Source organism: Mytilus californianus, unplaced genomic scaffold, assembly GCF_021869535.1.
Source record: "Mytilus californianus isolate M0D057914Y unplaced genomic scaffold, xbMytCali1.0.p SCAF_2, whole genome shotgun sequence".
NCBI lineage: Eukaryota > Metazoa > Mollusca > Bivalvia > Mytilida > Mytilidae > Mytilus > Mytilus californianus.
The window spans coordinates 104,754,488-105,018,824 of NW_026262668.1; the positions used below are offsets into that span (position 1 = coordinate 104,754,488).

A 264,337-nucleotide genomic window follows, 5' to 3' on the forward strand; every position below is an offset into this window, starting at 1 on the left:
AAAGATGTTGATCATAAAAAAATTCAAAGACCATAAAACAAAAAAAACTTAAGAGTTTCTCCATTTCATCAGTCTTTTTGTGAGAAATAGAACTTTATAACAAGATTTACAATTTTGGCATATATATATATATATATATATTACTTATATATAAGTTTTAAGACTTTTTACCGTACATAACAACAGGTTTTTTTAATGATAAGTTTTAATACTAATTAGATATCTGGGTAAAGAAATTTCTCATTACTTATTTATCATAACGACTCAGTAATTTCTAATCCATAAGTTGACATGCTTAAGACTGTTACATTTTTTAAAATTATAATAATGAAGCCATTAATGAAGTCATTACCTAAAATCAGTACTTTTAATATAGAAAATATCGATAACATGTGTATCAGCACGGGAAAATACATCATACTATTAGTATGTCATGAAATAGAAGTTCCTTTACAACATTAGTTTCAAATGGAAGAATATTCTATAATATTACAGTATTCTTTCCTTACGGAATAAAGGGTATAGAATGTTTGTTCCAGCAGGAACAGATAATATGGCATTGTTTAAAACAAACTTTCCCAGGGAACTTCTGTTAGCTGAAACAAATATATGTTGACAAGTATTCCATACCACTGCATATATAATATTTCAACTTAACAAAAGTGATGCTCTAATGAATACACTGACAAATGATAATAAAGACTACAATGTATTTTATTGTTATAACATTTAGGGTACCGTCTTTACCACAACAGATTCACATTTCAACAAATCAATGTCTCTTCAGTAATGTGTGGTGGTCAGTTTTAATTGGTGGAGGAAGCCGGAGTGCCCTGAGAGAACCACGGACCTTCGGTAGGAAAACTAAAAATCCTAGTCAATTAAGATTGGAGTCAAGAGCACTTCCCATGTGCAAAATTTGAACTCACAACATAAGTGTTGACAGGTTATTGATATAGTAGTCCCACTACTTAGACCGCTCGGCCAACAAGGCCCCTTTACAAGTGTTGAAGAGCTCATATAATAAAAAGAACCAAAGAGACAACAACATGTATCCACCAGACACAAAATGATATGGATAATATAATTTTGCCATGAGCAGAAACCAAAAGCTCCAGGTATCCAGCTGAACTAGATCCAACTACAAACCAATGGACAAGGGTTCAGCAAAATAAAGTTGGTATGAAAATACATCTAAAATAGTCACATGACTAATTTTATACACTATCTAAGATCAGACCCAAATGAGCAAACAAAACCTTTTGAAACTTGATTCAGAAAAAGTTGTCAAAGGTTCATTGATCAAAGTCTTAACCTCTTAAACTTCTACTGTATATGTGATTTGATCTGTAACTTTGAACTCATGACTTAATATTTTGTGAGGGATAACACAGAGCAGAAATCTATCATTTAAAATAAGGTCTACTGGAACAGCCTTAGTCATCAGTAACTACATATTAAAATGCATGAAAAGAGTTACCAGGTAAAGGCAGGTTTATTACGATATAAACCTGCCATTTTGACTATTTTACCCAAAAATCAACAGTGGCCATGTTAGTTGGTTTGGTTTTAGCTAACCCCATAAAGGTGATTTAGAGAAACTTTGAAGCCTAACAAAAATCTTATTTTCAGTGAAAAAGTAATTAATTAGGTACTTTTTAATTGTGATTTCTCAAAAAAAATTTAAATAATACAATCATACACAAAAACAATTTCTAAGTGCTGCATAATCATTATAAAAGGATACAATTTGTAAATTTAGTTTGACTGCTTTTTTCAGGAAAGAGCCTTCAGTGAGGTATAATAAAATCTTAATAAATAAGATACAAGTGATCTTTAGAGATGTTTTTAAGATATTAACATTTATAAGTTGCCCTCCCAAAATGTTATTTTTTCCGTCTTTTGATAGAAGGTGTTTGTCATGATTTTCTGGGTAAATATCCAATTTTCTTTTGGTGAATGTGGAAGCACATCAAATAGTACTTAGTTCTAAAACTGATGAATATTAATGCAGAATTGATTAAATTAGCAGGTCTGAGTATATATTTGCTTTACAGAAATAAAAAAATAAACTGCAAACTGTGAAAAAAGGGGGAGGGTTTATGTTACAAGTTATGAAAACAAAATGAGAATTAGAAACAGCAGGCTAATCACTCCATCTTACACACTTATATCAAGTGTAATGTACATGACTTACCAAACATAAATTGGCCTACAATTGACATGAAGTTAAAGATTATCTACAAACAGAAAGTTTTGTACAGCATCGATGTATTTTACAAATACTTGTAAACAACATCAATCTAATTAAAATATAGATCTCTGATTTCGTTATCCTCATTTGAGCTTATATATAAGAGCATGCCAGTTAATAAAGATCCGAATTTTAATAAGAGCGAAACAACATAGAAAAATTACCGAAGCTAGTAGTAGCTATTACGTTTCATTGTCTACTGTTAAGTTGAAAGCCCATCGACTAGGTTTAGGTAAGAGAGCTAATTTCAGTTGTTCTTTTTTAAATCGCATTCAACGCAAGTAGCAGAATGCGAGGCATACAGAATACAATCTGATTGTGGTAGCGGCAACACCGTAAACTATTTGTATAGCTTTATATTTCAGAGGGCAGAGGAACTGGATGATTCATACTTTGTATATAGATCCATTGTGTTACGAAGTTTCTGTCATATAATCATTATCCTTGACCTCATATTCATGGTTAAGTGATTGCTAAAAAGCTGTATAGCTTTTTTCGCCATATGAATGTCTCAATTATCACGAGTTCTAGGATAACTATATTTGGTTACTAATATAGAGTATCCTTGCAAGGTCTACATGACCATCAGACATGATTCACCTGACCTCGACCTAATTTCACGGATTAGTGAATAAGGTTAAGTTACAGTGGTCAAGTCCGTACAGTCTCAGATAGTAGTGTGTTAAATATATTTGGTGTATGGAATGGTAACAAGGTGTACATGATTTTGTGGCAGAGTTCATCTGACCTTACCTCATTTACATGGAACATAGATAGTGTTAATTTTATGTAATACTTGTTGTTCAATATAAAAATTAGGAGATGTGGAAGCAAGCAATTATAGGCAACCGTACAGCCTTCAACAATGTGAAAAAACTCATACCGTATGGTCGGCTATAAAAAGGCCAGTTGTGAAAAAAATGAAAGAATTCATTTGAAAAAAAACTAACGGCCTGATTCATAACAAAAGCTAGTTTTTACGGTAATGATGTTTATGATCATACTTTTCTCAGACTATTGATGACGTCCTTTCATTAGTTTTTAGTAAGGGAACACCCATTTGATTTCGAAAACAGGGAGGGAATGAGGATTTTGAAAATGAGTTACTTGGCCTGGTATGAACTTAAATAATTGACTTTGCACAAGACAGGATGAGAATGAACACTCTTCAACATAAAATGCAGGATAGTTGAGGATATGAATGTGTACAAAAGTGAAAATAAATTTTCGCACCGCCAGCCGCATTCTTTTCTTCAGAATATAAAATGTTCTACCCTAATGGCGAGTACTATTATATTGGTACTTTGTGTTTTTTGTCTTCATGTTAGTTGTTTTTGTGTTTCATGCCGATTTGATAAGTCAAGCCATTTCAAACTGTTTTTCAGTAGATTTTTCTTATGCTGTGTTGTTATACCATTGTCCAGGTCAGGGGAGGGTTGAAGGATCACAAACATGTTTAACCCCTCTAAATTCTGTATATGTCTGTCCAAAATCAGGAGCCTGAAATTAAGTGGTTGTCGTTGGTTGCTGTCTGTTGTATCTGTTTTTTTTGTTGCACGAACGGTGGTATATTTTTGTTGTCGTTCCCACCGAGAGGGATTTAGGTCGAAAACATCATACAAGACTTTTGGTGTGCCATATTCCAGGTGTGAAACTAAACTGACCGATTTGATTCTAATACTACAATTATAACAAAATATTTATTTAATAAAAAGTTTAAAGTTTTGAAAAACAGACACAAAACAGATTTCTCTGAACAAAGTGACAATCTATAAAGTTAGCTGGCTATTCACAACAAATAAATCAACCACACAACAAGCAAAAAAGACAAATGATTTGAGTGACCTCTGTCCTTGTTAATGACCTAATTGTGTAAGCAACAAAATGATTAATGGCACGAGATAGTCCGTGTTTAATCAATACCAAAATGTTGACTTAATTTGTGTTTTTAATTGCTAATTTCTTCAAAACGATTTTTATTTCACGCATGCAATTTGGCACATACATGCACTGTGTCTTATTGCTTAAATCAGAGTAAAAAATATTGTGATGATACACGTAATAATTTTGCTTTCGATGAAAATAGGGTAAATTTCGGGTAAAATTTTACTCTTACTAAAATGCTGAAATACTTATATCAAAATCACTTAAATACTTTCCGATTTTGTTATATGATATATTTAATATATAAACTATATTATAGGTACTGTTTTAACTACCAACAAAGAACGCAATAATTTTATTTTTCATGTTAAAGATTCCCCGTACAATGCGGTATCTGGTGGTACCCTGTAAAAACACGAAATTTAGAAAATCGTGACCACGGGAACTTACGACTACAATCATGATTGTAAAATATAATGATTTTCCTATAATGTGCAAAAAAATCAGCCGTGTGTTATCCGTTCACTTAAACTCGTTAAAAAGAGGACTTTTTGGACATTGGGCACCCTACTATAACTCTTTTTAAAAAAGTCGATCGACCACCATTATAGAACTTGTTCGAGATATTGCTGATATTAACCTATAGTACAAGTTTTATAAAAATCTGGCAAGACTTGTACCAGAGAGAGCGCTAATGAGGCCATTTTCCATAAATTTTATATTTCCAAGGGGCATAACTCTTTTAAAAAGAGTCGATCGGCCACCATTACAGAACTTGTCTAAGATATTTCTGATATTAACCTATAGCATAAGTTTTATAAAAATCTGGCAAGACTTGTACCCGAGAGAGCGCTAACGAGGCCATTTTCCATAAATTTAATATTTCCAAGGGGCATAACTCTTTTTTAAAAAGTCGATAGGCCACCATTATAGAACTTGTTCGAGATATTGCTGATATTAACCTATAGTATAAGATTTATAAAAATCTGGCAAGAATTGTACCCATGAGAGCGCTAACGAGGCCATTTTCCATAAATTTAATATTTCCAAGGAGCATAACTCTTTTAAAAGAAGTCGATCGGCCACCATTATAAAACTTGTCTGAGATATTGCTGATACTAACCTATAGTATAAGTTTTATAAAAATCTGGCAAGAATTGTACCTGTGAGAGCACTAACAAGACAGGACGGAAGGACAGACACACAAACGGACGGACACCAGGTATTTCCATGTCCCCGGAACGTGTTACGCTGGGGACAACAAACATAAACATACATCCTATACCTGTACTGGGAGAAACATATAATACAACATAGAGTTAAATAAGCAACTTCTAGAATAAACATCACATTCAATCAAACAACTCTCTTAGTAAAAACATTTATAGTACCAATTTAACTGCACCAGATGCACATTTTAACAATTAATATCTCTTCAGTGATACTACAGGCCAAGATATTTGAAAGTCCAAAACCTAATACAAATGATAAAGGGCTGATAAAACCATACAGAACCAAAAGTATTTTTTTGTAAATTAATGCACACAATTGCAGTTTGATATGATTCACAATTTATCATTCATCAGATATTTTCATTGATGAAATCTTATAATAAAGGATAATTTTAGTAATTTCCAACTGAAAATGATTATGACATATGGAGATTGATATTTTTGGTCAGGAAAGTGAAGATAAACATCATCAGAAAAAACCTTCAGATTGGAAGTTCACATGACTTATCTTTCATGTCTTAAATAACACATAAATCTATCATTTGTGTTTATGTAAAAATAGTATAATTCAACTTTTTAGAAATCAGTGTTTATGAAAACAACCCTGTACTTTTTAGTCAAGGTATTTTATTGTGAATAGATGTTTCAGTTCATCTAACTCTGATATAGGCAATAAGATTATGTTTTTTTGTCTGAACAAAAGGAACATATTTTATTCAGCATTCAGTACAGCCATCATTGTCATACTGTAGTTTTCCTTACCTTATAAACGTGAAGATTTGAATCAAACTGATCCTTATACAGTGCTTAGTAACCAAAATATCTCCCAATACAAATGGCTTGTATTCTTTGTCTTCGCATCAAATATAAATGAATCAAATAAATCAACAGATATGTACCGTATATACTAATAATATCACAAATCCAATATGTAAAATAGATATTTTGGAAACAATTCACTCAAAACATTATATATACATTAACAGACATTCAACATCAACACACAATTTTAATTATCCAATTTTCAATTTATCTGCTTTTATGAACTTAATCAATTAAACAAACCGAGAACTGCAATAAATACCTAATCAAATGATCATCAAATAATCCTATGCATACACCTCTGTTAGGACAGGTAAAAATAAAACACCTGTCTTGTCAAATTGATATAAATATTTCTAAAATCAATTTCTATCCAAATTAAAAGGTCAATTGGTCAATTTGTAAATATGATGAAGACAGGTAATATTTACCTGCACACCTGCTCTATTACTGTCTGTTAGAATCAATATCTACAACCACAAATGATCAAACTAATTACAACATAACATATCAGAATTGTCAAAGTCTCCTAGGGAATATTTATATTAAGACAACAAAGAGCAAACATGTCAAATCAAACACAGTTGATTATTAAAAAATTGTGTGGAATATGTTCATGATTGTAGATATTCAGAGAATAGGAAAAATCTAGTTCTTTGCATTAACTATGAATGAAAAATAGTCTTCTTTGATAATTCTGAAGGTCCAATTCAAGGGAAAAATAATCTACTCAATTGTTGATTCTTTTAATACTACAAATTGAGCAATTAAAATTTGGAATTGTTTTTTCCAGCCATGCATGCATGTCTTTCATATTTTGGAATTGAAATGAATACTTTTTACAATATATCCCACATACATGTTTTGTCTACTATTCCAGCCAAGGTTAGTTTAGATAATTCAAGCACAGGAATGCTTTTTACAACTGACCTTTTATGTATAAATCCAGCCACGTTTAAGTACAGATTAGTAAAGTTCTTATTTAATATTTTCTTATGTTGTTGCTATGTTTTATTGCACTTAATTTTAATGAGTGTTGCACAACATCATGAATATCCTATACTAGGCAATTATAAACATAGTTAAGCCTGAACCAAAGACAATGAAGTGTGAAATATAGGTCACATGTGAAATTAACAGTATTTTTTAGCAGTTGGTGTAAAAGCTGTACATGGGTGTCATGCATTAACATTTATTCAAAATATATGTAGAATATTTATTGACATATCATCTGTACTGTAGTAATGCCTGCTGATGATACTTTAAAATTGCTCTTTATTCCATTTATATTAGACCATTAAATTAACATAGATTTCAACTTTACAAACATAAAAAGTTCAAGTCTGATCTCCCACTTCAGAATACTTTTGGTGATTTACCACAAAACTTATTCATGTTATTTTGTGTTGTGTAATTTCTGAGAGAAAGTGGTAGATTTTTTTTATGAAGGAAAGAGGCTTGACCTCACTGTCAGGAGAATAGCCTTCATACAGAGATTTTCAAATAATCTAAACAAAAATTTTGGGAGGCTCAAAACAATATTTGAAAAGCTTAATATATAATATTCATGTGTGAAAATATCTGCCTACATTATAGAAGCTATATATCAAAGATAGTCATTGACTTTGTTACACACAACAAAATCAATCTAATTAATAAGAAGACTTTGTAAAGATTATTTAGACAGTAATGTTTGGAATTACCATGCATATTTTTCAGAGATTATGCTAACAACTTCCTGGTATGACATGTTTATCAGATTAAGTCAACTTAATCTGTTGTGAATGGACTAAATTCTGAACACAGATGGTTTGCTGTACAGAATATCAATACATGTGACAACCATTGAGAAATTTCACCACTTGTTACTCTAGTTTTATATAACAAATCTTGGATAAGAGTAGACATGCAGAAATGTCTTACCAGCATGATTAATTAATGCATACATTCAAAATAAGAATATGCGTCCATAAGACCCTATGGCCCGCTTAAACTATCACATTTCCATGTTCAATGAACTGTGAAATCTTGGTCAAAACCCTAATTAAGCACTTCACTCAATAAGTTCTAATTACCACTTTTCAAATTAATGTGGCAATAAACTACATTACACCAAAACTTTAACCTATTACATTTCTGTAAATACCGTAAAGTAAATACCCTTATTTTACATACCAATATAAATTAAATAGTTCATTTTATATAAACGAGCATGTGTACTAGGTTTCAAGCTGATGTGAGTACAACCTTTCTTAAACCAAGCGTTTAACCTGATATTGGAAAAACAGATGGACATACTGACTTATGGCTTAGAACATATCGAAACAAATCCAAATATCAAATGGAATACATATTTGAGGAACCAATCAAATGCCGAAAACTTAACCTCAAGATTAGCCATGTCACAACCCGTAAAAATGAGATCAAGGTCAAGTGACAATGACTGACAGGCAAGTGTTCTACAGCTTGCACATATTATAAGGTGATATAAGATATGTAAAAAGAAAAATAAGGCTCTCCTTCTGTGTCCTTTGTCAACACTGAAAAAGTCAGAATTCTCACTGAAATCATGTAAATCTGTCTGGATTATTCATTTTCAAAACTGGGGTGTCCAAAGATGCATCAAGATTGTAAACTGTTGTATTGACTGAGCCCAGATAAAAGTTACAATTTGCATGACAAATATCTAGAAATTACTACATGTATATCAATTACTAGAAGGATAGAAACCTACATGTATGTTTCTAAAGGCAACAAAACATATAGGATTTTTTGTTTCTAAATTTGGAAATGAAACAAAGATATCTTAGAAATTACCATTATCTGTTTATTTAATAATGATAATATACAAAGCAAATAATGCCTTTAATTACATTGTAGTTGACTAAATAAGCTCCAAGAAGCAGAAGTTTGTCCAGAGGCCATTCACTCAATATTTTAGATAAATTGAAAAGGTATAGTTCAACATGGTTAACCTATGCTTTTAACCAAATAACAGTAATGATTTGATATTCCGTCCAATTTAAAAAAAGAAGTTTTCAGAGGACATTTTTTGGCATGGTCTCACATTACACATCATGACATAATAAAATGACATGTTTCATGCTTGGTTTTTAGGAGTCTGAATAAAAGGAGATGTGTGTAAGTCGTTAAGACAGCAACCCATATAAACAAAAGACAGATAATTATAAATGAAATAATCAACAACCTTATATATTCATGATATTCATCTAAGTTTCTCATCCTCATCCTATACATGTATATTATCAAGCATAAAATAACTACCTAGTCAAGACGCTGATCCCTACCACTCATTACATCATCATTACATAGTAAGTCCCCAAGGCAAATCAAATACTTTGCAGACACAATTGAATTACTGCAGTAGTACATTGCAATGTACCCCTTGGATCCCAGATAAAACTGAATATAATTTTGCATTGAGAAAAAATTTCAAAAACTTCAAATCATGATAAAAGTTAAAATTTTGTACACAGAAATATTCAGTAATGTTTCTTGTAGTGTGTTAAAATCAGAAATTTGAAAAGTGTCAAAGGGAGATAATTTTTCAAAGCTACAGGTATATCGAGCTACACTGTGGATTTGCTAACCCAGTGTGATCTTATGCATCACCATGTGTTTTTTGAAAATGTAACCTTTTAAGGTATGCAAAATTTGAGAAAGTGAGGTTTTCGTATAAGCAGTACTGTACTTTGATCTACTTTGACTTTTGCCATGCATTTTTTGTGAAATGGTTCTTTAACTCCCCCTTTTTTCGTCCATCGGCTACTGTACAAGTGTTTTAAAAAGTAAAACGGTAGCGTTATCTTTAAATATTTCCTAGTCAAAAGACGTTAGATAACTACGACATAAACATTTAAGTCATTGATATGGACTGTCAAATCTCTTTTGTTGATAATTTACCTTGGCACTTCCTGCAAAACTTCACGTCTACAGATATATGTAATCTGAACTCCAATTGGTCGGCGTTGTTTTATTCAACAGGTGCGTGATGTTGATATATTATTTATTGATTTGTTGTCATGACAACCTATTTTATTGTGTCAACTAAAGACAACATTCTGTGATATTTTATAATTGGTATTAAAATTTGATGTGATTACGTATGCAGGTCGTGTGTACTATTTTCTTAAAGACAGAGAGACCATCTTTAACTCTATGACTACTCTGAGACTACTATAACACAACTTTAACACAGCTAGAGTAGTCAGATTGACTCCAAACGAAATACAGCGCAATAGTATTTCAAGGGAGTTTTATAGGAAAATAGTGTGTGTAATATCACAACTCAAGTCTTAGAGTTGTCAAGTTTCAACAACAAGTAAAAAGGCTTTTAAAAATGAAAATAATGATTTTGCAAGAGATCAATTAGTCATGGTAAAATGTGTCCGACACAAGTTGCTAGTATGGTTACATAATTGACTTGTATTTTAAGTCCGATGCTGGAAATATATATGTCCGAAGATAAATTTTCCTACGGTATTTATGTCCGTGTCCTTAATATTCTAAGTTAAAAATGCTCATGTCCTCAATATTAGACTAGTAGGACATTACTTTGTACTGACAGAAATCTGATGTAACAATGGAAATTTTAATTGTTATGTTTTAATATTTTGTAACAGTTAAACATTAATCTTTCATTGTTTTATTAAAGGATGGGTGTTTTTAAGATACATGTTACAATGAAAATTGATATCACGGACTTTTATTATGTTTATAACTACACATTTGTGTTTCATTATTTTACTATAATTGAAATACTAATATAATACATATTTGAATTAATATTTAGAAATGTCATAATAATTGAAATTTATAAGCGACTTTTTTACTAGAAAAAAAATCAATAAGACGGACTTTGATAACTAGAAAATTAGAGATTTCTTTGTCACAAAATTGAGAAAAGGTAATTCTTAGCATAAATAATTGTAAGAGATCTAGCGGAGAAGTCCTGTCATCGTCGGAAGCTTTATACACATTTAAAAATTAAAAAAAATAATTAAAAAAAAACTAATTACTGATCATCAACCTTATATCCCCAATTTTTTAGCAACATTTATGTTATTACCCTTGAATATATATATATTCAAAACATATATATATATATATCTTTATTCTGTGAAACCTTTGCAACAACAATGGTATACAGACACAGGCGTTTGGGGCACGGAGCCCATTTTTTTTTACTTTTTCCGTTTTTTACTTTTTTTTTTTTTTGTGTTTAATTTTTAAGTAAATATAGTTTAATATTTTTATTTATTTTCACCTATCTAATCTCTTTTTCTTTTCTTATCCATGCGATACTACAATAATAGTTGCTTATGTATACTGTCCCTGTATATTTATTTTCATGTGAAATGAGATTTAAAAAAAATATTTTTAAAAGTTTTTATGCTTTTAGTTATAATGTATTTGGTAAAACATATGGACTAAAATGCAGTAAATTCGTGAATGAAAATAATACTTTATAAACTTGGTTTGTCGGAAGCACTTTTGTGTATTTACCTTTATTAGAAACACTCAGCCTGACTCAACCATTTTAAAGCCACGGGTGTATCAATACTTGAAGATGCGGCACGTTGAAGTGTGCGAGATGTTGTTGTTCACTTATAATCCAAACAAAATTAGAATATCACCAACATGGAACAGGATACATGTATATGTATTACTCAATGTTACTGAAAAGAGTCAGTTTTTGTCTTTTTCACACCTGAGTCACGAGATGACATTATTTCAATATATTTTTCATTTCCATATATTTAATTACCCTAATTATAGTATTGCTTGACCAAACTGTTATAGAAACAATAAACATCTGAATTTTATTGAAAGAATTGACTCAAATTGACTACCAACCAAACTTTACACACTTCACAACAGCTTGACACCAGTCCTGTCTGTTGTTGGAGACAACATTTTGGTCCCTAGATGCGTGGATTTTGTGTCGTTTGTTTGCTGTCCTGTAGACGTACATGCCACATCTTGTTTTATTCATGTTTCAGATACTTAAAACACGTATAACAATCAAACGGATTAAGGACAGAAAATGGCATTACATTTCTTATTTTCCTAGACCTGAATATATCAGAGACAAACAACACACAGAGGCGGATTAAGGGGGGACAGGGGGCCCGGCCTCCCCTTATGGAGCTTCATATAGGTTAAATACTTAGACTTTTTACCAGTATCACTCCAATCGTTGGCTTGCTAGGTGGTCCTTCTTTTTTTCAAAATTCTGGATCCGCACCTGACCAACATATATATAATTATAAGTTGCATGATATAAGAACACTATGATAGGCTAACTTTATTTAACAATCAGTTATTGTCCTCACTTTTATTTCTATTGTTTTAAACAATTTTTAAAGCACAACTGAAAATATACAAAACAATTAAATATAAAGATAAGATGTGGTATGCTTTCCAATGAAACAACTCTCCACCAGAGACCAAATGACATAGAATTAAACAACTATATGTCACAATACGGCCTTCAACAATGACCAGGAATATTTGAAAAATCCACAGGGGCCAAAATGCGAAACTACACACCTAACTGTGGAGTGCTACCTTAATATGATTTTTTTTCCTGCCTCAATTTTTAGTATATTTTCTGTGTTCTTCTAGCTGTAACGATTAAAATGGTATCTTAGTTTTTAAAATTGGTTCAGTAATAAAGATTTTATGAAGGTTAGCAGTTGATGTTGAAACGCGACAAAAAAGTGATTTAAAAAACAAATGCTTGATCATAGTGAAAAACCCCAAGTCTGTCTCATTTTTGGGGTAAATTTCTAAAACTTTTCCCTTTTTTCTGTTTAAAATCATAAAATTACCTTAGAAGAGGGAAAATTGTACATTTTTTAGGTATTTGAAAGCACTTATACGTCAATTACCACATAGTAAGCTATAAAGGCACAGATAGCCAAATGAAAAACAGTTCAAACGAGAAAACTAACGGCCTGATTTATGTACAAACAAATAGAAAAAACCAAATATAATATACAGCAACAAACGGCAACCACTGAATTGCAGGCTCCTGACTTGGGACAGGCACATAAAGAATGTGGCGGGTTAAACTTGTTAGCTGGCGCCAAACCCTCCCCCTAACCTGGGACAGTGATGTAACAGCACGACACAACAAAACTATAAAAATCTGTTGAAAAGGGCTTTACTCATCAGATCGATACAAAGCACATAAAACATTAACAAAAACACAAAAGATACAAAGTACAGATCTGAGAGTACTCGCAGTTACTGGAACTAGTTCAAAGCCATTAACAACTAATAAAAAATCATGAGTCTAAGACTAGAATATCAATCAGTACACATCCAATATCTAATGGATTTAGTGTAATGACGGACGTCATTAACAGTCAGAGGAAAACATGACCTTGTATAAAGCCAAAATATAAATATCGACAGATTGTAGAACCGTGAACGTAAATATGTTTATAACAATAATATTTAGGTTGGTTTTAATTTACTGATAATTAAAACCAATATTTATACCGATAAAAATAATATTCAAAGATCTACAGTTGCGAAATGATAACCTATTAGAATGAGTTTATTTAAAGGATCTATAAGTTTACCCGAGTTTTATTTAAAATTACGGGCTCGGTAAACAACATCACCGTAAAAATTAGGATGTTCTATTCCGTTTGTAATAAGTCTTCTACAGATACAGCCAAACCAAATCTTTGTATCTATGGAATTATTTGGGAAAGGTTTAAGTAATTTATGGTAAAGCAACGGAATGAAAACAATTTCACGAGTCTCAACTTGGAAATAGTAAAGTGACAGATTTTGTTTGGTTGTTTGTTTCACTTTAACAACATATTCGAACAGGCACATGTATCTTATTATATTTATTCATAGACACACAGCTGCCTTTAGACGATTCACCTTTTGTGATGGAAGGGGGCATGTTTTTTTCTAGGGACGATTTTTTGTTTTGCTTTACAAGCTTTATGCAAAATGTGAAGATCACTAGGTTTTATTTCGTAAGACTTTTTTGAAAAGCATTCAATTCTGTTGTGCATGCAAGCTCTCAAACAACTACAACAGCATGGATAAGATAAAGCTGGACTGCACCGGGTGGCTATATTATGATTTGAATTTATAATTGCAAATTTATAAATTTTACTTATGATTCCAAGGAGATTCAGCCGACAGGTCTTATCGGTACTGGAGGCAATCACTGTATAAATGCGCACAATTCAAAACTGCTTCATATCAGAGCTTTCTGTGATGTTAATGGGTGATGGCGAATGATACTAGGCAGTCTAGAAATCGAAGAAGGAAAATTGGGGAGGCAAAGACAAAATTAGGTTTCAATTTAGTTTTACAGCTTGTGTAGATGGGTAAGACAGAAATTTGGATGCCTTGAAAGCTAATTTAACCTCACTAGATTTTGTGCCCCTGCGAAGTCAGGCTATGTGCTGTTCTTTGCTATGTCAAATGGTTCCAGTGCTGAAATCCATATTAAACCGAAAGTATGTTGTCCTTTCAAAGTATTTTTTACAGAAGTATAACAGAGAGACGAAAGATACTAAAGGGATATTCCAACTCATAAGTCGAAAACAAACCGACATGCCATGTCAAAAAGTGAAAAACGACCAAAAGACAAACAGCAGTAAACAAAACACAACATAGAAAACTAAAAATTGAGCAACACGAAAACTAACAAAAACCGAGGGTGAGCTCCACATGTGGCTCACGTCGTGTTGCTCATATAAGCACACACCCGGTGATAAGTTTAATTTGGTAGGTCACATTCGAAAAAATCTTGATAGGAAATGCAAGCTCTGGTATATTATATCAACTGAGATACATATACCTCGTATGCAGGCGCTGCTGGAATGTTGCTACATAGAAATTAAAAATTCAACACAATTGGGTAGCTGAAATCATCTCTTTTGTCGTAAAGTTATGCTCTCAACCCACCCTCGTTGTCGATTTCTAGATGTTAGTCAAGATGTGAGGCAGACTTAATTGTATCTGTTGTATCCTTTATTTAAAGTTCGATGGGATAGATGCGTTCAACATAGTCACCAAACTTTGAATTAATAGTATTTAGTGAGAGGACATCATCTATACAGCGGAACTTGAAGTTAAAGGATAATTGAAGCTCCTGTATGAAGTCAGCCTCATATGAATAACGGAACAAGTCGACAAGAAAATGAAAACAGTTGGTTCCCATAGGAATGCTGATTGTTTGTTGAAAAACACGTCCTCCAAACGTAACAAATATGTTGTCAATCAAGAAATCAAGCATCTTGATAATGTCAGTTTCAGTTAATTTTGGTTTTAAATCAGAGTGATTTTTTTTACAATGTACGATATCCCTCCATAAGACAAGATACTAGTATCTACGTTGGTAATTCTTCTTTATGAAACAAGGCAGGACCAATTCTTTCAATTTGTCTTTTTGTTTTGAAGGGGGAATACTTGTTTAAAGGGTTGTATTATCAGAAATAACAGCTGCATTTTGCAGTGCGTCATCTACGCATTTCCGATCAAAGTGAAATCAATTGTGTGAACATTTTTGATTGCATTCTTTTCACAGTTCGCGTTAATATCAAATGTGTTGTCTTATTTGTTTTCAATAGACAAGATTGGCAATTTGCCCTTGACGTAAACCATGATTTTTTCTCTTTAAGGGTGACTGGATAATCATAAAGGGTCAGTCCTGACATCGTACGTCAATTGGGTCTATCATGACCTCACGAACAGATGCCGACAGTGAAGTAATTTTAGTTCAATGTGATAGTTGCGCATTCGACATGATCACTACACTTGAATTCGTATTGCTGCTGACACTTTTTTTCCACAGGCACTTGCCTTTTTAAAATAAATACCTATATACTTTTACGTGTGAAGTTTAGGTATATAGATTATATATATTTTGAAGAAACAACTGTGTTTGTGGGCAGGTGTTTCCTCATGAGTTTCCGAAGGTTATAACATGAAGATTTGATAACGAGTCACGTAATTTTATTGTCTTTATGCATGCCATCTAACATATTTTTCAGCAACCAGATATACGAAGAAATTCGTATGCTCTTCTTTGGTATTATCAGATACAAACTTGCTGATAATCGTATGCTCCTTAGATACAAAATTGCAGGAAATAAAATGCTCTTCATCATGTTTTGTTTTTAAATCACAAAAAGAAGGAAAACCGGAAAAAGGATATGTTGCCTCCTTGTTGTTGACGTTTTTTTTTTCTATGCCCAAATCCACTCTTCTACCATTTATTCTTCCTTTGTGGGATACCAAACGTCTAGACTGGGACTATAATACCATATATTATGTCCCAGGTCTAGATGATGTCATTTTCAGAATTATTTTTTTTAATCAAGAGCTTTTTTCGAATTATATGATTTGTCCGTTCGTAAAGATATGTGTCCAATAAAAATAATAAGGAGATGTGGAATGATTGCCAATGAGACAACTATCCCACAGGCACTTGTCTCAGAAAAAACATTTCCTATATACCTTGATATAATTGTTATATTTAGGTATATAGAATTTTTTTTTCTGAGACAAGTGCTTGTGAACTATCCACTAAAGTTCAAATGAAGTGGATAAGCAATAATGGGCAAACGTACGGCCTTCAACATTTGTTACAATGAGAAAAACCCATACCGTATAGTCGGCTATAAAAGGCCCCGACATGAAAAATATGAAACAATTCAATTGACAAAACTATTGGCCTAATTCATAAACAATTACGAAAAAGAAATATGACAGACATAAACCAACGACAACCACTGAACTACAGGCTCCTGACTTGGGACAAGCACATAAAGAATGTGGCGGGGTTAAACATGTTTGTGAGCGCTCAACCCTCCCCCTAACCTGGGACAGTGGTGTAACAGTACAACATAAGAACAAACTATAAAAATCAGTTGAAAACAGCTTAACTCATTAGATGGATACAAATAGAAATATATCTAACAAAAACACAGAGTGGACGTGGACAGGACTTATACATCCACACAACAAAAAGACACTAAATACAGATCTGAGAGTACTCGCAGTTACTGACAGCTAGTTCAAAACCAATAACAACTAATAAAAAAAATATGTATCTAAGACTAAAATATCAATCAGTACACATCCAACATTCAATGGATTTAGTGTAAAGACGTCATTAACAGCCAGAGAAAAACATGACCTTGTGCAATGCCAACTATAGATATCGACAGATTGTAGTACCGTGAAAGTAAATATGTAATATTTAGTATGGTTTTAGCTTACAGATAACAAAATAACAAAATCAATATTTATGCCAATAAAAAACAATATTCAAAGATTTAATTACAGTGTTGAATAGGTAACCTTTTAGAATGATTTTATTTAAAGGATTGGTATAAGTTTACCCGGATCGTATTTAAATTTCCGGGCTCGGTTTACAACATCACTGTAAAATTTAGGATGTGCTATTCCGTTTGAAATAAGTGTTCTACAGGTACAGCCAAACTTGCAAACTTAATTTTTGTATCTATGGAAGAATTTAGTAAAGGTTTTAAGAAATTTGTGGTAACGAAATCCCTGACTTAATAATTTACTAGTGATTTATTTAAAGTAAGTTCTTTTGGGTAAATTTCAGCAGTATATGTAGAGAATTCTTGATTATTTAAAAAAAATATCATCAGGATAACGGTAAGTGTTGTTGAATTTATTAATTAAATGGAAATCGTTGTGAAATCAACCAATTGTAAAAGTTCGATGATTTACATTCACTATTGCTGCATCTTATTTACACATTTCGACTAGTTATCAATTTTTAAATCTTACTGCATTGTTAGTGTACAATTCACATTTGAAGATTTTAAAAATGTGAGGAGTTGTTTATAACGTACAATTCGCATCTAACATATCTTCAGATCAGTTCCCGGACAAATGCATGAAACCATATAAAAAGTACCAATCCAAGACGGGTCGTATGTAAACTAACTCACAATCATGCTTTCGAGGGGAAATAGCATATACACGGCCAAGAAAAGAAGGAGTTGGTTCATGACCCATTCCAATAACAGTATGACTCGTCTGTGATTTCACTGTGCTTATAAATAACTATTAAGCAAGTCACTAGTATGACCTTGTATATAATGTCGCACCTGACTTCTTTACATTTATTGTTGAAACCATTGTCTTAATATCTTTATTTTTTACATTAATGTCAATAACACACGCCACAACCATTAGTTAGATGGATATTTTGTTGGTAAGCTGACGGAGTTCAGTACTAGACGTTTCTCAATAATATTTCAATAAGACAAAGATATAAGGACACAAAGGAAATGAAAAAATTACAGAAGTGACATTGAATATTCTCTTCTAACAAGTTTTATTCATTCTTGATCACCTGCTGAAATCATGAGGAATTCGCTAGTGTTTAAACCATAACATTAGTTTGAACCCATGAGTACAATTCGAGAGAATGCTTGAATAAGATAGTTTTAAATATCTGATGTTAAAAGATCAATCTAAGTGGTACAAACTTGTGAATAATACTAATCTTTTAGTATAAAGATAAGGAGAGGTGGTATGATTGCCAATTAGACAACTATTCTCAGAGTCAACTGACGTGGATGTAAACAATATAACTCGCCGTTCGGCCCTAAACAATGAGCAAAACAAATATCATACATTCAGCTATAAGAGACCCGACATGCCAAATGTGAAACAGTTCAAACAATTCAAACGATAAAACCAACGGCCTGATTTATGACAAACAAATAAATGAAAAACAAACATGACAGACAGCAACAAACGACAACCATTGAATTACAGGCTCCTGACTTGGGACAAAGAATAAATATGTTGGGATTAAACATGCTTGTGACAGCTGACCCTAATTTTAGACAGTGGTGTAACAGCTGAACATAAGGGAGCTAGGATGAAAAATTTTGTCCTGCCTATTTATTTTTCCTTCTCTTCGGTCCTGTCTTTTTATTTTTCACTCTATTCGGTCCTGCCTTTTTTTTTAGTTTATCCTGACTTTTTTTTTTACATAAATTGTCATCCTGCCTTTTTTTTTTTTGCAAATAATCTCATCCTGCCTTTTTTTACTCAAAACTCCTGTCCTGCCTATTTTTTTCATATTTCATCCTAGCCCCCCCCCCCCCCCCCCCCCCCCCTAAAAATCAAATGGTAGCTCCCTAAGAATACACTGTAAAAATAATATTTAAAATAGCGTAACTCATCAGATTACCACGAAGCACAACATAAAGACAAAAGACACTTAGTACCGATCTAAGAATACTCTCAGTCACTGAAAGCTAGTTTAAAGCCAATTGCAACTAATAAATAAATTGCGTTCTCAAAGACACAAGTATCAATCAGTACACATCCAACGGATTCAGTTAAAATTCGCCATAAACAGTTTGGGAAAAACATGATTTTATGCAAAACTAGTACCAAAAATATACTAGTTAAAATGGTCAGTGACGGAAAACTGAGAAGGGAAAAAGAATAGATAAAACAAACAAAAATCATATTGAATGTAAAAGCCATAAAAGGATCAGATGGTCTGTAAATGAGGTTATTTCTCCAATTAACAACAATCTACTAATGTTTGCATTGTTGCTGAATCCTTCACAATCTCACAAACAACTTTCTACAAGGAGTTTTTCTGAGAGTCGTCTTTGCGAGTGGTTCAAGTTGTCTTTAACATGTCATCAAAAAGTCGTCCGAGTTGTCTTAAAAACCGGTAAGAATCGTCTTTAAATGTGTTTGACCAGTATTAATATATTATGTCCCAGCATGGCTGTATCAAAAAACCGATGTTGTGTTCCATGGTGTAATAAATGAGAAACAGGACTGGATTGCGGCTATGACAGTCATCTGTGACATAGGTATAACATAAAAGTCAACCAAATCATGATGGCATCAGTAAAACTTTAAAAAAACTAGATATGGACAATGCCCCCCCCCCCCCCCCCTACATTAAACCTGTAGCTCCAAAACTGTAGGAGGAGATAGCCGGACAAACCATGATCTCTTTATGCAGCTAGTACCAAAAAAATGACTAAGTCCAACTACCTGTCATTTTCAGAATATTTAAAAGAAATCAAAATCCTGTGGCCATGCACACCTCCATTATGTGTTTGAACATCCTACAAAATATTAAAGCTGTACCTCCAAAACTGTAGGAGGAGATAGCCGGACAAACCATGATCTCTTTATGCAGCTAGTACCAAAAAAATGACCAAGTCCAACTACCTGTCATTTTCAGAATATTTAAAAGAAATCAAAATACTGTGGCCATGCACACCTCCATTATGTGTTTGAACATCCTACAAAATATTAAAGCTGTACCTTCAAAACTGTAGGAGGAGATAGCCGGACAAACCATGATCTCTTTATGCAGCTAGTACCAAAAAAAATGACTAAGTCCAACTACCTGTCATTTTCTGAATATTTGAAAAAAATCAAAATCCTGTGGCCATGCACACCTTCATTATGTGTATGAACATCCTACAAAATATTAAAGTTGTACCTCCAAAACTGTAGGAGAAAGCCGGACAAACAATGTATCCTAATCAGGACGGACGGAAAGGGGTAAATTAATATGCCCCTCGACATTTTGTCGCGAGGGGCATAAAAACCACTTAAACTTTACCATAAGGAGCCTTGTCATAGCTTCCTTGTAAGCAGAAATCTTTAATCAAGGAAATCATGGGAAAGACTCGCCCTTCAATATTGTATCAACTGGGGAATACATACTCCATTTGCAGATATTGCTTGAATGTTTCTGCATAAAAAATCAGTTTACAATAGAAACAACTAGACATCATTGAGATGGGAGCCATCTCTGTGGGCCCAGCTGTAAATAAAGTGTGGTAGGACATGGGGTTGTCAACTGAAACCAGTTTTTGACCTTTGACCTAGGAAGTTGTACATACAATATGACACACCCTCTGGTGTTGGTTAATATACATGTCAAGTATAAACTTTGAAATTATAACGGTGCTCAAGATATATAGCGGACACGATCTTAACCATAGGACATGGGGTTGTCAACTGAAACCAAGTTTTTGACCTTGAACTTTGACATAGGAAGTTGTACATACATTATGACACACCCTCTTGTGTTGGTTAATATACATGTCAAGTATAAAGTATGAAATTATAACGGTTGTCTAGATATAGAGCGGACACAATTTGTTACAGACGGACAGACAGATCACTATAGGGTGACCCTCCACTAGGCGGGGCCCTAATGAAATCATCTCCTATGTTGTTAAGTAAATTGAAACCCATCCTTAATTTCAAATTTCAGATGCAAGTCAAGATATGAAACAAAGTTATCTGTATATCTGCAGTATCCTTTATTTAAAGTTCAAGTTCAATGAGATAAAAGGGAACCAAGTAGTCGCCAAACTTTTCATTGTTCAGTGGGGAAGACTTCATATACAATTATGTATGAAGTCTTCCTCATATCAATACAGGAACAAGTCAACTACAATTGGAGCAGTTGGTTCCCATAGGAATTATGACTGTTTGTTGAAAATTATGTCCACCAAATATGTTTTAAATGAAAAATTCGTTAGGGTTCCTCAGAACCCAGTGTCTCACCTACTTTTGCTGTTAATCACAGGCTCAACAAAAATGAGGAAAAAAATTAATAAAAATATTCCTCTCTATACTATCTTTTGATTGTAAGTAGCTTCTGTCCAAGTTTGGTAAAAATCCAGGATAGTTTATGAATCTAATAAATGTTTTAAAAACTTAAACTGCAGACTGTATGTAATGTTAACTGGAAGAAAAACTAAGTCCATTTATAAGTAAAATACGGAAAAAATGGAACAAAATTTTAACAAAATTTCCTTCTAGATACTAGCTTTCAATCACAAACAAGCTTCTGTCCAAGTTTGGTACAAATCCAAGATAGTTTAAGACAGTTGTTAAAATTTTAAAAACTTTAACCACAGAGTGAATGTAATGTTTCCTGGTAGAAAAACTAAGTCCATTTATAAGTAAAATACGGAAAAAATGGATTTTTTTTTTTACAAAATTTACTTTTGGATATTACCTTATGATCATAAACAAGCTTCTGTCCAAGTTTGGTAGAAATCCAGGATAGTTTAAGAAAGTTATTAAAATTTCAAAAACTTTAACCACAGAGTGAATACTTGTGGACGCTGCCGCCGACGGAATGTAGGATCGCTATGTCTCGCTTTTTCGACAAAAGTCAAAGGCTCGACAAAAATGAAGAATCTTGATAATAATGTGTTATACTATAACATGGTGACAAGGAGATTGTATGTACATGCCAGTGGTGGATCCATAAATTTAAAAGGGGGGTCCACTCCAGTCATGCTTCAGTGGTCCCTAAATAATCAACCAATTTTTTCCCACAAAATGGGGGCCCGGCATCCTGGCCCCCCCTAAATCCGCCTCTGCATGCAAACTCTATTGTATACATATCTGATTCAAACCAATCTCAGACCTCTTATTTTCACAGCAATGCTGAGGCCTGGTTTTGATGGCAGATAGAAACTTGTTAAAAAATTTAAAAGATGTTTTGTGAAGCATTTTGCACACCCAGGTAGCACTATAAACTTGTTTGTTTTAATGTGCTTATCAAAGAGTCCTTTCTCAATACCAATAGGACAAATTGCTTTTTCAAGTTGCAGTTTGAATTAATTTTTGGTTCTAATGAACTGGTGACAATTTAAGTCCATTGCTAGAGAAATATTGTCATTAGTATAGATCAGATGAATTGTATTGAAAATATTCTTACCATCCCATTCCAATGATTTCAGACACCCTATAAAAAGATTGGCCATAATTCAAAACTTCTGACATAGTGACACAATAAGACACATGTATATACGGTTCTAATGTCATATTTAATAAAATGCTCCGCAGGGCGCAGCTTGATACGACCGCAGAGGTCGAACCCTGAACAGTTGGGGCAAGTATGGACACAACATTCAAGCTTGATACAGCTTTGCATTTGGATTGTGATTAAATATTTGACACAGCATAGGTTTCTGACACAGAATGAATGTGGTCTAAGAACTTAAAAATTTTAAATTGGACATTCACCTATTATGGTCCAATATCCAAAATCTAAATACATGGTTAGATTCAGCATATCAAAGAACCCCAAGAATTCAATTTTTGATGAAATCAAACAAAGTTTAATTTTGGACCCTTTTGACCTCAATGTGGACAAAGTTGATAACTGGGCCCAAAAATCAAAAATCTAAATACATGGTTAGATTCAGCATATCAAAGAACCCCATATATTCAATTTTTGTTGAAATCAAACAAAGTTTAATTTTGGACCCCGATTTTGACCAACTTGAAAACTGGGCCCAGAATCAAAAATCTAAATACATGTTTAGATTCAGCATATCAAAGAACCCTAAGAATTCAATTTTTGTTAAAATCAAACTAAGTTTAATTTTGGACCCTTTGGACCTTAATGTAGACCAATTTGAAAACGGAACCAAAAATTAAGAATCTAAATACACGGTTAGATTCGGCATATCAAAGAACCCCAATAATTCAATTTTTGAAAAAATCAAACAAAGTTTAATTTTGGACCCTTTGGACCTCAATGTGGACCAATTTAAAAACGGGGCCCAAAATCCAAAAACTAAATACACGGTTAGATTCAGCATATTAAAGAACCCCAAGAATTCAAGAATAAAACCCCATTGAAATTGGTCAAGAAATAAGCAATTTATACGAAGTATCTTCTTTTGCGCAATACTGTGCAATTAAATATTTCTTGCTATTGCGCAATACTGTACAATTGACAATTTCTTGCTATTGCGCAATATTGTGCTATTGGATATTTCTTGCTATTGCGCAATACTGTGCAATTGAAGATTTCTTGCTATTGCGCAATACTGTGCAATTGAAGATTTCTTGCTATTGTGCAATACTGTGCAATTGAAAATTTCTTGCTATTGCACAATACTTATTATATAATAATTTAAACATCCTGTTTGGTGTGTATCTCCTACCATATCATTATTATTTGCTTTTAAATATAAATCAGAAATAACCAACTTAAAATGGAAAATTTTAAAAGAAAAAAAAAAGAAAAAAAAGAAAAAAAAAATCCCCCCCGCCCAAATTTTTTGAACCCCCTTATGATTCATCACCCCCAAACTCAATCCCAGCCTTCCCTTTGTGGTATGGTACCTTGCAGTACAATTTCAGAGAGATCCATACACTTGAACACAAGTTATTGTCTGGAAACTAGAAAAATGTGTTTTTTGGCCCCTTTTTGGCCCCAAATTCCTAAACATTTAGGGCAATTACCCCCAAACTCAAACCCAGCTTTCCCTTTGCGATATGGAACCTTGTAGTACAATTTCAGAAAGATCCATACACTTACACACAAGTTATTGTCCTGAAACTAGAAAAATGCTTGTTTTTTGCCCCTAATTCCTAAAATATTGAGGCAATTACCCCCATCATCAATCCCAGCCTTCCCTGTGTGGTATGGTACCTTGCAGTACAATTTCAGAGAGATCAGTATACTTGAACACAAGTTATTGTCTGGAAACTAGAAAAATGCTTATTTTTGGCCCCTTTTCTATATATTCCTAAACATTTCAGCAATTACCCCCAAACTCAATTCCAGCTTTCCCTTTGTGATATAGAACCTTGTAGTACAATTTCAGAAAGATCCATACACTTACACACAAGTTATTGTCATGAAACTAGAAAAATGCTTGTTTTTTGCCCCTTTTTTTGCCCCTAATTCCTAAAATTTTGAGGCAATTACCCCCAAAATCAATCCCAGCATTCCTTTTGTGATATGGAACCTTGTGGTACAATGTCAGAGAGATCCATACACTAACACACAAGTTATGTCTGGAAGTTACAAAAATGCTTATTTTTGGCCCCTTTTTGGCCCCTAATTCCTTTACTGTTGGTACCATAACCCCCAAAATCAATCCCAACCTTCCTTTTGTGGTATTGAACCCTGTGGTAAAATTTCATAGAGATCCATTCACTTAAACTAAAGTTAGAGTGCGAAAACCAATGTGTCTTTTCGGACGACGCCAGACGACGACGACAACGCCAACGTCATACCAATATACGACCACAAAAATTTTTTTGCGGTCGTATAAAAATGACAATAGTCTCTTACACAACTTTAAATCAAAATGTAAATAAAATGCTCCCCTGGGCGCAGCTTGATACGACCGCAGAGGTCGAACCCTGAACAGTTGGGGCAAATATGGACACAACATTCAAGCTTGAGACAGCTCTGAATTTGGATTGTGATTAAATATTTGACACAGCATAGGTTTCTGACACAGAATGAATGTGGTCCAAGAACATAAATTTTTTTTAATTTAGCTATTCAAACCATATCATTATTATTTGCTTCTATATATAAATCAGAAATAACCAATTTAAAATGGAAAATTTTAAAGAAAAAAACGAAACCCCCCCCCCCCCCCCCCCCAATTTTTTGAACCCCCTTATGATTCATCACACCCAAACTCAATCCCAGCCTTCCCTTTGTGGTATGGTACCTTGCAGTACAATTTCAGAGAGATCCATACACTTGAACACAAGTTATTGTCTGGAAACTAGAAAAATGCTTGTTTTTTTGCCCCAAATTCCTAAACATTTAGGGCAATTACCCCCAAACTCAAACCCAGCTTTCCCTTTGTGATATATATGGAACCTTGTAGTACAATTTCATAAAGATCCATAGTTATTGTCCTGAAACTAGAAAAATGCTTGTTTTTTTGCCCCTTTTTGGCCCCTAATTCCTAAAATTTTGAGGCAATTACCCCCAAAATCAACCCTAGCCTTCCCTTTGTGGTATGGTACCTTGCAGTACAATTTCAGAGAGATCCATACACTTGAACACAAGTTTATTGTCTTGAAACTAGAAAAATGCTTATTTTTGGCCCCTTATTCCTAAACATTTTAGGCAATAACCCCCAAACTCAATTCCAGCTTTCCCTTTGTGATATGGAACCTTGTAGTACAATTTCATAAAGATCCATACACTTAAACACAAGTTATTGTCATGAAACTAGAAAAATGCTTGTTTTTTGCCCCTTTTTTGGCCCCTAATTCCTAAAATTTTGAGGCAATTACCCCCAAAATCAATCCCAGCATTCCTTTTGTGATATGGAACCTTGTGGTACAATGTCAGAGAGATCCATACACTAACACACAAGTTATGTCTGGAAGTTACAAAAATGCTTATTTTTGGCCCCTTATTCCTTAACTGTTGGTACCATAACCCCCAAAATCAATCCCAAACTTCCGTTTGTGGTATTGAACCTTATGGTAAAGTTTCATAGAGATCCATTCACTTAAACTAAAGTTAGAGTGCGAAAACTAATGTGTCTTCGGACGACGACGACGCCGTCATACCAATATACGACCACAAATTTTTTTGGCGGTCGTATAAAAAGTTAGTGAAGCCTATCTAAGGCAGGAGACTTAATTTCTTCAAGTTGAAACTGAAACAAATGGATACATGTATTTCATTACATACATGCCTAATAGGAATAAACTGCTTCGCTGAGCGCAGCAAGATACACCCGCAGAGGTCCAACCCTGAACAGTTGGGGCAAAAATGGACACAATATTCAAGCTTGGTACAGGTCTGATTTTGGATTGTAATTAAATATTTGACATATTATAGGTTTCTGAATAAATGTAGTCAAATAACTTGAAATTGGTTATATGAATAGAATTTATATTCAATTAAAGATTTCTTGCTGTTGTGCAATACACTGTGCTGTTGCGCAATACTTAGTAAATCTGTTGTCAGACTATAAACAAATAAAGTTCAATTTCTTCTCAATGTCATATTTGAAATTTATGAAAATCAATAGGGAGATTACATCAATAGCTATAAATAATTCACCAAAGTTTTATGAGAACTGCTGAAAGCATTTTTGAGTTATTGTCCCAAAAAATGGACATCCCCCCTTTTTTAATGAATAAAACCCCATAACTCAGAAATGTATAATCTAAAATTTATAAAATTCTAAAGAAAGCTTACATTAACAGATATAAACAATTCACCAAAGTTTCATGAGAACTGCTGAAAGCATTTTTTAGTTATTGTCCGAAAACTGGAAAATCCCCCTTTTTTTTATGAATTAAACCCTGTAACTCGGAAAAGTAAAATCTAAAATTTATAAAAATCAAAAGGGAGCTCATGTCAATAGATATAAACAATTCACCAAAATTTCTTGCAAGTTGGTGAAAGCATTCTTGAGTTAATGTCGGAAAACTGGAAAATACTCCCTTTTTTAATGAATAAAACCCAAAAACTCAGAAACGGTAAATCTGAAATTTATAAAAAACGAAAGGGAGCTCACGTCAATAGATATAAACAATTCACCAAAATTTCTTGCAAGTTGGTGAAAGCATTCTTGAGTTAATGTTGGAAAACTGGAAAATCCCCCTTTTTTTATGTATTAAACCCTGTAACTCGGAAACTTAATATCTAAAATTCATAAAAATCAAAAGGGAGCTCATGTCAATAGATATAAACAATTCACCAAAATTTCTTGTAAGTTGGTGAAAGCATTCTTGAGTTATTGTCGGAAAACTGGAAAATCCCCCCTTTTTTAATGAATAAAACCCCAATATTCGGAAACGGTAAATCTGAAATTTATAAAAAACGAAAGGGAGCTCACATCAATAGATATAAACAATTCACTAAAATTTCTTGCAAGTTGTAAAAGCATTCTTGAGTTAATGTCGGAAAACTGGAAAATCCCCCATTTTTTATGAATTAAACCCTGTAACTCGGAAATGTAAAATCTAAATTATATAAAAATTAAAAGGGAGCTCATGTCAATAGATATAAACAATTCACCAAAATTTCTTGCAAGTTGGTGAAAGCATTCTTGAGTTATTGTCCGAAAACTGGAAAATCCCCCCTTTTTTAATGAATAAAACCCAAAACTCGGAAACAGTAAATCTGAAATTTATTAAAAACAAAAGGGAACTCACATCAATAGATATAAACAATTCACCAAAGTTTCATGCATATTGGTTAAAGGGTTTTTGAGTTAATGTCCGACATGTTGACGACGGACGGACAGATGGTCAACGGTATACCATAATACGTCCCGTAAAAGGGCGTATAAAAACTAACATTGTGCCAAGTGTAAAATTTTCATAGTGACTGAAGCATGACTAAAGGTTGACAGTATAATACTATTCTCAAAATTGAAATACTAGGATGTTAATGCAACAGCATGCCAAATAACTGGTATAAGTTATTCTGTACAAATACACTTGATCAGACAAAGCATTTTAAATAAAGTAAATATTCTGAAGTCAATGAAGCATGATAACTAAGGGGATCTCTGAGAAACTCATGTGCATAAATTATTATTTCTAAACAACACATTTGTCTTCAGTACAATTAATTTTATTCATGAATGACTAAAACAAAAAGGAAAAAAAAGTGTACAGTTTTCCTTTTGATGTACCTTACTACAAAATTATTAGTAAAATATCATAAAAATATCATACATATATAATGTTAAGCATTAATCTGGAAATTATTTTCTAGAATAATACAATTAATCAATCATGAAGACCTAAGCACCATTTCATTGAAAACAATTCCATCAAAACTTCTTGAAATCAATCTCATTACAGAGTTGACATGGATAATTTTATAGAGGAATTTTACAATGGAGATATAATAAATCAATGATAAAGAAAGCCTTGTGCTGAAGTCTGATAAAAAGGATTTTCTTCAAAAGGGCAATTTATTTTGCAATTTATTTTGGATTTGTTTGCTTGATTTTTCTAATGAATTTTCTGTTCATTTTGTTTTAATGAGAAAGCAATGACTTTTATGTCAAATGTATTCACAATGTTTCAAATGACTGCTTTCTTGTTATAAAAAGAGGCTAAAAGCCATTATCCGGCCTCTAAAATTGCAACAAAAGTAAAATTCTACAAGTCCTTCAAAATTATGCTTATCGATAGTATGATATAATCTGCACACTTTAGTACATAAATGTCACTTGATGTCATAAAATGGTAATTTTATTAAAAGTTTTGGGCAAAATTAGAGATGTTCAAAGGCCTTACCCAAAAACAGATACTGTACCCACATTAACATCTTTGAATAAGACATCTTGTAGCTAAATAGATGTTTGGGTAGGCCTCAATTCATATCGAAATATTAATGACAAGGTCTCAAAATAAGTCTATTTTGGCCGATTTTGTAGTTTTGCATTAAATACAACAAATTTGAAGCCATAAATAAAGTCTGCAAGGCAAAATTAAAAAATATTGATACTAATCTCTGACAGACCAGTGACTTATGAACATGTAATTTTCAAACTCAAGGTACAAAAAATTTGCCTTATTAAATTTTCTTCTCTAAAATGTTTACAGCAACAAAGTATAAATATAAGAATATGTAAATGGTGCAAATATTATAAATTATCCTACAATCAGATAACTATTGTACAAAAAAGTGAAACTGCGAGCTACTGCTCACTGATGATACCCCCGCCGCAAGTGGATAATTTTATAAGTGTAAAAATATGTAAGTGTTCGGTAAACAAGAAGTTGTTGAGTGATGAATCTGAAAACGCATCACACGGTATAGCTGACTTATATATAAACCCTGAAACCAAATTTCAGAAATCCTTGTATTGTAGTTCCTGAGAAAAATGTGACGAAAATTTTCAACTTGGCTATCATGTGTAAAATGATACAAGTGTTCGGTAAACAGGAAGTTGTTGAGTGATGAATCTGAAAACGCATCACACGGTATAACTGACTCATATAAACCCTGAAACCAAATTTCAGAAATCCTTGTAATGTAGTTCCTGAGAAAGATGCGACGAAAAATATTTATGGGACAGACAGACGGACTGACGGATAGACAGAGGTAAAACAGTATAACCCCCTTTTCTAAAGCGGGGGTATAATTTAAAACAGGGACATAATAACAGGTACACAAATAATTATTTTCTATATTTGTAATAATAAGGTCTCCTGTTACCCAGCTTCCATGTTGAGCAAGCGGTAATGTGAATATTTCTTATTCTGTAACATTTCATTTTAGGGTCCTCTTTTCTGTCCATGTTTAAACTATGTCGATTCTATGAAAAATCAGAGACAACAATTTGGATTTAAACAACTAAAGCTTCAAGCACCTGTTATAAATTGCAGGATAAAAACAATATCTTTACATTATCGGAAATATAAAATGTATTTGTACTCGCTATGAAACAGGAGAAAAGCTCTGCGAGCCTTGCTTTTCGTCCTGTTTCTAAAGCTTGTACAAATTAAATTTATATTTTCCGACAATGTACATATATTGTATATGTAAAATGCTACCTTGTCATTGGTTGTCTTATGTCATATCTAAATGTCATTTATTATTTGAAGGATTCAGTTTTGATGGCTGATTTTCTATTGTTTCTGTTAAAATTATTGTTTTTAAGACTCACCCCAATTTAGAGCTTGACATATTGTAACCACACCTATCTATCTTTAAAGACAGTATGAGATCGTTAAATGTCTTTTTGGATATTTGTGTTGGTCGTTGCTGTCTCATTGATCTATACCCAACAAAAACATTTTGTGATAACAGATATATACCCTACTCACCAACTTTTAAGAGTAAAAAAATCCTTCACAGATTTTTCCTATACATGTATATGTTTTTTAGCACAAGATACCATATATCATGTTTATTTTCCATGTTTTTTTCTATGAATTTTATGACATAATGGGCAAGTTAAATTTTTACTGACTGGAAAAATACACCTGATAAAAACTTATTCAGAAATAAAGAGATCTTAAACTACATAAAGATTATTGACTGACAGAGGATGGATAACAAATAAACTGCTAATTAATTAACATTTTTGAACATGTCACAGATTGCTGGTGTCAACAGGTATGATTATGTTTTTATTTTAATGAAAATGGTTTAATTAAATATGTACATTATTGTGATTTGTTATCAACACAAAAAGACTGATTATATTTTATTTCACCTTTAGGATGAAAATTGTTCACATACTTATGCATGTATATTCATCACTTACCATATAGTGTATGAAATACTTAATAAACTGCTTCGCTGAGCGCAGCTAGATATGCCCCCGGAGGTCCAACCCTGAACAGTTGGGGCAAAAATGGACACAATATTCAAGCTTGATTCAGGTCTGAATTTGGATTGTAATTAAATATTTGACAAATTATAGGTTTCTGAATAAATGTATTCAAAGAACTTAAAATTGGTTATATGAATTGAATATATATTCACTTAAAGATTTCTTGCTGTTGTGCAATACTTACCGGTAGTATATCTGTTGTCAGACCATAAACAAATAAAGTTCAATTAATTCTCAATGTCATATTAGAAATTTATGAAAATAAAAAGGGAGCTTACATCAATAGATATTAACAATTTACCAAAGTTTCCTGAGAATTGGTGACAGCATTTTTGAGTTATTGCCCGAAAACTTGAAAATCACCCCTTTTTTTAATGAATAAAACCCCATAACTCAGAAATGTATAATCTAAAATTTATAAAATTCTAAAAGGAGCTTACATCAATACAATCAAACAATTCACCAAGGTTTCATAAGAATTGCTGAAAGCATTTTTGAGTTTTTGTCCGAAAACTGGAAAATCCCCCCTTTTTTTATGAATAAAACCCTGTAACTCGGAAACGTAAAATCTAAAATTTATAAAAATCGAAAGGGAGCTCATGTCAATAGATATAAACAATTCACCACAATTTCTTGCAAGTTGGTGAAAGCATTCTTGACTTATTGTCCGAAAACTGGAAAATCCCCTTTTTTTAATGAATAAAACCCAATAACTCGGAAACGTGAAATCTAAATTTTATAAAAAACAAAAGGGAGCTCACGTCAATAGATATAAACAATTCACCAAAGTTTTATGCAAGTTGGTGAAAGCATTTTTGAGTTAATGTCCAACATGTTGACGATGAACAGACGGACAGACAGACAGACAGACGGACAACGGTATACCATAATACGTCCCGTAAACGGGCTTATAAAAAGTGATAAATCTGGAATATACAGGGGAAATTTTGTTGAATGTTTCCTCTAATAAAGCCAAAATAAAACACATGTCACAAAACCCTGTAGTTAGATTATTATATCTAAACTTTCCCTACTACTGTCTCATTAAGAGAGCAAGAATGAGGTTATAAAAGTACTTTTATCTTACCATAGGGACCCTAAACACCTCAGATGAAAGTCACTGGACTTGAAAATTAATGGATCAAGCCTTCAACCTCTTCACTTACTACTGCAACAGACAGAAAGCACCCCTCAAGATATAAGTTATCTTAGGCTTTAAAGGGTTATTGTGTAATTTTATTTTGATTCTTTTGGTTGCTTACAGCACTGAACCATAAGACATAAATATAATGGAATTAATTTTCAATGCAATATTTTGCATATACTTTTAAACTCTGGAAAAGTTCACCTTTAGGAAGCTTTCCAAGGTCCAGGGCTTAACTTTCCCAAAGGCGGCCATGGACAACAAAACTGAAACTTGTTCTGGAGTCATTATACATTAATGTACCAAAGATGAGCCCCATTATTGCAGAAATTGTAAAAAAAGTCTTAAAGTTTAGTTGTTTCATTTCAGAAGAACAGAATGATGGAAGGCTGGACAAGGGTAACACAGTTAATCTGGTCACTTAGTGGCGGGCCATAACAAAATAAATCAATGCATTTTATAATCTTGTATTCAGAAAGGCACAATTACTGTGATGGGAAATAGTCTGCTTCAGAGATCTTAGCCTTTTATCAATGCACATGAATTAATTTCCCCTGTTGAATGATTCATTTGTACAAATTTATAAAATAAAAAAACATTATTGTAGTGTAGAAACCATTTTTCAGACATTTCAGTCAGTGGCCTTCTTCAGTAATTCTGTTTTCTTTCTATCATACCACATCTCCTTATTTTTATATGGTAGATCATTCACCTTTCATAAATTATTTAGGTGTTAACTACATAGTGGAAAGAGAAAACAGAGAAACAGACAGAGACCAGTGACTCAAAGGTCTGGTTTTGATACTATGACAAATCAAAACAATTCAGAATCCTTAATGCAGAAACAATCTACACTACAATGAATACAAGTGATAGTAGTTTGTCTGATTTACATTCAATCCAAGCAAACTACTTATAATCCAGAAAGTGAAAATCATTCATAACCTGTTTTTTTATGTTAGATAATAATGTTCCATAGTTTTAAAATTCAAAGCAAACTTAAGCCATTTTTTAGTTTTTAATATCATGATGTCATTAACATGTGAATTTCAACTTTAAGGTTATAAATACAAAATGAGTTTCTCTACAATACAAATGCCCTCGCCTGCAGCAAATAAGATATGAACAGATGCCAATTCTCCCTCAATACACTAAATAAAAAAATCCCAATCTTGTTCTCTTATTTGAATTAAACATTGGTATACTTCTCATAAGAACAATAAGTTCAACATCTGGAGACTCTGATAAAAAAGAAAACCATGTTGGCATGTGTAATTTTCAAGAGATTTTCTAAATAGATGGGTTTTAATTTTGTCAAAGCATGTAAACCAAAATGAAATGAATACTGAATATAAATCATCATTATGCAAATAAACTACAAAAATCAGTTATTATTTGTGGGCAGCAGAAAATATAATAGACATCAGTTATATTTCAACAAGACAGAACAGACAATGAGTAAATTATATGTGCTAAATCCAAGGTGTAATAAAAAAGTAGTATTTGATTAAACAATATACTCAGATTGTTTGAAAACAAATAACTCAGATGAACAATGTTTCAATTCATGACTAATCTATGTACAAATATGAAATATTTTGTGTGGGATCTTTGTATTATAAAATGATCTAAATGGCAGTGTCAATGTTGAAATGTTTCTTGGCCTCTATGTTAGTCCAAATCTTTCTGCTCTTTTAGATTTCTTTGCCTGTAAAATACAAGAAATATATACTGCTAAGTCTCTTACAAAAACTTATATAAAACAAATAAATGGAGAATGTGTCTATGGGCCACAGATGCCCCCGCTTGTAAATATGCATGAGTCAACTTCCACATACAGATGCAGGATTCATGTAGTTAAGACTGTTTTGTGATAATAAGCATTGTGTATATGTTTCATAACATTTGGTTGAGGCAAACTAAAGTTAGAGAATGGAATCGACAGATTTTGCAATTTTTCCATTTATAAAGGGGCATAACTCAAGAACGGTAAAATTGACTCCACCCAATTTCGAACTTGATCTGTGTTTTGTGGTAATAAGCATTGTGTATAAGCAGATTTAGCAATTTTTATGTTTATAAAGGGGCATAACTCATGAACAGTAAAAGTGACACCACCCAATTTCAAACTTGATCTGTGTTTTGTGGTAATAAGCATTGTGTATAAGTTTCATAACATTTGGTTGAGGCAAACTAAAGTTAGAGAACGGAAACAACAGATTTAGCAATTTTTATATTTATAAAGGGGCATAACTCATGAACGGTAAAAGTGACGCCACCCAATTTCAAACTTGATCTGTGTTTTGTGCTAATATGCATTGTGTATAAGTTTTATAATATTTGGTTGACGCAAACTAAAGTTAGAGAATGGAAACCAATTTTTGGGGTCGTTCGGGACAGACGGACCTGTGAGCGCGCTAACGAGGCCATTTTCCATAAATTTAATATTTCCAAGGGGCATAACTCTTTAGAAAAAAGTCGATCGGCCACCATTATACAAATTGTCTGAGATATTGCTGATATTAACCTATAGTATAAGTTTCATAAAAATCTGGCAAAAATTGTAACTGTGAGAGCGCTAACAAGACCAGACGGACAGACACACGGACACACAGACAGAAATAAAATGATGACATCAAAATCCATTTTGTGCAAAAATACAAGTTAACTACAGCATCTAATGCAACGCAACTTCTGGTAACTTTATTATCACATTTTCTTACCAGAACAAGAATAAATAATGGCATCTTATTGTTTATATGGATTTTACCATGGAACACCTTATAATTTCCAAAATTTTACCTCATGGTTAAATCTATAAACCATATGCTGACATTAACGTTCCTTAATTAAGCAATACCAAATCCAATTATGCAATAAACTGATTCTTTCATAAATGTTTGAATGCATAAAACTATAAACTGGGTCAATATTCCTAATGGGATCAAAGTGAGGAACACAATTATATTTCTAAACAAAAAACAGTCAGGTATGATTTTAGATATGTTCCTATTAATTAATTGATTTTAAACTTGAGCATTAGTGCTGTTTTAAAGTACAGTGTACCATACAATTTTGATGTAAAAAAGTGAGTTATTGAATGTATGCTACAACAGTTGAAGCAACAGGTAACTACTATGGTTAATCATTAGATTTTATACCTCCACTTCAGAACTGACAGCTACAGTACTAATAGCACCAAATCTTTCTTTTCTCTTTAATATCTTCTCTTGATCTTCACTCTGGAAAATATCAGGGTATACAAATTTTGGAAGATAAAAAATTTCAAATACATAGTTGCACAAGAAAGTTTTATAGTTTTTAAAATCTTACAAAGTACAATTCTACCATGTTTTTCCATATTAATTACTGATCTGGTTGTCTCTCTTGCTACATGAAACAAACAATCTTATAAGGACAAGTATTTTTTGTTCTTTTTTTAACCCTTAAAGGCAACATTTTCTAAAACCTACAAACCTTTATAAATCATACTACTCTTGACCAATCTGACTTGGACTTAATCGTTTGATGATCGTTTGTTTTCTAATCTTGAACATTTTGACTTGATTTAGTCCTTGAGCGATTGTTTCCTACTTCTAGGCTATTCTGACTTAACTTAATCCCTGAGTGATTGTTTTCAGCAATACTTTCTTCATTTAACTTTCCTACTTGAATTGAGCATTGGGCATTTATTTCATTCATCTTTCCATTTTTTCCTTAAATTGTTTTAACATGAGCATGGTGTTACAATAAGGACAATTTATTTTCTAAATCAAATCTTTAAGTCTTTAATTTATGGGTGTAAGTTAAGGTTGGATATATTTCAGCTTTTGAGTAAAGATAGATGCATATCAAACAGACTTTATCCGTAATTTGGACGACAGTTTCACCACATTTCTAATTTGTTTTACTTCATAAAAATGAGTGTTTCATTATGTATAGAGATACATGTAATTTGTTTAAATCAGTCTTGAAGCACCAATTTCTGTGGAGATCATCAGTATAGATGAAGCACAAATCTTATAGTTCAACAGAAAATATTTTTCCTACAGGCTTGTATGAAGAATTGATCGAACCACAAAATCAAGTTTCACGCAATATATAAAATTTTCCTCAATCTAAAAGAATAAGAAATCAAACAATTCTACAGTAATATGTGATGTGAAAATAACTTGCAACAAATACATAAAAACATATTGTCATAAAAAATCCTTTATTTACTTTACTTAAGGCTGGTGCTACAGATCCACCAAATCTTTCAGCTCTCTGTTTTAATTTCTCTACATCAGCTACCTGCAAATGATATATGTTATTCAATGGGTACTAGCTGTCAAATTCATGTTCACCGATTTGACTCAAATTCTCATATTTGATTTATATTCATGTAAAACATTTATTCAAATTATAAAAAGTCTCAAATAAACAATTTACAGGACATGGGCTTGATAATATGTAGCTTCGTTTCGTGTGTATTTTAGTCTTAACACCATCTAATTAACTATCGAGTTGACCTCCGAAGACCTCTGATGGTCATATAAGCGATATAAACATAAATATATATATAAATAGAAAGTGAAATCGTGCAATTGGATTTTTCTAGGTCTGTTTAATTTCATATTATAGATTAATAAAATGCTCCCCTGGGTGCAGCTTGATACGACCGCAGAGGTCAAACCCTGAACAGTTGGGGCAAGTATGGACACAACATTCAAGCTTGATACAGCACCGAATTTGGATTGTGATTAAATATTTGACACAGCACAGGTTTCTGACACAGAATGAAAGTGGTCTAAGAACTTAAAATTTTTTAATTTACCTCTTCAACCCATATCATTATTATTTGCTTTTATATATAAATCAGAAATAAACAATTTAAAATGGAAAATTTTAAAGAAAAAAAAATCCCCCCACCAAATTTTTTGAACCCCCTTATGAGTCATCACCCCCAAACTCAATCCCAGCCTTCCCTTTGTGGTATGGTACCTGCAGTACAATTTCAGAGAGATCCATACACTTGAACACAAGTTATTGTCTGGAAACTAGAAAAATGCTTGTTTTTTGGCCCCTTTTTGGCCCCAAATTCCTAAACATTTAGGGCATTTACCCCCAAACTCAAACCCAGCTATCCCTTTGTGATATGGAACCTTGTAATACAATTTCATAAAGATCCATTCACTTACACACAAATTATTGTCCTGAAACTAGAAAAATGCTTGTTTTTTGCCCCTTTTTTGGCCGCTAATTCCTAAAATTTTGAAACAATTACCCCCAAAATCAATCCCAGCCTTCCCTTTGTGGTATGGTACATTGCAGTACAATTTCAGAGAGATCCATACACTTGAACACAAATTATTGTCTGGAAACTAGAAAAATGCTTATTTTTGGCCCCTTATTCCTAAACGTTTTGAGCAATTACCCCCAAACTCAATTCCAGCTTTTCCTCTGTGATAAGGAACCTTGTAGTACAATTTCAGAAAGATCCATACACTTACACACAAGTTATTGTCATGAAACTAGAAAAATGCTTGTTTTTTGCCCCTTTTTTTGCCCCTAATTCCTAATATTTTGAGGCAATTACCCCCAAAATCAATCCCAGCATTCCCTGTGTGATTTAAAACCTTGTGGTACAATGTCAGAGAGATCCATACACTAACACACAAGTTATGTCTGGAAGGTACAAAAATGCTTATTTTTGGCCCCTTTTTGGCCCCTCATTCCTTAACTGTTGGTACCATAACCCCCAAAATCGATCCCAACCTTCCTTTTGTGGTATTGAACCTTATGGTAAAATTTCATAGAGATCCATTCACTTAAACTAAAGTTAGAGAGCGAAAACCAATGTGTCTTCGGACGACGACGACGTCATACCAATATACAACCGCAATTTTTTTTTGCCGTCGTATAAAAATATATGTTATTCATCGTTTTTACCTCAGTTAAGGGGTTAAATTGAAGTTCACATGAATACGGATTCAATGAGGTTGAATTATTTACTTGCAAGTGAATAATTCACCTTCAATGTTTCTTAGCTTAATTTGACAAAATTGGACCATACTGGCTGCTAAAAGCAAATTACTATTTCACTTTTTCCCTTTAATTAATGATTGAACAAAAAAAATCATACTTTAGATTTTTATATATCTCGTAGCTAGTGCCCCTTTAAGGAATTATCTTATAAATTTGTCAAGGTTCATTTGATTCCAAATTTCATGAATATCACAAAGTATCTCTCTAAATATTTCAAACACTCAAATACAATGTATTTTGATAAAAATTTATTTGGCAACTTCATATTTTACATCTAATGACCATCAAGATTTCACTTTTTTGTTTTTACCTGTGAAGATTAAATGGACTCAACCTTGATGAACACTACTTTACCAGTCATTGCTTTGTCATGATGTGATCAAGAAGCTTTTATTCTTTTTTCAACAACCCATGACAATGCCCTTCTAGATCAAATTCTGGGTCACCATTTCCTGTGTCTAAGCATTTACTGTTTGGCATTTTTAAGTTAAGGTATTTTTACCAGTTTTTTATTGTTGTCTTTTATTCTTCTAACCACTTCATAGCATTAATTTTGTTCTGTCAAAAGATGAACAATATTTTGCTGAAACAACATAAATTCTAGAAATAGACTTTGAGACACGCTCCACCATTCTATTAATAACCATCAAACTAGGCCTGCTGTGACCCCAACCTTAAACTTTATATCTCGAAATTGACAGAATTTTCCTCTTCAGAAGGGACATAATCTATTTGACCATTAAAACAGAAAACTTAGCTTTAAGAATTGACAATCATAGCACATTGTTTCCATACAGCATGGTTTTTGAAGGCGAGACAACAGCTGCATCAGGAAATGACTCTTCTTCATGATTATAACTTTGGCTTACATGCCTGATATCCTTTTTATCACATAAAAGGCTTTTAAATCCTATTTAAAAAAACTTGTAACTGGCCATACTATATTTTCACCGGGCTGGGCCAGTGGTCATGTACATGAAAGTTTATAGTGAACATTGATATGCAGTGTGTACACAGTATACATTGTAGATCTTGTTCTATGGAACGAAAACAAATTTACTTTACCTTAGATAAAACAGGAGAAACTACACCAAATCTTTCTGCTCTTTGTTTTAATTTATCTGCATCTGCCTGAAGAGTATATATTTACATAAAAAACATGATAGAAACTTATTCTTTTTTGCTGTTTTCTGTATAAAATTATCTGAAATAGGAAACAACTTGAAATGATAGGAAACTTGAAAAGTCTACCTATTCCTGCAGCAAAAACATTTTTTTCAATAATTATGAATATTTTTGTCAAATAATTTTAATTAGAACGATGTACTAGTTTTTCTTATATTAGATGTGTTTTTAGATTGACAAAAAACAAAAATGGAACTCCACTAAAAAGCTTTTTTTAATTAATTTGTTTTTAACAAGAGTGCACATGCTGAAATGTCTCGTCTGCTTTACTGACCATTGATATTGTGTTGAAAGTCTTAAAGATATAGGTTTAAGTAAAAATATTACACAAAGAACTATGACAATGAGGTCAAGGTCAGATAAATCCTGATAGACAGACATGTACACCTTACAATTATTCCATACACCAAATATAGTTGACCTATTGCTTAAGATAACTGAAACACAGACCAAAACACAAAAACTTAATATTTACAAATGAACCATGAAAATGAGGTGAACGTAAGATGAGACCTGCCAGACTGCCATGTACCCCTTAAACTCATCCCATACACCACATATAGTTGACCTACTGCTTATAGTATTTGAGAAACACACCTAATCACATAACTTTAACCTTCATCGCTGATCCATGAATTGAGGTAGAGGTCAGGTGACCCTGTCTGACAAACACGTAAGACGTTGCAAGGAACCCATGTACCAAATATAGTTATCCTATTACTAATGATAAGTGAGAAATTCACATGACAAAAAAACTGTAATTTTTTTCAAGCAGTCCCTGAACCATGAAAATGAGGTCAAGGACAACGGACATATGATAGACGGAAACTTCGCAACACAAGGTATCTCCATACAAGGTATGAAGCATCCAGGTCTTCTACCTTCTGAAATATAAAGCTTTTTACAAATAGTTTACATTGCTGCCGCCACCTGATAGTAATCCCTATGTTTTGCACACTGAGACTTTCTTAGCTGGCAAGACAAAAACTGAAATTCAACATTCAAAAACTCATAAACCATCTTTATTTCAATAGAAATTGTCATAGATATATGAATGTAAGTTCACCATAACTAACTGCCAAGATCTAGTTTTCTTTCAAACTTCCTTTAGCAAAGCTGTTCTTGTCCTAAACATGCATGAAATATTTTCCACTGGAAGTTAAGCAAATAACAATCAATCAATCCTTCAGGATTGTATGTAAAATGTGAAATCTTCTTGTTTCTTCTTGTTTTATTTATTGTAAAACATTTTCAACTTCTAAAGTTCATGACACTATATTTACAGTAGCATATATTGAAGTAAGTGAATTCAGTAATTGTTGGAAATGTCTAAACATGAGACATATTCCTGCAACAGGGAAAAAGACTACAACTTCCATCTAGAATCTAACCTAAGCACTAATGATATTTTCAGCTAAATTTCAGGGTCCCAGCTGAAAATTTAGAAGCCTGGGCTACTGGACCCTGCTAATCTGTTTCCCTATTACAGATTAATGTCAACCATTACCACACACTTCTACAAGGTTAAATTAACTTACTGATACATCTCCTGAGATTTTTGCTGATGATATGTTTGAAGATTTTTCTGACAAACCAAATCTATAAAAAATTTTAAAATATTATAATAACTAGATATCAATGAGATGGGAGCCATCTCTGTGGGCCCCGCTGTGAATAATGTGTGGTAAAAAATTTGTATCTTTATTATTGGACATGGGGTTGTCAACTGAAACCAAAGTTTTTGACCTTGACCTAGAAAGTTGTACTTAAATTATGACACACCCTCTGGTGTTGGTTTATATACATGTCAAGTATAAACTTTGAAATCATAACAATTCTCAAGATATAGAGCGGACACGATCTTCACCATTGGACATGAGGTTGTCAACTGAAACCAAAGTTTTTGACCTTGACCTTTGACCTAGGAAGTTGTACATAATTTATGACACACCCTCTGGTGTTGGTTTATATACATGGCCAGTATAAACTTTGAAATCATAACGGTTCTCAAGATATAGAACAGACACAATCTTTACCATAGGACATGGGGTTGTCAACTAAAACCAAAGTTTTTGACCTTGACCTTTGACCTAGGAAGTTGTACATACATTATGACACACCCTCTGGTGTTGGTTAATATACATGTCAAGCATAAACTTTGAAATCATAACGATTCTCTAGATAGAGCGGACACAATTTGTTACAGACGGACGGACGGACATACGGACGGACAGACAGACTGATCACTTTAGGGCGGCCGCCATTCAGCGGGGCCCTAATAAATGTGGATAGTGTCCATATGTGGACACAGATGATGCCCCCGCTTGCATAGCATATAGTTATAAAGGGACATAACTCGAGAACGGTAAATGTGACGCTACCCAAATTTGAACTTGATCTGAGTTTTGTGGTAATAAGCATTGTGTGTAAGTCTCATAACATTTTGTTAAGGCTAACTTAAGTAGAGAACAGAAACTAAAAATTCAGCAATTTTTCTATTTGTAAACACGCATAACTCTAGAACGGTTGTGTATAAGTTTTATAACATTTGGTTGAGACAAACTAAAGTTAGAGAACGGAAACGAAAAATTCAGCAATTTTTGTGTTTATAAAGGGACATAACTCAAGAATGGTAAAAAAGTCGCCACCAAATTTCGTACTCAATCTGTATTATGTAGTAATAAGCATTGTGTATAAGTTTCATAACATTTGGTTGAGGCAAACTAAAGTTAGAAAACAGAAACAAAAAATTTGTACTTGATCTTAGTTTTATGGTTATGAATATTGTGTATAGGTTTCATAATGTTTGGTTGGGGCAAACTTAAGTAACAGAATGGAAACTAAAAATTTTGCAATCTTTCGATTTATAAAGGGGCATAACTCGATAATGGTTAAAGTGACACTACCAAAATTCAACTTGATCTGTGTTTTATCAGTGGAAGTCAAAATTAAACATTGCATTGTATAAAGCATTGATTGTAGTTGATTCAACTATAATCATGGACAAAGGAAGATAACTCCAATTTAAAAATAACTTAATATTTAGAATAAAATAAATTTTTTTCAATTTTTCCATTTATAAAGGGGCATAACTCTAGAACAGTTAAAGTGACGCCACCAAAATTCAAATTTGATATGTGTTTTGTGGTAATAAGCACTGTGTATAAGTTTCATAACATTTGGTTAAGGCAAACTAAAATTAGAGCACAGAAACGAAAAATTCAGCAATTTTTCCATTTGTAAGGGGGCATAACTCTAGAACGGTAAATGTGACGCCACCAAAATTCAACCTTGATCTGTGTTTTGTGGTAATAAGCATTGTGTATAAGTTTCATAACATTTGGTTGTGGCAAACTAAAGTTAGAGAACGGAAACGAAAAATTCAGCAATTTTTCCATTTGTAAAGGGGCATAACTCTAGAACGGTAAAAGTGACGCCATCGAAATTCAAACTTAATCTGTGTTTTGTGGTAATTAGCATTGTGTATAAGTTTCATAACATTTGGTTGTGGCAAACTAAAGTTAGAGAACGGAAACGAAAAATTCAGCAATTTTTCCATTTGTAAAGGGACATAACTCTAGAACGGTATAAGTGACGCCACCAAAATTAAAACTTGATCTGTGTTTTGTGGTAATAAGCATTGTGTATAAGTTTCATAACATTTGATTGAGGTAAACTAAAGTTAGAGAATGGAAACCAATTTTGGGACGTACGTACGTACGTACAGACGGATAAGGGTAAAACTTAATGCCCCCTCCAATACGGCGGGGGCATAAAAATGTTTCCATCCACTAAGAAGTAAATTGGTATATCTTAAACCTTGTCATGCATTTTATGTTTGTCGTACAGTTTATAGTTAGGGCTGTTCCATTAAAACATACATGGTACCCAGGGAAGGCACTTTAAAAATGGGGTAACCACCTATAGAGGCAAATTAAAATTTCACTTACATTTCCACTATGCAAAAAAATAGATGACATCCACCTATAGTTGAGATTTGGAAGTTCCTTCCCTGGGTCCCATGTATGTTTTTATGGAACAGCCCTTATTGTAGTTGACACTGTCTCACTATAAATCAGAAAATTACGTATAATTGCCTATGAGACAACTCTACACCAGAGACCAAAGTTAGCAATAATGAGCAAAACCCATACTGCCTAGCAAGCTATAAAAGGCCTTGAAATTTCAAACAAGAAAACTAATTGCCTGATATGTGTACAAAAGAATAAATGAAAAACAAATATGATACAGTAACAAAGGATAACCACAAAATTACACGCTTCTGACTTGGGACAGGCATATACAGAATCAGGTAGGGGTAAAACATGTTTGTGGGTGTCCAAAACCCTCCCCTTAACCTCGGACATGAGTCCATTTTTTTCATATATGGCATCTTTTTATTTTCTTTATACAAAAAGACAGTAAGACAGTTGTCAAACACTTTGTTTTATCAATTCTTCTAAAACTGTTTCATATACCGTTGGAACTCGAGTAATAGTCGATCCGACTATTAGTAGGTTGCCCTTTTCAGCTCCAAATTCTAAGGATTTAGTCTTCACCCTCGTATAAGTCGGACAAAATTTGGACATTTTTTTTGCAGCTGACAGTTACTGAACGCCGGTAAAACCAATGCAAATCCAGGACTTATATTCATTTTCTGCATGAATGTTTGTTTGGTTTGAATTTAGTTGATGTTGATCATGATCATTTATATTGCTGTTAATAAAAAAGATGTATTCATTCCTGTTGTTTTGTTCACTGTTTGATTAGCCATGGGCGTGTTTTATTGGTCTCTTCTGCACATCTCCAGAATGTCTTCTGGTGAAGAGTCCAAAAAAATGAATCTGGACCTCTTCTGGAGATATTATATGGAGGATCAACAAAACAAAAATTCAATTTGCCGTCGAATATAGCAGATTTTTGTTATGTTGGATGACATAAATGAAGTTTACGATGATTTTATAGAAAATTAAGATACGTCCGGTAGACATGACTGTAAAAGTGTGCTCTGTTCGTGACATTTTTCTTTGTTCTTTTCCTAACTCAATTTTGCTAGACAAATCTGGCTTAAACCCCCACTATTTGATTTTTAAGAATAATCTTAAACTGCACAAAAATTCGTCAATGTTTGTCTAGAATATGATCAAAAAGGACATCTTGTCTATCCAATTTTTTTAAAGTAACCAAACTGGATTATTTTTGTATAAAGCAAAGATATCGGAAAGTTCTCAAAATCATTTTTCTCTGGTGGTCCTTGAAGAAAATCTTCTGGTCCTAACTATTATTTCTATTGCAAAATTTTGATGGTCAAAACCTTCGGACCACCACTTTTCAAAAATGTTCATTGTATATGTATCAATATGCAAGTATACAATGTATACCAGACATTTCTCAGACTGTTTTTTTTTTCTTTTTTTTTTTAATAAATCCGTTGGTTGTGTACTGATTGATACTTCAGTCTGGGAGAACAAGATTTATTTCAGTACTAGTTGTTATTAGCTTTGAACAAACTTCCAGTTATTGCAAATACTCTTATTTCGTTGCTTTGTGCATCTATTGTCTTAATGTAAATTTTTTTGTGTGTCTCGTACCGATCTTTTGAGTTAATCTAATTGCAATTGATTTGTGCAGGAAGTTCTTATATTGTACTGTTACACCACTGTCCAAGCTTCGGGAAGGTTTGAGCGCTCACAAACATGTTCTTGTACTGTTACACCACTGTCCCAGGTTAGGGGGCGGTTGGGCCGGATTCCGCTAACATGTTTAACGCCGCCACATTCTGTATGTATGTGCCTGTCCCAAGTCAGGAGCCTGTAATTTAGTGGTTTTCGTTTGTTGCTGTGTTACATATTTGTTTTTCGTTCATTTTTTTGTACATTAATTAGACCGTTAGTTTTCTCGTTTGAATGGTTTTACATTTGTGATTTCAGGGCCTTTTATTGCTGACTATGTGGTATGGGCTTTGCTTATTGTTGAAGGCCGTATGGTGACCTATAGCTGTTAATTGCTGTGTCATTTGGTCTCTTGTGGAGGGTTGTCTCATTGGCAATCTTCGTTTTTATATCAACCCTGCCATATTCTTTGTGTGCCTGTCCCAAGTCAGGAGTCTATAGTTTAGTGGTTGTCGTTGGTTCATGCCTCGACTCATATTTGATATTTTGTTATGTATAATTAGGCCCGGTTAGTTTTTTCGTTTGAACTGTTTCTCACACTTTTCACGTCAGGCCTTTTATAGGCGACTTTTAATACAGTATCGGGTTTTGTCAATGTTGAAGGCCTTAATTACGGTTGCCTATAATTGCTTACATCCACTTCATATTTGAACTCCGATGGATAGTTGCCTCATTAGCAATCATACATCTCTTCATTTTTATATTATATACCTGAATTTTAAACGCGTGTTTTCCTGAACCGAGTCCTGAACATGCATGACATATTTGTCACTGGGCGTTAAAAATAAGCAACAAACAATCAATCAATTTAAACTTGTGTTAAATAAGAAGACAAGAGTGCACACACTTAAATGTCTCGCCTTCTTTACTAATCATTGATATTATGTTGATAGTCCTAAATATAAAGCTTTCTTACAACTGTCACATAAACTTAACATTAACCAAGAAAAATAAACATTGACCAATGAACCATGGAAATGAGGTCAAGGTCAGATGAACCATGCCAGGCAGGCATGTACAGCTAACAATTCTTCCATACAACACATATAGTTGACCTATTGCTTATAGTTTTAGAAAAACAGACCAACACACAAAAACTTAACACTGAGCAATGAACTGTGAAAATGAGGTCAAGGTCAAATAAAAACTGCGCGACTGACATAAAGATCATAAAATATTTCCATACACCAAATATAGTTGACCTATTGCATATAGTATTAGAAAAAAAAACCAAAACTCAAAATCTTAACTTTGACCACTGAACCATGAAAATGAGGTCAAGGTCAAATGACACCTGCCAGCTAGACATGTACGCCTTACAATCATTCCATACACCAAATATAGTTGACCTATTGCTTAAAGTGTAAGAAAAACAGACCAAAACACAAAAACATAACATAAGCAATGAACCATGAAAATGAGGTCAAGGTCAAATAAAACCTGCCAGACTGACATGTACATCATTAAATATTTCCATACACCAAATATAGTTGACCTACTGCATACAGTATTAGGAAAACAGACCAAAACACAAAAACATAACATTTAGCAATGAACCTTGAAAATGAGGTCAAGGTCAAATAAAACATGCCAGACTGACATGTACATCGTAAAATATTTCCATACACCAAATATAGTTGACCTACTGCATACAGTATTAGAAAAACAAACCAAAACACAAAAACTTAACATTGAGCAATGAACCGTGAAAATGAGGTCAAGGTCAAATAAAACTTGCCAGACTGACATGAACATCGTACAATATTTCCATACACCAAATAGAGTTGACCTATTGCATACAGTATAAGAAAAACAGACCAAAACACAAAAACTAAACTATGACCACTGAACCATGAAAATGAGGCCAAGGTCAGATGACACCTGCCAGTTGGACATGTACCCCTTACTATCATTACATACACCAAATATAGTAGACCTATTGCTTATAGTATCTCAGATATAGACTTGACCACGAAAACTTAACCTTGTTCACTGATCCATGAAATGAGGTTGAGGTCAAGTGAAAACTATCTGACGGGCATGAGGACCTTGCAAGGTATGCACATACCAAATATAGTTATCCTATTACTTATAATAAGAGAGAATTTAACATTACAAAAAATCTTAACTTTTTTTTCAAGTAGTCTCTGAACCATGAAAATGAGGTCAAGGACATTGGACATGTGACTGACGGAAACTTCGTAACATGAGGCATCCATATACAAAGTATGAAGCATACAGGTCTTCCACCTTCAGCGACAGATTAAAAAAGTTAATAATGCCCTCTTCCCTTCCCCATCCTTCATCTATAAATTTAAACTGACCACCACGGAATAGCCCAACTTAGTGTTGAAAGAAGCGTTATACACCAATCAATCAAAATCCTTCCCCTACAATATCAAATAGTTGTCCCTTAACTGTTATTGTCCGTGTAGTTCTTATATTTATCCAGCTTATCGTCCTACAGGGATGTCCTACTAAGACTGTCATACCATAAAAACTTTTATAACACAGCTCACATTCTAATATATCTGCATTCATAAATTTATTAATGTCATTTAGACTAAACGACGCCATGTTTGTTATGTGCCTCTGCTGTCTAAACTACCTATCAAAAAAGAAGAGGTGGAAGAGAGCCAGAAGATCTTCCCTATTCAAAAAAACAGAAATGGACCTCTTCTGGCTCACTACGGAAGAACAAAAAAACACGCCACATGTGTTGTTTTCGTAATGCATCAATGATTTTGTAGGGTATGACTAACAGCCTATTGTTTGAGAAAAGCGAACATAAACCAATATGAACCTGAAAAAATTAAAAGTCAAACAATTTTTTTCACAGCACACATAACTCAGTGTTTAATGAGCATGTACACTTCATAATTCTTATTATATTGTGATGATTAAAGGATTAAAAAAATTAAGTGAAGCTAATCAACTTTATATTTAAATAATTGCAACTCATTAGTGTCATCTGTTTACCTATCACTGATATTTTTCACACCTTTAGTGAATACAACTCTTTGTCTCTTTTAAAATTAGGGGTTATGTCTAGGTTAGTCTATGGAAAGGTATATACTATGAAATTTAGAGTGAGGGGCTTGCCCCGAGCTCTTAATTTCATAGTATATACCTTTTCATAGACTATCCAATTTAGCACATATTTACAACTCGAGTAATCTTTTAATTGGTCTATTGATAGTTTATTTTGGCTGACTACTTGTATCACAGGTGTTTGTAAAACGGAGCTCATTAACGAAGTTTTGTAAATCTACTCACTAGTATCATTGTAAAATATGTGATTTCAAAAGGCCCTTAACTCCAGAATGAAAAGATGGTAGCTGCTGGTGTAAGTATGTATATTGATATAAAGCGGTGTTTTACTATATATGTTCTTCTTACATGGTAAGATGACCAAATAAATTGACCAACAGCAGGCAATGATTAAATTGCAGTGGAAGCTTTACATATTTTGAAAACATTTTTTAATTTCACAGTAAAACTAAAGCTATAATAAATTTGAAACATATTTATAGTTTTTCCTCATAGATATAGTCTAGCAGATAGGCATTAAAAAGATCAGAGATTATAGGTTTTGTGTGTTTTTTTTTTATTATTTCAAAGTAAAAACTAAAAGATTTATCAGAATATGTTTATATGTATATATAGGTGGCACATTATCTTCAGACATAATCACAGTTTTTCAATTCATGACATCGTCCTGAACATGCATGAAATATTTACCACTGAACATTAAGCAACTAATAATCAATAAATCAATCAATTCATGACGAAATAGATCACCTCCCTTAAGAAAGTTTGAAAAATTATCACCAAGTTGCTTTAATTTCCCTTCACAAGGTTTCATAGTACACACTTTTTTTGTGTACAAAGTAATTGCATGGATGATACATTATCATAATTTTAAGATATCGTTGTACTCTAATCGAGGTATAAAGAACCATATGAATAACCCTTTATTTAAATGAAAGAAATTTGCAATTGTCAAAAACATTTTTTATATCCAAAGATTTTAATAGCAGGGTATTTAAAAATCAACGTGAAAACTAATTACAAACTATTTAATTTAATTTGGAACACAGCATTTTATTTCAAAATAGCCAGTGGCAATTTTTGTTGTTTTAAATATCATGATTACGATACAATGAAATCTTACCCTTGCGGTCATTCATGCTGATTACTTAGTACACGGGAAAAGTATGTACTATGAAAATTAGAAGGCAAATATAAGCAATTTGATTGGACGAGAAGTTGTAAGTATGTGCTAACAATGGATTATATTGGCTTGTCAATCAATTTTGTAATTTTTGTTTTCCTGAGACATTTTAATGAATAATATTTTGATCTTGGGAATGAATCTTATTGAATGAAGATTATTTTTGATTATTTGACTATTGTATGATTTATAAGTATTGAATTGATATCATGATATCACAATTATGACACAATAACTCCGCTTACACCCCAGTTCTATTGTTATACTTCATAGTTTCTATTTCTGAAACAAGTGTAAATTGAATAGATCTATTGTTACGAATAACAATGGATTTTGATCACAGGGTGTACCCCTGCTTCTACATCCCGGAAACACAGTCCATTGTTATTCATAACAAAAGAAACTGTTTTTTTTTAATAGCATGAACTTAAGAGATTACTTAAGTGTTCACTACAAGTTGTTTCACGACATATTGAAAAACATATTCCAGGAAATTCCAATAGCGAAACAAATATTTAGCTTCTATTTTGAATTACAAACAACATTTAAATACTCCTTTGCTTGAAGCTAAAATTTTAATCCCATATGGCAATGTCTTAAAGAACATACATGTAAAGAATTTTTATTTGAATTATACATTAAAAACATATAGTTTTCATTTGGACTTAGTCTTAAGACTAATGATGGCACCCAGGGGCGGATCCAGCCAATTTTTAAAAGGGGGTGCCAACCCAGGATAAAAGGGGGTGGGGGTGGTGGTGGTGGTGGGGGGTAGGGTGGTTTCCAGCCATATGTCCACATTCTAAAACACTGATCGTAAAAATATGGAGATTCCAACCCCAGAACCCCCCCCTTGGATGACCCCAAAAAGGGGAGTTCCTACATATGCAATCTTTTTTTTTGTATGTAAAGCGTGTCCGGTCGACGGGTTTCTAATCCAGACACCTATCCCACAGTATGTTCGAATATGAATGTTTGTTTAATGTTGAGAAGAAGGGGGGGGGGGCTTTTTTGATAAAATCGTAACATGTAAAATTACCTTAATTAAACTGATACAATAAGAACTTTGGGTTATAAACATTGCGTTATCTTCAGTCTCTTCTGCCAAATGCAACGCCTGACTCAAAATGTCGTCCATCTTATCCCCGTCCATATTGACAACTGCATAAAAGGAGTATGATTTTTTTTTTGTAATAAGAATGCACGATACGGCCAACCTTGTCCTGCTGATCCATATTAGCACATGGATTTAGGGGGAATATGCAAAACGGCAACTTTGACATTTGTAAAATCTACTCACTTGTCAAAGTTTGAATGAAGATTGTCAAAGGAAGGTTTCTTGTGGGGTTTCATAAAAAAAAAAAAAATATTTTTCTTATTAATCGTGGTTTGAAATTGTCAATAAAAATGCTATCCGTTCTTTTTCATTTAATATTCAATGTAAACTAATATAGGGTTTAGTATCGGGTGTAAGTTAGTTATACACTTTGGGATATGGCGTGTCTAGATAAGAAAACCCTCCGGCCTCCCGCCGTCGGGGTTTCTTATCCAGACACACCTATCCCTCAGTGTATAACTATTACTGAATACATCCTTTCACATAGTTGGTACATTGTTATCTCCTTTTCATTTTTGGTTCTTGGCTCTTCTATTGGGTTTATGCACAAACCATTTGACCATGAAAATCAATACCCAAACCGGCAACAGAGGGAATTTCAACACGAATTTGCAGAAAATTGATAACAAAGAACAAATAAAACACAAGGACAGTATTGTAGTCATTTATTTTCAATAAAAACTTTTTATTTATTGATTTATGTAGGTTTGGCAATCACAAAGGTAGTTTTGACCAGGAAATTCACTCCTGACCACTTTTCTCAAGCTTGGATTTTTCCTCTGGTCGCTGGATCTCGTCTATTAGTCGGTACCTCTCTCTGGATTATGAATTTTACCCCCAATTTTCCGACTAATAAGCGAGTAGGTACGGTATTATAATTTTTTCAAATGAAAATCTGATTCATTCCATTTGAAAATTTAACGTTTAAATTTTATATTGCCACCAGTGAGCAGGGCACACTTTGTTTTTATATTTTAAGCTATCTTTCATGTTGAAACTTTCATTTCAGACCAAGTCTCAATTTTACAACAAGTTTATAATTCATAATGTAATTATATCATTGGCTTGTTCTAGAATTTTCTGAGTTATTATTGATTGATTGATTGATTGATTGATTGATTGGTGATTGCTTTACTTTGCAATGAGCTATGGTCGCTCAATATTTTTATTTTGGTTCTCCAGTGAACACCTCGAGCTATAATTAATATCTCCTACACATTGACAGCAATCACAGTAATGCCTGGGAAAATGTGTAATTGTGCAAGTAAAAAATAACTAATGAAAGACAATTGAAACACATGTTATTAAGACATAGAAGTTATAAAATAAACTTTTAAACAATTATAGACAGTTTAATACAAGCCTACAAGAATATATTACCTTTCTGCTCTTAGTTGTTTCTTTGCTTCAGAACTAACAGCACCAAATTTTTCTGCTCTACTTTTTAACCTCTAAAAGATAAAGTATTTGTATGAGTATCAATAACCCTAGTCTAATGGATGAAAGTATTACAATGTACTACATTTAATTCTTAACTTTTAAAGAAGTTATTCACCTTCCTTTGGAATATTACTTGATATTTTTAAATTAGCAGAAATGGACTTTGGACTTACTTTTTTCTTGAACTATAGTTAGCAGATATAACCAAGTCCCTGTCCATGTCATGCCAAAGTATACCCCTTTAATCATTCAGATGAAGACATGCAATATGAGGCGTAAAAGTACATCATGTGAGGAAGATTCTGTGAAAGTTTCACAAATTACTGTCCCACAGTTCAGGAGAAGTTGAATGCCGATATTGTACTAAAGTGGACAGAAGAACGAACGAACTAATGGAAGGCTCGCCATCACTATATACTGCCTGCTTTAGAAGTGGGGGGTAAAAAGAAAGAAGGTGTGAAACAGCCTTGATTAATAAAATCTTAAAACATTTTTTTAAGAACTATCTATTACAGGCCTTCAAATAAATACAAGATACCATTCAGGCAACATGTTGAATGTGGATCTATCTTTCAAGAAAGTATGTATCTTTGGAATCAGTGTAAGATAAGCTACACCTGAATTGTTTATTTCACAGAGAATTAATATTTTTTCATCCTTTTTGTATATCAAAAGTGAAATTGAGATGGTTGAAAAAACTTTCAATTGTTCTAAAAGCGGTTTTAAATCATTACTGTTTTTGCACTAAAATACCCAGATAATAATCAAAAGTCACTAGTAAACATATAAACATCATTTCTACATGATTTAGGGTTTTTTCTTAAATAAGTTCCTATAACTCCTCATTCATATATTTAGATACGTTTTTTTTCACCAAACAATTTACATAAAACATGATGAGTCATTTTCAAATTGATTACCAATATAATTAACTATCATACTTTAATTCTAAGTAATCATATTATTCATATTCACCTCTGCATCTGAAAATCCTGATAAAGAGATCTTCTTTGGTTTACCATTTTCTATGGATTCCTTACTTGAACTATGAATTATAAAGCAAAAACATATCATTAACAATTAAAGTCAACAATGTTATGCTCATTTCTAGTTTTAAAATTTTAATTATATTTTATCATTAGAAGACATTCATGACATCAGGCACATAAAATGAATTATTCCACTGTTTATACCTATTGATAGTTTAATCAATATTTGATTGGTTGAGACTATCCCACGTGTCATTGAACAAATCTTCATATTCCATTCTGAGGATCATATTCCCCTCTGAAATGTCAGGATTACTTAACTTACGTTACGCGCGGTTAATGTACATAACGTTTTGAACTTCTTATTCTTCTTAAAATAGCGATAGCAAAAATCATTATCATGTTCAAATTTATTTCAGATGATACAAATCTTCATATCTCCCTCCAGCACGGGAAATAAATGTATATTATTTCTCAATATTTTCAATATTCACATTGTGATAAAGAAAGTATTTACTAATGTTAAGGAATTAACTGAACAGTTTTCATAAAACATCATTCTATGTCTTCTTACTGACATTAACCATGATTAGAGTGTGGAACCTTTATTTACCCTCCAAGAGAAATTGTTTTAATAGGTTTGTAGTTTCTCATTCTGGTAAAGATCATCATGTTCTTGCACTGATTTATGACGTTGTCCACATATTTTGTTGTTTTCAGTCATGTTTTTATTTTTGATAGGATATGTTGTAGTGTGTTGTTGTTTTGATCTTTTTTGTTTATTTAATATGCATAAATAAATGGTCAGTTAACTAAGCTACACAAGCTGAAGTACATATACATATTCAAAAAAGAAGATGTGGTATGATTGCCAATGAGACTCTCCAATAATGTAGAAGTAAGCAACTATAGGTCACTGTAGTGAACAGCCTTCAACAAAGAGTAAAACACATACCGCATAGAAAGCTATAAAAGACCCTAAAAAGACATGCATTTTTACACATTTGAAAAAGGGATCATACTCTCACAGATATTGGCTGTTTCAAATATCACAATAATACGCAAATGTTCCCACTTCAACAAAAGAACATACCAAATATGAACTTAATATAGTAAGCAATAAAAGGCTAGCTGCCTACATGAGCATAATTACATCTTATAAAAAAAAAAAAGGGCCCATAACTCTTGAAAAAAATTACAACTTATACAAAGATTAAAAAGGATCAATAACTCTTTAAAATAAACTGCTTCGCCGAGCGCAGCTGATTACGACTGCAGAGGTCAAACCCTGCACATTTGGGGCAAAAAATGGACACAATATTCAAGCTTGATACAGGTCTGAATTTGGATTGTAATTAAATATTTGACACATTATAGGTTTCTGACACAGAATAAATGTAGTCAAAGAACTTAAAATTGGTTGTATGATTTGAATTTATATTCAATTGAAGATTTCTTGCTGTTGTGCATTACTTAGTAAATCTGTTTTCAGACTATATACAAAGAATTAGCAAAATAAATTGTGACCCCCAATTTTTTCTTTGGAAAATTGACAATTTCTTAAATCTTGACGGAAAAAAATTGACCCCCCCGCCAAAAAAAACTTTTTGTACCCCTCCCCCCCAAATTTTTTTTTTACACCCCCCCCCCCCCTTCCAAAAAAAATAATATAAAAACTGTCTTTTTGGAAAATCGTAATTACCTGATCATGGTTAACCCACATCTAATATTAAAAGCAGTGGTTACCTAAACACTATTATGGTCAGGACAAAATGCCTCATACATGTAACTTTTACAGTGTTTCAAAGGGTCTGCAACACCTTCAAAAATAGCTTTAAAGAAATGCAAAGCTAAGTACATTATAACATCAAGACATCATAATAAAAATTAACTAGTGTTAACAAAAGGTTAAAGACTAGTTGTTTAAAAAGGATTTATTAAACACATCCTTACCAAAGTAGAAGACATTGTCAGACTTGAAAATTTTCCAATTCAAAATTTACAAATCATAAATTGGATATCATACCAAACATGAACTGGATACATAGAAAAATATTCATGTAGACAAGATCTGGACCACTAGACAACAATTGTAATCGAGTAAACTAAACACTCTGAGTTTGATGAATAATAATCTCCATTTCAATAAGATGTGAAGTCAAAATATATACCTCTACTGCTTAAAATTGTGGTCTTATGATAGCTAGCATGCCTAAATTACAATAGGCTGATGATTCAATCCCTGATTAAGTCAAACAAAAGATTTTAAACATAGTTTTAGCTGCTATTCAGCTTAACATTTAGCATATTAATACTAAATGACTACAAAATGTCTGCTTTGTATCTGCTCAGTAGGATGAATTTAAACAGAAAACTGTTATTTCCTTGAAATTATAGAAGTCTTCACTGTCCATTTGCATCAAAAGTAAAATAAATGCAGACACAGATGATGCCCCGCGGGCATATAACATTATAAAGGGACATAACTAGAGAACTGTAAAAGTGACGCCACCCAAATTGGAACTTGATCTGTGTTTTGTGCTAATAAGCATTGTGTATAGGTTTCATAACATTTGGTTGAGGCAAACTAAAGTTAGAGAACTGAAACTAATTTTGGGACGTACGTAGGTACGGACATACAGATGGACAAGGGTAACACTTAATGCTCCCTTGTTTGCGGCAGGGCATAAAAAAGAAGGTCAAATAGGACAAAATCTTGAAGTTATATGTAACTACTCATTACACAATGGCAATTACAAAATACCAGCACAATATCCTGACAAATGTCTTTTCATAGATGCATATGCCAACCCCCTTTTGGTGTAATCAGTAAAAACGTATTCAGATTTCAATAATTTATGATTTTTTTTCAGTAACAAAAAAAAATCATAAAATTTTAACATAATCATACTAACAGGAACACTGACAATTGTTCTAAATGGAAGTGTTGTTTATAATGTTTGGAAAAGCATAATCTTCCAGTTTCTGATTTCATTGTCAAATATTTAATTGTTCCATCAGACATAATAATTGTTCATAATCTTACAAGAAATGAACAAATCATTTTCTATTATAAATAGTCCTGAGAACACTGAAGGAATATAACAATCCAGAGCACTCAATCGCTTATTATTAAAAAATTATAACCAATAAAATGCTTCGCTGGGCGCAGCTTGATACAACCGCAGAGGTCGAACCCTGAACAGTTGGGGCAAGTATGGACACAACATTCAAGCTTGATACAGCTCTGAATTTGGTTTGTGATTAAATATTTGACACAACATAGGTTTCTGACACAGAAAGAATGTGGTCTAAGAACTTCAATTTTTTTAATTTACCTATTATGGTCCAATGTCCAAAATCAAAATACATGGTTAAATTCAGCATATCAAAGAACCCCATATATTCAATTTTTGTTGAAATCAAACAAAGTTTAATTTTGGACCCCAACTTGGACAAACTTGAAACCTGGTCCCATAATCAAAAATCTAAACACATGTTTAGATTCAGCATATCAAAGTACCCCAAGAATTCAATTTTTGTTAAAATCAAACTAAGTTTAATTTTGGACCCTTTGGACCTTAATGTAGACCAATTTAAAAAACGGGACCCAAAATTAAAAATCTAAAATCATGGTTAGATTTGGCATATCAAAGAATCCCAATAATTCAATTTTTGATGAAATCAAACAAAGTTTAATTTTGGACCCTTTTGACCTCAATATGAACCAATTTGATAGCGGGCCCACAATTAAAAAATCTAAATACATGGTAAGATTCAGCATATCAAAGAACCCCATATATTCAATTTTTGTTGAACTCAAACAAAGTTTAATTTTGGACCCCAATTTGGACCAACTTGAAAACTGGGCCAAAAATCTAAAATCTAAATACATGTTTAGATTCAGCATATCAAAGAACCCCATATATTCAATTTTTGTTAAAAAATCAAACAAAGTTTAATTTTGGACCCCAACTTGGACCAACTTAAAACTGGGCCCATAATCAAAAATCTAAACACATGTTTAGATTCAGCATATCAAAGAACCCCAAGAATTCAATTTTTGTTAAAATCAAACTAAGTTTAATTTTGGACCCTTTGGACCTTAATGTAGACCAATTTAAAAAACGGGACCCAAAATAAAAAATCTAAATACACGGTTAGATTTGGCATATCAAAGAACCCCAATAATTCAATTTTTGATGAAATCAAACAAAGTTTAATTTTGGACCCTTTTGACTTCAATATGAACCAATTTGATAGCGGGGTCCACAAATAAAAAATCTAAATACATGGTAAGATTCAGCATATCAAAGAACCCCATATATTCATTTTTTGTTGAAATCAAACAAAGTTTAATTTTGGACCCCAATTTGGACCAACTTGAAAACTGGGCCAAAAATCAAAAATCTAAATACATGTTTAGATTCAGCATATCAAAGAACCCCATATATTCAATTTTTGTTAAAATCAAACAAAGTTTAATTTTGGACCCTTTGGACCTTAATGTAGACCAATTTGAAAACTGGACCCAAAATTAAAAATCTAAATACACGGTTAGATTCGGCATAACAAATAAATGAATGTGGTCATAGATTTTACAAATCTAATGCGCCATACTGTGCAATTAAAGATTACTTCTTGAAATTTTTCAATATTTGAAATTTGAAAAAAAAATAATATTTGAAGAATAATTCTTTTTAATTTCTGAAATCTGAAATGAGAAAAAATTGACCCCCCACAATTTCTTTCCCCCCCTTTTTTCCCCCAAAAAATTCTTTCCCTCAAGATATGGTTATAATCTCAATTCAAATTTCCAATGGAGTTTGCAACCATAGTTACCCATTTAAATTTACCATAGTGCTAACCAGGGCTTCCAAAAAAATTTTGAGCCAGCCGGACATTTCATATCTTATCCCGATTTTAAATCCCTTTAGACTTAGTAAATAAGGCAATTATGATAATCAGTTGGCGATCATATAACCAATGATTGACATTAAAACGATATTAAACTTGACTTTGATATTAATTCGATGTTCTGACGTAAAGTGTTAAATTGAAAGTGCAGCATTCGAAGTGTGCAACATCGGCGTACTAATTCTGCCTAATTCCGCTTTAGACTCTTTATTTGTGCAAAATAACGTTGTCAAAACTTTACTTTCGTTTTTAAAATCACATTTTCCAAATGCCGGATGTTGACTTGACAATGGTAAATCACGGATCAGAGACGGATACGTAATATCCGTGTACGTTTACGATTGAGTTAAGTAGCCTTTTCAAGATATTTCTTCAAGAAAATACTCGAAATGAACGTAAGTTAAAGGTATTAATGATAATTTTAGCATTATTGAAGAATTAGGATGCATAATTAAATTTCCCACCAGCGCACAATAGACACATGCGCACACGTGTACTAGTTCAAACAACGTGGTTCTGACGATTATTCGTTTAAAACCTTTTCAAATTTTTCATCAAATCATATTTATTAACGTATATCTTATAATTTCAATCTTTTAGGCTAAATTAATTAGATGCAACCCGCTGAAATGTAAGAAAATAACTTTGAATACCCTTTAGCGTACCCCAATATTTAACAGATGTACAGTGTTTTTAAATATAATAATGAATATCATACAAATATGAATTCATTTATAAATATTCTTATTTGAAGAATTATTCTAAAATCTAAGGATACTTTTTTAAAACTGAATGTTCATTTACAATAATATCTACAAAGCGTAATTAAATAGGATGTTGTTCCATACACCCTTACATGTTTGACCTCGTTTACCTGATCACCTTTATGTCCATTGTTATGCATCATCAATTCTATTGATTAAGACAAGCTAAGGTCCCTCATCAAAGGTAATACCTGTAATCAGTGAATGATTTATGGCTTCAATATTACTTATTGAAGGGATAATTGTTTGACAGCTTGTTGTTTTTTAAATAAAAGAACAAATGTTTTTTCTACTTTTTATTGATGTACCAAGCCGTGCATTTGTGTACCCAGAGGATTAGACTAACTGAGACACTTCAAAGTATGAAATATGCTGCATCTGTTTAATTAAACCCAAATATGACCAAAATATCTTTGTGAAATAGATTGCCACAATTATAAACTATAATGCCCAAACGGACATTTTTACCGATCGATAGTTGGTAAAAAAAGTGAAATGACCGTTTTATGAAAATGCCTTGAATAACAAAAAGTGGCAAACCTATGATATTTGACCGTCTGAGGCTGAGAGCAGCCGGACTTTTTATATAAATTTCGGTCAAGTCCGGAATATATGACCGTTTTGGAAGCCATGGTGCTAACTTAATCTATTTTATAATAGAATTTAAAATATAGTGTCAAATCTTTCATATGGATATTTTTGTAAAAAAAAAAGATGCAACATTTGCAGATATTTTTACTGGTCTTCCTTTATAAATATGCATTTCTTTAAACATAATTTAAAAGCAGTGTAAGGGAAGTAACCAAAACGTTGTATTTGGATTACCTCCCTTACACTGTTTTAAATTATCTTAATTGTTCATTAACCATTACTTTATACATAATTTAAAAGCAGTGTAAGGGAGATAATTTCAATGATGTATTTGATTTATCTCCCTTACAATGCTTTAAATTATGTTTTGTACTAAAGTATTTGTCCATTAACCAGGACAACCTTGTTTTCCCCCCTTTTTTGCCCCTAATTCTTAAACGGTTTGAGCCATAACCCCCCAAAGCAAATCCTAACCATCCCTTTGTGGTATGGAAACTTGTAGTATAATTTCAGAGAGATCCATACACCGTTCCACAGTTATTGTCTGGAAACTAGAAAATGCTGATTTTTGGCCACTTTTTGGCCCCTAATTCCTTAACTGTTGGTACCATAACCCCCAAAATCAATCCCCACCTTCCTTTTCTGGTATTGAACCTTATGGTAAAATTTCATAGAGATCATTCACTTAAACTAAAGTTAGAGTGCGAAAACTAATGCGTCTTCAGACGACGACGACAACGACAACGCCAACGTCATACCAATATACGACCACAAAAATTTTTTTGCGGTCGTATAAAAATGAAGTATTAAAATAATCAAAATGATATCTACAAAGGAATCTGGTCCAGACTGGTAATAAATGTAAATCCATAACTAGTAGACTGTTTACCGTAACACAGTAATTACCATCCAAAATTCGTAACAACTAGGGGAAAATCGTAACTCTTGGCATATATGTCTTTTCCATCAATTGAAAGTTACATCTTGTAGGAAAAGTTGTCAGGACCTCTTATTTTGTCTTTTTGCATTTTGCCATGTAACTTACCTCACAGGAACTGTTTTAGATTCAGTTATCTCTAATTTGTCCTCTGTCAAGGTCATATCATCATCTACCTCCTCTTCCTCCTCCTCTTCTTGGAGAACCACCTGTTCTACCTGAAATTAATTATTATTCACATAACCAGATTATTTTGTTTTCTAGGCAAACAATACTGTTTCGAAATCCTTATTTCATTAGTATTCTTGTTAATGATTGATACAAGTAGCTTATAGTTTTTTTACAAAAGGAGAGAAAAGATGCACTTAAATTTGACATATTTTATAGTAAATGGTGCTTTAGAAAGTTGTGAATGGCAGAGAGTTCTGAAGATGAATTCTTAACTTTTTCAGTTATTTAGATAGAACAAACAAGTTGGCAGTACCATGAAATATTTCCTCTAATGTAAATTCCTTTCATTCAAGTGTTTAAAAGTCAATATATTTTGTATAAAATTATCTAAACAGTTAGGTATACACATACATGTAGACAGTTTTCGTTAAATAACTGGTTTTAGTTAGCTTCAGTTATAAACTTATAGCCTAAGTTTTCTAGTTTGGGTTATATATTTGACAAATTTTCTGAAATGGTCTATATTTAACTTAAATTTTCTCTGTTTCAAAGATTTTTCCTCAATAAACCAAGAAATTCCCATGTGGACCATAGGTGTACAAACCAAATGGGTGTATATATCTATGTGTGGACTGACACTACAGTGAGATTGCTCCACGTTCTTTAATAGATAGCTAGTTATTTTCAAGATTTCCCGGACCCTTGAAAGACCATTTAATAATTACTTTAAGAATGTTCAGTTACTTATTACCAAAAATAACCAAACAAATTGCAATTATTATAAAAAATAACTGTTTTCAATGATGCCCATGACTGTTAAACAAGTATGTGACTGCTCTGTGTACATCAAAGAAAACTACAAAATTTAAATAAAAAACTTATCGAGTTGCAGAATTTTTTTTTGTATGTTTGGTTTGGGAAACAAATAAATCCTTTTTGGCAATTGTACGATCTTCTTAAATCCAAACATTGACACAATTCAGTTCACAGAAGTGCCTAGAAAACCACCACTTTTTGCAAGCTTTAAAATTTCATTAATTAAACCTAACACAACATTTGTGAAACACAAAATTTGTGAAAGACAAATTAAAAAAATTTAACCCATACTACTAAAATGAAATGATGAAGTAGATACATAGAAACAATTGGCAAAAGTGTTAACCAATTATCTATCATTTCCTCAAAGTCACCAAAGTCCTTCCATTGATATTGCACTGATCAGACAATATTGGCAAGGTCACCAGAGTATATCATGTAGTCCTACATTTCAATGGAAAGGAACAACAAAGCAAGGTAATCAAACTCTTAATCTGACAGCATGTTCTAAAATAATGAGGGGTGGAAAGACCTTTTATCGGGACGTCAGGATTGGTCCTTTATCTTTGCGGGAACTCTGGATTTACCAACTGTCGGGACTCAGGAAATAATGATTATAGTTGGAGATCTGGGAAAGAATACTTTATTTTTTTTGTTTTTAAAATGACATCCCCTCCATTATGTTGTAGCCTTAATTCTTTCATACACATGTAATATATTTTAGCCTTAATTCTTACATAAACATGTAACATATTATAGCCTTATTTCTATCCTATACATGTATTATATTGCAGAATTTACTCTATCCTATACATGTATTATAGTGTAGCCTTAAATCTTACCACTTCTTCAGTTTCTTCTAGCTCTGCTGTTTCTGTAAATCATATCAAAATAATATTTAATTAAAGAACTAAAAAATTAAACAGATCACTGTAGATACTATCTAGTAAAATAACTGTTAAAACTCTGAGTTTTATTGTATATAATTCACAGATTCATTGTTTTATAGGAAGCTTACATGTATACATGTACATGCTTTATATTTTTTGTGGTTTAAGTTGTTTTGTAAGTGTTATTTTACTTATATTGAGGTATCTAAACTGTGTGTCAAAATGCAGTTCTTGATACAAAGCAACATTCTAACTTTTACAGCATGAATTACAAGACGTATGTATACAATATGGCTATACCTTTTGTGGATTTGTCAAAATACATTATTTGTCATGGGAAATCCCTAAAATTATTTCGATCAAAATATTAAACAGTCTTTCAAATCCACTTGCTGTTTAGAAGGCATTACAGAAATATAAGATCACTATTCTGGTTTGTATAGGTATGGCCAAGTGGATGTGTTGCTAGATGTACATGTATTGGAAATCCCAAAACTGATTGGATCAACAACAAAAAACAGGTCACAATGCTATCAGATTCTGAAGATTCTTACTAATGGAGGAGGAGCTGTGCAATGTGGATACAAAGTGTTAAAGGACTAAATGAGAAAACATGTTTAACACTGGTTTCACAAGGTTGGGATATAGCAAAAATATTAAAGTCTTGGAAGCATACAAATTATCAATTGCATACTAGCATGCTACAGTCTCATACATAACACTGATACAAATTTTTATAATACATAATATAATGTGATATTTTGGGGACTTACATATAGAATCTGGTTTAAGAGAAAAATACAAATAGGATCTAACCCAATCTAGAGTCCCCATTTGCAGCCTAATGACCAGGAGGATGGTGCTTAATGTAAAGTTGAGGTATTGAAATTTGTGAGTAAAATATCAATCTGGTTCCTTATTGAAGACATACATGTATAGCCTGGTGAAAGAAGTTGGGTGTCAAAATAATGACAACTTTTTCAAAAAGTGTGTCCAGATTATAATTTGTACATAATTACAATTCATACACATTTATGAATGCTAACCTGAGAACCATTCATCTAACCAGGGGCGGATTCAGGCAGGGGTGTGGCGGACGTGCGCCCCCTTAAAATTTGGAAAGCATGGGTTGTCCTCAGCTTAATAAAGAAAATTTCGATAATTTTACCTCAAAAAAATTTTATTTTGCGCCCCCGAAACCTAAAATCCTGGATCCGCTCCTGCTAACTGTAAAAAGTTTTTAACAATGAACTTTAGTGTTTGAAAAAATTGGAATGAAAAATAAGATCTTGTCTCTTGGTGTTATCTACATATAGAATTGAAACTCAAATGAATATTAATTTCAAAGGGACCGCTCAATCTTTGATAAAACATAAAAAAAATGAAAACAACACTTTTAAATGCATGCATTGTAAGCACTTTTCTGGATTTACCTTCACAAAGACTCTAAAAGCAGCAACTGGTGTTAATTGTATCAAATGTCTGTATTATTAGGGAAAAAAATTAACAGGAGTCCCAGTGTCCAAGGCAAGGCTTCCAAAACGGTCATATATTCCGGACATTTGTATAATGTCCGGTAAAAGTCCGGCTGGGCAAAGCATGAAACGGTCATCTACTTTTTAGTTTTCAAGGCTTTCTTAAGAGACGGTCATTTCAACATAATTCGCGATCTTTTTGACCCAACCTTTTGCCTTTAACAGCCACACATTTCCGGTCATAAAAGTGACATGATCATTAAGTACTATCAAAACAACCCCTACTTTAATACCTTCTCACTTTAATCAAGGCTAACTAGTTGTCGAACAGCTGAAATTTACCTGTTCAGGTGAAGGTAAACTATTTTGAACCGGACATTGATCGGTCTATTCAAAGTTATTTTCTTACATTTCAGCGGTTTGCATCTAATTAATTTAGTCAAAAAAGTTTAAACAAGAAATGATTGTAACAGGATGCTGTTACTAAGTCTCCCAAACGAAGCTCCCATAATTCGTAATTCCCAGGGTCGCCTGACAATGGGCAAAGTCCAGTGAAAATTAAAGTTATATGCATTAGTGATGCCTGGGGACTAACCCTGTATATCATTCAAATCATCTTGGCATGACAAACCAGAATATATATGGTTTAGGGGTGGGTATCTCGACCATTTACAAGATATTAGAACTTTCTCAAATGGCAGGGAGTCAGGATCACCCCTGGGGACTAACCCTGTATATCATTCAAACCATCTTAGCATGACAAACCAGAATATATATGGTTGAAGGGTGGGGATCTTGACCACTTACAAGATATTAGAACTTTCTTAAATGGCATGGGGTGGGGGTGACCCCTGGGGACTAACCCTGTATTTCATTTCATGTGCTTTATCATGACAAACCAGAATATATATATATGGTTTAGGGGTGGGGATCTCGACCATTTACAAGATATTAGAACTTTCTCAAATGGCAGGGGGTCGGGATGACCCCTGGGGACTAACCCTATATATTATTCAAACCATCTTCGCATGATAAACCAGAATATAAATGGTTTAGGGGTGGGGATCTTGACCACTTACAAGATATTAGAACTTTCTTAAATGGCAAAGGGTGGGGGTGACCCCTGGGGGCTAACCCTGTATTTCATTCAAATCATCTTAGCATGACAAACCAGAATATATATGGTTTAGGGGTGGGGATCTTGACCACTTACAAGGTATTAGAAGTTTCTTAAATGGCAGGGGGTGGGGGTGACCCCTGGGGACTAACCCTGTATTTCATTTCATGTGCTTTATCATGACAAACCAGAATATATATATATGGTTTAGGGGTGGGGATCTCGACCATTTACAAGATATTAGAACTTTCTCAAATGGCAGGGGGTCGGGATGACCCCTGGGGACTAACCCTATATATTATTCAAACCATCTTCGCATGATAAACCAGAATATAAATGGTTTAGGGGTGGGGATCTTGACCACTTACAAGATATTAGAACTTTCTTAAATGGCAAAGGGTGGGGGTGACCCCTGGGGACTAACCCTGTATTTCATTCAAACCATCTTACCATGACAAACCAGAATATATATGGTTTAGGGGTGGGGATCTTGACCACTTACAAGATATTAGAAGTTTCTTAAATGGCAGGGGGTGGGGGTGACCCCTGGGGACTAACCCTGTATTTCATTTCATGTGCTTTATCATGACAAACCAGAATATATATGGTTTAGGGGTGGGGATCTCGACCATTTACAAGATATTAGAACTTTCTCAAATGGCAGGGGGTCGGGATGACCCCTGGGGACTAACCCTGTATATCATTCAAACCATCTTCGCATGACAAACCAGAATATATATGGTTTAGGGGTGGGGATCTCGACCATTTACAAGATATTAGAACTTTCTGAAATGGCAGGGGGTCGGGATGACCCCTGGGGACTAACCCTGTATATCATTCAAACCATCTTAGCATGACAAACCAGAATATATATGGTTTAGGGGTGGGGATCTTGACCACTTACAAGATATTAGAACTTTCTTAAATGGCAGGGGGTGGGGATGACCCCTGGGGACTAACCCTGTATTTCATTTAATGGGTTTTATCATTTAGAACATTTTCAATTAAAAAGATTGTGTCTATCACAAACGGTTTTCAATTTATAATCATTTGAAAATTTAAAAACATAAAATCCCATAGGGTTCTATAGTAAAACCCTCTTTTCTTTTTGCCCCTCAAAGTACCCCTTTATAAACCCCATTGCACAAACAAAACCCTGATTGCACCACTAGACATGTTAGTCTAACATATTGTGAAACCCTAAGTTAATCTGACAAGTGGTTTTGGAGAACGGGTGCGGACAAGTTCAAATTTAAAAGCGGCGGAAGAGGAAGAGGAAGAAGAAGAAGAATAATAATAATAATAACTGAGCAAAAACAATAAGTCTTCCCAATCCCAAACGAATTTATCAGAAATACGTTTACAAATATGATTTGATGAAAAAATTAAAAAGGTGAAAATGAAAAATCGTCATAACCACGTTGTTTGAACCAGAGACATGTCTGTTTGAACTAGTACCCGTGTGCGCCAAGGGTCCGGAAACGGTCATATATGCCAGTCATGTCCTAAGATGAAACTATTTGTCCTAAACCAGTAATTGGGATTTAGGACAAATTTTATTTTTTTAAAGAAGTAATTTCGGTCATTTCATTGACTCAATGTTTGAAATCGGATTTCTTAATCGCCATTTTGCACTGTCTTGTGTAAGTTGTGATCACTTGTTTTGTTTATAATCCCTTTCCTGTAATAAAACTGCCACTCCAGTAGTTTGATAATCCTGAGGGCCCTCCTAATATCTATATCAATGCCTCCGGGAAACATTGGCTAATGATCGCTAATCACTTTTTACCTGTGGTTTAAATTCACACCTGACAGTGATCACAAGCTCAGAATAATATCTTAACAAAAATTGAAATTCCCTGACAAGTGTATTCATTATTTAATTACTTTTCAGCAAAGACAATCATCAAATCTGATTTAAAAATTAAACCTAAATTCACGGAGAAAAAAGTATTTTTTCATGTGCTTTATCTACTGTATAATACGCATGCGTGAAATTGTCTTCAGCAAATTTAATATTTAATCGTAAAATGCAAATTGATTTCATGCTAAATTAAACGAGTGCAACTATTGTCTGTTACATTCAAACACTTTTGAAGGTAATAAAATAAAAAAAAAACATAAAAAGCCGGTGATTTCCTGTCAATTTGATAAACAAAACAAATCCCTGAAATGAATCCGGAATTATTCATTCTTTAACTTTATCGCAAACTTCCGGTTTTAACTTTTGTCAAATCGAAAGAAACGTAAGCAATGTCTGAGAGATTTACCATTTTGAGTCATTAAAATCATTTCAATTTTAAACTATTGCCTTCCCTAAACTGTTCTTCATGGTAATGGTAAGACATTTACTAAGTAAATGCGATGAAACAGCAATACAAGTTCGTTGATGCTATGAATCTAGTCAAGACTCAAGTTGACATGGAAAGGGGCACCAACTTTTCAATCATCTCAAAATGACCGAAATTGTGTGGAAAAATTTCCGGATCCTTGGTGTGCGCATGTGTGCAGGTGTGAAATTTAATTATGCATCCTAATTTCTTCAAAAAATGTTTAAATTGTCATTGATACCTTTATCTCACGTTTATTTTGAATATTTTCTTGAAGAAATAACGTAGAAAGAGCTACTACGTACACTCATTCATGCTTTGCAAATGTACACGGAATTTACTTATCCGTCTCTGGTCCATGTTTTACCATTGTCAAGATAACATCCGGTATAAGATTTTAACGAATGTAAAGTTTTTGACCACGTTATTTTGCACAAATAAAGAGTCTAAGGCAGATATAAGTACGCTGATGTTGCACACTTCGAATGATGCACTGCCAATTTAACAGTTTACGTCAGAACTTCGAATTTGAATCAAAGAAAGTTTAATATCGTTTTTTTTAATGTCAATCATTGGGATGGCCATCTCAGCAACTGAATACCATAATTGCCTTTTGTTTATTTAGTCTTAAGGGATTAAAATCGGGATAATATATAAAATGTCCGGCTGGCTAAAAATAATTTTGGAAGCCCTGGTCCAAGGCCACTAAATTTTTGCTGGGCCCTAAATTTTAGCTGAAAATGTCCATAGTTCTTCTGTTAATCTTTCATTCACATACCTTCTAATTCCATGGCATCTTTTAATCTCTTCAATAACTCTGGTTTAGACCCAGATACAGTCAAACCTTTTTCTTTCAATTTTTCTTTCAATTCAACTACCTATAACATAAAAGTATATGTAGTTATCAAATAACTTTAAAAGATATAATCATATAATACAATTAGAAAAATAGTTAGTTTAACATGTTTAAAAATTCATTACCTCTTTCCAAATAAGTATAGACAGTCAGTGTTCTACCAAGGGCCTTAAAGCATCACGGTCCCAAAGTGCTAATTTTTGAAAGCTGTGCTATTGTAATGGTTTTTTCTTCCTCTGTGATATTTTTCCTGGTGGAAGATTTGTCACCGTAAATAGTTTCAAGACATGGTATTTCATTTTATGCATACTATATTCCGGAATAAATTTCAAAATGAAATTATTTCCTTTTTACTTAATTTCTTAAATATAAAATAATGACTTTAATTAATAATTATAAAGACGGAAAATATTTCACAGGTAAATACTATCCAGCTGTGAAATATTTTGCTGGGCAGCATTACGCAGTAAAATATTGTATGGAAAGTATTTTCTTTTTTGACTCTCACTTGAGACAATGCGATATTCTTGGGAATTTATATAGTTGAATATATCATCATACTCTGATTCCTCCATTACTGTAGTGATGTAACTATATTCTACCTTTATTTTTTTAATTGTACTCACATTTGAAAACAACTCACTTGTACCTGTATTTCACTTACCTTATTTTCTTATTGGCAGGATATTATTTCACAATTAAGATCTATGAAATTATTTCTGGTTTTGTTACATATTTTTCATGATAATTGTTTTCCTTTTTACATGTATATTGTGATTATGAAATAGAAAATTTTTGTTTCAAACGCCGGGATGATATTTTACTGTAAAATTATTTCTGGATATTATTTTATAACTAACATCTGTGATATTATTTCCGATTACAATACAATTGTTTGGGTTTTTAATTACTACTTTAGCTTTTTATTTAATTACTCCATTATTAGTCCATAGTAATTGCAAATATTTAGTTTTTTATTAACTTTTCGATATTTTAATTGTTAAATAGGACTACTTTGGCTGAAAACAACAATTTCACACCTTCTATCTGTAAAACTTTCCGGTTAAATAAAATTTCATGTCAATGGAAAATATCTCACAGTGATATAATTTCCTCTGGAAAGAATCTTACAATATCATATGTCATATTTTTTTCTGCCGGATGTTATTTCATCCGGAGAGAATTATGCTTTACACTCTCTGTCTAGCAGAATTGCCATCATTTCAATCAATATTGTAAAATTTTATCCCAGCAGTTAAAAATCCCAGATGAAACTTCAACTGCACCTTGATCGTTTACAGTATATGATTGATTTACCTGATGATGAGGATCAGAAGAAATTTCATGATTGATCATTGCTTATACACAATGAACTAATGATCAATTAATAATCTGAACAATGTGAAAACTCTTTTCAATTTTTTTTTAAAGATAAATGGCATGTTGTCATTGTTTTGTCAATACTTTGGTGTGTAATTTAAACATGGATTAATAAAGAATACGCTCTGTACATCTGTTGTGTGTTTGATGTTGGCATTTTTGTATTAAAGGTAACTTTTTTCAGATAATTTCCATTTTGAGTAGCTTTTATGTATATGCAAAACATAAAATATTAACTGGATTTGATCAAACATCAAACATGTCAAAGTCAATAAACTATAAAAAAAAAAACCAAAAAAAATGTATTCCTTATTCCTCGAATTCAAAATTATTACAAATAATAGATGCACATTTAGACTTTCTGTCTCAGTTACTTCTTCTATAATTTTTATAAACTCTTAAATAAGGTCAAATTATTTTAAAACCTGCGCTTATGTACATTCATTGAGACACAAAATAAAACGCTCAACTTGATGACATCAGCAGTAACAGGAATCAAAAGTGAAAGTAAAGCTAGAAAATTTCCGAAAAATGGGACATTAACATTTTGTAATTGAGTGCTTGGAAAAACAGTCCAATCGACTGATTTTCAATTACATGTATAATCGATCATCTGGGCACCACTAGGTAACCTATTGTTGATTGGTTGCATTGACATTCTGAGCTTTTTTTGGGCTGTCTGATTTCTTATACCTTTGAGAAAATTCTTTTCATTGTACCCTTATGTTTTCTTTTTAGCCACTGGAGGAACAAAAGGCATAAGTATTTTAGTCTGGATACCCTAATTATAAGAACCATTCAGGTTATTTTGTTGAAAAGTGTTTAATTTTCTAAAACACAAAATGCAGATAACTTTTATATATCTACATTGTAGGTCCAGTCAGGCCTTAAATTTTTTTCAGGTGCACATTTAAGTACAATTTTCCCCAAACGGTGATGGCATCGGTAGTAATGTATGTAAATTTCGTATTCATGTTATTATATTGATATTATGAAAGCGCTTTTGAGATCAAGGTTTCTGATTAGAATCATCGCGGTGTTGGTAACAATGAATTAAGTACCATCATTTTTTCCGTTTCTTTCTCCTCCCCAAAAAGTTCCTTTCTGGTTGAAAATGTCTCACAATTCAAGCTTTAGTACAATTAATTCTTATTCAAAACTTCCCAATTTCCAAAAAAAAATGATGCATTTTTCCCCCATATACCTTGCAGTACAATTTCAGACCGATCCACACACTTGAACACAAGTTATTGTCTGGAAACTAGAAAAAGGCTTGTTTTTAGGCCCCTTTTTGGCCCCAAATTCCTAAATGTTTAGGGAAATTACCCCAAAACTCAAACCTAGCTCTCCCTTTGTGATATGGAACCTTGTAGTACAATTTCAGAAAGATCCATACACTTAAACACAAGTTATTGTCCTGAAACTAGAAAAATGCTTGCTTTTTGCCCCTTTTTCCTAAAATTTTAAGGCAATTACCCCCAAAATCAATCCCAGCCTTCCCTTTTGGGTATGGTACCTTGCAGTACAATTTCAGAGAGATCCATACACTTGAACACAAGTTATTGTCTGGAAACTAGAAATATGCTTATTTTTGGCCCCTTATTCCTAAACGTTTTGGGCAATTACCCCCTAACTCAATTCCAGCTTTCCCTTTGAGATATGAAACCTTGTAGTACAATTTCAGAAAGATCCATACACTTACACACAAGTCATTGTCCTGAAATTAGAAAAATGCTTAGTTTTTGCCCCTTTTCGGCCCCTAATTCCTAAAATTTTGAGGCAATTACCCCCAAAATCAATCCCAGCCTTCCCTTTGTGGTATGGTACCTTGCAGTACAATTTCAGAGAGATCCATACACTTGAACACAAGTTATTGTCTGGAAACTGGAAAAATGCTTATTTTTGGCCCTTTATTCCTAAACGTTTTGGGCAATTTCCCCCAAACTCACTTCCAGCTTTCCCTTTGTGATATGGAACCTTGTAGTACAATTTCATAAAGATCCATACACTTACACACAAGTTATTGCCATGAAACTAGAAAAATGCTTGTTTTTTGGCCCTTTTTTGGCCCCTAATTCCGAAAATTTTGAGGCAATTACCCCCAAAATCAATCCCAGCATTCCCTTTGTGATATGGAACCTTGTGGTACAATGTCAGAGAGATCCATACACTAACACACAAGTTATGTCTGGAAGTTACAAAAATGTTTATTTTTGGCCCCTAATTCCTTAACTGTTGGTACCATAATCCCCAAAATCAATCCCAACCTTCCTTTTGTGGTATTGAACCTTATGGTAAAATTTTATAGAGATCCATTCACTTAAACTAAAGTTAGAGTGCGAAAACCAATGTGTCTTCGGATGACGACGACGATAACGCCGGAAGACGACGACAACGTCATACCGATATACGACCGCAAAAAAATGTGGTCGTATAAAAATTACATTTTTCCAATCAAAGATGGATATAACCCCCTACCACCTATTAATCAAAATCATTTAACTATAGTTTATATCTTCCAAAATATTAATTTATGCTATATTTAATAGCTTTTTATACGGAATTCACCTTCTTTCACAGGGTATTGGGTCCGTTCGCCCTGATTACATGTTCGCCCTGGGTCCGTTCGCCCTGAGTTCGTTCGCTCATAGATATATATTAATATTAAGGGTATTAAAGTTTAATAAACTTATTCAGATATTTATATGGTATAAATTCTTGAAATTCATGAAAACACATGGAAATATTTAAAACTGATGGCGCGTTTTGGAGCATTAATTGTTCATAATAATACTTCTCACTGATTGTTGTAATAATTGTCTTTGATGGATTAATTTTAAAAACAACATTTTGTTTTGATATACTAGTCAGCTTGGAATGAGTAAAAACAATGATGTACCAATTGTAAAACAGGGAAAGGATTTATGAATTCATTTATTATCATACTGCATAAATTGACTGACTAGAATGATTAAAATCGTTAACAAATATCAATAAAGATAAATACATTGTATTCCAGTATTCTACTATGCAAATCAAAGGAAAATAATTATCTGGTTGCAGCAATACAAATATTCTGCGAATTTTTCAACAAACTTTAACATACTCTGTTCAAATAATAAACATTATGCAACTAGACAACAATTAAAAAAAAAAAAAAAAAAAAATCAGGGCGAGTGGACCCTGGGCGAACAGATATTAGGGCAAACAGGTACTAGGGCAAACGTGAATCTTGGCGAACGTGAATCAGGGCGAACGGACCCGGATTCCTTTCACAGGTGCTGCCTGATATTAGGGTCTCATTTATAACTTTGGGCCTACCAAACATAAAAATGTGTATATTGCTGGCAATATATGATGGGCTAGCCTAGTAGAAACATTAACATGTCCTCCTGTTTTCGGTTGACACCTGCCATGATATGGTCAAGGATTTGTATAGTAAGTCTTACTAATATACTATACAAATCCTTGATAATGATATGGTTGAATCAAATGAATGTCCATTGATTCAACCATATTCCCAAAATGACATCTCCTCTGTTTCTCGCCCTTGGGGTTACCATGATTACTTTTGACATGTTTTTAAAATGCATTATGTTTATGATTGCGGAGAAACTTATTCTAAAAACCTTCAAAGTGCTCAGGTCTTCCATCGTGTTTTTTTTTAAAGAAACCGGAAGTCATAATTTTAAACTTCTGCCCATTATTGGGAAAAAACTAGAAAAAGATCCGGACTTGCTTACTAGAGTGTCCTATAGTATTTTGTTTAGAAGAATCAGAGACATATAATACAATTGTATTATATGTCTCTGGAAGAATTCAGTAAGATTATTAAGAAAGAATTATTCAATTGATATAGAAATCCAACAAACGTGATGATACATTTATTAATTCAACGTCCTTTGTCCTCATTTCAGATCTTTATCTACAATTAAAATTTTATCATGTAACAAAACCCTATCTCATTTATCAATATAATCACATGACGATATTAGGCGTAAGTTGACTTTATTTAAAATGTTACAACTTACCTTTGGATGTTTAGGTGTTTGTATCATTTTAATGCTATGTAGTTCAAACGTTCTAGCAAAAAGCTGCACAAAAAAGTCAGCATGTTCTTGTCTTACCGATTCTGGACATTTGATTGATTTAAAACAGTTGGCGAAAAAGGATGGAACCCCTGCGTAAGTCTGTTTTTTTTTTATTCATTGCAACATGGTTTATAGTCTTAAAATGATTTTGGTTAGTCGGTAAGATGTGGTTTTTAAGCCAGAGAACCGTTACTGTGTACGACACAAATCATATCCTATACAAGGTTCATTCCATGCAAGTGATGTCTTTTTTTCCTTCAACCAATCACTACATTCTTAAACTCATGTCATTTTGAATACATTCTTCCATCTTCAACCATTTCGCTTCCCGATTTCTCCAAAACTACTTTTATCTTTTTTTTCTCCTGGATATAAGGTAAGGTTTCTGTAATTCTTTTTCGACAATAAAATGAAACAAGCTGAATGTACTGCAGGTTGGATTTTATTGTCAATATGTTGTGTATAATTTTTAGTTAGCAGTGCAAAAATTCACCATGTTTTACAAATTCTGGACTTTCGATTGTTCTAAACCATGACAATCTAATAAAAGTTTGGGTTTTTTTGCTTATTGTTTGACAGATATGCAGATATAATTGACCCTAATGGACCAGGAGATGCTTATGCTTGGAATCCATGTAATGCTTTTACTCTCAACGACTGTAATAATGTGGCAGTGAGTATCCAATATACTATTTTACGTTAGAACAAACATCAATAAAAATGTTTTTTTTCTTCCATATACGAATATTCTAGCATGATGTGCATGATTAAAAACGGATTAAAACGATATGATTATTTAGTTGTGTTGGTCATTTGAACATCTCAAGTGACTTGGCTGTGGCTATATCCGGAGGCAGTTTGCTCCAGTCTGACGTTGTTTACGAAGAAGGTTCACTTCCTTCTGTCGTCTGTAGCTGACTGTAATAGGTATATGTATGATTTCATGTACGACTGGAGCTTCTCGTTGGTTTTTGTAAGTATTTATTCTCGTCTATGGCTACCAGGTCGTTTGTTATATTGTAAGAGATGATAAGTCGCAGGGGCGGATCCAGGATTTTGGAAAGGGGGGGCGAAGTATGTAAAGATCGCCGAGCGGAGCGAGGCGAGAATTTTTTTGGACCTTTCTTTGGCTAAAAAACATAAAATAAGTGTAAAATGCACTTTTTTAACGGTTCCTGACGTGGGGCATGTATATTTTATAGTAAAAGTGTAAGGGTTGGACATTTTTGATGCCGTATTCTCCCCATTAATTGTCTATTATAAAATGATTGGATGGATCCAAAGCTATGTACTAATATATTTGATGTGGGACTTGTCAGTAAAAAAATGACATGGAAAATTCTCGTTTGTTGTATGTTTAGTTAGCATAACCTCACGGATTTCTTGTTGTAAACAAGATATACGCCGGGCTATTCAACGAAATTTACAATTCGACCGACACGAGTTAAGAAAGACAAACAAGCAATTTTTATCCAAATGTTTGGTTGAAATGTTTCACCCAACAAGGGAAGTGAGGGGTTCCAAATCAACCAAAGGCTACGAATGAGTCTGAAATGACAACGAATTTATGAATTACGGTCGACAAATGGAGACATAAAGGCCACACCCCGCAGGCAGGTTGCAGTCGGGCCTTGAAAAAAGTATTCATTTTATCAGTTCGACGAAACAGACATTCCGGTCAGATATGGGATTTACATGCAAACCCCCGGCCCCAAATAAATTACGCCCGTTTTTTTATTCATCATGTTCATTTAATGCTAAATAATTCTGTTGGGAATTTTTGTTTCTAATAACAAAATAGTGGACAAGATCATTGTTTTCAATCCAGATACGGCCAGAATTTTTGTTTAAGGCAAAAATCAGGGTCAGAATTTTTTCTCTCAAATATCTCAGACTGCCCCCTCAAATCAAATGGTCCGTACCTTAGACTTTAAATCTATCTGGAGCTTATTGACTGGGGATCATTATTCAGCTATGTTATTAATAGGCTGGGGCGTGTGGGGTTAAACATGTTTTCGTAGGTAAATAATATCGCTGTGGAACTTTTTTTTCATGAGAGTGTAATAGAGTATTACTTTCTGTTTGGTGGAGTTGTGAAATAGAAGTCAATAAATACGTTCTTGCTCAATCCTTTGCCGCTTTGAAGATGTCATGCTTGTCATCCTCAGCCTAAGCAATGTGTTACTGTAATTTGAATTTCAAAATGACTGAGTGACGTTTTTTCGACGCACTGGTCAACTCCACCGTATCGAATCACATGATTTTGACATAATCAATAATATATTACAGTAAATACGAGCGAAACATATCTTTATAAGTAAAGAATTGTCGCATAAAAATTAAATACGCGGGAAATGGCAAAGTTCACGAAGTCTAGTCTGATTAATCATTTTACAAAAAAAAAAAAAGTGCAAGCAAAGGGGGGGGCGTACGCCCTCTACGCCCCCCTCTGGATCCGCCACTGAGTCGTACTTCTTTACGACTCGTTTGTAAACTTTTCTGCCCTAGTTAATTTATCATGTTGCTGACACTGGATGTATTTCTATGTCTGCTGACTGTGCAGCTCGTCTTTGTATTTTTTCGATTTTATCTATGTAGTTTTACTGAAACGGATCAAATACTGTCGTAGCATGTTCCATTTGTGGTATAGCTTACGTATTAAAACACGCTCTTAGATGGATTTGGACCTGATGTTGAGGTTTCGATGAAGGTAACAAAGGTTTCGGCTGGCTTCACCTGTGAATCTGTGACAAATTATGTGTTCTCCCAAACTAGATCATTTGCGATGGTGCAGCCCAGGTACTTAGTTGATGTTTCATGCTCCATAGTGTGGCCATGAATCTTGTTATTTCACTTGATTTGGGTTTTCTTTTCTTTTTTAGTATGTGAGGACGCTGCATTTTTCAGAATGAAACTCCATTTTCAAAGTTCCTCCCATTTTGCCTTTTTGTGAAGGTTTTCTTGGAGTTTATGGCAGTCGTTGTCTGAGGAAATGGTCAAATAGACTACGGTATCGTCCGCAGATAGTCTCACTGTTGAGTGGACACCTTGTGGTAGATCGTTATTTAAAACAGAAATATACTGGGTTTTATAATCCAATGCTTATGGTACTCAAGATCATACCTTCACTTTGTGAGATTTTCGCCTTCGGCCATTACATCTTGTGTTTAAATGTTTTTGAGAAACTGTCTGTTTATCTTATCTTTTATGCCATAATGGTGTAGTTTATGTTGGAGTAGACTGTGGAACACAGATGTTTCGCATTCGGCCACTACATCTTGTGTTTTGATTTTGAGAAACAATCGGTTTATCTTATCTTTTACGCCATAATGGCGTAGTTTATGTTGTAGTAGACTGTGGTACACTTTGTCAAACTTAAGAAAAATTAGTAGATCTGTTTGTTTTCCGTTTTCGTGATATTTTGTAATAACGTCAATACGCTCAACGAGCTGTGTTTTATATGATTACTCGTGCAGCCATGTTGAAGAGGGTATATGATGTTATTTGCTATTATATCTTCCATTATTTTACAACAGATGTATGTTAGGGATATTGGCCTATAGTTTTCTAGTATATATATCTTACCTTCTTTTGTATGCCACTGTGACCCTTGCTGTTCGCCAGTCTTCTTTCCTTTCTCCATAGAAAGATTGCAAATGCTGGTGATAATCGGGGCCGTTTCACTAGCTAGTTATTCCAGAATCATCGGTTTGATCAGCAACCTTGTGTGGATTAAGATTTTTAAGTGTTTTTCCACTCCATTATTTGTGATGATAATTTTTTGGCTGTTTGGGTAATTTTTCCGGTGGATCTGTTATTAGAATTTTTTGTTCGAATCTTTCTTACAGAGACGACACGCAGCGGAGAAGATAGACCGGAATTTATCATGTCTTTATTTATGGGATTGGTTTCAAATTTGCAATTTACTTCTGGAGTTATTATGTCCTCTACATATTTCCAAAATTTCTTTTCTTTAGACGATTTGCTTAATTGAGCTGCTAAAACCGTTTGATATCAGAAGCAGGTTTGATTATTTTTTCTTCTTTTTGTAGGCTCGGTCTCTTCGCCTCATACGTTTTTTCCTGTGTTATATCTATAGTATTATGTTTTTTTGCCTTGCATATTTTAGATGGTAACTGTTGATTAAAATGCTTTCCAGGCCTTAATTGAACATATTTCAGAGTGTATTGATTTTTGTCTTTTTGTTCATGGTTTCTTCTTTACTTCTAGTATACAAAAAATCATATCTTTTTTTATGCTGTCCCAGTTTGCTCTTCTTTACAGTTGTATTTTTCTTGGTTTTTACAAAGTAAAGAGATGTGGTATGGTTGTCAAAGAGACAACTATCCACCAAAGTCCAAATTTAAGCAACTATAGGTCAGCATGTATGATTCCTAATCAATGACTTAATGACGATTCTCGATAGAAGGAATCCCTCACTACCAACAAGTATGATTCCTAATCAGTGACTTAATGACGATTCTGGTCAGAAGTACCCCTGTGAAATTTGAAATGATTTGAACTTGTTGATAGAAAAAAAAGGGAGAACTGTCTTTTCATGCGCTATAGTTTTGCCATTTTTAATTCAGATTAGTATTTACCAATAAAGTTTCAGAAAGGTTGATGCGATGTGTTTCTCGTATAGGTGTCAGACAACCGATTCACCCACTACAATTTAGAATATATGTAAAAGTAGCCCTACTCTGACAAAAAAGTGTGTCTTTGTTTACTTAAACTAACTAACAAATATGCAGAAATGAAACTTTTGGTGAAAGAAAAATATATTTAGACCATTTTGAACCGAAATTTACTTGTCTATGATTTTGCATTAATGATTGAGGATGAATGCGCTCCATAGTATACTTATTTAAGATTTCCAGAAACCAGGGGTTATTTTTCACCAGTATTTGACTTCCGAAAGGTCGTGTTTCACTATAAGACTTTAAACATTGGTTGAAAATTGGCATATAGAAAAGCGTTGCATGTACAATTCAGGATATACATGGTTTCTATAGAGTTAAACTTAAGGTAAAATATTTTGAAAGGTGTGAACATTAAAAAATTTGGTTGATTATATAGGGGTTTTGAATTTGTTGTCTGACACCTATAGTTCAATGGTAACTTATGTGGCGTCGTTGCTGGAATGTATACCATTCAATCAACTCCCCAAAAATGGTCAAAGGTCTCTTAATGATCTTTCCTTTAAGGTGTAAGATTATTTGGTTTTTGTTTTGACATCATTTATGCCATACAATTACTACAAAAATATTACTCTTTGAAAAAGTCTGGGTCATAATCATCTCCCTATGTAGTGTTTAAAGATTTAGTGTTCTTGTTTCAGAAGAGAAGAGAATTCAAAGTTAATAGATCATAATTTAAAATCTCACATACGACCATGTTTTTCATCCGATTGAAAGAAAGTTTGATTGTTTTTTCAGACTTTATTTGTTCCTTCAAACGATGGGTGTTCGTTGTAAAGACTGTCTAAATTCAATCCTCTAATAAAATGTGAAATAGAAAAAAAATGAAAATTTATCAATCAGACACGGGCCAAGAAGGTTGGTTAATGTGAAATAATAGTTCGAGGTAAGTAACATTCTAGACTTCATTGTCAAAACGCTAGCTCGGCGAAAAGATAGAAAGCAGTTGATCCACATACATAAATATGTAAGACAAAGAATAATGAGGGGGGCCAACATTTGTCTCTCCCTTACGTTTTGGCAATCAAAATGTACAAATTGATGGTTTGAATATTGAGATGAACTTGCCAATTTGGATCATAAACTTGTTATGGTCAGTTAAATAAAGCCCAGCAAAGAGAGCTTAAAACAATGATTAGCAAAGTTTATTTCCCTTTTTCCCCAAAGTTTTCATTTTGTAAATGGCAATGAGGCAACTTCGATGACACAACATCAGGATCGTATTAATTCTATGAAAGCTGACTTTTGGAAAAAGGAAATTGACTACATGTTAGAAAATTATGTTATTGAACCTATAGCTATAGTGGATGCATTTGGTCTTACTTTTTGGAACCTAAACCAAAACAACACTTTTATACTGTGAACAGATTTGAGGAAAATTGATACAGCTACCGATGCTTTCCTGGTACCGAAGAAAGAAGGTTGCTGCTTACAAGGAATCTATTGAACCAAGAGTTCCCAGATTGGGAAAGTTGATAGTCACCGATGCTTTTATAGAAGGTTGCTGTTTACAAGGAATCTATTGAACCAAGATTTCCCAGATTGCGAAAGTTGATACAGTCATCGATGCTTTCCTGGTACCAAAGATTGAAGGTTGTTCCTTACAAGAAATCTCTTGGACCAATAGTTCACAGTGGTAAAGTTGAAGTCATCCATTTGAAAGATTTACGGGCGACATCATGAGTTGGTTGACCGTTATGGATTGTCTGTGTTACTTACCAAATGAATGAAACGGAGGATTGTGTCTTTAGAGAACAGAATATAGCTGATGGCCATCATGCTTTATATCAGAGTTTGTTCAAAACAACAGTCGTAAATGCATAGGATACTTTCAAAACTATTTATATCTCCATGAAATAGCGATATATCATGATAGCTATAGGAGTAATTTTTGTCAATAAATATATATGATAGGGCATGGTCTTTTGTTATACAAAATATATGGAAAAGGTGGGTTACCGGATGTCTCACCTGCTCTTCTTAAACAAAAATTATTTTATAAATGACAAAATAAATGGTAGTTGATATATTTTCTGGTTGATATATTGATATATACGATGTCACAAAAGCATTGGTTTAAATCTAGCCGAGGGAAGGACAAAACTTTGTTACAGCAATAACCAGATCTAACATTCTGGGCAAGACTTCAGAAGAATTTTTGTATGTGTTTTACATTTATATATCTTGTTTGCTTATTCATTTTGATATGTAGCAAATATAGATCACCTTACATTTAATATTCATATCAAATATATTTTAAATATTTCTTTATTACTAGTTACTTAAAAAACATATAATATGTAATGTGTGTTGGTTTATGCATGGCTGCATAACTTCCAGCGACAAATAGTGAATGAAAAAAAAATGGTGTTATATCATTCAAATGAACGAACATGCAAATGGCAAAATTGACAAAATAGAACTTGTTTAAACTTACTTGAACAGCCGCCAATTACCCCTCCCCTTGTCATATAGTTAACTGCGGTTATCCCCTAACATGATATATATAATACGTCTTTTTCAGGTCTGTCACGAAGTAATATCTGGGCCAATATTCCAATACATACCATTAGGCACACAAGACAGCGCAGAATTCTCATACGATGGAGATCAATTGAAAATATCTTACAGTGATACACAAAACGCCGAACAGTAAGTTACCGTAATAAAGGCATCATATCGTATAGATTGTATAACATCTTGTTCATTTACAACTAATAAACCTTTGCTACTTTAAAATAAGAAGAATACAATTTCGGAATTGAACGACTTTAAATTTTCAAATTATTTAGTTTTGTACTAAAGTAACGAGGTAATGTGTTTCCCTCGCACTATTAAAAAAATGTACAATTAAATAATAAATAAATAGTGGTACCCGTCACTAAACGGTCGAACATAAATCACAAATAGCATCATGCTCTATCCGTTCTTATAACAGGGAAACTGCGTCTGTTCTACCTAGAATTTGTTTCCACTAGTGCAAAAAAAAAAAAAAAAAAATTGGAAAATAAGTTCGTAATTTAAAAATGGTCTATTCTTATCTGCTAGGCCAAAGTTAAAAATACTCACTACATCATTGTTGCTGAAACACTGACGGTTTTATTTTGCTACGATATTTTAGTACTGCAATTTTTTTGTTGGATCTAGTTTGTTCATGTCACGGTACATCCAATCCAATGAACGGTCATGAATCTGGTTTTAACATATATATTTTAGCTACACAACCAACCCCTTCTCGTTCTTTTTCATACAGTATGCATTATTATTGGAAATTGAAAAATAAAAAAGCGTGTATGTACATATGAATAAAAGGAAGATGTGGGTATACGACTCAATGACACAGCAACCCAACGAAACAAACCAAAAGATCACTGACAGATCCTTTCCACAAATATCTGCACGCACCAATTATATCGGTATCATATTTTGCAGAAAGGCCGTAATCAATCTGATATGTGATAAATCAGTACACGGAGACTTTACTTCACTTGGACAGGACATTCCTCCGACAGGAACTTTTGTAAGTGCATTTATCTTTTCTCGTTAATTTTGTAGAACAAGATATGCCTAGCAGATATTTTTGTTTATGTATCACGGTGTCCTCAATTAATACGACAAATTATTTGCGGTTGTAAAACACCCGAGGTTACATTTGTTAATCAATTGTAGGTAACCAATCGACTGACTGGGTAGCTTTACTGCGCAACGTAACTGCACTGAAAAAGAGAAAAAAATGACAGGTTAAAATATGCAAATAAATGTATCTTAATGTGTATAAACATCATAAAAATACAAGGTGCATTTTAAAAATTTAAGATTAAGCAACACAAATCCTACCAAAAAAGGGAGAGACTGGCTCATGTGTTCCAGAAGGGTAAACATTTCTTGTTCCACTAGGGCTCCAATCATGCAAGTTAAAGTTTTATGATAAGATAATTGGCAAGACTCAAATGTGTTCAGAGTGAAATGCATACGAGGCTACTTACTACTTGTAGGGCACAACTTGACACACAAGCACACGCGCTGATTTGTATACAGCCAAGTCCAGTGGTTTCGTACATTTGATAAGTCCATGTTGCACTTCGTTGACATAATATAAACATAAGGAGATGTGGTATGATTGCCAATGAGACAACAGTCCACCAAAGTTCAAATGAAATGGATGTTAGCAATTATAGGCAACCGTACAGCCTTCAACATTGAGAGAAAAAACATACTGTATAGTCGGCTATAAAATGTCCCGACTAAACTAGTTTGCTGGCGCCAAACCCTCCCCCTAACCTTGGGCAGTGGTATAACAGTACAACATAAGAACAAACTATAAACATCAGATAAAAAAGGGATTAACTGATTAGATCTTTATAAGGCAGAAAACATCTAACGAAAACATAGACCGGACGTGGCAGCGTATCTATACATCCCACAACAAAAAAGACACAAAGTAAATTATGACAGCTAGTTCAAAGCCAAATACAACTAATAAAAAAATCATGTATCGAAGACTAAAATATCAATCAGTACACATTCAACATCCAATGCATTTCGTGTAAAGACGTCATTAACAGTCAGAGAAAGACATGACCTTGTGCAATGCCAAAATATAGGTATCGACAGATTAAATCCCTATAATACATAGATTACGCTCATTGACGCTAGATTACGACAAACAAAACTTGCAATACTACCAACCAGCATCATATACCTATTATAAAATGTATTATAGTATATACTATATATTAATGTAATTTTATACTTCAAATAAGGATATTTGCTACCGAAAAGAGCAATATTTTCTACAGAGATGTCTTTTTCATTGTATAATGCATTAAGCATCAAAATTGTATATGATAATTTAAACATTCATAATATAAAGATAGGTCAGAATATGTTGGCTCTTGAAATATATAGACATTTGAAGAAAAATAAATGGCTGGAAAATATGCCTCTCGGGTTTTTAAGTATAAATATATGTAAATGTCTTGTTTTTTATATGATATAGTTTATAAATACTTAACAGTTTATGAGGCTTGGTGTGCCTTTATGCAGTTTATAAGGTCTGGTGTGCCTTACAGTTTTTGTGGCCTTTAGTGTCTTATAGTTTATGAGACCTTTAGTGTCTTACAGTTTATGAGGCCTCTAGTGTCTCACAGTTTATGGGACCTTTAGTGTGTTAAGGTTTATGAGGCCTTATTGTCTTACAGTTTATGAGGCCTTTAGTGTCTTACAGTTTATGGGACCTATAGTGTCTTACAGTTTATGAGACCTTGTGTACTTTACAGTGTATTAGGCTTTGTTTATAACAGTTTATGGAACATGGTGTGCCTTAGAGTTAATGAGGCATCCATGGCTTTAGTTTATTAAGTCTGGTGGGTCTTACAGTCTGTGGGGCCTTGTGTGCCATTCAGTTTATGAGATCTGGTGTGCTTACAGTTTATGAAGCCTTCGGTGCATTACAGTTAAGGAGGCTTGGTGTGCCTAACAGTTTATGAGGCCTGGAGTGTCTTACAGTTAATAAGGCTTGTTGTACCTTCATGAAAGTTTGTAAGGTCTGGTGTTCTTTACATTGTATAAGGCCTGGTGTGTCTTACAGTCTATGAAGCTTGCTATGCTTTCAAGTCAATCAGTCAGTGTGCTGACAGTTTATGAAGCCTTTATTGTCTTACAGTTTATGAAGCCTTTAGTGTCTCACAGTTTATGAGGCCTTTAGATTTTTACAGATTATGAGACCTGGTGTTCGTTACAGATTATGTGACCTTGTGTGCCTTACAGTTAATGATGCTTGTTGTGCCTTACAGTTCATACGGCCTGGTGTGTCTTACTGTTCATAAGGCCTGGTGTTCCTTACAGTTCATTAGTCTAAGTATGCCTTACAGATTATGCGACCTTGTGTGCCTTACAGTTTATAAGGCCTGGTGTGTCTTACAGTTTATGAGGCTAGGTGTGTCTTACAGTTTATAAGGATTCGGGTGTGTCTGGCGATGCGTCTTACAGTTTATGAGGCTTGATCTATTTATTTTGAGGATAAAGTTCGGCAAGAGATTGTAGTGGCTTAGAATTTATATAGTATTGTATTTTCAGATGTTTGCGGCAACTTCTATAATTTACGCCCTAAAGGGACCATGATATAGAGTTTATGGCAGAATTATGCAAAATTTCCCTTTTCAGTTGTTCCAGTTGAAGTCCAAATACGTCTGTGAACCATCCGGATTATCTATAGGCTCTATACTATGTATAGGGTAAGTCCTTAGTAAACATACAGTTGGGATACAAATAGGGAAACATGTGTTTTAGAATATTTATGTACAACTCTACATTATTGTCAGGCGCAGAAAAAACAGAGGGTAATAAACATTTTTGAAACGAACGTTTTTAATGTGTCTTTATCAATGTCGTCTTCGGCTTAATGACTGAAATAATTGGAAAAAAATGGGTGTTCTATAATGATTCGATGGGGAAGCGGGTTAAATCAAGTTTAAGCACGCTAAAATTAACCCTGATTTTGAATTGTCGGGTCACTTTACGAATACATATGCAGGTCCAAAGTATACTAAGAATATGAAAATCGTAATTTGTATGTGCTGCATAAAGACATTATTGCTTTTGTGTCCTTTTCAGTCGTAATAGAACTTAAACTCATGCGTTCTACTCTATTGTTTGTGTGTTTGTTTATTTGTAGGTTTGCATCTTTATTGTTTCTGTACATAATTATCGGAATACTCGTTCAAATATTTATGCGTAAAGAATCAGGTAAACGAGTTATACCAAATCATGACTTTTGGGTTGCTGTACCAGTATATATAAAGGTAAATATAATATGTATGTATATATTTGTAACTGTTTATACAGACATACAATAAAAACTCATTGTGTATTTTACGAAGTTCCTACATCTAAATGTCATTTTTTTTTACAATTATTGCCGTTCTTTGCAATATCTTTGGAACTAAAATTTGAAGAAATATAAAGGTGTACACAGACGTACCGCTGATATGGGTCGCTTTCTTGGAATGTCAAATAAATTAATGGGGTGCTATTTCACGGAGGTAATATACCAATGGGTAGACATTTATATGTCAGTGGGTCATACATGTTCATCTTCTCTTAAGATGTCTTTTAAAACTGTGTTCTGATCTATTCATCTAATAAATGGAATGATCCCATGTGGTTAACGTCTAAATAAGATGTCATGATAGCTGGTAAATATATAATAGGGTTGTGATTTTCCTATGAAATATATGAATGGGTAAGGATTTTCGCATAAATTAACATATGAATGGGGTGGTTTTCAAACCCCAGCTGGATGCCTATACCCAAATTTGTTTGATGTGACCCCCGTGGGCAAAGTTTAAATATTTTCAGCCTTTCCTATTGGTCATATATGAATTGTGAAAGGTGGGTATTTGATGTTTCCTTCATATAAGGTTGCCTCATTTAGCACCAGGGAATATACTAGTGACAAAACCTTAGACAATCGTTTCACTCATGTCACTACACATAAGACAGATGATAGCATGTGGTTGCTAATTGCTCCAATAGTGCAAGTAATGATGAAATAGGCAGGAATAGGAAATATTTGAACTTGTGCAAAAATAAAGATATTTCATTTAGATAAAACGCGCATTCTATTGTATTTAGTTCATGAGTTTATTTGATTTCTCCTTTTTTGCAGGATGGTACTCTTTTTGTGATTGGGAGAGGTAAAAAAAGAACATATGATGCAATTTGATTTTATCTTGCAGTTTAATTCTTTACAGTCGTTATTGGAAACTCATTTTTGTTTCCGTGTATCAGCTTTTTGTACATGTGTCTATCAATCCTATACAATAATAATATAGTTGAAAAAAATTATTCGGAGTTGTCCTTCGTTGCTTGAAAAAAAAGTGGTTTTCAATATAAATATTTCGAAGCATATCTATTGTAAATACTTAACCTACGTCATTTTTATACAAGCGTTGTTCGGTTTTAAATTGTATAACTGTAAAGATTGTTAAAGTCAAATCAGAATAGATTGATATGATTCATTTTACAACATCATAATCATACCGATGAAGGATATCTGTTATCTGAATTTTTTATATAGATACTTATATTTATATTTTTTAATATTGGTGTTGTTTTGTACACTTTTTAGGCGTATACGCCTAAACATGTCACAACTTTATAACATACATTCTCCATCGGATGACCCTTGGTTATACGGGGCTAACACCATAATATAATATAGATAATTCGTCTCAAATTCAGCATAACAATGTTAGATCTGTAAATTTGCGTTCGCAAATTTTTGTTCCTCTCTCAGCGGGATTCGAATGCTTGCTTCTGTGGCATCGTGGAACTTCGGCCTGCACTGTGTCCAGCGCCCTAGACCACTCGACCCATGCCTGCACTGTGTCCAGCCACTCGACCTAGGGTGCTTGATATATATATATATAGCCTTGTTGGTCGAGTGGTCTAGGACGCTGGACAGAGGTGGAGTTGCGAACGCAAATTTACAGATCTAACATTGTTGGGCTGAATTTGAGACGAATTATATAAATAAGAGCCTACACATGTATCTACGAATTACCTTAGTGGTGATGTTCAGTACACACTTGAATAATTTAATGCCCTCTTATAGTACGTTTGTATTGTAATTTGTTTGTTTATGGAGATAACTTTTAGGCGTTGTGAAAATAAAGGCGATATTTCTATTATACATGTTATTTCCGTTATGACTTTCATTGAGAAAAGAAAATACAGAAGAATGAATTTATGGGGAAATGATTCATGTAAAATATACCTCCATTAAGAACCATCGATTAAATGAATCTATATTTGTGGGCTTTAAAGACTTTATTTATTCATTTTATGTAGATTAAGAGTGCATACATGTATTTTATAAAATTGACAGAAAATGAACAAAAAGGTAGAACTTCATAGGCCAAGTCAATGACACAGCATCCAAACGAATGAAATAACCAAAAGACATGTCTAAACACAACATACAAACATAAATAACAGAGAGAGTGACGTCTACACAATAGATCGTATCATGGGAGTATTATATTGTCAGTATGATACTTCCATGATCATATCCAGTCTATAAATTAGTATTGTTTAGATGATTAAAAAGAAATCCTTAAATATGGTCATTCAAATCAGTAACAACTAATTACCGGCTGGCATCGAAATTGAAACGAGCTTGTATGTTTCAACTCAGTACTATTTCAAAGACTACTGTAAAAGGATTATATAGGGTTACTAAGTCTCTCATCAATTTGTTCACTTATGTTGTATAAATATAAAAATAAGGAGAAGTGGTATGATTGCCAATGAGACAACTATCCAATAGCGACCAAAGGACGAGGATGTAAATAAATATAGGTTGATCAACTTACGACCTTCAACAATGAACAATACCCATACCGTAAACTGTATGCTATAAAAGGCCCCGGCATGACAAAATGTGAAACAATTCAAACTCGAAAACCGACAGCCTAGTTTATGGTATCTCCATCGCTATTTTGGAATAGAAGGTCGTTTGAAAGCCCTCCAATTAATTATTAAATTCATACTTTTGACTAATCTAATTCCAATTTACAAATTCCGAAATTCCGTAGTTTGTCAAATTACAAAATTTACCATGGCTAATTATTTGTACCAGAACATACGTGATATAATGTCAAAATTTCAATAAAACGGATTTTTGTTTTAAAAACATGGCATTTGATAGTAAAAACTCTCAGTGTTCAAAACAAAAAAATCTTAAAATATATATGGATATTTATCTGGCGGACACTTGTTATTTATGTAAACTAAGGCATTTGGTGTTCATAATATTTTTCCATCGACTGCATCTTCCAAGTGATTGATATTAGTGGATCTGTCAAAATAAAAGGAGTTAATTGTTATGAAATACGTAATCATCTAACGAGGTTTTCAGCAATCCTTTATATCTTCCCGTCGGCGTTAAATTTACACGAATAACTATTTTACGAACTTCCTTTTAACTACATAAAAAACACTTACTGTTTACCTCTATATTCAGTGTACTTTAAAGGGGAATCAAATATAACAAATATTCAAATTTTCTGCTTATGTACGTTTGGAGTATTATTCATATTATTTATTTTTAAGGCATCGTTTGGTACCGTTCACAGGGATAATTATAAAGAAACTCGTCCTTGTCAGTAACTAAAGAAAAATGACAGCTCTGTAAATCTGACCAAAAAGAAACAAAACAAAACAAAAAACCCATTAAATCAATTAAATATGTTGTGTCAATCCTCGTTGTGCCTTTCCAAAATGTCCATAATATATGTCTTATGTCTGTTATTAGGTTGGGCTGGGAACAGTAAATCTAACAATATATATGTTCCTGGGTTGGGTAACATTCAATTAATTATAATGGTCGACCGTCTCCATAAATCTTTAATCTAGGTCACACGTGTAATTTCCTGCTGGTCATTTACAAGGAGACTGAATTCCACATCAAGTATAAAATTTCCTCTTACAAACTAATTCAAACAACAGCGGGAGCTTTTTTTAAATGATTTTATGAATGAGTCAGGCCAATTTCTATATAAGGATCTTTACACACACGGGGCAATAAACTCGTCCGACGTGCATCACTTTAACCTGATCGCCCCCTGAAGGCAGTAATGGATCACTCTTACAAATGCCAATATCTTACATACACATACGATACCGTAGGAAGTTGTTGTTTAGTGTGTAGAAAACGATGAAATTATTATATGTGTGAAATTAAATACTTCTTCTCACAAAACAACTTTGGATAAAGTGATCACTTGGTTTTACAAATATGAAATTAACTAGTTATTTATTTCGTCTTAAAATGGATAAGGTATTTTTATCAAAGTGTAGTTGCGGCAAAAATAGTTTTTTCGATGTTTCTGTGATAGTTTTGTTTGTGTATATTTTTGGATATGCAATTCCTATAACTAGTGCCTTTAATTTGGATTTAAAGAACGCTATTATTCAGAGAGGTGAAACTGGGAGTATGTTCGGATTCTCAGTAGCTCAACATCTCGACCAAAATACAGGATGGTAAGTTTTCAGAAATTCTTTAAGTTCTCGAAAAAAAGGTTTGCCACAGTTACGAGAATCAATTACCTACTGAAGAGATAATATTTAGAGACGGTATCTCTAATGAAACAGTAACATTGTTAATATTATAATTACAATAAAACTTATAAGATAAACAAATAAGGAATTTAAGAGGTTGCTGCAAGTACACGTATAGTAAAATAAACAAGATAAAAATATAGTATGAACATTTTTATTAAATCAGTACATGACGATGATCTGAGGGGAAGACTGTCGAGGTTAAACGCTACACATGTTTTCTGTATATTATTTTACAATTATCTCTCATCAAACATGTGTTATCTGTGTGATGTAAACTTGGCTTAAAAAGCGTATGGTGAATCCCAATGCGATCAGCAGGTGATCGGATTAATAGATCATTAAGTGACTCTAGATATATATTCACGGATCACATTGTTGGTGTACTAAGGACCCATTCTTCAAGTTCTTCTAACCATTAAATTTATTGAAATGACACAGCATCTCCATTCACTTCGTTGTTATGTGCCGTCTAATCGCTTTTGCTAAATCTTACATATACTATACAAACAAAAGTACACGATTATATATCAATGCAAAATAATAGTCAAAAACGTGTTCGCTAGATATTTACATTATTTAGGAACGGCTATTTAAACAAAATAAACATCAAACTATTTTTGTAAGGTCGATATGTCTGTTTTGATTTTGTTATGTTTAACAGTTTCTTTCCTACAACGTGATACACGATAGCCTCCAGATATTGTCCATGCATAGATAAGTAATGATTGTAACCTATCATTTATTGATGGATGAATAATTAAAGTAATAATTCAATGCAAGCTTTAACCGAATGACCGTCTGGATATACATCAAAAGAATGTAAAAATGCATTCCCAAAACTTTGCAATCGTGCATTTGAAACTCTACATTATGCTGCTGTAGTTGGAAATAAAACTAAGTCTACCCCACCATTCGGCACAATATCAATGTTGTTATTTTATAATAACACATTAAGGGTAAATAGGAGGTTGTATTTCCTTTTTCTTTTTTTTTTGCACGATAACGTGATAGCCATGGTTTTGCATCAATTTGTTTGGAAACTGATCATAATAAGTTGTTCACCAAAATACATTAGGCTTTTATGATATGAACTTGACAGGCTCAAGGAAGTTTATGTGATCCCTCCTATGTTTACATATATGATATAATCCAAACAAATATATGACGACGGTGACTGCAGGCCCTTGACAGGACATAATGACCTCCATAGGATAATTTGACCGGAAAAAGTAATTTATTTGTGAACGCCCAAGCGTTGTCTAAGGGATTTGACATACAACTGGGGAATAAGCATGCACAAATATAATCATATTTTAGAACTTGAATTTAACAACAAAAAAGGCTAAAATTTTCTCCAGACCCTTATTTCAAGTTTAAATGATCCATGCAAATGATCCGACAATATTTACGTATGATGATGTCGTTTTTTAATACACAAGGTCATGACAATAAATTGCGTATAAGATGTTGCATATAGCTTGAATCATCAGAAAGCAGGTAATTTGAAACCATGTAAACATCTTTTCTAGGAAATAGTTAAAAATTTTAAATATAGTTCAGCCTGAGAACACAGTAATAAGATAAACATTACGTGTATTGATGAACTGTTAAACGCAATTACGTCAAATTTGATGGATGGATCTCCGGGTCGTGTTTACATGTCATACTGGAATATGGTTGATGCCAGTCTTAATTACCAGCTATAATTCGATAATATCGGTATAATCACAATACAACCTTTGTTGTATGGTTTTGTGGTTTTTCGTCACTAAAAGAGCATATATGGTCAATAAGTTACCAATACAGGTCTCAAACACATTGTTAAAACACACTAGTCTTGGTTCAACCGGAAATAAACCGAAAGTACATTGGTCTCACATTGTATCATGTATAGTGTACTGTGAGTCACCAAAACTGTCAAATTTTAAACGTTTTATTGAAAAATTCATCAAAAGCCACCATCCATGTAAGGTTACTTCAAAATTTTATGTTACACGGTTTTTGAAACATCTTGGATTAAGTTTTCTTGACGATAAATCAAAGGGGAAAAGGAAGTGGTATCATTACATAATCTTAGTTCTTTATTAATTATAGTTATAAACGGGGATTATGTTTTGTTTGATAAGTGACCCTTGTAATTATATGACATTTATAGATGTGGAACACCTGGGCAAATGTTACCTACATACACATATACATATCAAAGTAAAAATATGATCTACATGAATGACCTTAGGTGACTTCTATAATGTAGCTACTGTAAAAATACAGGGTTACAGTTATCGGCATGTTATTGAAATATCTTAACTATGTTATAAACTAGAAAAAAAAGCAAACGAACATGATGTGTCGATTTGCAAAAATAAAACAGCGACAAAAGAGATGTGTAGTAAGGACAGTAAAAAACAGCACACCTACTGGCCTACTGCACAAGTTCATTGAAACAAACACCTAGAATTTACCATTATAACTATACACAAGGCCCGTGAGGTTTGACAAGTCCTACATTGTTCAGAGTGTAGACAATCTGTTAATACAGACATGAAATAGGGAATCAAATCTATGATACCAAAAGTAAATAATACAACACAAAAATACCACTACAACCATTGACGAGATTGTGGAGTTTAGACAGACTATATAAGAACTTGGAAGAAGGGGATCATTCTATCATTTTCTGCCAGATTTCTTGCCGTTCTCCTGCATGTAAATAGGCAATATTATTTTAGTCAAATCATCACTGCAAAATGTTGCTCTATTTGAGTAAACATAGTTGGTAAGGGGAAATGTTGGGTATATTTACACTACAGTACGTCAAATAAAGGTAACCCAATGACACAATGTCTTCTTACGTCCAACGGGATATATAAATGAAGGTACATGTAGATTATAGTAATATGAGACACCGTACTTTGTACTAGACTAACACGCATAGCTGTATATTCAATGTGCAACATTGCATAGTAACAGTTCGCAGCAAAAATGTCCCCCTATATAAAAATAAGAAGATGTGGTATGGTTGCCAATGGGATAGCTCTCCACCAGAGACCAAATCATTGAAATGACACAGAAGTTAGCAACTATAGGTAACCGTACGGCCTTCAACAATGAGCAAAATCTATTCCACATAGCAAGCTATAAAAGGCTCTGAAATGACAAATGTAAAACAATTCAAACGAGAAAATCAAATACCTGAATAAACGAAAGAACTAATCTGCATGATCTGATACATCAACAAACGACAAGCACTAAATTACAGGCTCCTGACTTGGTACAGAATGTGGCAGGGTTAAACATGTCTGCGGGCCCCCCCCCCCCCTAATCTGGGACAGTGATCTAACAGCACAAGATAAGAACAAACTGTAAAAACCAGTTAAAAAGGCTTACTAGTATGCGGTATGGGTTTTGTTTATTGTTGGATGTGACCTATAGTTGTTTATTTCTGTGTCATTTGGTCTCTTGTGGAGAGTCGTCTCGTTGGTAATTATACCACATCTTCTTATTTTTATATTTACTAGTAATTCATTAGATTGATACAAACAAACAAAAAAAGAGAAAAAAAAACAAAACAATTAACAAAACTACTAAAGACACAATGTACAGCTAGTTCAAAGCCAATAACAACCAATAAAAAATCTTGTATCTAAGACTAAATATTAATCAGTACTCTTCCAACATCCAATCGATTTAGTGTAAAGACGTCATTACAGTCGGAGAAAAACTTGAGTTTGTGCAATGCCAAAATATAAGTATCGATAGAGAGTAGGACCGTGAATGTGTATAGGTGTCTAGCAATAATATTTAGTTTGTGTTTTAATTTATGTTGTGACAAAATCAATACTTATACCGATAAAATGATATTCAAAGATTTACGGCGAAATAGAAAATACATATGCAATATAATTTGGTATATTGTTTGCGTTTGTACTTTTGTATATATACATGAGTTTGGTAAAAGAGAGGCGAAAGATACCAAAGGGACTTTCAAACTCATCTATATAAGTCGAAACTAAAATGACAACGCCATGGCTAAAAAAGAAAAAGACGAACAGACAAACAACAGTACACAAAACACAACATAGAAAACTAAAGACTGAGCAACACGAACCCCACCAAAAACTGGGGTGACATCTTCTTGATTTCATTCCCAGATTACTAGTATTTTGAGTTATTGGCTTTCTGGCGGCAAACCTCGCATAGTGAATGACACTTTGTAATACATGTATAACTACCACCAGTATAAGAGATGTACTTTACATGTCTCTGTCATATTCAAGAAATACGAAAAGTCCGATAGAAATGAATTAATATGATATATTATGCTATAGTATTTTTTTATATCGGTGAAACTGTTTTTTCACGGCACGGTTTTATAAGACAATTACATGACATGTATAACACGTAATGCTGTAAAAATAGTTCAAGACCAAGACAATTGTCGTAAGAAACAGTGACTTACTCTATTCCTCACTGTTATAAAATCATAGCCTTTTAACCAACCAAACCAAAGCAAATAAAAAGATAAACACATCACCAACAGTACTTCATGTGCATCATGTTTATATGTATATGAAAGAAAGAAAAGTCTGAAAATTGTAAAACATGACAAAAAGGAATTACATTCAATAAAGGTCAAATTCAACGTAAGTCGGCTCTATCGGGCAGATTGACACTTATCGAATATACTGAAACTGTAAGGTCAACTGGCAATTCTTCGTGCTTTCGTTTTCTTTGTGTATCTAAATAAAGGGGAATGACACGCATTAGGACGAGGGGATGAAAAGAGTGAGGGTGTGGAATATAGGGGGTAAACAAGTGGATCTGGAAAAAAGAAAAAAAAAGTGGAAAGTGGGAAAAATTACAAAAAAGCGGGTTTCGGGAAATGAGCACCCGCGTGTCTCCCCCTCTATAAGGACATACCTATCGCTTTAGTTGCCTCTTTTCCTTTGCATTCTTTTTAAACTACACTTGTAATTATGATTATAAATGTACATAAAATATTTATTTTATCCTTTTGTTTACATGTAAATTTGCGAAAATAGATAGATTTGCTCTTGCAAGAAAGAATCATGCATGATTCATCATAAATGCCAAGTCTTGAAAGCCAAGGTCGTGTAAATCCCCATTGAAAAGTAAAATTCCCAAATGGTCACTGTTTACATTTTTTAACTATTGGTTTGTTAAAGATCATCATTATGTCAGTATCCGGCTTCTGAGATTAATATCTCAGCCTAATTCTATATTGAGTACGGTAGTCAGTTGTTAGTATTCATAATAAAATGGGGATTGTATCAGAGATGATGAATTCACCCAAAACAAGGTGAGACAAGCATAAAATGTTGAGTATGTGGTAAAATAAAATAAATAAAATTTAGTGCAAACGTTACAAAAAAAACAAACAATATCCGACTCCTGTACACAAGCACATATGTGTTTGGGTTGTGCTATTTTTCTGAAAATCTACCCCTGTTTGCAGAAAAAGAATAAGCATTTGAATGTAACCCTCGATCAAATAACAACTTTAGCTTCAGTACAAATAGACTGCAAGGACAGAAAAACACAACTAGTAGACGATTAGTCATAGCAACAGCCACCTGTTGGGGCAAACGTTTTATTTACATGGCATTTATTTTTCAGGATGTTAGTTGGAGCTCCAGAGGCACAAACAAATCTACAACCTGGAATTATAAGAGGCGGGGCTGTATATAGATGTAATGTAGAAACTCAAATATGTCGAGTCATTCCATTTGATAGGCAAGGTAAGCTCTGTCGCAAACAACTTTCTGCAACCGTGTTCGTATCTTACTTACTATAGAGACTTCCGGTAATGCAAATTGCCGATCGTAGTGACCGAAATCCCTAAACACTACAGTAACTTTTGTTTATACTTAATTCGAATTTGTTTTATGTAAACATATTTGCTGCAAAAAAGTTAAAAGATATATACTAAAGTGTCAGTCATAAACCATGCTGGCAAAATTCCAAGACAGATTCATTACAAAAAGGCGAAAAGCATAACACAGAGACATATATACACACATATATATTATACAGGCGCGTAGCTCCCTATACGACAACACGCAGTTGCGTGCACATCGGCATGCTGAAAAAAGGGCCCAAAAAAAAATGAATAAAATGTTAAAAGGAAACACATATATGTTGCTTTTTTAATTGATGAAATGTCATTAAATAAAGATGAACGAGTCAAGCCGCCGCGCTTTACACATTTAAAACATCGTTTCCGGTTGTGGTTCATGTGTTGGAACGATTGATTGCGAGATCATGGAGATGACAAAGCCGGACAGTACCTTGCATCTATAACAAGAATTGAAGATTTGAATTTATTATAGCTCTTGTAGTTTCTGGGCACATTTTACAGAGTACGGTGTATCTGTGGAAATACCTGCAAGGTATTGAATGTGATATGTTGGAGGCTGCAAAAGAATGTAGAACTGTTATATAAATTGAGTTGTTACGAGCTGAACGAAGCAATGAATCTGTTTTGAGTATTATGTTGACAATTCCGGTAACAAGTGCTACCGCGGAGAGATCGTTCAGTGTACTACGTCGGTTGAAAACATATGTACCATCAACCATGAATAACGATAGGTTATCATTGCTACCATTAATGCATTTTCAAGGGGATTTCAGTGTGAATATTGACAAAGTAATGGAGAAGTTCGTTTCTGCTAAGATCCGAAGAGCAGATTTTGGACAATTTTGAGTAAATTCTGTCTCACAAAAATGTGTTGCTTATGTAATCAATTTACCATGATTTACCCTATTGAAAAGAATTTGAACAGTTTTGCATTCATGAATTGTCTATAAGTCCTCAGTATGTAGCACCTCTTTAAACCCTCCTACATGTATGACTGAAAACTGAAAAAAATATCCTTTTCTGCATAAAATGGTCCAAAATTTTTTTTCAGGTAGATCGGCATGCACATCATTTCAGTCTAGCTATGCCCCTGATATATATGTGTATTTATGTCTCTGCCTAACACAGGGACTTTCTATATTAACTAATTTCTAGTATATACTTTCCCTGCCTAACAGCAGTCCACAAAACTACACAAAAAACTCAAATATTGAGCAACACAAATTCAACCTAAAATAAGTATTGAAGTGAAAGAAGTTGCCACTGCACTAGGGGCAGTGGTACCTGTCATGTTGCTTACATTTTGTATGTCGTTTAGAAACCGGTTTATATGAGTTACATTTAGTGATGGTCATAAACAAGGACAGAATACACCTTATCGCTATTTATTCCAATCTGGAAAAGTTCTAAAATTAAACAACTCTTTCAAACCAGTTAAAGCTATCTGGAGCCCTGTTTAAACAATGTACTGTGCATAAAGATTTTCAAAGAGTAATGTTTAAAAAGGGTCTGATCCCGGATCCTGCTTATTAGTCCCCTACCGACGAAGTCGAAGGGGACTTTAGGTTTGCACTCCGTCAGTCTGTCCGTCTGTCCATCCGTCAGTCTGGCAAATCGGCTTTCCACACTTTTTTTCTTCGTTCTTGAAGATATTGATTTGATATTTGGTATATATAGTTTTATCATGACAAGTTATAGATCAAGTTCGAATTTTGTTCCGGTCTGATGATTTAGTCCAGAGTTATGGACCATAACTCTGGACCATATCTAATGTTAGAGTACTATGTTAAACCATATTTCTGTACAAAGGGAGATAACTCATTTTTTAAAAGACATTCTTTGTTAAATCATTTGAGGAATTTTTTGACAGGTTTGTTTCACGTTTCACGTTTTCACGCAAAATAACGTGACTTTCATGTGTCATGCTTACAAAAAATTGACCAATCCCGCATCACGCTTAGACCCCAATGAGGCCCATTTAAACCATTGTAAACACTTCAAACAAAGCATTTTTCTAACTTTAATTTGTGTTTAAAAAATTGGATCATAAACTACAAATTTCAAAATGTTTCTTCAACATGTACCTCATAGCAAGGAGATTATATTACCCTCCTTGCTCAAACTATATTTCTATATCTTCACTAAAGAATATATGGAGAAATGAAGTATTTTGAAATACATTTGTACATGAAATATAGGTCCACAAATTGGGTAACTTCTATTTTAAGGTAAAAGAAGATTTACAATGTACATTGTAATATCACATTGTAACTTTGTAAAACAAGAAATTAAGCAAGAAACTTAAAGTTGTGACCTCACTTTTCATTGTTAAATTTTGAATTAAGTTTAAGCTTCAATCTGATGTGCAGCAGATGTATGCAATATCACTCTGAGTGAACTTTACTACATAATACTTGATAAGACCTATTCAAAATACAGGTCCAACAGATGGTAAAATTAAGGGAATATATTTAATAAGATGTCAGTAGTTTCAGATTGTCTAAATGCTAGCATGCACATCTCATGAGTGGGAGGTCATGTGTTTAATCCCTAGATAGGTAAAACCAAAGACTTAAAAAATGGGTATTTGTTACTTCTCTGTCAAGCAAGCAGTATTTAGGAGTTAGTGCAAAGACTCGTTGACTGGATGTCATAATAATGTGTCAAGGTAGGGTGACATGTCTTCAAGCAGACTGTTACCTAATCAAATAGCATGTTCAAAATCCTAATGTTCTTGTCCTGATATGCATGTAATATTTTCCACTGCACATTAAAGTTAAAACACCAATCAATCAATTATCATCATCATCTTACATATGACTATGTCAGAATCAAAGATACATTATAGATAAAACCACCTCTAAGATGTCATCTTTAAAGTGTTACAAAACTATTTTTACAAAATAGAAATAACTATATTGCTGGACACCACTTCTGTAAGAGACAGAATATTCTTGTTTCTCTTTAAGATTTCTTATGAATTTTGTTTGTATTTTTAAGTATGTTATATACCCTAATTCACATGGTTTCTGAGATAAAAGATGTTATTTGGTACAACCAAAATAGATACAGTGTAAAATCAAATTTAGATTCATGTCTCCTCACTAAATTGACTAAACATATATATATATCCTCAGCTAAACATATCCTCAGAAAATAATTGTTCATGTCTTTTGACATTTGAATTGCAACATTTTTTTTCACATTTAAAATAATTTTTCAATTCAAATGATTGATGGTTTATTCTTGTATGTTTCAATATTTTTTATTGAGTCAGTTTTATGCATTGAAAAAAAAAGATACCAGGTCAGTTCTTCAAGATTATTTTAGCATCTAATTGTTAATATCTCTCCTTTTACTAGGAAATGATCAACAGTATAATGGAACAAATTATTTAGACAAAGAAGACAAATCATACCAATGGTTTGGTGCCACAGTAGTTAGTTCTGGTGTAAATGGTCTGGCATTGGTGAGTATAGTTCTGGTGTATATGGTCTATCATTGGTGAGTATTCTAAAAAACAGTAGTTTGTTCTGGTGTAAATGGTCTGACATTTGTGACTATTCTATATGTTTTGGTTTGGTGCAGCAGTATTTTTTTATGGTGTAAATGGTCTTACATTGGTGAGTATTGTATAAACCAAGGGTTTGGTTCAACAGTAGTTAGATCTGGTGATAAATGGTCTGACATTGGTGAGTATTCTATAAAGCAGTGGTTATGTGCAATAGTAGTTAGTTCTGGTGTAAATGATCTGACATTGGTCAGTATTGTTTAAACCAAGGGTTTTGTGCAAAGGTAGTTAGTTCTGGTGTAAATGGTCTGACATTGGCGAGTATTATATAAAGCAATGGTTTGGTGCAACAGTAGTTAGTTCTGGTGTAAATGGTCTGACATTGGTGAGTATTTTGTAAAGCTGTGGTTTGGTGCAACAGTAGTTAGTTCTGGTTAAAATGGTTTGAAATTGGTGAGCATTGTATAAATCAAGGGTTTGGTGCAACAGTAGTTAGTTCTGGGGTAAATGGTCTGACATTGGTGAGTAATTTATAAACCCATGGTTTGATGCAACAGTAGTTAGTCCTAGAGTAAATGGTCTAACATTGGTGAGTATTAAATAAACCCATGGTTTGGTGCAATAGAAGTTAGTTCTGGTGTAAATGGTCTGACATTGATATGAATTTTATAAAGCAATGGTTTGGTGCAATAGAAGTTAGTTCTGGTGTAAATGGTCTGCCATTGGTAAGTATTCTATAAATCAATGGTTTGGTGCAACAGTTGTTAGTTCTGTTGTCAATGATCTGACTTTGCTGAATATTTTATCAAGCTATGGTTTGGTGCAACAGTAGTTAGTTCTTGTGTAATTTGTTTGACATTGGTGAGTATTTTATAAAATAGTGGTTTCCTAGCAACAGTTGTTAGATCTGGTGTCAATGGTCTGATATTTGTGAGTTTAGTTTGAGTGTCAATGGTCTGACATTGGTGAGTATTTTATAAAGCAATGGTTTGGTATCAACAGTAGTTAGTTCTGGTGTGAATTAGTCTGACATTGGTGAGTATAGTTTTGGTGTAAATGGTCTGACATTGGTGAGTATTATATAAAGCAATGGTTTGGTATCTACAGTAGTTAGTTCTAGTGTCAATGGTCTGGCATTGGTGAGTATTTTATAAAGCAATGATTTGGTACCACAAAAATAAGTTTTAAACATGTCTGATGTGAATGGTTTAAACATAAGATTATATTGTTGGTTTAAAGTCTTATCTGGTATAAATGGCCTGACTTTGACATTGAATGTAGTGGACTGACAATAACAATATACTTTAATTTTCATGCATCCACATAATATGCAGCTATATCATATACCACTAGATAGTGTTTCATCTGTACTATATTTTTGTCCTGGGAATTGTCAAATATTTGAGCTGTGCAATTCCACCACATCAAGGTCAATGGTCAAGGAAGGGAAATTTCTATTTTTCAGGACCACTGCAATGATATATATCCTATTCAGTCTTCAGAATAATAAAAGAATACATTAAACATAAAACCTGCTGATTTGAAATACTTAATGTATATGGATGGCTGTACTTCATTGAATATTTTATGCAGCAATGCCATAAATAGTACAGGAAGGCACAATCTTGTCTTGCTTCAATAGTTTGCTAATTTATGACCTTAAAGCAGGACTAAAATGTTTCTTTGATTATTTCTGCACTGAAATGCTGTACAAATGTAACTTGTACTGTTAATGATGTTGATGTATGAAATATATTCTCAAGTACACCCACCAATACTAGAGTAAACTTTTTGATACTGCAGTCTTATGATCTGCTTTGAATAAATGTCACGAGTCTGTGTATAACATGAGATATCATCTGTCATTCATATATTTAGTAAAGTTAGATGTCAAATGACAATGATTTTAATATTGGCTGATCAAGGTGATCTAATATAAAAATGAAATATTTACCAGGCCATATATTTATATTTCTGCAGGTGTTTGATAAAGGTACATGCATACTTATGAACATTGTTTCTTCTGAATGAATCATTTCCTTGTGTTTATAAATAACTCAACATTACATGAATCAGGTATTTTATGGCAGCTTCAATTACAGCTTAATTGCCAAATTTCTCTCCACATAAATGACATGTGTAGTTATAGTATTTATATATAAGACAGGTCTTTGCCTTATAGGTTTTTTGTTAGTAAAAGTTTCAAGTTAAAATTAGAAAATGTGCTCAGCAGACATATTCCATGTCTGTATGTCTGGTAATGAGTGCATTAAATTCTTACCTTTTAGAAGTTATTGACATACACATATAACTATTGGTACTTACTTAGAAATATATCATTTGCCATGTTCATTAGCTTCTGTCTTGATATCAACCTTTGGTATTTAAAAAAAAAATCCTTGGTTTAGAAACATAAATGATCTTTAGTCTGGTCGACCATGATTTATTATTCATTAGTTCATGAGTTGTTATTGGCTTTAAACTAGCTTTCAGTAACTGTGAGTACTCTAAGTTCTGCACCTTTTTTATGCCCCCACCATAGCGGAGGGGGCATTAAGTTTTACCCTTGTCCGTCTGTACGTCCATCCATACGTACATCCCATAGTTGGTTTTCGTTCTCTAACTTGAATTTGCCTCAACCAAATGTAATGAAACTTATACATATTGCTTATTACCACATAACACAGATCAATTATGAGTTTTGGTGGTTTCACTTCTACGGTTCTAGAGTTATGCCCCTTTACAAATGGAAAAATTGCCTAATTTTTCATTTCCGTTCTCTAACTTTAGTTTGCCTCAACCAAATGCTCTGAAACTTATACATAATGCTTATTATACCCCACGCAACGAGTTGCGGAGGGTATAATGTTTTTGACCCGTCCGTCCGTCTGTCTGTCTGTCCGTCCGTCCGTCCGTCTGTCTGTCTGTCCGTCCGTCTGTCTGTTTGTCCGTCCGTCTGTCTGTCTATCCGTCCGTCTGTCAGTCCGTCAGTCCTGTTTCTTGTCATCGCAACTCCTCTCAAACCACACAACAGAATTTCACGAAACCTTTTTAGATAATAAGGACATACTATGTAGTTGTGCATATCGACAGGAAATTACGATTCAATTCTTTTTCTAGGAGTTATGCCCCTTTGAACTTATTTGCCCAATATACTACTGCAACCTTTTGTCATCGCAACTCCTCTCAAACCACACAACAGAATTTCATGAAACCTTTTCAGAGAATAAGGACATACTACGTAGATGTGCATATCGACAGGAAATTACGATTCAATTTTTTTTCCAGGAGTTACGCCCCTTTGAACTTATTTGCCCAATATACTACTGCAACCTTTTGTCATCGCAACTCCTCTCAAACCACACAACAGAATTTCATGAAACCTTTTCAGATAATAAGGACATACTACGTAGATGTGCATATCGACAGGAAATTACGATTCAATTTTTTTTCCAGGAGTTACGCCCCTTTGAACTTATTTGCCCAATATACTACTGCAACCTTTTGTCATCGCAACTCCTCTCAAACCACACAACAGAATTTCATGAAACCTTTTCAGATAATAAGGACATACTACGTAGATGTGCATATCGACAGGAAATTACGATTCAATTTTTTTTCCAGGAGTTACGCCCCCTTTGAACTTATTTGCCCAATATACTACTGCAACCTTTTGTCATTGCAACTCCTCTCAAACCACACAACAGAATTTCATGAAACCTTTTCAAATAATAAGGACATACTACGTAGATGTGCATATCGACAGGAAATTACGATTAAATTTTTTTTCCAGGAGTTACGCCCTTTTGAACTTATTTGCCCAATATACTACTGCAACCTTTTGTCATCGCAACTCCTCTCAAACCACACAACAGAATTTCATGAAACTTTGTAGATAATAAGGACATACTATGTAGATGTGCATATTGACTGGAAATTATGATTCAATTTTTTTTTCTGATACAATTTTTTTTTCTTACACTTATTTTATTTCTCCAATGACAATGTGGGGACGTGGGGTATGTGAGCGCGCTCACTAAGGTTCTTTCATTACCACAAAATACAGATCAAGTTTGAATTTTGGTGGCGTCACTTTAATGGTTCTAGAGTTATTCTCCTTTACAAATGGAAAAATTGCTGAATTTTTCGTTTCTGTTCTAGCACTTTAGTTTGCCTCAAATAAATGCTATGAAACTTATACACAATGTTTATTACCACAAAATACAGATCAAGATTGAATTTTGGTGGTGTCACTTTAACAGTTCTAGAGTTATGCCCCTTTACAAATGGAAAAATTGCTGAATTTTTCGTTTCCGGTCTCTTAAGTTTGCCTCAACCAAATTTTAAGAAACTTGTACACAAAACTTATTACCACAAAACTCAGATCAAGTACAAATTTGGGTAGCATCACTTTTACCGTTCTTAAGTTATAACTTTATATGATATGCAAGCGGGTGCATCATCTGTGTCCCATGGACACATTCCCCATTTATTTTGTCTTGGTATTAGTTGTTTTTTTGTGTTTCATGCTGATCTGATGAGTCAAACCATTTCCAACTGATTTTTACAGTGTGCTATTAAACCACTGTCCCAGATAGGGGGAGGGTTGAGTGCTCACAAACATGTTTTACCTACCACATTCTATATGTACATTGTACCAGCCTGTAATTTAGTTGGTTGTTTGTCATATTGGTTTTCAGTTTATTGTTTTCTCATTTATCAGGCTGTTGTTTCACTTTATGTTATGTCATGCAACTTTATGTTATACAAAAATTTAGCTGAATGACCACATATACATTATGGGTTTTGCTCATTGTTAAAGCCTGTAGAATGGCCTATAGTTGCTTAAATCTGCATCATTTGGATTCTGTTGGATAGTTGTCTCATTGGCAAGCATACCACATCTCCTTATTTTATATTAGGATGTATTGTTACAGTGTAAAATTGTGAAAAAAGGAAAATACTGTAGATTCATTATAATTCATTGTATACCAATTTTCTTAGATATTGTGGGTATAGGTGAAATAAGAATTTAAATGTACAACAAAATAAATTTTCTATAGGTTTATATGCAAATTTAGGCGAAACCCTGAGATCAACTATCCACGAAAATACAATTTTACCTCAATGCACAAAAATTGCTGCCAATGAAAAGAAATGAATGCACAGTAACAATCAAATTATCTTTTCATTTTTTGTGATCTATTGCCCACATATAGATGTATAGTCATAAGTGTCCACTATATGTGATTATTTGAAGACATTCATGTACATTGAGACACTAAATCATTACTTATATAATTGGTTGTACAAGTAGATAAGGAAATCTTAAATTGAGACTAATCACTTTAACCGAAGTACTTTGTACAAAAAGTATTTCTTTTTTTTTCTATTTTAATGAAAGAATTTGAGGAAGGAAGGCAGTTTTTCTTTGTGTGTCATATACTTCTATAAGTAAGAAGGTGGCTACTGATGGACTATGGTTAGATTTTGTTTTCTGTTCCAAAAATTTCATACAATATGAAGATTGTAACTACACAACTATTTGTTATGAGAACATTTCCTAATAAAAGAACCCTGGTCATTAAAACAAATTACATCCACTTTATTTGAACTTTGGTGGATAGTTGTCTCATTGGCAATCATACCACATCTCCTTATTTTTATACAAAAATCACTAGAAAAATAACCATCAATGCACTCTCTGTCAAAAACACTTAAAGAAAACCACATAAACGGCACAGTTTGGAAGAAATATCTGGACATACCACAAATCTAATGGTAACACAAACTTTTAGACTATTCAGTAAAACATCAAAATTTTTTTTCCAAAACTTTACTGAGTATATAATATGAATATCTGATAGGTGAAGAAACTGGTAAAGAATTAGATGTGGTTGATTTGGTTAATGAAATATGCTGTATTTTTGCGCCTGTCCCAAGTCAGGAGCCTCTAGCCTTTGTTAGTCTTGTATTATTTTTAATTTTAGTTTCTTGTGTACAATTTGGAGTTTAGTATGGCGTTCATTATCACTGAACTAGTATATATATTTGTTTAGGGGCCAGCTGAAGGACGCCTCTGGGTGCGGGAATTTCTCGCTACATTGAAGACCTGTTGGTGACCTGCTGTTGTCTGTTCTATGGTCGGGTTGTTGTCTCTTTGACACATTCCCCATTTCCATTCTCAATTTTATGTATAGATAGATACTATTTTTTTTTAAATTATTTTCATTACTGAATGAATAGATGCACTGCAGATAAATGCATTGATAATACCTGCATCATTGTGTACTCTGCTGGCACCAATAATTGATGTGGGATGTTAAGTATAATGACCTGAACAAGAGAGTACCTGTTGTGTATCTGATCATTACTCATTATCTTACTAATCTCATGTCTGTTGTACACAAACATGTTTTGGAAGGTGAATAATTTTGGGATTGGAGAGTATATGAGACATCTTCATCTTCTCTCTTTCTTCATACTTCATGGTTTTAGGTTTATTAACACTAGACTTTATGAACTATTGCAGAAATGTTACACTAGGGTAGTGAAGAACAAGATTTTGACCTTCAGTCCCCAGTGTACACCCATGACAATCTTTTGAAGATTATATACTATATAAGACAGGAAAAGTTTTTTTAACTAATTATAAGTTGCTTATTATCTTATTTGAACATCAAAACAAATTTTTATATGATTATAACTATTGCTGCAGTTATCTTAAGATAAAATGTGTGTACATTAAAGAGAATGAGAATACATAAATAGTGTAACAGTCTCATGTTTTAACTAGTCTTGGCTAACTGTGATCTGGAGAAATGCATTGGGAAATAAACGCTTAAGTTTATTACAATTGAATTTCAATCATTATTTCCTATTCTTCGAGTTGAAGAGCAATGCTACTGTTGTCATATCACAAAATAGAAGTTCCTTCATAATATAAGTTCCAAGTGGAAGAAATATTCTGTAATATTAGTTCCACTGGAACAATTATTACAGTATTTGTTCCACTGGAACATTTATTACAGTATTTGTTCCACTGGAACATTTATTACAGTATTTGTTCCACTGGAACATTTATTACAGTATTTGTTCCACTGGAACATTTATTACAGTATTTGTTCCACTGGAACATTTATTACAGTAGTTGTTCCTAACAGAATTAAAGGTATAGAATATTTGTTCCAACAGGAACAGATATTATGGCATTGTTTATAACAAAGTTTCCAGGGGAACTTCTGATAGGTGGAACAAATATATGTTGACCGTCTGTCTTTATGATTCTTTTTATTTTTGGTTCAGAGTGAATGTACCCATGGATATTACGTCCTTCTGTTGTATGTGGTTTAGCTCATTTGTATTTGATATTTTATATCAAGGAATGTATAGGGAAATTGTGATGACCCTGAAATTAATACCTTTCATTGTGTCTGTTAATGTTACATGTTAATTATGTGGTGTATTGAGGATTTCCTTTCACTGACCTTGAGGTCAAGGTATTTGTACCAAGTTATTTACATGTAATAATAGGAGGTTACAATGCGGCATGTAAAATGATCTAGTGGGCATCAATGTTAGAAAGATGTGAATTGCTGAAGTTAATAATACTTGTCAAGTGGAAGCATATGGGTTGTTATATTGAAGTTCAGAAAAAATAGAGGCTGGGTGGAATATGTTTTATGGTATTGATATAATTCCAATCATTTAAGTTTTTTTAATTGCTATTTTTTTTAAATATGAGTATCCATTTCACTATCTAAAACCAAGTATTATTGCTTGCTTTAGAAAAGTAGAAAAAGGTTTAAACTTCTTTCTATAAGTATATAAAGGTGCTCTGGTAATCTGGATGTTACTATTCCCTACCAAAGACCTTTGAAGTTGTAATATTGGACCACAACTTTCTGTCTTTAATTGTTTTGTGTTTTCTTCAGTTTTAGTGTTTTTTATCCTTTAGATTTTATGGCTTTGTTTAGTTCTTAATTTGTGTATACTATAAACAAATAGTGTATGTTCATATTTACTTTAACAACAAACAATAGGGTTCCATTTAGCAAGATACACAAAAGTGATATGACTAGAGAGGGGATTTTTGTGATGATTTTGATCTTCTGAACAGATGTTTACAAATAGAATTATCTATTTACATAAGAGTTCCAGATATTTATAGCCCTGGCTAATTATCTTCTGCTGTGCAGGAAGTCCATTAAAATAAGCATCTGTTTTACTTTATTGCCTACTGTAAGATGTAAGTCTGATAACCAGGTTTATTGCTGGTAACAACTAATACACTTTTGTTATTTTTTTTACTGACTTGGCTCATTTTTTCTCCAATTTTTCTAAATAAAAAAAAGAAAAAATTGTTACCTCTAGCACTTATCCTTGTTAAAATTGTAAAGAAATCCATTATACAATAAACAGTTTAAATTCAAAGAAGTTGTACAAATAGTTTGGCATCTCTAGTGATAAGGTAAAATGTCATCATCTTCAACATTCATTGTTAGGTTGACTAATAAGTGTAGGTTAACTTAACAGTGTCTGTTTATGTTTTAACCATGGGAATATTCAGAACTTTTAAAAGTTCACTGTAAATACCCAATATTTTGTTTAAATGATATAAATAATGGCAAGGTTTCTGACTTTGGGGCCTTTTATAGCTTACTATGCGGTATGGGTTTTATTCATTGTTGAATATAAAAATAAGAAGATGTGGTATAATTGCCAATGAGACAACTCTCCACCAGAAACCAAATGACATAGAAGTTAACAGCTATAGGTCACTGTATGGTCTTCAACAATGAGCAAAACCCATACCGCATAGTCAGATATAAAAGGCCCTGAAATGACAAATGTAAAACAATTTAAAGTAGAAAACTATCAGCCTGATTTATGGACAAAATAATGAAAGAAAAACAAATATGATATACAGCAACAAACGACAACCACTGAATTACAAGCTCCTGACTTGGGACAGGAACATACAGAATTTGGCGGGGTTAAACTAGTTTGGAGGCACCAACCCTCTCCCTAACCTGAGGCAGTGGTGTAAAGGCACAACACAATGATAAATTTTACAAAACAATAAAAAAAAAACAAGTATGAAAAACAGCAAAAAACGACAACAACTCAATTAAAGGCTCCTGACTTGGGACAGGCACATATAGAATCTGGCGGTGTTAAACCAGTTCGAAGACGCCAACCCTCCCCTAACCTGGGACAGTGGTGTAACAGTACAACATAAGAACAAACTATAAGAATCAGTTAAAAAGGGTTTAACTCATCAAATCAATACAAAGCAGAAATACATCTAACAAAAACCCAGACCGGACGTGGCAGGGTACTTATACATACCCACAACGAAAAAGACACGTTACTTTTATTATTCTTCCCTTAGTTTATTTATTTTGTATTTACATTGTGTCATAGGTCAAATTTATTTGTTCAGTGTATGTTCAATGGTGTTAATATGTCCTTTGATTGAGTTAAGCTATTTCAGTTGATATTTTATAATGTGTCTTTCTATGTTGTGATGTTACACTATTGTTTCAGAAAAAGGGTGAAGGTTTGGTACCATTAAAACGTTTAAACCCGCTGCATTTGTTTGCACCTGTCCTAAGTCAGGAATCTGATGTTCAGTAGTTGTCGTTTGTTGATGTGGTTCATAAGTGTTTCTTGTTTCTCGTTTTTTATATAGATTAGACCGTTGGTTTTCCCGTTTGAATGGTTTTACACTAGTAATTTTTTGGGGCCCTTTATAGCTTACTGTTCGGTGTGAGCCAAGGCTCCGTGTTGAAGACCTATTGTGACCTATAATGGTTTACTTTTATAAATTTTGACTTGGATGGAGAGTTGTCTCATTCAGTCCTAAATCCATGCACAAGAAAGTGAAAATTTCATATCTTCTCTCAATTATAAAATGGTAAAAAAGGGCTATAAATCTGTCATTTCATACTGATAAGGCGACTGATAATATTACTTAACAAACAGATGTTTAAAACACAAAATTGTTAAACTTTAAAAGTTTTAGGAAAATGCACAGGCACATGTGGGGTTGACCCCCCCTCATTTTTTTTTTGCGTTTAATTCTTATTTTGGAAACATTCTTTGATGTTGTTTATCCTGACTTTCAAGATTTATTTGAAAACCTAATTATTTTTAAATATGGTTTTTAAAAATATTCTAATCTTGCAATTTATTGAAAAATCAAATTAATTAAAAAAAAATCAAAATCACATATAATGAAAAAAAAAGATATATTTCTTGATTGGTATTTTGTATTTCATTGTATCCCTTCTTGCAACAATTGTCACCTATAAATTGAGAAAGAAACCATGTGATATCTGTGAACTAACATAATATAATTGATGTGACAGTTTAATTTGAAAATATGGTGTTTTCTAAGTGGTGCAGGAGATAAGTTCACTTTTTATTCAACATCATTTTGATGCAAATTCTTGGGCTTAGTTGTAAAACTGTCATTGGCACTCATACCACATCTTCTTATATCTACGTAAGTACAGATCTGAGAGTAAGTACTAGCAGTTACTGACAGCTAATTAAAAGCCAATAACAACTTATAAAAAAATCATGCATCTTAGACTAAAATATCAATCAGTACACATCCAACATCCAATTTATTTAGTGTAAAGAAGTCATTAACAGTCAGAGAAAGAAATTAAAGAAAACTCTGTGCTGGTTAAGTTGGGGTTTCTGGACAGTGTGTTGTTCATTTTGTCTGTACCTAGGTCTTTTTAAGAAGAGTTGTGGTAAAGGATGAATTCTAACCCATTTGCAATTTGTTTCATCAAAAGCAGATAAGCAGATGATTAAAATTTCTGACCAGTTGAACAGTTTGATTTGATGAAACAAATTGCAATTGGGTCAGAAATTTGAGTTAACTTCAACAGGTGGAGAGAAACAACAAGTTGTTAACAAAAAATCAGCCCACTTGAGTTTTTGAAATCAGTGTTTTATTTGGCAAATTATTTCATGCAGTAATAGGATTTCTTGATCCATTGCATTATTTTAATCCAGGAGCAAATATTAAATAATTCAGATTTAGGTTTTTATTGCAGATAGATAATATGTCATCTATCACTTAAAAATTTATTTGCATTAAAAGAAGTAGATTTTTTCTAGTTACTTAATTATGACTGTTTCTTTTCCAGGCCTGTGCACCAAGATATAAATATCATTCAACAGCATTAGACAAAGTAGAACCAGTAGGAACATGTTACTTAGGTCGGCCAGGGTCAACATCATTTACAGAATATGCACCCTGTAGAAACTGTAAGTACACCCATCTGTCAAATAGATTGCGAATGGCCATATTACATTGGAGATACAATTTGACAGACACATCTCTGTGTTAGGGATAAACTGAACATGTTCGTTTCAGTATGGTTTTCAAAATGTTGTATTGTGCCTCATTAGAAAAACAATTTCTCACCCAGATTGGAGACTTACTCCTCTTCTATGTTACATGGGACGTCTGCAGTGTTATATGTTTTAATGTACATGTATGACATCTAATGTATAGTCTTAAATTGACTTGTAAGCTGTAAACATGCGCAAGTAGTCTGCTGAAGACGAAAAGTTCTTAAATTTGATAAAATAGATAAACGTTCTATTATATGCAATTGTCCCTAAGTGGCCATGTCATATAGTATCAACAGTATCTATTATTCAGTCCTGAAGAAAATGCAATAGCTGTTCAGATTTTTTCCAGTATGCCGGTAGATTTGAGCTGATTTGGTACATTAGTCACATACTGAGTTCATGTTTACTACTTTCTCATGGAGTTATAGCCCTTGGAATTTGTCAGTGTCAGTTACATTTGTGTTGTTCTGACTCATTTAGGTTTTTAGTTTATGAGTGAACAAAGATGAGATTAATATGCTGAAAATCTGAGATGAATTGGATTGATATAGCAATCATACCTTTTAAAGTGTCTGTACATAAGAAACCATTTCAACATTCTTTTACTTTGAGTGGTGTAGATAAACTTTTCATATTCAAACATCAATCTGGAGAAATTTTCCAGCAATGTCAGGTGTATTATTTAGAGAAAACTTGAGAATTGATTCCTATGAATGAACAACTATCATAACAAAATTGACCAATGGCCAAAAACATCAAAGGAGAAAAAAAACATTATTTCAAAAAAACAATTATTTTAGGCAATTATATGTTACTTAAACCAAAGACATTAATTGTTTGCATCGTCGATAAGCAAGAAAATAAAATAAAAATAGTGGTACAAGAATTCTGCAGTTGTGAGACTGTGCATAAAGTGATTCAGATTTGTTTGGTGCTTTTTGGTTTGCTTTTTGCAATAAATATAATTTAACATGAATTTCAACTTTTATGTACCTACAAAGATATTGAGCTAATTTCTGATCAGGTACAAACAGAGATTTATTTGTATAAAAAACAGAATTTTATGAACTCTAAAATGAGTGAGAGGAGGCATGATATCAGGATAAACATCCTCTGATATGTTAGCAGTCATGTGATCAATCCAAAGTCAAACTCAGCAGCAAGTGTCTTAGTAATTAACAGGACAAAACTGGTAATAATTTCTAATGGACAATGGCGGACATTTTGGATCTATCAAGTAGTTGTTGTCATCATTTAACACACTGGATGTTTTCCATAAAACTAACAACAATTTTCAGATAGCTGTCTTGTGTATTATTTTTGTCTCACCTTGATGAGTCGAAAAGTGAGGCTTAGGTGTGCTGTTTCAGATGGTGTTGGTGTCAGCAATGTATTAGTTTGTGATTTAAAGTCAGTTTATGGGGAACCACTATTTGAGGGTCAGTGATAATTGGTATGCAGTTGTATTTGCATTGGCACATCTCATCTCCTTGGAGATTATTTAGCCTGTCCTCCAGCCATGGTTTATTGACTTTGAATGTTTTGCATAGTTTGCATGTTTGAGTTTGTGATAAGATCAGCTTAAGATGAACCACTTATTTTAAGTCAATGATATTTTGTATGCAGTTGTATTAGCTTTTGCAAGTCTCATTTCCATGGAGATTATATGACCCTGCCCCCTCAACATTGTTCATTGACTCTGAATGTTCTGCATAGTTTACATGTTTAAATATTGCAATTTAGTCAGCATTTGCATTATATTATCAAAATTGCAAAAAAGGCGAGACAATTCTCTGTGTCAACAGTTTATGAGTTAGATATAGCTGATTGGTACTTTCAACATTGGTAAAGGAATGATGTGTGCAATTCATTGCAGGTAGGCTATAGAGCATTGTTCCTGCTATTTTAGGATATTTATTTGCTAATAACAGATTCATCTGTCATGGAAAATTATGTATACAAGAAAAATTAAGGAGGATTGGTTAAAAAATGCATGCCATTTATATTCTTTGCAGCACTTTTAACAAATGAAAAGAACATGAAAATGAATAACGTTGTAAAAATATAAGTATTTTACAGTTTACAAATTTAACAAACATATTTGAATAGTATTACAGTGCATTTTAGTGTGACTAAAACTTATTTTATTTTGATTAGTATGACTTTGATTCTATTAATCATAAAATTCAAGTTACTAACAATACAATAGGATTATCTGACTTGACTTGACAGAATACATAAGTCTTAAACTGTGTAAGCAGTACACTTTAGTGTGTTCATCTGTTTCACTGTTTAATTTGTTAAAAAAATATTAAAAAAACAGTAAATAACTGCATCTAATTTATGGTCTGTAAATTTTGTTGAGTGGTGCAAAAGGAGCAATTAAATAAATGGTAATATCAAAAAAAGACTATTAAGTACTCCATGATGCAAGATTTTTGAAGCTGTAATCATAATCTTCAAGCAGAAGTTTTTAAGTACATGTATTATGATTATATTTAGCATATGATGTCAAGTACTCGTAATATTATATAATTATGATGAATCAAAATTATCCTTACATGTACTCTTGATAACTGCAAGTAAAATGTATGAAGATTAGGATTGGATACATTTAACTTTTATTGCTCTATATAATTTTTCTAAAATGTTTGAAAGACCTAAAGGTTATATTAGTAGATGGAGAGAGCATGATAGACATAAATTACGCATAGAACGTTATGGCCTTTTCGATAAGTGGGTTTCATTTGCATTTTTTCTGCACACTTTTAAAATGATTTATGTGGTAAATTTTTATTCTATATTCATCTTTATCTTACCTCCTATACATTTCTAGGACTATGATTGGTTAAAAGTAACCGTGTGGAGACCGTGTATATTTCATATGGGGTTAGTAGGCGTGGTTTATTTCAATACACGGTTAGTAGTGGTGTTATGTCCCTTTGTTAAAACAACACGGTGTTGAGGAAAAATTTGAAAGGTTTTAACAGAGGAAGAAATTGATGATGAACCATTGAAATAAATTCATAAAACACATTTAAAGCTTTACAAGTTGTTATTGTTGGCATTTGTTTTTGAATAGACCAATGGAAGTAGGTTCTTAATACTAAGTATTGAAGACTTGATCACTTTGATAGGCCACTAGTCTAAATACCACATGTTAAGATAGTCGGTAAGATAAATTCGTTACACAGTGTGCTAGTGACCGAATACGATATATATGGGGTCCGTAAATTCCATATGGGGAATCGAGCTTCACTCTCACCCCATATGGAATATACTGAGATTACTGACCCCATATATATCTTATTAGGTCACTAGCACACTATGTAACTAATAATATTCTACCTGGATAAAAGAGTGTTATCCAAAATAATATTATGCTGTCTAATCTAGGACAAAAATTGAGATTGAATTTCTGCTGGTCCAAGAAGTTTTATTCAGGGAAATTTCTACTTTATATAGCTCAGGGAAATTTCTACTTTATATAGCTTTGATGATAATGTATAATCACAAAATGCCTCATAAATCCTGCTTTATGTTAACTTCTAGAAAGTGTACTAGCTACTACTTCTGACAAGAACACAATTAAAAATTGCAATACAGTCTATCAAAACATGGGCATCAGTCATTTTTTTGGTATGCAAGTAAAGTCTTATGTAGTTAACTCTGTTGATTTTTCTTCTGTATTCTCTACTCTTCTAAATAATTTGGACCAAAAGTTTGTATGGGCTTTATCTTACATTTCAGGGCCTTTTAAGAGTTGTCTCATTGGCAATTATACCACATCTTCTTATTTTTATATTTCAATAAATCAGCATTTGAATTCCTCTGTTGTACTTTAACTTGTATAATTTGTATTTCGTTAAAAATAAAAAAAAAAATTCTTACTGGACATACAGTGACAGGAATAAGCCTTTTCTTGTTTGACAATCTTTTTGTTCTTTATGGCAAGAATATATCATCAAATTATGAAACCTGTTAGAAGTGTTGTGTTTGATTTTTGTTGTTTTCAACCAACAGCTGTGTCTACCTTATAGTAATTATTCCTGCAATAAAGAGCACATTTAGGCTACCTTATAGTAATTATCCCTGCAGTGAAGAACACATTTTGACCATAGAGGCTACCTTATAGTAATGAGTCCCCTACAGACGAAGTCGAAGGGGACTTTAGGTTTGCACTCTGTCCGTCTGTCCATCCGTCAGGCCAGCAAATCAGTTTTCCGCACTTTTTTTCATCATGCTTGAAGATTTTGATTTGATAATTGGCTTATAGTTTTATCATGACAAGTTACAGACCAAGTTCAAATTTTGTTCCGGTCTGATGATTTTGTGCAGAGTTATGGTGTTTGGACTTAGAAAATTCACTCAAATAATCAGTTTTCCTCTATTTTTTTCGTCATGCTTGAAGATATGCATTTGATAATTGGTATATAGTTTTATCATGACAAGTTACAGATCAAGTTTGATTTTCCGTTCTGATGATTTTGTGCAGAGTTATGGTCCTTGGACTTAGAAAATTCACTCAAGTAATCAGTTTTCCACACTATTTTTTGTTATACTTGAACATGAGGAAGATATTGATTTGATATTTGTTATAAAGTTTACACCATGACAAGTTATAGATCAAGTTAGCATTGTGTTCAAGTTCAATAGATTTTTAACCTGTAGGGGACTATGTATTGCCATGCAATACTCTTAGAATGCTTGTTATTCCTGCAGTAAAGAACACATTTTGACCATAGAAGGCTACCTTCTAGCAATTATTCCTGCAGTAAAGAGCACATTTTGACCATAGAGGCTACCTTATAGTAATTATTCCTGCAGTAAAGAACACATTTTGACCATAGAAGCTACCTTATAGTAATTATTCCTACAGTAAAGAACACATTTTGACCATAGAGGCTACCTTATAGTAATTATTCCTGCAGTAAAGAGCACATTTTGACCATAGAGGCTACCTTATAGTAATTATTCCTGCAGTAAAGAGCACATTTTGACCATAGAGGCTACCTTATAGTAATTATTTCTGCAGTAAAGAACACATTTTGACCATAGAGGCTACCTTATAGTAATTATTTCTGCAGTAAAGAACACATTTTGACCATAGAGGCTACCTTATAGTAATTATTCCTGCAGTAAAGAGCACATTTTGACCATAGAGTCTACCCTATAGTAATTATTCCTGCAGTAAAGAGCACATTTTGACCATAGATTCCAAATTATGTGTCATCTTCTATTTTCTTGCTCAAGTTAGTTAAATCATCTTGTTGGTAGCTAGACTGTGCAGCTTTTTATGGCCCCGCCGTAGAGGAGGGTGCATTACATTTTACACTTGTCCGTCTGTACGACCGTCTGTCCGTACGTCCCAAAGTTGGTTTCCGTTCTCTAACTTTAGTTTGCCTCAACCAAATGTTATGAAACTTATCCTCAATGCTTTAATTATAATTAACACAAAACACAGATCGAGTTTGAATTTTGGTGGCATCAATTTTACCTTTCGAGAGTTATGCCCCTTTACAAACGGAAAAATTGCTGAATTTTTTGCTTCCGTTCTCTAACTTTAGTTTGCCTCAACCAAATGTTATGAAACTTATGCACAATGCTCATTAACACAATACACAGATCAAATTTGAATTTTGTTGGCGTCACTTTTACCGTTCTAGAGTTATGCCCCTTTACAAATCTCAAAATTGCTGAAATATTTGTTTCTGTTCTCTAACTTTAGTTTGCCTCAACCAAATATTATGAAACTTATGCACAATGCTACCAACAAAACACAGATAAAGATTGAATTTTGGTGGCGTCACTTCTACTATTTTAGAGTTATGCCCCACTAAAAATGGAAAAATTGCTGAATTTTTCGTTTCTGTTCTCTAATTTAAGTTTACGGCAACAAAACTCAGATCAAGTTCAAATTTGGGTAGTGTCACTTATACAGTTCTTGAGTTATGGCCCTTTATAACGTTATATGCAAGCGGGGGCATCATCTGTGTCCCATGGACACATTCCCCATTTATTTACTTTGTGTTTTATTTTTAAAACAAACTAGAATACACCCGTGACATCGGGGGTCCATGACTGAATTAAAGTACATATGCCTTATTTTTAGCCTGGATTTTACGTACTGTCATCTGATAAAGTCATGCTGATTTTAAGATGCACAGTTTTCTCTGATTACAAATCTTTGTTTGAAGCATCCTGGTTTTCTTACTACAATAAACTTACTGTAAACTAATTAAGCAAAATTAATAGTGGTATTGAGGTGAAAGAAAACAGACTTGCTAAATAGTGTACTATAGTGTAACATAGATATAACACAACTACTGGAAGAATTCCAGGTTCTCCTGATGGAGGAGTGATTTACAGAAGGTAGCAGATAACTACAACCGGAATCTACATAAGACTTATACTGTTGGTATCGGGTTCGACTCGGAACTTGTTAATTATTGGTAATATTAATTATGTGGAAAACAAAAGGGCCTGGAATGGTGTAATTTTTAAACAACATCATAGTCCTATATTAGTTATATATAAAGTTGAATTCTTTGATTCGACGTTTCATGTCATGCCGACTAACAAGTTGGACCTCTTTATTAAAGTAGTATAGATGGTCTAGATTGGCAAAGGGGAATTCTTAAGTTTGTCGCCCTGATATGTTCAGCTGATATGATAAGTGTTTTCCTGTTTATTTGGTAATTTTGATTTTCTTCTTATCAAGTGCATCAGTAAATATAATAAATGATAAAAAAAAAGAATTCAGTAGAATGCAAAATCATACTAACTATTGTTTTTAGGAATATCCTGGATCCTTCTAGAAATTAAGTACAATCCAGAATCCTCCTGGTACAAATCTGGATATCCCAATATCTACTGGTAGATATTGAAATTCTAATTTATACTGTAACATATATATGGTTTCAACAGATATTAGTTCAGCTGCAAATATTACAATCAAATAGAATAACTAGCCATTTTTCTGAAATTGACAACTAAATAATATGGAGTTAAAAGTTCAAGTAAAACAAAATAACTAGTTAAAAAGTTCTAAAGTAGCATGGTTATTAAAAGAACAGATAAATTGTTACACTGTGGCATATGATACAAAATGTACACCCTTTACATGTCTGGAACACACAAAATAGAGAAAAGTGTGAAAATAGCAATGTAAATGTGAATTATTTGGATTTCCCACAGCGACCTGCAAACGGTTTTAGTTTGAACTAGGAAAGTAGCATTCTTAGTATGTTGATTGTTCAGTTTTGTGATGCTGTTTACCTTGTTTGTGATTTTAGCTTTGCTGTTTCAGTTGTTTTGCTTATAGCATAATATAGGATTGCACAAACTTTGTGATGCAATTGCTTAGTTTTTGACAAATGCAGGTCAGAAAGTAAAAGAATGTTTACTATGATATCTTTTTAATTTGCCTTTGATTTAAGAGATTTAGTATCTTACATTTACAAGGCCAATTTAGGGGATTAAAATTCAAAAAGTCTCAGAAGTTTGCATATATAGAATATATCAAAAATGTATTGGTATAGCAATTTTATATGTTCCCCTTGTACAGATATAGTGAGTAGCCACCCATATTTTTAAACAGCCACATAAAACAGGGTATTATTTTAGAGAGGATATGTTGTTGTGGATCATTTGTAGAACTTTTTTTTTATAAGTTACAGTCAATCTGTCCTCCTGACATTTTAATTAACATGATGATTTTTAGCATAAACTGAAGGTTTTAATTGATTAAGGCCAGTCTGGTCTTGCCTTTTTGTTTAAAATGAGGTCTAAAGCTGAAACATGAATTTTCCTATTACTGTTAGGTGAATGTATGTTTCTATTGATATAAATCTTTAGTTGTTCTGTATCTTTAGAAAAAAAGTTATCTTGTCTTCTATATAAAAGTTGAGGTTAACTTGTGTATATACTTTCAAAGAGAAGGCCGTACGGTTGCCTATAATTGCTTACATCCACTTCATTTGAACTTTGTTGGATAGTTGTCTCATTGGCAATCATATCTATGGCACGCCTGAACCACTTTTATAGATAATCCTAGATTATCTCAGATAAACTAGGATTATCTCAGATAAACTAGCATTATCTCACTATTTTACATTAAGTTCAGATAAACCGGGATTATCTCGATTTTTTTCAGATAATCCCGGTTTATCTCAGAATTTTAAGATAAACCGGGATTTTCTCAGCTTAATGCATATTTGAGATAATTCATTATATTCCTCACAAAATTAGATAAATAATTAACTGGAGAAAATCCGGGATTATCTGAAAATTCTGAGATAATCCGGGATTATCTGAGAATTTTGAGAAAATCGATTAACTGAAAAAAAGTAGCCAATAGAAAGCCACGACAAATTGGAGGAAAATTTCATGGTCATAAGGGATAAGATATAGATACAATGGTGCATCTATACAGATAGAGAAAAATGAAAGATTACGCTCTTACGGGAAACGTTTTAGAAGTTTTAAATTTCCAAATTTGATAAAAATAACAATTGATTTATTCAGGATGTACATGTATGACAAGTGTATCGATAATAATGAAGATCAGAGGGATCTAGAATTTAGAAGTTTGTCTTGAGAGGTTTTTTTTAAGAGAATTTGAATGTTATATCCGTATTTGTCTTTATGAAGATAGTGAAATATGTTACATAAATCTGGTATCCGCATAATTAACTAGGACAAATAACTAAAATGTTGAAATAAGTTAAGCAAAGTTGAAATACACCATTTCGAAGTTCTAATGAGTTTTCTTTTAGAAAGTTATAATCTTCAAAAAAAAAATATCACCCGCCGTTTTTCTTTCCTTAATTTTCCCTATTAAAAGAGTAAAATATGGTGCAGGAATTTATCATCCATTTATTGCAAAGTGTTACATTTTAGTACTTACTTGGTAAGTTGTATGAAGTGTTTGTTGTCAATTAGATAATCTAATCATGATAATGACAAATGCCCAATACCTGAAATATTTATTACCTTACAACTCTATTATATTGTTAATCAGTTTGTTTTTTAACGACACGTGGCCAATGCATAATTAACCTTTAAACAAACGCTGTTAAAACGGGGTTTTGATCCCTGAAGGACGCCACACTTTGCAATGAATAAGATCTATATTTGTTAACGTTTTCAAATTAAATAAACTGAATGGATTTCTTAAAATTCTCAAATGGCTTTAATATTATTACAAACAAAACGAAACGTTTATTTAACATTTTTTGCAACTTTTATCTTTATTTTTGTTCTGAAAAAAAACCTTTCTTGCTTGGTTAACTAGTATGTGTTGATTACCTTCACTAATTACTAAAGATCAGACGACCTAATTAAGTATTTGTATAGACCTAATCAACATGATAATTGGTATCGAATATGATCATCGGTCATGCATGACATATTCCAAATAACGGCGTGTGTTAATAAACACTTCAATAACTTCTGAAATATTCAATTAATTTTATTCAAACAAAAATATTAAGATAAAAAAATAAATAATTTATCGGATGCATACCCTCAACGCCCACTAAAATATCTATTACATGTCCTGAGTGCACTCAGGAGGCCCTGAGCGGTTTTAAAACGTACCGCAAAATTATTACTTAAAATAATTTTTGTTGACTGTTAAATGAAATACATTTCAATTCATGGAGTGTCAGTGAGTTATAATATATTTTACAAATGAGGGCCCCACTTTGGTAGTCCAACTTGAACACATTGAGCGATCGTATATATGCAATCAGGAACAGATGTATCCACGAAATTATATTAACATTTTATGAACTTGCCTGCTTAAATAAATCATGTTTTAGTTATAACATACACTTTTAATGTACTATTATTTATAAATCAATGTTTAAAATTCACATATATATGTGCTTAGATTAAAACTTCATGTAATATTTTAATACTTTATTCTTGTAAAATTTTTCATTAATAAATACTGTTTAAACTAAGATTAAAATTTCATGTGTCATACGGTCATTCCAAGTGTCATTCGGTCATTCGTGTTACGTATCTCCAGTACTTCTCTATGGATAAGAGCTAAAACTACCAAAAACAAGTCACCAGAATTAATCGAAAACTTCCAGAAAAAGCTACTAATAAGCTTATACTCTCATTACCAACTTATGTAGCAGATGTTACTATCAACATCCTAAACGGAATACTACCAGTAGAAGCCCAACTACATATCCGAGTACTTGGACTATTGAACAACATCTGTAATCAGCCCGAAAAAAGAATAGATAAATTGCTAGCTGACGACAACTTAAACTGAAAAATAGCCAAAGTTCTAGTTGCGTGTCGCTATAAAACATATGCCCAAGAAGTACGATCTACAAAATGGTACATGGACAACACCGTCAAAAAAATATTATGGACCTCCAACATCAAGAAAACAGTACAGAGCTACTAGTCTAAGAGTAACTTCAGTAAACAGCAACACTGTATTCTAGCTTCGAAGGCCGTACGGTGACGTATAGTTGTTAGTTTAAACATATTTTATTGTTCCAAAATGACAAATGGATTAGACACAAGTTTTTCAACTTAGTAACGTCTTCTATTGTTGTCAATTTCTGTGTCATATGGTCTCTTGTGGAGAGTTGTCTCATTGGCAATCATACTACATCTTCTTTTTAATTTCTAAAACGACGAGTGTAAAAAAAAAAGCAAATATGCAAACATACAGCCTGATTTAAATTTACAACAAAAACAAAATGAAATACAGGAACAAAGACTCAATGACACAATATGTCATGACGGAGGAAGGCACATGCATATTTGGAAGGGGCTAAAAAAAGGTCTAGTGCCAAACCATACCTTAAACTGAAACTGTACACATGGGATAAGACCGAAGTCAGAACTTAAAGTAAAAATTTGATGAAAAAGGTCCAGGGTACCGTTTCACAAAGCCTTCGTAAGTCTACGTGTCAACGTACGTTCATCGTAAATAAATCGTAGGTTTTACAGCCATTTCACAAAGCCGTCGTAAGTTAAGATGAGCGTAAATAATACGTAAATCCTGGCGTAACTTACTACAGCTATACCCAGTCGTATCTCGATCATAGTTTGTCCGCGAATATGAATTAAACCATATCTAAGATGGCTTTATTCTCGATCAAGATGCCGCAAATGTTAGAAGACGAAGAAAAATCTTCAATATTAGAACCACACTTTCTTCGTTTGATCATTTTGAAAATGAAATGGATATTATATCCAGATACAGACTGGATAGACACAGTATCAATTAAATAACATTGGCAATAGAACCAGATATAAAACATGATACAAATAGGTCCCATGCACTTACTCCTGAAACGCAGGTTTTGTTAGCTTTGCGCTACTCACTGGTTCTCCGGTAAAGCGCCCATTTTATTTTGTCCCACCGTAACAAAGCAAAACTAACTACTTCGAGTTATATACCCGTAGCTTGTTATACTTATATCTGAGATTTTTATATTTCTTTATTATCTACATATTGCACAACGATAGTGATCGTACCGGCCGTCATAATGTTTTCTTCGTAAACCTGTAATTCCCGTTAACGGATAGAAGACCAAGCAAGAATAAATATTTAGCACAACATAGAGTGTCATATGAGTTATATTTGATTATAAGGTTACCATAAATAATTTTGTTTATAAAGTTACCATAAATAATTTTGTTAAATCGTCATTTATTCCAAATCATATCAATCTTGAAAACTAAACAAAATTGAAAACTGCAGAAATTTGTCAAGCATGTAATCTCCGTGGAATGGTATATCCTAAACAAACACCTTTTTTGAAAATAAATTCTACATCCAACAGATCGACACCGGTGTCAACATTCAATTTTAATACAGATATTCAGATTCGCGTATTATATTTTATAAATGGGGGGAGGGGGGGGGGGGCTATGAATGACGAAATCATCGAAATATAATCTCCGTTCACGTTTTTGTGAAGAGTGCTTTCTTTCACGTCCGCACTTCTATCGAGTATGGCATGCCAAATAAACATTTTAGATAATAATTACGGATGGCGAATATATAAATTACAGATCACGATATAAGAAGACACCATGTGACAATTTTAATTAGTCAATTGTTTTAGTGTAACAGAGTTGCTTTTTTCTTAGATCTACAAAAAACACAAAAAAAACGCACTGGATGTTTTTATATCAATATTAATGCAAGTAAATAATTTTAACCCGTTTTCAATATTAAAGATCTGAAACTTTTATTATTAATATAAATTTGATACAGAATTTAATACGATTAAACAATTATGCAAGTAGTCATAAAAAATGCTCTGCCTAATGAGTTTAATAAATCATATTGCACAGGGAGAGAAGCTTTTAAATACTTTCTTTCATTAAAAATGAAATAACGACGTCGGCTGAGAGGGCATGGTATATATTGTCCGTTACATTTATTAACAACACCTCGTACAAATATTCTTTTCGAAAATAAAAACAGTTAAATAGAACAAACAAAACTATCCGTCACAATGATATATGAGGGTCTGGATTAGGGGGGGGGGGGGGGAGGGGGGTGGGTGGGCTTTACATTTCTGTACTCTGTAATTCTTTTGGCCATTTTTCTCTATTCAGTAAGAAATATGCTTATTCTGTAAATTCTTGTGTTCAGACCGTGCATATGAAAATTTCCTGTTGTATCATGATTTTGACATGATAAGATCTTTTTGTCTGTATCAACGACATATAAATATTTGAATCTACATTTTAAATTGATACAAAAAATCAAAATTCTCTGATCTATAGATTTTCATAAATGGAGTCTAAAATATATCCATAATAAATGCACTGTATCAAATGCATATATGAGAACAACTACTTATAAACTGCTACGCGTCGCATACTATGTATAGAGACATGCATCATAAATCTAAGTTAAAAGACAAATTGAAAAAAAAGGAATTTTAAAAGCTTTCTTTGACAAATTTTATACTAACTTCATTTTAACAAGTTTAAATTACATTTTCTAAAATAGAGCCAAGAACTGTTTGTAATGTTGTAAATTTAATTCGTTTGAAATTTTTATTCAAATACGCTGTTGAAGATTACTAAGCGCCAATAGAATACAATAATTTTGTATTTTATAAATTAGTGTCTTCGATAATGAAAAATTCTCCATCGAACAGTCTCATTATCATGTCGGTATTCGAAATGACTCGTTTCATTGTTATTACAAAAAATAGTTCATAATAACATGACAGAGTTTTTTTTGCTTCAGAATGTTCTAGATAAATATACAAAAAGCAAAGTTTAGACAATGTACCCTCATAAGCCTGGAAGTGGCTAGTCACAAATAGTTAACAGCGTTTTTCTCACAATGATGTTCTACCTCCATAAGCCTGGAAATGTCGTGGCGGGTCACATATAATCAATCCTTCTGACTTCATAAATTTTGTTAGAGAGTCGGCTGAATTAAGACGTTATATGATGAAAATTAATTAATTTCCTTCCGTGAAAATGCATCGCATGTACAATAGAAATGAATCGCCCCTACAGTGAAAATTAAAGTCTAGTATCATTATTCGACAGTAAACATGAATCGCATAATGAAAACAGCATAGTGGAATTTAATTCAATATCAACAAGCTGAATAACAAAACCTGTTTTAAGTTATACAACATTAATAATTATGTTAAAAGGTACATTTTTCTGCAAATGAAACTTAACTGCTGCTTTTAAATCTCTTGCGCGCTCTGTTCGTGAACTATTCTTAATATTTATCTATTTGTGTATCAATTTTACACCTGGATGGCTGTAGGCGCGATGAAAACCCGTCCGCATCTCATACCTATATCATGAATTTATAAAAACAGTACACATTATATCTTATTTCTTATTCTATTCAAAAATCATGAATTTGTCGTCTGTTTATTTATCATTCTACATTAGAAATTCATAACGGATACAGTGAAAATGGTATTTCAGGATTCGCACATTATATACACTGGTTTTGTTTATTTTTATTGGACTTTCATTTAATTCTTTTCAACGACAACGCATGCAACTTCTTATTTCTTGTTTGAAAATTCTTCTCTTGCTCATAAATCTGCATGAAATATTTCCCACTGTACGTTCAGAAAACAGCAATCAATCAATCATATCTCCTCTAAAATTGCAGTACTATAATAACTTTAGACATTATCAAATAATTGTAAAAAAATTCGTTTAATTCTTTGATCAGATATAAACACGTCTTCACTCTCCTATTTATTATTTCAAATTTCCGATACAAAGAAAAAAAGTATTATTGAATATCAAAGGAAGTAACCCATCAAAGATACAAGGCTTGTGTTTCGTCTACAAATGAAAAACATACGAACACACCCACTCACCTGATTCGCTCGTCCTCACAAATATAAAAAAATCAAAATAAAGAAACAATTATATACAAAATAAAGGATTAGGTCACCCCGGATGCCGCACAAATGTCAAGGCAACGAACGAGAAACCGGAAAGGACATACTTGGATTCCAAACCGATACCGCTAAATGCCCAGCTGTATTCCTGGTAGAGGAAAGCCGAAAATCCTACAATAAAGCATCTCGGAAAGAAACTACCGATCCATTAGGGGAACAACAGCTAAAACCCTCAGACATCAAATAGATTGGTCTGATAGTTTCCCACATGGAAACTTCTTATGGATTCCATCTGACCACATGTCTCAAACAAACCTGAAAATATCTGCAGAAACTTTCCTCAACAAAAAAATATAATCCAAAACATAAAATATAAGATGTAAGGATAACAATATGTATCCATGAAACCAATTTGGCAAAACAATTTCAATGATGTTGAAGGATTCTCTCTGCAAACATTTTCACGTCCGCTCTCATCGGCATGCTCGACTCATCGATCTGTGAAAGAAGAGTGTGCCATATTCCGATGTAAATAAACTACGATTCACACCTCCTGTTTACAGCTAGAGTTCCGTTTTACGATACACTTACGATGATACACAGTGCGTAACTTGCGATCAACTTTACGATGCCTTTGTGAAACACACGTAACGGGAACGTAGAACCACACGTAAACGGATCGTAAAATGATACGGTGATCGTAGGTTAAGAAGGCTTTGTGAAACGGTGGCCAGATCAACACAATACAGACAAAAAAAAGTATACCAATAAATAGGACACAAAAAAAACGATCTGATAGTACTAGCATTTTATAACCTAGTTCAACATGTTCAAAGTCAGTAAACTTTGATAGATCATACAGAGTGGTGAAAGATATGCAGAGTGGTGGTAGATGTACAGAATGGTGATATATAAACGAAGTGGTGATAGATATACAGAACGGTGATAGATATACAGAGTGGTAGTAGATATACAGAGTGTTGATAGATATAAAGAGTGGTGGTATATATACAGAGTGGTGATAGATATACAGAGTGTTGATAGATATACATATTGGAGATAGATATCCAGAAAGGTGGTATATATACAGAGTGGTGATATCTATACAAAGTGGTGATAGATATACAGAATGGTGATATATAAACGAAGTGGTGATTGATATACAGAAAGGTGATAGATATACAGAGTGGTGATATATATATACAGGGTGGTGGTAGATATACAGGATGGGGATAGATACACAGAGTTGTGATATATATACACAGTGGTGATAGATATACAGAGTGGAGATAGATATGCAGAGTGGTGATAGATATACAGAGTGGTGACAAATATACAGAGTGGTGATAGATATACAGAGTGGGGTTAGATATACAGAGTGTTGGTAGATATACAGAGTGGTGATAGATATACAAAATGGTGATAGATATATAAATTGGTGATAGATATGCAGAGTGGTGGTAGATATACAGAGTGTTGAAAGATATACAGAGTGGTGATATATATACAGAGTAGTGATAGATATACAGAGTGGTGATAGATATGCAGAGTAGTGGTAGATATATAGAGTGGTGATAGATATACAGAGTGGTGATAGATATACAGAGTGGTGGTAGATATACAGAGTGGTGATAGATAAACAAAGTGGTGATAGATATATAAAGTTGTGATAGATATGCAGAGTGGTGGTAGATATACAGAGTGGTGGAAGATATACAGAGGGGTGATAGATATACAGAGTAGTGATAGGTATACAGAGTGGTGATAGATATACAGAGTGGTTGTAGATATACAGAGTGGTGGTAGATATAAAGAGGGATGGTAGATATACAGAGTGGTGATAGATATACAAAGTGGTGATAGATATACAGAGTGGTGATAGATATACAGAGTAGTGGTAGATTAACAGAGTGGCGATATATATACAGAGTATTGATAGATATACAAACGAGAGATAGATATTGTGGAAATAGATATACAGAGTGGTGGTAGATATACAGAGTGATGGAAGATATATACAGATTGGTGATAGATATACAGAGTGGGGGTAGATATACAGAGTGGTGGTAGATATACAGAGTGGTGATAGATATACAAAATGGTGATAGATATATAAACTGGTGATAGATATGCAGAGTGGTGGTAGATATAAAGAGTGGTGGTAGATATACAGAGTGGTGATAGATATACAGAGTGGTGATAGATATACATAGTGGAGATAGATATGCAGAAAGGTGGTAGATATACAGAGTGGTGATAGATATACAGAGTGGTGATATCTATACAAAGTGGTGATGGATATACAGAATGGTGATATATAAACGAAGTGGTGACAGATATACAGAAAGGTGATAGATATACAGAGTGGTGATATATATACAGGGTGGTGGTAGATATACAGGATGGGGATAGATATACAGAGTTTTGATATATATATACACAGTGGTGATAGATATACAGAGTGGTGGTAGATATACAGAGAGGTGATAGATATACAAAGTGGTGATACATATACAGAGTGAAGATAGATGTGCAGAGTGGTGATAGATATACAGAGTGGTGATAGATATACAGATTGGTGATAGATATACAAAGTGGTGATAGATATACAGAGTGGTGATAGATATACAATATGTTGGTAGATATACAGGTTTGGGACAGATATACAGAGTGGTAGTATATATATACAAAGTGAGGATAGATATACAAAGTGGTGATAGGTATACAGAGTGGTGATAGATATACAGAGTGGTGGTAGATTAACAGAGTTGCGATATATATACAGAGTATTGATAGATGTACAAACGAGAGATAGATATAGTGGAAATAGATATACAGAGTGGTGATAGATATACAGAGTAGTGATAGATATACAGAGTGGTGATAGATATACAGAGTAGTAATAGTTATAGTAGGAACTTGTTGAATGTCTTATAGTGATGGCAAATACATGTTGAATGTCCTATATCTAAAGCAGGTACTTGTTGAATATCCTATTGGTATAGTAGGTACTTGTTGAATGTTCTATATAGTAGTATATAACAGGTACGTGTTGAATTCCTATTGTTATACTAGGAACTTGTTGAATGTCCTATACTTATAGCAGTTCCTTGGTGAATGTCCCAAAGCTATAGCAGGTACTTGTTGAATGTCCTATAGTCATAGATGGTACTCGATGAATGTCCTATTGATTTCCCGTGTGGGTTATGGTTACCAGAAGTAGAGGTATGCATGGTATCTAAAATTACCCTTAGCACTAGACCAGTAAACGTTTTGAAGCATTAAGGTAGAAGGTGTCTGGTTTGTCACAACGACCACTATTACTATTACCGGCTGTCGGCCATGATAATAGAGGTAGAGATAGAGTTAGGCATTGACCTCTAAAATGGACCAAATCATTTATACATTTTAAATTATAAACCAAATTCATGAAAGAATCCCACACAGTGATTTTTTTCTGAGACTTATTTTTCGACATTCCAATACACTATGACAGCATGTTTTTTTTGGTCTCGTAAACACCACAAAGGACCTACTTTGAGCACAATGTAGCAGAAAGGACCTACTTTGAACACAATGTAGCAGAAAGGATCACAAAGGAGTTTATAAGAGCACAAAGGACCTTATAATCACTTTTTTGTAAGGAAATAGTATTTTTTTTAAATCTGTATTTCAGAAATGTCAATATATGCTTTGCTTTATCAAATTTCATTTTGGACAAAAACAAAGAATCTACAGAAATGTTCTTACTTTGTGAATCTTAATTTGCTTTGAGGAACAAAAAGTGCACATGGTGCAATAAAAAAAAAGGTGCAATAAAAAAAGGACTGCACAGCTGTCTTTTGGGTATATGTTTCGTTGGGCTGTTTGATGAAACAGATAATATACCTGTCTAGATAACCTAGATAAGTTATTGTAATAAAAGTTTATCATCATTCCGTGAAATATATGGCCGTGAAGAATATATTTATGAAAAACTCTCTGAACTTTATACCTTCTAATAAAAAATTTGACAAAATGGTTTCCATTTCTCCCTTTTTTACATCAACAAACGATGAACGATGTCTTTGGTCGTCGCTTGTGTAAATGTTTATTAAATAAATATTATTGTATTTGATAAAGTTTATATGTTTTTAAAGACTATATTTTTTGACACCGAAATTTTGAAAATGTCATGTTTTAAATACTATCATTCAATACACTAAATATAGTTGACCTATTGCTGATAAATTCTAAAAAAACAGACTTATTGCATATAGTATTAGTAAAATTAAAAAAGAAAACATTATTTTGTGCATTCGTCGACTTTGAAAAAGCGTTTGACACGATTTGGCGAGACGCAATGCTTTTGAATAATATGAATGGATGTATGTATAATGTTATTGTAAATATGTATCAAGGTACTAAGTCATGTATGTATTTCATATAACAATTCCGTGTCTGATTTTTTCCCATGTAATAACGGGGTTAGACAAGGCGAAAATTTATCGCCTTTTCTTTTTTCTTTATTTTTGAATGATCTTGATTCATTTTTCCAAACCTGTAATATAGAGGGCCTAAAATCAGTCTCAACAGAGCTTGAAGAAAAACTTGACATATTTTTAAAACTTTTTATTATTCTGTATGCTGATGATACTGTGTTGATGGTCGAATCCGCAACTGAACTCCAAAAACTATTAGATTGTTTTCTAGATTACTAATACACAGATGTATGGAGGCTAAAAGTAAATGTTGATAAAACAAAAGTCGTGGTTTTTTCAAGGAGACGACCATCATGTAATTTTCAATGTTTCTTTAATGAAAAAAAAACTGGATATCGTTGATGAATTTAACTATTTGGGCATAATTCTAACAAGAACAGGTAATTTTAATAAAACGAGGCAATCAATGTAGAAAAGGCTACTAAGGCTTTTTACGAAGTGTTAAGACTAGGTCGTCTACATAATCTTTCTATATGTAGTCAGTTGGACTTATTTGATAAAATGGTGAAATCAATATTACTGTACGGTTGTGATTTATGGGGTATTGGAAATAATGAGATAATTGAAAAGGTACAACTAAAATTTTGTAAATTATTATTAGGTCTGAAAACATCAACACCCTCTTACATGATTTATGGGGAGCTTGGAAGATATCCTATAGACTTGGACATAAAAACTAGATTGATCTCATTTTGGGGGGAATTAAATTCTGGCAAAGAGACAAAACTATCATATACCCTAATATATGAATTGTGTTATCACATGTCTATTAATGACAATGTGCATTTTTCATGGTTAAACAGAGTAAAGACTATTTTAAATGAATGGGGTATCCCCAATGTGTGGGAAACGCAATCTTTTATGAATTGTAAATGGTTAGTTTCATTCATCAAGGTCAGACTTAAAGATCAGTTTGTACAAGTCTGGCATTCTTTGCTTGAAAACTCACCAAAAGCACTTAATTATAAACTTTTTAAAGATTTTTTTGGAAAAGAAGATTATTTTGAAATTCTTGGGAACAAACTGTCTATTGATTTTTGTAGATTTAGGACCACAAATCACAAGCTCCCTATTGAACAGGGTAGATGGAATAATATAGTTAGAAGTAATAGATTGTGTCTTCTATGTAATAAAAATAACATTGGTGATGAATTTCATTACATATTAGAATGCAAATACTTTGAAGAAAACAGGAAACATTGTATGTCACATTATTATTTTAAAAATGCAAATACTGTTAAATACAAGCAGATTATGTCTTCAAAACACAAATCAGAACTGATTTTAACTTTGTAAATTTATAAAGATTATCAACACAGGTATATGTGCTCCTGGCTAAAATGTACTTCATATATTGTCTGAGCAATAGTTCTGTTTGTTCTGTCTTATTGTAAATATTGTACGTAAATGTCTTCTCTATACCTATGTACATGTATATAGTTTATTGAGAATAAAGAAAAAGTATGAGAAAAAAAGACCAAAACTCAGAAACTTAATTTTGACAACTGACCCATGAAAATGAGGCCAAGGTTAGATGACACCTGCAAGCTAGACATGTACACCTTACAATCATTCCACACACCAAATATAGTAGACATCTTGCATACAGTATAAGAAAAACAGACCAAAACACAAAAACTTATCTATAACCACTGAACCATGAAAATGAGGTCAAGGTCACATGACACATACCAGTTGGACATGTACACCTTACAGTCCTTCCATATACCGAATATACTTGACCTATTGCTTATAGTATCTGAGATATAGACTTGACCACCAAAACTTAACCTTGTTCACTGATCCATGAAATGAGGTCGAGGTCAAGTGAAAACTGTCTGACGGACATGAGGACCTTGCAAGGTACGCAAATACAAAACATAGTTATCATGTTACTCATAATAAGAGAGAAATTACCATTACAAAAAATCTTAACTTTTTTTTCAAGTAGTCACTGAACCATGAAAATGAGGTAAAGGACAATGGACATGTGACAGACGGAAACTTCGTAACATGAGGCATCTATATACAAAGTTTGAAGCATCCAAGTCTTCCACCTTCTAAAATATAAAGCTTTTAAGAAGTTAGCTAACGGCCCCCTATGTCGAGCTTTCTGCGACAAAAGTCGCAGGCTCGACAAAAATCCAACTGGTTGTCTAAAAAGATAAGTCCTTCCTTAAATATATGCTAGTTTTCGAGTCAAAAGATATTATTAGAATAAAATATTTGAGAAAAAGATTGAACAGAAACCATAAGAATATAAATCTTTCAAAATTTCTTTTTCGTGCCTGAATTAAAATATTGTTTTGAACAGTCTTAAACAAACTTTTATTACTTTTTTCCTGTTATGTGAACATTTATTGGGGGCAGTTGTTATATATTAGCACTATAACAGGTAAAGCTTTGACAATCTTGTCACCTGTAATTACATTTACCTGTAAGAATAAAACGTTTTGGTTCAAGATTTAGAAACAGAACGAAGAGGTTTTCTCCTGTTTCTTAGCCACGGGTGTCATTCGGTTTATCGAGAGAAATGATAGTGAAAGAATATTTTACGGTGGTCAAGTATTGCGAGACGATCGTGGAATCTCTGGTACCGGATCGTGAATGTAATTAAATGTAAATTCTACTTCAGAATGTGTGAAAAAATCGCTGAATTTTCAAAATGCGGAACAAATCCGAACAAAAAAATATGTCTGTCAAAATGATTCAACTTCCTCAACATTACTGTGCAATAAGATAAAGAAAATATGCAGTACTTAATGAAAAAACACAAAAGGCACAATGCATGTCTATGGGATTAATTAAAAAAAACACGTTTTTTGTACCTATAATGGTCATATTTCAATATATCATGATATATTTGAAATTTAATCTTTGTTGTGTCCGAAAGTACAGTAAAATAAAAGTAAGCTCTTCCCTTAAAATCGTTCATTTGTTTATGAAAACCTTGAATTTTGTTGATTTTTCATCAAACTTGATCGTGATAGATCAGGCAACGCATTATTTTGATCGTGAAAGATAATGCGTGACCAGACTTAATAATCAGAAATCAATATTTCTTTTACCATTTGATATACCTGCAACTGGTTGAAGCCAGTAACTTGTTTGATAAGAACGAACATGAAAGCTATCATTTGTTTTTTAAATTCAACACTTTACCTCTAAAGTTTAAAAAATTTAACTTAAAACGTGTCTAAATCAGTGTGAAAAATTCAGCTCTGAGAATCGGACTAGTACAAATCAGGCAGACCGCCATTATTTAGCCAATAATATGGGTATGCAACGTTCAAACCAAAAAGTTAACCATCAACCAAAAACTTATAGCAAAAACAGCATCTTTCATGAAAAATTTGAGATTGAACGATAACCAACATTTTGTTATATGTATCTTTGTATACAACGTAGCAGATGTGGATTGATTTCCAATGAGACAACTATATATTACAGAATAAAGAATACCAGAGCGCAAATGCTGAAATGTCTCGTCTGCTTTACTTATGATAGTATATTTGTTGAACTTCTGTAATATTAAGGGTTTTACTAGAAGTGTCACATACTCTTAAAATTGTCAATGATTCATAAAAAGAGGTCAAGGTTAGATGAACCATGACATACAGATATCTACAAAAATCCCGTACACCAAATATAGGTGTTCCGATGCTTACAGTACCTTAGAAACTGACAAATGTAAAAGTTATGTTTGGCCAATTAATTCGGAACATGAGGTCGAAAGTATATGAACCCTGACCGACAGTCAGACACAGACATCTTACTATCATTCAATATATCAAATACAATTGACGTCATATATGAAACATGCAGACAGACATGTACACCATACACCAAATACCGTGGCCCTATAGCATACAGGTATGCAAGCTTTATAAATATAATGGGCATAAAGATGAGAATTCAAAGTTATAAATACAAAATAAAACATCTTAATGTATAAAAAAAACAATACTTATGAAGGACGGACAAATGGACTGGTATTGATACAATTTACCAAGTCTGTGTGGTATTATAAGATATTAGATCCAATGGCATTGCACGATTATAGCCCTATTCACCAGCAAAAGAGACCCGGGTCAGTCATGCCAATCTAGTTTTTTTTAATACCAATAACAAATATTAATTATCATATAATTGAAGAATAATATGAACGTCTTCACTGAAATGTCGAGGAGCAATATGCCTTTTGTTGTTTTGTAAAAACTATGTACTTTTAGAACTGGATTTTCTCACATACTGATCATAATGTTCGACCATTTTGACAGACAGTTTTATTTTGTTGTAAATTTGTCCGTGTAATTAATTAAATTAGATTATTTAATAACTTTTCATATGTCTTCTCGATTAAATTTCTTTCACGATCCGGTACCAGAGCTTTCACGATCGTCTCGCAATACTTGACCTCCGTTAGATATTCTTTCACGATCATTTCTCTCGATAAACCGAATGACACCCGTGTTCGCGAGTACACACACATTTTGTATTCAGACAATGTACATTTATTGTTTATATCCTACAATTAATAACTCGCGCTTTAAGGTTCGTGGCATATAAACTCTTATGTATTTAATTATTTTGAAAACAAAATGAAAATTATGTCTAATGAATAACCATGATGAAATAATTGTTTTTTCCATAATTGAATCGTGCATTTGTGTATTGGATTACTTAGTTGCCTTCTTTCTAGTGCTATTTATTTTGTTTACTGACAAATGACGAAATAACGCAATAGTTAAAATTAAATATTTTACAAAACTTTGTCACGATTAAAAAATTAAAACCGACTGAATGAATTAAAATATGAGAATTCAATGATTATCGATGTCGAAATTAGCCGTCGGTAATAAACAGTCAGTTTGTGTAAAAGAAATAGCTACCAAATTTGTTTATTACGTATGTACAAAGTATATGTATATTGTATATAATCAGCCCTTCTGTATATTACTTGTTTTTATAATTGATTCAACAAATTTCGCTTGTCCAGGTGTCAATAACGGTGATGTTCACACCACGAGTAGTGATAAATGACACAATAACAGCGATCGATCAGTTAAAATTGCGTGCCGTATGCTGAATGTCACCCCTCTTCTGAAAAGGACGCTAATTTTTATATAAAATCTCGCAAAATTATGACCCATATTTTGGCACATCCCCGTTCACCCAATAATAGGAAGTGAATTCGTCCCCATCATGGTTTCAAAGAGAAAGTAAAACGTTAAACGCCGGATTCAGTGTCGTCCAATTAAAACACTCGTTACATTGTTCTTTTGTATATTTAGAATCCGAGATAAACCTAGATTTTCTCGAGAAATGAGATAATTCATTATCTGAAATTGAGAAAATTAATTATCTGGAGATAAATTAGGATTATCTGAAAATCGATCAGAAAAATCTAGATTTTCTTAATATTTTGAGATAAATCGGGATTTTCTCCAGATAATGAATTTTCTGTATTTTCTGAGATAAACTAGGATTTTCTCGAATTTGAATTAAGCTGAGATAATCTTAGTTTATCTGAGATAAACCGGGATTATCTGAGATAATCCTAGTTTATCTGAGATAATCTAAGATTAATTGATAAAAGTGGTTCAGGCGTGCCATACATATCACATCTCCTTATTTTTATATTAAAAAGAAAAAAAATAGTTGAATAAAATAATCATCCCTAGTTCTACTTTTACTAGAGAAAATTTCATGAAAATCAAACAAGTTTGATAATTATACAAAGAGATATATACACAATGCTCAAAAGTTTGAGGTGGCTACTCACAACCTACTAATGATTTGTTATAGGGTTAAGGATATACTATTGTTACATGACATAATCGCTTTAGCTAAAAGTATTAATATTTATGGTGGAGGAAGTTATTTTTAATGAGTACATGAGACCCTGAAATTAATGTAAATGACATACATAATGTGACTGACATGAAAAAATGTTTATTTTATTAATTTATTTCAATAGTTATATTTTATGTGTGTACAATAAGAATATTGATATAATTGTTTTATTTTTGAGTCATCTTTGTTATTAAAAGAGGACAAACTTTTAAAATAAACAGCTGAACAAATTCTGATCTGTACAAAATAATTAGAATGCTAACTTCTCTTAATTTTGGTTATGAGATGCATTTACTAACTTTTTTACAAACTTAAATAAATGGCAAAGCACTTTTTTGCACCTTAACAAAGAAATATTAACTGAACTTGAAATATTCTAATGTGAATATTTAGCCAGAAACACTGAACTATGCCTATGCCTTCTTTAATGGGTAACTTTAGATTTAAGTAGCATTGCAAATAATTCCTCTGAAATAAGGAGAAATCTCGAGAATATCTGTAGTAAATGGGCAGGTGATATTACTCTGCTCATTTTAAAATTAAATCGATTAAAATTTTTCCTTTTCTTCTAACTTTGTTGACTATAAAATATTAATTATCACAACTTTGCATCACAGGAAAAACTTCCATTAATAATTTAACATAACCTATGTTAATCACATAAATATTTAACAAAATTAACATAACTATATAGTAATGCTTCAATTTTGAACTGAATTCTTGGACTTACATAAAATACTTACACCCTTGGCAGTTTAATTACTTACAAAAAAAAACATTGTGAGATTTGTACCCATTGGAATGCTCTTTGTGAAACAGGGAACCAGCATTGTATTGCTTTATTTTGTTTGTAGCGGTGGACAAACGACCAAAGGATATAAACCAACATCATAAACATGGTAAATGTACAGCGGGTTTCTCTGCTACCATTACGTCAGTAAGTTTATTGTTGTTATGCCCATTATTCATAGAAACTTAAATTTAGTATGATAATTCTATGGAAATACATAATTTAAATTCAAGCATAAATCATCATGGAGATTTTTGGGGAAAGGAAGGAATTTTGTTGGAGAAATTCAGTTTTTTCTTATGTCTAAATATGTATATACTTTGTAAGATTTTTCAAAGACTATAACATGACACTTTTTCATGCTGGCCTTTGTGTCCATCTAAAACCCCCACTTCAAGCATTCTTTGAAATTTAGGTTAATCTGCACTTTTCCAGAAATGTTTGAAAAATTGGGGAAAGTTATAAAGGAATAAGACTGGATTAATTTATTTTTAAAATTCTTTAAGTCTTATTAATTTCCTGGAAATTCTTGAACACTGATATTTAGTCTAAGAGTTAAGCTTAATGTTTAGTCAAGGGCTTTGAATGCATTAAGATTTAATACTTTGATCTATTTATCACATATTTAATATGTCTTTTTAAAAACTTTTTTTCCCTTAATATCATACATTTATAACTAACTACTTTAACACCAAATAAAATGACAAATAAATAAAAGTCATAACAAATAACTACATATCAAAATATCTAAGTCTAATGAAAACTCCATTTAGTGCATGTGCATGTTGCTTGATTGTGCATTGTGAGTTTGATCATAAAATTCAGCATGATATTCTTTAACAAAGATTTGTTGAGTTGACAGGAAAAGAACTTGATTGAAATTTACTGAGTAAAAAGAAAAGACATAAATGCTGATAGTGTAGAAAATGGTTCAATCATTGAGAATATTTATTGCTTTTTGAAGCTTGTGTAAGGTTGAAGGGATAATGCACTCAGGCTTTGGGAAAAATGAGCATTCTTTGATAAGTGTCTGAAATACATTCACTTTTTGTCATAGATATTCCTTAAAATTTTCTTGTATTAAAACATTGCATCTTGCATTTAATGTTTAGCTGAAGAATAAAGTTTTGTTGATATCAGCAATTATAAATGAAATCAGATATTAACAGACATCACAGTTCTTCTGAATAGTGCTAATGTTATAATCGATTACAATAACCAGAAACAAACATAAAGATATCCTAAATGTAATGGTGGGAACTTCGTAAGGATGGATTAGTGGATCTTGAAATATTGGTTTATCCCTTCCTAAGTTATTATAAAGGGTGATTAAAAGCCTGGGAAAGGGGAATAATTGTCTGGTTTCTTCCTATTCTTCTTATTAATACCAAAGAAAATATATTTATAATCAGGTTTCTTCTTACTTCTTAAGACTTCCAAAGAAATATATTTATGATCAGGTTTGATGAAAAATGAGTCAGATTTCTGCACATCAACTAAACATGTACAGTTATTGGCTTACTTCAATCTGAAATCTACTCCCATAAAATGCAAGTATGATAAACTCATTGAGTTAAAGGAAAATTAATTAAGTTCACCTGTTGTTTGAGGTAGAGTTATGAGGCTGTTGTAATTGTGTCTTGCTGAATTATCTCATTACTGAAGGTGATAATGAAATGATCATATGAATGAAAGGATATGTGTTTATATATATCAAAGATTCAACATTGTAACAATAAGATACACATACCAGTAGTTCTTCAGTGATAAAATGGCCACACAATATGTCAAGCTACCCATTTGATGTTATTAATTGTTGTTGGGGCATGTTCATCTATGTTTTTTGTTCATTGGAATGAGTAGAAATGAAAGTGTAATGTAGTTAAATATGAATACAATGTTAAAGGAAATGCAGGGGCTGATCATAGCCATAGGATTGGATGGAGTGTTGGCACTGATCCCTTTTTCCCCCCACTTTTATGGTAAAACATTTGTGTTTTAGTTTATTTTTCAGATTTTTAATTGCTCACTAATAGAGCGCCCTTATAATCATTTTTTTGTGGTTGTCCCCAATGGATCTTTCTTTTTTTTTAAATCCTCTACCACCACTAAGATGTGGAGGTGCACATCGATGTGTCAGCAGCACAAATTACCACATGATAATGTATGTTTTCTCAGTTTTAGGTATTTTGCTGTAGTATTTACTTGGAATAATACTAACAGTGTGCATTTAAGAGAATTCTTAATCATCAATATTGTAATGTTTTTTTGTTAGGATGAATCATTGTGGTTAATATTTTTTTTAAAGGGTAATTTAGAAAAAAAATTAAAGAAAGGATATAAAGATTCATTCTGCTGCAAGGAGATCTGCAGGGTCATTGAAAGTCTTAAATGCAGATTTTCTGTTAATTTTAGAAGATTTGTAGGTCCCATGCATAAACCAGTGACTTTAATTTTTTTAGAAGAAAATAAAAATCCTATTCCATAAAAGAACTCTTCATGTTATAAGTTTGTGATGTAAAGAGTCATAAACCAAATGTATGTATGCATTTGTCAGTTAATCAGTAACCTTATCTATCAAGTTGTCATAGTTCTCTATGCCTCAGTGATTGGTATTTACTGGTTTGCATGTTATATGAAGTTGAGGTCATAACTCATTTACCAAAGTTTATAGGTTACTTTATAGAGATTTTCATTAGATTAAGTTACTTGATTGATTTGCCAGTATTCCATGTTATTGATTTTATTTTCTTCCAAACATTGATCTTTTCCTTGGCTGGACATAGAACATGTTGGGAAAGTGATTCTTTATAAAGTATTTGGCTTCTTTTTTTATCTGTTTTTTTATATTAATTTTCTGTTCATTCATTGTAAATTTACAATACATCTTTAATATGGGCAAGGCAGTTAGGTATATAGATACAAGAGACTGTATGTTTGTAATGTTTCTTCTGATAGACCTCACTGCACCAAATTATAATGCGAAAATAAATTTACTAATATTTTTATCACTGTTCCACAGAAGAGGGTTATACTGGTCTGTCCCATGAAATTGTTGTTATATTTGTCTCAGGAACTACAAGAAGAAGAAGAAGATGTTTTATTTTCATTAAATGGGCTCACAAAGAGCATAATACAATATAAGACAAAAAAAAAAAAAAACAATAGTCAAGTATACATACAAAGAAAAGAAAAAGCAGTTTGAACATGAATGAACTACACACACATATAAATATATATATATATACTTTTAACAGTGTCTTCCTCCTTCTCAGGCACACCCCAACATGAAAAAGTTCTTTAAATAAATTGGCAATGTATTGGATATGTAACTTAACTGCAAAAGCCACCAAAGGACGGTGCTGTATGTCAAGGTGGGAGATAGACAGACACACATGGTATACATGTATGTAAATAGACAATTTGGTTATGACATTATTAGCAGATGCACAAACCTGGGATGTCATCCTCATGCATGATGCAGAGGGGTTGATACATATTGTAAGGTGACCCGACTGCAAGAGGCATCAAGTGATGATGCTAAATGACATAGTACTAGATAGAAAAATACAAATCAGAGCTTCCTGAAATTTGGTATCAAGCTTTATCTGAGCATGCTATTATGAGTGATGCATTTTTACATCCAATGCTCATCAAATTCCTATTGACTGAAATCTTGTATATTCTTACAAGTAATAGCCATGCGTGAAATTTTCATCCCATTTTTTATCAGGAACTCTCAAATAGAGCTTTTTGAAATTTGGTATCAAGCTTTATATGAGCATGCCATACTATGTGATGCCTTTTGACAGCCGTCTATTATCAACTCCATAGTTATGGAATGCTTATAGCAGTGGTACCATTAGTGAGCAGTAGCCTGCAGTTCAACTGATGCAAAATATATTGTTTGACATAACAGTCTTTGATTTGACAATTTTGACTTTTCAATGGAGACGTTTGATATTTGCCAATTTATCTGAATAGGATGCAGTTATTATGTATATTTTTTTCAAGATTTTCCACCACTTGCTTAAATGACAGCACAAAAATGATAATGTTGTTTCACATATGTTTATGTCTGTCAGTTCTTATTATTAGTAAGAATAAAATTTTCTGGTTGTTTGCTCATGTAAAAGAAAAGATTGATCTTCTGGTGGTACTACTTTCTTTTTATAATCACCCTGTCTTCCTGTGCTATTACATTGCTTTGACACCTATGTTATTCTGAAAACAACATTTAACTGACATTTTTGATAGAACTTAGCATTCAGACATCTGCTTTATTTACATGCAATATCCTAATAAATGAATCGGGAAATCAAATATATTAGTATATGCAGTTGACATGCTCCATAATTATAACCCTTAGAATAGGAAATATCATGAAAATTCCACATTTACTTGCACTAACTTTTTATTGTTGTTGGTTTCTACATATAATTTCCAGATGTATTTGCCTGATGTTGAGATACAAAATAGGTTTCATAGATTTCCAGTGAGGCTGGATTTTGGAAAATTGATTTAAAAAAAAATGATATCAATTATATTATGTTAAGTTGCAGATCAAGTCTGCAGATTGGAGAATCATGTTGTCATCCTTTTTATTTTATTTGGAGTTGTACTTTGTGACTTAGTTTGATAAAACATCAAACAATTGTCTCTGTGGAAGAAATTAGCAAATTATATTTGATTCCTGTTTGACTAGTTAATAATACTGTATATATTATATACATGTATTTATAAATGCAAACAATATAGTGTATTTGGGTAACAGCCAGATTCATAACTTTGAGGAGACTTATTGTTATCACAAAGAAGTAAGTAATTTTAGAAAATAATGTGTATTAGAATTGACATTTATTGATGATGAATGTCATATTTATAAACTTTAATATTGCTGTGTTGAATGACAATAGTTTTCATAAGAATAATTAGGAATTAATCAAATTTTAGAAATGTTGTCTGTGTATTGTTTATATGTTGTGTCCTTTGTATATCAGTATTTTCTTGTCTTATAAATCAATTTTGTGAATATAATATATATAAGTTGTGTTATGTGTGTTTTTATATCAGCGTTTTGGACATGTTTTTTTAAAATAAACTAAGTTAACAGATGGGAAAAAGTGAGTAACCTCTCATTACATAGTTTAAGGAATGGGAAATAATTGTGACAAAGGTAATGATTTATTTTAATGATTTATTGTCTCCCTTTGGCAAATCAATATTTCTTCTTCTTCAGCTTTGTAAGGGGAGGTAGCTCAATTATATTTCCACATACATGTACAAATAAATCATAATAATAGAACAGTGACATATAGCATGAATATAGTTGACGAATAGTTATGATATATGATGAGTCAATTTGATATTGTGCATGGCACTCAAAGTAGATTCAGAAACTATCAAATAAATAGCTACATGCAGCTGCAGATTAAGTTTATTGCATATATAGGCAAACTGCATTTAGTGACAAAAACTTGAAAGTATAAAGGACCAAGATTAGAAGCTTTTATCAGTACATAATCAGGCTCTCTGATTGCTACTGGCTGCCATTCTATGCACTTTATACAGAGCTCTGAGAGAGGCACATTTTGTCTATTACACAACTATATTAAGGGACTGTTCAGATGAGATTCTCAATTCAAAAGATGTTTTTCTATAATTTTCAGGTCAATATTACTAGCATCACAATAACTATATAAGTTATAATTAAAAAAAAAAACACAAAAAGTACCCTTACATACTTTAATGTTTGAATATTTATGGCTGTTTGAATATTTATGGCAGCCATTTAAAATTCACAAAAAAGCTAAATGTTCCTGCCACAAGTAACTTCTCTTGATTTTTTTCAATATACATACAAACATTTTGCATTATATGGACAAGATTAAGCATTGTTGTGATGTTGGTTTAACAAACAAAAAATTTGAAACTCGATGACAAAATGTGCTTTATTTTCTTTTACAGTGACTTTACATTCAATCAACTTTGATATATAATGGCAGCATATATATATATATTCTTTTTCTAAGTCTTCTATCAAATTTTCTGTATTTACTTATTTCTTTATTCTATATTTGTAAAGTCACTGAACAGTAATACTTGTGTTGTTCATGTGTAAACCAGAAAGTACATTTAGTACATAACTGAATACTATAGTCTGAAGTGAGTTCACAATTTAAATTTCTCCATACAAATTGGCTCTGAAATTCAGAGATGATTTATGGCCCCTCAATAAAGAACAGTTAGCTAGGTCCTTCCCCTTTTTTGTCCATATATATATATCTATTTTACTGCATTATTTAGAAATATTGCCCTAACCATTTGTTGTTTGCCATATTTCTTGTTTCTTAGAAAATCATTTTAACCTTCTGTCTTGTTGGATAATTTATTTTTTACCCAAAAGTATTATTTTTTCCTCAGTTTTCTTGAACGCATTTGTCCTTCACAATTTTCCTAACTTTTCATTGAAAATATTACACACAGTTTTGTCTTGAATATTTTTTCCCAGTTTTTACACATCCCAAGATATTTTACAGATTTTTTTTAGTTTGATCTTATGTCCTGAAAATGCACTTTCTGGTTTGTGTTGTCTATACATTATATCCATAGATAGAACGTTAGTATAGACAGAATGCTCCTTCTTGTTTCAGCTAATTGGGGTTTTCATAGACAAGGATTTTGTCAAGCAGGATTCAGTGCATCCTTAGCAAATGTGAGTTAAAGACTTTCTCCAATATATGTTTTAAAGGGTAAATCTTAATAACAAAATGGTAGAGTCTTCTCTGTCACAGCTCTGCTGTTACTGAGTTATTTATTGGATTCACAAGGAAAATAAGATACTTTACAGTTTAAACTTCAAATTTGAATAAGGCACTTCTATTTATAATTCAGCAGGGGAAAGAAGAGCTATTCAAAAAGTCCTTAAAGGCAAAATTTAAACTACAAAAATCCATGTCAGCTTGTAATCCAAGTATTGATACTGCAATCCATTTATATGATCACACAATAAAACCAATTTTATTATATTGTAGTGAAATCTGGGGTACCTTTAAGATTAACTCTGCTGCTTGCAAGAAAAAAAGTGATTATCTATTTGAATTAATTTACATAAATGATTATTTGGAAAAATCACATTTCAGGTATCTAAAATATATTCTTGGTGTAAATAAAAAAGCCTCAAATTTGGCAGTGTTATCAGAGGTTGCAAGATTTCCTCTTTATTTTTCTGTCATTATATCTATGGTAAAATATGTACACAGGCTTAACAAATTGGACGATGGGTTACTTTATGATGCTTATGTTTGTAATAAAATTTTAGATGCAGGAAACATTAATTGTTGGTATTCATCTATGAGATATGTCCTTCAATCACTTGATATACAAAATTTGAATACAAAGCTCAATAGATTAATTAAATTTGTAAAATGTAAACTTTGTAACAGTTTTAAAACATTTTGGGGGGTCAAAAGATCTGATACCTTATCACAAGGTAATAGTAAATTAGAAAATTATTTCAACCTCAAGACTGACTTCGTAAAGGAGGCTTATTTATCAATTAAAGATTTTAATATAAGAAGAGCTATATGTAAATTGAGAATAAGTGCACATGATCTTAAAATTGAGAAAGATAGGTATAGTAAAAAATACATAGAGAGAAGTCAGCGTCTATGTCATCACTGCCTATCACATGGATCAAATTCTATTGAAGATGAGACCCATTTCACAGTAAGTTGTCCTTTATATAACGAACAGAGAAAATTATTATGGGATAAAGTAAACAGTTTTTGTAATAATTTTAAAGAATTACCCAAGGATAAAAAATATTTCTGGCTGTTCACAAATGAGCATTTACCAACTCTTATGTGCCTAGGCAATTATATAATTAAGTGTTTAGAAATAAGATCCAGGTGGATACAAAATATATAAAATTATTATGCAATTATTGTTAATGTTATGTAAGACACATGATGTGTTAGGCTCTGATCCTGTCCAATATATGATAGTATTATATTAGGATATAGTTTTTCTTTTTTCCAATCATATTGTGCTTAATATTGTTGTAAATGATGCCCTTTATGGGTTCTTGATTAGATTAATAAAATTCTTAATAAAAATTCTCTAATTTCACCTTGTTATCTAAAACAGAAGTAAATATTTTGACTTGTTTTTGGTTGAAAGAAAAAATTAGGCAAAGGACTTGTTTTATGTAAGATCTTAGATAGTGAAGTTCAAAAGTTATCCTTATCTACTCACGACTTACCTCTGAACAGAAAACACATGGTTTAAATGCCATTTGAGGGAGCAGCAATTTATTTATTTCAAATGAACAAATTTCCTAGTTTGCCATTTAAATGAGATTTTCCAAACTTGTGTAAAAAATAACTTTTTTGTGATTAGAAAGGACATGAAAACCAAATACTAATTTCTGTCATATCTTAAAATTGAAAGAAGTGATGTTTTGAACACTTCTTTTTCACTGTAACTAAATTAGAAATTAATCAATAAAAATTAACTCCCCTGGTGGGTACAAAGTATATTTATTTGCTGAAATATTAAGTTTTTTCTCATGATTTTTGGTTTGAGATAAATATATTCCAAATTAATATATAATAATTTATATTTCTGTATATACTTGCATAGTTATTTTCTTCCTGTAAATAATATGTCATATTTTATTCATTATGTTACTTTGAATAATGAAATGTGATTGGATACTTGTAGAATGGAAACAGATTGTTGATTGGTGCACCAGGGGCTTTCTACTGGCAAGGTCAGTATAGATCATCCATTTAATATTTCCAGTCATATTTGCATGACAATGTGTATAAAACAAATTTAAACAGAAAATGAAATATTTTTGTATACTTGTAGAAAATTAATCTTTAATCTATCATGTATATATTTGCTTTGTATTCCAGGGCAAGTGTACAATATCTACTTAGATAAAGGAAATCAAGCTGTATCTACTAAAGAAGGTGGAATGTTATATGATGATTCCTATAGGGGTATGGTTAATCTACACAAGTGACATAGCTTAGCTTTATACAGTAACTATCTACAATGCTTGACGCAATTCATAGGATTTCAACATCCAGACTCCAAATTCCACCAATCACAATACTGGATTTTGTGTTCCGAGCACAAATTGTGTGCTCCAAGTACTGAGTAGGGTTTTATGACGGAGAGCCCTGATATGTTAACCTAAATTAAGTCAGATCTTTTTGCTCTCTGATGACTAATATCTTTACTTAAATTATGACTGATATCTTTGCTGATACCAAGATTTTATATCTTTACTTAAATTATGCCTGATATATTTACTTATACATGTTTTTGAATAACCAGATATTGTCTTGAAATATAAAATGTATTTGAATTAAGACTTAGTTGCCGTATGAATTATGATTGACGTTTTTACTTAAATTATGACTGATGTCTTTACTTAATTTATGTCTGATATTTTAATTTAATCTTTGCCTAAATTATGACTGATGTTTGCTTATATTATGACTAATATCTTCATTTAGAATATGACTTAAACCCCGTTTACACTTTTAAAAAAGATCGATCTTTCTTGAGATCGATCTTAAAAAGACCGATCTTTAGTCTAATGTAAACGGGGAATTAATCTTCAATCGGACTTAAAAAGTCCACCTCCAGAGATGGTTTTAAAAAGATAGATCTTATTTGAATCGATCTTTCTTCAAGTGTAAAGGCTTAGATAGATTGCGATCGATCTTTCTTCAAGTGAATGTTATATTAAGATATGAAAATAAATCAGCTCATGTTTCGGCGGCAAAAACACACATGTTTAAAAACGATGGATGGGATAAGAACAGTATATATAGATTCCGCCGTTTTTGGATCATTCTTCTGAATCAATAAATACTATTTCTTTGCTGCAAATCCTCACCTTCAAATGCATTGACCATTCATTTTTAAGTGATAGTCTTCTCACATTTCTTTGTTTAATGAATGGTGACGTGCGAACCAATAGTAATTAATAACTGCATACATAATTCCAATGATCCTATGATCCAACTATTTTCTCCATGATTTTGCAGTGTGTGATTGTCCCTGTGAGATGCACACATTATCATACTATTCTTTTATTAAGATTATTTGTAATCAGGTCAGACCCGTTCTTTTTATGTTGCAGTGTAAATGCACTAGATTAAATAAGATCAATCTCAATCGATCTTGCTTGTGCAAATGTAAACGCAAACTGGTCTTTTTTAAGATCGATTCAAATAAAGATCAGTTCGATTTTGTACAAGTGTAAACAGGGTCCTATACTTGTACTAAAATTAAGACTGATATCTTTTCTTTAATTAGGGCCCCGCCGAATGGCGGACGCCCTATAGTGATCAGTCTGTCTGTCCATCCGTCTGTCCGTCTGTCCGTCCTTCCGTCCGTCTGTCTGTCCGTCCGTCTGTACGTCCGTCTGTCCGTCCGTCTGTCCGTCCTTAAAAAATTGTATCCGCTCTATATCTAGAGAACCGTTATGATTTCAAAGTTTATACTTTACATGTAAATTAACCAACACCAGAGGGTGTGTCATAATGTATGTACAACTTCCTAGGTCAAAGGTCAAGGTCAAAAACTTTGGTTTTAATGACAACCCCATGTCCTATGGTAAAGATCGTGTCAGCTCTATATCTTGAGAACCATTATGATTTCATAGTTTATACTTGACATGTATATAAACCAACACCAGAGGGTGTGTCATAATGTATGTACAACTTCCTAGGTCAAAGGTCAAGGTCAAAAACTTTGGTTTTAGTTGACAACCCCATGTCCTATGGTAAAGATCGTGTTCGCTCTATATCTTGAGAACCGTTATGATTTCAATGTTTATACTTAACATGTATATAAACCAACACCAGAGGGTGTGTCATAATTTATGTACAACTTCCTAGGTCAAAGGTCAAGGTCATAAACATTGGTTTTAGTTGACAACCCCATGTCCAATGATAAAGATACAAATTTTTTACCACACATTATTCACAGCGGGGCCCACAGAGATGGCTCCCATCTCAATGATATCTAGTTATGACTAACATCTTTACTTATCTTATCACTGATATCTCTTACTGATATTATGACTGTGATATATTTACATGTATTATGACTGATTATTTACATATATTATGACTGATATCTTTACTTGTATAATGACTGATATCTTTACTTGTATAATGACTGATATCTTTACTGATATATTGACTGATTTCTTTATTGATATTATGACTGATATCTTTACTTGTATAATGACTGATATAGTGACTGATTTCTTTACTAATATTATGACTGATATCTTTACTTGTATAATGACTGATATCTTTACTGATATATTGACTGATCTCTTTACTGATATTATGACTGATATCTTTACTTGTATAATGACTGATATCTTTACTGATATAATGACTGATTCCTTTACTGATATCTTTACTGATTCCTTTACTTATTTTATGACATATCTTTACTTATATTATGACTGATTTCTTTAATGATATAATGACTTGACATCTTTACTTATGTTCTGACTGATTTCTTTACTTATATTATGACTGATATATTTACTGATGTTATGACTGATTTCTTTAAGAATATAATGAATGATATCTTTACTAATAATAAGACTGATTTCTTTACTTATATGACTGATATCACTGCTAATTCAGTTAAGTCCATATAAGTTCTATATTATACAGTAAATGTATCTGCATTTGTTAGGAAATATAGCCTTGTCCAAATCATTTTCAAATTATATAAGACTATGGTTTAATGTTCAATTTAAAGTTAGATTTACACCTAGAGAAATTTGCTTGATAATACATTTGTTATACTTTTAGGATATTCTTCTGCTGTGGGAAACTTTAATGAAGATTCTATACAGGGTAAGTGAAACTTGATACTTTAACTTTTCATAGTTATAATTGGTTTCATGGATCTTGGGAGAACCCTGAAACACAAAACAAAATTAATAATTTAAGAAGAAATAACTAGATATTTTTTTGGGAGGGGGGGGATTCAAATTTGACACCATGCATGACTTTTCTTAAAATTCATGAGCCTTTTAGCACTTTATGGTCTTATTTCTGCTCAGATCAATATAAAGCTATTTTGTTGTCTCCGTTGAATTTATTCAATGTTCACACTGTGGGCAATAGAATTTGTCTCATGGTATGGTTTCCTGCAAGGAAGACCATATCATTTGTTTTTATACGACCGCAAAAATTGAAATTTTTTGGTCGTATATTGGTTTTGTCGTCGTCGTCGTCGTTGTCGTCCGGCGTCGTCCACTGCGTCCGAAGACACATTGGTTTTCGCACTCTAACTTTAGTTTAAGTGAATGGATCTCCATGAAATTTTACCATAAGGTTCAATACCACGAAAGGAAGGTTGGGATTGATTTTGGGGGTTATGGTACCAACAGTTAAGGAATTAGGGGCCAAAAATAAGCATTTTTGTAACTTCCAGACAATAACTTGTGTGTAAGTGTATGGATCTCTCTGACATTGTACCACAAGGTTCCATATCACAAAGGGAAGGGTGTTATTGATTTTGGGGGTAATTGCCTCAAAATTTTAGGAATTAGGGGCCAAAAAAGGGGCAAAAAACAAGCATTTTTCTAGTTTCATGACAATAACTTGTGTGTAAGTGTTTGGATCTTTATGAAATTGTACTACAAGGTTCCATATCACAAAGGGAAAGCTGGAATTGAGTTTGGGGGTAATTGCCCTAAATGTTTAGGAATTGGGGGCCAAAAGGGGCCAAAAATAAGCATTTTTTTAGTCTCCAGACAATAACTTGTGTTCAAGTGTATGGATCTCTCTGAAATTGTACTGCAAGGTACCATACCACAAAGGGAAGGCTGGGATTGAGTTTGGGGGTGATGAATCATAAGGGGGTTCAAAAAATTTGGGGGGGGGATTTTTTTTTTCTTCTTTTTTTCCTTTTTTTTTTCTTTTAAAATTTTCCGTTTTAAGTTGGTTATTTCTGATTTATATTTAAAAGCAAATAATAATGATATGGTAGGAGATACACACCAAACAGGATGTGTGAATTATTATATAATAAGTATTGTGCAATAGCAAGAAATTTTCAATTCCACAGTATTGCACAATAGCAAGAAATCTTCAATTGCACAGTATTGCACAATAGCAAGAAATATCCAATAGCACAATATTGCGCAATAGCAAGAAATTGTCAATTGTACAGTATTGCGCAATAGCAAGAAATATTCAATTGCACAGTATTGTGCAAAAGAAGATACTTCGTATAAATTGCTTATTTCTTGATCAATTTCAATGGGGTTTTATTCTTGAATTCTTGGGGTTCTTTAATATGCTGAATCTAACCGTGTATTAAGTTTTTGGATTTTGGACCCCGTTTTTAAATTGGTCCACATTGAGGTCCAAAGGGTCCAAAATTTAACTTTGTTTGATTTCATCAAAAATTGAATTATTGGGGTTCTTTGATATGCCGAATCTAACCGTGTATTTAGATTCTTAATTTTTGGTTCCGTTGTCAAATTGGTCTACATTAAGGTCCAAAGGGTCCAAAATTAAACTTAGTTTGATTTTAACAAAAATTGAATTTTTAGGGTTCTTTGATATGCTGAATCTAAACATGTATTTAGATTTTTGATTATGGGCCCAGTTTTCAAGTTGGTCCAAATCGGGGTCCAAAATTAAACTTTGTTTGATTTCAACAAAAATTGAATATATGGGGTTCTTTGATATGCTGAATCTAACCATGTATTTAGATTTTTGATTTTTGGGCCCCGTTATCAACTTTGTCCACATTGAGGTCAAAAGGGTCTAAAATAAAACTTTGTTTGATTTCATCAAAAATTGATTTCTTGGGGTTCTTTGATATGCTGAATCTAACCATGTATTTAGATTTTGGATATTGGACCATAATAGGTGAATGTCCAATTTAAAATTTTTAAGTTCTTAGACCACATTCATTCTGTGTCAGAAACCTATGCTGTGTCAAATATTTAATCACAATCCAAATTCAGAGCTGTATCAAGCTTGAATGTTGTGTCCATACTTGCCCCAACTGTTCAGGGTTCGACCTCTGCGGTCGTATCAAGCTGCGCCCTGTGGAGCATTTTATTAAGGTTTGCTTTCTATAAGACATTTACCCCATGACCTATGTTTCTTTTTACATTGTAAAAGATGACATAGAGCCATAAATATTAGCACCAGACAGATTCCATGAGTACATTGAGACCATTTCTGTACCACTGATAAATGTCTTCAAACAGTGCATTTCCTATAGGCCCAATGCTTTGGATCATTTACCAGCAAATATTGACACAGAAATGATACACATTCCAGCCTCTGAATGTAATGGAAAATTAGTTTCATCAAATCTGTAGACAGGTCCTATGAAAAATGAAAATGTTATATTAATCAGATTGTGTTAATAATGTGTAACCAACAATAACAAATTAATCAATTATTAAGAGAGTCATAAATCATCTAGTGGAAGAATGAATCAACCATTACTACAAAAGCTTAAACATGCTATGGCTAAATAAGCAATAGTGACCAAGTAAGTATTCATACATTCATAAGCTCACTCAAATGTGCTATGTATTATCAATAGCAAATTGCTTTTTGTTTCAGAATATGTAGTTGGAGTGCCTAGAGCAGAACTTCTTCGAGGACAGGTAACTATGAAATAAATGTCATCTTCAGCTTTATTTTACCACAATCATAAAAAGTAGATTATCAAAAATCTTAATGAACTGAATAACTATATTTGATTATAAGGTTGCTGTAGAGAATGGCATAGACATGATTTATAGATTAATGTGTTAGCCTATGCTTTGTAAAGGCCAGTTTAAAATAACGAATACTGTATTTTTTATTTGGTAAAATAAGTAAACTTTATGTATTTACTTTAGCTATGTTGAGCACTTAGTGAACATTTTCTTTAAAGTAAATAAAACCACATGTTTACCTCATCAAAAGACAGTAATTGTGTAGTATATTTCTTATACAGATCAACTTTGTTAATGTTTTTCAGATAACAATCTACACACAGGAACTAGCCATCATTAGAAATATAACAGGAGAACAGGTGAGTTAAACTATCTCAGTGGTACACAGGTTTAATGAACCAGGCTTACCAAAGACAGTTGCTTATTAGTTCAAAGTCTACCAGAACTTTATTGACACTACAAATGACTGAAAAATTTTGATCCACTGGTTTTTTTTTGGCGCGAAAGTTTTCCTGTTTCTTTCAAAATTAGCCCTTTTACTGTTATAACAAATTTTTTATACGACATCAACAATTTTGGGGTTATTGTCCTTACTGTGTAGGAATTAGGGGCCAAAAACATGCATTTTTCTTGTTTCAGGACAATAAGTTGTGTATAGTGTATGGATCTCTAAGAAATTGTACCACAGGGTTCCATACTTCAAAAGAAAGGTGATTGATTTTGGGGTTATGGCCCAAACGGTTTTGGAGCCAAAATGGGGCCCAAAAACAAGGATTTTCTGGTTTCCAGAAAATACTTGAGTATAAGTCTATGGATTGCTATGAAATTGTACCACAAGGTTCCATACCAAAAAACAACGGTTGGGATTGATTTTTGGGGTCATTGCCCTAACCGTTTAGGAATTAGGGGTGAAAAAGGGGCCAAAAAACAATGCTAATCTAATACTTCATATAAATTGCTTATTTTTTTACCAATTTCAATGGGGTTTGACTCAAAGTCGGGTATTCTTTGATTTTTTAATATGCTGAATCTAACCGTGTATTTAGATTTTTGATTTTTGGGCATGGTTTTCAAATTAGTCATAATTAAGGTCCAAAGGCTCCAAAATTTAACTTGGGCCTCTGCATTTGTATCAAGCTGCGCGCTTCGGAGCATTTTGTTAACAGCTCTTTACTGGATGATTAAATGATGTTAAAGTTTCTGACAGCTTGTTAAAAGGGTGTTTGGCTATAATTTTGCTTAACCTGTTTGGATCAAGTCAGGTAGTGTCTGGATCATATTTTTCTTCTGTAAGATTTGATCATAGTCACACATCCTAAAATCGTTGCTAATGACATTCACAAAAGGCTAATATATTTGTCTTTTTACTTACTGATTAGAAATTAAGTAATACATCAATGAATTGAATGGCTGTCAGGTAGATGAAGGTCACTGTTTAAAACAATTAAGATTATGTCAGAGCAACCACATCATCATGGATTCAATAAATTAGAATAGGTTAATGGAGTTTTAGTTCTACTAGTTTTAACAATGAGTTGTTTAATGACTGCATCTGAATAGAAAAAGAATAACTAGTATATTTTAATTGTAATATTAGTTTTCCATCAATCATGATATATAATTTGAAAATCACAAGGATAGACTAAGCACAAGTTTCTTCCTTTCTTAGAATTGGTCCTGAAATTGGATTTTTTTCATGTGAAGATGAACCTTTAGTGAATTGATGATTTTTCACTTGGTATTTCTGTATAAAGCCAATTAATTCAGTAATGGAGTTTGCGCTTACTTTGATAATAAAAGATATATAACATTCATTTTTCTGAAGGAAGCACTTAGCTTGCCTTTTTCACAGTGTAAAATTAATTTCGATATGCTGTGGCCTTGTCATCTTAAAATTGAAAAAGGTTGAAGTTCAAATAGTTCCTCTTTTATGTTAGGAGTGTTCTCATTAGAAAATTAATGTAATTTAAAACCAGTTTTTAATCTAAATAAGATTAATTACATACAATCTTAAAGTGTAAGACAGATATACATATTCAGCATGTAACTTTGGAAATTGTCCAGAACTTGTTACTTAATTTTCTGTTTATGATAGACTTGTGTTAGGTAATCAGTTACAGGCTGCTGATGCAAAATAATATAACAAAGTCAGTTGATTTCTAGAAGAAAGGAATCTATGTTTCATTATACAGCCAATTTTATGAGGAAGAAGTTTTCTATAGGAATTTTAATAGCCCTCTTCTAATACAAAGAAATTATCAGCTAGATTTTTTACCTAGATTTATTTAATGGGCATATTCTTTGGAAATATTATTAAAAAAATGTATTAAAAGAGAATTTAATTTGATGAAAGAGCAAATTAACACTTAAACCAATTTGATAAGTAAATGTTTTTCAGTATATTCACAATAAGCACTACTACTTTTTTTTCATTTTTGCATAGAAATAATATGGTTATTAATTATCATCAAAATGTTTTACAGACAATTGTAACCCATCCCCTCAATCACCTCCCAGTCTCCAGTAAAATTTATGAACCACTTTACTACAGTCACTCCTGATAAGGAATGCTTAGTGAAGTGGGTCATTTGAGATCAGATTATTGTGTCAATGACTTTGAAAGGCATCAGCAATTTGTAGTATAAATCCCAGATATTTGGTTTAGAACTTCTCTGATTCATTTACTATTGTGTACTGTTTGAGTTAAATCTCAGATTTCCCTTATTTTTAAATATGTTGAAGTGTTGGTGGTGGCATGTTTGATGTGTAATGGACAGTTGATGGTAAAATAGAAAGATGCTTTAAGAGAATGGGTTCAAACCTCACACACAAACTATATAAGTATTTCTATACTTTTTGAAAAGATCATGTTTGAATTAGTAATCCCACAGATTTGATTTGACTATTATTACATTTAATCCAAATATTTTTCTACATATATAAATCTAGTTATCTGCATTAGTGATTTTTTTATTGCTATTTCTCTGGATACCTGTTACTGAACAAGACATATCTATTGACAGACATCTTTAACGCCTTGGCACCAAGAATCTTTATTTATGGATCATTGTAGATGCTTAGGATATTTATAGAATAAGTCTGTCATTCTTCATGATGTAATGCTACAACTATCTATTGTACTATTATAGTTTGTTCATATTGGAGACATGTATGTGAAACAACAATCTGCTCAGAAATAAACAACGATCATTGAAAAAACGCTGTTCATCATCTCGACATCATAGTTGTCTCGTTGGCAATCATACCACATTTCCTTATATTTATAATGATTGTTGTTTTGTAATGATTTGAAATTTGTCTGTATATATATCTGAAAACAGTTTATAGTTATATTAACTTAAATAAGGCTCTACCAAAGTATTTGGAAATATTGTTAGGCGCCACAAACACAAATACAGGTCGAAATTGACCAACTTCTGTTTTGTTTTTCAACCTAACATAATATATATGGTGTACCGTGTATATCATATTATTTTTATTGCTTTGTACATAAATCATTGGGTATCTGTGTCCCATTGACACATTCTGTTTGTATTTGTAAAATAATTTTGGCTCTGCTACAATAGAATATTTTGGTTTTACAAATCCTACTGTACTTTCGTCTATGATGAAATGTGTGGAATTTATAGTTTCTGTATAAAAGTTAAGTAAATACCAGTATCTTTGTGGGTCAACTTTAAATAGCAGATTATTATAAAGTCAGAATCAGGAATTCAGCATTGAAATTAATTTATATAACAGCTCTCTGTAATAAATGCTTATCTTAAGTGATGCAATTTAACATTCACGGTTTTTCTCAATACAAAAATTAAATGCTTTTAACATCAATCTTTCACAATTTAATGGGTTTTCAGTGTTTTTCAAAGAAAATGGTTTGAAAAGTGTCATTCTCATTTTTTGAGAAGATCCTAATTGTTTGATTTCTCAAAATGTGTTAAACTTAGATGATAAGGGTACTTAGTTATTGAGTAGTCTCTTCACTAGACTGTCCTCTGTCTGTTATCTTTTATAAGCATGTTTCCTCCACAGCAAGGATTAATTGCCACATTTGAAAAAAAAAACCCACAAAAAAAACCTAAGCACATTGTTATCAGCTGCAAAGCTTGTCATTCAGTTTCAGTAATGTTTATCCCAAATACTCCAGTTCCCTTCAACAGTTAAAGTGAATGCTTGAAATGATATGCAGAAAATTTCATCAAACCCCAGCCACCACCCATTATAATTTTATAAATGTATCAACTGGCCAAAATTTAGAATATAATCTTTGCTTACTTTGATCGTATTTCTGAAAACTGAAGATCATTTAATAGTACATTATAAAAATAAAAAGATGAGGAATGATTGCCTATGGGACAACTATCCACCTGAGCCCAAATGACGTAGAAGTTAACGACTAAAGTTGCCATACAGCCTTCAACAATGAGCAAAACCCATACCACACAGCAAGCTATAAAAGGCCATGACCTGAAAAATGTAAAACAATTCAAACGAAAAAAACTACAGAACTGATTTATGTACAAAGCAAGAATAAAAACACAAATATATACACCAACAAACGAAAAACCACTTAATTACAGGCTCCTGACTTGCGACAGGTACATACAGAATGTGGCGGGGTGAAAAATGTTTTCCAGCACTCAACCCTCACCCTGATCTGGGACAGTGGTTTAACAGCATAGCATAGGAACAAACTATGCAAATCAGTTGAAATGGACTTGATTTGTCAGATCTATACAAAAGACAAAACAACTAACAAAAATACTAAAACACAAAGTACTGATTTGAGAGTACTTACAGTTTTTGAAAGCTACTTCAATGCCAATAACAACTAATGAAAAAATAATTTATCCAAGACATTGTTTACAGAACATTAAAACAGATTTTAATTGAAACCAGTTGTCCATTTGATATACATTGTTTATCATCACAAGTTTTTATTGTTTACATATGATATAAGTTTTGTCTTGTTTAGGTTGGAGCATATTTTGGTTATGCCTTAGCTGTACAGGACTTGGATGGTAACAAGTAAGTATGCATTTTACAACAGACTGAACTTGTTAGTGGATTGAAGGTTAAAGTTCTGGTTGCAAACACATTTTTCTATGACCACAAAAGCATCAGTTTCACACAGAGACTAAAATTCTTAAGATAAGATTGATACCCTTTTCTGAAATGGTACAGGTTTTTTTGTAGCAGATTTGTGGTATAACAGGAATCATCTGAGGAGGATGAATACCCTATTGTTAAGGTTTGAATGCTGATTTGTCCATGTTTAACCTTTCTTTATGTTGAATGTTTCTTTCCATCCAGCTTTACATTGGATATGATATGTTAAATTGGGATCGTCATAGACGGCTCAGGGGATATAAAAGACAGACAGGGTATATGAGCCAATATCCCTTTGAAATCGGATTAACATATATATTTATACTGGAGTGTCCTAATTTCAACATTAAATACCATTCTTATCTTTGTTTTCGTTCACAGGGGTATATGGGCTGATATCCCCTGTCAAAGTAACCAATCAAATCACAGGATTAGCTTGGATATTTCACTCCCATATAATTCAACTTGTAGTGTGGTTCTCTCCCTTTGCTAACAATTATACCAAAATTCCGTTTAATTAGAGATGATACTTTGACTCCTTGGAAATTCTCAGTGAAAACAATAAACGAAAAAAATCAAATATGACAGACAGCAAGCAATTGAAGTTTTGCCCAAGAATATGGCAGGGTTAAACATGTTTGTAAGTGCTCAACCCTCCACTATCTTTGCACAGTGTTGTAACAACACAACATGAGAACAGCTTTAAAAATAAATCAAATTGGCTAGACTCATCAAAATTGGGAAGAAGCACAAAAAATACAAAATACGCAAAGTACTAATCTAAGAGTACTCGTAGTTACTGAAAGCCAATTGCAACTGATAAATGAATCATACTCTCCCAGACTAAGACTGTTTTGAAAATGATACAGGATTTCTAGAAGAATTAGATTGAAGCAAATCTTTTTTAGTGTTAACTGATTTAGTGGTCACAAGTCAATACATAATCTCATTACAACAATGTAAACAGAGATAGGTGTTCAAAGACTTATGGATCTATTTAAATACGGGTCTTTGTTCTGTTATTGCATTGCCTATTACATTGATATTATGTTATTACACTGTAAGACATTCTAGTTAATGTTATATCAGGTAGAAATAACTGTTATGAAGCAATAAATTCCATGGAATGTTGATGGTCCTGCCAGATTGTGTCAGATGTGGGAATCTTCTTAATATTATGTAATATTCTTAAACATATGGTGTAATCAGCTGATGTGTAGTTCACAGGTTACAAAATATTTTCGGTTTGATATTTGATCTTACATTATAATATCTTTTTGTAAGAAGTGTTCCATTATGTCGAATTATATATGAAGCATAATTTAAATGGTATTTCTACTTCAATTTATTTGATGATGAATTAGCAAATTTAGCTTATTAAGTAGTAAACTGTTAAGAATACAAACAATTTTCTGTAAAGAGGAACATCTTTTGGCCGAGCCCTTGCAAATTGTTTTAAAAATTGAATTGTACATTAAATCTTTGTGGCATAATTGACTTGGGTTGGGTCACTTACTCCAACAACATGATCCAACCAATTTATTTGAGTAAAATTTCTTACAGTTGGGCAAAGTTTACAAAATCTATGTAAGTGGTATAAACTTGTCTGATTAATGGATTATCTTTAAATACATATAAGCATAAATAAATGTACTTTGCAGATATAGAGGCGGTACAACCCTTTTCCTTATATCTTCTCATGGTGTCTTCTGTTCTTTAGCAACACCTTGTCTGCTATTTAAAACTAAATATAACTTTAAGCTATGTTGTATGACCCCTGTGAACCCTTTATTGGAAAATAATAAAAATATATTCTGATTCTATATACCACACATTTTTGAAGAGAGTGAATATTAGTAATAATTGCAATAATTAACTTAAGGTTTATATTTTCAAAATGTGTAAATTCTAGTTTTTCACATTTTTTTGCAGCCTTGATGACATTATTGTTGGAGCACCACTGTATTCAAATTACACCTCTGTAAATAGCTATGATACTGGCAGAGTCTATGTGTACTACCAAAATAGACAGGTTTGTGTATTTTCTGATATCTTATTTGTTACCATAGTACCTTGCAAATTTTCACTGGGTATTGGCTTTGTAAGGCAAATGAATAAATGCCATCTATATTTCTCTGTTATTATTGTACCTGTTAACAATTGGTGAGGTAAATACTGTATTGTTATACAACTGTACAATATAGATTTGTAATTATTCACATTAACATTGAAATCTAACTTTATGTTTTAGTATATTTTTCACATGAAATCTTGTCATGGCTCTTTGTGTAATGATGATTGGGAATTTGTGGTTTATTTTCAGAGACAGTTTAATCCAAAGAAACGATATGATATATTAGAAGGACATGATGCTAAATCTCGTTTTGGAGCTGCGTTGACAGGACTTGGTGACATCAACTATGATGGATATAAAGGTATGATTTTATGATTTTAGAAAAACATACAAAAAACCATTATCTTTGAAAAGAATACTCAATGAACTAAGAGTTATTTTTCATAAACTTTTGTGTTAACATTCCTATTTTATCAGGATTATTATAGAAGAGTAGTTTTTGGTACAATTTTTTACTATTTTATTTGTATTTCCATCTAGAATGATATCAACTTCATATTTCCTTATTATTTACATATGAAATTCTTTTTGAACTAAATCATGTTTTTGAAGAAAGAAAGTATACACCTAAGACGTATCAATAGATTTATTTATTCAAAGGCAATTACTTTTTCAGATTTAGCAGTAGGGGCACCATACGGGGGAAAAGAAGGGAAAGGAGCAATTTACATTTACCATGGTTCTATGAAAGGAATTTTAACACAGGTTTCACAAGTGAGTTTATTTCCAGATAGTTAATGGTAAAAGAGAAACCTACAGCTGAGTTAACTCATATTTATTTCATCTGGTTAAAAGGGCAATGTGAACAATTACCTTCACTTGATGTCTGTCTTTATCTCTGAATGTTTTCTAAACTCATCTCTTCAATTTCAACCAAACTTGAATGATCCTTAAGGTATCTAGTATAGAGTTTGTGTTTTTTCTCAAGGCTATTCAACCAACTTGCTAATGTCTAAGATAGAACATATTGGTAAAAGGAAGTAATTGTATGATATCTTAAAATTCATAACAGGCAAATGCTACAGTGTCGAAAACTACCTACATATAAAAAAGAAGATGTGGTATGAGTGCCAATGAGACAACTATCCATCCAAGTCACAATGTGTAAAAAATAAACAATTATAGGCCTTCAACAAGGAGCCTTGGCTCACACTGAACAGCAAGCTATAAAGGTCCCCAAAATGACTAGTGTAAAACAATTCAAACAGGAAAACCAACGGTCTAATCTATATAAAAAACGAGAAACACTTATGAACCACACCAACAAACAACAACCACTAAACAACAGGCTCCTGACTTAGGACAGGTGCATAAAAATGCAGCGGGTTTAAACGTTTTAACAGATGCCAACCTTCACCCTAACCTGAAACAGTGGTGTAACATTACAACATAAAAAGACACACAATAAAATATCAATTGAAACATAGTAAAATAAAACAAGTAAATATACACTGAACGAATAAGTTTGATCTTTGACACAATATAAATGAAAAAGATGTATCTGTGTCAAAAAGACAACTTTAACCTAGGACAAAATGGGGATAAATAAAGTAATGTACACATGTAAATTTAAATATAATATTTTTGTTGTTTGGAGTACCGAAACATTTTTATGCCCCACTTAGGGGCATTATGTTTTTCGGTCTGTGCGTCAGTTCGTTCATGTGTCCGTCCTTCCGTCTGTCCGTTCGTCCGTCTTTCCTGCTTCAGGTTAAAGTTTTTGGTTAAAGTTTTTGGTCAAGGTAGTTTTTGATGAAGTTGAAGTCCAATCAACTTGAAACTTAGTACACATTTTCCCTATGATATGATCTTTCTAATTTTAATGCCAAATTAGTTTTGACCCCAATTTCACTGTCCACTGAACATAGAAAATGATAGTGCAAGTGGGGCATGTGTGTACTATGGACACATTCTTGTTTACAAAATAAATTTGTTGTTCATAGTACGAGTACAGAAGTGAAAATTTGTCATCATACTTAATACTTATCAAAGGTGGTACATATTAAAAATAGTAAGATGAGATATAACACAAAATAAGTAAACATTGAATAACAGAAATGCATTACAAATTGTGTCAACAGGTCAAATTAACACGAAAGTACCATTTGAGAGTACTCACAGTTACTGAAAGCTAGTTAAAAGCCAAAAACAATTCATAATAAAAAATCATGCATCAGAGGCTAAAATCAATTAAAACACATCCCAGGCAGGGATTTAGTGTTTTAAAGCCATGGACAGTCAAAGAAGACATGACTTGTGCAATGCCAAAATAAAAGTATTGACAGGCAGTAGGATAGTTAGGATTTAACCTTATTATAAATATGTATGATGTTATATATAGATAAGACAATTGCTAAATAGAAAATAAACGTGGATGTGTATATATACATCCCAAAAAACCATTCGAAAAGAATTTAAAATTAGTTATGTTTTAATTTGTTGATGACAAAATCGATGTTAGTGCCAATGAAAACAATATTCAAAGATCTTATTACAACATTAATAAGATAACCTATAGTAATAAGTTTGTTTAAAGGTTCGTTAAGTTTTCATGGATTACATAGTGATTTCCGCGCTTTTAGTACAATATTCTGCAAAATTTAGGATGTGAAATAACGTTTTTAATAAGTTTTCTACAGGTACAGCTAAATTTACTAATCAAATCTTTGTATCTATGAAAGAATTTAGTAAATGTTTTAAGCAATATATGGTAACGAAATCCCTGACTTAATAATATACCAGTGATGCATTGATTACGTTCGTTAAAATCTATGACATCACTACACACACGGGCATAACGAACGAGTTGGGATATATAAACACTGTATGATGGAGCCAAAGGAACAGCGCCGTCTAAAAAAGGAAAATTAACAATAGGGAATGAAAAATCGTCTCTTTTGTCATAAATTTTTGTATGGAGTTTCCCTTTAGAAATTGAAATGTCTAAATCTAGAAAAGGACAACTACTGCTGTTTATATAAGATTTATTTAAAGTAAGTTCCTTTGGGTTAATTTCGGTAGTATATTTGAAGAACTCTGGATTATTTAATGAAAAAACATCATCAAGATAACGGTAGGTATTGTTGAATGTGTCAACCAAATGTAACAATGATGTGTCTGTACTGATTTTGGCCATAAACTGTGATTCATAGCAATATAGGAATAAATCTGCTATTAAAGGGGCGCAATTAGTGCCCATAGGAATACCTAATACCTGTCGATACACTTTATCGCCGAAACGTACATATATGTTGTCCAGGAGAAAATTTAAAGCTTCAATCATATCTTCACATTTCTAGTAAGTGTATCTAGCATACTTTCCTTTTTCGTTACAGAAAAAGGCTTTAAACGAGTAACAGCAAATAAATTTGCAATGAGATTTTTAAAAATACCATTTAATTAAATATGAAAACTTTTTCTTGATAAGATTGTGTGGAAGTGTAGTGTAGAGAGTATAAAAATAATAACTGTCAACAGAATACATTACAGTTTGTTTCTATCAAATTTTAAGATGATGCGTTGTAGAAGTTTTTACAATTTTAGCTTTTATTGTTGCTGAGTTGTAGACCTTAACAGAGCGAAAAGTTATACATAGTTTATACAACAGAAAATGAGATTTCCAGTTTATATGATTTATTTTTATTTTGAGTTATTTCCCTTGGAACAGAAATGGTGTAATTGATAAGTATATGGATAGATAGTCTATCAATGATTGTATCAGTTCAATTGATTTTAGTCAGGAGTTGTCAAAAAATTTCTTTATAACTATTTTTTTTAAGTCATGTTTGTTTTGAAGGTAGATGTCACAGTTGTTATGTGGTATTTTATTTTTGTTGTGTGTGTTAATGTTTAATTTTTACTTATCCTTTTTGGGGGTCCAGATTTGCAAATATCATTTTCATGCAGGAAAATCCGGTTTGCTGTCACTCTGACAGCCTCTTGTTTCCAAATATAAGGGTTTTGCCTATTGTCTTGAAAACTAATAGAATAAGATATGCAGACACTCTAAACTGCAAAAATGATCAGCAAAAGAAGATCTACAGAAATGCTGTATGACCCAAAACCATTTATTGACTCATATGAGAGTTATTGCCCTTAATGACAAATTTATTTCGTTAATTTCAATGATTTGCCTATTATTTTGAAAACTAATAAAATAGTTTTTTTTTCATGTGAATAATTAATATGATCCTGCAACTGAAGAAAAGAAAAGCATCATTTTAACAATCGATGGTGCATGGAGGGAAATTGATTTAGAAAAAGATGATCAAAATGGCATATTTTTGTCAGGTGTTTATGGAGCCTATAATTCTTCTTACAATAAATTGGGGCTTATAGTAAAACAGGCATCCACAGATGCTTTTTCCTATATACAGTATTTCACAATTAATTGGACTTTGTAGTGTGTACAGTATTCAAGAATTAATTGGGCTATGTAGTGTATACAGTATCCCACAACTAATTGGGCCCTTGAAGTGTATACAGTACTCCACAAATGTTTAAGACATAATTTTTATCATTGAAGGTTATACATGGTGCTGATTTTCCATCTGTTAAAAGTTTTGGATTTTCTTTGTCTGGAGGACTTGACTTAGACAAAAACCAGTATCCAGGTAGTTTTAATTTATTTTTTAACAACTTCTTATTCAGAAACTTTTAAACACGAGTACTCTATGGGTATATTAAGTGCCAGTCTTTGTAAGAATCAGGCAATTTAGAATAATTTCAAAACATGACAGAAAAAAACCTGCTGACCTAACCATCCTATTTTATAGTAACCCTCGTTCTGAAGTGGTAGGTCTTTCGTTTCTGCATGTCTGGTAATTCAAGAAATCTCTAAATAACTTTTGGTTAGAATGATAGCAAATCATGGAGTTAGATCCCCTCATTTGGTAATTTCTAGTGCATTTCAACGAAATTATATCTTGAAATACCAGAACAGGAAAAGGAAACGAATGTTATATTCGTGCACCATTATATATTTTGAACTTAAATTAATGTAATCTTGAGTGGGTTTTTGTTTGTCATGTTTTCACTACAGTTTGATTCTTAGGCAGATTGGCACTTACAAAGACCTCACTTTACGACATTTGAAGTAATTAGAACTGCTTTGATACACGATTACAACAGATATTTGTTATGTGCAAAACATAATTAGAAAACTGAATGGGTCTATAAAGAACTGTTTGTCATAACCCTGCTTGTTTGAAAACTAAAATATTCCTATGAGTAAGGGTAAAGTTGAAATAATTCAAATATGTAGAAACTGATATTAAGTTGGGTCAGTTGCATTGTAACTGTCAATGTGATTTACTTTCAGATTTATTAGTTGGGGCATATGAATCACAGGCAGCACTTCAATTGTGGTAAGTTAGGTGTGATTTAGTAATTAAATAGGAATATGTTTTATGAAAAGAAAAAAGATCTTTCAGTAATTCAATAACCAGTCATCTTCGTCAGAGTGATCACTGTAACATTTCTAAGGTATGATCAGCAAATTAATTTCAATTTTTAAAGTTAATTTGGAAAAGAGAGAATTACTTTTACGTTGGTAAGAGTTACCATGTTAAATTATATGACCAATCTCTAGAAAAGGGAAAAATTATATAACTTTATTTACCCTGTAAGAAATACTTTACTTGAGAGAAAATAGTTTTAATAGCTTAAAGATGTTGGTTGATTTGGATGTTTACAAACTGAGGAAAGTAAATACATTTATGAGCTTTTCAGAGACAATGTAAGAAATGACTATTATCAGTAAAAGCTGCAACCTAGTTAGTAAATTATCTCCCATTCTGGTATAATGAAAACATATAAAAAAAACCATCAGTATCATAATTTGATATATAATCTAAATATCTATGTTTAAGGGCAAGACCCATAGTAAGAGTTGCTGCCAGTGTACAACTACAACCACAAACTATAGATTTGGAACAAAAAAAGAGTTGCCCTGTTACATGGAGTCCAACGCCAGTTCTGTGGTAAGTTTCATTATTCATTTTCAAGGCCATATGATACAGTTTTGATCCCATGGTGAATTTTTGATGTAAACTTGCATAGAAGCTATTTTATACCTAGTCAATTTAAATATGTAATAAAAAATATACTGTCATGTGCTATTTTGAGAGATAAATGGGGTCGAAATTATAGAAATTTACTCAAAATTCAGTTTCTCAGACATTCATTTCTATGCTTTGGACAGATATACCTTACTTTTTTATTTCAAAAGATTAACACAAGCAGATTTTTGTAAAAGCATTTGGAATATCTTCTTTACATAAGTATGATCTAAATTTGTGTAACTATTCTTTGGACATAGTTAATTGTTATTGAATTTTCATGATTTTAGAAAAAAAAACCCAGCATTTTTGCTGTATATTTATCTAATTTAAAAAAACAATCATCTGTGATTTGTTCATAAAAATTGGTACAAAGATTCTTCATACACAATCAAACCAAATGCCATGTTTAAAAAGAGGCTTCCATGTACTTGTTAACAAGCTAATGGTTTAAATAAGTAGAAAATGTATCTTTTTCTGACAGTTTGACGTTACCAAAAATAACATTTTACGTTAGCATTATCTCCCCTGTAACTGTATTGTGCCCTTAAGGATGTTTGCTCTTTTTGTTTTTGAATTTTTGCCAGATATTCGGAATCCTCTGGTTTTATCCATGTAATGCCATTAAAAATTTTGCCCACTAACCTCTACTTTTCTTTCATCTTTTTTGTTATTTTTTCATCGTTTTTGAAAGAAAAAAGGTGCCAATGTTAAATGTATGAAAAATCTAGAGAGAATTATTTCCCGCCAAATTTTCAATGGCTTATATCTCGAAAACAAGCAGATGGACCCTTCATTTTTTTCTGCTTTTTTAGTTTATTTATTTTTATACTATCAATTTATAATAGTCTTTTAAAAAACTTGTTATTTTGAAACAGAGTAGCGAACATTCTTAAGTAATGGCCAGGGATGTTTTGCAACCTTTAAATCTGTGAAATTTTCTATCTTTACAATATGTATATCTCTGATATATGAACAAGCAATAACCTGCTGGGAAAAAAAACAACTTAGAGGAGTTAATATGCTCAATTTCAAATACACAAAAAATCAATGAATTTCAATAAGTATTTATTTTATGAAAAATTAGATAAATCAAAATCCTGGTGATATCTCTGCAAAACTAAAAGTTTCCAGCTTAAAAGCATTAAGAGACAAAACCATGACCATGGCCAAACCATGTACACTTCAATAAAGGAAACATGAAAAGATACACACAGGGGAAAAAAAAACCACATTCCTCCACTTTTCTTAGCAGGGGAAGGGTAATAAAAAAAATAAAACATGTTTTATATATATGAATTCACCATGTTTAAACAACCACTGTTCAATTATATTTTGATCTTAGCTTCAATGTTGGAACATGTGTAAAGTATAATGGTCTTGGTGTTTCTGAGCGACTTTTGTTTGACCTTTCATGGGAGTTTGATTCTCTGAAGAAAACCAACAAAAGAGTTTTTCTTTTGGCAACCCAGATGTCAGAGGAAATGCTGTTAGATAAAGAATTAGAAAGGAATAAAACATTTTGTCACAATTCTTTTGTCTATATAAAAAATGTAAGTAGCTGTTTTGTTTATGCATTGTTATGTTATTGGTTAAGGGCATGCATCTTGAGGAATTTAATTACAAAATGTTTCATTGGTTATTTGAATTTTGTCATATTTTGACATATTTGAATTTTTAACCCCTGCGTAACTTACACTTGTATTATAATCATCTAAAGTTTAATCTGTTAAATTGTTAACTAGAGGGAATATGGGATTATGCAACTACTTTATGCATGCAGTTTTGCTGGATTTTTATATTGTTTGGAGAAACAAGCTAAATAAATTGTTGCTCTGCTCAAATAATTGACAAACCTTTTTTTTCCACATAATTCCAAACTTTACAAACCAGAACCTTCATCACATGTAAAGGAAGCATGCCTCCTGTAACCCAAATTTAGACATAGGAAGATATTAATTGATCATATTATATTTCAGGCCGACTCGGTCAGAGACAAGCTAACACCAATTCAAGTGAATTTTAATTTTAAGTTAGCCAAGGATGATATAAATGATGTTTTAGGTGGAAGGAAGAAGAGGCAGGCTTTGAATCTAAATTTAGAACCTGTACTAGACCAGTACACTCCTACTTTAGTTAAAGCTGAGGTATGTATAACTATATTTACTGCTACTCTAGTAAAGGCTGGGGTATTTATAACTATATTTACTCCTTCTTTGGTAAAAGCTTAGGTATTTATAACTATATTTACTCCTACTCTAGTAAAAGGCTGCTGTATTTTAAACCTCCTACTCTTATTAAAGACAGGTTTTACTCCTACTCTTAGTTTAGACAGGTATTTTAGGAGCAAGTTTTACACCCTTATCTAAGTAAAGACAGGTATTTTAGAACTAGGTTTTATGCCTACTCTAGTGAAGGCTGGTGTATTTATAACAAGGTTTTATTCCTACTCTAGAGAAGGCTAAAATATTTTACTCCTACTAAAAACAGCTAAGGTATTTTGTTACTAGGTTTTACCTCTACTCTTGTAAAGGCTGGGGTATTTATAACTAGGTTTTACCTGTACTCTTTAAAAGGCTGGGGTATTTATAACTAGGTTTTACCTGTACTTTTGTAAAGGCTGGGGTATTTATAACTAGGTTTTACCCCTACTCTTGTAAAGGCTGGGGTATTTATAACTAGGTATTACTCCTACTCTTTAAAAGGCTGAGATATTTATAACTAGATTTTACTTCTACTCTTAATTAAGGCTGAGGTATTTATAACTAGGTCTTCAGGAAATTTTCTCATCACAGATCATAGTTCAACTCAAGCAATTTTCTCATCACAGATCATAGTTAAGACAACATATATCAGGCAATTTTCTCATCACAGATCATAGTAAGACCACACATAACAGGCAATTTTCTCATCACAGATCATAGTTCAACTTAGACAACATGTATCAAGCAATTTTCTCATCACAGATCATGGTTAAGACCACACATAACAAGCAATTTTCTCATCACAGATCATAGTAAGACCACACATAACAAGCAATTTTCTCATCACAGATCATAGTAAGACCACATATCAGAAAATTTTCTCATCACAGATCAAAGTTAGAAAAAATATAACAGGTGAATTCTCATCACAGATCTAAGTTGACAACACATATCAGGCAATTTTCTCATCACAGATCTAAGTTAGACAACATATAACAGGCAATTTTCTCATCACAGATCTAAGTTAGACAACACATATCAGGCAATTTTCTCATCACAGATCTAAGTCAGACAACACAATTATCAGGCAATTTTCTCATCACAGATCAATGTTAGACAATTATTAAATATAACAGGCAAATCATCACAGATAAAAGTTAGACCACATATCAGGCAATTTGCTCATCACAGATCAGAGTTAGACAATATATAACAGGTAAATTTCTCATCACAGACCAAAGTTAGAAAACATATAACAGACAATTTCTCATCATAGACCAAAGTTAGAAAACATATAACAGACAATTTCTCATCACAGACCAAAGTTAGAAAACATATAAAAGACAATTTCTCATCACAGACCAAAGTTAGAAAACATATAACAGACAATTCCTCATCACAGATCAAAGTTAGACAACACTTATCAGGCAATGTTCTCATCACAGATTAAAGTTAAAAAAAAAATATAACAGGCAGTTTTCTCATCTCGGATCTAAAAATTCACTCTTCCCAACAAACTTCTTTAAAACAAAAAAAAAAGATATCATACTTTTACTTTAGGACCATCAATATCCTGATTAATTTGTATTGGAATAGATTTAGACCAGTAGAAAAGTAAGAAGCATCATTTTTGATATTATTTTTGGCAGATTTTATTTTTACCATCAGAAACTGGCCCAGAAATACCACAAAAATTAGATTATTGTGCAAATAACCTATTATATGGTAAATGTTGGTTTATTGAAGTTAGGAGAGAATGTTTAGTTTTTTCAATATATAAATCAGGCTATGGTTCTGAAGGATTAACTTATTTATTATGACCAATTCTGTCTATAGTCAGGTTAGGAGGAAATGTTGAGTTTTATTAATATATTGATATAGTTCTTTAGGATGAACTCATTTATGACTATTTCAGACTCTATTCATGATTCCAACAGCCATTCAGCTTTTAGCCATATTGCCTTCTATAGCTTTTTCAAAACTGTCCTAGCTGAAAGGTTGACAGTAGGAAGTCCAATTTTGCAATTCATGGTCCATATAATTTTTTAGCAGTGATATTTAAAGGTAAACTGTGATAAATTTACTGCTCTTTGGAAGAGGTAAAAATTGAAAAAAACTGAGGAAAATAGGCAAAATCAGGTGTGTTAGGAGTAATATGCTTGCTAGTACATCAAAAGTGTAGATCATAGATATTAACCATTGCCAGATCAGCTAAGGTGAATAAAAACTAGAAATCTTTAAATTTGACATTTTGGCTGGTAAATGTATACACTATTTATCTTCATTTATAATAAAGGACCCTTTAATTTTTACAAATTTGTAATTAGATTGGCAATGAAACACAAAAAAACTCCTACTATGTTTTTGTAAAAATGTGATTTTTTAGCTCACCTGGCTCATAGTCCACAATGTTGGGGAGTCTCCATTGTTGAAGATGCACATAGACCTAGGTGATCAACACAGGCTCTTTAGAGCTCTAGTTAAGCAAAACAACATTTTTAGATTAAATATTTAATTAAAATTGTTCATAAAGGGAAGCATTTAAAGGCAGATATTTCCGTAACTAAGGCACTAGGTGATACAAATTTCTCCCAGTACTAGAGGGAAATAATTTCTTATGATAAATGCTTTTAGGGTTTTGCTATTTCTTAGGGGTATAGATAATTTTGAAGTGACCTTTTTTACTTCATGCCATTCAATACTGCTTTCAGTGACAGACTGTGCAAACTTAAACAAGAAAATTATTTGATTACAGGTTATCAAGTGCTGTATTTAGAGAATAAGTTCTATACTATCTTTGATACTTTTCAGGCCAATATTTTGAAAAACTGTGGTCCAGATGAAGTGTGTATTCCCGATCTGTCAGTATTACCATACTCGTAAGTCTTTGTGATTGTTATACAGTATCTCATATAATGGGGGGAAAAGCTATAAAAATAATGATCTAGGATTGTACAATGTATATAAAATGTAGTCAATAGTGTAATCACTGTAGGTTGTAGTGTCTGCCAATACTGACCTGACAATTATATTTGGTTATACCATCAGGAATGGCAGAAATTAACATATTTATGTGTACACTGCACATGTTTCAGAATTAATCTTCATCACATATAATCAAGACCAACAATTTGCAATTCTAAAATTTATAAATATTTGGGAACATGACAAATTAAAAGTTCAAAAACTGAAAAACCATACCATTTAAGGTCAACCTGCCTATGGTAGTTGCTACCTTAGGTTAAGTACAATTTCATACATGATACATATATTACATTAAATAATTCAAATCTCCCTTTGATATTGGTTGACATAGTTTTGACAAAGTTTGACAATATTTGATGTCATGCAAAAGTCCATATCAAGTTTTGTACTGTGCATCAGTGTACCTGTACTTTATTTTTTATGCCATTATAGTCCTTGGACTGAGGAAATTTCGAGAGAAAATTGTAGTTTTCCCCATCTTTTTACCCCTAGACAGGAAATTCCATACCTTTATTTACATGCATACAGTATTCAACTTAGTTTTAATCATAAAAGGATGGATATATCTATATATATGCATATAATTGTTTTAGATTAACAAACCGTGTAACAATGGGTAATGAGGACAGCATAGATATCATAATAAACATTGCCAATAGAGGAGAGGATGCCTACGAAACTTATCTTTATGTGGATCTACCTAAAGGTGTAGAGTATAACGGAATAAGGAACCAGTTTGTAAGTGTATGCTTCATTTTAAGGTTAATATAAAAAAGGCCCGGGTTCAACCTGACATTTAAACAAGTTTATGATATATAAGGCTTAATTTGAAGTGTACTTATTTTTCTTAGGGCTAGTGTAAACTATTAACATTACATAAAATGACCTAAATTCAACATTAAGCTTTTCTGAAACTTCTACAAACTTGAAAGAAGCTTTGCAGGACTGTACCTAACAGAAGGTCCTTTATCAAAGTTCAATATTTTGTATTTTAGATTGAATAAAAAAATATTGGCACTAAAGGAAATTTTTCTTCTTATTGGTCAGTTTTCTATATCTTTTCCTACAAAGCCAAATATTCATTTTAACATCCATGATGTCATTAATCCACAAAGGTTCCAATATAACCCTGTGGGAAAACAAATTTTATGTCCTTTATTTAAGATTGTCTACTATACATTTGGATTAAAAACATGACTGCAGAAGAGTTTTTTTTCTGAACAAATCAATATTCAGATTAGATTTCCTCTGAAATTTAAAATCCAAATCTTTTATACCCTTAAAGTAATGATAATATGATAGACCTTGTACATAAATCCTTCTGATTTTGAAAGTTGGCATACAAAGGGTCACAGAGTATTATAGGATACAATGGGTTATGGCTGCCTCAAAGATTAACCCTCTGAATCTTCTCTGATACAATTTTGTCAAATTGAACCCAACTTGAAGAAAAATGGAAGGTTGTTTTAAGAAATTCCTCAGCTGCTACAAAAAAGGTCGGTGATACGAGTTAATGTGATGACTAAGTGTTCGAAAATTTTCATTTCATGAATTAAATTTTTTTCGAGTTTTATTGATACACTTCATGAGTATTTAAAAAGATAAAGTGTGATGTAAGATATGATGGATGTTTTAACTATTGCTTTATAGGATTTTAAGAACATGAAAAGATGTAAAATATATGTTTCAGCTTCAAATTAACAACTTAATATGTTAGAATTGTCTCAGGCAATGTATTTTTTTTCTAATGCATAACTGTTTACTCTTTAACCAAATACAGTCTGTGACATTGATCCACCTTGATTTTTAATGGACATAACTTGTAAGAGATACATAAATTTTATTTCAGAATGCTCCAATCTGTGAATGGTTAGGTAGAAATAATGCATCATACAATTTGGTGAACTGTTCTATTGGTAATCCATTCCAAGCAAATAGAAAGGTAGGTATTTTAAGAAATTACTTGATTTTTAACATTTTAGTGATGGATTTCTTTTTGCTTAAAAAAAACTACAGCTTAATACATTACTGAAATTAAACTGTGTATTCATGACTAACAACTGATTTTTCTCTCCTGATTATTTATGAAAGTGTATCTTGTTTCTGATATTGATAAAAGATATGACCAATAAAAAGTCATTCCTAAATGATTTTACAAACTTTCAAATTGCCATTTTTATTAAGTCTCCCAAACGAAGTTTGGGAAGACTTATTGTTTTTGCTCAGTTCTTATTATTATTATTATTATTCTTCTTCTTCTTCTTCCGCCGCTTTTAAATTTGAACTTGTCCGCACCCGTTCTCCAAAACCGCTTGTCAGATTAACTTAGGGTTTCACAATATGTTAGACTAACATGTCTAGTGGTGCAATCAGGGTTTTGTTTGTGCAATGGGGTTTATAAAGGGGTACTTTGAGGGGCAAAAAGAAAAGAGGGTTTTACTATAGAACCCTATGGGATTTTATTTTTTTAAATTTTCAAATGATTATAAATTGAAAACCGTTTGTGATAGACACAATCTTTTTAATTGAAAATGTTCTAAATGATAAAGCCCATTAAATGAAATACAGGGTTAGTCCCCAGGGGTCACCCCCACCCCCTGCCATTTAAGAAAGTTCTAATACCTTGTAAGTGGTCAAGATCCCCACCCCTAAACCATATATATTTTGGTTTGTTATGCTAAGATAGTTTGAATGATATACAGGGTTAGTCCCCAGGGGTCACCCCGACCCCCTGCCATTTGAGAAAGTTCTAATATCTTGTAAATGGTCGAGATCCCCACCCCTAAACCATATATATTCTGGTTTGTCATGACAAAGCACATCAAATGAAATACAGGGTTAGTCCCCAGGGGTCACCCCCACCCCCTGCCATTAAAGAAAGTTCTAATATCTTCTAAGTGGTCAAGATCCCCACCCCTAAACCATATATATTCTGGTTTGTCATGCTAAGATGGTTTGAATGATATACAGGGTTAGTCCCCAGGGGTTATCCCGACCCCCTGCCATTTGAGAAAGTTCTAATATCTTGTAAATGGTCGAGATCCCCACCCCTAAACCATATATATTCTGGTTTGTCATGATAAAGCACATCATATGAAATACAGGGTTAGTCCCCAGGGGTCACCCCCACCCCCTGCCATTAAGAAAATTCTAATATCTTGTAAGTGGTCAAGATCCCCACCCCTAAACCATATATATTCTGGTTTTTCATGCTAAGATGGTTTGAATGATATACAGGGTTAGTCCCCAGGGGTCATCCCGACCCCCTGCCATTTGAGAAAGTTCTAATATCTTGTAAATGGTCGAGATCCCCACCCCTAAACCATATATATTCTGGTTTGTCATGATAAAGCACATCATATGAAATACAGGGTTAGTCCCCAGGGGTCACCTCCACCCCCTGCCATTTAAGAAAGTTCTAATATCTTGTAAGTGGTCAAGATCCCCACCCCTAAACCATATATATTCTGGTTTGTCATGCTAAGATGGTTTGAATGATATACAGGGTTAGTCCCCAGGGGTCATCCCGACCCCCTGCCATTTGAGAAAGTTCAAATATCTTGTAAATGGTCGAGATCCCCACCCCTAAACCATATATATTCTGGTTTGTCATGATAAAGCACTTCAAATGAAATACAGGGTTAGTCCCCAGGGGTCACCCCACCCCCTGCCATTTGAGAAAGTTCTTATATCTTGTAAATGGTAGAGATCCCCACCCCTAAACCATATATATTCCTATTTGTCATGTCTCGAACATTTGAATGACATATATGGTCAGTCCCCAGGGGTCCCCCCCCACCCCCAATGTTCTAATATCTTGTAAATGGTTGAGATCCCCACCCCTAAACCATATATATTCCTGTTCGTCATGTAATGAACATTTGAATGACGTATAGGGCCAGTCCCAAGGGGTTCCTCCCCACCCCCAATGTTCTAGTATCTTGTAAATGGTCGAGATCCCCACCCCTAAACCATATATATTCTGGTTTGTCATGCCAAGATGATTTGAATGATATACAAGGTTAGTCCCCAGGCATCACTAATGCATATAACTTTACTGGACCAAACCAATTTTCACTGGAAGTTGCCCAATGTCAGGCGACCCTGGGAATTTCGAATTATGGGAGCTTCGTTTGGGAGACTTCGTAACAGCATCCTGTTACATTCATTTCTTGTTTTAGTATAGCATTTGAAAATCAGAAGTTCCAGATGATATTTCTGTCAAAAAGTCATATTTTATGGCCTCTCTTATTGTTCATGAGAAATATTTTTTAAAGTAATTTGACCCACCTTCAAAGACTAATTGTATCATAAGACCCCATTCTCTTTTCTGAGATGATGGCCTCATGAAAAGGGACTGCTGTTTAAGTTGACTAGAAATAAATATTAAAAATTATATTTATTTTAATTAGAATTAAATTGCAGTTATATTCATAGGTGTCTCATTTTTTTGTTCATAAATTTTAGTTAGCAATATATGATTTCAATCCTCATGTGATGCCTGGAATCAATATTCATGAAATATTTTGTACTTTGGATTTTCAAGTAAAAAAAAAGTATTTAAGTTACTGGTTGATTTATCAACATTAAAAAAACAATTTTATGACATAGATGATTGGTTATGTTTGTTTAAACTCTGATAAATATTTTCTATGTTTCAGACTAACTTTACAATGAGGGTTTACCCAACCAAAGTAGATGGTCAATCTAAAGATTTAGTGTTTTCTTTCAGAATAAATAGGTAACTATTTATTTTATAACTGTCAAGTTGTAAGGAATTATCACATTATGGTCATAAAACATAGTGCTATATGTCATATGTGTTTAGTAAGAAAAAGAAAAAAAACCTTATTATGCTGTTTTGACAACAATATCTATACCAGAAAAGACACAACAAAGAATCTGTTGTATTCTAATACTAAGCATACATACGTTTGATAATAATTTTTAATGACTTACAGCTTTTATAATAATACCCCCTGCTTACTAAAGTGAGATGTATATAGTGATAGAGGAGTCCATCCATTATTTTGCCACTCTGGATCTTCTGTCCAACTTTTGTATCTGCAACTGCTCCTGAACCACTTAATAGAATTATGTAAAACATTCACAGAATCTTACTCACATGCTGCACTTTTGAACCTCCTATTTCATTGCTTCATCTTAATGATTTTGGGATTAATTTTAGGATAGCATGTACTTTGTCAAATCTAGACACAATTGTGTAGATTATCATCAAATAGGCAGATATTTTTTTCTTTTTTTGGTGGAGCTGGGTTAGAGTTCAGGGAAAAATCAAAAATACGATGTATTTACTCATAGTTTTCATGATTAAATGTCGAATTAATAACCTTTTTCAAATTGGTCAGGAATAAAAATCTATTTTGACAAAACCAATGAACATGATGAATACATGTGATATTTTTGCAAATACACAACTATGAACGGAAGTGGTTGTAAAAACATATAAAGTAAACTCAAATTTATAATAGTGTGAAGCAATAGTTTGGTTCAGGATCTGAAATGTTATAAAATGCAAGTAAGATTTGTCTCAACTGTCATGTTTTAAAGAATAGAACAATCATTGCACCAGAAACCTGTGACGATCAATAAGTACAGAGTAGGTAACTTGTAGAAAAAATCAGTAATATGAAAATAGTCTATTTTGCTATGGGAGTAATGTATGCACACATTTAAATACACTCTGTAGAAATATAAGATTATAAAATATTCTATTTTCTTCTGTGGTATATTAACTTAAGTTCAAGTAAATTAAATCAGGGAGTTATTCACCTGACTTCATTGACGATTTAGCCTTCAGAAATATACACCTTTTTTTGTAGTACTAATCCAGAGAATAAATTGAACCTGACAGACAATCAGTTTGACATTAATATACTCCTACAACAGTCTGCTAACCTAACTATGATTGGGTAAGTTATACTCCCTACAACAGTCTGCTAACCTAACTATGATTGGATAAGTTATACTCCCTACAACAGTCTGCTAACCTAACTATGATTTGGGTAAGTTAAACTCCTACAGAAGTCTGCTAACCTAACTAAGATTGGGTAAGTTAAACTCCTACAGGAGTCTGCTAACCTAAGTATGACTGGGTAAGTTTAACTTCTACAACAGTCTGCTAACCTAACTATGACTGGGTAAGTTATGCTCTCTTCAACAGTCTGCTAATCTAACTATGACTGGGTTAGTAAAAACTCCTACAACAATCTGCTAACCTGACTATGACTGGGTAAGTTATACTCCTACAACAGTCTGCTAACCTAACTATGACTGGGTAAGTTATACTCCTCCAACAATCCTCTAACCTTAATTTGACTGGGTAAGTTATGTATAGTACTTGCTATCTGCATTTAAATTTATAGAATAACTAATCCAATAATTCTAATGTAGAAAAATATTCAGTGAGTGACAGAACAACACATGAATTCATGAATGTGCTTAAATCAACATGTAAATTCCGAAATTATAGCGAGGTTATTGCGAATATGTGACTGGGTCAGTATAGCAATAATAAGAATTCGCATTCTGATATCTGATACATATATCTGCATGCAATTATTCCTGAAATCGCAATAATTAATCTCGTATTTTTGTTCATTCTTCAAAAATGCAAAAATAAATGTATGCAATAATTTCTGAATTTATAATATCTCAGACAAGTTATATAATGGTGGACGATCGACTTTTTTTAAAAGAGTTATGACCCTTGGAAATATTAAATTTATGGAAAATGGTCTCATTAGCTCTCTCATGGGTACAATTCTTGCCAGATTTTTATAAAACTTATACTAAGGTTAATATCAGCAATATCTCAGACAAGTTCTATAATGGTGGACAATCGACTTTTTTTAAAAGAGTTATGACCCTTGGAAATATTAAATTTATTGAAAATGGCCTCCTTAGCGCTCTCACAGGCACAATTTTTTATAAAACTTATAGTATACTATTAGTAATGCCCTTGAAGGTCTGTTTGAAATATTTAATATACAATAATAAAAACTTTTTTGTCCCCCGCGCACGTTTTTTATTTATAAATTGTTTTAAAGAACAACAAAAAAAAGTGTTTTTTTTTTTAGTTACTGCCCCTGAATAGATAAAATATGTGCAACACGAGGGACATTGGAACTCTGTTCTTTTATGATTTTTTTTTATCTCAGATGATTGATTGATATCAAGTTTGGTGGTTAGAAAAGTACTTTCTTCTATTGTATATGCCCATGATATTTACATTTCTCTTCACAATTCACAACAAAAATGGTTTAACTTGAATATGCTGTCTCTTCTAAAATTGTAAATGAATGTTGTGTCTCTAGATATTTCACATATATATCGATTTGTTTTTTTATAAAGAATGCTTTGTTTGTTAATATAGAGAGACAGGAAATGATAAAGAACAAGTGGTTTACAATGATGTTTTGGTGGAGAAGTATAAAGACACTGGGTTTGGTCCTACTGTGGTCCATGAATATAAAGTAAGTAATATGATCTGCATTAGTCTATCTTTTTTAAGTTAGGCTCAATATTAAAGACATCTCTGGGGACGTATTATGGTATACAAATATCCAGTGTCCGTCTGTCTGTCTGTCTATCCGTCTGTCCGTCTGTCTGGCGTCCACATGTCGCACCATAACTTGAGAACGACTTATCCAAATTTCATGAAACTTAACATAGTTGTTTCTTATGATGGTCAAACGCTCTGAATACTTTTTGGTGAAAATAAGATTAAAACTTTTTGAGTTACGGGACTTTGTAACTAAAACAGGGGGGTGTTTTTTTTCACATGTCACGCTGTATCTAAAAAAGGATTTATGATTATTGCTTAAAACTTTACACACTTCTTAGTTATATTAATCTTAAGATCTGTATACTTTTTGGTGATGATTCAAAATTTTATTTTAGAGTTTTTGATTTTTTTGTAAAATAAGGGGGGGTTTTCACATGTCGCGACATATCTCAAAAACAATTTATGATTATTGCTTAAAACTTTACACACTTCTTAATTATACTAATCTAAAGATCTGTATACTTTTTGGTGATGATTCAAAATTTTATTTTAGAGTTATTGAATTTTTTATAAAAAAAGGGGGGTATAATTGCCATTTAGACAAAAGGATAAAGATAGGAACAACTACAGATCACTTAATGGCCTTCAACAATTAGCAAAACCATACCATATACATGTAGTAAGCTATAAAAAGCCCCAGTATGGCAAAATGTGAAACTATTCAAAAGAAAAAAATTGAGGCCTGATTTTTTGCTACAATAATGAACGGGAAAGCAAAAACATCAACCAACAACAACCACTGGATTACAGTAGTCGACAGGCACATAAAGAATGTGGTGTGGTTAATATGTTTGTGAGAGCTCAAACCACCCCTTCACCTTGTAACAATACGACAGAAGAAAGAACTGTTAAAATCAGATGAAAAAGGGCTTGACTCATCAAATTGGTACTCAGCACAAATACAGATATTATTGTAACATTTGAAACACATAGTACATATCTAGGAGTACTCATCTGTACTGAAAGGTAGACCAAAATCCAATTAAAAGTTATAGAAAACCCATGTTTTCCCATACTGAATATAGTTTATGGTTTGCCTGTCATACTGTCCTTCTGAAATACAAAACTTTCCAGGACAGTTTTTTTTGGACCTGAAGATTTGACTGATTTCTTTAATCTAGTTGCATAAGTAAAAGTTACAAACAAGTTTTGAATAACATTGACAGATTAATTACTAATTATAGATAACAAATTTAAGTTGTATATTGCTGGTGGATGAGTTTTGTCCGAATTTTAAGACATTCAGCTGAATATTGGTATAGTTGTGGTGTTGAAGAGAATTATGGCAATTCTTATTAAAACTGAATTTAAGGACACAAGTGATTCCATTAGTTTGTTTAAATGAACACTTTTTATACCTCCACTTTAAAAGTAGGAGCTATATTGTATTCACCTTGTCTGTCCATCTGTTGTCCAACAAACATTACATTATTGTCACACTGGTTATATTAAAGGACTAACTTCAAGTTAGCCAATACTTTGAATTTTTCAATTTGTTGAATGAACTAAACAAAAATTTGTTCTTCATCAGTTCTACTGAACAGAATGGTTCGTATTTGGTCAACAGCTTGCAGTGTGAAATGTTTGAGTGCTTTTTGTATCTGTCGGGCTGTTTTCTGATACTCTGAATTAGGAGTGGGGGTATGCTTAGCAAAACAACATGTGCATTCTTGTTGATACAGCTTTATAAATAAATAAATCATAATATATTTCACGTAAAAATCTGTGATGTTTCATCAAATGAGGTTTAGAAAATAAGAATTTATCAAGTACATAAAGAAATGCAAAATTGCTGAAAAAATTCATCTGAAGGAAATTAATTTTCAAGTGAAATTTTAGAATGTACCATAACATACTTATGTGTATTATAAAAGATTATTTTATTCCATTTTCAGTTGACAAATTTAGGTTACAGTGACATTAAGGGGTCCTTGGTACATATTTACTGGCCTAGTTTTGATGATTTAGGAAATAACCTTCTTTATCTTACCACTGTTCCAACAGTCAGTGAAACAGAGGGAGTATGTACTGAAGAAATTTATACACCTGCTAACAGTACAGTAAGTATAACTCTATACAATCTGATTAAAATACAGATCCCAAGTTCTAGCTTTGCTAACAAGGATATTAAAAAGCTACATTCTACTTTTTATTTTAAAGACCTTTCAGGTGTCTCTGGTTTTGTCAGATTAATTAACACCTTCAAAAATTTGAAAGCTGAAATTTTATTTGATGTAATAATTACCAGAACAGAAAGTAAAACGAAGTGTTGTCAGATCCTTGTAAGCAAAGCTTGAACACAGGATCTGTATTTTTAATATGATTGAACTCTGTAGTATGTATTCAAATTTTATAGTCTTGTTTACAAGAGTAACACTTCAGTACAAACTAAAACGAATAAAAAATACCCCTAGGAATATTATGATATGTATAGTACTTCAGTACCTACATTGAAAACCTTTTATTTCTATTCTTTTGCTATATTGTAAACGCAGACTTCTGAAATATTATAATACAATTTTAATCAAATGCATATGGAACAATTATACCATCATGCCAAATTTATTTTATTAATGATTATTGTATTATCTTAGGCTGAATAGGACTGCATCACACATACTCATTTAAAAATGAATTTGAATCTCAGTTATGATAAAATTGAGAATGGAAACAGGGAATGTGTCAAAGACACAACTACCCAACCAAAGAGCAGAAAACAGCACAAGGCCACCAATGGGTCTTGAACACAGCGAGATGGGCTTCAGCTGGCCCCTAAACAAAAATGTGATTTAGTTCAGTGAAAATGGACGTCACAATAAACTAACATATAAATGAACCAAAATTAAAATAACCATAAAAGACTAACAAAGGCCAGAGGCTCCTGCAAAAATGGGGCGGGGTTAAACATGTTTTGTGAGATCTCAACCCTCCCCTATACCTCTAGCCAATGTAGAAAAAACAAACACATAGCAATATGCATAGTAAAATTCAGTTTATAAGAAGTCCAAGTTCGATGTTAGAGTAGTGAACAGAAGAAACTAAGCAAAAGGACAATGATAAATAAATTAACAAAGGACTACTAGCAGCTACTGAAATGCATGCTCCAGACCTCAATTAAACTGATTGATAGATTATGTCTTCATCATATGAAAATCATCCCTCTTGTTAGGGGTTTAGTATCATACCATCATGAAATATACGAGAAGAACATAACCCATATTATTCTTTAGATGCAACAGTCATTTATCTAGTGCACATTGTCTTTTTTTCTGCTGTTTTCAGTATCCTTACAGAATGCCAAAAATATAATTATGCAAACAAAATGAAAAAGGTTTTGTAATGTTGTAGACATCTGACTTACCTATTTAAAAAATAAAAAGTAAAGTCAAATCTTTTTGAAAAGGAAAGATGACTGAGGCGTTCTGTACAATATGCAACACAAATGTTATTGATTATATTTCAGCTTTTGATAAAGGGAAGAGAAGATGAAAACTCTGGGGCTTATAGGACAAAAAGAGCGACAAAGGATGATAACACTAGAAGAATTGTAAGGACTTTAATATTGATGAATAATAGAAAAATCAGAGATGCTGATTTGCTATGTTATTTGTGATGACCTAACAGCTTACAAAGCTAGTATATAAATATAACATTTTACTTTGTAAGATAAATATTATTCATCACTATTTTCTTCAATTTTGCTTTGATCTTTTTTTGTGACAATTTTTCATATCAAGCTACTTGACTTAGAATGAGTAGAGAGAGAAAAGGATGATGTCATAAGCCTACGTCATTAACGTTTCCTAGGAAAACAGAGATGAACAGATTATCAATGATCTTTCAAACTCAAAAATGTTTCTAGGCTACATCTCATCTCAGGGCTGCAGTCATAAAAATTTTAAGTACTATTACCGTACTCAGACACTGAATTCAGCCAATTAAATACTGGATTTGGTGTTTTAAGCATAACTATGTACTCTGAGTATTTAAGTTTTATGACTGTGATTTTTAATTTAATTTCACTATAGATACCAATACCAGTAAGGCATACAAGACAGCCACAGTGACTCTGGCTAAGTGATTTTAGCAAAAATGAGAATTTATTTTGGACGAAATTTGTATTTTCTACCTTAATACATTGTAGTACGGAACATTTACGGTCTAAAAGAATACGAAAGAAAATATGTACAGCACTTATATTGTGGTATATTTTGTTCTTGCTTACTTTAAGTAGGTTACCTTCTTTTCTGAATTGGAATACAATTCAAATGAGAGTCAAGAGTTGGTAACTTCAATGTACACATATATATATATCAGTGATAAAAAATTAAAAGTTACATAATAGTTGCAATATTAAATGACAATAATTTTTTTTAGACATGTACAAGACAGTGGTGTACAAGGATTGTATGTAACCTGAGGTACATGAAAGAAAGACAGACTGCACTCATTAAAGTTACTGCTAGAATATGGACGGATACACTAGTAAAGGTACATAACTAATACAGATTATGTTCATTTGATGAAAGAAAAAATATGGTCATACTAAACTGCTGTTCAAAATAGATTACCCAAACCATTCTTGTATAAACCCATTTTCACAGGCAAATCCTGTCTTAATTTCATCAATTACTTAAAAAAACATCAGGAGTTGAAACCAAACTTGCCATAGGCATACTCTGGTTTTATAGTAAAGACTCCTGGAGCTGACTCCTTCTTCCAAACAAAACAAATCATTTTTTTGGATAGCTGAAGATAAAATTCAAATTGAATTGACCAGTGGGTAAAAAATGTAAACACTTTTGTCTGTAAATGGTAGAAATTAATGTTTTATGTCTACAATGCACTCCGCTACAACCAAACGAAGAGTTATATGATAATATGAGCATACAGGTATAAGGTTACATGATAAATTTGTATACTGTGCTATCTCCCATTACTATGCTGGCAAGCTTGGAATTGTATTAATGCCATCTAAATTCACAGTTTGTTTATCTATTGGCCACTTATATCCATTCTTGTTACAGAGGGGATTGAGTAAAGAACCGTTTCTATTGGTGTCACAAGCAGTGGCCCAGGTGAAAGAGATGCCATACGATTTACCTACTACATCAGAAACATTTAGAGTTATAAAACAAGAGGTAAGTAAATCAATAGAAACATTATACCTGTATCAAAGCATGGAGTGAAGCAGGATGATAAGACAGCAGCTTAACAGCAATGATATAAAAAATAAGTATCTAAAGTATAATGATCAGAGTTGAGTAGACACTCACATTTTATAGAAAGCTCTGAACATCTCAAGTCTTGGCAAGTTATGAATAAATTCAACAATAATAACTTAACATCAGGAAACCAGCACATGGAGAACCAAAGAATAAAGGTTGTTGACCAAGAAATGTAAAGATGTGCTGGTGTTGAATTTAGTTTTGTTAAGAATCAGCCACCTTGAGAATTTGTGGTGTAATTGTCTTCAATAGAAAGCATATTTTAAAGACAAACATGTTTTATTTTCTATTAAAGGTTTTGACATATGTAAATGCAGGCAAATTAGTTCCAGTCCCTAAGAGTGTAGAACCATGGATTATAGGAGTTGCCATAGCCGGTGGATTATTATTATTATTGCTATTAATACTTCTTCTGTGGTGGGTAAGTAGGGGAGACAATTTATTATTTTCTTTCATATTGTATCCAGTTTTAATTCTGAATATGCATGAAATATTTGCCACTGAAGGTTAAGCCAACAGCAACCAATTATGATTTAACATTTGATAATTTTTATTTAGGATAGGAATCTCCATGATATTTGGATTTGATAGTGTTGATTCTAATATGATTATAGTTTTTACTTTCTAACCGAACTTCTCATTAAACTTTTAGTTGCAGATGCTTATTATCAAATTCAGATAGTTACCCCACTATGTAGTACTGCCCTTCAACAAATAAATATGACAGTCTTTAGAATTTTCTGTGGGCAAATTGCAATGAAAAGTAGGGTTTACTGTACAGTAGACTCCACCTAATCGGATATCAGCTAAACGAATATATCGGCTATTGTAATATTATTTCAAAACACCAAACCCTTCCCTATATGTTTAATATTAATTTTATCATGTAATCGAATATCGGATATAAGAATATATTGACAAATAGGATAAGAATATTCAGGAAATTTTGTTCAAAACCATGCACAATCGGATATTTTCAATGTTTTTCTGACTGGAAATGGACCCGGAAGTTACGAAATTACAATCTTGCAGACAAGAAAATTTAGTTTTTACTAAATAAAAAGGAATTATTTCTTAATAAATTGTTGTCTTATTCGTTGTCTTCCTTTGTTATGTGAATTAGATGCCCTTTAAATTCAAATGGTTTGAATTTATTTATCAAATATAGAAGAGCAGTACGTTGGGAGAATTTTGATAACACTCTACATGCTCACAGAATTAGAAATATGATTGAAATTGAATGTACGTCCTTCTGAATAATTTATTGCAATATACATATAAATCCCTTTTGACAAGAGCAATCTGACTATTGTCAGATATAATTTTGTTACATGAACATGACCACATGACATGTGGATGCCATTTTGTTTTGTTTACAAAATGTGAAGAAGCCTCCAGACCATGACCTAAACATAAACAGTCTTCAGAAAACTTAAACTTGATGCAATAATATTTTATCAATCATGATTATCTTCATAAATTTAAATTTGATTATTTGAAGAAATATAATATATAACAAATACGATTTTAGTTTAGAGACTACACAGAACATACTTTGATCTATTTATAGCACAATTAGCTTACCTGTGATAATGTAAATAATGGATATTTTAAAATTCGTTTACAAAACAAATAAAGACACAAACTATGGATTGTAAATATTTATTCACATAAATATTTCAGGACATTTGATTTATTTTGATAAATATAGGATTTAAAAACTGAAAACAAATATGAGCATTACATAACCAGCTGTTAATTTTTTACACAAACATTGTGGTGACGTAACTGATAAAAATCACTCCAGCCCTTTCATATATAGCAGTGGTCAGGGCTAGTAACATCTCAGGATTAGGTCTACCCATTATTGGAGAATATTCAATGAATATACATTTATCGTCTAATTGAATATATCGGGTAATGGGATATTTTTAGCTGACATTTTGGGTATCCGATTTGCCGGAGTCTACTGTATTTAAAATAATTGACACTTGAGTTTAATACAGATTCTATGATGCTTTGATAACAAACTTTCTGTTTTTATCTTAGAAAATTAATGCCTTTTCCTGGTTATTTATACCTTACTCGTGGGGACTATATTGCATTCACCTTGTTCATCTGTGTCCATTCGTCCGTCTGTCCATTACTTCAATTATTATTTCTGTCACACTTATCTCAGGTATTACTTCACAGAATGATGTTATTTTTGGTAGGCAGTATGAGTTGTAACGTGTGAGCAATTTTCGGAACTATCAAACACCCACTTCCTGTTTGCTGATACTTTGATGTTATATGATCTTAAAATTTTTCATTACACCTTTCTCAAGTTCTGCTGAGTAGAATGACTGTGTATTTAGTCAGCAGCTTATTAATGATAGGTGGTAAAGTAGCAGCATTTTCCAGATCAGTCAAACACCTTTTTCTTGTTGTCTGATACTTTGAATAACCAGTGGAGTTTGTTAAGTGTGACATAGCATACATTCTTGTAACAAGTATTTTCAGTTACAGTGTTGTTGTACCAAATGTAGGACTTATAGAAAATTCAGTTGAATAAATGGAGATGTGTGGTAACCATCAATGAAACAGCAACCAAATGACAAAAAAAAAACCAAAAGACATATATATTTGTTATTGACAATATTATTTCAAAAAACAAATCAAGCATATCTTCTTTATTTTCAGTGTGGATTTTTTCGAAGAAAGAGACCAGAAGATGCTGCATCAGCTTCTCAAAAACCATTGGTATATAAAAATGGAAGTCAAGCAAACTATGGCAATCAACAAATGTATGGAAATCCTTCAGGATATGGAAATGACCTTATGTCAAGACCTTATGAATAACCATGTCATCAAATGTCATCATTACTTCCATTGTGTCATTCCTCAACATTTTTACTAAATATTTCATAATTGTAGAATTTATATGTATTTTAATTTTTAACATGAACAAGCTTTTTTTAGCTCATTAATAAGTTATTATTCTTCTTTTGTATTAAGAATTGAATTTATAGTTTAAATAATACAGATGAATAATTAGTACACACTTTAAAACAAATTCTGAACAGAAGTTAATTTATTCAAGTTGTATTGTTCATGACTATGTAAAGTTACTGATATCCAGAAATGTTATTTTTCATTTTGAATACCAGTTTTATCAATTTTGTACGAAGATCTATTTTGATCTGTTAAGAAAGCTGTAATGCCTCTGCTGAGATTTAAAGCTATATACGATTATTGAAGTATTTAGCAATATGTTTGTTGCACAGTCTATGCATTATACACAGTTTTATACATATTTGAAATAAGATTACATTGGTTCATCATCTCCATAGTCTTTCACATAAGATGTTGTACACTTTTATCATTATGTCTTTTATCTGAAAAATTCTACTAAGATTATTTGAAAAAGACCATAAATCTTTGGTTTTTTTCTTGTATTGCAAATATTTATATGTTTATTACATAAAACAATATTATGGTAGTTAACATTTTTTTGTCATTTGTTATCAACAATGTTTTTATATAAATATATGCATTATAGATAATCAAAGTCTTTTTTGTAGATTTAAGGGAATTATACTGGTACATCAAAGTGTCATGATTGTTATATACTTTACTCATCAATTTTTTATGCAGCAAATTTGTTTTTGTAAAGAATGACTTTTTTTTCTAAAAAAAATATTTTGGTATGTAATACATGAATGATGAGTAATGTAAACATATGCGTCACATTTTGAATTTTCCTCTTACCAAAATATTTTAGTGTAATTGGAATTCACATTGAATTTTACACTTAGTATTTCATGAAAACAAGAAAATAGTAATTGAAAAGATTTATGGAACTTAACTGAAAAGAATACTGGTTATTTTTATGTACAAATGGTTAAACAAATGCTTTTAAAGGATGAAATTGATTAGGGACATTTATGCAAAGAACAAAAAAATTAATATGAGTTCTATGTGATTTTATATGCCAAGGAAATATTCAGATATGATTTTGAGATTTCTAATTATTGACCTTTGACAGTGTAGTAAAATAAATTACAGGAAGTTTCAGATAAGTTTTTAGTCCCTTTTCGACTTAAGATGCAGAATAAACTTATATTATTATTGTTATTCCCCCTCTCCGAATGGAGGGCGTTGTTAATGTCCATCGGTCAGTGTCTGTTTTTCTGTCTGTCCGTCCATCCCCCAAACCTTTTAGGAATCTGAAAATAAGATCTTTCTGATTTTTTATATCAAGCTTCTTGTGAGCATGCTTTACTGTTTGATGCATTTTCAGATTCATCACTCATCAACTTCTGCTTGCTGAATAAGTATCCTTAAACATAATGGCCATGTACAATGAAAGTTTATTCACATTTTTATCAGAAGCTTCCTGATTTTTTATATCAAACTTCTTTTGAGCATGACTTACTTTGTGATGCATTTAAAGATTCATAGCTCATCAGATTCCTGTTTACATAATACCAAGATAATCTGTAACATAATGGCCGTGTATGAAATTTTGGTTGCATTTTTGACAGGAACTACAAACCAGAGCTTCTTGAAACTTGGTATTAAGCTTCATGTGAGCAGGCTTTACTGTGTGATAGCTTTTCACATTCATCACTGATCAACTTCCTCTTTACGGAATGCTTGTATTGTTAGAGAGCAATTGCTCACAGATGAACTTGCTAATATTAGAAGACATATTTAGAGGAAATAGAAGAAACTGTAATGTAATTACAAGTTATATTTGATAGTGCCTATTTGTGATATATTATTGTGTGTACATGTTGTTCAAGTTTATTTGTGATATTTAATAAGGTTGACAATTGTATTATTGTTGTGTTTTCATTTGTTTTAATTGTATTAAATAGCTTTTTGACAGCTGTTAACTTTACTGTGTGTTATATAACACAATGTCTATACATAAATGAAAGAAATAATGTGTTCAGAATTGAGCTAGACATTGAAAAATCTTATGGTATGTCATCTGAGATTGAATACTTAGTTTTGCTGAAGTAAGAGAATAATACGTTTCTCATATAACAGAGAAAGGTTTTCAGTTTTATCTTTGTGCCATTTCTAAAGTATTATATTTCATTGTATTTTTTTCATTATTCATTTATCCATTATTGTATATTTCCTAGGAAAAAGGTAGACATGAACATTTATCTTTCACTGATAGCTAAGTGAGAGAGTTATTTCTTTTCTTCATTTTTTCTAAATCTTGTATGAATTAATTATATACAGATTATTGTCAACCTGATTATTCCGTTTTATGCTGCAGCTAGAACACTTCCTGTTGTCTTTATCTGCCAAATATAGTAACGAAGTGATATGCAGAAGCTTCCTGATTTTTACTGTGTGATGCATTTTCAGATTCATCACTCATCAACAATATAACGATTGCAAATTTTATATGTCTTCAAAGCTAAATCATGAACTTAAACCTTTAAACAAAGCATCAGTCCAGATACATATGATTTGATGTGTGGTTGTGTACAACCTGTGATGTATATATTATATTTATATGACAAGGATGTCCATTGGTAAACATGGATATTTTGTGAAAGTGCAATAAACCAAAATGGAGATAAATCTACACATGATGCATGTCAATAGCAGATGTATTTCTTTCTATGGTTGATATAAATTGATAGATATATATATATTTTGCAATGTTGATTTCATGTCGCATCACTTTTCTTCACAATTTTGGGTTCGTTTAGGAGTGAAAAACTTCCTGTTGTCTTTATCTGCCAAATATAGTAACGATGTGATATGTCATGCAATGTTGATTTCATGTCGCATCACTTTTCTTCACAATTTTGGGTTCGTTTAGGAGTGAAAAATTGTTATAACATTTTTTAAAACTATAATTAACGCCATTTTTAGCTGCAGTATAAAAATAATATAATATTAGGTCAATGTATATCTCATTGGTATTTAAAACGGCAATAAAATTCCAATGCCCAAGAGTGAATGACAAATTGGAAACTTTACTGGTCATGTTGAATTTTTACTATTTCACTATTTAAGTGTCTATAAAATTCATTGATCTATTGACTGTGGATTGAAGAAAAATCTCATGTTTTCTCAAACTTAACGATTGTAAATTTTATATGTCTTCAAAGCTAAATCATGAACTTAAACCTTTAAACAAAGCATCAGTCCAGATACATATGATTTGATGTGTGGTTGTGTACAACCTGTGATGTATATATTATATTTATATGACAAGGATGTTCATTGGTAAACATGGATATTTTGTGAAAGTGCAATAAACCAAAATGGAGATAAATCTACACATGATGCATGTCAATAAATTGATAGATATATATATATATTTAAATAGATTACTTTATATCTAACATTTCAACATTTTGAGCTTATTGTGTAAGAGATAAATATGTCCTGGTAAAATATGTCCGGGTGGACACATATAACTAGTATAAAAAGTCCATGGTTACAGAATTTACTAGTATATTTAGTCCGATGTTAGTAATTTATGTCCCCAGACTAATTTTCCTAGGAATTCAAGTCCATATCATTAATATTCCTAGGTAAAAATGTCCATGTCCTCTTTTTTATAGGAAAAATATTAATGAATCAAATCATTTACACATAAACAATAAAAATTCAAATGTTATGATTCAATATAGTTTAAGAGTTGTGAATTTATATGTTAACAAAATGTATGTCCCGAGACTAATTTTCCTAGGAAATCATGTCCATGTCCTTTATTTTAAAAAGAAAATGTTAATGAAACAAATTATTTACATGTAAACAATGGAAAATCAATTTTTATGTTTTAATATTGTTAAAGATTTTGCATTAATATTTCAATTAAATTCATGTTCCCAGACATATTTTCCTAGGAAATCATGTCCATGTCATTAATATTCCTAGGTAGAAACGTCCATGTCCTTTATTTTAAAAGGTAAATTTGAATGTTATGTTTTAATATTGCTTTAGAGTTGTGTATTAATATAATTATTTTAATAAAAATTATGTCCCCAGACTAATTTTCCTAGGACATCATGTCCATATCATTAACATGCCTGGGTTATAACATCCATGTCCTTTATCTTAATAGGAAAAAATAATGAAACTTTCCAATCTTAACTAAGAAAATGTTTTTTTTTTATTTTCAATAATTTTTATAATATAATAAAGGTTACTAGAAAAAAACAAGTCTTAGGACAATTTTTCCTAGGAAAATAAGTTCCAGACATATTTTACTAGGTAAAGACTTATTTTCCTAGAGAAATTTGTCCTGGGACTAACATTCCTAGTAAGATAATGGTCATGGACTTGTTTATCTAGGAAAAAAAGTCTGGCTGACAAATTTTACTACCGAACCAAATTGCTGTTACAATTGCAGTATTAAGACTGCTGTAAAATATTTCACAAATGTTAAGAAAACGTAATTTAAGTGAATTTGAATGATGTATGAAAAAAAAAAAAAGTGATCATATTTTATTTTCAATTCTTTCAAGTGTAACATGTTTAATATCAGTCATTAATTCCATACAAATAACTACACTTCAGGTCAAAATCATACCAAAACATTGCTAAAAATGACTAAGACATTTTATAGGTCATGTAAAATAATAGGTACAATTCTTCATACACAATAATAATAGCACCTGCTTTTAAAAAGGCAAAATGTATTGGTATTAGTGTACATATATGTAAAATATTATATTTATTTTTAATGTACTTTTGCACTTTTTTGTATTACTGTTTACTTGTAGAAAGTCTGAATATGAAAGTGTTATAATATGACATGTATATATGTGCAGTATGTGAACGAAAGTCTGTATGTGTCAACAGTACAATCTATGCAGTAAAATTATGCAATATTGTGTCTGTGAAATAAAAGGCATTTGTCTATTCAGAATTAATTAATGCAATCGTTTCCTGTGCTCCCTAACTGTTAATTTTGATTCAGCCATGCTGGATCTATGTGATCACTCTGGATTTGGAGATGGTGCAAAATTCTAAGTCGAAGACATGTCATGAAAATAATTATATGTTTCTGTGACTTGCAGAAACTTTTTACACCATCAACTGCCAACTTTTAATATGTTATTTGACCTTAAATCAAGAAAAGATTGGGCGAACATCTTCTTTATTTCAGATATACACTTGCATATAGTTCCTTTGTAAATCAAAATTTATACTAAATTGCCATTTATTAATTAATGTGGAAAATGTGATTTATCAAATTTAAGCAGTTGTAAGAATAATGAAAGTGTTTTATCAGTATCTTAAGTTCCTGTAAGATATTGAATAAGATTTGGTTCAAGATGTGTATTTTGAAATGCTATCAATCCAATTCTTGCATTAGGCAAATGAGAATATTTATACAATAACAGTATGATGGACAGTTGCCATGATTTTCATACAATTACACTCAAGAGGTGTAAGTATTAATTGGATTAAACTCCACTCAAATGCAGGCTTACTGTTCGGTGTGGGCCAAGGCTCCGTGTTGAAGACCGTACTGTGACCTATAATGGTTTACTTTTATAAATTTTGACTTGGATGGAGAGTTGTCTCATTGGCACTCATACCACATCTTCTTATATCTATTAATTGACCTCAGTTATTATTAGTTACATAGTGTGCTAGTGACCTAGTACAATATATATGGGGTCAGTAAATTCCATATGGGGTGAGAGCGCAGCTCGAATCTCCATATGGAATTTACTGACCCCATATATATCGTATTAGGTCACTAGCACACTATGTAATGAATTTATCTTACCGACTATCTTATTATGTGGTATTTAGACTAGTGGCATATCAAAGTGATCAAGTCTTCAATACCTTTAGTATTAAGAACCTACTTCCATTGGTTTATACAAAAACAAATGCCAACAATATCAACTTGTTAGTTTTAAATGTGTTTAAAGAATTTATTTCAATCTTTCATCATCCATTTCTGCGTCTGTTGAAACCTTTAAGATTTTCCCTCAACACCGTGTTGTTTAAATAAAAGGACGTAACACCATTACTAACCCTGTATTGAAATAAGCCCCGCCTACTAACCTAATATGGAATATACATGGTCTCCACACAGTTGCTTTTAACCAATCATATTCCTAGAAATGTATAGGAGGTAAGATAAATTAATATATCATGACAGTCGATAATCATACTGGTATTGAGGTCAAGAATTTGTGGATTCAATTTATTTCACATCTAACTGAATACACAAAATCTTGAACTTAATAGCTGTAAAATTAGTGTCATAATCATCTGATATAAGTTAATAATTAAGGTCTATTTAAAGTTATAATTATCAGTAATTTGGTTGAAGCAATAAACACAACTTCATAACTCTTACCTAAGCATTTTCTGCAATAAATTTATTTGTATATTCCCCATTATATTGATATTTAACAGTATTTGGAATTATCTCAGCATTAGGTATTTGTATATGTATATTTGAATACAGGAAATGTATATTTCCTCAATGAAGAATGAACACCAATTTTGATAAAAGTTATGTTTTTTTGTTCTTTTTTAGAAAGTGCAATTTTAATGCCTCTTTCTGGAAATCAGTAAGTCAATTATTATAAATGGCACATAAAAAATTTGCTACACATCCATGACATCTGAAGATTCCCCTCAACATTCTTATCAAAATCTTTGAATTTCAAATGTTTCTATAAAAAAAGATGTAAAATAATCTGACAGTGTATTCAATTGAAATAGTTTACATGTTGAAAGTTTTGATTAAGTCAGTTTGAAGGGAACGATTAATTTTAATTCAATGTTATTTGGTATTTATTTTTTTTTAGCATTGGCACATCTCATTTCCTTGGAGATTATTTATTCTCTTCTCCCTCAATAATGGTCTATTGAATTTTGATATCTATATATAAGAAATGATTTTTCATTTCCTATTTTTAATTATCCATTCTTAGATGGTGACATTTTCTTGGCACCATCATGTTGTGTTTATATATTTCAACTTGTTCAATTTACCCTTGTATGTAGCAAAAAAAACTCTTTTAAAGAAAAATTATAACACCAGGGTTTTGGATATCACAAACTTGTCAAAACTTTTATTGAATTTATCATCGTTGCAGGGACATCATTCGTAAATATAAATCAACGTGCAGAGATATTATAAGTTCAGGTATTTCACATCTCATCTATCATGGTAATATTCTATACAAAGTACAAAAATGTCGTCATTCACTTCAAAAGCTAACCAAACCTACAAGGGATATAGTTACCATACTGTTGTCAAGTCATTAAAGATGGCATTTTTTGGAACTAATATTAATTCACTCATAGGGTCTTCACATTGGAAACAAACACATTTATTTTTATGCCCCTGCCGTAGCGGAAGGGGCAGTAAGTTTTACCCTTGTCCGTCCATATGTCCCAAAATTGGTTTCCGTTCTCTTACTTAAGTTTGCCTCAATCAAATGTTCTGAAACTTATACACAATGCTTATTACCACAAAACACAGATCAAGTATGAATTTGGGTAGCGTCACTTTTACCATTTTAGAGTTATGCCCCTTTACAAATGGAAAAATTGCTGAATTTTTTGTTCCCATTCTCTTATTTTAGTTTACCTCAAACAAATATTATGAAACTTATATGCAATGCTTTTTACCACAAAACATAGATCAAATTTGAAATTTGGTGGCCTAGCTTTTACTGTTCTAGAGTTATGCCCCTTTACAAATGCACAAATTGCCTAATTTTGAGTTTTTGTTCTCTTACTTAAGTTTGCCTCAAGCAAATGTTATGAAATTTATATACAATGCTTATTTAATACGACAAAACACAGATTGAGTACAGATTTGGGTATTGTCACTTCTAGCGTTCTTGAGGTATTGTGAGCGATTAAGTGTCCACCTGAACATTTTTACCCAGAAAAGGTATATTCAAATGTGTCCGATGCTGTGAAAAAGTGTCCATTCAATTGGACATAATTTTATGATAAATACTTTTAAATTCTGTCCTGTAAATATTGATTTTCAATATGAGGACACTTTTTTTCACAGTAAAAAGTTTCCTTTAAAGGGAGATAATAAAAAAGTCACTAAAACGTTTTAGCTATATTTAATTTCTATTACTAAAACAAATCAATTAAGAACCAGTTATAATTTGATATAAACAAAAATTGAAGGTAGAATTGAGAATGGAAATGAGGAATGTGTCAAAGAGACAACAACCCGACCAAAGAGCAGAAAACAGCCCAAGGCCACCAATGGGTCTTCTACATAGCAAGAAAATCCCTCACCCGGAGGCAGGCATCAGCTGTCCCCTAAACAAAAATGTGTACTTGTTCAGTGAAAATGGACGACACTTAACTCAAAAACAAATAAATGAACTTAAATTAAAACATACAAGACTAACAAAGGCCAGACTTGGGACAGATGCAAAAATGCAGTAGGGTTGATTCCACAGCATTTTCAATTATCTTAGCTATAAAGATGATTTATTGTATAATACATATTTAATTACACATAATAATGATCACATTTTGTATGAATTTGATGCTCCAGTTTGCATGCCATGTTTTAATAGAGACAAAACCCCCATACTAATTAAAAAACTTCACTTTAGATAAAGAACTGAAGCTATGTATATGTTTTGTAGGTATTGAGAGTGGACACTTTTTCGCGTGAAATACTGTCCTTTCTATGAAGGAGACTTTTTCATGATTTTTATGAAATATTGGGCTATCTTTGAAGGACACTTTTTCACATCTGTGGACAATATTTCATAGGTAAATATCGTCTGGACGATATTTCATAATAACGTTATGTCCGTGGACACAATTTACTGTGAAAAAGTGTCCGTCGGACATAATTTCATGGCGGACAATATTTAAACCTACAGAATGTCCCTTTATAATCTTATATGCAATCGGGGGCACCATCTGTGTCCCATGGACACATTCCCCATTTATTTAATCAATTGTTGTTTAATGTTTTCTAAATTTTAGTTCATTTGTATATTTCTATTTCAGAGTTTTGTGTGATGTCCATTTCGCTAAACTAGTATACATTATTGTGTAGGTAGCACACCACAATTAGGTGTGTAGTTTCGCATTTTGGCCCCTGTGGTTTTTTCAAATATGAGAGCTAGTGTGCAATAAAATTCATTTTTGGATAGCTGATGATTAGAATAGACTTCATGGTGGGTTTATAGGAACATCAGAATTGTGTAATGTATGTATAATGGGCTGTTTTCTGTTTGATAGTCCTTATTTTAATTTCCATACTAGACATTGGTCCGGTAATTATTGTAAGTTTTTTTTTCAAACTTTTTGTCGCACGAACTTTGTGATTAAATTTTACGAAAAAATGAAGCGAAAGGCACCCATTTTTTATTTGATCATTTGGTAGTTTATGTCAACAGTTTCAGAAAAGGTATCACTCAAAGGCATTGGAATTCTAGTTTGAACCAAATTTTGGGGGAATACGTGACATTTTAATGCCCCTTTTTGCAACATTTTATGGTATATAAATGCAGAATGTTGCCATGGATACATGAAAAAGGAATTATATTTCAACATTTTAACAGTTGAAAATCAAATCTATGGAAGATACTGATTACATACGTATGCACATGTATGACACAAACAGTTGGCTTAATGTATTAGAATGTATTAGAAAGGCAGGAACTGTGGAGTTCTACCTTAATGGCCAGCTGAGGCCTATCTCCGGGTGCGGGATTTCTCACTGCATTGAAGACCTTTTGGTGGTCTTTGGCTGTTTTCTGCTCTTTGTCGGGTAGTTGTCTCTTTGACACATTTCCGGTTTTCATTTTGTATTCTTCAATGTTACTAGCTCATGTACTAAAACCTTTTCCCCAGGAAATGCATTTTAGAAAGTTTTCCTTTATTGTACACTGATCAAGGATTTGAAATCTTTGCACAAATTTTAATGTCAGTCCTCTTTTTCACCAACCAAGAAATAGTGTACAGATAATCGAACAGTGTTGCCCTTCAAATTATACTATTGAAATTACATAAAAGGAAAGACATCTTACTGTGTCAGCAGTCTAAGAATAAATTTTATGACAATTGATATATTTCTCCTTTCATTGACATTACTTGATAAAGAATTTACAATGTCAGCACCCTTTAAAACCACATGATCCTCTGTTTCAATTATACTTTGTCGTAAGACCTTCACACCGCAGCATGCTTAAATAGTTGAACCGTTAGCAATTCAATTACAAAGAAAGTTAGCTATGATTCACATATAAACTTTTAAAAAACTGTGCCCAAAGGGTTGCAAAAACTATCAACAGTAAAACAATGGTAAAAAAATAAAATCCTGCTATCTATGATGAGTTTATTTTTTATACTATATACGCCATGACTCAAGTATTTGTTTCTAATCCTACACCAAAAACTTGATGCTGATTGGTTATTTGTCATTTGCCTTCTCTGAAACTACTAGACGGACGCTTTCTAACTTACACTGAAGTTAATCTAGAGAACCTCTAGAAAGATATCAACCCTCCCAATTTATATGACATAGTTTGTTTGTGAATGCGTTTTTTTGTTCCATTTTATACAACGCTGTATAGGGGATGTCTAACATTAATTGTCTTGCATTTGAAATAAGGTATTGTTAAGTGGAATGCACAACGAAAAGTTTCTCTTACTAAAACGTAAGTACCTCCTTGACATTGAATAAAGACAGAATAAACGATATATGAGGAGAACAACAAACACATTGGATAATCTAGTGTGTAGACCTTTTTAATAATTTCTTTAACTTTAAGGTTTTTATCACTAAACACTAACACCACCCAGGTGTCCAGTAACCATTATAATTATTTGGGTTCGATGCAGGGTCTGGTTTCATTGTTACAGGTGGCACTATATATTTCTTGTATTCATCAAGTCTTTCTTTCATCTTTTTCAACATGCTGTGCTCTTTGGTGTGCAAATTATTGCGTTCATTAGGATCATCTACAAAATTTATATATAAAAAAAATCAAATTACTGCATATAACAGTTTCACTGACATTCTGAAAACTAAAATGTGTAAATGATTAAAATATATATCATATAATAAAAATTAAAATACCAAGACAATAAATAAAGGACGTGCCTAAAGAAAACAAAATAGAAAATAATGAGCTAGTAATACGATTTCTGCTTAGAGATGTTTTAAAAATCTCTACTAACAAGCAACTGCTTACTCTGAGACGGATTGAGTGCGGAAATCACTTATGGAGCAATGTTTATGGATAATGCATAGACTTTTTTCCCACTCCTAACGTTGCTTTGTTGATGATTTTTTCCAAAATCCCGGATAAACATCTGTTACTTTATCACTGAACTTGAGTTCATCAGGAATATAGCAGTTGTTTAACCGTTGATCCTTTGATTAATTGCGTTTGATGTTGTCAGTTTTTATGGACTTCCCCTTTACGAATGTGCCTTTGAGAACGGTATTTTTGATATACATTGTTATCAACGTATATGTGTACTTCCAAAAAAGCGAGTTCTCCATCCTATTTACATGAAGAAGAACTTCAGTTTACTGATCGATGCAGTTGATGATTATGCTAGAAAATGGATAAAGCGATAGTCAGATTAAACGAAACTGGAAACTTTATCTGATTGGATCAGACCATTATGGTCATGCATTCAGAAGCGCATTCGAAATCTATGACGTAAAATGAGAACATGGGTTTCTAACCTTGTTCAAGAACCACGTGGTTATTGATAATTGATCCTCTCTTCACGACAAATATATGTTTTTGTTCTAGCAGACAAAGAGTCTAACAAAATCTTTTTATATGCAAAAATCATTATTTAAGATCAAAACTGGGAATAACTCAACCCCTACACCATCCACGAAAATTAAGATTTTAGAAAATCACAAATCTGTCCTTCTCTCTGTTGTGTTTAACATAAAAAATGAAGAGCTCTTCTTCACAAAAAAAATTCCTTATTTAGAACGATATATGGCCAGGTCGTCAAAATGTTTTACTAACATCTTGTTACGTTCTTACCCCCATTCTTTCGAAAATAAACCTGGACTTCAGGTGTGATAAGGTGATTTCAACCAGCGGTGTCATTCAGATGGGGTTTCTTAAAAAAATTGAAGATCTATTACAAAGCATTGGGTCATTAATTGAAAGATCGAATACTAGTACATCCTCTCAAAGGTTTTCCTACAAACATGAGAATCGTAGATGCAAATATCTTGCTTTAGGACATGAAAAATCTTATTTTGCAAAGAACCGCACTGATTCCAAAACAGAATACACCAAAGATTAAATCATTTAATTCTGGATTTTTCACATACTAGTAGTTGAGTTTGGTGAGTTCATATTTCAACAGACAGTCGGTATTCCATTTGGTACAAATATACACCCCCATGCTAGCCGAATTTTGTGTTTTTCGTCAAATGAAGCAAATTAATAATCCATCATCCTTTATTCTACAATAGTAATCATCGCGTACGACAGTGAAAATGAACTTTATGGTTTCGCACTTAATATACACGGCAAATTATGTCCTATTCCGAATTGTGATATATTTAGGTAGCAATATACAGTTAGGAAAAAAAATAATGTATGTTATCAATATCTTCCATAGATTTGATATCCAGCATTTGAAATGATTCAATATATTTTTTTTGTATCCATAGCAACAAACTGCATGCATTCGCTATAAATTATTGTAAAACGAGGCTTGTTAAGATGTCACATATTTCTCCAAAATTTGTCCGAAAGTAGAATTTCAATCCCTTGGCGTGATACCTTTTCTGAAACTGAAAATATATCTATCAGGAAATCAAATAAAAATCTTATGTCTTTTTTCTCATTTTTTTTTAAATAGCGCAAAAAAAATTCGTGTTAAAAATTTGTTTGTAAACATTACAAACATTTCTGTATCTATGGCCGGTCTGGCTATGACAATAAGGACAGTCAAACAGAAAATAGCCTATACAACATTTAAAAAAATAATTTTGATGTTCTTATAAACCCACGTGAAGGCACAATTAGTCATCAGTTATCTAAAAATGAATTTTATTGCACACTAACTTTCATAATTGAAAGTCTACCGGGGCCAAAATGCGAAACTACACTCCTATAACTGTGTATTGCTACCTTAGACTGAGTCATGATTCGCACGGCGGTTGATGCAGACAAAACAAGAGAAGCATACCCTATCGACACTTCCTGTCTCGATCATTTTTGTGTTCATAAATTTCTCTCAGTTATTGTTTGTTACTTTGATTGTCTTATTGATCGATGTATGGGATTTTAACATCGATAAATTACTATTGACTGTATTCCTGACAAAAGAGGTTCTTATAGAAACTTTGTTATAAACAATGCTAAAATATATCTCTCTGATTTGAAAAAAATATTCTCTTCTCTATATTCCGACAAGAACAAATATTGTAATATTCCAAAATGTATCTTCCATCTAATATTACATAGGAATTTGTATTCATTAACAAATTCACTATTGATTTTTCTGATAGTTCACGATACGTTTCTCATGGTAATAATGTTGCATAAATCTATATAACAAGCAATGGATTATACATTTCTCATGAAAAAGCTAACTACACAATTGTAACGATCTTGCTACCACCAACCTATGTCATGCTGAAGTGATGTGCTGATTGATTATATATATATATATATGATAATCAGACTTGATCATCGGTAAATTACTACAGCCTACATTTACCTCTCAAGTTATACAACTGATAGTACTCTTCTTTTGGTTCATCTTTTTCTGAGTCTTCTTCGTTCTCAGGAACTGGATACCAGCCATTATATACACCAGCAAATCCTTCTATTAACTTGTAATCACCCATTCTATAGCAAAAAGTACATTATGTAGTATAACCTTAGTAACCGGAAAGCAACCCTTTGTGAAATATTACATTATATTGTTAACTATTTAGAGTATATATTAATAAAATAACATAAACAGCCACAATTAAATAGTGTCAGTTTTTGGCATTATTTACCAGTAGATTTCAAAATAATTCATGAAATTATTAGGCTTAAAATGTCGTACTATTTTGCTATACACTGACCTAATAGCAGCATGCCCCATAATAGGTACTGCAGAATCGTCGAGGTTATAGATGAACTCTGACCTCAAGGAGGATGGAACTCCTTCACTTATGCTCGGCCACAAATTCACACCATCAATCCCACTTACTTGAAAAAAAGGATAAATCCAAAGATTAAAATGTACCACGAATATTCCATTTTCACTAGTTCAGAACAAATGATCATCAATTAAAATTGAGGAAGACGAGAGTAGATGCAGTTAGTGGGTTCACATCTCAGCAAAAGTGTCTCAAATATTCACTTTTGCTGATTTAATCATTGATTTAATATCAAATTCCCTGACAAAATGTAACGTTTTAAACCAATTAAATGACTAAAATGTCAAACATAGTAGTAACAATGTTGAAAGCAGTGCGACCGAACCAAAGTGAAGATCAAAAGGAGTGACAGTATTTTCCTACCGCTCAACTGTTTGAAATTGTCATTATAACATAGAATTTAGGTTTTCTTATGACAAATTTGAAAAGAGAATATACATTTGTAATTCTGTTTTAGAAAAGACAAACAAACATTTCAAACTGGTCTTTAAAAAGTCTATTACATTACTTTATGTTTTTGTAAAGACAATATTTCATCAGGGTGAGAGCAAAATTTTTATTGATGTGCCAATCTTTCTAAGAATCAGGCAGTTGGAAATACACGACAAACGAAACCCGCTCAAGTTTACTTTAATGAATGTTATAATGGTTCAGAATGTATAATGATTTTCGAATATAACATTCGATTCCTTTTCTTTGTCTGGTATTTTTAGATATAATTTGGTTGAAATGCACTGAAAATTAACAATTAAGGGGAGCTAACTCCGTAATTTGCTATCATTTTAACCAAAGCTTATCTAGATATTTCTCAAGTTATCAGACACGCAGTAACGAAAGACCTACAATTTCTAACTCAGGAGGCGGGTAACTTCAAAATAGGATGGTTAGGATGGCCGTTTTATTCGGCCATGTTTTGAAATTCTTCTATATTGCCTGATTCTTACAAAGAGTGACACTTAATCTCCGTGTCTGCCTTACAGACAAGATAAAATTAACATCGTTAGTATTTTATTATTTAACGAGTATAGAGATTTTTTTTCGATGTGTATTCATCCTTTTTCAGATTGTCTTTTGATAAGGGACTTCCCGTTTTGAGTTTTCCATGAAGTATTTTTATCATTTTACTTTTTACAAGTACCGAGTGTAATTTATTTCATCTGTTTCAACGGTTAAGTGTTAAGTCACAAATTTGTCAAACAGAAAAATGTTTATGTTATCGGCTATGTCTCGGACTTTGATCTTTGGCAGAAAATTACCAACTGTTATTTAATTTATACATAGGACCTCATATTTGAAACTGACTGAAAAATATATATACCTTGACCTCCTCCTCCAGCAGAAGAGATAATTGTTGGCATCCAGTCCACAGCATGAATCATACTAAAACAACAACATTAAAGCAAACAATAAACTGAATATTGGAAGTTAACAACTCGAATTGTTAATTACATTTTTTGTATAGATTATAATGGCAATTTCGAAGTAAAAATATAATTTGTAGTTTATTTAATGCATTACTTCGAAGCTTCTTTTTTTTGATTGTTCAACAACCAACAAAGCAAGTACACCATTGATTTAATTACAATCAATACTGGAATTATGTTTCTTATAATAATGGAAATAAATTCTCAATACAACAATCAACTCAAAAAAGGAACTGTTACTATTATATTTATTACCCATCGAAAACAGTATTAGGTTTCTGAAGTCCCGAACCATATACGAAAGCTGAAGCCCGAGTTCCTCCTTCATATACTGTTGTCTTACCCCCTCTCAGTGGGTAATTATTCCCAGAATAGGTTGGCGAACCACCATTCTAAAACATAGTTCGTTTCTTCCTTGAAAAATAACGTTAAACTTATTTGTATAAGATTAATTAGTAAACACAAAGAAACTTTCAGATTAGTGAATAAATTCTACATTGAATTAGGATGAAATAATTTACGCCGAACGAGCGTTTCATCTACAAAAGAATCATCAGCGACGCTCAAATCTTAAAATTCTAAAAGGCCAAATAAAGTACGAAGTTGAAGAGCATTGAGGACCGCAAAATATCCGAAAGGTTTTGCAAAATACAGCTAAGGTATTCTCTTCCTGGGGTAGAACATCCTTAGCATTTAAAAAAACTTAAAATTTTGTAAAAAAAACCAATTATAAATATAAATCAATTGTTTTAAAAACAATTGTTAACTGTCTTTCCCTTCCAAAACATTGATTAATTAATTGATTGATTGATTGATTGGTTGGTTAGTTGGTTGACTGATATACTAATTAAACACATGGGATAGGGTCTCTTGGAACAAGCAAAAAAGAAACAAATGAGATCTTGGACCCGTATTAAACAGATTGATTGATTGGTTGGTAGGTTGGTTGGTTGGTTGGTTGGTTGGTTGGTTGGTTAGTTGATTGATTGATTGATTGAATGTTTGCATGGGACTCTCTATATGCGAGGCATCGGATTTAACGTCCGTATTCTGACAAAACGTGGATGCGTACTTGTTTATCGCGGACTGTCAAACGGACGGCTTGGATTCCCTAATGAATAAAAATCCTAATATCTTCCTTTAATTAATTTTCTTTATTTTCTACGGGAACTTGGACTTCATGTTTTTTTGTTTTGTTGTGTGTGCATTTTTTTTAACTTAGGGGGGAGAGAGAGTGTAGTGGTAGACTGTGGTTGATAATTGAGATAAGAAACTTTTACAACATGATAGCTGCAAAGTTTGAAGTTTTGATAAGTAATCTGTTGATTAGATCATAACAGGGGCAATGACTCTTCAATAAAATGACGCGTACCATTTGGACAAAAAATTCCAATAAGTAAACAGTGAATAGGGAGATAACTCTTACAAAGAAAATTGTTCGGCTTAGAATGGGTGAAAATAAAAAGCGCATAAACTGTATGATACTATATAAGGAATATCTTAGCGACATATTGCGAAACAAAAATTTTACGCGATAAAAAAAATTTGGCGGAAGAAAAAAAAAAAATAATCAGAACAAATACTATAGGTCTTTCCACAGAAAAGTGGAAAGACCTAATAATCAGAACAAAACCAATAGGTCTTTCCACAGAAAAGTGGAAAGACCTAATTATGACCATATCAGTGACGATTCATGTTGAGTGTTGAATACTGGGCTGGTGATACCATCGGGGAGGAAACCTCCACCAGCAGTGGCATCGACCCAGAGATTATCAATAAACATTAGTAGCATTAGGTCAAACATAAATAATGAATATTTACAAATAAGATGACAGAGGAACAAATTAAACAACGTTAATTCAATTAATATTGCTTAAAACATCTGACAGTGTGAAAAATTGGGAGAATAGTTACATACCAATCATATATAGATCAATATAAATCAAAGGATTTCATCACATTTTCTGATGAACAAGAATAACTTTATGTTTCAGTATAACAAATAAACAGTAACCTTTCAAACTTGATAATGCTCGGATGGGTTCTGTATTACCCTAATATGTATTAATTATTTTTCAATGATACGATGTTTTCATCTTTACAAATACACAAAATATGGAATTCACCTGCAATATAAAAGGAGATATTGAATGATTGTCAATTAGAGTCAAAATAACTTGGATGTAAGCAACTTTTGGTTACTGTATGACCTTCAACAATGATCATCGTGAAATGTTCCTCAAAACAACTGATGACAGTAATCAAAGTCTCAAATGACTTTGTATTGTATCTTTTTGGCATATGAATAAACATGTATGTTTGTGTTCAATATAAAAAAAGATATGTCAATATACTAGTAGTCCTGATAACATAAATGATACTATTAAACTTTTCATAATCTTACATCTGTAGTAAATATGATAAGGGTATCTTCAAACATTCCGTTACGCTTCAGTGAATCTGTAACGTTTCCAATGGCATCATCTAGTGCTGTTACCATTCCTGTAAAATCAAAACATCATTGATTTTCTATTTTGAGGAAAGTTTCAGTATAAAATGTATTATGTAATATAAGACCTGCATTCCACTTTAGCAAAAACGTTTTTACATCTATGCAATAGAAGAAGTGTTGTGTTACAGTAAGTTATACAGCAAAAAAAGTGAATACAAACAATCAATAGAGGTCAATACACAATAATCAGTGATGGTCAAGCTTTCATCTAGATCTAAATTGTCTATCCAATAAATTCAAATTTAATAGCCTAATATGAATTGAACAAAACTGAAAACTAATGCTGGCATAAAATTGCATATTTCCCTTTGACTTCTTTAAGAAATTTTGTATGCTGTCACTGAGTCAAAAACTGACAAAAAATGAACTAACTGAGTACCACAATTATTGTAGTGGTTACTGTACTGCATTCAATACTGAACAAAACAATCCATTCTGAAGAACAATGACTTAGATGATTGATGTGTCTTTCATCATCATTTTAGCATTTAGTCCTGTGTTCTCTCACCAGAAAGTTCCCAGTTATATGTTTTAAATATGAGTGTCAACACACTCATTGGCTAATTCATAGTAATATGTTGCAATTTAGAAATTATGAATATGGCAATGAGCTGACTATTTGGAAAAAAATATATAAACCAAGTCTTTTTGATCGAGTTTAATCATCTCAATCGATCTTTTAGTGTGTCATTTTATGTTGTTATGTTTCACTACTGTCTCAGGTTAGGGTGAAGATTGGCACCTGTTATAACGTTTCAACCCACTGCATTTTTATGCACCTGTCCTAAGTCAGGAGCCTGTTGTTCAGTAGTTGTAATTTGTTAGTGTGGTTCAAAAATGTTTCTCGTTTCTCGTTTTTTTTATATATATTAGGCCATTTGTTTTCCTGTTTGAATTGTTCTACACTAGTCTTTTTGGGGACCCTTTATAGCTGGCTGTTCTATGTGAGCCAAGGCTCCGTGTTGAAGGCCGTAATTTGACCTATAATTCTTAACTATTCTATACATTGTGACTTGGATTTAAAGTATTACTTGTACTCATACCACATCTCCTTGTTTATATTTACAAGTATAGAGAATATTACCCGAAAATTTTCGTCTTCCTTCATTCTTTATGTCTTGGTACATATTTTCGTAAATTTCAGGAACCTAAAATATAAATAATATTTACTGTCGTTTCATTAATTTTGGTGGGTACCAACTTTAGTGAATACCAGTTTTTGTGGACTAATGAAAACTTACCACTTAGCTGTGAAACATTATTTTCCCTATAATTTGTTAATATTTTGTTGTTCATGTGAGCAATTTTCACTTTCCGAATTGTTTTTAAATCATTTACTTTGGTAGTTTGCATTCGCTTTTGTAAATTTACTTTCAATAGACGCTCTAAGTAAAATATTTGTAAGCTAATGATGTTTGAAAAAAGGCTATAAGAAAAAGGCTTAAGCAAAAACCAGCCAAATACATCCACGGTCAACTTTACATTTTGGTATATAAAAACAGGAAGAAGAACATGTTATAAATCGATCAGTACCGAAGCAACAACTACTGATCAAATAACCTCGGGGAAAAAAGTCCACAAGTAGCTGTATTGAACAAAAGCTAGAAATACGATGATAAAAAATTGTAGGCGTCCTAGCTTCATCAGGGACGCTCAGAGCCAATGATGTATAACCATAGAAAAAAAGCGAAGGGCCATATATTTTAACGAAAAACTTATTTCAAATGAGCGTGTGAAACAAATGATAAATATGATTTCAGTGTTTGTGTCAGTGATTGGTTCAATCAGTCAGCAAATGTTCACACCTTAAATGCAATGTTAGTGAAACCAAAGTTAAATAAAATACTCCAAACACTGCGAAAATGCCAAAAAAAAAAAAACCAAAACATAGCATGTGTCGCCGAATTATCATTTATAAATATATACATGATTCTAACTCTTAGTGTCAAAAATATACCTATTCTCTCCAATAGAATGTTGCATCCTCGGACAACACACCCTCATGTTGATATATTTAGTAAGTATTGTCTTAAATAAGCCTTGTTGTTTCAAGGTGAACTGCTGCATACATGTATATTCGGTTTTCAAATTAACGTAGCCAGCATATTACGTTTCTTGAAGTAATCCAATATAAGCTTAGACGCAATTCTCTTAATTAAATCTTCTTTTAAATTTAACCAACAATTATTCATTAAGATTATTTTAATGGTACAGTTTTCTAAAATTAATATGAATAAAAACAACGAACATACTGGCAAAATGGCGGATTACTTTTTGAAAAAAAATTATCAAAGATACAAGTTAATAATTTAAACACGCGTTTTGGCTACACAAGATTCAAAAGTGGCACTCGAATTAAAAAAAGGGGGAACAAATAAAATTCAAACTTGAGGAGCACAGTTAACCAAAATAAAAAAAGGGGCAAATATGGCTAAGGTCGTCTAGGGTGTGGGGCAGAAAACCTTAGAGTTTTGAATAATGCAGCATTTTATGAATAGCAAGTTGACGGCATCAACGATAGTTCATGTCAGTTCAGAAGTGCTATCAACTGCAATGATAATACCTTTTGAACGAAACGTCCCCCAACAGTGGTATCGACCAAATATTTGTAAAATTCCACCAATAATACAATAGGTTGATAATTTAGGTAGTCTGATTTGCATTTCGTCTATACAAAACTTATCAGAGGCGCTCCAAACAAATAGTTGATAGGACAAATAAAACACGAAATTAAAGAGCAATGAGAAAAAAATAAAAGAAAAGTGTTAGTTCAAATCTGTTTAATGACATCTATGCATTGGGATGAAAAAATCTCAGAGTTTCGAACAATTCAACATTTTATAGACTGTAAATTGTATGAAAATGATTATCACTACTACATGTCAGTGAAGAGGTGAAGACTTTTGAACTGGTGATACCTTAAGGGACGAAACATGCACCAGTAATTGGATCGACCCCGTGGTTTTTTAAACTCAGAAAAGATACCAAGGTTATGTTTTAGTATGCCAAACGATTCGTGTAACAAGCTTAAGACTCATTAATGACACCCGACTCAAAACAGCTGGAAGGCAAAATCCAATACAAAGTTGAAGAGCATTAAAAATATGAAATTTCATAAAACTTTATCAATGATTGATTATGCCAATTATGCATTAGGGTAGAAAACCCTTAGAGTTTCGAATAATTAATCATTCTACAAGCAGTAACACAAAATGACTGTATCAATTATAAACTGTATGTATGTATTATCTTTTAACAATTTGAAGCAATGTTAAACATCTTATTTACATCTATAACTTTGTTTCAAGATTAAAACTTTTTTAAGCATTTTTCCACAGGAGATTAATTAGTTATGTGTGCATTTCCAGTGGCAAATATTTCAAGCAAATTCAGGACAAAATGAATGTAAGACAATATATATATTTTACTCGTATATGCAAAGACACAGTTATCAGATAATAACAAATATATAATTGCTGTTTCAAAATAACTTTAAATTAGCAATATTACCGTAGTAAACAAAATATTGGCTTACCAATTTTAAAAACCTCAATAGCAAAAAGATTTTTTTTTATTATCATTAGTTGTTCCAATTATTGTAAATGACATGTGACCACACAATATTAACTATTCAAGAACACCTAGGGTTACACCCAGAGCAAACTAAATGTTACTGTCCTTGCCTTGCAGTATCAATGGCAATGGTAATGGTGTGTGCTTTCGCAATGTTCTTGTTGATTTTTTTTCAGCATCACTTTCTTTCTAATATCGGTAAACCTGTAAAACAGTGATACCACAATAATATCAGTGACAAATTACCTCTATAGGTTCATGAACTGACTGGAAAGGAAGGTACAAGAACAGTGGTTGATTTTTGTTGTGTGCGGTGATCACTTTGTCTGCTCGTCGGGCATAGGCATACTGTAAAATGAAGAAAAAAAAATATGAAACTTAATACTAATGTTCATCTTAAAATATGAATTTTAAATAAAGGTAACAGTATTATACCTGTGATCAAAAGTCATAAATCGATTGAGAGAAAACAAATCCGGGTTACAAACTAAAACCGAGGTAAACACATCAACAATAAGACGAAAACAAAGGAGCACCTGGACCACTGAAGTGCAACAAAAACAAACGCCAACATACATAGAAACGAATTATTTGATACAACTGCCTTTTCCTGACTTGGTACAGGACATTTTAAGAAAAAATGGTGGGTTGAACCTGTTTTTTTTGCTAGCCAAACCTCCCGCTTTAAATGACAATGTTAAAAAATATCGCTAAAATGACAACACTACGTGACAGAAATACAGCATCAACACACATTTAAAGCATATGCAAAATTACGGGTTTAAAACAAAATGTCTCTGTTCACTTGAACTGGTAAATGTTATGGTGCTTTTGTTTTTTCTAGTCTTAAGAACAGGTTTTCTTGCTGAAATAGATCGTGTTTTGGCGCGTTTAAACACCATTGTTTACCCAATAGACCAGATCATTACACCCACACACATATATACACAAGCACACGCACACACTTCATAATCTTATAAACCTTGCCATCTTACCGTAGAGTATTCGTTTGGTCGTATTGGTTCTTTATTATCACGGAAATCTGACCCATTAACTGAAATAAGGAGAAATGAAATTTAAAATTTCCGAAACGCATGTAGCAGTATAAGCCTGATATCTAATGTATATTCATTTGTATATTTATTTTCAAATATGAAATTGTTAATTACTGGAATTAGACAAACATAGACCAATCTCCTACTTAAAAAAGTGTTCTATTGTCATTTAACTTTGTATATTTGACCTATACGTGTAGTAAAGACAGAAATGACTATTGAATATATATTGCTTTTTATATCTTATGTCTCAGACTTACAAATTGTATAGTTATAGTAATCTTCTTTTCCGTTATAATATCCATAAAATGTATCGAACCCACGGTATGTCGGAGTACATTCCCATTTGCACATTCCTAAATGCCATCTGAAATATATATACATGTTTTATCCGCGATTTCTCATTTTCATTTTTGATGACACATAGTTTATAAACAAATTATTTAATAATCTTTAACTTATGTATATACCGATTTTCATCCAACAATTCTGAAATATTTCAGAATTATATCAGTAACCATTTTTAAAAAGCTTTGAAATCAAAACTCAAAAGACCAATATGGGATATGATGAAAATGACAAATCAGGAAAGAGTGTTGACTACAAATGACGTACGCTTACGCAAAGGAAGTAAGTCTATGACTTTTTATTATTGACTATTGAAAAAAAAATACTAATATAAGTAAACAAAAAAAATTTGTATACTTTCCAATCATATGTGTTGCATATCCAAGCTCTTTCAGTTTCTGTGGCAGAAATGTTCGATTAAGGGGTGCACATGATGGCGCCCATGGTACAATGACAAAATTCTGGAAGAAACAGAAAAATCAATGGTGATATTTTGTCAAAAGTATAGTTAAATTGTTTTAATATATAACGTCTCACAATTTTTTCCATTGATTTGTATAAAGTTGACGGATAATGCTTAAACGTTGTGTTGAAAAAAAATAATGTTGGCAAAATATTCAAATGTACATCTGACGGTGAATGTATGGGAAACTGTTTGATACCTTGAGACCAATTTTGTGTCTGAACTGCTCATTTCTATTTTTAAATTTGAAATAATAAATAACGAAAACACTTTTATCTAAAGGAATAAGAGTCAACATATTCGTCACGTTTACTGTTTTCTTCGTCTTATTTGTCTCAGATTCGCTCCAATAATATTTGCTTTTAGGCACATCATGGTTCATTGTTGTTTTGAATGTTTTGTTGCTAATAGTTTATATATTTTTTGCATAAGAAGTCTGTTTGAATTGCACATTTGCACAAATATTGTTGATACCTTCCAACTCATTTCTTATTATGGCAAATCTTAGAACAAAAGAATTGTAAATAAAATTTTCGACCGGAATATTATAAAAAACACAAGTCTCATTCACTTAAACCGTGTAGTAGTTTCCGGATTTGTGGTTCATAAATACTCGTCTTTGTATTAAGTAGTATAGATTTCTTTTATTAGACTATGCTTACTACAAGAGAAATTATATTACCTGTAATCCTGATTTGAATGGATAAAATCCTGATAAAAAGGCGTTTCTTGACCTAAAAGATGAAAGTATCATTCGCTCAGAAATTCGCATGCACGAATCTGTAAACATGAAAAGCATACAAATATTTCCATAAATATCATAGCTGACCATGTTTGATCTCCAAAAGAAACAAAAATCACCATATATGTTACAGGCATTTTCTGAATTTAGGCATTTTGTAAAATGACTGAAAACCTTAGGCATTTTGTAAAATGACTGAAAACCTTAGGCATTTTGTAAAATGCCTGCAAGTTTCAGGCATTTTATATATTGACTGATTTAAAAAAAAAATGACTAGAAATATTGAAAGGCATTTTACAAAAAGACTGAATTTTTTTTAAGGAATGAAAGGTTCACAGACACTGAGCCATTGAAAGTATTGAACAACAGAGAAGTTTTACCTTTGATAATTAATGAATTTAACGCTTGCATTTTCAGAGTTTTAACTATAAAAAATAAATCTATACTAAATTGTTTAAAATTCACACAAGCACTGAACTCGATAATTGTTTACAACAGGACAAGGCTTTGTAAGGTGAAACCCATGCTAAAGACGGGAATCAGTTTTGCTGTTGAGGATGTATAAATTCCATTTTATTGTATAAATGTGGACATTGAATATGATGCTTCGTGTAAGGAGGGTGCGGAGCTCTGCACTTTGAAAACGATTTGATCTTTCTGTAGAAGGCAAATTTAGACATCAATAACTGTCAAACCTACAATGAATTTGATGAAATTTGGACAGAAGCTTGTTCATGACCAAACGACAGTATCTTCAGGAAATCTTTAAAAATATCTTTTTTTCCTTTAACTTTTCTGTTTTTACTGATATATGCACATCAATTACTTTGTCAAACCTTCATAGGAATTTTATGAAACCTTGACTGAAGCATTTTATTTATGATTAGGAGATAATGTCAGGTGCAAACGTTTGACAATTTTATTTTCATTTCCAGTTTATTTTTCTAATAGATGGATATAGCTTTTATACAGCTGAATTTCAGAACCAGCCAAAAGAAAAAATGTTCATGTCATAAATAACTCTGTAAAATTTTCATAGAATTTTATCAACTTCGGAAAGAAGCTTGTTTGTGACCAAGCGACAGTATCCAGAGCAAAATTTTGGAAATTATGATTTTCATTTTCCCGTATTTTATTGACAGAGGGACTTCAAATACCTTGTTAAACCTTCATAGAATTTTCTGAAACTTTGACAGAAGTTTTTCAATAAATAGATAAAAATGTCTGAAGCACAATTTCGAAAATATTTTTTTCATTTTCAGTATTTTTCTGATAGATGTATTTATTTTTTTTACAGTAAACATTTACAGACAATCTGGAATTACATTTTTTTGACATGATTGGTTTGTATACCTTCATAGATTGTTATAAAACTTGGACAGATAATAATCTTAAAACAAATATAACATCTAAAGAAAATGTTTGATTGTTTTTAATTCTTTATTATAAACGGACTAACTTTTTGTAATGAATATTTCATTTTAACACTGACAACAGCAATCGCAGGCAAGACACAGGGTTCCGAAGAATCTTTACGATTTTTTCTACAAATTACCTGAAACTGAACATGCAATTTGCTGAATTGTGGTTCAAATTGTCAATCATTTTTCAAAATGGATAGGTTTTTTTAATCATTTTATATAATGCCTATCTAAGTTAGGCATTTTATAAATTGCCTGAAAATTCAGATATTGTACAAAATGCCTAAACTAGAAAATGCCTGTGACATATATACATATATATTTGAAACAGTTGAAGACGAATTTACTAACAATTTTCACAAAGTGATATACAAGCAACGCAGATAAAATAATCAAATTGAAAGTCTTGTAAAATGTAGGAACAGGCTACCGTAGGCTGTCGTATTGATCTCAATAGGCAACACTGAGGTTGTGAGTTCAAATCCCGCACAAGGCAGGTGCACTCGACTCCAATCTTAATTGACAAGAATTATCAGTTTTCCTACAGAAGGTCGGTGGTTATCTCTCGGGAACTAGAGCTTCCTCCACCAAAAAAAAAAAACCAAAACTGACCGCCACGAAATAACACAATAGTGTTGAAAGTGGCGTTAAACACCAATCAATCAATAAATCAATCAATTGTATTGATCTAACTTACCGTTCTGAAGTTATAAGACTTATGTCAATAGCTCCAGACTCGAGCATGAAACAAGGTCTTTGTGCATAATTTGTAGTTATGAATACCTACGGAGAACAGACTGGTTGTACATAAGAATTGTTCAATATCATCCCATGCTTTGCTAGATAGTTTATGTTAGGAGAAATAACAGCCGGATTACGGAATCCTACATCGTTCCATCCTGAAACATTAAATACGTAATATTGACTGATTACCAACACACAAATATAAGTAATCTAAACGAATTATATATTAAATGACGAGTCCGGTGTTCTCGACACTCGTCCTTATCATATGTTGTTTAAAAGGAAACTAAATTCTACAGTAACAATCCAAAACGTTGTTTTGATAATAGATATACAACACCATGGACAAAGAGAAAATAATGCCCAGACGAATAGCTATTCACAAAACACTATATGAACACTGGTTCAAGTCAGGTCAGATTAAGAAAACTAAAAGGACAGATCTAGAATACTGTGAGGTCAATGTGTAAAAGAAATGAACTATTTACTAAATTTTATCATCGGTATAAGGACATCATTCGTAAATATAGCTCAACATGCAGACTTCTTATACGTTCAGGTATTTCACATCCAATTTTTTATGGAAATATTCTTTATAAAGCACAAAAATGTCAGTATTCACCTCTGAAACTAACAAAACCTTTAAATAGACTTATTAAGAAGGGATATAGTTACGATACTGTTGTCAGGTCATTAAAGATTGCATATTTTGGCGTTAATATTGATTCACTTATAGGGTCTTTGCATCGGCACTAAACACATTTATTTAAAAACCAGTTGTTGGCATGACACGGGTTATGTTCTTCTCATATATGTTATGATGGTATGATACTAAACCCCTAACGGGAAGGATTGTGCCTGATATTCATATGATGAAGACATAATCTTTCAATCAGTTTAATTGAAGTCTGGAGCTGGCATGTCAGTTAACTGCTAGTAGTCTGTTGTTATTTATGTATTATTGTCATTTTGTTTATTTTCTTTGGTTACATCTTCTGACATCAGACTCGGACTTCTCTTGAACTGAATTTTAATGTGCGTATTGTTATGCGTTTACTTTTCTACATTGGCTAGAGGTATAGGGGGAGGGTTGAGATCTCATAAACATGTTTAACCCCGCCGCATTTTTGCGCCTGTCCCAAGTCAGGAGCCTCTAGCCTTTGTTAGTCTTGTATTATTTTTAATTTTAGTTTCTTGTGTACAATTTGGAGTTTAGTATGGCGTTCATTATCACTGAACTAGTATATATATTTGTTTAGGGGCCAGCTGAAGGACGCCTCCGGGTGCGGGAATTTCTCGCTGAATTGAAGACCTGTTGGTGGCCTTCTGCTGTTGTCTGTTCTGTGGTCGGGTTGTTGTCTCTTTGACACATTCCCCATTTCCATTCTCAATTTTATTGTAACAAGAAGATTAGAAATGATTGTTTCTGTAAAGTTTCAGATCAACAAGATAAGAAATTATTGTTTCCTTAAATAGTGAGAACAACAAGATAAGAAATGAATGTCTCTATTAATTTCGAGAACAACAAGCTAAGAATGGATGTATCTTTAAACTTTGAGAACAACTACATAACTATCAACTTTGAGAACTATATAAGAAATGAATGTCTCTTTAACCTTCAAAAACAACAATATAACAGATGGATGTCTCTATGAACTTTGAGAAAAAAACTAGGTAAGGAATTAATATACCTCAAATTTGAGAACAACTGGATAAGGAATGGATGTCACTTTAAACTTTGAGAACAACAATATAACAAATGGATGTCACTATAAACTTTAAGAACAAGTACATAAGGAATTAATGTCTCTATACAATTTTAGAACTATACAAGAAATGGAAGTCTCCATATTCTTTGAGAATAGCTAAATAAGATTAGATGTCTTTATAAACTTTGAGAATAACTAGAAAAGAAGCTATTGTCTAAAGGTTGAAGTCATACCAGCATATTACCAACACTTTATGGTCATCTTAAAATTCAAAGCGCCTTTCCAGATATGCACATTTGTATGCAAGAAAGCAAACATGGAAACAACTAGTAGAAAATGATGAGGACAGAATGACTTACGGACAGACTGTGCAAGTATTAAGAAATTTGTATTAAAGGTTGATGTACTATTTTGCATTATTAAGTCTGCACTTTTCTGTTGAAAGACCTATTGTTTTTGTTCTGATTAATATTATAAGGTCTTTTCACTTTTCTGTGGAAAGACGTATTGTATTTGTTTTGAGTGACCTTGAGGGAACCGGAAGTAGTAAGTTTTGCACTTCTTTCATGGAAAAGTACCTAGAAACCATATATTTTTTGAATGGGCATACATTTACCCTTAATTTAAGACCGAAAGCTACGTTTTATCAACCGAAAGTATATTATCTCCCTTATGAGAGGCATAAGTATATACAAAGTATATATTTTTGGAATCAGTGTGAATAAAGCTATTATATGAGACGGGATTGGCATTTCTAAACCGAAGGTAGCAAATTATCTCTCTTTTTTACAGGCTAAAGTATATAAAACCAAATAATTCTAGAATCAGTGTAAAAAAGGCTATCATATGAAACCGGAAGTGACATTTTCTTAATTGGAAGTTGGCAATTATTTCAGGAAAAAGTATATGAAAACCATACATTTATTGACTCAGTATGAAGAAACCTATAATTGGACGCTAATAGTAACTTTAAGTAAACCAGAAGTAGCTTGTTATCAATTATTTATGAAATTGATGTGGAAAGACCTTCAATTGTTCTCTGAATAATTGGTTTTTAATTTTTATCAATTTTTTGCTCGTTTTAAAGCCTGCAAACACTATACACTCTGATCCGACCCTGTTATAAAGCTCGTTCAAAAATATCAGCGAACTGCACATAAACTGTTATTTTTTTTCTTTTAAGGACTAACTTCAATGTTTTGTTTTGTTTGAGTAATAGACTTACCCAAATCATCAGCCACAATAAACACAATATGTGGTGATTTTGATACCACGCATTTAGATAGTGATAAAAGAAGCAATCCATACACAAACACATCCATCCTTTAGTCTAATAGGTAATATCTATCAAGTAATATAGTAAATATCAGTTATACAAATATTCAGTATTATCAGTGTTTTTTCCATTTATATATGTTAAAAGAAGATTTGTCGTAGTATTTGTTAGGCAAAAAAAAAAGGATGAATTTGTGTCGATATTCTAAGCCTATGGATTGTTTTGTAGTCGATATTTTTATTATTACTTACTTATGCTAAAGAAATCCGTTTTTTTCGTTTGTTCTGCTGTTAAACTATATGTCCTATCTAGATAGAGCATTCGCATGTTATAAACCTTTGGAATTACTGAAATGTTTAGATGAAAATTCCTGTCCGGAGTCTTCAAATGAATTTGGGATTATCTTGGCAAATATAAATACTAAAAGAACTGCTTATTATCGGGTCTATGCACTTTGTAGGGCTGATTAATTTGTTTTGAATAAGTGCCAACGGACGTCAATCAATTGGTGTACAGTAGTGAATAAAATAAAAAGAATAAGAAAACGTAAGATGGATATTTCTGCTATAGTTTTAAATAAAAAAAAACAAATTGTTAAAACCGCAAAGTAAAAGATGAATAGTAAGCGAATGACAAAAATTTTTATAAAAGTATACATGTGAGAGCAAAAAAAATTTGAAGGATGAATTAGGGTCCCCTCGAGTCCGTAGTGGGATACACTGTATGCAAATTATTTATGTTGTTGTCGAGAATTCAGCTTGGCCTTTTCAAGAAGATATAAATGGTACAATCTCCATAGAATTACTTTCAGTTTCTCAGTTTCTTCAAAATATTGCCCTTAATAAACAAATGTCGATATATGTATTTATCTAATTTACTATTGTCTTACGACAATCTTACGTTGGATAATATTAGATAAATAGTGCATGATTTGTGTGTTCTATGACCATCTTTCGATTGTACTCATTTGAACATGCAGTGTAATACAATCAAATCTAGTGGCTTATGTAGAAATACATAAATGAATTAATAGATACTCTACTCTTTGTATTGAGCTTTTGATGAGTCACCACATATCACTTTGAAATCATTGTCTTCGGAATTTACATGATTGACCTGATATATACTTTAAGGGAAAGCTTTAGCATATTACTTGTGCTTTCCCCATAAAAATACTGCTAAAAACAGACATGTAACCAAATGTGTATTATTGACAACCACTAGCAGTAAACGCTCCATAATGCAAGAAAAACCTATTTTGAAACAATGTTTTTGAATGGTTTTACACTAGTAATTTTTGGGGCCCTTTATAGCTTACTCTACGGTGTGAGCCAAGGCTCCGTGTTGAAGACCGTACTTTGACCTAGAATGGTTTACTTTTATAAATTTTTACTTGGATGGAGAGTTGTCTCATTGGCACTCATACCACATCTTCTTTTATCTATTTAAAATAAGTATTGATATCAGAACTGGTTATGACGATTTGATCTCAAACGTTTAATGCAAAACTGGAAAAAGAAACTGTGAAAAAGGCCTAAATAGGTTCATTTTGAGATATTGTCATTGGTATCTAGATATAAGCAACAGCTTATTGTCATTGGTATTTAGATATATACAACAGTTTATTGTCATTGGTATCTAGATATATGAAACAGCTTAATGCCATTGGTATCTAGATATATGCAACAACAAAAGACATTTTTTTATATGAACTTCAAGCCTTATAAATTAATGATAATATTGGTATTTCTAATAAGTTATTGCCGTGTGTCATGTCTAATTTTGTCTAAACTATGTGTAAAATGGTCATAGTGACATCATTGCTCTAAATTAACCATAAAATGTCATCCTATTATACTATTGCATTAGACTGATAAAGGATTGGAAAGAAGAAATAATAAATAAAAGAATTACCTCCAGGTCACTTCTACTCATCTAAAAATAATATAATAAAGCTGTGCTCACCAAAACCATACGTTACTATGAAAACGATGTAGAGATGATTGGCACAACATATGACAGTGGTTATATAGAAACGTTAAGGTATATCACGTGTTCCTGTATCAGTCAATTCTTTTTCGTGTTTAAATAGGAACATTTATATTTTTTTTACATCATACACATCATATGATATTCTTATCTAATATTAAGGTTAATACGTAGATCGATCACTAGCTTATACTATTACGAATTGTAACTGATTATGTACAAGGAATAATCTGTTTGTATTTGGAATAGTTTCGACCAAATATTTCCTCCTTTTTTAGGTATCGTATGTAGAGTCTAAAACGTGTACTGCTGATTTTAAATTCTCAATTTCCATATAAAGTTGAAAACGTTTAGTATGGTAAAATGCACAGTTCTTACACCAATTATGTATATTTTCAAACATTTTTATACGGTGACTTCTTCAGAAAAAAGGTATGACGAGGGACATAATCTTGCACCTAACATTGCAAAAATGGTAAAAATGTTCAATCTTAAATTGCTTTGACGTTTCAATAAATAAAGTATCGGTTTGTCTATGAAAAGATATGTACTATGAAATAGCATTTAATTTCATAATATAAGCGTATAGGTTAGATAATACTTGGTCATGTTTTATGAATATTTAAAGTTCGAGGCGTAGCTGATGGGTTCTTAATTTTCATTAAACATGACCAAGTATTATCTGACCAATTTAGAACATATTCACACCTTCGAGTAACAAAATTAGCCTCTACCATTGTAATAACCAAACCTTAATATGAGCTCAAATCAAACCTTAATATGACCTCACTTTAAGTGTTAGCATGGTTAGTAAATAATGGCAACAGTAGTACACCGCTGATCAAAAGTCAAAAAATTGATTGAAAGAAAACAAATCCGGGTTACAAACTAAAACCGAGGGAAACACATCAACTATAAGACATCTTCTTTTAACAATAGCATAGCACACCACAAACAGTGACGTATTTTTATGACGTATATGTAATCTTGAAATTCATACAATTATATGAAACGATATCCCAAAATTTACAATTATTTTCACAATACTAGTCCAAATAATTATCATGATTATGACGGTCTTGAAAGGCTATTTTAAATCAATGACGGCGTCATAATTATTTGGACTAACACAATACTTTATCCAAGGAAAATTGAAATTAACTCGACTATACTGACAAATAAGACATACGTAAAATGTACCGAAAATGCAGAATTCAAACCACAAACGATAAGACATAACACAATATCCAACCGAACCCACTAAAGAAACATAACAAAATACATGATTGTTGGATGTATAATTACCGAAACACATTGTACAGCAATGCAAATGCACACCCGACAAAATAGTCACAATCAGGAATAGTTCACGTTTGGTTATTAGCAGACCGATGACATAGATGTAAAACCACAATCCAAGACGTGGTAAAAATGTCGTTAGTTAGTTTAGACACAGACACATCGTAAAGATCAACCAATTCGTTAGGGTGTCCATAACATTTACGGAATGTCATTTTAATCTGTCCTCCTTATAACTCTTTTGGAGCAGTTTCTGCGTAAGGAGCACACTCCTGTATATGAAGTCTGTATAGTGAGAACATACACGAACATAACGTATCAATTGAGATAAGTAAACACCATACTACGGAGTAGAGGGTATGTTACTGCTGAGATATGGGAAATTGATCAATGTGAAGTTGAAATCATCCCGTTTGTCATAGATTTTAGTGTGAAGTCGTCCATCTGTTTCAATGCTGAGGAAAAGATCAAGGTATGAAGCAGTCCTTCTAGTATCAGTAGTATCCTTAATTTCAAATTCACTTGGATATACGGAATGCAAGTACTAACTGAAATATCGGTTATTCAGTGATAGGACATCATCAATATATCTGAATGTAAAATTAAAGAATTTCGCAAGGTGTTTTTTTCTTTTTGTCTTTTAGAAGGTTCTGAATGAATTCTGCGTCATACGAGTACAAAAACAAATCGGCCAGAAGGGGTGCACAATTAATACCCATTGGAATACCGACTGTCTGTTGAATAATCAATCCTCCAAAATCAACAAATATATTGTCGATTAAAAAGTCCAGCATTTAGATAATATCATCTTCAGTGTATTTTTTGATAGGATCAGTGTGGTTCTTCACAAAATAAGAATTATTATAACCCAAAACAAGAAATTTACAATTCCCATTTTCATAGAAAAAGCTTTGTTTAATGAGATGGTGAAGTCGATCTTTCAATTGAGCATAGGGAATAGTATTGTAAAGAATAGAAAAATCAAAGTTCTTAATGTTGCTGCAAAATTGCAGTGATTGTGATCTATGAATTAGCAAAAGATCTTTAGAATATTTGAGAATCCACATCTGATTGACACCACTTGTTGAATATATCTCATCACAATATTTTTGAAGGCCATATTTTACTGTAGAAAGAATAGTACTCAGTACTTAAGAAAGATGTTTAGTCAAACATCTTGATCTCCAGCTATGTATCGTTCTTTATACGGAGTTTTGTGAAATTTTGGTACCCAGTATAATGACTGTAGATTTTCTTCGTTTTCTTTGATGTTAATACCAAAAGATAGAAAGACATATTTGTGATTTTGTAAAATTTCATCCTCTGTAAATGATGTTAAAGAATATGTAGGATTACCAGTTGTGTTCTTTATTCCAAGCTCGTATGTGAGACATTGCAAATAATGGTTTTTACATATAAAGACAATATTATTGGAGGCTTTATCTGCTGGAACAACGACATATTTGTCATGCAAAGAGGATAAAGCATCCACAAACTCCAGGTTCTTGAATAGGTTAGAAACCCTTGTGCTCATAGTACACGGTAGTTTCTGAATGCGCTTCTGGATGCATGATCGAATAGCTTTGATCCATTTAGACAAAGTGTCCATTTCTGCTTCGTTTGGTGCGCGCTTTACCTATTTTCTAGCATAGTCCTTTACTGCATCCATCAGTAACTCGAAGTTCTTTTTCCTGTTTGTGGGCTGGGGAATTCTATATTTTTTGTTGCCTTGGCTAACAACTCTCTTGGTTGTTCATTGGTTCCGATGCCAAGGTCGTCAGTAATAACATGAATAGCTGGACTATACTTTTATTTTGACGATGCACATGAGCAATCCGGAAGTTTGGATTTCATATCTTTGAGGTTAAAGGCATCTAAACCCTCTTGTGGTTGAAACTATTGGATTCAATAGACTTGGTGTAAGTTTATGAAATTACAGGTGTAGCTTTATTTTTGAAATATGCAGGTATAGTATTTTTGTACAGATTTTTATGGTAAATATTGCTAATATTAATAGCATCTAAATAAAGGCAACAGTAGTATACCGCTGTTCAAAAGTCATAAATCGATTGAGAGAAAACAAATTCGGGTTACAAACTAAAACCGAGGGAAACATATCAACTATAAGAGGAATACAAATGAACAACAGGAACACTTAAGTGCAACAAAAACAAACGCCAACATACATAGAAACGAGCTATTTGATAACAACTGCCACATTCCTGACTTGGTACAGGATATTTTTAAAACAAATGGTGGATTGAACCTGGTTTAATGGATAGCCAAAATCTTTATTGGCGAATTCTACTTTAAAACAATTACGGTTTTCCTAATCTTTGTTGATACGGGTGAGAATAGACTATGGTTAGCAATGTGCATGATTATTGCAAATAATCTATACAAAACAGAATTAGAATCAATAACGGAATCATTTTTGGGCCTGTTGAAATAGTAAATAAAGTTTAGATAATGAATGGAGTATAATTTAGTTCTGATATAATGAAATTCTTAAGGTTTTTGAACAGACGATAACAGACTATCAATTGTTACTATGTGAACAGCAGGTGGTGTATAATTTCTGTGACCATGACTTCTATTTCGTTGAGCAGAAGTGTAAAATAATTGTACCTTATTGGCAGTACTACACCTATGACTAGACAAAATACCTCCACCATCAATTTTGTCATTACATCCATAGGGAATGACTGTTCCCAAGTCTGCAATCAAACAGTCTTCTCTTTGTAGACGATATGGTGTGCTCAATATGGGATCATTTGTTGAATGATATATTTTCTTCATAATCCGGAATTGCATTGATACAAAAGAATGGTCCGGCTTATTAAAATTTTTATAGAGACATTTGTTGTTACAAGGATCATTAACATTACACCGATGGTCATTCATTCTAAAATTGAGTCTTTGTCAAGTTTCCTCGACGTAGATCAGTCCATAAAGAGCACATTCAATACCGTACACAATATTGGAAGCAGTACACTTTAAATCCTCATGACTGTGTGTTTTGTAACTTTTGGTGATCAAACTACTTTTAAAGTGAGTATCAGATTTTAGTACACCACAGGTTTTACGATTTTTACGGCTACATTTATAAATAGAGCAATATCGTAGGTTGTTATTGAAATCTAAAATATCTGAAAGTTGAGCAGTACAGGATCGAATATCAACAAAATTGTCTGAATTTTTATAGAACAACTAGGAATCAGAAGACTGCACATGCGTTGTTTTCATTACATCCTTTAAGATGATCCTGGGGACACCTGATATAATTGGTGTTGTTGTGTCCTTGACAACATCCGATTGACACCTTTTTATCCTGGGCGACGTGTCATCCGGTATAATATTATTTATTATAGTTGTATTCATGCTGTTTGCCTTCCGGACTGTTAGAATCCTCGGGGACAATTTAATATTTATATGTCTAAAATTCCTTCATTTAAAAAAGCAGACAATGTTATATAAATCAGCTTTTCTAAAACTGTATAATTCTTAATAATGACATAAAAGGGAAAATACCGATTTTCAATTGGAAGAAAATGGTTCTTAAGTTTCATAGACTATACAATTTAGCACATATTTACATCCCAAATATTTTTTTTTAATTCACGGTAGATATAGTGTCTGGCTGGGATCGTGTATTTTCGAGTGAATAGGTCCCCTTTTTGTGTGGATCAGGTTTTTTTCGGGTGATTTTACATGCGATCAGAACGATTTACTGTTATTTCGCGAGTATAATAGTTTTATTAATGACTGTTTTCATCTTATTCTGAATGCTATACATGTTCTGAGCATAAAAGAAGCACAATTTCCTTGTAGTTCACAGATAATTCAGGTTTTATATTGTGGGCTTTTTTGAGAGCAACATTAAAAAAGTCCGAGTTTTTCGAATGAAATGTGAATATGAAAGAAGACATTCTTGGGTTTAAAAACTGATTTTTTCTAGTTTGTACCTGTAGTTTAGCGAAGACAATATTATTTTTTCTTAATAAGTCACAAAAACATATTACTTTGTTGATCATTTTAATCCTTTTTAATTTGATGACAACTTTCTATTCTGAAAACATTTTAACATAACCTTGCAGTATTACGATATATAAGAAATCACTGGGTCCTTTTTAAAACGGTCTTTCGAACCGAGTACCTGGAGTCATATTTTTTACAATTTCATTTCATGCTATCTTTATTCTTACAGTCAATAATATTTTATGATTGATATAATTTACAGTGACGAAAAACCATAAAAGCAAGAAAACTAGGAAAAGCAGTAAAAAAATCAGAAAATTCAATATAAACCCAACTATTCTTCTAAAATTGACCCTCCGCCTGCCTCCCCAAATATAAAAAAAAAGAAATAAAATTAAAAAAAATATTACAATATCATTCGGATTGAATATTTAGTCTACACCTAACTCAAAATTTCAGAATTATTTTTTATGTTTTTCAAAGAATTTTCACAGTGAAAACGCAGAACCCAAAAAGGCCATCATATTTTATTTTTCATTTTTACCTAAAGAATGGTCGCCTAGCTATGTAGATAGTTATTTTTAACCTGCATATATCTTTTAATTTGCATTAGTTTTTTGAAATAACATATCTTTGTGTTAGCACTTATGATTAAATTTTATGACCATGGATATCTTTCTCCTTTCATTGACATTACTTGACAAAGAAGCACATTATCACATTATTCGCTGTTTCAATTATGATATGTCGTAATACCTGCATACCATAGCATACTTACATTTATGAACCATTAGAAATTCGACTACATACAAAGTTAGCTTTGATTCACATTAACATGACAAAAAAAAACTTGCAAAAACTCCGACAGCATGAGTTAAACTTTGGTAAAAAATAAAATCCTGCTATCTATGATGAGTTTATTTAAAATGATATGTACGCCATGATTCAAGTATCTGGTTCTAATCTTACACTAAATACTTGATGCTGATTGGTTATTTGTCAATTGCCTTCTCTGAAACTACTAGGCCGACGCTTTCTAACTTAAACCGAATTTAATCTAAAAGATATCAACCCTGTCTATTTAGGTGACATAGTTTGTATGTAAATGCGTATGTTTGTTCCACTTTATCTTACGCTGCAAAGGTGATGTACAAAAATTGTATTGCATTTGAAATATGGTATTTTTTTATGGAATGCACATCGAAAAGTTATCTTTGACATGGAATAAAGACAGAATAAACGATATAAGGATAATGAATGAGGAGAACAACAAACAAATTGAATAATCTAGTGTGTAGATCTTTTTAATAATTTCTTTAATCTAAGGTTTTTATCAATAAACACTAACACCACCCAGGTGTCCAGTAACCATTATAATTGTTTGGATTCGATGCAGGGTCTGGTTTCTCTGTTAGAGGTGGCACTATATATTTCCTGTATTCATTAAGCCTTTCTTTCATCTTTTCTAACATGCTGTGCTCTTTGGTGTGCAAATTATTGTGTTCATAAGGATCATCTACAAGATTTTATATAAAAAAACAAATTATTGCATAAAACAGTTTGACTGACTTTCTGAAAACTTAAATGTGTAAACGATCAAAATATATATCATATAATAAAAATTAACATACCAAGACAACAATTAAGGGACATGACTTAAGAGAACAAAATGGAAAATAACGAACTAGTAAAACCAGCTCTACTTAAATAGATGTTTTAAAAAATCTACTAACAAGCAACTGCTTACTCAGAGACGGATTGAGTTCGGGAATCACTTATAGGGCAATATTTATGGATAATGCATAGTCCTTCTCCTAACGTTGCTTTGTTGATGACCCCTTTCAAAATCCAGGATCCACATCTGTTTCTTTATCATTGAACTTGAGTTTATCAGGAACGTGCAGTTGTTTTTAATTTTATAATTGGTTAACGGCGTTTGATTTTGTCAGTTTTTATGGACTTCCCCTTTATGAATTTGCCTTTGAGTTTGGTATTTTTGTTATACTTTTTTATCAACGTATATGTGTACTTCCAAAATAGCGGATTGTCCTACCTATTTACTAGAAGAAGAACTTCAGGTTACTGATCGATTCATTTGATGATTATGCTAGAAAATGGGTAAAGCGAGATTAAACAAAACTGCAAACTTTATCTGATTAGATCAGACCATTATGGTCATGCGTTCAGAGACTCAATCGAAATCTATGACGTATAATGAGAACATGGGTTTCTAACCATGTTCAAGAACCACGTGGTTGTTGATGTCTGATCCTCTATTCACGCCAAATAGATGTTGTTGTTCTACCAGACAAAGAGTCTAACAAAATCGTTTTATATGCAAAAATCATTATTTGAGATCAAAACTGGGAATCTCAAATATGCCCCTACACCATCAACGAAAAATAAGATTTTAGAAAATCACAAGTTTGTCCTTCTCTCCTTTGTGTTTAACATAAAAAACGAAAACGAAAAGCTCTCGTCTTTATACTGAATACCTCTTCCTCACAAAAAATCTTCATTTCGAATGACATATGGCCAGGCCGTCAAGATGTTCGATTCACATCTTGTAACGTTCTTATCCCCATTCTTTCGAAAGTAAAACCTGGACTTCAGTCGTAATTAGGTGATTTCAACCGGCTGTGTCAATCAGATGTTTTCTTTTAAATTCGAAGATCTATTATAAAACCTACGATCATTTCCAATTGAAAGACCGAATACTAGTACATCCTCTCATATGTTTTCCTACAGAAATGAGAATCGTAGATGCAAATATCTTGCTTTAGGACATGAAAAATCTTATTATATGAACAGCACAGATTCCAAAACAAAATACACCAAAGATTAAATCATCAAATTATGGATTTTTTTATCGACATCATACTAGTTCAGTTTGGTGAGTTGATATTTCAACAGACATTCGGTATTCAAATGGGTACAAATATGCACCCTTGCTAGCCGACTTTTGTGTTTTTCGTCATATGATGAAAAAATCATACAAAACCTTCTCAAAGACAAAAAGAAAAAATCTTGCAAAGATCTTTATAATTAATTTAATATATTGATGATTTTCTCTCACTAAATAGCTAACATTTTAGCGAGTGAAAGTCTCCCACATAGTCCAGAGAACTTGAAATTAGGGATACTTCCGAACTAACAGCTATGTTTCATGTCTTGATCTCTTTATCGATTTTTACATAAATGGACAACCTCAAACTAGAATCTATGACAAACGTGACGATGTCAACTCTCCAAAAGTCAAAATTCTTAATAGGATCATACCTTATTCTCAATCTTATGGCGTTTGCATATCTCAAGAGAAACGGAGCATACCTAAGGGATATTCAAACTCATAAGTCGAAAATATAGTGATACGCCATGGCAAAAAATAACCAAAAAAAAGATAATGGTATGCAAAACACAACAAAGAAAACTAAAGACTGGGCAACACGATATCCACCAAAAACCGAGGGTGATCTCGGGTGCTCCGGAAGGGTAAGCAGATCCTGCTTCATATGTGGATAAACTTCGTTCACAGTCATGCTATACGAATTTCATTAGCAGGGGTTTTCTCCTTAACAAAAATTAGAAATGAGTAAGAACCACTTCATAAATTTACGGTCACCGACAGCAATTAGCTGAACGCTAGAACAAATCTGTGTTTCGACTCACTAGCAACATGTTTTTGCAGTCTTACTGTTTTTGATATCCTGTGGTGTTTTTCGTTGATGGAGAATATGTTCGTTGTTTGCATGTTGTGTCGACTATTATATTATTTGTTTGTGCGTTTCTCTGTTATGAATGTTCTTGCGTGTGTTTGTGCTGTATTTCTGTCACGTAGTGTTTTAGCGATATTTCTTAACATTGTCATAAAGCGGGAGGTTTGGCATGCCATGAAACCAGGTTCAATCCACCATTTTTTCTTAAATTTGTCCTGTTCCAAGACAGGAATATGGCAGTTGTTATCAAATAGTTCGTTTCTATGTGTGTTGGCGGTTGTTTTTGTTGCACTTCGGTGTTCCTGTTGTTCCTTTGTTTTCCTCTTATAGTTGATGTGTTTCCCTCGATTTTGGTTTGTAACCTTGATTTGTTTTCTCTAAATCGATTTATGACTTTTGAACACCGGTATACTTCTGTTGCCTTTATTTAAGCCTTATATACTGTTGTAGTCTTGTAATCAATCATTTCACCAAATGATGTCCCATTCCAATTTGTGATATATTTAGGTAGCAATATACAGTTAGGAAAAAAATAAAAAAAATATGTATATAATCAGTATCTTCAATAGATTTGATATCCAGTAGATATGGTTCAAGATGATTTTTTTTTTGTATCCATGGCAACAACCTGCATGTATTCGCTATAGATTATTTTAAAAGGAGGGGGTGGTAAAGATGTCACATATTTTCCCAAAATATGTCCGAAAGTAGAATTTCCATCCCTTGTAGTGATACCTTTTCTGAATTTTTTTTTGAAAAATTGCGTAAAACAATTCGCGTGTAAAAAAATAATTTCTGGATCTATGGCGGGTCTGGCTACGAAATTACGGACAGTCAAACAGAAAATAGCCAATAAAACATTTTAAAAAGTAATTTTGCTGTTCTTAATAAACCCACTTTGAAGGCACAATTAGTCATCAGTTTTCTAAAAATGAATTTTATTGCACACTAACTTTTTATATATTTTAAATTCCGCGGGGCCAAAATGCTACACTCCTAACTGTGTATTGCTACTAGTACCTTAGAATGAGTCTGGATTCGCACGACGGTTGATGCAGACAAAGCAGGAGATGCATACCCTATCGTCACTTCCTGTCTCGATCAGATTTGTGTTCATGAATTTCTCTCAGTTATTGGTTGTTACATTGATTGTCTCATTAATCATTTTTTTTGAATATTAACATCGACTAATTACTTTTGACTGTATTCCTGACTAAAGAGATTCCTCAAGAAACTTTATTATAAACAATTCTAAAATATATCTCTCTGTTTTGACAAATATTCTCTTCTCTTTATTCCGGCAAGAACAAATACTGTAATGTATCTTCCATTTTGAACTTATATAATATAGGAACTTGTATACCATGAAAAATTCACTACTGATTTTTCTGACAGTTTACGATAAGATTATCATGGTAATAATGTTGCATAAATCTATATAACAAGCAATGGATTATACATTTCTCATGAAAAAGCTAACTAAACAATTGTAACGATCTTGCTACCACCAACCTATGTAATGCTGAAGTGAAGTGCTGATTGATTATATATTATTTACCTCTCAAGTTATACAACTGATAGTAGGCTACTTTTGGTTCATCTATTTTAGCGTCTTCCTCGTTCTCAGGAACAGGGTACCAGCCATTCCATGCACCAGCAAATCCTTCTATTAACTTGTAATCACCCATTCTATAGCAAAAAAAGTACATGTAATTGTTTTATGTAGTATAACATTAGTAACCGGAAAGCAACATTTTGTGAAATATTACATACATTATTGACTATTTAGAGTATATCACAAATGTAAACTTGAATCTTAAATAACATAAACAGACACAATTAAATAGTGTAAGTTTTCGGCATTATTTACCAGTATATTTAAAAATCATTCATGAAATTATAAGCCTTAAAATGTCTTTCTATTTTGCTATACACTGACCTAATAGCAGCACGCCCAATATAAGGTACTACAGAATCGTCGAGGTTATAGATGAACTCCGACCTTAAGGAGGATTGAACTCCATCACTTATGCTTGGCCACAAATTCACACCATCAATTCCACTTACTTGAGAAAAAAAAAGATAAATCCAAAGATTAAAATGTTACACGAATATTCCATTTTCACTAATTCAGAACAAATGATCATCCATTAAAATTGAGGAAGACGAGAGTAGATACAGTTAGTGGGTTCACATCTCAGCAAAAGTGTCTCAAATATTCAATTTTGCTGATTTGATCATTGATTCAATATCAATTTTCTTAATAAAATGTAACGTTTTAAACCAGTAAAATGTCTAAAATGTCAAACATAATAGTAACAATGTTGAAAGCAGTGCGACCGAACCAAAGTGAAGATAAAATGAAGTGACAGTATTATATTACGGCTCAACTGTTTAAGCTTGTCCTTATAGCATAAAATTAAGGTTTTTCCATGGCAAATTTGAAAAGGGAATACATTTGTAATTTTGTTTTAGATAAGACAAACACACATTTCGAACTGGTCTTTAAAAAGTCTATTACATTACTTTATGTGTTTGTAAAGACAATATTTCACCAGGGAGCAAGCAAATTCTTTTATTTAAGTACCAATCTACCTACTTATCAGACAGTGGGGAATACATGACTTACAAAAAACCCGCTCAAGTTTACATTAACTTAAGTTCAGAATGTATAATGGTTCATGAACATAACATTCGTTTCCTTTTCTTGTTCTGGCATTTTAAGATATAAGTTGGTCGATATGCACTAGAAATTAACAATAAAGAGGAGCTTACTGTGTAATTTGTTATCATTCTAATCAAAGCTTATCTAAATATTTCTCGGGTTATCAGACAGTAACTCAGGATGCGGGTAACTTCAAAAAGGATGGTTATGATGGCCGTTTTTTTCGGTCATGTTTTGAAATTCTTCTAAATTGCCTGATTCTTACAAAGAGTGGCACTTAATCTCCGTGTCTACCTAACAGACAAGAGAAAATTAAACTCGTTAGTATTTTATTATTTAACGAGTGCAGAGATTTTGAATATCTATATATAGTTTTTCAATGTGTATGCAGCAAGCATATACACACGGAAAATTTGTTTAAATGCTTCATAATTTTTCAGATTTTCTTTTGATAAGGGACTTCCTGTTTTGAGTTTTCCTTGGAGTATTTTTATCATTTTACTTTTTACAAGAACCGCCCGAGTGTCATTCTGCTTTTTTGTTAAGTCACATATTTGTCAAACAGAACATGTTTATGTCATCGGCTATGTCTCGGACTTTGATCTTTCACAGAAAATGACCAACTATTATCTAATTTATTCATAGGACTTCAGATTTGAAACAGACTGGAATATATATATACCTTGACCTCCTCCAGACTTTGATCTTTTACAGAAAATTAACAACTATTATCTAATTGATTCATAGGACTTCAGATTTGAAATTGACTGAGATATATATATATATACCTTGACCTCCTCCAGCAGCAGAGAGAATTGTTGGCATCCAGTCCACAGCATGAATCATACTAAAACAACAATATTAAAGCAAACAATCAACTCAATATTTGAAGTCGTTTTGTTAAATTTACATTTTTGTATAGATTATCAAGTCAGTTTTGAAGAAAAAATATAATTTGTAGTTTATTTAATACATTAATTCGAAAACAAATCAAGTTTATTCTGTTTTTAATTGTTTTAGTAACAGCAAAGCAAATACACCATGGATAATGCTACAATTCATACTGGCATAATGTTTCTTTTAATAATTGGCATAAATTCTCAATTCTCAAAAAAGGTACTACTACTACTATTGAATTTATTACCCGTCAAAAACAGTATTAGGTTTCTGAAGTCCCGAACCGTATACGAAAGCTGAAGCCCGAGTTCCTCCTTCATATACTGTTGCCTTACTCCCTCTCAGTGGGTAATTATTCCCAGAATAGATTGGCCAACCACCATTCTAAAACATAGTTCGTTTTTTCCTTTAAAAATAACTTTAAACTAATTTGTATAAGATTAATTTGTAAACACTTAGAAACTTTCAAAGTAGTGAACAAACTCTACATCGATACCAGGATAAACTTTTTTACGCCAAACTATCCACCAGAGTCAAAATGACTTGGATTTATGCAACTATAGGTAAATGTATGACCTTCAACAATGATCATCGTGAAATGTTCCTCAAGACAACTGATGACAGTAATCAAATGACTTTGTATTGTATTTCGTTAACATATATATAAACACGATGTTCGTATTCAAGATTAAAAAAGATATGTAAATATAGTTATGAAAAAAAAAATATACTATTCAAACTTGCATAATCTTACATCTGAAGTAAATATGATCAGGGTATCTTCAAACATTCCGTTACGCTTCAGTGAATCTGTTACCTTTCCAATGGCATCATCCATTGCTGTTACCATTCCTGTAAAATCAAAACTGCATTGGTCTTGTAAGTCAGTTAATCTTCAATGGCCATGACATAAGAAACTCAATTCTGAGGAAAGTTTCAGTACAAAATGTATTGTGTAATATTAGACCTGCTTTCCACTTTAACAAAAAAGTTATTACATCTATGCAATAGAAGAAGTGTTGTGTAGAAGTCAGTTATACATCAGAAAAAGTGAATACAAACAACCAATAGAATCCAATACACAATAATCAGTGATGGTCAAGCTTTAATCTAGATCTAAATTGTCTATCCAATAAATTCAAATTGAATTGCCTTATATGAATTGAACAGAACTGAAAACTAATGCTGGCATGATATTGCATATTTCCCCTTGACTTGAATTTGTATGCTGTCACTAAGTCAAACACCGACAAAAAATGAACTAATTGAATATCACAATAATTGTAGTGGTGACTACACTGCCTTCAATAATGAACAAAAAACAGTCCATTCTAAAGAAAAAGGGATAAAAGGATACTGACTTAGATGATTGATTTGATGAGTTAGGATGACACGTCATTAGTCATCATTTTAACATTTAGTCCTGAGTTCTCTTTCACCAGAAAGTGTCCAGTTATGTGTTTTAGATATGAGTGTCAAAACTCTCATCAGCTAATTCATAGTAATATGTTTCAGTTTACAAATTATAAACATAGCCATGAGCTGACTATTTGGTAAGAAAATATAAGTCTTTTTGATCGAGTTAAGCCATTTCAATTGATACGTTTTAGTGTGTCATTTTATGTTGTAATGTTACACTACTGTCTGAGGTTAGGATTAAGGTTGGCGCCTGTTAAAACATTTCAACCCGCTACATTTTTATGCACCTTTCCTAAGTCAGGAGCCTGACGTTCAGTTGTTATCGTTTGTTGGTGTGGTTCATAAGTGTTTTCTCGTTTTTTATATAGATTAGACCATTGGTTTTCCTGTTTGAATTATTTTACACTAGTAATTTTGGGGCCCTTTATAGCTTGCTGTTCGGTGCGAGCCAAAGGCTCCGTGTTGAAGGCCGTACTTTGGCCTATAATTTTCACTTGTTTTACTTTGTCACTTGGATGGAGAGTTGTCTCATTGGCACTCATACCATAGCTTTGTTATTTATATTTACAATTATAGAGAATATTACCCGAAAATTTTCGTCTTCCTTCATTCTTTATGTCTTGGTACATATTTTCGTAAATTTCAGGAACCTAAAATATAAATAATATTTACTGTCGTTTCATTAATTTTGGTGGCTATCAACTTTAGTGGATACCAATTTTCGTGGACTAATGAAAACTTGCATGTTCAAAGATATTCAATTCTGTGGTTTTGTCGTAGTCTGCATACAAGCCTATCGAAAATTTGTCAAACGTTGAACATTTGAAGTCGTGGTTCATACGTACCTCCGAAATCCACGAAAATTGGTATCCAGCGAATGATAATGAATCGACATCAAGCAAAATACCACTTAGTTGTGAAACATTATTTTCCTTATAATTTGCCAATATTTTGTCGTTCATGCTAGAGATTTTCACTTTTCCACTTTGTTTTTTAATCATTTACTTTGGTAGTTTGTATTTGCTGATAGAAATGGAGAAACATTTTATAAATTGTATGTGTCCGAAGCGCTTTTGTAAATTTATCTTTATCAAGCGCTCAAAGTCAAATACATTGTATTTGTAAAACAATGATGTTTCACACCTGAATCACATGAAGAGCTATATGAAAAGGCTTTTACAAATATTATCCAAATACAAATACACCCACGGTCAACTTTGCATTTTTCTATTTAAAAACATAAAGAAGAATATGCTATGAATATGTCAGTACCGAAGCATAGACTACTGATCAAATAACCTTAGGGATAGTAGTCGACAAGTAGCGGTATCGACCTAAAGCTAGAAATACGAAGATGATAAATTGTAGGCGTCCAAGCTTCATCAGGGACGCTCAAAGCCAATGATGTATAGCCATAGAAAGATGCAAAGGGCCAAATATTTTAACGAGAAATATGTTTCAAATGAGCGTGTGAAACAATTGATAAACATGATTTCATTGTTTGTGTCAGTGATTGGTTGTTCAATCAGTCTGCAAGTGTTCACACCTTAAATGGAATATCAGTGAAACCAAAATTAAATTTGATACTCTAAAAACCAAAAAAAAAAACAAAAAAAAAAAAAAGCATGTGTCGCCGAATTGTCATTTATAAAAATATACATAATTCTAACTCTAAGTGTCAAAAATGTAAATTTTCTCTCCAATAGAATGTTGCATCTGTTGACATCCCACCCTCAAGTTAGTAATTATTGTCTTAAATAGGCCTTGTTGTTTCAAGGTATACTCATCCATATGCATTCGGTGCTCATATTAAAGAAGCCAGCATACTACATTTCTTGAGGTAATCTAATATAAGTTTAGACGCCATTCTCCTAATTAGATCTTCTTTAAAAAGTAACCAGCAATTATTAAATAATATTATTTTAATGGTACAGTTTATAAGAATTAATATGAACAGCAACAACGACCATACTGGCAATACGGCGGTTTATTTTTTGAAAATTACTTATCAAAGATACCAGTTAATAATCTAAGCATGCGTTTTGGCTACACAAGACTCAAAAATGGCACTCGAATAAAAAAACGGGAACAAATAAAATTTGAAGTTGAAGGGCACAGTTAACCAAAATAAAAAAGTGGCAAATATGGATAAGGCTATCTAGGGTGTGGGCGGAAAACCTAAGAGTTTCGAATAATTCAGCATTTTATGAATAGCAAGTTGACGGCATCAATGATAGTTCATGTCAATTCAATAGTGCTATCAACTGGAATGATGATACCTTCTTGGACGAAACGTCCACCAACATTGGTATCGACTAAATATTCGTAAAATTCCATCAATAATACTATAGGTATATAATTTAGTTAGTCTGATTTGCATTTCGTCTACACAGAACTAAAGCGGCACTCCAAACAAAAAGTTTTGGAGGACAAATAAAACAAGAAGTTAAAGAGCAATGAGAAAACTAAGAAAATCCTTAACGTCAGTTCAAATCTGTCTAATGCCATCTATGCATTGGGGTAAAAAAAATTACTAAGAGTTTGGAACAATTCAACATTTTATGGACTGTAAATTGTATGAAAATGATTATCAATACTATATGTCAGTGAAGAGGTGAAGACTTTTGAACTGGTGATACCTTATTAAGGGACGAAACATGCACCAGTAGTTGGATCGACCCCATGGTTTTTTAAACTCGGAAAGGATACCAAGGTTATGATTTAGTATGCCAAACGCATGATTCGTGTATCAAGCTATGGCACCCGACTCAAAACAGCTGGAAGGCAAAATCCAATACAAAGTTGAAGAGCATTGAAAATATGAAATTTCATAAAACTTTGTCAATGTTTGCTTATGCCATCTATACATTAGGGTAGAAAACCATTAGAGTTTCGAATAATTAATCATTATATTAGCAGTTACACAAAATGATTGTATCAATTATAAAAATATAGGTATGTATTTTCTTTTAACAATTTGAAGCGAAGTTTAACCTCTTATATATATCTATAACTTTGTTCGGAGATTAAAATGCATTTTTTTCACAGGAGATTAATTAGTTGTGTGTGCATGTCCGGTGGCAAATATTTCATGCAAATTCAGGACAAATTGAATGTAAGACAATATATATCGTATATTCAAAAATACAGTTATCAGATAATAACAAATATATAATTGCTGTTTCAAAATAACTTTAAATCAGCAATATTACCTCATTAAACAAAATCTTGGCTTACCAATTCTAAAAACCTCAATTGCAAAAAGAGGATTTTTTTAATTAGTGTTATCGACTCGCGAGTTGTCCCAATTATTGTAACTGACATGTGACCACACCATGTTAACTATTCAAAAACAAATAGGGTTACACCAAGAGCAAACTTAATGTTAATGTCCTTGCAGTATCAATGTCAATGGTGATGGTGTGTGCTTTCGCAATGTTCTTGTTGATTTTTTTCAGCGTCACTTTCTTTTTGATATCGGTTAACCTGTAAAGCAGAAATAGAACAACATACCAGTGACAACTTACCTCTATTGGTTGATGAACTGACTGGAAAGGAAGGTACAAGAACATTGGTTGACTTTTGTTTTGTTGAGTGATGATTTTGTCTGCTCGTCGGGCATAGGCATACTGTAAAATGAAAAAAAAAACCCACAAAGTTGACAGTTTTCTATATATATAAATATATGGACTTGATTTTACTGTCTTTTTAAGTGGAGGTACAGAGACAAACACAATATATAACATTCTATTCACTTTGTTGTCGGCAACAATTTAGAGAATCATGACGTTTTTTCTACGTCCGTCTTTCATTATCGTATCATGTTTTTAAGTGTTTGTTTAAGGTAAGTTCATGTTTGCAATAAGGTAATTCCTGCTCATATCAATATGAAACTTTATACAAATGTTCATCTTAAAATATGAATTTTAAAGCATATGGAAAAATTCAGGTATTGAAACAAAATGTCCCTGTTGACTTGAACTGGCATTGTAATGGTGCTTTTGTTTTTTTGTAGTTCGTTGAACAGGTTTTCTTGCTAGTATAGATCGTGTTTAAGGCTCGTTAATACACCATTGTTTAACTAATAGACCAGATCATTACACATACGCACATATATATACCAGCACACGCACACACTTCATAATCTTTCCAAAAAACCTTGTCATCTTACCGTAGAGTATTCGTTTGGTCGTATTGGTTCTTTATTATCACGGAAATCTGACCCATTTACTGAAATAATGAGAAATGAAATTTAAAATATCAGAAACACACGTAGCAGTATTAATCTGACGTCTAATGTATATGAATTTGCATGTTTATTTTCAAATATGATTTTGTTAATTACTTAAATTAGACAAACATAGATCAATCTCCTACTTAAAAAGTGTTCTATTATCATTTTACTTTGTAGATTTGACCTATACATGTAGTGCATTTTGTAACGACAGAAATGACTATTTGATATATATTAGATATATTTACATATTTTATGTCTCAGACTTACAAATTGTATAGTTATAGTAATCTTCTTTTCCGTTATAATATCCATAAAATGTATCAAATCCACGGTATGTCGGAGTACATTCCCATTTGCACATTCCTAAATGCCATCTGAAAGACATAAATACATGTTTTATTCGCGTTTTCTCGTTTCCATTTTTGAGGACACATAGCTTATAAACAGATTATTTAATAATCTTAAACTATATGTGTATAGTGATTTTCATCCAACAGTTCTAAAATATTTCAGAATTATATCAGTAACCATTTTAAAAAGCTTTGAAATCAAAACTCAAAAGATCAATATGGGATATGATAGAAATGACAAATCAGGAAAGAGTGTAGACTACAAATGACGTACACTTGCGTCAAGGAAGTAAGTCTGTGACTTTGTTTTATTGACTTCTTGAAAAAAATACTAATTTAAGTAAAAAACATAATTTCCATACTTTCCAATCATATGTGTTGCATATCCAAGCTCTTTCAGTTTCTGTGGCAGAAGTGTTTGATTAAGAGGTGCACATGATGGCGCCTCTGGTCCAATGACAAAATTCTGGAAGAAACAGCAAATTCAATGGTGATATTTTATCAAACATAAAGTTAAATTGTTTTAATATAAAACGTCTCACAATTTCATTCCCAGTAAATTAAAGGTAGTTGACGTATAATGCTTAAACTTTGCATTTTTACATTTAAAAAAATAGTGTAGGCTAAATATTCAAACGTGCATCCTATTCTAAAAACTCCGGTTTAGTTGCGCATTAGCAAAAATATTGTTGTTACCTTACAGTTCAATTCTTTTAATTGCAAATTTTAGAAAAAAGAAAAAAGGATTGTAAATATAATTTCGTCCGGAATATCATAAAAACACAAGTCTCATTCACTTAAACCGTGTGGTAGTTATCGGATTTATGGTTCATAAATACTCGTCACGGTTTTGAGTAGTAAAAATTTCGTTTATTAGAAAATGCCTACTACAAGAGAAATTATCTTACCTGTAATCCTGATTTGAATGGATAAAATCCTGATAAAAAGGCGCTTCTTGACCTAAAAGAAGAAAGTATTATTCGTTCACAAATTCGCATGCACGAATCTCTAAACATGAAAAGCATACAAATATTTCCATAAATATCATACCTGTCCATATATGATCTCCTAAAAAAAATAACATATTTAATTCATTAAAATTCAGTTTTCCTTTTTTTTTTTTCTATGAAATATGATATATATGTTACAGGCGTTTTGTAAAATGACTGAAAACTTTAAGCATTGTCTGCACTGACTGCAAGTTTCAGGCATTTTATTTATTGACTGAATTTTTTACAAAATGACTAGAAAATTTAAAGGCATTTTACAAAATGCCTGAAATTATTTTAAAGAATGAAAGGTTCTCAGAAACTGATCCATTGAAAGTATTGAACAACAGAGCAGTTTTATCTTTGATAATTAATGAATTGTAACTCTTGCATTTAAAGAGTTTTATTTATTAGAAATAAATTATATACTAAATTGTTTAAAATTCACATAATCACTGAACTCAATAATTGTTTGCAACTGGAGAAAGCTTTTTAAGGTAAAATCCATGCTATTGATGGGAATTAGTTTGGCTGTGGAGGATGTATAAATTGCATTTTATTTATAAATGGGTACATTAAATATGATGCCCCTGTAAGGCGAGTGCGGAGCTCTGCACGTTGAGAACTATTTGAGCTGTCCCTGGAAGGCAAATTTAGACATCAATAACTGTCAAACCTACAATGAATTTGATGGAATTTGGGCAGAAGCTTAATTATGACCAAAAGACAGTATCTTCAGTAAAATTTTAAAGATATTTTTTTCCTTTCACTTTTCCGTTTTTTACTGATAAATGCACATCAATTACTTTGTCAAACCTTCATAGAATTTTATGAAACATAGACTGAAGCATTTTATTTATGATTAAGAGATAATGTCAGGTGCAAACGTTTGAAAATTTTATTTTTATTTCCAATTTATTTTTCTAATAGATTGATTTAGCTTTTATACAGCTAAATTTCAGATTCAGTCAAAAGTTAAAATAAATTACTGTGTCAAATTTTCATGAAATATTCTTTTTTCCCTATTTTACTGACAAAAGGACTTCAATTACTTTGTTAAACCTCCATAGAATTTTATGAAACTTTGACAGAAGCTTTTCAATAAAAAAAAAACAGAAAATGTCTGAAGCAAACCTTCAAAAATATTGTTTTTTCATTTTTAGTATTTTTCTGATAGATGGATTTATGTTTTTACAGTTAACATCTACAGGCAATCTGGGATTAAAATTTTTGACGTGATCAGTTAGTATACCTTCATAGATTGTTATGAAACTTGGACAGAGAATAATCTTTTAAAAAATAACATCTAAAGAAAATGTTTTATTTGTTTTAAATTCTGTATTATACTGATAAAAGGACTAACTTTTTATTGTGAACATTACACCTTCAAACTCAAAACAGCAATCGCAGGCAAGACACATGGCTCCGAAAAACCTTTACAAATTTTCTACAAATTACCTGAAAATGAACAGGCAGTTTGCTGTATTGTGCTTCAAATTTCCGTCATTGTACAAAATGTCTAAATTTAGAAAATGTCTGTAACATATATATATATATATATATATATATTTGAAACAGTTGAAAACGCATTTCACTAACAAATTTCACAAAGTGATATACAGGCAACGCAGGTAAAATAATCATATTTGAAAGGTTTATAAAATCTAGGGACAGGCAACCGAAAGTTGTCGTATTAATCTAACTTAACATTCTGAAGCTATGTTAATAGCTCCAGACTCGAGCATGAAACAAGGTCTTTGTGCATTATTTGTAGTTATGAATACCTACGGAGAACAGACTGGTTGTACATAAGAATTGTTCAATATCATCCCATGCTTTGCTAGATAGTTTATGTTAGGAGAAATAACAGCCGGATTACGGAATCCTACATCGTTCCATCCTGAAACATTAAATACGTAATATTGACTGATGATATAAAAAATGTTCAATATAATTATTAACATCCAAATATAAGTGATCTAAACTAAATATATATTAACTGACGGGTCAGGTGTTCTCGACACTCGTCCTTATGGGGTTTAAAAGAGAAACTAAATTCTACAGTAACAATCCAAAACGTGTATTGATAATAGACAGACAACACCATGGACAAAGAGAAATAATGCACAGACGAAATTTATCTTCAAAGCACTATATAAACACTGGTTCAAGTCAGGTAAGATTTAACTTTTAAAAAACTAAAAGGATAGAACTAGAATACTGTGAGGTCAATGATATAAATGAATTTGTAAAAGAAATGAACTTGTAACCATGTACTAAAGTTTTAACTATCATTATCCTTAAGGTAAAAAATGACTGTCTTTTTGTTTTTAGCCAGTCGTTTCTGGCTTTAATCGACTGGAAGCAACTGCCATTTTTACAGCATATAACATCGATTTATATAATCTGTTTGTTATAGTATAAACATAACAGTCTTTCTAAATATTAACCTCGACTGTAACGGACTTTACACATGGATAAACAGCAATTAGCCAATGCCATTTCTAAAAAGGAGACTTCATGTTTATAATCTATAATTCATAGTCATTGACGGTCTAGGTTACAAGTAATAAACAATTGATTTTTCTATAAACTTTGAAAACAAAGAGATAAGAAATGGATGACTTTTTTTTTTAGAACAAGAAGATTAGAAATGATTGTCTCTGTAAAGTTTGAGTACAACTAGATAAAAAAATTATTGTTTCTTTAAATTTTGAGAAAAAGAATATAAGAAATGAATGTCTCTATTAATTTCGATAACAACAAGATAAGAAGGTATGTCTCTATAAACTTTGAAAAAAACTACGTAAACTATAAACTATAAACTTTGATAACTATAAAAGAAATGGATGTCTCCATTTTCTTTGAAAACAACAAGATAATATTGGATGTCTTTATAAATGTTGAGAACAATAAGATAAGAACGGATGTATCTTTAACCTTTGAAAACAACAATATAACAGATGTATGTCTCGATGAACTTTGCGAAAAACTAGATAAGGAATGAATGTCACTATAAACTTTGAGAACAACTAGATAAGGAGTTAATGTCTCTATACAATTTGAGAAATATATTAGAAATGGATGTCTCCATATTCTCTGATAATAGCTAAAAGAGAAAAGATGTATTTATAAACTTTGAGAACAACTAGATAGGTAGATAAGAAATTATTGTCTAAATGGCAAAGTCATTACAGCATATAACCAACAGTTTATGGTCATCTTAAAAATCAAAGTGTCTTTCCAGTTATGCACATCTTTAATGCAAGAAAGGAAACATGGCAGCAACTAGTAGAACATGATGAGGACATAATGACATAAGGACAGACTGAGCTGGTATCAAGAAATTTGTAAGGTTGACGTACAATTTTGTATTTCTAAATCGGCACTTTAATTTTATCTATTTTATTGCTCGTTTTGAAGCCTGCAAACACTTTACACTCTGATCCGACCCTGTTATAAAGTTCGTTCAAAAATATACCCGAACAACATAAAACGTGTTTTTTTTCTTCAAGGACTAACTTCAATGTTTTGTTTTGTAGTACTTCCTTGATTTTAACAATCATGTTAGAAATAAACTTACCCAAATCATCTGCCACAATAAACACAATATGTGGTGATTTTGATACCACGCATTTAAACAGTGTTAAAAGAAGCAATCCATACACAAACACATCCATCCTTAGTCTAATGGGTAATATCTATCAAGTAATATAGTAAATATCAGTTATACAAATATTCAGTATTATCAGAGGTTTTTGCATTTACATATGGTAAAAGAAGATTTGTCGTAGTATTTGTTAGGCAAAAAAAGGATGAAGCTGTTTCGATATTCTAAGCCTATGGATTGTTTTGTAGTCTATATTTTTATTGGTACATACTTAACATTAGGTAAAGCCAAAATGCTAAAGAAATCGGTTTTTTTACGTTTGTTCTGCTGTCAAACTATATGTCCTATTCAGATAGATTATTCGAATTTTACAAATATAAATACTAAAAGAACTGCTTAGTATCGGGTCTATGCACTTTGCAGGGCTGATTAAATTGTTGTCAATTTGCACTCGTTTTGAATATGCATGAACATTTGCCAGGGGACGTCAATCAATCGGTGTACAGTAGTGAATAAAATAAAAAGAAAAGAAAACGTAAGATAGATATTTCTGCTTAAGTTTTAAATATAAAAAATCAAATAATAATAATCAAATAATAATAACCGCAGAGTAAAAGATGAATAATAAGCAAATGACAAAAATCTTTAAAAAAATGTACATGTGAGAGCAAAAAATAAAACTTGAAATGATGAATTTGGGTCCCCTCGAGTCCGTAGAAGGAAATACTGTATGCAAATTATACATGTTGTTGTCGGAAATTCTGCTTAGTTTTTTCAAGAAGATATAAATGGTACATACTCTATAGAATTACTATCAGCTTCCCCATTCTCAATTTCTCCAAAATTTTTTCTTCAATATACAAATGTCAATATATGTATATATCTAATTTATTATTGTCTTAAGACAATCTTACGTTGGATTAGATAAATAGTAAATATTTGTCTAATGATTTGTATGTACTCTGACCATCACTCGATAGTACTTATTTGAACATGCAGTGTAATACAATCAAATCTAGAGGCTTATGTAGAAATACATAATTGAATTAATAGACACTGTGCTCTTCGCATTGAGCTTTTGATGAGTCACTCCAAGTCACTTTGAAATCAGTGTCTTCAGGATTTACTTTACCTGACTTATACTTAAAAGGAAAGCTTTAGCATATTACTTGTGCTTTCTCCATAAAAATACTGCTGAAAAACAGAGATCTAACCAAATGTGTGTTATTGGCAACCACTAGCAGTAAACGCTCCATCGTGCAGTAAACCCTATTTTGAAACCAAGTTTTAAAAAAGGTATACATATGAGAACTGGTTATGACGATTTGCTCTCAAACGTTAAATGCAAAACTGGAGAAAAACTTTTCATAGTCATTGTCATTGGTATCTAGATATAAGAATTAGTTTATTGTCATTGATATCATGATATAAGCATCAGCTTATTGTCATTGATATGTAGATATAAGCATCAGCTTGTTGTCATTGATATCTAGATATATGCATCAGGTTATTGTCATTGGTATCTAGATATAAGAATCAGCTAATTGTCATTGATATATTGATATAAGCATCAGCTTATTGTAATTGATATCTAGATATATGCAACAGCTTATTGTCATCGACATCTAGATATATGCAGCAGCTTATTGTCATTGATATCTAGATATATGCATCAGCTGATTGTCATTGATATCTAGATAAATGCATTAGCTTATTATCATTGATATCTACATATATGCATCAGCTTGTTGTCATTGATAATAATATTGGTTTTTCTGTTAAGTTATTGCCATGGGTCATGTCTAATTTTGTCTAAACTATGAGTAAAATGGTCAAAGTGACATCAATGCACGAAATTTACCATGTAATTATCATCCTATTATATCATATTATTGCAATAGACTGATATTGGATTGAAAGGAAGAAATAATAAATAAACGAATTACCTCCAGGTCACTTCAACTCAACTAAAAATAATGTAATAAACATATGCTCACCAAGGTCATACGCTTCTATGAAAACGATGTAGAGATGCTGGTTACAACGTATGACAGTGGTTATATAGAAAAGATCAGGTATATCACGTGTTATTCTCTTCTTTTGTGTGTTTGAATAATCACATTTTAAAATGTTTTTACAGCATGCACATCATATGATATTCTTATCTAATATTAAGGTTAATACGTAGATCGATTACTAGCTTATACTATTACGAATCGTAACTGATCATTTACAAGCAAAATCTGTTTGCATTTGTAAAAGTATCGACTAAATAGTTCCCACTTTTCATGGTATCGTACGTAGTGTCTAAAACGTGTATTGTTGATTTTTAAATTTCTCAATTTCTATTTAAAGAAGAAATCTTTTAGTTGAGCAAAATGCGCAGATCTTACTTCAATTATGCATATTGTCAAAAATTTGTTGGTATTATGACTTCTACAGAAAATAAGGTATGACGAGAGACATAATCTTGCCCCTAGCATTGCAAAAAGGGTAAACATTTTCAATCTTTAAATTGCTTTAACTAATTAATAAATGAAGTATCGGCTTGGCTTTGAAAAGGTATGTACTGTGATAGTTAGAGCGAGGGGCTGGCCCCGAGCACTTAATTTCATAGTATATTCCTTTTCGTAGACTATTCAATTTAGCACATATTTACAATTCAAGTTATTTTTTAATTGGTCTATTGAAGTTAATTTGGCTAACAACATGTATCACAGGTGTTTATAAAACAGAGTTCATTAATTAAGTTTCATGTTTTGTAAATTCACTCAGAGACAGTGATTTACCAGATCATGATTTTATTAATGCATCAAACTCATATTGGGAAAATAGCGGTTTATAATTCCATCACATAACATTCGTGATTTTTTAAGGCCCTTGACTCTAAAATGAAACGATGGAAGTTGCTGGTGTAAGTATGTATATTGATACACATAAAGCAGTGTCTTACTACATGTATTTTTTTCGTGGTAAGATAACAAAACAAACTGACTACACACTGGCATATATAGATTTGAAAAATATAGATATATGACCCCATAGATAGTCTAGAACTACAAATAGATCTAAGATTATATTTTTTTTTCAAAATAAAAACTTAAAGCTTTATTATAATATAGATAAAGGTGGCGAATTCCTTTCAGACATTATCACGGTTTTTCAATTTATGATGATATGGATCAAGTTCCTTAAGAAAATTAAAGAAAATCATCTTCAAGTTGCCCTAATTTCACTTCACAAGGTTTCATAGTACATACCACTTTTTACTTTCTTGTGTACACAGTAATTGCATGTATGACACATTACCATAATTATAAGGTCGCGTTGTATTCTAATCAAGGTAATAAGTAGATATAAGAAGATGTGGTATGAATGCCAATGAGACAACTCTCCATTCAAGTCACAATTTATAAAAGTAAACCATTATAGGTCAAAGTACGGTCTTCAACACGGAGCCTTGGCTCACACCGCACAGCAAGTTATAAAGGGCCCCAAAAATTACTAGTGTAAAACCATTCAAACGGGAAAACCAACGGTCTAATCTATATAAAAAACGAGAAACGAGAAGCACTTATGAACCACATCAACAAACGACAACTACTGAATATCAGATTCCTGACTTAGGACAGGTGCAAACAATTGCAGCGGGTTTAAACGTTTTAATGGTACCAAACCTTCACCCTTATCTGAAACAATAGTGTAACATCACAATATAAAATATCAATTGAAATGGCTTAAGTCAATCAAAAGACATATCAAGGGCATACGTAACAGTTTTGATCCCACGGTGATTTTTTTACGAAAATTTGCATACAAGCTATTTTTCACCTAGTCAATGCAAATATGTAATAAAAAATATACCTTCATGTGCTACTTTAAGAGATAAATGGGGTCGAAATTTTAGACATTTACTCAAAATTTCGTTTTTTGGAACATTTCTATCCTTTGGATAGACATACTTAACTTTTTTGTTTCAAAAGATAAACACTATTGGATTTTTGTAAAAACATTTGGAAAATCTCTTTTACATAAGTATGCTGTAAATTTTTATAACAATTCTTTGGAAATAATTAATTTTTATCAAAGTTTCAGGATTTTAGGGAAAAAAACAGAATTTACTAAAAAAAAAAAATCTCATCGGTGACTTTTTCATAAAAATTGGTACAAATAATCTTCATACGTAATCAATCCTAATGTCATTTTAAGAAAGAGGGGTCCATGTACTCGTTTTCAAGTTATATCAGTCTGAATGATAAGATTAAGTCGACAAAATGCATCTTTTCCCGATATGTCGCAGTTTGACGTCGCGAAACGTCATTACCTACCCTGTAACTGTATCGTATGCCCTTAACACAAGTGAACATACACTGAACGAATAAATTTTATCTATGACACAAAGTAAATACAAAATCAATAAAATAAGGGATGAATAATTAAAGTTACAGTATTATACCGCTGTGAAATGTTAAACATTTCAGAAAAACAACAACAACCTTAAACAAAAATCCGCCATTTACAATAATATTACACACAGGTAAATGAAAATAATTTTGTTGTAAGGTATACCATTTAAAAGGAGAAAGGAAATATTTTTACAAAATAAATAATTTTGATGTTCATAGTTCGAAGAAGTGAAAATTTATAGTAATACCAAACACTTATCAAAGCTGGTATATAGACCAGATATAACATATATATAAATAAGGACCATATTTGTTATTTTTTATTCAAATGATAGAAACTTGCAATTGTCAAAAATATTTTTAAAACCAAATATTTTCATAGCTGGATATATCAAAATCAATGTGAACAAAAACCTAATTGTTTTTTTTTTTGTTTTTTGTGTTTTGATTTGGAACACATTATTTAATTCCATAATAGCCAGTGACAATTTTGTTTTTTTTCTCAGTAATAGTTATCCCATGGAGACGCGGTGTGTCAGTATAAGATCACTCCGATAGCCGGAGGCCATAGCGTGATCTTACACTGACACACCAAGTCCGAATGGGATAACTATTTTACATCCAAGCTGTTCTAGATTAGATAAAAACCATTTACGTCTCATAACATCTAGTTTAGAACGCCACACAACCATTAACTTTCATTTTACTGACAATCAAAATTATAATTTACGTTCAGCTGATGAAAAACTATTAAATATTCCAAAGCCAAAAACAAATATTTGAAGAAAACATTTATTCTGGTTCTCAAATATGGAACAGTTTACCAAATGAAATAAAGATAAGTAATACACTTGTATCTTTTAAAACAAAATGTTACAAATTTTTCATAAATTGTGCAAATTAATATACTGCTTCATTAATATATAAATACAATTGTATAAAATATTGTATGTACTTTATTAATATATTATTATTATTTTGAGGACTCTCAGGAAGATTAGTTTTAGGTTATGCTGATAGAAGAATGATTTACAGAAGGTAACAGGGAACGAACATATTATTGGTATCGGTATCGGAATCGACCCTGAACCTGTTAATTATGTAAGAAAACAAAAGGGCCAAGAATGGTGTAAGTTTTAAACAACACCATTGTTCTATACATACTAGATATATATAAAGTTGAATTCTTTGATTCGTCGTTTGTACGTCATGCCGGCTAACAAATTGGACCTCATTATTTTAGTAGTATAGATATATTTTTATCCAACGCAATCATAGGTTTGAACGTTGTTTTCAATTTAGACTTTTTTATATTACTTAATTATACTTCATGTAGAAATGCCAGATTTTGATTGGTTAATACGAGGGAGACAATTTACTCTATCTCATGGCAAATACTCTATTACCCTTCACGGAGACGCTTGCTCAAGTGTGCGCTTTAATAAATACGGATGATTGTTGTACAAGACGACATAGTTTATTACTTTGAATTTGAAATTTAATAGACAGTAATAACAGAACATTCAGTATAATAAATTAAATAATACATATCTGAGAGGGTGATTGAGCAGATTGTTACCCCCCGAAAAGAGATTGTCAACTTTGGCTTCGCCTCAGTTGACAATGTTTTCTCGGGGTAACAATCTGCTCTATGACCCTCTCAGCTATTTATATAATGAAGTATATACCCTTTATCAGCCCAAGACACAATGTTTAAATATGTTAAATAAACAGAGAGTTTATAAGTACCGACCGTGCGAGGACTTACCAGCCAGTCGATGTCGTTAAAAAACACCCAGTTAGATAGTGTTTATATCTAGTAGTCCTGGTGTAGGGGTATGAATCGTTGGTCTATATGCAAAAGGTTTTGGGTTCTTTTCCTTGTTCTATGTTACAGATGTCTGCCTGATAAAACGAAGGATATTTAGATATATAAGTATTAAATTGTTAATGAAGTAGAAACAATCTCCATTTTTGAATAATAAATCTTTTTTGTTATCACAAAACTATCTCATTGCAATTTAATTCCATCTGTTAAAATGACCATTTAATATAATTCACATCCCTTTTACTAATCATGCTAACACTTAAAGTTAGCTCATATAAAGGTTTGATTATTACAATGGGAGAGGTAAGTTTTGTAACTCGAATGTGTGAATATGTTCTAAATTGGCTACGCCTCGGGTTTTAAATAGTATATACTCATAAAACATGACCACGTATTATCTAACCTATACGTTTATACTATGAAATTAAGTGCTCGGGGCAGGCACCTTGCTTTAAATTTCACAGTACATACCTTTTCATAGACGAACCAATACTTCATTTATTAATAAGTTAAAGCAACTTTAAGATTGAAAATGTTTACCATTTTTGCAATGTTAGGGGCAAGATTATGTCTCTCGTCATACCTTTCTTTCTGTAGAAGTCATAATACAAACAAAATGTTTGAAAATATGCAGAATTGATTTTAAGAACTGCGCATTTTGCCTTACTATCATTTTTCTTCTTTATATGGAAATTGTGAATTTAAAACCTGCAATACCCGTTTTAGACTCTACATACAATACCTCAAAAAGGCGGAAATATTTGGTCGATACTATTACAAATGCAAGCAGATTATTTATTGTTGATAATCAGCCACTATTCGAAATAGTATAAGCTAGTAATCGATCTACGTATTAACCTTAATGTCAGATTAGAATATCATATGATGTGCATGATGTAAATTTAAAAAAAAAAAATCTTATTTAAACACACACAAAAATTGACTGATACAGTATCACGTGATATGCCATTACTATTCTATATAGACTGGTACCCTGCCGTTATTGACAATATTTGTATATTTCGAAGGCATATTGAATATTTTACGGAGGGAACCAACCTAATTCTATATAACCACTGTCATATGTTGTGACCAGCATCTCTACATCGTTTTGATTGTAGCGTATGACCTTGGTTAGCATGTCTTTATTATATTATTATTATTGACCTGGAGGTATTTCTATTGATTATTATTTCTTCCTTTCCATTCTTAATCAGTCTATTGCAATAATATAATAGGATGATTATTATATAATCAATTTCGTGCAATGATGTCATTATGACAATTTTACTCATAGTTTAGACAAAATTAGACATGAAACACGGCAATAACTTAAAAGAAATACCAATATTATCATTAATTTATAAGACTTGAAGTTCGTATAGAAAAACATATTTTGCTGTTGCATATAGCTAGATACCAATAACAATTAGCCGTTGCTTATATCTAAATACCAATGACAATATCTCAAAATGAACCCAGTTTGGCATTTTTCACAGTTTTTTTTTTCCAGATTTGCATTAAATGTTTGAGAGCAAATCGTCATAACCAGTTCTGATCTCTTAAAACGTGGTTTCAAAATAGGTTTTACTGCAATATGGGGCGTTAACTGCTAGAAGTTACCAATAACACACATTTGGTTACATGACCCTTTTTTCAGCAGTATTATTATGGGGAAAGCACAAGTTATATGCTCAAAAACTCTAAACGTAGAGCACATTATCTATTAATTCATTTATGTATTATGTCAAAGGCCATTGGATTTGATTGTATAAAAATTGAGAATGGAAATGGAGAATATGTCAAAGAGACAACAACCCGACCAAAGAGCAGATAACAGCCGAAGGCCACCAATGGGTCTTCAACGCAGCGAGAAAATCCCACACCCGGAGGTGGTCTTCAGCTGGCCTCTAAATAAAAATGTGTACTAGTTCAGTGAAAATGGACGTCATACTAAACTCCAAAACATATAAATGAACTAAAATTAAAAAAAACAAACAAGACTAACAAAGGCCAGAGGCTCCTGACTTGGGACAGGCGCCAAAATGCGGCGGGGTTAAACATGTTTTGTGAGATCTCAACCCTCCCCTATACCTCTAGCCAATGAAGAATAAAGAAACACACAGCGATACGCATAGTAAAACTCAGTTTAAAAGAAGTCCGAGTCCGATGTTAGGATAGGTAACAAACGAAACTAAGCAAAATGACAATGATACATAAATTAACAAAGGACTACTAGCAGTTAATGACATGCCAGCTCCAGACCTCAATTAAACTGATTGAAAGATTATGTCTTCATCATATGAAAATCAAGTACAATCCCTCCCGTTAGGGGTTTAGTATCATACCATCATAAAATATATGAGAAGAACATAACCCGTATCATGCCAACAACTTGTTTTAGAATAAATGTGTTTATTTCCGATGCAAAGACCCTATGAGTGAATCAATATTAATACCAAAATGACTTGACAACAGTATCGTAACTATATCCCTTCCGAATAAATAAAGGCAACAGTAGTATACCGCTGTTCCAAATTCATAAATCGATTGAGAAAAAAACAAATCCGGGTTACAAACTAAAACTGAGGGAAACACATCAAATATAAGAGGAGAACTACGACACAACAGAAACACAACATTAAAATGTAACACACACAGAAATGAACTATAATATAACAGTGGCCATTTTCCTGACTTGGTACAGGACATTTTAAGAAAAATAAGTCTGTTTAAAGGTTTGGTTAGCTTTTGAGGTGAAAGCCGACATTTTTGTGCTTTGTAAAGAATATTACCATAAAAGATTGGATGTGAAATACCTGAATGTGTAAGATGTCTGCATGTTAATTCATATTTACGAATGATGTCCTTGTACCGATGATAAAATTTAGTAAATGTTTTGACTAGTTTGTGAAATCGAAAACCCTGGTGTAATAATTTTTCAGTAATACAGAGATTTCTTTCGTTAAAATCAAATACGTTGTTACATAAACGATCTAATCGAACAAGTTGAGATATATGAACACCATAAGATGGTGACAAGGGAACGTCACCATCTAAAAATGGATAATTAACAAGGAAATGAAAAATTATTTCTTTTGTCATAAATTTTGGTATGAAGCTTCCCGTTAAAGATATAGATATCAAGATCTAGGAAAGGGCAGTGTTCATTGTTAGTATTAGCTTTATTTAAGGTCAGTTCGGCAGGATAATTCTCTTTAGTGTACATACTGAAGTCGTCATTATTGAGAGCCAATATATCATCTAAATATCTAAAAGTGTTATCAAATTTTTGAATCAGATGTTGTTTCGATGGGCTGATTTTAGTCATAAATTGTAACTCATAACAATACAGAAACAGGTCCGCAATAAGTGGTGCACAGTTAGTCCCCATGGGAATTCCAATAACTTGACGATATACGGAATCGCCATAGCGAACAAAAATGCTATATAGTAAATTTTCAAGGGCAGTTATAGTATCAAAGCAGGTCCTATTGACATAGTTCTTTTATTTGTTGTTACTAAAAACGACCTAAAAGAGTTTGAACATATATATTCGCATTCTGACTTTTTAAATACCCATTTAATCAGGTTTGTGAATTTTTTCTTAATAAGATTATGAGGCAAAGTGGTATATAGGGTAGAAAAATCAAAACTTTGAACAGATTCGAAATCACCGATATAAGCATGCAATTTATCAAGTACTTCCAACGAATTTTTGACACTCCAAAAGTAATTAATTCCACTATTTTCAAAGGCCTTATTTGAACAATTTATTACCAGGTTTTTGATTGTACCAAGTGTACTAGTAAGTAGAATAGATAGTTGAGTAGTGGAACAATGGCTTGAAGACGAAATAAATCTATATTCAGTGTAAGGATTTTTGTGCAGCTTCAGAAGCCAGTACATAGTTGGAACTTTCATTGTATTTGGTTCTGCTTGTAAAGAGGTAGCTAAAAACTTATGTTTGTTACAGATGTCATTTTCCGAAAATGGAGTCAGTTGGAATGTTGGTGAATTCGTGATTTCCTTTTTCAGAACCTCAATGTAAAATTTACGTCAAACAATAATGATTTCTTGTCAGCATTTTCTCGTTTTATCCATTTAGAGCAGTAAGTACGGAGTGAGTCGTGGATGATGTTACGACACTCATTCCAATTAATAACTGACGGGGGACGATATTTAATGTGCGTTTTGAAGAGTACTTCCAAATTTCGACCAATCTATATGTGTTTCCTTTTAAGAATGGGTGACTATAAACTAATTGAGGGTAACGCTGGACTTTATCATGGATGGTATCCTCCACCGGAAGATGAATCCATTCCAGATACATATCAATTCAACGAAATTCCCTTTGTTCCACAACTGTATAATTTCAGATCTCGATAGATGCTTTACTTATAAACCTTTGAAACAGATGTCAATTAAAGTTTTCTAACATTTGTATTTGTATTCACTTTAAGCACAATCATATGCCAAAAATTATCAGATGTAAAGTTTAATTAGATAAAACTCATTACTTATAGATGATCCTAATGAACATAACAATTTGTATTGGAAAGAAGGGGAAGTATATAAAAAGCTTGAATCCCGAATGGAGGAATACAAAAAGGATATGGTACCTGCCGTTTATCCAGGAAACGATCAGAAGAGTGCACCTAGTAATTATGGTGGATATTGGACACCTGGTTGGTGTTAGTTATTCCGTGCATTCGATGACATTGACGTAACATTAATTTTCTAGATGACTTCAACATATTGATTATTTTATTCATTCTTGTTTTATATGTTTTGTTTTACTTCTACAAATCGTTTCCATGTTATTTATTGTTTTTGGCTTTCTAAAATTTTTGACCTCGGTCATACCTGATAAATAGTATTCAACGATACACTTGTTGTATATATATTTACTGTTTAGTTCAGCATATAAATTTCGGTGTTAAATCAATGTAGGAAAGATAATTGCTGACTACTATCAATTCAAAATAAAGCGTTACTTAATTAGTGGTAGTAATTAGCCATTTTAAAATCCATATCAAATTAGTAAACATCCCCTGAACAAAAAACAAAAAAATTGTACAGGCTTTCAATGAGCAAAAATAAGGAATGTAATAACATTTCAGAAACTATTAGTCTTTGCCGTTTTGGACTCTTGTGTGAATATCATCAAGACAACATTGCAAACATTCTCATTTCGAAAAATTCAATCAATAAGGGGAGGGTTAAGCATTCAAAATCATGTTTAACTCTATATTCGATAGGTGATCATAGATCATAGGTGTCTGTCTCAGACCAACATTCAGTTTTTGTCTTTGACTGCGGATTGCTACCAATACTATTTTACCTAGTGTTTTAGAGTAAACCAGGTGGATTTCCCCCCTCTTATTTTCAACTGTTTCACATGTAGTCATTTCGGTGCTTCATATATGCTTCCTGATTTTTTATTTGTACTATTAGTAACTTCTCCCTCTATTTACGTTTTCTTCGTTCAAGGTTATGCGGTGACTTGAAATTTAAACATCACTGTCCTTTGGTCGTTGGTGGAGATTCGGCAATCATATCATATTTCCTTCCCTTTATAAACACATTGAGAGATTGTAATTAAAAATCAAGATGACTGTGTAAAAAGCTTAATACCTAATACATGATTTGAATAACTAAATTCGTAATTCAATCGTGAATAATGACACTTCTTTTTATACACAACATTTTTCATATAGAAGGCGATTTAGAAATTGCGTCTACATATCGCTAAAGACTGTTGGATTTAAAACTTGAGTGTACCTATCGCTCAAGACTGCTCGTTAATCACTAGACATCTTTTAGTTTTTTTCATTGTATTTGGTTATCATGTTATGATGAGTTTATTAACCCACCCGAATAATTTAGAAAAACTGCATTTACATTCGAAAAAATAAGACGTTATTGATAACTCAAAAATATTTAGTATCAATGGAGAAATGTTTTTCTTAAGATTTTTCTAAGTTCTTTGATTTGAAATGTTATGTCTTAAAAAAAGTCGAAGTAAAAGATAGACAAACAACATCATGACCACAATAAAAAGAAATGGAAAATAAAGTCCACAAATACTTCATAGAAAATTGAATATTCATTATTCATTTTACATCACGAAACGATGGTAATATAAGAATAAGTATTTTCATTACAATGAATTATAAAGTTTTATTGTAAACAGCAAACGCATTTTTTAACATTACAGGATTAGATACAAAATAAAACAGGCAGTTCTTTCTTTCAGCCATTTCAATTCAGCATTTTACTATACAGATAAAGCTATACGTATAAACGTGAGCTTTATACGTCAATGACCTCAACTGACCTATTAGCCACGCCTACTCACAGGAACTACTTTATTTGATCAATAATGTCACGCCACTTCCATTGCAATTGTGTCAAAAATCGTTTAGCGATAAACTATGTCAATGTTATTAATAAAAATAATAAAAAAAATTATTTGTTTGTTTTTAGAATTTTTGACATTTTCAATTAATTCTTGAAAAGCCAACATATTCCAATGCCATAAACTCTCCCCAAAACTTCGTCTGCTAAAATTTCCTGGAAAATGTCGGACGAAGTCGCAAATTTCAATCTCCAGTGGTCTCCATTGAATATGTTGGAAAATGAGAGATGTTAATGCAAATATTGATGAAAATCTAGAAAATGTCCTCAGCCAAATAGATATGCTGGCTGATCAAGGAAATACTGAAATATGCCCTGAATACTCCCTTGATACACACACCACTGACACTGCAAATACATGTACCATTCGTAAATATAAATCAACATGCAGACACCTTATACGTTCAGGTATTTCACATCCATTTTTTATGGTAATATTCTATACAAAGCACAAAAATGTCGACATTTACCTCAAAAGCTAACCAAACCTCTAAACAGACTTATTCAGAAGGGATATAGTTATGATACTGTTGTCAGATTATTACCGATGGCATATTTTGGTATTAATATTGATTCACTCATAGGGTCTTTGCATCGGAAATAAACACATTTATTCTAAAACCAGTTGTTGGCATGATACGGGTTATGTTTATTCTCATATATTTTATGATGGTATGATACTAAATCCCTAACGTTTAATCGAGGTATGGAGCTGGCATGTCAGTAACTGCTAGTAGTCCCTTGTTAAATTATGTATCATTGTTATTTTGCTTAGTTCCTTAAGTTACCTTCTATTATTCTGACATCGGACTCGGACTTCTTTTAAACTGAGTTTTACTGTGCGTATTACTGTGTGTATGTTTATTCTACATTGACTAGAGGTATAGGGAGGGTGTTGAGATCTCACAAAACATGTTTAACCCCGCCACATTTTTGCGCCTGTCCCAAGTCAGGAGCCTCTGGCCTTTGTTAGTCTTGTATGTTTTTTAATTTTAGTTCATTTATATGTTTTGGAGTTTAGTGTGACGTCCATTTTCATTGAACTAGTACACATTTTGTTTAGGGGCCAGCTGAAGCCCGCCTCCGGGTGCAGGATTTTCTCGCTGTGTTGAAGACCCATTGGTATCCTTGGGCTGTTTTCGGATCTTTGGTCGGGTTGTTGTCTCTTTGACACATTACCTATTTCCATTCTCAATTTTATTGCAACTGTTCCAACTGTTCCCAACACAACACACGAAAACATTGAACTTGAGGATAAACAGTTTGACCAAGAATTTTTACATCTATAGATGAAACTAGTGCACAAAGCTTTCTTGACGAGCAACAAAACAAAAACACTTAAAAAAAATCATTTTATGACCTAGCATTAGTTACCAGGTTTTTCAGAAAGAAAAATGAAACTAGGGAAATACAAACAAAACCAGTTGCTGAGCTCGACTCTCTTCTTTCCAACTTCGTGCTAACTGTACGAACAAAAGATGGCAATGAGTATGAACCATCAACTATCCGTGGCTTCATAAGTAGTGTTGAGAGAAAACTCAGGCGTCACAAATATGGTCACTCTATCATGGGAAATGAGAATGATGAGGGTTTCCACCTTACCAGACACACATTGAAGGTCAAGAAAAAGCTGTTAAAACAAAAAGGCAAGGACAACAAACCTAAAAGGGCCTAGCCATTAACAGATGAGGAGATCAGTATGTTATTTGACAAGAATGTTCTTGGTGAAAATTCTACAAAAACCCTCCTCATTACATAGTCCAGCGGCTTAGTCCAATATTTTGGCACAATTGATCACTTTATGGTAAAAGCATGAAACTTTGCACAGCGTTAGTTATGATGCTTGTAAAATATTTTGGATATGGAGCCATTTAAAAAAAATCCATAATGGCCGCTAAATTCAAAATGGCCGCCAATACTCAAGAGACGAAGTCCAATATATTGGTGTAATTGATCACTTTATAGTAAAAGCATGAAACTTTGCACAGTGTTAGTTATGATTTTGATAAACATTTTTAGACATGGAGTCAACTTACCAAATTTCAAAATGGCCGCTAAATTCAAAATGGCCGCCAATAGACAAGAGGCTAAGTCGAATGTATTGGTATAAATGACCATTTATAGTAAAGCATGAAACTTCGCACAGTGTTAGTTATGATGCCAATGAACATTTTTGAATATGAAGCCATCTGAAAAATAAATAGTGGCTGCCAAATTAAAAATGGCCGCCAACAGTCAAGAGACTAAGTCCAATACAATGTGTAGTGGTATTGTTGACCGCTTTATAGTGAAAACATGAAACTTAGCACAGTGTAAGTCATGGTGCTTATAAACATTTTTGGATATGGAGCCATCTAAACAAATTCCAAAATGGCCTCGAAATTCAAAATGGACGCCAATAATAAAGATACTAAGTCCAATACATTTGTATAATTGACCACTTTATAGTAAAAATATGAAACTTTGCACAGTGTTAGATTTGATGCTAATGAACATTTTTGACTATGAAGCCATCTAAAAAAATCCATAAGAAACTTCTGTTTCTAAGTCATTGCTTTTTTTGGTCAGTGTGATTAAGTCTGGACCCAACATTCAGGATCGTTCATATTCTCAGTCGAAATTAACAATAGCACAGCTTCTGATGAATAGTTGTACAAGGAAACAATCCAACCGTCACACGAAAGACCATGAACCCGCAGTTTGTGCTGATTTGGGAATCATGATCCACTGTAAGACTAGAAAAAGTGATCTAGTAGACACTTTCTTCAAACTTGGACTTTCTGTTTCCTACGACAGATTGTTAGAAATTTCTACTTCGATGGCCAATGATGCTTGTCGTCGTTATATCCAGGAAGGTATTGTTTGCCCTACCCATCTACTGCAAAATGATTTCACTTCGTCTGCTGTAGACACCATTGAACACATTCCAAGCAGTATATCATCTAGACTGGTACCCGGCCGTTATTGAAATTCTTGACATTTGTATACTCCGAAGGCAGACTAGATATTTTACGGAGGGAACCAACCTATATATCATCAAAAGATTCATTGCATGGTACCGGTATATCTTTATTCCAACATTTTTCATAGGATGTTTAAAGAGTTTTTTTTTTTATCGTTATTCGAATCATCCAACAGCTGTAATGAGATTCAGCGAACCAGATATTCCATTAGTGGAAGGAGAACTATCAATTGACATGTCTTCATTCCCAGTTGCATTAAAAGGGGAAGTCAAATGGCTCATAGATGTTGCGGAAAATTCAAGTGTTTAGGCTGAAGTTAGGACAAATATTTCATGGTCCGCCTATCATGCTTCATCGTTGCAAGATGGGAATAACCTTCCAGCAATGCCTTTTTTCCCTGTTTCACGAGTAAGCTAAATCTGTTGCAATGATATAACATTTATTGAACTTAGAAAGCTAAATCCAGGTCAAACTCCGGTTGTTGCTTTTGACCAATCACTTTTCACAGCAGTAAAACTGATAAAATGGAACTGGCCTCGGATGTATGGTATGAAAAACGTTCTCATGATGCGTTCATAACCATTGGTAATTGGCTTGACGATAGTGGATAGACTAGTGTTTTAGTAAATGCCCAGGTTACATCACTCGGTAAAGCAGATTCATTCCTAAAGACTTCTCATGTTTCAAAAACATGTAGAGCACACCAAGTTAAAGCATGTACACTTTACTGTATATTGTCAAACGCTTACCGACAGTACTCAGATTCTTTGAATGGTGATGAGGTAATCTTAGAATTCGAAAGTTGTGTCTGGAAAGATCAGAGAACCTCTTCATTTTAAAATTTGATATGTAACCCTGCAATTTGAATTGGCAGTATTGATATTTGTAAGGTCTATATGTGGGGCTAACGCCTAAATGACGTCTGTCTTCGATAAAATCAAGAGGAACAAGTTACCACTTTTTCAAATACCTCCTTCTGCTAAGAAAGCTTCTACGATAGATCACAAGCTACTGTATTTGAAAAGCAATTGTTCTTTATTATCAACACTGTATATTGGTTGTCAATCAAGTGATGGAAACATCGCTTAGTCAAAATAGTACCATACGTCTAGGAATAAAAGCTGACCTTCCTTCAAAATGTCTGGAACATTTGTTGCCTATAACAGATGTTTAACCTGTAGTGTATTCTTTTATTCTTGGTGGATCTGCATATTCTGAAGATTGGACAGGATTGACAAAAAATTGACATTGTGTTTCGCACGTACGTTGAGAATATCTTAAAAGCGTCTACTCGTGGAAGGTATCTAAAGCCGTGTTCAAGAAGAATTAAAAGTTCCAGGAAACTGGCAAGAATTCTTTCGTTTAGACGATAATTTAACTGAGTTCGTTCATTTTCTCGCTGATAAAATAATCAAAGCTGGTATAGAAAATGAGATCGTAGTAACTGACAAGGACAACGCCATTGGAAATACTGCTATGAATTATTGAGCTCATGTTCACATGAGGAGGCAGATACCAGAATGTTGTTGCTTGTCTAAGATACTGCCTAAAAAAGGTCACAGCAGAATATTGATCAGAACAGTTGATACAGATGTTGTTGTTTCATCCGTGTCTTGTTACAACGAATTGCAGATTGAACAGTTTTGCAAATCAGCTTGGGACACCTTGTCCGTATAAGAGAAATTGTCATATGCATTTGTGCAAATCATTGAAAATGCAAATGAAGTGGAAATATTGAGACTAATAAAAGTTATAGAACGGTATGGTGTGCTTCTGTATGATCGATCTAGTTAATTAAATACAGTGAATGTATTAAGAAAACATCTATTCACACAGAAGACAAGAACAATTGACAATAATCCTCCGACACGAGATCCGCTACTACACCATATTAAATATGTAGCTTACCAAGGTAGTCTTATTTGAGAGTAATTGTTTAGTCGCCAATCCTGGTATGCCATCACACGATTTAGGTAGCAATACATAGTTAGGAGTTTGGTTTCGCATTTTGGCCCCGGTGGATTTTTCAAATATGAAAGTTATTGTGTAATAAAATTCATTTTTAGACAGCTGAGTACTAATTTAGCCTTCTAAGTGGGTTTATAAGAACATCAAGATTATTTTTGACATGTTTTATGGGCTATTTTCTGTTTGACTCTCCGTATTTTTATAGCTAGACCGGTTATCGGTCCAGAAATTAATGTAATGTTTATAAACACTTTTTTTCTTCACGAAGTTTTTGACGCAATTTTACAAAAAAATGAGACGAAAGACATATGATTTTCATTGGATTTATTGAAAGATATATGTAAACAGTTTCAGAAAAGGTATTACTTGAAGTGATTGAAATTCTACTTTTGGCCAAATTTTGGGGAAATATGTGACATCTTTTCCCCCCTTTTTGCTATATTTTATAACAAAAAAATGCAGATTGTTGCTATGGATACACCAAAAAGAAATTATATTTTACCATTTTATATACTGGATATGAAATCTATGGAAGATTCTGATTACATACATATGCACATATATGACACAAACAGTAAGCTTAATATTGCAAGAAGGCAATGAAAAGGGGATGGTAAAATTTATGAGGGAAAATTTTAATATTTGACTATATATTAACTGTTTATTGCTACCTTATTTCGTGGGCAAAAACTTGATGGTACGTGGTTCCATTCTGGTCCGGATTTGTAGAAGTTGTAATGTCATGCCATCATCATCTGTGGCTCCACGAAAGGATGTCAAGGGGCATGTAAATGCTTGAAAGCAGCATTCAAATGCAAAGCATGCATTATGTAACTGATCACTGGACTGTGAAAACTGATTGAAACTGTGCTTAATTATCATTATCCTGCATTTAGATCTTATTTCAATAATTTGAATATTTTCTATAAAGTTATTATGCCAAATAGTTACTTTTGAGACGCCATTTTTATTTTCGCTCATATTTTGAAAAAAGAAATACTTGTCTTTGTAGGGTTTCACACATATTTTTCATTGCTAGTAAATTGAAAAATTTTCTGAAGTCAAGTAAACATTAACTATAACTATGTAAATGTAAACCTTGTCAGAGACGCCATTTTGAATTCTATCGGCCATTTTTATTTCATAGTTTATATCAACTCTACACAAAAATTATATGTTGGTTTGCAATTTAATTCAAATAAATGTTGCATTATTTTTGGTTCATTTTTACCACATTATTACAAAAACCGTCAAATTTTGACATTTTTACGGCGCCATTTTGAATTTTGACGCCATTTTGAAAGCATGATATATGTCACCTGGTATAATTAATGCATTTTAGACTTGAATCTACATTACATGATCGGTTTCACAAGTTTTTAACTTTCTATACCTCATTGATAGTGTAAATATATTAATACGGTCAAACTCTAAAACATTTGTACGGTGCTATTTTCAATTTGGACGCCATTTTTATTATTTATGTATTTATAAAGTTGAAAAAACTATTATTGGCATATCTTAAATGAGTTTCTTTAAATTTGTGATATCTACTGCACTCTTGCATATTAGTAGACTTCATCAAGTGTATGCTGTTGTATTCCAAGTACCTTATGTCGGCCATCTTGGTTTTTTTTTCGTTGCTCTATACATGTATCTGAATTTTGTTTATACCCCTTAATCTTTCACTATGCCAAGTTTCATGCTTTTACCATAAAGTGATCTATTATTCTTATATCCGCTTGACTAACAGTATGGCTGAACAATTGTGTTCAATTTGGACTTAGAGGCGTCTCAGATCATTACTCACTTCGGTAGGTTTTTATATGAAATAATAGTCCTAAGACAGCTATCGTTAAATGCAATAAAAAATGGATATGGGGCATATATCTGAAAATTTCAAAAACAACAACAACAACAAAAAACAATAAACGATATGAAATACATGAATCACACACATAATTATCTCATAGATCTCGTTGATACAGTAGTTTCATTGGCAATCTTACCACATCTCATTGCTTCTTTTTTTTTAATACATGCAATAAAAAAATCGGAGGGATAAATTATATTTTATTTTTGTAAAATATTCAGAAACAACAATGATCATTTTTACTGCACTTTTGCTCTTGAATGTGATCAAATTTACTAACTTCAGGTGTATAAACAAGGTACATACTTAACAAACATCTATATGATTGATTGATTGGTGGTGTTTAACGCCACTTTCAGCCCTAATGGTTATATTGTTGCAAACAGTTATGAAGTTCATATATAGTGTATAAACTGCATCTGGTTGTGGATTTTGATACACTGAATGATACATGTACATGATGTACATTGTACATAAATTCGATCTTGATGAATAAACTAAATAGCGTCTCATTCTATATCAGTCACAATAACTAGTATTCTGCATACATTTGACATATCTTCCATCTTTTAAATACTACTGCGAGTGAAATTTTGCATCATAGAATAAAAGTTTATGTCACAGCTGGCGAGTTTTTTTTTTATTTTATAGGTCATTCTAGCACAAGCCTTGAGATCATTCACAAATATATATCAAATTCAGACATGCATACATGTATTCCTTGGTTGTTGAATGGAATGGTGTTCAAATTCTTGCAGCTAGCTAATCATGATCAGAATCTCTGAAAATAAAATAAATACAAAAATGAGTCTAGCTCCCTTAGGTGATTTTTTAGTTTTTTTCTAATGCAAAAGAGTAAATATACAACAAACATGATATAAAGTTCACATTTAAATAAGGCACTTGGTTTTCTCTTTTTAATTTTAACATTTGACATGTTGGCCTTTTATAGCTTTTTATACACTGTTTAGATCATTGTACAAGGCTTTAACCCACATAATTTGGTCTCTGGTTGATAGTTGTCTCATTGGCAATCCACTGCAAAGTCTTGTATTATATTTAGCCATAGAATTTAAAATGTGCTTGTCCCATGTCATTCCACATTCAATGCATAATTAAAACATGAACTTGTTAATAGAACAAATTCTCTTTTATAAACACATGTTGACAAATATTCAAATGTAAACGTTTTCGTTTTACTGGTCAATTAATTAAGAGATAACTATACTGTATTTACGTATGTAAAACATGGATTTTACTGTCGCAAATTAAGTTTACCAAGTGAAATGTAGAGCAGCTGGTAACTGGATATTTGCGACAGTAAAACCAAGTTTGTGACCACGTACAATGCTGGTCTACCGGAGTAACTTCTTTTTAAAAAAAACAACCTGAGATTAGTGAATATATTCTCAAATTGTGAAAGATATGATAACAATTTTTTTTTCAGTTGGGGAGATGTTACTTTAAATACTGCAACTGATGGCATAACATACCTAGAATTAAATGAAAGGCAAACTAAAACTAGAACAGGTGCAAATGTGGCAGACGTTAGAGAAGTGTCGCCTAAAATATTTGAAACAAAAGGGGATCATGATCCAATTAAATATTATGAGATATACAAACCAAAGAGGCCACACAATTTCTGTGATGAAGAGGACCCATTTTACTTGGCGCCGCGCTCAATTTCGTTGGACGACACACGAGGGGTAGACGAAAACAAGCGTTTAACAAACCACAGTGCCCGAATGTATCTAGTTTAGAAACTAAGATCAAATGAAATTGCTGACACTGACATTATGCAAATTTCAGGTCACAAAAATGTAAATTCCATAAACAGTTATAGTTCAATTTCAGAAAACAAATAGAGAAAAAAATCAAATTTGTTAAGTGATACCAGCAGCGAGAAAACTTGTCACACTTCCACAGGGCCAGACTTACCATGCACACCCGCATCAACAGTCCTCTATTCTCTGTCTCAGCCTGTCAACCAACATACAGAATTGATATGATGGCACCTTCCAGCAGCTCGCAGACCAACATGTCCAGCCGTATCAATTCCATATTTTATTGCGCTACCATCCACATTAACTCCCTCAATATTTACATGAACAGCCCGCCTCAACAGTAATGGCCAAATTCCGTCTGATCACAACGTGTAGTAACATTTGTCAAACTTTTGTAAATTTAAACTGTTTATATCTTCAAATTGTTACTTTACATACCATGTTTATTAAATGTCACTCTGTTATTAATTTAGTTCATTTCCTCTTTCTATTTCCTAAAAATGTCAATAGCTTATCACCTGGAATTTATGAATTACTATGCTATAAAGGGAAATACCCAACAATGGTACCCCAAGAGGGAATTACTGAACACTTTTTTTCTTTTTAACAATAAATTTGTTACGTATTTTATTTTTTAATATTCTTTATCGATTTCAGTATAAAGACAATATACGTATAGTGTCTTGAAATATGAAATTTATTTGTATTCGGCACGAAACAGGGGGAAATGCTCCTGTTTCTCAGCCCCATACAAATAGATTTCATATTTCAAGACACTATACATATATTGTCTAAGTATACGTCAATAACATGTTTGATACAGGATTATCTGTCCTCAATTATTTCTAAATTTAACATTGATAACTGAAGTTATTGTTTTAATGATAAGAATAAATAACAAAACAAATTAAAAATTAAAAACCAATTGTTCAGAGAACAAATGAAGGTCTTCCCAAATCAATTTTCTAAATAGTTGTGATCAAGCTACTTCCGGTTTACTCCATGTTACTTTTGGCGCCCAATCATAGATGTCTTCATACTGATTCAATAAATATATGGTATCTATATACTTTTGCCTCACAATAGGGAGAGAATTTCCAACTTTCGGTTAAGAAAATGTCACTTCAGGTCTCATATGATAGCTGTAATGACACTGATTCCAAAAATATATGGTTTATATATACCTTTGCCTGTTAAAAGAGAGAAAATCGGCTACTTCCGGTATATAAAAATATTCCTTTTGGTCTCATATAATAGCTTTATTAACGCTGATTCCAAAAATATATAGTTTGTTTTATTTTTATGCCTGTAAAAAGGGAGATAATTTGCTTCTTCCGGTTATAGGATGTCACTTCTGGTCTCAAATGTCAGGTTTATGTTTGCCCTTTGAAAAAAAATATTGGTACTTTTCCATGAAATAAGAGCAAAAATGACTACTGCCGGTTCCCTCAAGGTCACTTCCGGTTGACATTTTTCGAGGTAATACGTCACTCAACATTTTGCAAGGACCTTATAGCTTTACCATGTACCAATCTGAAGTTATAATCAATTTACCTTAAAATGAAACCTTTCGTAGCAATAACTCCTATAAAAGAGGGTCGAAAGATGCCAGAGGGACAGTCAAACTCATAGATCGAAAACAAACTGACAACGCCATGGCCAAAAATAAAAAGACAAACAGACAAATAATAGTACAGATGACACAACATAGAAAACCATAGACTAAGCAACACGAACCCCACCAAAAACTGGGGGTGATCTCAGGTGCTCCGGAAGGGTAAGCAGATCCTGCTCCACATGTGGCACCCGTCGTGTTGCTTATGTTATTACAAATCCGGTAAATAGTCTAATTTGGTAAGTCACATTCGTGAAAAGGGAGAGTTTTGTAGTTACGACATAAGGAACATATCCGATATCATCTGTGAAACGGTTATTCCATAACGGTCAACCAACTCGTGATGGCATCTGTAAAATTTACGAAGGGATGATTTCAACTTCACCATTTGGAACTCTTGGTTTAATAGGATGTCATTGGATTGTCTCAGACCAAATATGTCATATCTCCATCATAATGAAACAAATATTTTGCTAGTTCTTTTATATATAACTTTAAAAGTGCAATAACTTTTCGATATTATATCAAAAATATGTAAGCGACATCTTGCGAAACAACTTTATACTGCAAGAAAAGAGTTTGGCGGAAGAAGAAAAAAATAGTTATCAGAACAAATTCAACTGGTCTTTCAAGAGAAAAGTGGAAAGACCTAATAGTAATAATAATAATCAGAACAAATACAATAGGCCTTTCCACAGAAAAGCGGAAAGACCTAATTAAAAGACTTTTTATCTTTAACATGTCAACCATAAAAAGGTATTACAAATATAGACACAAATAAATAAAAAATTCAATTAAGGAAAAGTGAAATTTCAAAGAATTCACTTATAGAAATTAGAAAACATCTGTCTGCCTAAACGGCATTTTTCATTGTTTAAGTACTTACATTCATCGACGGCAGAAAGCGGTGTTAAAATTATCATATACAAGGCATTGTAATGATCTTAGGAAAAATCCTTATAGTAATACGTAATTTAAAAGTATCAAGACATGTTGGAGTTACAATGACTTTGAATTCATTCTTTATCTTACCTTTCTTTAACTCTCTGTTAATGAACTTAAAAACCTTTAAGAAACTTAAGTCTCAACTCCCTTAAACATACTTGACCTCAAATATATTGTTTCTGCTATTGCTCCGCACGTTTTCAAGTAGTTATAACCCTTTGCTTCTATCACTTTGGTTATGAACGTTCCTGATGAAGGTAAATCAAGAACAACACTTCGAACGCACCAAATTGAAAAAGATTAATTTGGTTAAAAACAATTCTAATAACTAACAATAATGTTCTCTCACTGAATAATTCAAAGTTTTTGATGACTATGTTAAACGCATATGTCCCATCAAACTTTAAAAAAGAGGATATAGTTGAGTCAAGCCCCATATCTTGACTGACATTTCGAAATTGACAATGAGGGTCAGTTGAGAACAAACCTTTACGATAAAAGTGATGAATTCAGTTTCCCAATTGAGAACTTTCCATTTCTATGTAGCAACATTTTGGTTCCTCGGCTTTGTCAGTTTGTTTTCAACTTATGACTTTGAATGCCCCTTTGATCCTTTTCGTCTCTTTTTAGTAATGAAATTTTAACAATTGTGGGTAAATCTGTCATGCTTACGAATTAACATTTTTTTAACTGATATTTTTATTGCGTTAAGTCGTCTTTAAATTACTGTGAGGGGATTTTTTGGCATTTTTTACTTCTGCAACTACTTTTCTTTAAAGTAAATTATACCAAGAGAACAGTTTCTAACCATGAATCAAAGAAGCTAAGATAACATCATGACCCCCAAAAATAATCCAACAAACAAGCAACAGTCAACAAAACACAACACCGAATTGTAAAATTGAACATTACCTAAAGCCGGAAATGATTTTATGTGGTCTAGAAGGACATTCAACCTTTCATATGTTTCATAACACAACTTCTTATATTTTCGTAACATAAACCATTACCTGCATTTCTGTTTTAAAAGCTTAAGGTGAAATCACTCAACACAGATTTCATTCGATAATATACCTATTCATTCGATTAGTCATTGAAATTAAACTTCTGAACACATATAACATGTCTAAAAGTTTTAAAAAATGAAGCAGCATTTTTATCTGGTTCGATTTTATTTCACTAAAGACAAAAAAGTGTTTCCGAACGCTGGTTACTTATTTCAATCTAGCTACCGATTTGGTTGCAATTTCATATTTGCATTTCAGCATGACCTTAAAAAGGTAAATAAGTTCGACTTTGAAAAAAAAAAACATATTGTT

At 32.3% G+C, this 264,337-nt stretch overlaps 5 protein-coding genes across 7 annotated transcripts; 2 read left to right on the forward strand and 3 right to left on the reverse strand.

The window, feature by feature from the left end:
* Nucleotides 1-32,938: 32,938 nt before the first annotated feature.
* LOC127730663 (SAP domain-containing ribonucleoprotein-like) lies at nucleotides 32,939-73,076 on the reverse strand. Its single transcript, XM_052239177.1, has 11 exons — nucleotides 73,025-73,076; nucleotides 67,938-68,037; nucleotides 62,190-62,221; nucleotides 60,469-60,578; nucleotides 53,138-53,207; nucleotides 52,103-52,173; nucleotides 41,238-41,298; nucleotides 39,580-39,645; nucleotides 36,709-36,780; nucleotides 35,649-35,729; nucleotides 32,939-34,195 (listed from the first exon to the last, which is right to left on the reverse strand). The coding sequence occupies exons 1-11, from the start codon at nucleotides 73,046-73,048 to the stop codon at nucleotides 34,154-34,156; spliced, it is 729 nt and encodes a 242-aa protein (XP_052095137.1). The 5' UTR covers nucleotides 73,049-73,076; the 3' UTR covers nucleotides 32,939-34,153.
* Nucleotides 73,077-73,431: 355 nt separating this feature from the next.
* LOC127730674 (uncharacterized) lies at nucleotides 73,432-86,879 on the forward strand. 2 transcript variants are annotated; one of them, XM_052239183.1, is made up of 7 exons: nucleotides 73,432-73,579; nucleotides 74,066-74,159; nucleotides 80,711-80,838; nucleotides 81,619-81,706; nucleotides 84,352-84,422; nucleotides 84,863-84,989; nucleotides 85,856-86,879. In XM_052239183.1, the coding sequence occupies exons 1-7, from the start codon at nucleotides 73,458-73,460 to the stop codon at nucleotides 85,910-85,912; spliced, it is 687 nt and encodes a 228-aa protein (XP_052095143.1). In that variant the 5' UTR covers nucleotides 73,432-73,457; the 3' UTR covers nucleotides 85,913-86,879. The 2 variants fall into 2 exon arrangements, with proteins under 2 accessions (XP_052095143.1, XP_052095146.1); XM_052239186.1 differs by lacking the exons at nucleotides 84,863-84,989; nucleotides 85,856-86,879 and having other exon boundaries at nucleotides 84,265-84,353.
* Nucleotides 86,880-88,777: 1,898 nt separating this feature from the next.
* Nucleotides 88,778-187,978, forward strand: LOC127730675 (integrin alpha-8-like). 2 transcript variants are annotated; one of them, XM_052239187.1, is made up of 31 exons: nucleotides 88,778-89,232; nucleotides 94,951-95,072; nucleotides 98,554-98,660; nucleotides 109,871-109,991; nucleotides 135,660-135,742; nucleotides 144,320-144,368; nucleotides 144,517-144,603; nucleotides 147,457-147,501; nucleotides 150,244-150,287; nucleotides 150,647-150,700; nucleotides 155,335-155,387; nucleotides 157,401-157,500; nucleotides 157,792-157,903; nucleotides 158,219-158,316; nucleotides 162,128-162,215; nucleotides 162,923-162,968; nucleotides 163,473-163,583; nucleotides 165,007-165,214; nucleotides 165,641-165,808; nucleotides 168,677-168,744; nucleotides 169,444-169,588; nucleotides 170,700-170,792; nucleotides 173,512-173,591; nucleotides 174,694-174,783; nucleotides 176,247-176,346; nucleotides 178,334-178,498; nucleotides 179,902-179,985; nucleotides 180,816-180,929; nucleotides 181,466-181,579; nucleotides 181,962-182,087; nucleotides 184,349-187,978. In XM_052239187.1, the coding sequence occupies exons 1-31, from the start codon at nucleotides 88,988-88,990 to the stop codon at nucleotides 184,505-184,507; spliced, it is 3,279 nt and encodes a 1,092-aa protein (XP_052095147.1). In that variant the 5' UTR covers nucleotides 88,778-88,987; the 3' UTR covers nucleotides 184,508-187,978. The 2 variants fall into 2 exon arrangements, with proteins under 2 accessions (XP_052095147.1, XP_052095148.1); XM_052239188.1 differs by lacking the exon at nucleotides 135,660-135,742 and adding an exon at nucleotides 142,249-142,310.
* A 7,431-nt stretch (nucleotides 187,979-195,409) lies between these two features.
* Nucleotides 195,410-214,113, reverse strand: LOC127727742 (arylsulfatase B-like). Its single transcript, XM_052234857.1, has 14 exons — nucleotides 214,017-214,113; nucleotides 211,126-211,237; nucleotides 208,858-208,909; nucleotides 208,070-208,173; nucleotides 207,625-207,731; nucleotides 207,305-207,363; nucleotides 206,556-206,657; nucleotides 203,821-203,884; nucleotides 202,629-202,726; nucleotides 200,480-200,616; nucleotides 200,119-200,180; nucleotides 198,723-198,849; nucleotides 198,368-198,498; nucleotides 195,410-195,619 (listed from the first exon to the last, which is right to left on the reverse strand). Exons 1-14 carry the CDS (start codon nucleotides 214,111-214,113, stop codon nucleotides 195,447-195,449), a joined length of 1,425 nt encoding a protein of 474 aa, XP_052090817.1. The 3' UTR covers nucleotides 195,410-195,446.
* An 8,508-nt stretch (nucleotides 214,114-222,621) lies between these two features.
* On the reverse strand, nucleotides 222,622-239,305 carry LOC127728523 (arylsulfatase B-like). The gene is made up of 14 exons (XM_052235944.1): nucleotides 239,190-239,305; nucleotides 237,395-237,506; nucleotides 235,526-235,577; nucleotides 234,980-235,083; nucleotides 234,535-234,641; nucleotides 234,202-234,260; nucleotides 233,558-233,659; nucleotides 230,617-230,680; nucleotides 229,366-229,463; nucleotides 228,859-228,995; nucleotides 228,503-228,561; nucleotides 226,989-227,115; nucleotides 226,608-226,738; nucleotides 222,622-222,849 (listed from the first exon to the last, which is right to left on the reverse strand). Exons 1-14 carry the CDS (start codon nucleotides 239,284-239,286, stop codon nucleotides 222,677-222,679), a joined length of 1,422 nt encoding a protein of 473 aa, XP_052091904.1. The 5' UTR covers nucleotides 239,287-239,305; the 3' UTR covers nucleotides 222,622-222,676.
* Between the last annotated feature and the right edge of the window lie 25,032 nt (nucleotides 239,306-264,337).

Coding starts and splice junctions, on each gene's coding strand:
- LOC127730663 (XM_052239177.1), bottom strand. CDS start 73,048: ATGGAAGACCTGAGCACTTTGAAG. Junction 41,299..52,102: donor AAACAACTAAGAGCAGAAAG/GTAATATATTCT, acceptor AATTTTTTATAG/ATTTGGTTTGTCAGAAAAAT. Junction 34,196..35,648: donor CTGTCAGTTCTGAAGTGGAG/GTATAAAATCTA, acceptor TGTATTTTACAG/GCAAAGAAATCTAAAAGAGC.
- LOC127730674 (XM_052239183.1), top strand. CDS start 73,458: ATGCTATGTAGTTCAAACGTTCTAGCAAAAAGCTGCACAAAAAAGTCA. Junction 81,707..84,351: donor TTCCTCCGACAGGAACTTTT/GTAAGTGCATTT, acceptor TTCCCTTTTCAG/TTGTTCCAGTTGAAGTCCAA. Junction 84,423..84,862: donor GGCTCTATACTATGTATAGG/GTAAGTCCTTAG, acceptor GTTTATTTGTAG/GTTTGCATCTTTATTGTTTC.
- LOC127730675 (XM_052239187.1), top strand. CDS start 88,988: ATGAAATTAACTAGTTATTTATTTCGTCTTAAAATGGATAAGGTATTT. Junction 109,992..135,659: donor ATATGCACCCTGTAGAAACT/GTAAGTACACCC, acceptor TTTTGTTTGTAG/CGGTGGACAAACGACCAAAG. Junction 147,502..150,243: donor TAATGAAGATTCTATACAGG/GTAAGTGAAACT, acceptor TTTTTGTTTCAG/AATATGTAGTTGGAGTGCCT.
- LOC127727742 (XM_052234857.1), bottom strand. CDS start 214,113: ATGGATGTGTTTGTGTATGGATTGCTTCTTTTATCACTATCTAAATGC. Junction 211,238..214,016: donor TATTGTGGCTGATGATTTGG/GTAAGTCTATTA, acceptor TTAATGTTTCAG/GATGGAACGATGTAGGATTC. Junction 203,885..206,555: donor CAGTTCATGAACCTATAGAG/GTAATTTGTCAC, acceptor TTTATATTTTAG/GTTCCTGAAATTTACGAAAA.
- LOC127728523 (XM_052235944.1), bottom strand. CDS start 239,286: ATGGATGTGTTTGTGTATGGATTGCTTCTTTTAACACTGTTTAAATGC. Junction 226,739..226,988: donor ATTGGGCGTGCTGCTATTAG/GTCAGTGTATAG, acceptor TTTTTGCTATAG/AATGGGTGATTACAAGTTAA. Junction 222,850..226,607: donor TCAGTTGTATAACTTGAGAG/GTAAATAATATA, acceptor AAAATCTTGTAG/ATGATCCTTATGAACACAAT.